Here is a 276,241-nt window from a genome sequence, read left to right on the forward strand (position 1 = left end):
CACAGGCCCTACCCCAACTAGCTCACAACCTAAATGGACAAGACCAACAGAGGTGGTGAGGGGGTGAAGTGACATGGCCAAGTTCAATCAGCAGGTCAATGGTGAAACTGGGAACAGATCCCAGACCTACTAGTGTGTGCCCTAGCCACTAGATCATGCTGCCTCTCTACATCTGAGAGAGGCAGGATCCGGGGCAGTGAAACACCTAGCCCAAGCTTGCCTGGCACTGTCATCCATCACAATCATGCTGGGCATAACCTGAGTGCTCTGTGAGAGCTGCAGGTGGAAGGCGAGGCCACGCCAGCGGAGACCCAAGGTATGGGGTCCTTTCTAAAACATTGGTGAAAAAAATGCCCCTTTGACCCAAACACCTGCCACGAGCTTTGCCACCTCCCTGCCACAGGGCCAAGGCCGCCTTGGCTGGGTACAGGGTAGATGTCCGGGGGAGGAGAGGGGGATTTTTTTAAAAAAAAGGATGAAAGAGACAACGAGCAGAGGCATAGAAAGAAAAAAGGAGTGGGAGGGAAGAAAGTGAGAAAAAGAGAGAGTGAGAAAAATGACAGGAGCTGAATTTTCGGCACCCTCACTTTAAATCAAGATAAAAGACTGAAATGGAAAATAACAGTCCAGAGAAACCCCCGGACGGCTTTGGGCGCTAATGGAAACACATGGCTGAAGGCTGTAGTGTTGTCAGCTTCCCCGTGCTCTGACATTCCTTTCTGATAATCCGGCCTGCCATAAAATTAGAATAGCAAATACCTCCTGACAAAGATGCATGTTTCCCTCTATTGTGCCATCATAAAAAAAACTCCGCTGGTGACTCGAGGAGCCGCAAACTTCAATTTAAATTTACAGTGCGGCGGAAGGAAAGTGATATGCACTCAAAAATTTTAATAACCTATTAAGTTACGACTTCAATTTCATTTTATGAATATTTTCCTTGGGGAGCACTGCTATCACAGAGAAAGATAGAAATTTAAAAAAGATAAATAGTGCCATTAATCTCCAACATTTCTCTTCCATTATCCTTGAAAATTAGGAGTTATTTTTGTTCAGATCTTCATGTAATTAGCTCCCTACACTTGATTCACTAGCCAGAAAATGACCATGTTCAGAAAATTAAAAATTTGTCATTAAGTGGAATTTAACATAATATCATTTATCTTTATCTATTCCCCAGCTGACAGCAAGAGCCTTGGAAGTGATACAGGCTTCTGTGTCAGAGTGTAGAGGCAACTGCTCGACATCAGAGGGAGAGTGCGCGGGGAGGGGGGGAGGAGAGAGGGATGTGGGAGGGCAGAGGGAGACGGGGAGAAAAGGGGAAGAACAAAGGGGAGGGAATGTAGCAATGGGAAGGGAGGTGGGAGATAGGGGAGGAAGAGACAGATGGGGGGAGTGTGGAAGACAAAAAGGAAGTGAGAGTGAGTCAGAGGAAGAGGGGGAGGGGGAGGAGAAGGGGGTCTGGGGATAGGGGAATGGATGAGGGAGGGAACCAGAGGCATGGGGAAAGGGGGGTGTCAGAAGGAGAGGCGTTTCAGAGGGAGACGGCAATGGAGAAAGGAGGTAGAAGTGGAAGAAGTCTGGCCGAGGAGAGCTGGCTGCTGGAAGATGCTGCAGATCCCTGGGCAGACGGCAGCCCCATTAACATGAGTCCCCTGGGATATATCACAATGAGAGGGAGCCGGGGGACTGGCTTTGGAGGGTTGGCATGAAACCCTTGCCTCTGTGAAGTCAATGGGCCTTTTGCCATTGACTTCAATGGGGCTAGATTTCACCCTGTATATCTAAGCAACCTTCTGTCCACTCTTCTGAGGAGAACTCTCTAAGCCCCTTTTCTAAATGGCACTGTGGGAAACAGGGGACTCAGGACCAAACTCCGTTTTCAACGATAGAGTTGGGCCATAGCTGCCTATTAAAAGACCAAGGGCCAACATTTATTAAAGCACCCCAAAGAATAACAGAGTGACTCATATTGGTAAGAGGCCTTCTCTTCAAGGGCCTCAGTGTGCTCCCATAACATGACCTGTTTAAACCTCATAGCACCTCTCTGAGGTAGGGATTATCATCCTACATGTGGGGAAACTGAGGCACAGAGCCAGGACATGACTTGTCCAAGGTCACACAGGTAGAGCTCAGAATAGAATTTGTATTCCTTTGGTCTACTCCCTAGTCAGTCATAATTATCCATGTGGTGCCAGTTATATTGGGAGATGGATCTACCCGAACCAGAAGACTGGATCCAAACCTTCTTGAACTTTTGGATTCCTCTTCTGGATCTAACATATTTGCCTCCTGACCCACTAATCTAATCTATCCGTATCTATCTCTCCATGGGCATAAAATCTCTCTCAGAGGAACGTGAGACAGCAAGTAGGATGAGGGAAAGGAGAAGAATGGCATGAAGCAAACACCACGGGCAGGAGCTATTTTAAATAAATGGCTAGCTAAAAGAGCCAAGGACATTAGCTACTCAGCAGTTCTAGCACAAGAGCTTCTTGCTATTTTAAGCAAGGCTCTTTGCTTCTACATCTTGAGTTAAAGTTTTTGGATTTTTCCACTGTTTCCAAATATGTTTTGTGGATCCATCTTTAGCTGAAAGTATTCTTCCTTCTAAATCTTTATTTGCAAACTCCCAAAGTTTTGTCATGCCTTGGAACTCAAAAATAAGAATGGGCTGTTTTACAACTATAATAAAATTGGGGGGAATAGTCATAAAGATATACTCCATCACAAACAAGGTGTCCCTCTTAAATTTCATGACCTTGTACTTTGTTATGTATTATTCCATAACAGAATATATCATAATATATATTCTTTATATAAATAACTACTGTATTCTACATCAGTAAGGAATAGTGCATTTTATGACCTTGCGCCCTCTATGTAATACTCCATACCAGAATATAATATCATAATATATGTTCTTTATATAAATATAATACCATACTATACATCTGGAAGGAATAGTACCACAAGGTGCAAGGTCATAAAATATATAAGAGAAACATTCTATTATAGGTGTTATACATAGTGCTATATGGCTGGCAGCCTAAGGGAGTTAGGTACCAAATACTTATGTAATTTTAATTTCCTGTAGACACCTTTGAAAATACTAGTCCATAGGTGTCATGTACAGACACACATATATATTTTGCATACACACATAATCCTGTATCTTTCTATCTGGAGAGACAGAGCGAGCTGAGGTGGGCTAGTAGTATTGTATACATTCTACAAATGGGGAAACTGAGACACAGAGAACTGCCCCAGATCATGCCGAAAGTCAGTGGCAGAGCCAGGAATGGCATCCAGGCATCCTGGCTCATTCTGGATGGTTCACACTAGCCGACCTTTCTAAAGCAGAGTTTAATTATTGCCATGCTATAGGTGGGGAAACTGAGGATTAATTCAGTCAAAGTATATACTTGGGGCATGGCATGTGACTTCAGTTGGTTCCCTCATGCAATGGCATTTTACCGATCTATCTTTATGTGCAGAAAATTTGGGCCAAATCCAGGCTTGATGTAAGCACACGCAAGCCCATTGACTTCAATGGACGCTTACACAAAGACTGGATTTGGCCCTGGATCAGATCCTTAGCTGGTGTAAATTGGCAGAGGTCCAGTACCATCAATGGAACTGTGCCACCTTACATCAGCTGAGCAGCTGGCCCAGGAGGTTCATCTCTAGAGATCTGCAATGGGAAGAACCTTGGACCCATTTCCGCATCAGAGTCACGCTACCCCCTCAAACTTCTTTTCTCATGTAAGGAGCTCAGGGAGTCAAGCACACACATACACACACACCAACAGGGCCTGCATCCTTAGTGACAGAGTGGGGAATTCCCAGGCTGGCGGGGAAGAACGGTGAGAAGGAATTTCAAAGGAAAGAATCTCAGAACACAATTTTTGGCACGTGTGCTGAGTCATCACAGGGCAAAGTTGTGCCCAAAGTTACTGTCTGGCACCTCCAGCAGGGGGCCTCCTTCACACTGTTGGTGGGCAAAGCCATGACAACAGGGATCTGTTTTCCCTAACTGGGCCCAGCACGGAGAGGACAAGATGTGGGTGTATGGGAGACAAGCCATCTTTGCTGAGCTTCCACCCTGGGTCATACTGAGCTGACCTGCAGGATGTTCCATAATCCACCTCCCAATCGGGAAGCCAGCTGGCTTGGAGGCCATGTCCTTCTGCCCTCTGACATGGTGGCCAAGCAGCAGAGAGCCTGCACACAGACACAGACACTTGACGAGGGGGACACGACCTCTGCTCTCTCACCCTGGCCTTCACTACTCTGTCATGGCCCCCTGCATTGCCACTCTGTCCTTGCAGAAGCCTTTCCTGGGTGGTTTTCCTGATGCAAGCTCTTTCCACTCCCCGCTTCCCATACACCACTCTTCCCCTGGTCCCTCTCTCCAGCTCTCTCTACCACCCCTACCCCTCTCCATCGCGTAATCTTCCCCTCCCTCTCCTGCCTGGCCTCCCCCTTTCCCTATAACCTTATGCTCCTCCATTCTACTGCCCTATCTCACCCCACATTGTCTTCCCTCTGCCTTATTCCATCTCCCTTCACCCTGCCATACTTCCCATGCCCATCTCCGCTCTCCCCACCTCCACCTTCCCACCCTCTCCACTAATCTGCTTCCCTCACTTCCATCCCTCTGATTCCCCTCCTCCAGCTTCCCTTTATTGTCCCGTGAGCTCAGCCGCCTGTCCCCCTCCCCTCATCCCTCCCTCTCCCAGCCCCTCCTGCCTCTCCCCTCCCTCTCTCCTGCTCCCCGGCTCCCCCTCCTTGCTGGAGCCTCCACGCTGCAGCCTTAAAGCAGGATAAATGGATATGGATATCGTACAATAAAACCTTCCGAATGGAGAGTTTTGTGCAAGTGAACGGCAGCCAAGCCTGAGAGACTGAAAATTGGATAAAGGGATTAAAACAGTAGCACATTAACAGGAGATTTAGAGTGTAATAAACTCATTTCATAATAATATGTGCGTTGGGGCTGGTAATAAATCATCGCGGGATCCCTGCCTTTCGCGGTGCTGGAACGAGGCAGTGACCCGAAGGCGGGGTAGGATTTCAGCGAGATGTGGATTAATTTCACAGGGTTCTTGGCCAGGAATACGGCGGCTGCACCATTGCTGTACAGCTGCTGCCGTTGCCACCTTTCGCAAAGCACAAAGGCAAACAAATGACACCAAACAGGAGGATCTGCAGGAACTGTGGGGCCTGAGGCGCTGGGTGGGGGTTAAGCAACGCCCACACCCCACAGAGCCCAGGGGATGGTGTGATGGGGATGGATGATCTTCATTGCGCTCCCAGAAAATGTCGTCCCCCCCCAGTTGCCCCCAGAAATGCCAAGGAAAGGGGGCCAGAGCAGCAGGAAGCAGCTGGTTGGACACAAATGTTAAACAGGTGACAAGATCTGCAGGATCATGTCCGTGTGGTAACCTTGCTAGACACACTAAGGGAAAAGACTGAAGAACTCAGTAGCCAAAAATGGAGATGACTCATCAGCCCATGGGATGTCGTATTCCAGGAGCATAAGAACAGCCCTAGGAGATGACGTGGGAGAGCTGGAAACTGTTACAGGCTAAAATCCCACTAACCTCAGATGTGGAGCGCTTGTGAGAAGTTACAAAGGAGCTGAAGCCTCAGGCTCAGCAGAAATGCTGAGTTGGGACATCTCCAAAAGTAAGAAAACAGATGGCTCAAAGCCAGACGGAGATTAGATGAGGCAAGCACCTTAGAGCAGGAGATAATGAAGGTGTAGAGAAAAGAGGATGGAGACAGGACATCCAGAAAGAAGAGATTACAAAAGGATGAGAGGGTGAAGGGAAGACAACACAGACCTCTGAAGACCAGAAGGTGGAACGCTCCCAAATAGAAAGAAATTTTAAAAATTGGCCTTAGTATCAAGTAGAGACAATGTGGCCTAGTGAATAGGGCACCAGATTTGGTGGCCCTGGGTTTTGTTCCTAGCTCTTCCACTAACCTCTTGTGTGACACTTCACAAGTTACTTCAATCCTCAACAAAGAATAAACATTTCTTTGTCTATGTAATCTATTTAGCCTGTAAGTTGTTTGGCAGCAGGACTGTTTCCCAAGGACTGGAGTCAAGACAAAGGTATGCCAAGCCAACTGGACAAAGATAGAAATGGGATGGAGAACAAGAAAACTCTGGGTAAAGAGAAGACATGACTGGGTCAGACCTGAAGGAAGAGAATCTGAAGGTGAACAAGGACTTGATTCATCAGGAAGAAAGAGAGAGTGAGCTAAGGGTGAGGATTAGGGAGTGAGATGGAAGATTGTGAAGAAAGGCAAGGCTCCAGAAATGAGGAGGTGGGAAAAGAGTGATCAGCAGAAAGAAATAAACCAGAAGGATGAAGAGGAAGAGCAGAGATGGGAGGGCTGGAAGGAAAGAAGAAAACAGAGGGCTGGAGACATAGATTGAAATCATCAATGTCTTCTTCAGCATGAAACCCACAGGATTAGCCCCACAGCTGCTATTAAACCACTGGCATCAGACCTACCTCTGGGGACTTTGCTGAAAATATTAGCCCCTTCTCCAGGCAGCCCAAATCTAATGGAAGCAAAAACACTACAGTTCACAGCTCAGCCATCTGCCTGTCTGAGCAGGCTGAGGACGTTCAAACCAAACAGGGCATGTAACTGCCATTGGGATGGCAGTCCAACTGTCAGAGGCAGCTTTCTGCGTCTGATGCAGAGAATTATGTCCATATGCAGGGCTGGTTTACACACACATGATGGCCTCTCAGAGTCTGTGTGGCAGGCAAGAATCCCTCTTTCGTTCCCAAGAATGATACCTGTGCGGCATCAGACAAACTTCGACGCAGTGCAGTGCAGTGCAGTGCAAAGCATGCTGACTCGCCCAGTGTGAACCGCGGGCCAAAGGCAGAGGCGATATAAGTGTGCAACAGTCTGTTGATTTTCGAGGAGGTGCTGTGCCTCAGATCCATGCATTCACATTCATTCCCAAAGGGTGGGATTTTCCAGTGCCCTCAGCATTGGCCTAACCCTGCACCCCTTGAATCTCATGGGAGTTTTACCACTAACATCAACAGGAGCAGACGCAGGCTAATGCCCAGTGCTTTGGAAAGTCCTGAGTATAATAATCTAATCATCATTGCACCCAGGGCCCAGTGATTTGATCCAAAACATTTCATGTATGCAAAAGGAACAAATTAGAAGCAGAACAGTCCACCCATACAAAGACACAGGAGAAAATTAATCCCTGGTGTAATCCTATTGAAGCCAGTGGATTTGTACCAGAGTTAAATTTGGCCCAGGATGGTTGGAGAACAGCCTATCTAGGAAACAACAGCAGTAAAGTTAAACAAAGGAAAAGGTGTATTGTTTCAAGGCTGTCAGCTTGCCGCCCTGTGGCGGGCGGGAGCTGAAAATCCCTCTGTTGTCCCCTAGCCAGTACTCTCTTGCCACCATATTTAGTGGGTGAGGAGGTCACCATCTCAGGAGACCTCCAGAAGAGAAATGGCCGGGGGGGTGGGGGAACTAAGGGAGGATAAAAACAGGTGGAAGACAGAGAGGGAGCATTGAGAGAGAAGGCACTGAAGGTTAAAAAGAGGGGGAGTAAACCAAATCAGCACACAAAAGGGTGAGATTTTCAAAGCTCCCTAAAAGATTTGGGCACTCAATTCCCATAGAAATGGATGTCCATATCCCCAAGGTAGCTTTGAAAACCTCAGCCAGAATGTCTCAGAGGAGGAGTTGAGAACAGGAAAAGCATTGCCTCTCTCTGGAATAGAGACAGGTCCCAACTGGAACAAATTACCTAAACTATCAAGCTTTCTCCAAGGACACCAGCTGGCCAGAAAACAACAATGCTGATTCACAAAAGAAATTTGTCAGGAAGAACAGATAAGCAAGAGACTCACCCCAGAATAGCCAGGTGGTTAAAGCACTCAATGAAGCTGTGGGAGAGCCAGGTTCAAGTCTCCTTTCCTAAAGTGGCTGGCCAGGGACTCGAGTGCCTTGGCCGCCAGGGAGGGAGGATGTCTCCTTCTTTCTGGTTGTGACCAGCAATTCCATCTTGGACCTGAGAAACTTTCTCAACTAAATGTTCATCAAAACCAGCATGTTTCCACAAAACATCCACTTTGACAAAATGGTATTTTTGGATAGAAAAAAAGAGAGTTGTGTTGAAAATTTTCCAGCCAGCTGTGTTGGCCTGGCTACCAGTCCCATGGTGTTCTTGCTGCTCTAGGAGGCAGGAGGCTGGATCCCCCACCAGTCTCAACTTATTTTACTTCACTGATTTCAAAAGAGGTTCAAATAACACCGAAAGACGATGCATCTCATCATTCCTAACTCCAGAGGCTCCGGTAGGGCATGGCCCTCTGCTAAGCCTACAGTGTGGAACTGTGGCTATCTAACACAATCTAACCTGTTGCATTTAAGAATTAGAGCTGGTGGAAAAATACTGATGATTTTTCATGGGAAATTTTTTCCAATCAACAAGAAAATGTCCAATGAAATTTTTAAAGTTTTTCCATGAAAAACTGAAATTGAAAACTGAAAAAAAAAAAAAAAAGTTTCCAGAACAAACAACATCTGACAGATTTTGGCTTTCAGTAAACATTTTCAGTTTTTGAAAAAATGTTCTTGGTCAAAAAAATAGCTTTTTGGTAAAAAGGTCTAGTTTTCGACTACCATTTTTGTTCAAAATGGTCAGAAAAAAAAGATTACCCAAAATTGTTTGGATTTTCATTTCCAATTTTTCAATTAAAAACTGGAAAATTTGGCTGAAAACACTATTAAGAATCCAGAGGCAAGTTAGGAAAAACAATAATCTCTTACTATTTCTAGTGTTCAATGCAGCTAAACTCAATTTAAATTGCATGAGCAGGCTGGAGGGGCAGGATTCCAGAAACTCCTCCATTCACCAAAGCAACTCCACAGGACACCTGGAAGAGGAGGATGCTACTTGCTGAAGATAGACTCCAAAGGCCTTTCACGTGTGTGATATAGGCAGAGCCTCGACTGCTCAGCAAGTTAAACTGCATTATAGGGTCATGGTGGTGATGGCTGTAGGGCGGTAGAGTAAGAGAGCCGCTGTTCCTGTAACCTGGCTTTCAGTCATTACCGCAGCTCTCAGCACCCTAGTGAAGAGTAAATTCACTCAGTGACTCATGCCAGCTATAGCACTACAAAATAATATTCAGAAAGCACTAATAGACTGGGAAGAATTGTATTTGCATGATTTGAACTCTACCTGCCACATCAGCTGTCAATCACTGCCATGAAGGGCCTGCATGTCTAATCCAAATTGGATCAAAGTGCGCACCTGTCAGCTTCTACATCAATATACCACCAATATGCTGGCAAGCCACCCCACAGGAGTGGGCAGCAGCAGTCCAGACAGCTTGTGTAACCTGAGAGAAAATACCGGGCCAGATTTTCTGGTTTGTTCCAGTTACTTTGTGCCACTTTGGTGCAGTAAAGGGGACAGAAAACTGCTAAATCTCCCCAGCATGGGAGAGATCCCAGCTGCAATAGCCAGCTCCTACACCATGCCTGCCTGTGGCCCTGTGTATCTATCTGTCTTGGTTTTTGTACAGTCACCCGTCACCATGATATCTGAGTGCCTTCCATGCGAAGTAAGCACCAACTACTAGAAGCAAGCCTGTGAGGTGGTAGGGGGCGTGGCCAAAACACAGTGTGAGAGCAGCCGTGGCTAGACTGCTAGTGTGTTCTAGCAATCCCTGGCTAAGAAACAATGCCTTGCAGGCCATAGATAGCCTAGATTAGAGCAGCCCAGAGGCTGTACTAATCTATATGGGGACCTCAGAATCAGGGAGCCACAACTGGTTCCTTTGATGCATCCTCTCTGAGCTGTGGCCTAGGTTTTATTCCTAACTTTAACACTAGCCTGCTGTATGACCTTAGGAAGGTCATTTCATGTCTTTGTGCCCCACAATTTGTTTTGTCTAAGGCTGCTTAGATTGTCAACTCTTTGGGGCAGGGACTGTCTCTCGCTGTGGGCTTGTACAACACTTTGCATAATGGGGAGCTGATCTCAGCTGGGCCCGGAGGTGCTCCCACAGTACTCCTCATAGTACCCATTTCACAGAGAAAGAAACCAAGGCAAAGAGAGGCTGAGCGAACTGTGCAAGACCACACAGCTCATCAGTGGCTGAGCAGGAGTTCCAGAATCCTTATTCCAAATTCATTGCACTAGATTATGCTGCCATCTCAATTAAGACCTTCAAAGTGCTTTGGGATCCTGAGGTTGAAAGGCTCTATAGAAGGGCAAAGAGCAGTGAGTGTTCTTACAGGCATTTTATTTTAGTAAGACAAAGATCCACTATTAGTCGTTGGCTGACTGTTTCCTTTCTGGTTAAGATAATAACAAGTTTGTTGATTTTGTGTAAGAGCAATGTTAAAAGCATCCATTGCTTTGAGCTGTGTGCACCTGTTCCTCTTGTGATGTCACACCCCCAGGGCTCTGTGGATGGAGTTATGCACAGGAGAGGGACCTGCCCACTTGAATGAACAGCATGGTCCTTATGAAATCCATTCATTTACTGGAATAGTGCCCTCTCTGTTGCTCTGGGGTGACTGCACCTTGAACATTATGCTAATTTCTGGACACCTCCCTGCCAGAATGATATGGAGCCCAAATCATCATATACAACCTTTTCTCCCATCCCCAAATTAATAAGAAATATGTTCCCTCCCCCACCGCATTTTTAGTTTTACAAATCCAATTATCCTGTTTCTCAGTGGGCCAAAATCATCCGTTCTGTCTTTCCTCTATTGAGGCTGGAACAAGCTGTATGCACCCCTACAAATAGGGCTTACGTAGCATGTGTGTGTAACGCTGACAGACCCCGGTTGTCAGCAGGAGGGATTGAACCTGGGATCTCTGCAGCTTAGTGCATGAGCCTTTACCGCATGAGCTAAAAGCCAACTGCCTGTTAACTAAGGCTGTAGAGCAGACTTATTTTACCTCTCTCTCTAAGTGATCTCAGTGCCACCAGATGGAACAGAACACAACACCCTGGAGGTATGTGGGTTACATGTGCACAAGGGTGAATTATATTCTCTTGTCTAGATCCTCAGGTAGTGTAAACTGCTGTCAGTGCATTAGCATCAACAAAGCTGCAATGATTTGTACAAGCTAGGGATCTGGACCTTCGAGTCCAACAGCCCTCCATGTTTTTAATGCCTGGACATAGATATCTCCCACTAATATTTCATTCACCCGAACAATCTGTCCACCCTCTTTTTGTCAAAGCAACAAAACATAATAGACATCATTGAGTCTAATTTCCCTGAAATGTCTCATGCATGTAGATCTTGCCATGAACTAGGGAATACACTTTGTTTGAACTTTGCAGCCTTCATATTCCGTGTATTAGTCATTCTCAATATGTTTCTGTTGCATTAATGGAAAAATATGGGAGCCCTCCGGTGGTAAAAATAATACCTTTAATTTCCCATAGATGATAACCAGAGACTGTAACCTAGCAGATAAAGTGCCTACTTCAGCTTTTGAAGGTACAGCCACGAGTTTAAGATTGTACTTTCATTAAATGCTCTTCACTTTATTTTATTGATGTCAGTTTAGATTAATTAGCTCTCATTTTTCTAAGGTAATAATAATAATAATAATAAAAGACAGTGGGCCAAAGTCAGAGGTGATGGAAGGGGGTGTGGGGTACAGACAGGCAAAAGGTGTGAGTGGAACAGAGCATGAACTGCTGGCAGCTGGGGCTCGCCTAAACTAGGGACATATTCATTGATGAAGGTATAGCATTGCACTGGTGCAAAAGTAAATTACTAGGCTAAATTGCAATAGTGCAAGCGACAACTCACACCACTTCAGTGTGTCTACACTGAGGGTTTGCACTGCTTTTGCTTCACCAGTGAAAAAATACCCCAAAAAACAAAAAAACACACACCAAACAAGACAACCTCTGATACAGATAAGGTTGGAAAAGGTTGACATGGGCTGGCTAAAGCTGTGATATCATCTGGGTGAGAAAAGGGCTGGTCATTTCATTTAAATCAGAGGCGCCCTAATGCTCCAGAGGCAGCGGTGTCAGATCACAAGGCTGCTCCTACTAAATCCACCAGGGAACTTAATGGTGATCACCATGCTCAGTGCCAGGATCGCTCGGTATCTCCTGGCAGCAGCACCCAGAGCTCAGTTCCTGCTGATCTGCAAGTATGTCACTGAGGCAATTCACAACACAGGGCCTATGACACACCATTGAGCCATTTTGATTCCATCCAGCGGGGGGCAGAATCTCAAGCTGGGCACCATCAAAACAAGCTGGTCAGTGACCACCTTCGAACATTTTCACCTTAAAAATGCAGTTTTACCCTGAAAAACGATGGAAGAAGCTGCATTGGGTTCTGTCTGTTCTCTCAGTGACTCTAGATCAAATGCAGCCCATCTGCAAGTAAAAACATGGGTCTTTCTAACTGCTAGCCCTGTAAACTCAGCCTGAGATCTGACAGTCGAGCTGGGTTCTTTCCTGCCTGTGCACCTTTAATAGAGTAAAGGATCTATAGCCCAAATAGGCCACTCACTGACACTCTGGCTCCCCCTTTGGTTTGCACAGGTGTAACAGATCAGTCAGGTAACTGGAACTCAGTTAATAATTCTCCTGATGATGCATGAGCCAGAGCGAAATGCAGGTCATGCCCTCCTGGCTGTTTTGGCTCTGTAGGAGGGAAGAGTAGCTATGACTCAGAAGGGAGTGGGAATTCACATCTGCTCTGTGGCCCCTTTAAGCAGCCATGCAGCCCCCACTGCCTTAGGAGCACTCTCATCATAGGGCACCTCCCCAACAGGGCCAGAGCCAGGGGAGCAGGTTCACAACCTGCCCTGGAGAACTCCCCCCAACCCCATCCCTGCACATGTGGCACCAAGGGCAGGAGGAGGCATGGCCAGACTGCTCCTAGCTTTTTTGCATTGGTGCAAACTCTTAGAGAAGCACAAGACTCCCCCTCCCCAATCCTGAGCCGGGCTCAGCATCACACTGTCACAAGTCAGAGCTTATAACAGCCCCCTCCTCCTTACAAGGCAGAACTGTGCTTTGACTATCTTGCCTGTTCTTACATGCGTGGGACACTTTGATGCTCGCACTCAAAGATGCCAGCCCCTAAACAGCTCCAGGTGCAGACCTAATGCTGAGGGGGAAGAGAACTCACCGCCACAGCGCCCCCTTACACCAGGATATGGCCTCATAGGGCTTGTTCTCCGCGAGGGCCCCGTCTGGCTGCCAGTCCAGATCTCAGCCCCTTTAGGTCCTTCCCTGCCCTGCTGTAAACTCCCAGGTCATGTTTCCTGGAGTGCCTCTCACTCGCTGAAGTCCTCTGCTCTTCAGCCCTACTCCCAGGTCCTGCAAGGTGCTTCTTTGACTGAGCATGGTCTCTGGTGTTTTCTCCCTCTCTGAACCCATGGGCGTCAGCGAGGCGGCCTGGGGCCTAGGTAAGGGCAAGGCATAGTCCTGTGTCTCCAATTCAGATTTAGTGAAAATGTTATGGAGCCACATTCTCTCCTTGGTTACAGCTGCTGTAACCCCATTAGTGCATCACTAGCCCCTGTGCTACCAACCGAGTTGGCCAGATCCAACCCCAGTTTCCACCAGCTGAGGATCTGTCCCTATATTTTTAGAGGCTTTTCCATGGTGCTAGAACACATGGAGAACTACTGGATAGAGGTGCAACATGGCTGCATCAGTCTGACAGTTCCCATACTAGAATGTTTGCTGGGGCACCTTAACTGGCGTGTTATTTGTTTTTTAAAAAAAGTGTTGTGGGAAGAGAAAAAATAGTGCAAGGCCTTCTGGGAAGAGTCATATGCAAATCAGCTGACACAGGAGCAGAGAGACAGGGGAAGGAGCACCGGGATTAGCTGTTATCATTTCACTGCATTACCAAAAGGCAGCCACTCCCAGCCACAGAGAGCAAAACACTCCTCTCAGCTCTGCCCCGGGGATTCTGGACTCTAGTGTCCTGCCCTCCCAAGCATGCACGGATCTCTCATCAGGTAAGCGGAAAGCACAAGGCAGGATCCACTGTGCAGATCTAAGAGCACAATGTTGTCCCAGTGGCAGTGGCCCTGCGCTGCGTCTGTTCTCCCTGCTTATTAAATAGGCTCAGCTCACCCTGACTATCTTCAGAGCCAGTTGCTTGATGCAAACACCGGAATGTTTTGCATCAAGGTTTTTCTGTTGCTCACCGTGCCGGGAAAGAAATTTCCGAGAACCCCAGGGCCATTCTGAGCTGTGTGTCAAGCAAGGGAGGGAGCAGACTGGGAAAGTCTGTACAGATTTTGGGGTTCACATTCCATCATGCAAGCTCTATGTCCAATGCCTGGCTAATTCACTTCGGGTCCCAGTCTGGCTGGTGCTGGGGCTAAAGTGGTTTCACAGAGGAACAAGAGGGAGCTCACACCGGTCCACATTAAAATCCCTGAGTCAGAATGAGGGGGGAAGGAAATACAGTCCTGGTACTCAACCAAGTCCCACCCAGAATCCCAAATTCCACCCATAATCCCAGAAGACCTGGATGTTTCTGCTGAAAGAATCAGCAGCTAAATAGTTTAGGTTGAGATTTAAATTGTCCTCTTTCAATTTCATAGTTAACAGGCCATGGAGAGGAATAGGGACAGGTCACTCCTGTGTTATACCCTCCTGGTCCTGATTTTGAGACATTTTCCTTCTGCTTTCTGCTATTCTGGGACAATAAAGTAGGAGGAAAGCTGGTTTAACGAGCCGCCAGGGAATGCCCTCAGGTGCAGAGGGCTTTGAGCTAGTGAATGACTCCATGCCACTGCCTCTCTTAGCCCATAGTGTAGGGGCAGGATGGAAGTGATGCCAGGGGAGAAGGGAACCTGTCCTGCGCACCATTGTACTCAGGCTAGTCTCAGGGCCATTGCTGCCAATCATCAGTCTGAGCATCCCCTACGGTCACAGTATGGTCCATTGTAGACAGGACACAGCTGGGAAATTTGGATCCAGATCCAGGTTTGGATTCTGAAACTCCCGAAGTTCAGGGGTGTTTGGATCTGATGTTTCAGATCTGGCCTGTCTCCTCCCCCATGAAAACAGTTCCATGCTGTTTAACAATGTCACAGCTGCACGGTTGGGGAGCACAACCCACCTCAGAGTGGGAGGGCCGAGTGGAGTCAGAGGCCTGGGGCCACTCTGGGCATGTTTTTACAAATATTTGCGCTTTCACAACACGCTTTTGAGGCTCCCAAACCATTTCCTTCATCCTTCAAACCATCATTGGCCAAGGGATGCATAACAAAAAGTGTGTATAGAGCCTCAGCGGACGTAAATTGCCCTCGTCTTGCTCCATTGGAGCTCTGCCCTTTTACAACAGGTGGGGATCTAGAGTGTCAGAGATTGGGTCTTTCTTGTATCATCATAGAAATAATATATTTGTAACCGTGCTGTAGCCCAGAGCCAAACGCAGCCCTCAGCTCAGCATTGCCCAGTTCTGTTCTCCATCTATATCCCAATAGATCTATAGTCACCTGTCAACACTGGGCCCAGGGAAATGTCCATTGACACTGCGTGAGTGTGGGGGGCGAGGTGCATTGCCAATGAACTAGGGCAAGGGAAGAGGCCCATTGACATTGGGTGCACATAGAGGGAGATTCCTGGTGATGCCAGTCTTGATGCCTGGTGAGCATGAAGATCAGAGATACCCCGACACTCGGCAAGAATGGGGCGCCATGCCCAGAAATATCTTTTTGCCAGGGGAATGAAGAATCCCAGATCCCTTCCCGCACCTTCCTAAGAGCTAACCAAGAACCTCAAAGGAAGGCAAGCCTTTCAGGGCCATCTCTTCAGCCTTGAAAGCCCAGGAGATGCAGAAAACAGAGCTCTTTTTTTCCTGAGGCCTCACACATGCTCCTCCATCCATTCCCCAAATCAAAGGCATGTTTGCTTAGATTAGTGTATCTCCAGCCCTTTCGTTCTGCAGGCCACCTCTCTCTCAGCTCATCTTCCTTCCCTACCTGCCAGGCCCCCATGCCTCCCAGGACCTTCTCTGTCCATTCGGGAGGTCTCCACGGACAACACTCTAAGCTAATTGGAGGGAATTCCCCAGCAATTGCCAATTCTCTTCCAAAAGTCCATCATTAGAGCCCCACCCAAGTGGTGGGAGGAGATGTGAATGTGGTTGGGTTTCTCCAGGGATTGAGCTCTATCTTTCTCTAAGGCCCAGCCAGGAGGATTTCCTACACTTCCCCGGGGCCTGCACCAGCGGGTAGCATGGCAGCCTACACTTGCAATGAAGCAGTATTCCAGCCCGAGATTTATTTTGTTCGCCCATCTCCAAACCCTGTTTCTAAAACAGCATTAACAGCACAGCAGCCGCCGCCGCAGCAGTTCCGTACAAGTCACATCAATCCCATTCCCAGGGGGGCAAACCAATTTCTCTTGTTTTTCCGCCCGTCTCTCTGGCTGAACCTCCAGCAGCCTTCAATCCCATTAATCCAAGCACTGCCGGCGATGACGAAGACTGATTTCACCGGCAAACGATCAATTTGTATCTCTCTCCCTTTTTTTTTTTGGTGCGGATGTACAAAATATCATGAAAAAGGTGTTAGTGGTGATAGTTCCACAGCGATGAAATAATAGAGTAATAAGGCAATCCACTTTTGACCTTGCAGGACAGCTAATTCATCTACCCATCTATCTTAATTATTCCCTGGGTTACAAAAGAGAAACTGTACAATTCATTCATTCCATGGTGACAATTCCATTTTCCACCCCCAGTAAAGCACCATCCTTTCTCAGCATTGATCCTACCATAGGACACATCCCCCAGCCAGTCCACCCACACCAACATACTCATTCACTTGGGGCCCTATCCAAAGGCAATGGAGATGCTCCCATTGACCCCATGGGCTTGCTGCAGCAGGTCCTTCCACATTTTCCCAAGCAAACAAGAGAAAACACCTTTATAAGTTGCATCAAAACCTAACCAACAGCAGCTCTGATCCACATCTCAAACCTACCCCCTGCCCTCCAAAGCTGGATCCTCTCAGTCCAACAGCCCTCATCATACTTGACTCCCAGGCAGGGAAGAGAGGGGGGCAGAAAGCACCACTGGGCTTGGAACAGAGAAGAGATGCTTAGGAGCCAGGGGAAGAGTGGGCAGATAGAACCGAAGGTAGAAAGAGGAGGGACATAGAGATCCTTGAGTGTAAAGTGAGACCACATGGTGCTCCAGGTACAGAAAGGACATGGCTCAGAGTCTGGAGATGGCACATGAAGCCCTGGGCACAAGAAAGCAGAGAGAGCCTAATTTCAGAGGGAGAGGCCGGGACATACTGAAGAGACACAGCTCAGGCACAGAAAGACACAGTTCAGGCACACTGAACCAAGATACTGCAAAGGCATTTAGTGCTTGGGCTATTGCTCAAACAGTGTCTGCTTGGCCAGGTCCCCAACCTCCATTCTCCCCTTTCTTTTGGCCCCATTCTAGGTCCTGCCCTCTCTCTCTCTCTGCTGTATTTTAATGTGCCCATCACCTTGATATCTGGGCACCAAATATAACATTTGCAGCTTCAAGGCCATCCTGGTAGGGCTGTGTTCTCTGCTGCCCCCTCCATCGGCTGCCCTTCTTCAGGATATGAAAAGGAGGAGAGGACTCACTGGCAGAAATGCTACTGCCGCTGTTGAGAACAGGCTGATGTAAACAGATGTGTCTTGCATGGCTCTTGGAAAGAGGCAATGCCCTGTGGCACAGAAGCCCACAGCTGGGTGACCGTCCTCATAACTGCCTCATTCCCAGCACTGGTGGGGAGCTTCCTCGCAGTGACATCATGCAGCTGTTCACAGTATGGGGGCAGAGCAAAGGGAGAGGTGGCACTTAATCTAACTGGGCCCTACCTCATGGAGGGCCTTGAAGGTGAGGATGAAGGCCTTGGATTGGATCTGGTACTGAATGGAAAGCTGTAGTCTCATCCCACATGTCCTGCCTAGGAGATGGGCACCTGCTTTCTGGACTAGCTGCAGCTCCTGTATGGCTCCAGACAGAAGGCATTGCAGGAGCAAAGGTGTGGATCACCGTGCCCCAGTTTGGGTCCGAGAGGAAAGGGGCGCCATTTTCATACCAATTGAAGATGGAAATAAGTGGCCACCTGGGCATTCAGGTGTAGAGCTGGGAGTGACTCCCTGGATGTTGCCAGACCCTCTCAGTGCTTCCCCATGCCCTCTTCAGCACCTTCATCCTGCTGGGGCTGAGCCTGAACCAGTGTTTGCTCATCCTGGTGCTGGTGTGTGCCCCTCCTAGGGGGCACTGAGTGACTGCTTTGCTGCTGATGGGGAGGAAACCTATAGAGATTTGTGCTGCCAATATATGGCTGGCGTCTGAGGCCCCAGCATCTCACAGTGCCCTTGTGAAGAGAAGGGAAAGAACCAAACCCTGTGGGACTCCACAGAAGAGAGCTCTGGGAGGGAGGGACCTGCCTTAGAGGCGTGAATAGAACCACCCAGTATGGACTCCATCAACTGCTGCTAGGTTCTGCCAACGGGCTAAGAATGCCTGTGTACGAAGACAGCTCTGTAGCCTTGCTGGGAGGAGTCCTGGCTACTGGTGGACCCTTGGCAGCCTTGCACACTCCCACTGTTTCAACTAGCACTTTTCTGTGGATGATTCTCAAAGTAACATCTCAGCTCCCCAGCCTCTCCCAGTCTCATGGCTCCAGACTCCACTCTGACATCTTCTGACTTAGCTTCCCCCCAGTCCTCTGCCTGTCTCCCTTCTACCACTCCTCTCTTCTGCCCCCCAGACCTGCATCTCTGACTCTTCCCTCCAATTCTCTCGCCTTACCTAATCTCTCGCATTAACGCCTATCACTCCTTCCTCTTTAATATCACTGAAACCTGCCCCTTCCCTGCCCTCAGGTCCTCTCTCACCTGGGTGGTTTTTCTTGGTGTTCCTGCCTCTTACCAGCCCCCTCTGATCTGTGTAGAATGCCCCTGGGAAAGTCACCTTCCACCCTGACCATATTGCCTCTCCCCTCCATTGGCTTCCTGTCTCTGCCTACATCAAGCTCCTCATCCTCACCTACAGTATGGGACACCACCTAATCCCACACCCACCTAGATCTCTGCTTTTACGTCCCCCATACCCACTCCCATCCCTCCTCAATAACCTCTCTTCCTTCATCTCCTTCTCCCACTCCAGCTTCGTGCCTTGCCTCATGCTGCCCCTTATACCTGCAACAGCCCCTCTTCTGGTCTCCCAAGTTCCCTCTCTCCCTTCCCCTTAACTCACTTCTTCCAGGAGTCTTTCTTCCTTCGTTCTCCTTGTCAATAATCCCTACACACTCCCTGTGCACTGGAATCCCATTTCTGCTCTGAAACTCTTTAGGGCAGGGAACATGTCTTCTTACTCAATGTTTGTACAGTGCCTGGTGAACATACAATGCTGTAAGGGATTAGTAGTAGTAGCAATAACCACAAATGATCATCATATTGGCAAATACAGAGAAGGCAATTAATGCGCTTACTGCCAGCGACAGAGTAGGTACATAGAGGATGAAGGATACACAGAGCCTATGGTAGAGAGTTGGGACCTAGAGTCTGGGACACAGAATGAGTCAACACCATTGATCTGAATGACTCACAAATGTACATGAGATTATCTGGGGCCAGAGTGCCCAGATTACAGTGAGTAGTAAGCGGACATAAGCCAAGAGTCTCTGGTGAATACTGGAGTACTTGCTGGAACAGTGGGGCATATAGAGCTCAGTGGATAGGAATCGTGAATGGAAATGAGACACAATAGAAAAATGTATGTTAAAGCTTTCCAAGTTTTGATGGATTCAGGGGGCTGGGATTCTCTTCCCAGCTCTACCGGGCCTGATTCAGATCTAAAATACACAACTGTTATGCAGGAGTAACTCCCTCTAGCATGGGTTCGAGATCACAGCTAGGCCCAACTTGCCAACCTCTGTAAATCCTGAGTAACCCCCTGGATTTCAACAGAGTTACTTGGATTTCAGTGGAGCTGAATGCAGAAAATGGCCAAACTCTTTCCTCCTGTGTCTACGTTTCTCTATGGGGTACTGCAATCTGGACTTTGGATTTCCAGGTGCTCTTTTCCATCATGTTAGCCTGCTTCCTGGCATTGGAGATGAAGTGCAGCTAGACAGGTTAAGGCTTGCAAATAGGCTTATCATTTACCACTTGTGTGTAGACAGCATTCCAAGCAATGTCTTTGCTCCATTTCTGCCTCTTGCTCAGTTGAAAGTTAACTTTAGGGTTCCACCCTTGGGCCGTCTCCTCTCACTGATTCTCAATAGCCTTTGAAGCAGCTCCAAACATGTTCTCTCCCAGCAACCCCATCCCCAATCTCCCTTTCGTTCTCTGCACACCTACCAACCCGGACAAAAGAAGGGACGGAGAGGGGGATGCAGGAGGAAGAGAGAAATCAAAGGAGGGAGGAGAGAAGGAGGCAAGGGGAATGTGCAGAAGAAAATACTAGAGAGAATGGAAGTTTAAGAGAGAAGGAAAGAAAGAATGAGAAGGAGGAAGTGAAGGAGAGAAAGAGATGGCGGGAGAGAGGGACTGGCAATAATAAGGTCATTTGTTACAGGAGCTACTTCTAGTCTGTGTGTATGTAACACAATTTGAGCTAATTGTATAGTCCTCACTTTGGGGACACTTCTGTCTGTCTCTGAAGCTTTTTCTAATTTCCCCCCTTAATGTACGATTTCAGAATCTTTCATTCTAATGATTTTAATGCAATCAGCAAAACTATGCATGTAATTGGCTTTGGCACGGCGCTCGGGTGGAGTGGCACTCGGGGAGCGCTCCCTGAACCCAGGACTCCGGCAGGAGAATGCAAAACAGGCCCGTTTTCAATCACCGCGGCAGAAGGCAGCCGGCAACGTCTGCGAAAGGCTGCCGAAAAAAAACATTTGTCGGAAGACAATGACAAAAAAGGGGGTCTCAGCTCGGTGCTATTCAGAGACAATTTGTAAGCACGGCTGTTGAAGTCGATCCAAAGGCTCCTGAACAGCTGGAGCTCTGCAGTGATTGATAAGTGCGCCCAGGAGAACTTCATTTCTGCCTGAATGAAGACAAAAGCCCCACGATGCTGGGCGGATGGGTAATGTCAGTATCATTAAGTAGTGAGAGTGGATATGCCAGACCTTCAGATGGGGACACAGTCAGGGCTACGACGAGAGGTCAGGGCACCCTCCCTCCCCACCCCCCAGTCTCAGCACAAACACACCCTTTGCTAATTGTAATCACGGTGTAATAAAAGGCTCCCCGTCCTCTGAGTCCCACACAACGGGTTTGTCTCCGTGACTACTGGTGAGGCACTTCTTCCTGACTCAGCCAATGGTGATGCAGAGGAAGCTGCCGGGAGCATGACCAATGACTCCTGCAGAGAGATTTGTGCCACCAAGCCTCCAACAACCTATGGCAAAGGGGTGCCTGCCCACGTTTCCACACCAGGAGAAGCCCAACCACACTCTGGAGGGCAGTCATGTTTCATCTATGACTGGATGGCTCCCCCATGGCTGCCCCACTCCCACTGCCCCTTAGCACCCAGGGTCCCCCAGCCTACCCTGACACCCATAGATTTGAAGCCAAGCTAGTAAGGGGCAGTCAGTCAGAGTGAGACGGGGGCAGGTCCCAAGTGATCAGAAGCTGACCAAGATGGTGCCCAATGGGGCCATGTATATATGTTTTCCACAGACCCTCATGAGCCCTAGGACCAGTCCTGCTTGAGCCATGCACCATTGTTCACAGTGTCTCTTCTTGAAACGTTGCCAAACCTCTTGCACAATATTTGGCATTTTCCTAAAGCCCAACTCCTGAAGCCATGTGATTAGGTGAGGATCTCAGACTACATTTTATCAGTCAGTCCCCTGTCAGCCCTTGTTACAGAGATAAGCCTGAAAATGTGTCCCAAGCATATTCGAGAGGTTCAAAAACCAGAATGTAAAATCAAAAGTACCCAACATTTAAAAAAAACTCTTGATTTAAAACAACAACAACAAGGAGTCCAGTGGCACCTTAAAGACTAACAGATTTCTTTGGGCATAAGCTTTTGTGGGTAAAAAACACATGTCTTCAGATGCATGGAGTGAAAATTACAGATATGGGCATAAATATATATTGGCACATGAATATTGGCGCATATATATTTATGCCTTTATCTGTAATTTTCACTCCATGCATCTGAAAAAGTGGGTTTTTTACCCACGAAAGCTTATGCCCAAATAAATCTGTTAGTCTTTAAAGTGCCACTGGACTCCTCATTGTTTTTGTGGATACAGACTAACACGGCTACCCCCTGATACTTAATTTTTAAATATCTCATGATTTGGGGGCTAAGCCCCAAAATTCATGATTTTTGAAAGCTTGAGGTTGGAATACTGCTCACTCTATCAAGTCGAATTCATGCATGCTGTCCTGACCTTCAAATTGCTCAGTGATCTGGGCCTAGGGCACTTAAAAGCTCTCTGAAGCTCCAGAGTGAGGATGGTGTTTGACAATTCCACCCATCAGGGATGATGGAACTGCCCACCACAAGCGTACAGTCTGTGCAGGAGACAGAGCTGTTGAGGAGTCAGTCCCAGAGCGTGGAACGAACTCTCCCAGTATCTAAGAACAGCCTCAAATGTCGCCAACTGCCCACTCCAAGTGCCAGGCCAATGTCCTACACCTCCCTTCTCTAACACACACAAAGCACAGCAGGCAGAAAATAGAGATATTTTTAAAATCCCATCATTTTCCCCGTAGAGAGAAAGAAAGGGGACAAATATTAGTCAAATCACTTAATGCGTTGCTGGAAGGTGCTCAAGGCGAGATCCTCAAAGGTATTCAGGTACCTAACTCTCTTGGATTCAAGGGGCCAACAAATTTACTCTAATTGTGAGTTTGGCTATAAAAAGTAAGTTCATAAAATGTCACAATATCCTATAATCACAAATGTTAATGGAAAGAGGAGCAAGGAAATGAAACAGAAAAACTAAATTAGTCGAACCAAAACAGCCTTCTAATATAACTCAAGGACTGTGTCAAAGGCATGGTAAACAATACAGTGTGGGCCCACAAATTAACAAACTAAAGCTGGTGCATCAAATAGTAGGCCGAATTGGTGGACAAAATAATAACAGAGTGGGCTAGTCCACCCATCACTCCTTTCTGGGGCCTTAAAGAAAGAGACTTTGGGTGGGGGGTGGGAGAAAGAAGAACAGATGGAGGCTAATGATGCAAGCTTCACAATCACGGCTCCCACCCTCATGTTCCCCTGGAATAGCGCCGAAATATATCTGGGCCTCGGATATTAGGTGATGATGGGGGGGATAAAACCCCCAAAAGAATGTAGCAGAGGGTGTCTCTGCTAAGATAGCCCATTCAGCCCATCTCCAGTGGTTTCCTTATACGCATACTGGGCCAAATTCTCCTCCTGGTTATTTTGGCTCCGTTGGGACTGCACAGGGATAACTGAGGGAAGAAACAATGTCCATCCTTGGGGTTCATCATCTTTGCTTCCCTTTACCCCATGTCAGGCTGGCAATGCAGGAACTAAGCAAGAAGAGAAGCAGCGTGACCTGCAGGACAGGGCTTTGGCCTAAGAGTTCTGTGAACTGGGCTTATCCCTAACTCCGCCACTGCTCTGCTGTGTGACCTTGAGCAAGTCACGTCCCCTCTCTGCTCCTCCACCTTCCCTCCCACCCTTCTCCTGACTTCTCTGTTAGATGGTAAGCTCTTCAGGGCAGGCCGGATGCCTACCACAGTGGGGCCTTGTAGAAGAATGGACTCCCCGCGGGGGTATCCCTAGGTGCTGGGCATGAGGTAGCAGCTCTTTCTGCTCTAGTGCTCCCTGCTGAGGCCACCCCAGTCCCGGGCAGTCCACCTCAGCCCCCTGGCTGGTTTAGTCCCACCCCTTCAGGGGTAACAGAAAGTCCAACAAAAAAAATCTAGTGTCCTTACAAAAGGTCTTTGGCCCTGACTCTGTGCCATGTGGCCCTCACACCCCACTCTGGGGCCTCCTGCTGCCCTCCCCAGTGGCTGGCGGGGGGACCCAGGCACTCCCACTACACCAAGGTCCAGGCCAGGGGCCCTATAACCAGCAGCCAAGGTCTGTTCCATCAGACTCCTTGCTGCTGCCTTCCTGGACTTCTTCCTACTGTAGCCTTCTCCCAGGCCTTCTCCCCACAGGTTGTCCCTTCTTTCAGGACAGGACTTGCAGGGCTTTCCCCTGGAATCCCCAGCAAAATTCCAAACCAACAGTACAAACTTAAACCAACCTCTGCCCTCCTCCTCACCCTGCAGGAGCCTTCCTGGGCTCTCTGCTACCAAGGCACCAACTGCAGAGTTCCTCCATCTCTTTCTGAGACGCCTTCAGCACCAGACTTCCTCTCTTTATAGCATCACCCAGCTCCTCCCCAGCTGGCCTTCATCTCTAGGTAGGCCTGGCCCACTGCCCAGGTACAACCAGGTGTGTAAATTGGTCTCTCCAGCCACACTAGCCCTTTCACTGCCTGTGCCGGGTAGACACCCCATCACAGGCTCCAATCCAGACTGGGGCCTCTAAGCACTACAGCGATACCATTTAAAAATCACAACAGAGCCTAGTGTAAGTAGGAGCAACCCCAGAGTTGCTCTAACTTGCACCCGCTAGAACCACCATCCTAGGGACTGTTCCAACAGCCCCCAATCGGCAGAGCTCAATGTCTTCCTGCTTTTCCTCACCCGGCGGCGTTCCGGGTCTTCGGAGGCACCTCGGCGGTGGGACCTTCAGTGCCGACGAAGACACCCAGAGCGAGTGAGGGCCTGCTGCCGGAGCGCCGATGGGTGAGTAAAAGTGCCGCAGCGGGTGGCTCCTTTTTTTTGGATCACTCCCCCTGTTCCCTCCACCTGGCTACGCAGCTGGCCACACCCCCAGCATGGCAGGAGGGACAAAGCAGGTGGCATAAAGCCCACCAAGGGATTTCCCTGTGCAGTGTGGGGGTCCCTAACTGCCACTTGAGGGCATCACTCCTTCCCCTTTATGCTGCCAGCCTGGCCCAGAGGCAACAGAGCCGGGGTCTGAATCTGAGCTCAGTGATCCTGAACTGCCATGTGTTGGTGGCCTCGCATTGTTTCCCTTTGGCTCAGTACCCACCGTCAATGCACGCCCTTATAGAAGGATCAGCGCTAAGAAGCCACAGGGAGTGAGGGCCCAGATCCACCAAGGTATTTAGGCTCCTAATGTCCATCGATTTCAATGGAATTTAGAAGCCTAAATACCTGGGTGATCTGGGCCTGAGTCCTTTACGGGTTGGTCTCTAAACACCAGTTATGTCCTGGACTCTAGGCACTAACAGTAGAAGTGGAACCTACCAGAGCATGGAAGATAAGAAGTCCTGCTTCTCCACACGGTTGTTTTATGACGTCCACAGTGGCAGCCCAGTATCATCTCAGATTGTGAGCTCTTTGGGGGAAGTGGCATCCTTCTTGTTCTGTATTTGTACAGCACCTAGCAAAATGGGATCCCAGGCCATGACTAGGGCTCCTAGTCGCTATGGGAATTAATAGTCATAATCTCATCAATCCAGTCCGCCCATACAGAGTGCTGCCTTAGTCAGGTCTTCCTTGCTAACACAGTCAAATATCCTGCTCCACTTCTTACTGGGGATAAGAGTAAAGACCACTGACTACTCCACCTCCCATGAGTTGACCTAAAACCCAGGAACCTTCTGCTGCAGAGGCACCATATTTTCAATTTGCCTGAATCCAGACTACATCTGATTCTCTCCATAGGGCATTAGGCCAACGATCAGCAGGAAATCTGGTTTCCATTGGTTTAGTGAGGAGCTTTAGCCCAGCTGTTATTTGTAAACGTCATTTGGAAACTCAGCATCAGCACTTGAGTGTCAGCCAAACCCATCACCAAAGTGTACGCATTGTTCCCTAATCCAGCCGTCCCCAGAGCTGGCATTGGTTTATTGCTCTGACTTCAGGCTCAGTTTGTAAAGCAGCCACGCAGAGCACTGCAGTGTTATTTGCTGTCAGGTGGTTGGACTTCCATATAGAACTGTCCGGGTGTGGTCCCCATCTCTCACTAATATTTGGGGAGCTCAGCGAGAGCTAGTCATCTGTTTGTTTGCAATAGTCATATAGCAATGCCCTCAGCATCTGTGAGGTAAGTATCATTAGATAGGGAAATTTTACAATAGTTTTACGCTAGGGAAATTGAGGCACGGAGCAATGAAGTGACTGTCCAAGGTCAGATATTGGTAGATCCAGGGATAGAACCCAGGTGTCCTGATTTCCAGTCCTCTCCTGTAACCATTAGACAATGCTCCCTCCATTTTTATATCCTTACTTTGTAAAGACTTGGAGAACCCCAGGATGAAGTGGGTCATGGTCTCCCAAGGTAGCGCAATGTCTTTTACTAGGGAATTGGAACGTGTGACTTGCTCACAATAATGATGATATTGGTAGCACTTCGTAGCAAGGATTCCATGTCGAGTCACATTTATCTGCCCTTAATTAATTTATCTGAATCTTTAACTAGGGATGAATCACTTCAGACCAAATAGCAAGCAACCGAACCTTCACCTAAAACCCAGACCCAACAGGGCTGAACAGTCATTGAGGTTTCTAAACATGACAATAACCTTTTGCTTGTTACTTTTCATATCTGTGGCTGCCTCTGAATTTCTAGGGTCCGGCTCCTACAGGAAGTGCTCTGAATCCCACGGTAAACCTGCTTTCAGATTTCCTGCCCAGTGTTGCAGACTTGGGATGATTCGGTGAAGCCATTCAAATTAACAGAAACTGGGTGTCCAATCTTCTAGGTGGCATTGCAAACCTCAGCCTTAGGTACTGGTTCAAAATGAGCCTCTCTGCATTTTTCTTCTCATTACCATCCTTCCCAGGCTTGACAATAGCTTTACTCCATGCATTAAAAGTACACGCATGAAGTGCTCAGTATATTGGAATCATTATATGCCCACATCCTACAACATGTGGCAGAAGTAGAAGCCCAAATTCCAAAGCTGGATTCTGAACCACACCTAAACTGGTACCAGGGATTTAGTTCGGGCCTATCTCAAGTTATAAGAGCATTACCTGTTAATGGCCTAACACTGGTTCCTGGCCATTTGTCCCATATTTTAAGAAGGGCAGTGTCCCTCCTTGGTGCTTGAGTGAGCCAAGAGGACAGCATTTGAACACTCTAGGATGGGTAGATTTCCAAACTCTTCTCCAGCCTCCCTCAGTCTCCTGTTTATTTTTTAATGTAATAACCAGTGATCACTCTTGACAGAGAGCAGCGAAGTGTCTAGTGCTTTAAGCAGGGTGAGGGCAAGGTGTTCCCCAGGGGCTGTGTTTTATAAGAGATGGTCCCCAACCTGCCTTTCGAGGTGACCCTCCCAAAGATGATAACACCTTGTGAGTCTCCAAGCCTGACTGGCTCCTAGAGTTAAAACCCAGTGAACCTGACCGGATCAGTGATCATGTCAGAGCTCTGCTGAATTGGTCATTCCCACTCTCTCTGCCTGACCTTTCTCTTGCACGGTTCACGAAATCGGGAAAACTCTCTGACACAGAAACTGGAAGACACTCGATCTGTCTGTAACAATTTCCAGCAGCTTTGTCGGGAGCAGACACGGTGCTGGGAGAATAAAAAACAAATACATTCCTCCCGCGTTTGATTCTTCTCGCCTGCCATCACTCAATCATTTCTCCTTTTGTTTCTACTCTTTTCCACTGCTTTGCAGGTGCCTCCTTTCTTTTCCCCTCACCAGGCAGCTGAAGACACATTGGAGGGCTGCAGGATGGATCTCCACTCAGTCCATGAATCGGACTTGTTATTCACCAGGGATGAACCCACCCCAACACAAGGGGCTGGCTCAAAGCCTGGAGGTGGTGGGACAATCAGTGGAGCAGCTGGGGTAGCAGGGTCATATCCATGCATGCTATTATCCTTATTCTTTGCTTTGCCCTGAGCAGGATTACGCGTTGTTGTGCTAGGTGCTGTACAAACACATGGGAACACACAGTCATGTATGTGTGTACAGCATACGCTCATGATGTCAGCACTGTGTTTGTAACCCCCTGTTCTGCTTGATATCCACCGCCATACTGGCCAAGTATGGGATAGGACTCGTTACAGAGTTAGTGAGAGTTGCTTGTTAATCAGCTGAATGGTGAGCCATTCAGAACAACTTTTCCTTCCTCTCCCCATCCCACTCCAAGGAGATGTTCCTGGTAGAGGGTGAACATCAAAAGATTTATGGTCAGGCCATCAGCTGGTGTGAAATGTCATAGCTCCACTCCATGGCATAGCATCACTGACTGTATTGATGGACCTGTGGCCCTTACAGGCCAGTTTGTGTTCAGAATGGGATGCTTATCCAAACCATTTGAATCGGGGCTGCAAATTCCCCAAGAACAGCCTTTCTCTTGAGAGATACAGCATATCTGCTTCATAACCTGGCTCAAAGACAAGGAGAACATCTGTCCTAGAGGGTCTGGTCACAGCTGATTGCAGTCCTGTCCAGACCTGGGAAGTCTAAAGATGGTGGGGGAGTTTTTTATGTGTCCAAGTATCTCAGAACCCTAAAGAACTTTCTCTTCTAGCAACAGGGGGCAGCTCAGAGGAAAGGTTTGGACCCGCTCCCTCATCCCTGTTCCTGTGCCTGTTTGTTTCAGAGATGGGTGCCAGGTTTGGTTCCAAATCCAAATGTGCAGGTGGCCAGAGCTGAGATTTTATGCAGACCATTTTAGTGACAGAATTCAGATGGGCAGTGGGACTCCAGCTCCAAACTGTCCCAATGCCTGGCGGTGCTTAGGTCCAGAGCCCCGTAGCCCATTGATCTGAGCATCACATTGTGCAGCGTGAGAGGGAACCCAACAGGTGAAGCTGTAAGAACCTCCCTGCCTGAGGCAGCTGATCAGAGCTGCGCCAAAGGCAGCTGCTGGTTTCCTCCTTGGGAGATAATTACGGCAGCTAGAAAATGCCACTTGCCGTGTTGCTTTTAATTCATGTCAACAGAACTGACAGCTTCAGTTACACTCATTCTAGGGCTTCAGGTAAGAGCCTGGGAGTGCTGGAACCGCTCCAGCGCAGCACGGATTCGAGGGCTGGGAGCTCCTGTCTGGCTCTGCAGGACTTAGCCTCCACCTTAGCCCTGCTCTGCGGTCACCTATGCAGACTGTTCTGTTTGTTGTGCCCAGGCCATATACCATTCAGCTAGAGTCAGTAGGTTCTCCAGGTGGTGCAGGGAGGCTAGACAGCTTTTCAGTCATGGCACTGGCCTGGATCTAAGAGATCTGGGTTATATTCCCAGCTGTGCCACTGACCCCCTCTCTGACCTTGAACGAGTCATTTATTCTCTCCGTGCCTCGATTTCCCATCTGAAAAATGGAGGGGAACAACACTTCCACGGTCTGCCTTGTCTGTTTAGACTGTAAACTCTTCAGGGCAGCAGCTACCTCTCACTAGGCATTTGTACAGCCCTTGCCACAAGTGAGATCGTGGCCTCTTGCCCCAAATAACAATAATCCCAAAAACAAAAAAGAAAAGGAGTACTAGTGGCACTTTAGAGACTAACCAATTTGTTTGAGCATAATAATCCCACAGGAAACTATTCCCTTTGTCCCCAGCCCACAGGGAGCATCCTTCAAACACAATCCACAGACAGACAGAGCCAGTAACAATTAACTGGGTCAAAGCGATTTCTTTTAATTCATAATCCCCAGTCTCTTACATGGGTGTAAATCAGGAGCTCGGGTAAGACAGGTGAGAATCAGGCCCTAAGTATTTATATTCTCCATTAACATGGGGACATATAGATGGCATTAGCAAAGCCCATTCTTGAGTCACGCCGATACCCCAGGTTGAACTAGAGAGGGAAAGAGACAGCTTTGTAGCTTGGAAAATAAAGAAATAGTAATAAAATAATGATAATAACAGACCCTTCATAGCAGGCTCTCAGAGCACATTACTTACCTTCATTCATTAAACTTCCCAACCCCCATGTGAGCTGGGTAAGTACCATTATCCCAATTAGAAGGGTTCGGCCCATCCCATACCCAGGACAGGTTGGATTTCCTATACAGGGAACTATAACCCTTCCCATTAGCTGGATAATAACATTTCCTCCTCACTGCGCAGCACAGTCTACCTCACATCACCGCCAGCCGTCTAGAACACACCTCCTTTCTGTGCCTGGGCTGCGGTCTGAACCTCTGGATGGGACACAGTCTCCAGGATGAGTCAGTGCTTGGAATACGCTGTGCTGGGAACTAGAAAAAGGGATGCAACTCTGTAAGCCAAAACCGGCTACCCAGCCCCACTCTTAGAGTAGTCTGCTTCAGAAGTAGCTAGTGTAACTGCATCCTTGGCATAGGCTCACCCATCACTGGGCTGTGTTATTGTCCGCATTCGAGAGAGGGGTGCTTTAGTGTGATTTCGTGGGAGATGGGCAGTATTTGGTGGGATGGGTTGATATCATTCAGGAATATTTGGTATGATACATCAGTGTCATGCAGGGTTTCTTTAGAAAGCTACTCTGAGTTGGACAGAGCTGGATGGGAAACGTTTTTGTGAAAACACACCAAAAAATGAGATTTCAGGAGTTTTCCCCATTCTGAATTGGGACGAAAAGTCAAATTTTTTCATAAACCAAAAAGCCCAAAAAAATCTTTTGTTTCACATCATTTGAAATCTTTCAGTTCAATAATTTCAAAATATTTTGTTCTGATTTTAACCATGTAAAACAATTTTTAATTACACTTAAATTAGCTTAAATTTCAAGTAATTTCGAACCAGAAAACGGATATTTTTAATTTCAAAACTATCCAAACAAGACCTTTCAACAGATTAGTCATTTTATTTTTCCAAATTTCTTCAAGTTGAGACAGTCATCAGAATTGAACCTTTCCCATGAAAAGTTTCAGTTTAGCCAAACCTACATTGTTCTGGAAAAAAACCAAAACCATTTTGTTGAAAAATGCCCAACTGATTCTCGTGCTGGTGTGCTATAGGGGGGACTGCGGGAAGGAGGTTGGCACCAAAGGTCAGGCTCTCTAGTAACATACATTGGTGTGTACCAGGCTACTAGGGCCTGGTCTACACTGGGTGTGTGGGGGGGGTCGATCTAAGTTATGCAGCGTTAGCTACATGAATAATTTTGCTGAAGTCGACATACTTAGATCTACTTACCATGGTGTCTTCACTGTGGTACGTTGTCTGCTGACGCTCCCATCGACTCGGCCTACGCTTCTCGCTCCGGTGGAGTACCGGAGTTGACAGGAGAGCGCTCGGCGGTCGATTTATCGCATCTTCACTAGATGCGATAAATCAACCCCTGCTGGATCGATCGCTCCAGAGGTAAGTGTAGACATGCCCTAGATGAGCTATGCTATTATATTGGTGTATTGGGTGAGCATGGCAGCGTTATGCCGGGGTACGTAATGAGACATATTACCATGGGGTGAGCCCTCAGTATCACAAGCAGGTATTAGATGAGATACATGGGGATCTGGTATGGTTTAAATAGCTGTTGTAAGATAAACATTTACAGCCCAATCCTCAGATGGCATAAATCAGCCTAGCTCCACTGAAATGAGTAGAGCTAGGCCCATTTACACCAGCTGTCTTCTCAGCATCCACAAGCTACAAACGGTTCTCGTCACAATTGCCTCCCTTCGCCCCCCACTCACTAACATTATGGGAAGCAAAGGAGCAGGAGAGAAACTCAATGGGAAATTGTCTTGTTCTTTAGCAGTCCCTGGTTCATTGTGGGCAGACAGCTCCACTTGACAGCAAATTGAAAAAGAAGCTGTTCTGGGTTTGTTCTGTCTCCCCCCTTCCCTGCTTTTCCTCTCAAAAGTTCTTAAGTGAAATGTATCACAGATTTGTGTCCATAAAAATGGGCCTGGTTTGATTTTAATTTTGAGAACAATTTCAGTGCCCCTTCTGAGGGAGAGGAGGAGGAGGTGGGATGGGGTCATCCATCGTGCATGGCAGACAGAATTCCAGCTGCCAAGCTCTGAAATGAGAGACTAAATGTTGATGAAGTTGGAAGAGGAAGGAGCTCCACGGCGCTGCTGCGAGTGCGTTTTCGGCAGTTCTCCCGAGACAACGGGGAAAGAAGCAGGTCGGTGTCTCAGGGGAACCCACACCTCCCTCAATATTCAGAATAGTGAATATGAAATGCAGGCGGAGTTATCAATCTTACTTTGACGGCACAAGGAGCTTCATTTGTTAGTGCAGGACGTGAAGGGGGCCGCTCAGATGCATTCGCTGATTCTTCAAAACACATTTAAACAGGGTGGCTTTGCTACCGCTCATTTCACCGCAATATCAACTCAGCAAGAAGGGAAAGAGGCACGTGTCCACACCGCAGAAAGAGAGCAGGAGAGAGGCCTGGGTGGGCAGAAGCATGAAATATACTATTACAGTGGTATACACTTGGTGTACACAATTGCAAGCATACTGTACTGATCAGCAATACTTAGGGCCAGATCCTAGCTGGGGTAATGCAGAGTAAGCATCTCTGAAGCCAGTGGAGCTAGGGCAACTTACACCAAATGACCAGCTAACCCTTAGCATTCAACACAGTGAGCCAGAGTCTCATCTATTCTCTATAGATTCTTAAACTGCGCTCACCACTGTAGTATCTGAGGCCCTGGAGCAGCTCATTTCCTCCTACAAATGGGCAGAGCTTTGCTGAAACCAGTCGAGCGGCACCGTTTATACCAGCAGAGGCTCTGGCCTATTTTTGTTTGGGTTTGGGGGGTTTTATTATCGTCAGCTAATTAATCCTCACCGCACCCCCATGAGGATGATCACTACTACCATTCTTCCTATTTTACACATGGGGAAACTGAGGCATGGAACGGTAACCAGCCTGTTTTTGCAGTAGGCTGTACCCCCACAGCTCTAACTGCAGCCAGCTGTCACCACAGGGGCTCAGCTCTTCTGAAAATCAGGCTCAAGGTGACTCAGCCAAGGCTGCACAGCAAGTTGGTGGCACAGCTGGGATTTCCTCTTTAAATCAATGGAAAATAAAGATCCTGATCCAGGAACACAGAAGTCCCTGGGGTCACCACCTAAAACCATATCATTGCTACAAATGATACTTGCAACACAGTCAGAGCAACAAGGAAGTTGGACAGAATGGCTGCTCTGTCAAGGTCTTCCTCCCCTTCCCAACCGGTGGTTAAATATAACAATGTTTCATGCTGGGGTCAGCCTTACAGCCTCTGGATTTGTCTTTATTCCATAGCACACAACCCACAATTGAGGAGTTGTGCCATTTATCCCTAATTCCACATCACAAACTGCACAAGCGTTAGCCCCAGAGTTTGGAGAAAGATCTCAGCTAGTCCCAAAGTCAGGCGTGTCCAGATGGGAGGTTTAGATTCAGGCCCTTCTCTAAGATGTGCATTGGGTTGATAGCTGTTTTTTGCTGAACACCACTACCGAACTAAACACCATAGGGCCTGGCATGCCGGCAGCTCCTTTAACGTCAGTGAGGGTACTTCCAGTTCACACTGGCTAAGTGAGAGGAGGATCAGAGCCCTTGTTTCAAACATTTGAATGATACAGTAGTTTATGTGCGACATACTGGCCAGAGAGTACAAGAGCTAGTAGTCATGGGACAAAGATCATGAGGAAGACCTCGAGTTTGAGCTGCTGAAGGAAGACAAGACAAAGGGTGGTGTCAGCTTGAAAGATGCACTTGACAAGAACAGTTGACAATGAAGAACAAGAGCTATTGACCCCAACTGATGGAATAGGACAAAGAGAGAAGAAATAAGATACAGTGGTTTGTAACAGATCACACTCCCTAGCCAATGTGATAGCTCAAGAGTTCCAAAGCTGGGTGCTGAAGGCTGGGCTCCCAAATCCACACATTGGCACCTAAATAACAGTGGCCTGATCTCCAGAAGTTCTCTGAATCCAGCTCTCCCGCTGAAGTCAATGGGAGCTAGCAGATGTCAGCACCTTTGGAAACCAGGCCAATTTTATTTCAGTGCCTACATATTAATTTAACATCCTCAGCTGGTGTAAATCAGCATAACACCACTGAATTTGATGGATCAATGCTGTTTTACATCAGCTCAGGGTCTGCTCCAAAAAGATCCTAATTTTACTCAGCCAGGTTTGAAAATATTGACCCTAACGACGAAGTTTCCCACTGACCTAGAACAGTGAAATTTGGTGTCCTCATTTAGGGTGGGCTGATGTCTACAGAAAATATCTCAGGTCTGTAACTTGACCTTTCAGAACTCACTGAAAAGTCATCAACGATTTCCTCTGACATCAACCAGTCAAGTGTCTTTACGTATGTATTAGGAGTAACAGTTTACCAGTTATATTAATTTGTTAGTTGAAGCCAGTCATGCCAGGCACAAGACCTCCATTTCAGTCTGAACTCATGAACTGGATTTATCAGTTTTTAGCCCAGAGCATTTTCATAGCTATGTTTGTTGGATCAGTGATTATCAGAATTACATTAATTCCAGTGTTATATGCTGGTGTCCAGGGACAATGAGTCAGATCCTCAATTGTTCCTCAACTGGAGTAAATCAGCATGGGTCCACTGAAGTCATAGAATCATAGAATCATAGAATATCAGGGTTGGAAAGGACCCCAGGAGGTCATCTAGTCCAACCCCCTGCTCAAAGCAGGACTGATTCCCGACTAAATCATCCCAGCCAGGGCTTTGTCAAGCCTGACCTTAAAAACTTCTAGGGAAGGAGATTCCACCACCTCCCTAGGTAACGCATTCCAGTGTTTCATCACCCTCCTAGTGAAAAAGTTTTTCCTAATATCCAACCTAAATCTCCCCCACTGCAACTTGAGACCCTGTCAGTCTGCTGATTTACACCTGCTGAGGATCTGACCCAGTGTATTTACTCTTGGACTTGTTTGGCCCTGGGTTGATATTGGCGTGTCAGTGGCAAATGGAGCTGATTGAATAATACAAAAGTAATTGGTGAATATTCTCATTTGGGGGCTGTGACCCAGGGAGCCCCTCCATTCCAGCTGGCAGGAGACCCCCCCCATACTGTAGCTCACATCAGGCCTGACACACTCAGTACCCTCAACACAATGTTGTCAGAATATGTATCTCAGAGGTGTCATGTAAGCTATTGTATGTAAACTGGTGACAAGATGGTCCAGAAAATTTTTGTGTGATGTATGTACGGGTGTGTAGAAGGAGATCTGTATGTGTGCCGGAAGTAGGCTCTTAAAATGTGTTTGGGAGACAGTATACATACCAAGTCTTCCCTAGACAAAGGAATGTGGGTTACATGCCTGACTAGCTTGGTTACAGACAGAGAACAATGAAAGTGCATTTACATATAAGATAAACAAAGCCAACAAGCAGCAGAGGAGACAACCTAGCAAGTGTGCCAGGGGATGGAGTCTGCACCCCAGCAAGCCCTCCTGGCTCTTGAGGCAGAGACAATGGACTTTGGGAAATATAAGCAGAGCAACAGACATTTTAGTTATCCATCACTTTAGGGACAAGAGAGACCAGTGCTCTTGGAACATGTGGAAGGTGGATCCTTCACCCACATGGGTTGAAGATGCTGAGAACTTGATGTAAGAGAGAAAACTGCTTAGGCAAAGGTTGTGTCTATAAGGGACGGGGGCACAGGCAGTCTGACCTAGCAATCACACCTGGGCTGGGGACTGCCCACCAGGGACAGTAATCACCAGGCAGGAGTTGGAGGAATCACAAGAGCCAGGTTCTATAACCAAGAGTCAGAGTCAGGCCGGGATCAGAGACTGGTGATAGTACCAGGTTAGAATTGAGAGGCAGGAATCAGGGTCAGAGTCAGGCTGGAGTTGGAGACTGGAGATCAAGCAAAGCCTGGCATGGCAGCAGACCAAAGTCCATAGGCAGAGCCATCCCTTTGGTACAGCAAATCGGGGCGACCGCTCCGGGCTCCGCGCTTTGCGGGGCCCCAAGGGCCAGTGACATTGGCCGGCGTGGTTGCTCCCGGAAGTGACGGATTCGTCACTTCCACACCAGGCACTGCACCCCCCTAAGGATGGCCCTGTCCATAGGATTGCCCAGACAACTTCCTGGGGCAACTCCTGGGGTTAAAGAGGGCACCTGGCCAATCAGAGGGCTCCAGGGTACTGTCACTCTGGGGCTCTTGGGCAGTACTTCCTACAGCGTGTTCCTTGGCCAGGGGTGCTGGAACAATGTGTATAGTGAGGGTGCTGAGAGCCATTGAACAAGACTGTAAATCCTGTATAATGGAGTTCACTTCAAGCCATGGGTGTGGTAGCACCCACAGCACCCTAGTTCCAGCACCTATGTCCCTAGTTGCATAGTTATATAGTGGAATCATGGAGCTATCAGCTGTCCCAGGCTCTTCTGACCTGGGTTCTAGTCACTGGGTCCTTGTATCAGCTTGCTAAAATTAAGTTTTAGTCACTAGAAAGCATGTTTTATTTGTAACTAGCCCTGCTTCTTTTTATTTTGCTTAGTGTCACTTAAACCTCTGTTCTTTATTAATAAACTTATTCTTAGCTTTACTGTAAACCATTTCCATGCTGTGATGATGAAATTGAGTATGAGTCCTCAAAGAAACTAACAGACTGGTGCGTGCTCTGTCTCTTCGGAAGCAGATTTCCCTCTGAGCGCCCTGTGAGAGGGACTGGACATGGCAGGAAGACGTCTCTGGGGATCCTGGAAACTGGAGTTCACTGTATGTTACCTGCAAGGCAAGGTTTAGACCGGCAAAGACTCCAGGAGTTTGCTAGTGAAGCAGATAGACTGGGTGGCAGGGACCTGACACACAGTCTAGTCTCCACCAAAGCTCTCACTTGCTGACAGAGGGATAACACGATCGCTTACAGTACTGGGTGTCCTGAACAGAACGTCACAGGGGCCGGTACTGTCCATCACTATGTACATATACAGTGCCTAGCACAATGGGGTCCTGGTCTCAGCTGGGGCCTCTGCACTCTATTGTAATATTCATAAATGAATGTGATATGTATGTTGTTATGATACTACAATAACCTGCCCAGTGGGTTTTACAGAATAGTAAGGGATGCTGAATTTACACCATTCTATTTCCAGCATACATCTGAAGAATCGTAAGCAGTGTTAGCAGGAGGATGCTCACGCCATTCCAGCTCTCTTAGGCTGGATAAAAGGGCTAGGGGTCATAAAGCGGCCTCCGAGGAGCATTGCCCCGGAGCAGGCTCTGCGAGAGACAACCGTACCGCTGCCTCCCGAGGACCCCCTGGCAAGCCCCGATGTAGGATGCATGCAAGTGGTGGTGCTAATGGCAGGAGGGGCATATTGGTAGGTTCCAGGTAGCGCTTCAGCCAATAGCATGGCCCAGGGAGGCTGCCATAACAGACAGGCCCCCAGGGGGCCTCTCCAGGCCCTGGAGCTGCCCACTATTGCTAGGGTACAAAGGTGGTTTAAAGCCACCACAGCTTTCCCTCCTGCTGGGCTATGAGTTCTGTGCTGTGCCTCCTAGAGCCAGCAGTGCTTCCACCCCATGTGCCCTCATGAATAAGGGTGAATGATCCAGGCAAAAGCTGCCTTTTAGCAATTACCATCTCTTCTCTTTGATTGAAATGATAAAATTAAATAATAGCATGGTGCTGGTGAAGCCAAGGTGAGTGAGTAGGACCCAGGCTTCGATAGCCACATCTAACCACAGGATGGTCCACTGTCAGCTAGTACATAGCTCCCAAGTCATGGTCACATGGCCAAGGTGCACCTCGATCGATGGTGTATTATTCATTTTCCTCCTCTCCCCCCGTGCACTTCAATGTGTCCATTTGTTTCCTGACAAAGAAAAATGGCATGTTCAGATCTGAATAATAAAGAAATAAAATGAATGTGTATGTAATTCTCACTCATGTTCAGACACAGTGGAAACTACAGTTGGAGGTTCCTCATCAGTTTCAGCTCACAGAGATCTCAACAACATCCTTACCTACGTCTTGTTTCATGTGGTTCCTACAGGATTTAGGGTCCATTCAGGCCTGATTTGGTGCAGGTTGGCGTGCCAATGAAGCAAAATCAGTAATGTTGCACTCAGTGCATGATTACAAGTTCATTAGGCTTCACTCGGTTTCATTTGAAACCAGAAGTGGGCATAACCTCTCTTTGGAGCTGCTCTTAAGCAAAAGAGTTTTGGTCTTTTCCCTTCAACTATGAGACCAAGAAGTTTCCTTTTTAAAAAAATAATTAAAGTCAAGGTTTTCGCAAAGCAACATGACTCCAGGAGCTGGGGCTTTAAGAAAAACACTAACAATCACGAGACTTGCAATAAAATCATGACAGCAGGCCACCCTTTATACCCAGAGTCCACCTGGTCTGGGTCTGTCTTGTCTATTCAGATTGTCAACTCTCTGGGGGCAGAGATTGTCTCATATTCCATGTCTGTACAGCGCAGAGCACAATGGATCCCTGATCTTACATGCGGTCTCTAGGCACAATTATTATACAAATAAATAATTTACAGTAAATAATAATAATACGAAATAACCAATTCACAGCATATGTCCTCAGCACAGGCCTGATTCTCATCTTACACCAGTGTGACTCCGTCAAAGTCAGTGGAACTATGCTGATTTACACGAGCAGAGGAGCTAGCCCACTGACTTCATTGGGATTCCTCCTGATTTACCCCAGTGGAGGTGAGATCAGAATCAGTCCCTATCTATGCTCAGTGTCCCTGCTCAGAGTATCTCTCACAGGCCCACCCTCAGGGGATTTGCACACTGTACTTTAGCAGATTATCATTAGACTCTCTAGTGACTCTGGGAGAGCAAAGTAAATGGCAACTATGCAAATACAGCATGCCTGCAATATGGCAAAGCCTGGGTGAGGCTGACTGCAGAAGTAGCTGTATTATTTTTATGAAATTATTATTTACTATCCCAAGCAGGAGTGATGCTGCCTCCAGCAAGGTGCTGTACAAAGACACACAAAGATGTCATCCCCTGTGGCTTTGGCCACAGAGTAAATGACCTCTTCTCTGGTCGCTCGTTGCCTTCTCCCAGCTCCTTCCTGGTTAACAGAAAAGCAGAAGGAAAGTTAAAGAGCAGCAACAGCTGCTCCGGTATCTTCCCAGATGTTCAGCTACTTCCAGCCCATTAATGGTTTGAGAAATCATTCTTCAGCACAGACTTCGCCCCCTCGCCAGCTTCGCTCAGAGCTAACATGATGCCAACAACAGAAGCGAATGGCCCTGCCACACTCAGCACCTAGAACCCTCCTGTAATTCCCTAGCCCCAAATGCAGTTAAGGTAAAAAAAAAATATATATATATATATATATATATATATATTTCACACCGTGAAATATAAACCTGCAAGGGCCTGGACATTCCTAGCGAGGGGGGGCAGGAGTATTAATGAGAACTTTTCTACCTTATTTGCATATTTAATAAATATGAAACATTAACTCAGTCCTTCTGGGTTTCATCTTCTAGCATATTGTAGTCCTGCCAGTATGACATTCTTCTGTGGATTATAACTCAATTACCGTTATGCTCCTCAGTTGACTGCCAGGGTCAGTAATAGGGAGAATTACAACAGCTTAGTGGCAATGTCAAGATCAGTGGTATGGCTAATATTAGGGCCAAGCAGACTGCCACTGCTCAAAGCTACAGCAGGGCGAATGGTGGTAGCTAAAGGCCAGTTAAAACAGGTCAACATTAGGACTTCTTAATAACAGCCAGTATGGAGGAGATAGAACTAAACCAATTACAGGAGTTAATTGCAGGAGGCTATAGCCAGAAACAATTGCAAGTACTAAGAGCCAATTAAAATCACAGGGGCCAGTAAGAGGGCCAATATTAAGATTGTTAGTGGGTCAGTATCAGGGACGATTTACATCAGCTGGCCCAGCAACTTTACTGTGTCCATGAAATGGCTCTCTTAGGGGGTGGCTTTGATGCTGCTGGGGATGCAGGGAATGGGACCTGGGGTGCAAGGAAGGTTTGGTTACTCTTCACGGTGGTGTTAACAGCCCTGTGTTTGTAAATGCCTGCGTGGGGTGGGGTGGGAGGAGGGTCTGCATGCTATACTTACAAAGGAGTCACTTCACATGTGAAATCTAGCCTTCCGCCTCCTTGCCTTTGGGGAGGATGATACTGGAGAGCCTAGCAGCCCTGGTTCTGATCCCTTTCCACAGTTAATTACTTGTCGATACAGTGGCACATTATGAAGAGTGTGTGAAAGCCCTTATCAGCTTGCTGAATAACCTCAGGGTTTTCACTCCATCTCTACAGCTCACACATTGTTCTTAGCACCTCGCCCCTGTTCCCAGCTAACCTGTGCGATTGCATCAGCTAGACAGACATCCGTCCCTCCCCAGCCAGGCTGCTTCTCGCACAGCAAGGTGGGCAGTGAGAGCCATCAGAGGAAGGGAAATGCTACCCCCATGAAAGCATGCAAAGCATGCCTCTGCCACACTTTGCCCTCTAAGCCAATTCAGAGGAGCATGTGGATGAGGAAGAGAGATTAGAGTACCAGACAATGCCACATGTGACCACAGATGGAGATTTCTCAATGGGGCAAACCTTGATTCTGTTAAAGTCAACATCAAAAATTCCATTGGCTTCAATGGGCCTGGGATTAGGACCCAAATTGTTAAGCTGCTCTGGATCATTTTATAGGAAGCTTGTTGGAAGGTGTAGGGGAGTGGTATATGCTCCATTCTCTATCTGTTTTGCTCACTCTTTGGATAGCTCGTTAGTGCCCTAGGTTAGACTCTGGAAAGTCTGGCACCCTGCCCCTCAGAAAATAACTATTACCCATTGGCATCACATACGTTTCAGCCAGCAGGATGTTGGGCAGACTGACCATACTGTATTCACAACCAGATCTGGGGTGAAGCACATGGCAGCTTGTAACAGCACTAATCAACGTGAAATATACATCTAATGCAACTGCAGCTCTTGGAGAGAGCGGACTTACCCGGAAGAGAGCATAGCTAGGACTCCAGGCTAACGGTCATACATTGTCTACAATGCCATTGAGCCAGCCATTAGCATCACCCTGCACTTGAAAGGCAGCACAGTACCCCTAGCAGGGTGCTGTGGGAGGGGATCAATACCTCCTAGCACACCAATTCATCAGCACCACCTGCTTTTCTCTTGAAGATCTCCCCTCCAAGTTCTGGCCCATGGTAGCACCACTTAGCTAAGAGAGGCATACGGCGCAGGTTTGTATGGCCTTAGGTCCGTAAATTACCCTCCCCTTTCCTGGCTCTAAGACATTCCCCCAAATCCAAACTGCGAGTCCATCTCCATGATGAAGCAGCCAGTCGAAATTCTGCCGGCTTTCCAGCACACCTCAAAGAGGCTGATGCAAATCCAAAGAGACACTGGCTTACCTGCCACAGAGCTACCTCCATGACTGCCAGCACGGCACAGGGACTGGTGAAAAATGCTGTAAATTAATTAACATCAGACCTCTTGTAGCTGTTCATTTCTGTAAACAAACATTTTAATATGCAGTAATTAATTATATCTGCCATGCTGTCCCCCTCCTCCCATTGATCTTTCTTCAGTTTTCTTCAGCGCTGCCTCATCTCTTTTCGCTTGGTAAAACAGATCACACAAGAGACACTGCGCTCCCATTAGCCTGCCAATTATGGCCTGCTTCAAAGGAGGTTGTTTTACTCTTCTTAATCAAACATTGCCTTAGTGCTTTCTGTGGCTGGCCTGGGTCCCCCATCCTTCTATCCATCCCATCCCCACCCCTTATCCCTCCATTTCTCTCTCTGCCTAATTCCCCTCCTAGCACCTGTGCAGGAGGGGAGGTCTGACCCAAAGGTTCAGTGAGGGTGGCACATCACCCTCTTGCGTGCAAGGCCGGTGGAAAAGGAGCATGGCAGTGGGCATGGGATCTACAGGAAACCCAAATCCCAGAGCTCCATGGCCTCCCCATGCATAGCACCTAGCCCCTGTAAGCTGCACAGGACCCCGCGCTCCCTTCTGTGGCCATGCAGCTCCGCTCCCAGCCATGGCTCCACCCTCTCCAACAGGGTTTGTGTGGCTTGGGGGGATGGCAGCTGCCACGTGGCGCTCCGGTAACCTACACTACAAACTGCAGCTCAGGCACTGAGGCTTCGGGGGGGTTGTGGCACAATCCCTGCTTCCGTATCCCTCACCACGAGCAGGCCAGGCCCAGTGCAGGCGATTACACAATGAGGGGGAGAACATACCCACTTACCGACTTGTCTCCCCTGCACGGATCCCAGACTGCACATTATTGTTGATTACTCTTGTTTTAGTATACACATATGCCTTAAATCTCCGAGCTGCTTTACAGAACACAGAGAACACCTGCTTTCTGCACGCCGGCCTTCTGCACAGTGTAGGGGAGTGGAATATGCTCTATTCTCTATCTGTTTTGCTCACTCTCTTTGGATAGCTAGCTAGATATAATTTTAGTCTCTCTCTCTTTTTTTTTTTTGTGTCATTGTTCATCTCCTGTCTGTCTGTCCATCCACCTCCCCTGTATCACAGCATCATAGAAAGGGCTGATTTGTCTCTTAGGGTCACAGTGATATAGCCGCAGAATGGCCTCTTGCTTTTTAAAATTCAGATCCTTTCCACAGAACAGTTTATCCCCTGCTCTCCCCTCTCCACTCTCTGAGCCCCTTACCCCCACTCTGCTCCCCATAACCGCTTCTCCTTGTTACACCTTCCTTTATTTGCCTATGTTTCTCTGTGCTCTGTTGTGAAACAAGGAGCCGCTGAGGCGAACCCACTGCCGTGCCTAACTGTGCAGGAGGAGCTCCAGGGAAAGCCGCCTTCCTGCCTATCATGAAGGTCTTGGGAGATGTTCTCTTGGCCCCCATGGCTGTGTATGTCTGACATGTTTCCATGGGGCCGACCAGTCAGCTGGTCTCAACGCCCTTCCCAGGAAGAGTTTGATTTAGCAGCAGCAGAGGGCCAGGCAGCTTGTCACTGCATGTCACTCTGACAAGCCCAACAGCTACCACCTACGGTCCCATCCTCTCCTCTCCAGCCCTGCTGGGCCAGCTCGGCTCCTGCCAGCTGGAGAACACAAATACGGCAGAAGTGCTCCACAGGAAACCTGAGGCCAGGTATCTGGCAGCACTTTTAACAGGAGGATGCAAATTTTAGAGCAATGGCCCTGCCTCTGAGCACCCCCCACCATTCACCTCAAGGGCCCCCCTTCCTAGTAAATGGGGTTCCAAGCAATGCTCAAGCAGGGGCAGCCATTGGTAGCCCCTAGTGGAATGTGCCACTGTCCCAGCCAGTCTCCAGCATTGCAAGAAATGGCTACAAAAAGCTTCTGTGGAACTGGATCTTCCTATGGCAACAGAGTTAATGCACCAGGAGAGGAAAGGGCTCAAGATAATATTGATGATCTTTCTGCCAGGGAGATCCCAGCTCACACACGTGTGTGTGCTCACACCAACACACTTGCACAAACGCACACATACATGAATGATTACCCAGGAATTCACACACCCACACAAATACCTACACTCCAACTCCCAAATAGGGATTGGCGCATACACAAAATACCACACCATTAGCATAGGTAATCAAACACGTACATTTGCACACACATGCCCTATTACCCCAACACACACACACAAACATTCACCAACAACCTTTCACACACAACACACAAACATTTACAGATACACTCAGAGTCACCAACCCTGTAGCACCCACAACACACAGTCACAAATAACCAAATATACATCATCTGCAAATACACCTGTTTGTGTCCACACAAACATTCATACACACACACCACACACACACGTGCACACACGCACACAGAGCTTTTCACAGATCCTCCCATATTCTCTCTCCCACACACAGACTCACACATCCACACACACATTGTTAATTAGCAGCAGCCAAACATAGCAGGGCCTTTGATCTGTGTGTGAAGGGTTAAAAAGGAGAAGCAGGTTGTGGCAGGAGTGTCCCCATAGGAAAAAAACCATGGACCAATGGTGCTCTTAGGATGTAACTATTAATTATAGAGGTGGAAAGGGCATCAGAAGAGCAGCACTGGAGCGGAAGGGGTGAAAACAGAAAAATGAGACCCTCTCTTTCTGGTAACCTCCCATAATCTCTCTCCACTGCCAGCCCCAGTCAGTGTCACCCACTGAACCCACAGCCAGCCCAAGTGACAATGTAACAGAGGACAGGATTCCCCAGTGCTGAGCAGCCCAAGGCCCCCATGGAGGAGCCAGCTCCCCAGTCATGCCACCCGCTCGGTTCTGAGCGACACTGATGCTTTTCAGGTGCTTATCCCAGTGGAGCCTTTCGCAGGGGGCTCATGACAGATGAGTGCCACTCCAGGCCATCGGGCAGCAGATGGGAAACAAATAGGCTGGGGATCTCAGGAGACCTGAGCAGCTCTGCAGAGGGGATGGCCAATAAAGAGCTAAACAGTATTCGGGGGCTGGGGGGGTTACTTTAGCTCACTGGAGCTTGGCAGTAAGGCTGGGATTCCCTCCCTCAAATTACTCCAGCCGCCTCTGAGCCTGGCCAGAACACACAACATCAGCAGCCTCGGGTTTGCCTCCTGGGCAAGGATCTGTCTAGGCCCCACAGGCCAATGACAGATCCCCATTGACTTCAGTGGACTTCCAATCAGGCCCCTTTCACTCGCAAGGAGCGGTGCGGGGCCGGCGGAGTTGTAGGAAAGAGATCTCTAATGAGCAGGCCGAGAGGCCGGGGTTACGTGCTGAAGCTCTAGTCTGTGTGGTAGCAGCCTAGCCCCAGTGTCCATCCTTGTGCCCTCGGTATCATCCTGAACTAGGTCCCCCCAGCAATCTGGCCCTCTTCCTCCACTTCAGCTTGTCACGCGACAGCCGCAAGAGCCTTTCTCATTGCTGCTTCTTCACGCTGACCTGAACATTCAGGCTTGGATTTTAATGGGGTCAAAAGGAGTTAGGACACTGGCAGCTGGGTGCCCCACTCCCTTTGGCTCATTTGTAACACGAGCCTGGGTTGCTTTCTAAGCAGACTCGGTGGTAAAGGTGAATGGGCCAGAGGCTGCTCTAAGTTACACCCCCGCAGCCCTCTGGACATCCAAGTGCGACAGAGAATGTCACCTGCTGCATCTGGTAAGCCCAAAGGCAATCTCAGGGTGTTCCAGGGATACCTTCTCTTGCCAGTGTCACAGTGACCAGATGCCCGGGTATAGCACAGGTTCCATGCAGCGTGAGCAGTGGCTGATTGTTATTCATCCAAGACGGAGTGGGGGCGGGGGGGGGAAAGAGGGCTGTATAGGGTGTGGGATGGGGATTCATGTCTCCCCCAATGGGTTTTAATGTCAATAAGACTTTGCATTTCCATGGCACCTTCTATCCAAGGGCACTTTATAAACACTGGACTAAGTTCTACTCTCTGTGTCACCCCAGCGCACCTGTTAGTTTTGGTGGAGTGGGTTCAGTCTGAGCAGCAAGTAGTATTAATATCCACATTTACACCTGGGTAAATTGAGGTATGGAACGCTTTGCCTTCTTAGCCACAATCACCCAGGGAGTTAGTGGGGGCCAGGCAGAGACCCCAGGAATCCTGACTCCTAGGTCCCTTCTCTTACAGCTTGATAATAGTCTCATAGACTCCTAAAGGATAGATTATCCTTATAACTAATGGATCCACTGCCAATATCTACCCTGTGCAAGAAAGAAGGCAAGGCTTATTTTATTACTCTGGGGCACTCTCCTATGGCTGACAAGCCGCTGGGGAGTGAGCATTGCTGCCCACCTTTGACAGGTGCTAGGGATGCTCTGGACCTTTCAAACTATGGGCCTGATCCTGAGTGGTGTCACCACTCAAGTCAATGGGAGTTGAGGACACGATGCGCCTCTCAGGATTGGGCCCCACATTTGCAGTTTTATTATCCATTTTTCTTTTAATGTCCTGCACACTTGAGAAACTCTCTACAAGAGCGAGGGAACAAGGGAGAAGGAGAAAGAGAGGGAGAGGGAGCTCATCACGCCCATAAAAGGGATGGATTCTGATTAGCTGAAGTTATAAAAATGATTTATACCCGCAAACATTATTTCTACTTGTATTGTTTGCCTGCGAGCGTTTGCATCATGTCACGGACACTGTAGCCAGCCTTGGCTGTCCCTGGAGACAGGACAGATGGCTAACATCCCATTTGGATCAAAGAAACCCCAAATGCAGAGTCGGGGTGACCAGAAGAAAGCCTGTCAGCAGCTTGGAGCCTCATAGCAAGGTTCAGCCCAGAACAGCTAGAGCAGAGACCTGGGCATCAGAAAAGGGATTCTGATGTCAATTTCTTTTTCTCTTGCAGGGCCAGGCTTTACATTTTCTGATCATGGGAAGCATGCTGAGTCCTGCCCATATTGTGTGCTTTCCCCGCCTCCCCGCCAGCCCAGATCTGGGTTTATTTCCTCATCCGTGATTATTGTAAAGAGGAGCAGAATGAAATGCAGATGCAAAACATGCTCGTAAGAATTTCCTCGCTCTCTCCCCCATCTGCCAGAGAATAGATTTTAATCTTTAATCCATGAGCAATCAGCGAACACTAGCGAATTGCAAATTACAGATGTTTTACTGTCTTTGGCATTTTTAGCTTCCCCACTGCCACTCAGTGTCTCTCTCACATCCTCCCCTCTTCTGCATTCATCGGATGCCACGCGCCATCACCAAAACCATATGACACTGTCATCATTTGGTAATTAAACCTTTACTCACTTTAAATACGCAAAGCTGGCTAGGGGAGCGGTACTTAACCCTTTCTTGACGAGCTCTGCCTGCCTGTTGGTGTCGGGGAGTGGGGCGGGAACGGAGAGGTTGAAGTCACAGCCATGTTTAGATTTGTTTCATTGAAAGCACTGGGACACCTGGAGACGCAAAAATAAGTGCTGATGGTCACTGTTCGCCTGTCAGGACTGGGGACGTGGGCAGTCAGGCCTAGCAGTCAGAGCTGGTGTCAGTGGCCAGGAACCGTGTTGAGGGTCAGAACCCAGAGTCAGGAACTGAGCAGGGCTGGGAACAAGGAGCCATGACAGAGGCAGGCAGAAGCATTGAGCAGCCAGCAACCTGCTAGCGCTGCTGGGCTCAAGAGCAGGCTGGCTGGCTCCCTGCAACCAATCAGGCAGTTCTACTGTAGCCCATCTGGGCTCCGAAGTAGGCCTGGTGACTGAACTAGCTAGTCCCAGGTCCAGCCGCAGGCCCTCATTCCTGGCTGTCCCGGCCCACTCGCCTCCAATTGTTTCTCAAGCTTCACGCATGTGTAGCACCTCTGCCCAGTACAGGCGCCTCAGACAAGAGCCGAAGTGGCTGCTGGGAGACGTGGGAAGGCCCAGATGAAGGTCTCCAGGAATGTGCAGGACTAATGTAGCCTGCTGGTTCATGTGTCTTATGCAGCTGCTCGGTGCCGGCTCCACAGAGGCTGTGGGATTGACACAGCCCCCACCCCCTAGCAGCTCTCTCTTCAGCTCAAGCTCTTATGATGCCTGCTGTCAGCTGTAGAGGTCCCCGGTTCAATCCCCAGTATCAGCCAAAATGGCAGGCTGTCATGTTACCAGAGATGCTGCAAATGGATGTGCTTCTTCTGTTCATCTGCCCGGAATGGTGTTCCTAACTCCCCTTGGCAGACAGGGCATCTTCCAGCCATTAACACTCGAGGGGGGCAAGCTTACAGGTGTTACAAGCTGCCCTGCTGCCACCTCCAGCTGTGACCTGATCTGCTTTTCTGGGCTAAAATGGATCAGCATTATGGCTGCATAGACGGGAGAGTTCCAAGGAAAACCCAAGTGCTGCAGGAACAGGGATGGGCCACCTTATGGCAGCTCTGCAGCCAGAGAACAGTGGCTTTGCCCTTGGCATCCCCAGGATCAGGGCAGTTGAGATGGCGGCTTAGAGCCACCCCCAGGTGCACCACACATGAGCTGAGCACAGCTGAGATCCTGGCACATATTCTAGTCCTTGCCTCCCCTGGCAACTGTCATTCTAAGCACGTAATAGGAGCCTGGGCTATGGAGAACTTCATAACTACTCCAACCCCCATCCCTTCGGTAGGAGCTGAGCGATGGTTTCGGAGGCAATGGCTCTGAGCAGCAGAACATTACTCCAGCAGAAGTCACTGCAGCACACTGTGAAGGAGCGTTATGGGCTCTGAGCTCCTTGACTCTACCAGCAGGAGTTGCTTCAGGAAAGCGTGTAGGAGGACTGGCTGTGTCGGGGGACCTCACAGCCACTCCAGTCCCGGCCTTTCCATGCTACGGGACGATGACACAGGAGGAGGCCACATCTCGGGGAGGCTCACTGCTCTGCCAACCCCTGCCTGTCCTAGTGGAAATCCCAGGGTGATGTGGAATACGTGATGGGTGTTTGCATTATCGCCCTGCTCTTGATGAATCTGGTCTTTTCCCAGCAGAGTTTGGCTTAGAGAAGGTTACATGTGGCGCGAGAGAGGGGACAGTAACCATTTTGCAGAGGATCGGCGGGCCTGTTTCCCTGTACGAAGGCTGCGACATTTGGGGAAAACATAAACAACAGCTGACAAGAGACGGCACCGCAGAGACAATAATTGTTTCACCTCTCTCCACTCCCCTCCCAAGAAACTACCTTTTCTATTTTAGCTGAGGGGCATCAGCGCAGGCCCCCTCCAGCCTGCAAATAGCTAGAGCTTAATCATTTTCTACAAGTTTGTCAATGTAACAAGTGTTTGCCCAAGGGGCACCTGCCTCCTTCTTTCCTTCCTGCCTTCCTTCCTTCCTTTGTTTGTTTGTTTGTTAGATGGAAGGTGCATTCCAGCCACACCCACCCACCTTCCCCTCCTATCAGTAGGCCGGGAGACTGATTCCAGTTCCGGATAAGCAGAGATGCAAACAGGATGCAGGTGTGGGGCATAGCTATGGCTGCCAGCATGTGGCTGATCAGAGCTCCGTGTTTGTGCCCTTCATAGGTTAGGAAGTGGTGCTCTGTACTCCTCTCTCTGTCCTCTCCCTCCTTTCATCCCCCTCTTGTTCATACATGCATCAGCCACTGCAGCACCATGCTGCAGCCCTAGGGGAGCTTAAGCCTGTGGCCACAAAGTGACAATTCTTCTCCTTCCTACTTACTCCGCTCAGCTTGTGCCATGCAGAGGGGATGGAGCAGAAGGCCCTGGCTGTGCTGGAGTGAGCTGGTCACAGCCAGGACACAGAATCTGCTGCATTCTCCCTGCACGGTCATGAAATGACTCCCAAGGACCTACAGAAAGCATCAGGGACTCCAGGAGAGTGGTCGAAAATTTTTTAACAGAAAAATGCTTTTTTGTTGAAATCTAAATGTTCCACACAGATATGTCAGTTTCATAAGAACATAAGAACAGCCATACTGGGTCAGACCAAAGGTCCATGTAGCCCAGTATCCTGTCTTCCGACAGTGGCCAATGCCAGATGCCCCAGAGGGAATGAAGAAAACAGGTAATCATCAAGTGACCCATCCCCTGTCACCCATTCCCAACTTCTGGCAAACAGAGGCTAGGGACACCATCCCACAACATTTTTGACTGAAAAGTGTCAAAACCAATCATATCGACAGCCTCCTTTCGGTTTGATAATGTTGAAATGCTTCATTTTGATACGATAAAAATGTTTCAGTTCAACAATCTGGTTTTATTTCAACTTTGACGTGACACTCTAACATTAGTATTGCCTAGAGTATATGTTATATTTAAGACATTATATTACAATGTATCATGACCAAAATTAAACATTTTTATGTTTTTAGGTCAACATCTTTCAGAATTTCCAGGCCACAAAAAAATTCAAAATATCACCTCTCCGTTCCAGTTTGGAAAGAAAACAAATTTCCAAATGACCAGATTTCCCTTCGGATGGAAGTTCTGCTTTCCAGCCAGCTCTGATCTGGATTCTGCTGCAGGCCAATGAGCAGCTCTGTCACTCCTGGAACCCTGCACTGGGATACAGTTACAACCTCGGCAGTTCCATGGGCTGTTGCAGTTATTTGGGCCCCAATCCTGCTATGTGCTGAGCACTGTTTAGAGACACTGAGTGCCCTCAATTTCCATTGATTTTAACAGGAGATGTGAGTGCTCAGCACCTGGCAGGCTTAGGCCCTGTATGGGCCTGATCTCCATGTTCAGAGCCATCAGCAGTGGGAGCTGCCAGTACCCATCACCTCTGGGTGCCAGGACCAAATGTCTCCTGGAACAAAACCTGCATGCAATAGATTGTCTAAGCGCAGGGCTGTCTAGCTGACATCCTCTCCCCCACAGTTATGCTGGGAATTCTTCACAGAGGGGGAGCCTGGAGTAAGAATTAGCAACCCACAAGTTTAATAACTGTCTGTACAACGAGGAAAGATGGAGAATTGAGGGATCCTGGTCAAGGTTCCCCCACAATTTGAAGCATTTGATGAAATCAGAGGAAGAACGTAGAGGATCCAGCAGTGTTACTGTTAGCCAGTGAAGACACACTGACATCAGCTGGAGAACATGGGGACCTCAGAGCTCTGAGAGCTTCCCAGTAAATTCAGAGCTTTCTACCACCAGCAGCACTGTTTGTCCTTGTTTATCCCAAGGATAAACAGAGCCCTGGAGGTTTCTGCTCAGGTAAGTCCTAGACAAAGCTGACCTGGAAAGGGCAGGAGAAACTTCCGCTTTGCATCAGAGGGTCCATGTTCTTTTCCCTGCACAAACTTTGGGTTTTGCAGATGGAAACAGGCCAGCGGTGAAGTTGGAACCTATTCAGTCGAATGAACAGTCAAAGCCAATGGAAATACACCTCTACCCCGATATAACGCGACCCGATATAACACAAATTTGGATATAACGCGGTAAAGCAGTGCTGGGGGGTGGGGGGCTGCGTGCTCCGGTGGATCAAAGCAAGTTCAATATAACGCAGTTTCACCTATAACGCGGTAAGATTTTTTGGCTCTCGAGGACAACATTATATCAGGGTAGAGGTGTATTAGAGTAATCCTCTTCACGATATTTACCCAGTCCTCATCCCCATAGTAACTGAGCAACTCATAATCACTAATGAATTGATCCTCAGAGCACCCTGGGGGTAGAGAAGAATTATCCCATTTTACAGATGGGCAGCAGCAAAAGAAGGTAGATTAAATGATTTGGCCAAGAAAGTCTGTAGCCAAGCCAGGAATTGAATCTGGGTCTCGGCACAGTTCCCTGACCACTGCGTCTTGCTCTCATTACACACCATGCTTCTATCTGCGTGCGCCCTATGGGCCTTTTCAGTACTAGGGCCCTCACAGCTCACATCCTGACCATGTGCAATCCCATCCACAAATCAGGACTTCATCTCAAGGGACCAGCCAAAATGGGTTGCCGACGGCAGAACTGATTTTCAATTAAAGGTGAAACCAACGTGGACTTGTATCCTGGATAGATACGTAAGGAGGCTATTCAAAATGGGGAGAGGGTGGGTTTGATCTCTTGGAGGTGCAGCTTTTACTGCACAAAGAAGTTGCACAGTGAGCACAGGGCTGAGATCCACATGGTGGCCTGGCCTTATGGCCCCTGCCATCTACTGGGCAGAACAACTTCCGGATGCAATGCTCCCTCTTGGCTGCAGCCCCTGGCGTGAACAGGAGGCACCGGGGGTAAACGGGCTGCACCGCAGAGACTGTCATAGGCTCCAGCTTGGTCACAGCCAGCCACGGGTGTTAATAAAGGCTGAGAAAGTGCTGAGCATAACCCGAAATGTGGCTCCATTTCTGTATCGCCCTTCTCTCAGCAGGGCCGGTAAAGGTTTCTGCTCTTCCGTTTGCCGCTATCAGTCGAAATCTCCACGAGTTCCCCCGGCACCACGGCACTAGCTGCAGCTCAGCCAGATTGTAAATGACCCCGGTGAGCTGCTATTCACCAAGGGGAGAGACGCTCTTGATAACGTTGGCAGGTGTGGAATGCCCCAGTGAGCCTGCTTTGGCCCTGTCCATCTCCGTGTCAGATTGTAAACACACTGAGAGCTCGTCTGCTTCCATCTGAGTAGCTCTGGGCTCAGCTCCAGGGCCTTGTTTACAGTATGGGAAGTGGACTTTCCAGTTTCACTGCTGCATCAGGATGTGTGAGACAGAGCGTCCACTCCTGTCCTCCCTCCCCCCGTCAGCCCTAACGGTGATTAATAAGGACACAGCTTTCTAGGGGTTTGCACCCATTTTTCTTAAAATACTGCCTGACAGTGGGAAGGAAGCAGAGACAACAAACCACCGCTTACATGCCGAAGGGCCCTGGGGCAGCGGGTCTTGGAAACGCTGTGATGGTGTTCCATACACAGATAGGGCACTGGGCTACTTCCAATGACAAATTCTGCTGTCAGCCTCGGATTTCCTCATGCAGTCGAAGGAAGGCACTGGAACGACTCCAGAAGCTCCTTGTGTCGTGGAACCATTGTTATTCACATGTGAAAACTTCTAGGAGATGACAATCCGAGCAGCAGCTTCCATAGTCTTCTGGCATTCCCAAGAAACCCCTGAAGCTTCCAGCAGAGGGTCAAGAGGTGGCACAGGGAGGATTCCCTAGAAGATCTCTGGGGCAGGAATTCCATTTGTTCCTCAGGGGGCAGCCAAAACTATCCCAAGGGCAGCGCTATCTAGGGACACCTCTGTCAGTGCACCCTGAAGAGATTCCTGTCCCCGGGGCCCTTCCCAGGGACTTCATTGGCAGAGGGGTCCATCTGTCCCAGTAGTAACACTACCTAGTAATAACCTTATACTTACATTGTGACTTTTGTGCCAAGGGATGCCAAGGATATGTGCATAGTAATTTTTGTTTGTTTCCCTTAAATAAATGAAGGAGGCTCTGGCACAGAGGATTATCAAAGCGGGTGGCTGGATAAGTGCAGTCACAAGCAATGGACTGCATCGTGGGTGTGTGGCCCTGGAGCAGAGGCAAAGCATGGGAGGGAATGCGGGGTCATGTGCCACCGGCCGACCTCCCCCAGATTTGCTGCTTGGCTTGTACTGAGCATGCTCAGTAACATCTGCTGAAGTTACTGCCCTCCCACTATGGGCAGGTACAAGTCGCCTCTGCCCCAGGGACAGGCACTCACATCCTCTTTTCAGCATTCCACGGTGATCTCTGTCCAAGGGCTGAATCACCATCACAGATTCCTGGATTTCAAGGCCAGAAGGAACCACTGTGGTCATCTAGTCTAACCTCCTCTATGACACAAGCCAGGGAACTGCCCCAGAATAATTCCTAGGGCAGATCTTTTAGAAACACATCCATCTGGATTAGAAATTTTTTCAGTGATGAAGAATCCACCATGACCCTGGGTAAATTGTTCTAATGGTTAGTTACTCTCACTATTAAAAATATATGATTTATTTCCAGTCTGAATTTGTCTAGCTCCGACTTCCAGCCATTGGATCGTGTTCGATCTTTCTCTGGTCGATTGAAGAGCCCATTGTTAAATATTTGTTCCCAATGTAGATGTTTATAGACTGTAATTAAGTCAACCCTTAACCTCAGAGATGCTGGAACTAGGGGCGCTGGGGGTGCTGTTGCACTCCCTGGCTTGAAGTGGTTTCCATCATATCCAGGGTTTACAGTTTGGTTCGGTGGCCCCACCATACAAATTGTTCCAGCACCCCTGCTTAACCTTCTCTTTGTTAAGCTAAATAGATTGATCTCCTTGAGTCTATCACTGCAGTCTATCACCTCTCTGCCTGGTAGGTGCTTGACACCCCGACCCCCACCCCTGTACCACCTCTGGCCCCGCCCCTGCCCCACCCCCATTTCCCCCCTTCCCCAAAGTCCCCGCCCCACCCTGACTTTTCCCACCCCAGCCCCGCCCCCTTCCTGCCCCCACTCCACCTCCTTCCCCCAAGCCTCCGCCCCTGCCCTGCCTCTTCTCCGTCTCCTCCCCATCCCTCCCGGAAAGTCCTAAGCACCACCAAACAGCTGTTAGATGGCGGGCTGGAAGCACTGGGAGGGAGTGGGAGGAGCAAGGACGTGGTGCACTGCAGGGGGAGAGAAGGAGGAAAGGAGGGGGGAGCTTGACTGCCGGTGAGTGCAGAGCACCCGCTAATTTTTCGCTGTGGGGGCTCCAGTCCTGGAGCACCCATGGTGTCGGCGCCTATGACTAGAAGACATGTTTTCCAATCCTTTAATCATTCTTTTAGCTCTTCTCTGAACCCTCTCCAATTTATCAACATCCTTCTTGAATTGTGGACACCAGAACTGGACATGGGATTCCAGCAGCGGTCACATCAGTGCCAAATACAGAGCTAACATAACCTCTCAGCTCCTACTCGAGATTCCTCTGTTCTTGCATCCTGGGATCACATTAGGCTCTTTTGGCCACTGGGAGCTCATGTTCAGCTGATTCTCCACCATGACCCCCAAATCTCTCACAGAGTCACTGCTTCCCAGGATAGAGTCCTCCATCCTGGAAGTATGGCCTACATTCTTTGTTCCTAGATGTATACATTTACATGTAACTGTATTAAAACACATATTGTTTGCTTGTGCCCCCTGTACCAAGCTATCCAGATTGCTCTGTATTCGTCTGTTTCATTATTTACCACCCCCCGCAAGTTTTGTGTCCTCTTCCTCTCCACTAACCCTTTCACCGCCTGTGTGAGGTAGACACCCCACCAGGGTCTCTCAGGCCATGCAAATTACTCAGAGGCCAGAAGGTATGAGCCAGGATTGACGCGGCAAGTAGTTTCCCATCACCCCTCTGCTGGTTACCCGGCCATCCAAAGAGGCAGCTGCGGAGGCACAATGGCATAAGTTCCTCGCTAGCAGATGTTTTCTCTGGTTGCTCACCAGTATGGTGTCCTGACCATTGGCCCCCTGGATGCACAGGCCTGCTGCTGCTCCCCTGAGCCTCGCCTAGATGACACCATTCTCCAGCTGCCCTTCACACGGAGGTCCTTCCTTTTCTTCACAGTCTCTTCCACCACCCTCCTGTGGCCCCCACTTTGATCCCAGGGGCAATTACTTGCCACGTCCTTGCATAAGGACATAGAACTGGAAGGGACCTCCTGGGTCATCGAGTCCAGTCCCCTGCCAGGGCAGGCAGCTGACTCCTATAATCCCATTCCCAAACAAGCCATGCTTTCCTTCTGAGCCGCATTCATCCCGGTAGGGATTGGGGGAGGCAAGAGCACAGATTCCTGCACCCGCATTCCCACCTCTGGCTCTCTACCCTACTTCCCTGCATGGATCTCTGAACAGCTGGATGTGCCTTAACCCACCCTGCTGCTTGGCCTGCCGGTAGGAAACTGCTCTTTCCCCTTTTCTTTCTTTGGATTACAGGTGGGGCTCCAGCTTTGCAGCTCTAGCTCCTTTGAGGGCCGGGGAGCATCCTGCTCTAGAGAAGAACCCAGCAGGCTAGTGCTTGGAAGCATCTGATCCAGTTGGGCAGCAGCAAGTGATTGGGGTTGATGATTCCCAGCTCGGAGATACAAAGGAGGCCCCAGCCTACGGCCAGGAGAGGCTGGCCATGCACTCAGATGTGGCTGCAACGGATGGTTGTGAGAGATCAAGCAGGCCCGTAGACTGGGGCAGAACTGGACCAGTCAGCTACACGGGGCCAGAAGGCCCCACAATCCTGGTTGGGAACAGGACTGTTACTTGATGTAATAACATCTATGTTTCTTTTTCTTTGTGTTGAAGAATAAGCATGGCCCAGTAGCATGGGCAGCAGATTAAGCTGGGTGTGGGTCCCCCAGCCCTAAGTTCCTGTTCGGGGGAGTGCTGGCTCCAAAGTAAGCTAGGATCCTAGAGCAGAGAGACAGGGTGGAACAAGTGGGCCTAGGCATCCAGAAGACTTTCATCCAGACCTGAGTGAAAGCTTAATCGCAGGAGTCCTTCCAAAACTAGCCTGGCCAGAGCATGGGGGATGCGGAACATACCGCAAGCGATGAGCCAAAGGTGGGCTGGCAAGATGGGACTTCCAGGGAATTTCCAGCTCATATATTGGTGTCTATAAGTGTCCAACTTTAGCAGTCTTTGCTTCATCTCTGACTGGCCTCCTTCCCCCCTATGGAGGCGACAGGACAGCTCCTCACCACACTTCGCCTGAGGTCTGGCATTTCCATTCAAGTCCATTTGTGAACCATGCAGCTGGGGTGTGGGCGCCGCCCGGAAAGGCAGAGCACCCTCCCAGCCTGCACTGCTCTCTGACATGCCCTCCCTTACAGCACAGCTCCTTTGGGAACGGCAGGCAAGGAGCCAGCCGGGGAGAAGGGGCTGGGCCTTGAACTCCCTCAGGAGCACTGAAAAAACATATGGCATGGGAGGGCTGATAGGGCTTAACAAGCAGAGAGACGCCAGGGGGTTAAGTGCCGAGGAGTCCTGGATCTCCAGCCACCTCCTTCCCTTTCACTGTCATGTGCAACCCACTCACTTGTCAACTTCAGTTACTCCCTTAGGGCCTGATCCAGCACCCAGCCCAATCACTGACAAGACACCCTCCTATGGGTTCCAATGAGCTCTGGGCCAGGGCCTTACAGACAGTGTTTGCCAGGCACATTTCCATTGTGGAGAAGTGCTGGGGCGGGGGAGTGGGGGCGCAGAGTGGGAGATCAAGGGGAGGTGGCTGAACTTAATTATTTTAAGCAAGGCAGTGAGCTAGGGCAAGGGAGTGGAAAAGATGGGAGGGGGCACAGAACTCTGTAACCTCAAACCCTGTTCTGGGGTGGGTAACGGAGCAGGAGGAGAGGTGAAGAGCATAGTAACAATTAACAGATAGCCATTAATAATACAGATACTTAGTCCTGCCTTGAGTGCAAGGGGCCTGGACTAGATGACCTCTCGAGGTCCCTTCCAGTTCTATGATTCTATGATTAACAAGTCAGTAGGTGCCACCAATTACTCCTGTGTGGTAGCTGAGACATCTGCTTCCTCCTCCACTCTACCAGGCATTGGCTGGGGTTTCTCAGGTGGTACTACAAGGTAACCATGCACAGTTCAATGGCGATTGCTGTACTTTGATGGGCACTTTTCATCAGCCAGGCACTTAGCAAATTGATATACCATTGCACGTAAGGGTAGTTTCATCAGCCACTGAGATGCAGCCAGCTCTAGGGCAGTTAAAAGCACCCTGCATGGCAATGCTACAGGGTGGTTTGAAACAAGAACTGCTGTAATCTCAGAACCAAGCAACTGTGCAATGAGATGGTGCTGGAATAGCTGTTCACAGAAGACTGGGATAGCCTAGCTTGGGGAGCAAAGGATAGTCCTCTGGGGTGGTGCACAGCCTTTCTCAAGGCCATTGGGCCAACATCTGACATAGAAGCCTCTCCCAGACATCCACATACCATGTCCATTCAGTGCTCACCATAGGCTGCAAGATGAACCTCTATGCGGCCAACCCTGTAATCTTTATTAACAACATTTGCAAGGCAGAAAGGACAAGGTGAAGGAAACACCGTTCAGGTGGAATGCACCGTGACCTCAAAACACTCGAAGGAGAGCATGTAGCTTATCTCGCCATGTGCTTGGGAAACGGCGCCTGCCAAGCAGTCTAATGGTGACTCATCCCAAAGTCCTGAGAAGACCCCATCATTTCACGCTTCGCTTTGCCAGCTGCTCCTTCCCCTGGGATGCAAGGTAGGGACCTTCACACCACTTCGCTTCAGCCCCTCACCTCTATTTCAGGGCAGTTCATTCAGATTTCTCTCTTTCAGACTCCAGGGTCAGATCCTCCCCAGTATAAGGTAGCAGAGCATCACTGAGGTCAATAGATGGCACCAATTTATAGCAGCCGGTGATCTGGTCCCCATGCCCCAGGGGCCTGCTTCTCCACTTCCTTATGGAGCCACATAAACCAGTGAAGGGTGGATGTCAAATACTATTAAGTCAACATAGTGACACTTTTCACCTGCTTTGCCTTAGTATAAAAAACTTCACGCATGCCAAGGAGTGGGGAATCCGATCTATGCACTGAAATCTGCTCAGCTCTCGTATCAAGTCTCAATTAATTTTAAAACGAAAGGAGAAACATAAGTTGCAAAGACCTATTGCATCACAATTTCCCTCGGGGTACGGGGACAGCCATCTCCAGAGAGGAGGAACCCACTTCCAGGCAGAGCTGACAGATCTTTCCTTCCTCCTGCAGAGCTGACAGATCTTACTGTCTTCCCCCACTGACAGTCGGTTTGTTCAGTACCCCTCCCTACTTGGCATGCTCCTGGGATCTGCGCTCCACGTGCCCCGCTGCTCGCACCTCCAAGCTTCAGGTTGAGTGCCATTGGTCCAGACAACAAGGGAACAATGGGGTCCTTGTTGCTGCAGACGTTGGTTTAAAAACAGAAGAGGAAGGGGAGACTTGGAAATATTAAACATAGCAGTGGGTGCAGGTGGCTCCCATCTGGGTGTGCTCCAGCAACTGATGTGACCATGGGCAACTCCCTTCTCCATTCTGTGCTCCTGTTTGCACTCCCAGCCTTTGTCTGTCTTATCCATTTAGATTGTAAGTTCTTCATGGCAGGGGCTGTCTCCTGGTATGTGTATGTACAGCGCCTAGCACTTCGGGCCCTTATATTGGTTGGGCTCTCTAGGGCTACTGTAATGCTAATAACAAATAACACCAGTAACCACTGCATGTCACTGGGCGGAAAGTCATGGAGAACTGAGGAAACACTGGGACAGGCATGACCTTCAACAACCAGCAGAGAGACCAAATGTTCCTGTAGCTTTGTAGCGGCCCTTGGAAAAGCATCTGGCAAAATCCCACTAGAAAAACAATGTCAGATCAACTTGGGTAGAAGCAGGATCATGTGGACTGAAAACAGACTGCTGGATCAGAAAGCAAGGGTCTGGTACACATTGGTGCACCGAGCTGAGGGAGATGCCCATTCGGGAACTTTAGGGTTTGGTGTTCAAATATTGAGAGGGAGTGGGAAAGGGAGTGAAAAGTGAAATGAATGAATGTGTGGATAATACTAAGAGGGGACAAGTTGCAAAAGCCAGAGAGGACAGATAAATAATGGGCTTGAAGACAATGGGAGCCCTACCGTTGACTCCAATAGGCTCAGTAAGCCAAAGCAGCCAGGAGGTTAGAAGCATGATCAAGATATGGTCAGATGAAGTTAGAAACCTGTTCATGAAGAGTCTGCCAAGTGAGACAGTGGTTGTCAGTTTGGCCTGTTCGTATCCCTGTTATTTGCTGTTCATGGACCTTCGGGTAACCAGATACGGGCCAGCAGCTCCCAGAAAGTGGGTGTCAGGTGAGTCACCCAGATTCATGTGATCAACAAACTAAATGAGCTGGGCTGCAGAGCTGGGATAGACACGGGGCAGTTACGAAGCAGGAAGAGAATGAGCCTTCCCTAGCAGAATGAACAAGAGCAACAAATAATGCCGGAGAGTCTTATAGGAGCAGTTCAGGAGGGCAAGTTACAAGAACTAAAGGGGCCCGATCCTGAGCTAGTGCAAACCAGCATAGTTTAGGTGACTTGTCGGCTGGCCAAGGGGGTATCAGGGAGGAAAGAGTCTCTGCAGGGCATCCAGCACAGTGAGGAGCCAGATGAGTTATTTAGGGTCTTCCACAGGGGTGATGCTAAGAGTGATGGGGCGGAAAGGAGCAAAGGGAAATTTGAGCTAAATATCAGGAGAAACTTCCTCGCAAAAAGTGAGATCTCTGCGGCTGTGGAACAGCCTCCCCACGGAAGCGGAGGAAGCCTCGGGGTTTGAGTCATTTACAACTCGACTGGACAAAGCACTGGAGCATATACTGAAAAGCGCAATCCAGCGGTGGCCCATGGGGAAGGGGGTGATAAAACGACCTACCAGGTCTTTTCCATCCCATCGGCAGATTAGGAGATAACAAGGTACAACTTACAAGGCGTGCGGCTCTACCACAGAGGGGAGCATTGCAGTGCATCCAAGCGAAAGCCAAACTAGTGATTAGGACGCCTGTCAGGACCCCCAGTCCTCGCCGAGAAGTTTGGCTCATCAGCCCACGATGTGAGTTCCTTCCTTTGCCCAAGCAGCCTGCTGATTAACTAGGAATTAAGCTGGCATGAGACAAGAGCTTGTTGATGTCTCTATAATGCTTCAGTTGATAGACAAAAATAACTTTTGTGACATCTATTCTGCTTCATCTTCTGCAAACATGTCCCACGCTGCTGGGCTGTCAGCCAAGGTCCTCCTGACAGTGCAGCATTATACTTGTACTGCAACAGGAAGAGATGTGTACACTCACTCGCACATCCAGCCCTGCGTACTCACACAGATAACGCACAAACATGTCCCCCTCCCACACCAAACATATATGCACACATTCACACGCAAAGACTGAGGCACCCACACATTTGTATGCAAATGCAGACTTACACACTACATGTGTGTGCATCATTGTATGTCTGTGAATGTGCATGCTTGTGTACAGGGGTGTGGATTTGAATGTGTAGGTTCCTGTGGATTTGTATGTTCTGTGTGTGTTGGCCTGTGGATCTTTGCACACTCTAGCACCCACACATCGATGCACAAGTACATAGATAAACACACACACATGCATATGTGCAAAGATGCACAAACTTAAGGCTACACATTCCCACTCACACACACACTGGCCTATAAACATGTCTATGGATGCACACTAACACCACACATACTAAAGACATACAAACACATATATACCGGCAAAGATGCATAAGTATCTACACACAAACACACTCACATACGAACATATTTACCTACACGCACATGCAGGGACACACACACTACGTACATATTCAGACATGCCTGCACAGGCTCACAGCATGCATGCAAACCCCTAGAGAGACTCTGGCATTTTCAGAAGCACACTTACATTCATGTACATGTCCGAATGAGAATGCGCTGGGAAATGAAGTGATTCCAGTCCCATGAGAGAGGGAACAGAACTTCCCTTGCTAGGAATCTGCTCCTTGCTGCATACCCCTTCAGAGCCAGATTATTGTGGCAGGAAGCTGGAGTAATTTTTTAATTGAAGGTTTTTCTCACCATATTAAGCAGCAAAGAATTTAATATGAGTGTGTCTAAAAGTGTTTTCTCTCCCACAAACCAACCTCTGGAAAAAGACAGAAATGCCACCCTGTTCCTGGTACATGCTCCCTTTCCCACTGCTTCTCGCCTGCACCTCTGTGCGCAGTGCAGCATGACACCTTTCTCCCCTGGACCTGACACAGCACGCCACCCTGCACTTCTGGGCCTGACACTGCATGAGAGTAAATGACTGGTGTAAGCCCTGTTTTGCACCGGTGCAATAAGTCTGTTTGCACTGGTATAACTATGAATATAGTTCCCTCGTCTAGACAAAAGCATAAGGCTGCCAGGCCTAAAGGCCCAAGATTGCAAGTTCAAGTTCTTTTGCTGACAAATACCTAATTTTCTCTGTCACACAGCCTGTTCTCCATGGTTGGCTCAGTGACACAAATCCAGCCATCCTCTACAGATTCCATTTCCCCTCCATCGACTCCCTATTGCACACTGGGTTCTCTGCAAACTCTCTGATGCACACTCAGTTCACCACAGATGTTCCTATGCGTGTTTACTTCGCCACTGCGGTACCTGCTGCATATCTAGTTTTTCAGTCGCTGATGCAAACACTGTTCCTCTCCAAAGTGGCTGCTTCATAACCACTCCATTCACATTAAAAGCTTTAATAACATTTGAGTTGGAAAACAATTTCCTTCAAAAGTAGCCAATGCACCGGCTAGTAGGAAAATCTAAGAGCATGAAAAGTTCAAATTTATTAAACCCATCTGTGTTGGAATCAGGACACCCCAAAAATATGTGAGAAGCTAAGCGGAAGTCAAAAACAGGCTTCATTTTCACGAAACACAGGCGGGCACAACTGCTTCCCAATAGCCACAGGGATCATTCTCGGGCTTGGCACTAAGCCCCAGCCCTTTCAGGACAGGAGCAGTGGGTTTGGGAAGAAAAAGTAGAGTATAGAATGGAACAGTTCTTACCACTTTCATTGTGATTTGACTGTTCAATGAAAACTGAGGCTATCCCTAGAGATTGCATCCTAGTGAAGTATAGCCTAGGCTTTTAGGGTTTCCCCTTCAGCTGACCCCATTGTCCACGGCTTCTACCTTCACTTGGTACCCAACAGCAGCCGGCCAACTTCTTATTTTCTTTGAAACAGCTGAAAAAGCAGGTTGGCTGGTTCTCGTGGTAACTAGGAAACTAGTAACGGGACATAGAGTCTTGCATGATTTCATCACCACCACTCTGAGTACAACCCAGATCTACAGAATGTGAAAACTGTTACCATCTCGTGTCTGCATTTCACTGGTCTCTGTGAAAAAGGTCTCCCTCCATGCTGGACAGGTGTCCTCATCACACAAACCAGCACTACTGATAGGCTTCCTCTTCCACGGTCTCTACAGCAAGGCCAAGGACTGAATGGGCCACCCTTACAGCTGGTCCTTCCAAGCCAGACTTCAGGACATGGATAGGGACAGCACAGGGAATTTTGCACAGTTTCTGCCTGTGGATAAATGAAAAGCATGTGCCTGCCTCATTACTGTGTTACTCCTGTTTTATGCCAATAGACAGTTATTATTTATTTGTGTTATTATTAATAATATCATAAGCAGCCAGCAGGCAAACTCTGAATATCAGCTCTGTGCCCCAAACAAACCCCACATAGAACTAGAACCCATGTTAGGTTCTGAGTTCAGTGCATTGGTTATTAGAGTCCGAGTTCAATGCTCCAAAGCCCATTGAAATGGGTGGAGAGATTCCCACTGACTACAATGGACTGTTCCTGAATATATCAGCAATCCCTTCCTGCATCATGTCCACCTTCCCCTCTTTCCTCCTCGAGGTGACTCTGGACTGAGTCCCTTTCTGAGATAACAGGAGTTGTTGGGGATCATATTCCTGCACACTCTCCTCCTCACCTTCTTCTTTCTCCAGCATCACCGTAATCTCTGCCAGTCTTGCCCCTTCCAGTGGTGCTTCCTGCAGCTGTCTGTCAATAGATCTATTCATCTGCTCGGTCTTTGGCTGACACGGTCACATCCCTTCATGCAGCAGAAGTCTTCTTTGTCTTCATAGCAGAACAGGATCCCAGTGCATCCTCTGCACTGGCCTGCCCTCATTCTGTTGCCCACTAGTCTGTCCTGGTATTGCTCAGCTTCGCCTTGTGGCTATGCTCCCTTTTATTTCTCCATGCCTTCCAGGAGTTATTGGGGCAGGAACTGTCTTTTTGTTCTGTATTTGTATAGCACCTGGCACAATGGGCTCCTGGGCCATGACCGGGGCTCCGAGGTTCTACCACAAAACAAATAATAAATTATACTCATAATGCGGCAACAGATACTTCTGCTCTTCTCTGTAAGGCCAGGGCACCCACCGGGGACAACCTGCAGGACTGGGGCCTTAATATGAACCTTCCACTGTAACTGAATTAGCAGCATCGCCTTTATGGCAACCAAGCCCTCTTGTCACCTTCTACTTTGCCCTCCTACTTTGTAACTCCAGGTTAACTATATCCCTATGTCCCTCTGCTAAACCCTCAGCCTTGTACTCTAAATACATATATTCACTGGGCTTGAGGGCAATAGCAATCAATTATTGGCCAGGGTTTAATTTAGCTTTGGTTGGGCTTTATTTATTTCACTTAAGAACATAAGAGCTCCTATATTGGGTCAGACCATGGCCCATCTTGCCCAGTATCCTGTCTCTGACAGCGGCCTGTACAGAGCTTCAGGGGGAGTGTTCAGAGCAGGGCAATTATCAAGTGGTCCACCCCATCTTCCACTCCCAGCTTCTGGTAGGTAGAGGTTTAAGGTTGCCCTGAGCGTGGTTGTGTCCCTGACCATCTTGACTAATAGCCATTGATGGACCTACTCTTCATGAACTTATCCAGTTCTTTTTTGACTTGCTAGTAACAATAACTACAAGCCATTAGCCAAGAGAGAGTCATTAGCCATTGGAACAGCTTAGCAGGGCTGCCGGCCATTCTCTATCACTGCCCATTTGTAAATCAAGATTGGATTGTTTCTAAAAGCGACGTTCGAGTTCAAACAGGAATTATTGTGGGGGAGGTTTCTAGCCTGTGTTGTGCAGGTGTCAGACTTGACGGTCACAGTGATCCCTTGTGGCCTCAGAATACGTGAATCGATATTAAAATCACATTCGGACAAGGCGGGCTCAGCACCCTCCATTCAGGTTGCAAAACCACCAAACCACCAAGCAGCAAATCCAACTCTAACCCCAGCAATACCCCTATAACTTCATTCAGGATCACAGCTGCTATTTTCCACTTAGCTCTAAAACTAGAGGTAAAATCCCCTGTGTTAATAGGCTGGGCTATGGGCTCTACTGCACTAACAGTGTGATAATATACAGCCTCGCACCAGAGCCCTGAGATTTGGCCATCAGCACAGAACCAGCTCTAGGCACCAGCAAAGCAAGCCCCTGCTTGGGGCGGCACAATTCCAGGGGTGGTGTTCCGGCCCCCCCCCTTTTTTTTTTTTTTTTGCTTGGGCAGTTGTGCTCTCGGAGCTTGGGGTGGCAATTTTTTTTCTTGGGACGGCAAAAAACCTAGAGCCAGCCCTGCATCAGCCTCTTCCGAAGATTGTAACTCCTTGGACTACCATTCCGGGGTGAGGAGATCTCTGACCTGTAACGCTGGGAATGTGAACCCTGGCACCAGATGCTGGTGTGGGGATCCTTCTGCACCCTCAGACTTGGCATTCTGGAAAGGCTCTTTCCTCTCCCCCCCTTCCCCTGCTGTGTGTGTGTGTGTGTGTGAACATCATGTTGAATTAGCACAGTAAGATCCACACTTGCTTAATTCTGAGGAGTGACTTTATTATTTGTATTGTTGCAAAGCCTAACAGACCAGGATGCCCAGGTGCCAGGCACTGGACAAACAGAACAAAAAGATAGTCCCTGCCCTAAAGAGCTGACAATCTCAGTGTGATGTTGTCACAGGCTGGCTGGCCCTTTACAGCAAGCTGGGCTCAGTCTTACCTCTGACCTACCAGCCAGCCCCCAGCTGATGGTGATATGGCAACTGAATGATAATTTGTGACCCACCTGTGAAAAAGTAGGGAAAAGACTATACAAACCCAGTGGAGAACTTGCTAGGAGGAGACCCAGGAGAGAGGAACTTGGTGGGTTCCCTGTCTAGGAAATGCCTGAGTACATCAGGCTGGAAGAGACCCATGGACAGTAGGTTTGGGTCCTGTAGGGGCAGGGAGACCCTGGAGGTGAAGTGCTGCAGTCTCCTGGGGAAGGGAGGCAGTGGGGGAATCCTGCTGGGGAAGAAGCAGTCTAGGAGGCATTCTGCAGGGCCCAAGGGTAGGGGCAAAGCAGTAGGCTTTAGAGCAGCCTGAGAGGGGCAGGAGAAATTATTAGCTTAGAGATTGATTTTGAACTAACAGTGGGACCTTTGTTACTCGCCAGGGGATTGAACTTATAAGTGACCTAGCCAGAGGCCCAGGCCACAGAAGACCCATCAGAGACAGGCAAGGGTGGGGCCAAGGAAGTGGCCACCAAGGGCCATTAAAGACAAGGATCCCCTGCAACATCTTGCCATGCTCTGCAAGGACCCAGCCATAGCAGATGTATTCCTGACTAAAGTGCTTACAGGTGGTCTGAAATGGGGAGGGGGGAAAAATGCCTTGAGCCCTTTTGTTTTCTCTAGGATGGATAAAGATGGCCTGGAAAGCTTTTGACCACAAATAAATAAATCATCTTGGGGCTTGGCTTGTTTTTCAATTCATTACTAAAGCAGGTCTCCAATACCCTGGGAGAGTCTATGGCTTCTACATAATTAGTGAGACAATGACATCACAGGAAACTAAAAGCTGAGAGGGAGAAGGATTTTTCCTCAGACTATGTACAGTTCTTGGGTTTTGTGAACACCTATTGAACTCTGATGGCTATTGAACATGTGCGAGAAAGGACATCTTTGTTAAACATTCTACACTCCCTGTGTCTCCAAGTCAAGCTGCGACAGATCACCAAAACAGTGGTGAGATCCCAAATAGTCCTCCAGCAGAACCAGACTTCCCCACCTTCAGGCCTTCTTTGTGCAGTATAAATCATCAAAAACTGGGGGAGGGGAGCCCTTCTGCATCAAATGTGCCCCTCGGCAGGCAGCAATTCTGTGCCTCTGGCAGTCGATCTCATAGACATGAAGGGGCTTCGTCAAAAAGGGGCAAGGCCAACCCAATACCCAATTCCTGCACAGCTTTCTGTGCAGAAGGTCACACCACATCGTGCATGCTAGTTTGGGCACTTCTTGAGGCAGAGTAGACAGGGCTCACACGAGCCCTTCGCTAATGTGGAGCTGGCAGGAGCCAACTGCCAGTGTGTGTTTGTGCAAAGGCATTAGCTGCTGCAAAAAGCCTGATGCAAACTAGTGCATCCAGCAAACATGTTCTTGAGCTTCTTCTTTGTTTTATTTATTAACTCGTTAACAGACTTTAAGGCCAAAAGGGACCATCATGATCATCTAGTCTGACTTCCTGCACATTGCAGGCCACAGAACCTCACCCACCCACTCCTGCAACAGCCCCATCATCACCTCTGGCTGAGTCACTGACGTCCTTAAATCTCCCCTCCTGATGCAATGGAAAAGTGGCCTGACCTTGCCCAGGGCACTTCCCAGACAATTAAGACATTTCATTTTATAATCCCTTATAAAATAGTAGGGCAAAAATCATGAAATCCAGCATGAGCACCTGACTAAGAAACCAGAGAGGGGTTTGATCCAAAGACCATTTAAGTCAATGAGAGCCATTCCACTGCTACGACTAGGCCCTTAGAAAGGAAGGATGGCCTTGTGACTTAGGCACTTGTCCACCCAGACTCAGGAGAGCTGAGCTAATTCCCAGCTCTGCCACTGACTTCCTATGTGACCTTGGGCAAATCACTTGACATCTTCTTTATGTCTCTGCTCCTCAGCAATAAAAAGGGGATAATACTCCCTTTTTATGCCTTCTCTATTTAGACCCTGATTCAGGAAAGCCCTTAAGCACATGCTTAACTTTAAGCATATGCTAAGTTCTGTTGACTTCAATGGTGCTTAAAGTTAAGTAAAGCAAAACAAATGGTCTTAAAATGAATCACGTGCTTTCCTGCATGGGGATGTTTTCCTCAGTAAGGGTCTTGGACTGCAAGCTCTGCACAGAAAGGGATGTCTCTTATTAGGTGTTTGTGTGGTACCTAGAGCAACAGGGCCTTAATCTTAGATCGAGGTACTACTGTAATACAAATAAATAATAATAATAATAATTTGGTTCCACTAAAAGATTATAAACCCTCTTGCTTTTTTAAAGAGAAATTTGCAGCTGTGCAACTCATTTGCTTTAAATTAAGAGCATGAAATAAATAACAAACACCTACACTGTTACAATTGGACTTGGAAAGATTAGATTTTTATTGGTAAATGTCGATTTTACTGCACACATACAAACCAACAAAAAAATATTTCCGTTGATAATACCGGAAATTTACAGATAGAGAAAGTAAGAACAATGCTGCTTGAGAACTTAGTAGGGTTTAATTTAAATCTATCTACTCTTGACATTTTAACACGTCATGTTGCCATGTTGCCAACGGCTTTAAAGCTTTAACTTTTTGAAATCAACATCGACTGTCTTTAAATATTTATTGTCTGATGCCTCCAATAATTTCCCCAACTGTGAAAATTTAAATTGATAAATAAATGTTTAAAAATAGACATCAGTATTATCTCTCAAAATTATAATAAAACCAAAATCTGCCAAACATAGTTATAATAAAAATAACAAAAATTAAAATGAGAAATCAGGAAAATTGTATATATAATTAAACTGCTTTTGCTTGTTTTGTTTTCATTTTCAGGTTATTCTTTAGACTCTGAACTTAAAACAAATTATGCATATGCATCAACTAATAGCATTCTAAATTACAGAAATGATCTTTGCCATTCAGATGACTGAAATGACCTGTTTTGTATTTGCAAAGAAGGTAGAAGCTGTCTTAATAACTCTATAGCAACATAGCCAACCCCAAGCATTCAGAAATCACACATCAGACCCCTGAAAAATCATGAAATTTGCTTATTGATTATGAAATGTTAAAAGAATAATAATAAAATTTGGATTCTTTTTATTTACCTTCTGGTTTTTGAGATTTTAGGTTCCATTTTGGGGTCCATTTTCAAGCTTTTTTCCTTTAACTAAAATGACAAGCAACACGCTTTTTAATATACAGGAGAGCTGGGATTCTCGCATAACCACTTGACACCAAGAGCTTTAAGAAAAACACCAAATATTGTGAGATTTGCAAGTTAGCTGCTCTAGGGGACCGCAGCCTGAGATATAGCCCTAGCTAGTAGCTGACTCCTATTCATGCCGCTGTCATGAATATGCAAGCAATGCCTATATTGCCATCTCAGCCACAGTCTAGGCTGAGTATCAGAACAAAGTTCTAAAAGACTAACAACCAAGGGAAATACAAACCATCTCATCAAGTTAGAAATACATTCAGAATTCCCCATTCACCAGGGGTGGGGGCATTCAGTCTGTTATTGGGATAGGAATCTTTTTCCTGTTGGGTGGCCATTTTCCATTGCAAGTCTAATTCATCATCATGGCACCGACAGCTTTTTGTCTGGGTAGGGTTTTATTCCTATTTAAATCTAAGGAAGTATGGGGGGGGCAGTTAATATAATAAGTTTCAGCACATTATTAACTGAAAATTCACCTCTGCTAGGCTGGTATGGTTCTAGATCCTGTACCATCCAGCTCTACTGGTGTCTAGGGCTTGGGGTCCTCTGGGGGGCTCCCCAAAGGTACTTACACACCTAAGTCCTATTTTTAGGCGCCACTGTGACCCACAAAACTCTCACTTAGCTGCCACCTACCCTGCAGGTGCCTAAACGTGCTCGTTGCCTAAACATTTGGAGTAAAAGTTCCCCAGGTGCCTGCGTTTCTGCCTCACTCTAGGTGTCCAGACACCTTTCTCTCACCTGTACTTCACAGCAAGTCACAAACCAGGGAAGATGAGCATTCAGCCACCTAACTCATGTGCAGAGCCAGGTCTGTTAGGCATGACCAGAGGCCACCTATCAATCGGCCCCTGCGTACAAGGTCACACAATACAGCTCTGAGGAAGAAGGGGCAGGAGGTGCTCGCTCCCTCATAACCATTAGCCTGGGGTCAGGGAACTGAACCAGATGTAGGAGGCCCCTAGTTCAAGTCTCCCCTCTGCCTGATGAGGACAAGGAATCTTCCACGTCTCCAGTGAGTGCCCTAACCACTGGGTTATAGAGTCCTCCTAATGCTTTCTCTGGCGCAATGACCAGTTAATTATTTAAATAAAACAAAAAGAAAAGGAGTACTTGTGGCACCTTAGAGACTAAACAATTTATTTGAGCATGAGCTTTCGTGAGCTACAGCTCACTTCATCGGATGCATACCGTGGAAACTGCAGCAGACTTTATATATACACAGAGAATATGAAACAATACCTCCTCCCACCCCACTGTCCTGCTGGTAATAGCTTATCTAAAGTGATCATCAGGTGGGCCATTTCCAGCACAAATCCAGGTTTTCTCACCCTCCACCCCCACACACAAATTCACTCTCCTGCTGGTGCTAGCCCATCCAAAGTGACAACTCTTTACATAATCAAGTCGGGCTATTTCCTGCACAAATCCAGGTTTTCTCACATCCCCCCACCCCCATACACACACAAACTCACTCTCCTGCTGGTAATAGCTCATCCAAACTGACCACTCTCCAAGTTTAAATCCAAGTTAAACCAGAACATCTGGGGGGGGGGGTAGGAAAAAACAAGAGGAAACAGGCTACCTTGCATAATGACTTAGCCACTCCCAGTCTCTATTTAAGCCTAAATTAATAGTATCCAATTTGCAACTTCCATGGGAGATGCATATCAGAATAGCCCCCAGCCATGTGCAAAAATGGCCCTACCCCAAAAAAATCCTGGAAGAGGCTCTATTGAGACCTGCCAACTTATGACACTCAGCAGTGCAGGAGGATTAGCTGCTCGGTCCCTTTCCCCAGCAAATCAGGGTCAGGTGAACTGGATAGAGCTTGGCTAGGGAAGGAAATGGGACTCCTTATTTCACACCCCATCATGTGGGGGAATAAACCAGATCTAACAGAGGCAGCACAAGAGACTGGGAGAATGGAGACTTCTGAATACCCCCCCCCCTTCTCCCTTCGAAGAGAAGCTGAAATAAAAGGCAGAGGGAGCCTTGTGTGTGTTTTTATTATTATTATTTCTGATTAAAGAGGAATTCATTTCATCTCTGCCTCCTGCCAGGGGCTGAGGTGCCACCATTGAGGTTAACGGTGCGGAAGAATACAAAAAAATTTCATTGAGGAGGATTATAAAAGTTACTAGCTGGAACATTAACAGAAGAGTAACTTGTAAAAAATGCAATATTACAATATTCACAAGGACGGTAGAGCGTGGTAAAGCCATAAAATTCAACATTAAAATCTTCTACAGCCTAGCTAACCTAGTTAACAAACATTGTATTGGAACTACTTTTCTGCAGGGCTGAGGGATACGCTTGGCCCAGGCTGGAGTGCTGGGGCCAGTAGGGAGAGGAGGCAGCTGGTGGGATGGGTGCTGGGGCTGGGTGGCCAGTGGGGTCCTGGGAGGGACGCTGTGGGGTGGGGTCGGTGTTTCTAACAGTGCATGGGAAAGGCGAGGGGGTGGGAAATGGCCTGATCTATGGATCCCACTTGGGCCAGGGCTCCAGCCCCACGGCATGACATCTAAGGCGTGGCATGCAGCCGGGTGCTCGGTGGAGGGCAGAGGGGCACTAAGGATGCCCCAATTGAACATCAGAGGGACACATTCCCCAGTCCCTCCAGGGGGCTCCTTACCCCGCCGCGCAGCGCCTTCGGTCGCAACGTCTGCGGACCCCCCCCCCCCCCCCCGTCTCTTTAAAGCCATTCCCCGGAGCTAATTGCATTTGTAGGGTTTGCCTAGCTCGCCCAATTTACCCCCGCCCCTCCCAAAGGTTACCCAGTGGTCCAAAGAAAACGTCCAGGCGGCCAGTTCGCTTCTGGTTGCAGGGATTGGGGGGCCGGTCGGGGTTGGGGTGGGTGTCTCCCGTCCCTTTGCAATGGGCTTTTCCCCTATCCAGGGTCCCTTTCCTCGGGGGATGATGCCAGCACCCAGGAGAAGGCTGGGGGGCAGCGGTTCAAGGACGGGGAACCCCACTGTTCCCCCCTCCCCCGCTCCCGGCCTGCCCTGCTTCGCCAGGGCCATGCCCCAGGCCCCTCGGGGTGCACGGATCTCCGGGCAGGGAGAACAAGGCACAGCTGTTGCAGGGGGGCGTGTGCCCGAGGAGGGTCGGGAGCCCGGTCTCGGCTGGAAAGGGTCATGGGAAGGGGGAAGAGGAGACGGAGATGCGGGAAGAGTAGGGGTGCGGGTGGGGCAGAGAAGGGGAGGAAACCAACGTGCCAGGGGGTAGGAAGGGGAGGGTGGGATCTCTGCAGTGGGTCCCCGCACGACCCATATGTCAGCCTCCTCCCTGGAAATGGGACTGCAGCGATTACAAAGCCAGTGTCCACTGCACACGTGGAGTCGGGAACCATGGGGCTCCAAGGTCTGGCAGGCAGGAGGGGCGAGCATCTGGGGATCCGGAAGTGGCACCAGGCCTGGCTATGCTCAGCCTTGAGTTATTTTGCTGGTGGCCACAGAGGGAATTATTGTCTGAATGTGCTGGAAAGTTAATTTAAACCGTGAGGCCAGTTGTATCCGCCCTAATTGAATAGTTAGATCCACAGAAAGGTGGGATCTAGCCATTATAAAATGGATAGCCAAAGAAAGAAAGAGAAAAAGAAAGAAAAAGACAATGCAAATTGTATAGCGAAGGAAGGAAGAGGAGGGGGAGGGATAGCTCAGTGGTTTGAGCATTGGCCTGCTAAACCTACTTTCCACAGTATGCATCCGATGAAGTGAGCTGTAGCTCAGGAAAGCTTATGCTCAAATAAATTGGTTAGTCTCTAAGGTGCCACAAGTACTCCTTTTCTTTTTGCGAAATACAGACTAACAGGGCTGTTACTCTGAAACCCAGGGTGGCGAGTTCAATCCTTGAGGGGGCCATTTGGGATCTGGGGCAGAAATTGGGGATTGGTCCTGCTTTGAGCAGGGGGGTTGGACTAGATGACCTCCTGAGATCCCTTCCAAGCCTGGTATTCTATGAAAAGCAGTAATGTGGGAGTGGAGTTAGCCCACCTGTGCATTATCTGATCAGCTAGGCGCATTAATGCCCTGGGTCACCCCAGTCCAACCTGCGCCTCTGGGTCATTTGGTTTCCCTCTTTGCGAGGAATATGGTCTTTACCCAACAATTCCTCGGGGGTTCAGTGGGGGCCCTGCACTGATGCGGAGCCGATGAACTTCTTGTCATTCGCGCGGCTTGGGCAGTGATTTGTCCGATCCAGAGCAGCAAACCCAAAGCATCGATTCGTTTGATTTGTCGCCAGCCCGATGTGCCCAGATAAACGGCAGCCAATATATTTTGCAGCGCCGATTGAATTTTTCACGCCAAAGCAGTCGCGGTGTTGTAAAGGTTGCACGGAGGAAAATCAGGTTATTCTATTATTGTGTTATTCTATTACTGACTTTATTAAGCGTTATAATAATAATAATTAATAATTAATTGAGAATTAATCGGGACAGTTCTGTTGTAAATACTCCCAATTAAAGGGAAAGTACTCCGGCTGCTTCCAAAACTGTTACTGACAGTTGTGAACTGTTACGGCATGAGGCGAAACTTACTTCTCTTGCAATGGGGGGGGGGGGGCTTTCCCTGTTGTCTGTCGTTTTAATGTTGCTTGTGGCTGCATCTCTCTCTCTTCTCCGCTCTCTCTCCATTCTCAAGGCTGTTGAGATGCAAGAAGCAGGGAGTGTGAAAGGGCCAGAAGAAAGACAGAGGAAGAAGGGGGGCGAGGGGGGAGGAGGGAGAGAGAGAATTGCCATGAGCCGCTATGGAGTGAAATTCAGTTCCCTGGGGAGTTAGCAGACAGTTTGTGGAGATGTTACTCCAGAGTTTCAGACTATGATAAATATGATAATTTGTATAAAATTTGAATGGGTTCTTGTTTTCAGGGAGAATGCCTCTGATGATGAATGTTCATGATTTTCAGATAGATGGCTGATAAAAAGTGTATTGAATTGTTGAAAGCGATTTTAATTTTAATTCTCTACCTGCAGATGTCTGCTAATAATAATGTCTCCTACTAAAACAGGAAGGTGTCAGTTTAAGCAGCAGTATCTCGCTTCACTTCATCCTTCCTATCCCCAGACTGTGGCAACATTAACCTCTTCTTATAAAAAGGCACATAAAATTATTATAATTACAGAGTTATTAATTTTAAAAAGAGGGTTAGCAGGGTTTTTTATTATTATTAATAGAGCTCACACACTACCCCTCGAAGTAAATCCCTCTGTGAAATGATGGAACCGATTGCTAATTCTAATATTAGACATTGCCAAGGAATTGCCTTTCGGGTTTTTAATTAGAGCCCTTGAAACCCAAAGAGGGTGGGGCTAATTATTTTTACACCCCCCCCCCGTTTGTTGTTATTTAAAAGCCACTGATAATTCTCCTGCACTCAGATTTCCACCAAAGGGGAAATACGGTATGAAGATCGCTGCGTGTGTAGGTTTTTCTCCCAAGCAGCGTGTGGATTGCGTTAATTGGGTTCTGTGGGATCGCCTAGACAGGGGTAGTTGGGCCAGGGATGCCGCTTTGCACCCGCCTCCAGGGGCCTCTGATCTGGGCTGAAATTTCACGTCCAAAAACCAACCAAACAAACAGAAAAAAACAAAAACAAAACCCACCACAGCTCCGGTAACATGAAATCAATGACCTGGCAGTTACACTCCAATTAGCGCCTCCTGCGAAGCAGCCCTGAGCCAGTGCAAAAAGAAAATCAAACACAACACAGAACTGACATTCTTCAAAGGGTCCAGCCCCCTGTCTGGGCAGCCCAGACACAGCCAGAAACTCTTTGGGTTCCTTTCAAATAAGTTTGCGGGCAAAAAATGTATTTGCACACACACAAACACACAGAGAGACAGTATTCAGCGCTATCATATTTGGGGCTGTGGATTGAAAATGAATCCGTTTAAACCAACAAAGCAAGAATCAAACCCACTCCGATCCCTGCGAGGTAGCCATCAAATAGACCACGATTGTCGTGTCCTTTGCAGGGCTATTCCCCCCACCCCGCCGAAATGCACAGACAAATGTTACATTCATCAGAGGCTGAAATGTGGCGCTTGTGGTTAATTCAAAGTCGGATGATACAGGACAAGAGCTGGAGAAATTATTCAATATTGTGTATTAGTATTTAGGGTGACAAACCCCTGAAACAGGAGTTTCTTTGAGAAATAGGAGTGTTGTTTTAGCAACAACAAAATCATCTTGCGAAAGAGTAAAGAATTGTGCAGATCGTATCAATTCTTTATACGACGACGTCAGGTTAATATTTTATATACACATGCCCAGAGAAAGCGATATCCATATAAACACACGGAGCTATATACACTTATGTCTATATACTTGTGTACCTTTCTGTATGTGTGTGTGTGAAATATTAACTTGGTGTCTTAAAAATAATTGGTTATCTCCGATAATACATTTACATATTAAATGTTTTATATTTTATAGAGAATTGGTTACTTATATATTTCACTGGACACATATATACAGGTCTATCCAGAGAATCAGAGAACTGGTAATACAATGAGTTAGAATTGATAATATAAAGAACAGTCATAGATAGTCATATACAAAGAATTGGTAATATATATTCTAGTGTATATATATATATATATATATTCTCAATTCTTTATATGACTAAAATAATATCCACAGCGATGAACATATGTATATGTGTTTATGCCGGTATGATATATAAACACACGTGTATAGAAACATATGTCTTTATATAGATTCTCGAGTCTTTATATGACTATGTAGAACTGTGTAGACAGGTTTCCACTCGGAATTAGAGCAGTTGTAGGTTTCTGACCACTGCGCCATCGAGGCAATTACCAGCAGGGTTCAGTTGTCTGGTCACCCCCAGCTCTGTATTCAGGGCAATTAGAGAGCAGGTACCGCTTCAGAAAAATGGGTATGGTAAGGGGGAAAGGAGTTCAAATTATTGTAAAAAAAATGCACATAAACGATCCCAACAAAGTAGGGAAGCAGAAGCAGCTTGGCGTGCAAGGTTTCATACTGGAGCTGCTTCTGCTTTAGACCTCGGGATTAATCAAAGAAATCGGTGCATATGATGAGGAGTTATTCCGCAGCTGAGCTCTGGAAAACTGCATCCCTGCTTTCTTTATACATTTTATTATTTTCAATTGGGTTGAAAAATTAGGAGTGTTTAGAAAAAAGAAATACACATTTCTTCTTCCAGCGGACTGGAAAGCTTTTATTTATATTCCCCCTCTTCTTGCCTTTCCTTCCTTTTCTATTCCCCTGCCTCCCCCTTCTTCCCTGTTTGGGAGGTGGGGGTGAGGGGGGGGAGATGCATTTGAGAATGCCAAAGAGTAGACTGGATGTTCATGTCCTAACTGATACTTGTTCCTGATTCCAGCCTCCCGCTCCAGCATTCCTTGTGCTGGTTTCGATTTAGAAGCCCAACTCTCTGCTTGGCCCCTCCATGCCAATGGGTGCCAGAGAGATGAAGGTGGCACACTTTGGGCTAAGCATGTCAGCTTCCTTTTAAGTTTCCTTAAACTTCTCTCTCTCTCTCTCTCTCTCTCTCTCTCTCTAAAGGCTCGGGCAATGTCTCTGTGTCGGGGTGGGGAATCCCTCCACGACTCTGCAAAACTTTAGTCTCAGGGCTTGCCAGCAGATTGAACTCCTGGCCTGGCGACAAATTATCCCTGCAGCCAGCGGTGCCCATCACACACAGCCCTTAGCAACTTTCTCTGCTGAAATGTGCTTCCAGGGCTGGCAGCCGTTGGGCGGGTTGCTTTCTTTTGCTAATGCAGCTGGTTGTTTGTGCGGGACCGCGCTCAGAAGCTGCCCCCGTCACTTGGCTGTGCTGGGGGTGCAGCAAAAGAGATCTTGGAAAGGGACACATGCCCAAGAGGCGAGTCCTGTCTCGCAGTTGCTAAATTCTGTCCTTGCTTGCACAGGGATCGCTTCGGAAACAAGGGAGCTTTCCTACTGATTGGCTGGAGAAAAGCAAGGATTTTTTTCCCTTCCTGCTGCATGGGAGTGGGTGGAGATCTTGAGCCAATTTGTCAGTTATTAAAGGACCCTGCCTGGACCTGGAGAGCTCAGGGGCATTTCTCATCTCAGCTCCAAATAGGAGAGAAAAAAATGGCAGTCAGCTATCTGTGATCATTGACTCGAGGGCACATTTCACATCATCTCTCAAATCTGCATTTTGTATGAAGTGGCCAAAACGTGTGCTGGGTGCCTAATTTTCTCTCCCTTATAGACGTTAAGGAGACTAATGAGAAATCGGCTTGAAATTAGCTTGTTCCTACCCCTGCAGCCTTTTCCCTCCCTGGGGGAGATTGGAACCCCCCCTTTATAGCAACTGGTTGAGAGCCGGCCGTAACAGGGTTAGGAGACAGACCTGCAACTTTCCTTTTCTCTGCAGCTCCCAGACCATAGCAGGGACACACGGTGCTGGTCCTGGGATAAGGTGTCAGGCCCAGGAGTTAAATCCCCCCCTGCCTCTTCCAGTCTCTAGTGACGTTCTTAGCCTCCCCCTAAACACAAAAATCTTTGTCGCTCTCCGAATATGCAGAGAGAGGCTTCACACAGCAGAGCTCAGCCAGTCCGGAGCGACGAGTGGGGGTATTATTACAATTATTTCTACTTATAATCATTTGTTTTCCTAGAGCATGTCTAATCCTCCTCCATTCAAAGCAGACTGTCAGGGGAGGGTACACTGTATTTGGAACTTCTACAGTTCTCCACACCTCCAAATCTCCACACCTCCAAATCTTCTTTTCCCCCGCTGGGAGGGGAGAATGGATTCCAGGCTATTGAACCTGCAAGTGTGGTCACATAAACCACCGAGGGTGCAATCCCGGCTCCATTCAAACCAGCAGCGGGCCCGGATTTCATCCCTGCTCTTTTAGAAATCAGTTCCCTGTGGAAGGTGGCTGTTTATTCAGCTCTCTATTGGTTTTCAAACTGCTACCGCTACCAAGCTTATTTTTCCTCCTTGGGTGTGAGTCCCCTTGGGCAACTGAACTTGTAGTAGGAACGGTATCAGATGCAGGGATCTCTGTGTTAGCCACCCAGTTCTGGCTCCGGAGAGAGGCAAGCCACTGAGAAATACCAGACTGTGCCCCGCAATGTCCTCTGGGGATTATATTCAAAAGCCGAAGGCTGTAGTCAGCTCAGACCAAACTTCCTGGCAAAGTTTTCTGGGAAGTTCGATTATTGATTAGTATCTTGTATTATTGTTTCATTGTGTAGGGTGGAAGAAGGGGAATGAACTGGCATAGATATAAATGGGATCTCCAGCGCCGCAGAAGGACAGGAGCAAGGCCCGATTCCCTAATCAAATCCCCAGCTCCTCTAAGAACTGTCAGGGGGTCACTTTCTGGAAAAAAGGGAGCGTTAAACACTCTGTGTGTGTGTGTGTGTGTCCCTCCCAGGCGGGCGTGTGCACACACACAAACTGAAAGAATCCTAAACCGAAGAATAAAAATTCAAGCTAAAAAAAAAAGTGTGGCAAAAAAAATCTTAAACTTGAAAAACAATTTAAATCAGCGATTTAGCGGCTTCATAAAATCCCAGTGTAAAAACCACCTCGTCACGATGTGTGATAAATGTTGCCGCTTTTTCTGTCTCATGCTAATATCCACCAAGAGTTTGACTTGCCCTTAAAAAATCTCATCATGTCTCTGTTTCCCTCCTTCCTTTCTCTCTCCCCTCTTTCCCCTCATTCTCTTGGTTTGTCTTTTTCTTTCTTACTAATAAAATACTATAATCTATCTATTCACCCTCTTTTTCATTTTCTCATTCAGTTTGCCCCCTTTTTATTCTCTCCCTTTGTCTTTTGTTAGTAATATATAGATATATCTATATCCTGGTTTTTATCCTATCATTCACTTTTATCCTGCTCTTATGTTCTCCTTTTCCTTTCTTTTTCATGCTACTAAAATTTCCTCACTCTCTTTATATCTCTCCCTCCTCCTTTTGATTTTCTCTCTGTTTCCCCTTCCGTTTCTGCTAAGGACCTTAGCCCCAACAAATTCACACGGACAAATCCAGGCTATTAACTTTATAGTAGGTGTTTCCCTCCACCCATCCCAGGCTGTCCTTTACAGAGGGCAAACCCAGCCCACCCCAGCTGACAGCTCCTCACCTGGCAAACCCGATCTCTAGCGAGAAACTATTCAGAACCCACCCGGAAGAAAAGTAATAATAGTTCACCAAGCCATGTGCTTGCAACCTGCCCGCTTCCAGCAACTCCTCCACACTTTCGTGCTCTGAGCAGCCACCTAGGGGAGTTTGATTGCATCTCAGAGCCACTTCGCTGGGTTTTGTTCTCGGCTGGGTGGGGGCTCTGTGTGGGGAGCGGCTGGGAATGGATCTTGATTTATCGCCGAGCTGCAGGGGGTGTCCAAAAATATCGCCCACTCGTCAGTGCTCCAGAGGACCTGGCCTGAGGGAGACACCGCGGAAGAGAGCTGCAGCCTGCAGGAGTTTCTGGGTGGGGAGTAGCTCCCCGCCCCGGCCGGCTGCACTGCCCCCTCTGGTGAACGGATCTGCTCCCAGTGCAATGTCCGAGCGGAGTTACTGCGGGGGCTTTAGCCTGAAATAGCAACCGGCTAGGGCAAGCGTCCTCCTCCCAGTGCCTGGGTCAGAATCGACAGGCATCGGGTATTGCTTTCGGGAGGAAGTTTAACCCGCGGATGTTTCAGAAGGGAGAAAAGTCTCCCTTTAGCAAGGATGGATAGAGCCGCTCCAACTTTGTGTGTGTGTGTGAGAGAGAGAGAGAGATGGATGGTTAAAATTCCCTTTGCGAGGGCAGGTGTTTGAATTGCAAATGTTCTGAACAGTTTGGTTAATCATTTCCTGGAGCTCCAAACGATGATGCTAAAGATACCCCTGCAGCCTGGGCTGAATCCGCTCTGCTGTGGCTTCCAAATGGCCCTGCCCCACACGCCCATTTACTCTGACTGCAACTTTAACCCCCGGCCCAGCCTGTTCGCTTTTTCGCTCCGCTGGGTCCCTGCCTTGCACCCAGCCATGTCACTTCACGTGTGTCTCATGCAAATCCTAGAATGACGCCCCTCAGAACTCCCAGACACTGGGCTCAGCCCAGTTCCTGGCCCCAAGGGGTCTAGTCACTGATCCCTCAAGGAACAACGCACTGAAATCCCCACAGGCCAGGCCAGGCCAGGCCCGGCCCAGTTCACCCAGTAACCTGGCCTGCCTTGCCCACATCCTGGTCCTGCCCCATGGCAGCTCCTCTACCTGTTCCCTAATCGCCCAGGTCCTGTGGGTCCCTATTCCCTGGCCTACCCCAACCCACATTGCAAACCACGTGCACCATCTCTGCATCTCCCTATAGCATCAGATGAGTATCCTCATCTACCCCACTCCTAAACCCAAGAGCCATCCTCTTGCCGACTCTCTACAGCCCCAAGCATCCCTGAACCCTGGCGTTCCCCGCCCCACTTCAGCCCAAACCTCTGGCTCAGTCCCAGCCTCGCAGTTAATTCCAACCCAGCCCAGTCCCGGCCAACCCAGCCCATGCATGAAGCCGGCCCAGCGCTAATCTCACAGCAAACCAGCTATAGTTGGATCCCAGCACAGTTTCACCCTCAAGGGACTCCTCATCCAACCCCCCCCCCCATCCCACTCCTGCTCTAGGTGGGACCTACTGCAAACGTGGACCCCGTTCCCACCCGTTCCCTGTGCAGTGAATCCCGGGATCCAAGACAAAATCCCGCAGTTCTAGTCTGACAGTGCCCAGGAGCACCCCCTTCTTCCTTGCTACCCCCATCACACCAAACACCACCCCAGCGGCAGGTTCACACACAGCCCCTGAACCAGAGCGAATCCCAAACCACTCTGCTCCAGCAAGCCTTATTCCAGATGCAGGCTCCTCTCAATCTACCCCTTAGCCTGGGCAGTCAGTGCCCAACCCACCTTAAAGGATCAATGGCAACCCCAGCACCCAGCTAACCTCCCTGCACCCCTGTACCAGCTCACCCCACTTCTAAACCCGGAGCCCATCCACTCCAGTCCCCTCGACCAGGCCAGCTCAAAGGCGCCTGTCCCAAGCCAGCGCTCACCCCCAGCTACCTTCCTCCTCCGACACTCCCTGCTCAGTGTCCGGGGAAAGCACCCGGAGGAGGTGGGGAGAGTGAGCCCTGGTTTGTGGAGCCTGGTTGCTAAAAGACATTGGACTAATCAGTAGGCAATGGCAGGAAAACGGAACGGTCTCGGCTTCCTGGCGATTCTCTACAGGAAAGCAGGCGAGAAGGCTGCATTTTCATTCTACACCAAAATGTACCAGCCCCACCCCAAGGAAGCCAGTTGCTTGTGACAGTGTTGCCCGTTGCAGTGAAATCTTTCTTGACCTATGGAGAAGGTGATTTGTGCCATCACCCCCCGTCTCCTCTATTTCTTTAAATGTTGGCTCCGTGATTTATTTCCTAAAACGACCAGAGTCAGCTGGTGATCTGAGCCCGGAACTAAGGAGCAGATTTCTCCAAGAGGGGGTTTTATGAACTGAATTATCGCAGTTATAGGAATGAGTGCCAGGTGCTCACACTTTGCAGGGGAGAGTCGCTTCTCTCTCGCTGCACTTCCCTGGGAACTTTCTCTTCTAGAGTTAACTATTAACTGCTGGAAAGCTAGCAATTTTCTTCGGAATGTAAACTATTTCCTTTATACGGGAGATAGACGGAGTGATTGATTAATCTGAAAATAGATATTAAAATTAAATCTGGCTAATATGTGTGTTCATTTTAGATATACCTCGCCCAGAGAAATACAAATATAGATCTATGCAGACCACAGGAAAAGAAATTAATTCATGCATTCAAAGTGATTCTCTCTTTTATTTGTGTTTGCAGGGCGGTATTTTAATTGTTTAATATGTGCACTTACTAATGTAATTATGTACTATAGGAGATTATGTACTGCATGCATGTTATGACTTTTAAACTAAACTTTGTACTTTGGGGTAATTTAAGCATTAGACCCAGATGTACAAACACTCTTTCCTTAACCTGTGTATTAGATCATTTTAACATTAGCTTTATATTTAAAACAATATACATTTAGATAGATAAATAGATGTTTATAATACATTTTAAAGAAAAAGACTATATAAACGTATACAGAATATATGTGTGTGTACTGTTTGTTGCCTATAAAGGGATAAAATATAGAGAATATATATAGTTCGTGTGTCTTTTTCTAGCATCTAACTATATATTTACACGTATATAGATTTGAATGTAGATATATAGATATAGATATATACATTCAAATCGATATGCATATATATATATATATATACACACACACACATACATACACTATGTAGAAGTATATGCATGTGTATAGTCAATCTAACTAGATATTTACACACATATAGATGTGAATGTGCACAGCGTGTAAATATATATATAGTGTAAATATCTAGTTAGATTGTATATACACATGCATATACTTTTACTTACACGTACTATGCATAAATATATACGTGTGTACCCTGTTTGTTCATATAGGAAGAAAATAAATGATACAGCAGGTGTGTCTATGTTTCTAGATTCCAATTATTGGTATATCCGTTTAGCAAATATAGCTGATATTTCTGTGTGTGTACATACATAGGTACACACACGTACACATACGTGTCTGGCACTCAGGGATTTACGGAAATTATTTCGGTAAGCACTTTTGCTTTTTGTTTAAGAACAAAGGATCCGTGCCCCCTTGCCTGACCCCAATAGGAAATGTTACATCCCGGAAATCTGGGAAGAGAGCGATCAACATCAATCCGGATCCTTCCATGTGTTGCTTTTATCCCTCCGCCAATCCCGCTCTAATTAAATGGTGCCTATTTGAATGAAGAGGAAGAAGGGTTCTTTGCAGAGAAGCGCCCAGCCCCACGCTGCACCTGAGACACGCGCGGGGCTCTGCTCCCCGGTCCTTGCCCAGCAGCGAGCTGGGACTGCCCGGTATACAGCACAGCCCCACAGCCCCGGGCGTGCGGAGACACCGCACGGGTCTCCCTGCGATACTTGGAGCCCCTCTCTCCCCCAGCCAGGGTTGGCACAAGGACTCCCCCCCCCTCGCCCCCCGCGCTTGTCGTCCCACTCTGCCTACCTTTCTCCATTGCTCACTCTCTGGTTCCCTCTCCCTCCTGTCCCACCCCTCGCTCTTCTCCTGCCCCCGTTCGCTGTGTCTCTCCCTCGCCCTTTTATTTTCTTTGCTCCCGCTATTTTTCTCTTTCATCGCCCTGATTTTCTCTTTCTCTCTGCCCTCGCCCTGGGATCTCCCCCTGCCCCTGTTAGCCTCTCTTTCTCTCCCCCTTTCTCTCTCTCATTCCTCAAAGGCTCCCTTTCTCTTCCCCTGCGTTATTGCTGTTTCCCTATCTCCCCCCAAGTACCCCAACACACATCACACCCCCCTTCCCCGTTTGTTTGTCGGGGGGCCCGGGCAATGCCCGCGGTGAGCGAAGTTCTAACTGGTTTGTGTCAGGCAGTTCTTTCTCACTCCGATGTAGCCTGGCGTGACGGATTAAACATCAACTAGTTAAATAAAAATTAATATCAACTGCCTCCAAACTTCTAATGTCATGTTGTTTATAACTAATGAACTGATTAGGGGATAAACACATCAGGAAGACATTTCTGCTTCCCTGCTCTTTTGAGAGAGGTTTGCAGAACTCAAAGTAAATCTCCCAGGGTCCCTTTTGCTGTGTTTTCCCCCCACACTAGCTGGGGAGGGGTATCCTTCGGCGGCTGTTGGGGACAGGATTGGAGGAATCCGGGGTGCGCGTGTGTGTTGGGGGGAGGTATTTGGAATTATTTAACTATCTCCCCGTGGAGGCATGTTTCAAAGCAGCGATTCTGCTTTGCTCGGAGCAGGATTCTGCCCGGGTGAGGGAGCTGGTGAATTTCACTAGACAATAACACAAAGTAGCCTTTGTGATGATGACTTCGGAAAATAATCATTCCTGCCATCATTGACTTCTTATTGTCTCCTATTTTAATATTTAAAGGGCAACTTTTTTCTTTGCTTGAAGCTACAATCGATTATTTTTAACTGTGATGAAACCAGCGTCTCATTCCACCCCTGTATTTTATACAATCATCTACTTCGCTGCAATTGGTCCTCCTGTATCTGGTGTTAACATTTTCCTAAAGACTTTAGGGAAAAAACAACAACTCAGCCTCATTGTGGGGGAAAACAATCCCAAGCTTTTAAATACTGTTTGCCCAGTACTGTCGGCCCTGACAAGACAATAATAACAGGGGAAGCTTTTTAAAACCAATTTAGCAAATGCAGAAATGCAATTTTAATGAAGAATCGATAGGAGAATGGTTCATTTTCCCTGGGACTCCTTGTTGGAGCTGAGAGAGATTTTCAATCAATGCAAGGATGGAGGGGGGAAGCGAAAGAGAGAAAGAAAAACATTCGCTCGGGGGTGTATTTACCCCTGGGGATTTTTCTTCACCGCGCTTAGGCTTTGAAACCGTGAGGTCTTTAGCAGGGCTTCCAACATGGGACAATCGGATATAGATAGATAGGTAGACGGGTGATTTAAAACCTCTCGCTGAAACACACAGCCAAAACTCCATCATATCACACAGAGACTTTACAAAACTGCCTGCATATGTACCCAAAGTGAGCTTCTCCCGCTAAACGAGCGAGCCCCGGGATGTCTGGAGACTGAAGGGGCAGGGTAGCCCCTCAGGCCAGCCTCCAGAGTTGGCCATCTGTTTAGATGAGCTGCATTGAACCCCGTCCTCCTTGTCCACTTCCCAGCCTCCCCACCCCCTTTCTCTCCGGCCGGGAAACCTGCCTGGCACCACGCCGCCTTCCCTTCGCTTGCACCCAGTTCTCTCCCCTCCCCCGCTGGCCCAGCACCTCCCTGTAAACTTCCAGGAAGTTCCTCCGCAGCCCTGCCTCACCTCGCGCCCCTGTCCCTGCCCAGCCCCGCTGCCGGGGTCAGGTGAGTCCCGCTGCACTTTGAGAAGCTGCAGCGCTGCATTGGCGTCGGTTGTTATTTGTCCCCCCCCCCCCCCCCCCCGCGCCTGCCCCGGCTCAGTGGAGCGGCGGCTCTCTCTCCGGGGCTGGCTCTTTCTGTGTGTGCGCGGGGCGGCTGGGTGCGCGCTCTTATCGAAACCGTTTAGTTGTGGGTGGTTGCGCCTAGATCCTGCGAGTCCGCGGGGGAAAGCGGGACACCCAAGCGGGGAGGAGGCGCAGCAAGCCAAGGCCGCGGCGGATCTCCTGGGCTGCAGCCGTCCCGGGGAGACGGACCATTAGGCAAAGGATCCATGGCTCAGAGCTCAGGGAGAGCAGGTAAGGGGGCGGGGGCGAGAGGGTGCAGTGAGGGGGCGAGCCCTGAATATTCAGGAGGGAGGGGATGAGCCAGTCACCCCAACTCCCTCCCTTGGCAGGAGGCAGCCGCCTCACCGCCTGGGCCTCCTCTCCTCCACCAGGTCCCCCAACACTTCCATCCCACCTGCTAAATACTCCTCCCCTCGCACACTTCCTACAGCCTCCGCGCTTCAGACCACGTCAGGCTTGGTTTGTCACCTTGTTTAGAGTGGGTGCTTTGCAGGCAACCCCCAAGAGAACGTCCAGATGGGTGTGAGAGACATACACGCCTCCACTGTGTCTGTGTGTGTGACATGCATGCACTTTGTGTGTGTGTGTGTGTGAGAGAGAGAGAGATGCATGCATTGTGTGTGGCTGGCACACATGCACTCCGTGTGTGTGACATGCATGTACTCTGTGTGTGTGTGACATGCGTGCACGCTGTGTGTGTGACTGTGCATGCAAAATGCATGGATTGTGTGTGGCTGGCATGCATTCACTCTGTGTGTGTGTGTGACATGCATGCACTGTTTGTGTGACATGCACTCTGTGTGTGTGAGTCTGTGACATGCAGTGCGTGTATGTGTGTGTGTGTGTGAGAGAGAGAGAGAGAGATGCATGCATTGTGTGTGGCTGGCACACATGCACTCCGTGTGTGTGACATGTATGTACTGTGTGTGTGTGATGCATGCACGCTGTGTATGTCTGTGACATGCATTGTGTGTGTGTGACTGTGAGTGCAAAATGTATGGATTGTGTGTGGCTGGCATGCATTCACTCTGTGTGTGTGTGACATGCATGCACTGTTTGTGGAACATGCACTCTGTGTTTGTGAGTCTGTGACATGCAGTGTGTGTGTGCTTGTGTGTGTGTGCTCAGCACACTGTCTGGGCTCCTGGTATTTACCCTCGCTCTCCCCTTCCCAGTCTAGCTGGCTGCGTCTGTAGCAAACTGAACCCCCGCCCTACCCAGTAAATAATTTTACTTCTGAAACTTCTACTTTTCCTAGCACGAGTTTTGTCCCGTCTGGAGAAGGTTAAAGTCATTGTATCCATCTCCTCTCGGACGCTTTTCCCGTGGGCTGCTTGGTGCGTGTGTTGGGTTTCCCGCGTATGTTGAAGGTTGTTTGCGCCTTGCCAGTGGGAGTGTGGGGTGTGAGGAGCGAGCAGTTCTCGCGTGTGTGTGTTGTGAGCCCTGAGTGTGCTGAGCTTCTTGTGAGTCAGTGCATTGGTTTGGGGGAGCGGCATTGGAGAGTCCAGGTCTCAGCGCTGGGATCTGGAGCTCGGACCAGGGATTGAGAGGTTTACACTGGGATTTGGCTTAATTTAGCTACTTCACATCCACCTCCTGCCCCCAAACCATGCCGTGACAGGGAAATCTTCTTTTCTCATTTTGTTTTTGTTTTTTGTTTGTTTGTTTATTTTATTTATTTTTTTATTTTTTACTGATTTGCAAACAAAGCTTCAAACAACCCCTTCTGTGCAGGAGAATTTCCTCGGGGCTCCTGACCGGCTGATCACGGGCTAGGCGCACAATTGTGCAGTTTGATTCTTTCAAATTACATCTAGAGCTGGGGGTTTTAATTTCATTGTGAAAAACAGAACCCGAGTTGAGGTTTATGTGACAAACCTTGCTGTGCGCCAGAGCTGACTCATTTGCTGTCTTAGCGTCTAGCTGCTGCTAAGAGCCAGGATTTGGGGGGGGGGGGAATTGGGGGGGGGGGGTTGGGGGGAGGATTCCATGTTACGTTTGGTAACTAATGTTTGTTGCTATGATTTTCTTTTGCCATTTCTGATCGAGTCATAAAATGCAATATCCACGAGCTAGGAACCTGGGAATGCGGGCGCGCATGTATACAGATCTAGGCAGAGAGATAGAGAGATACATATACATATATACATACATATGCACACACCCCTCTGGCAGGTCTAGTACAGGTATAGGAGTAGGATTATATATATCCATAATATAGGTACGTTCATTGTGCATATATAGTGGATTTGATTGTGAATATATACCCTGTGTTCCTTTTCCCTTCTGTGTTTTTAAAGGGTCTGCCGAAGTCCCTTTGCATCTGAGGTTTAAGTAGGGAGATCAATAGCAAACAGTTGTAATGATCTAATTAATTATGGCAAAATTAAAAGCGAGTAGAAAATCAATCTCTGATGGTGTTGAAGATGGAATTAAATTGATAGTCCATCTGTTCACCTCCTAGACCGTATAAATATGCAACCCAAGGACGGAGCTAATGGGATCAGGCTGCCTGGGAGACTTTCTCTCTCTCTCTCTCAATCTCAATCTCTCTCTTCTTTTTTACTTCTCTCCTTTCTGAAGTGCAAACCTGTAAAATCAGCCTCCGCTGCGCTTTCCCCTCTGCTCTGTGTTGACACCGCACATTAGAGACTCGCAAAAGTGGCTTTTGCCCCACCACCAAAACCAGGACCAACGGCCACCGCCCCTGAGTGTAAAAAAATAAATCTCGATTTTCAGGGTGAAAGCACGTGCAATAATATGAATTTTCTCGTTCGCTCCCCTTTATTAAGACAGGCGGCCGGGTTTTTGTTATTATTGTGTATTATTTCTTTATTTAGCTATTAGTACCCAGGTTTCTCGGGAACCTCGCGCTCTGTTTTAAGGGTCCTTTTGACTGGCTCAGCTTTGAGAAAAGTGATCAGTTCCTTTAGCACTATTAGTCTGAAATGGCATGTGAGTGCTTCCCTGGAGGGAGGCGAGGCTGGCAGGAAGGGACTATGCAGATAGTTGTTGTCTGATTTTGTTCTGGCCATACGGAGTAACCTGGAAATGTAGCCAGTTAGGGGGCTTCACAACCCATAACTGCCCCGTCATCCACCCTCTCCCACCTCCACCACATACCTGCACCTGTCCCAGCTCCGCCATCCTCCGCCAAAGGGGCCGCTCGCCTGGCTGGGAACTTCTTGTGGCTTCCTACAGCTACACAAATATTCACAACATTTGTTTTGTTTCGCATTAGCAGCATCATTTCAAAGAAAGGAGACCCGATGTCACGGCTACATTACAGAGCGAGCATCGAAGTCCTACGACACAATCCCGTATGCTCTACGTTTACCCGTTTCTTTTAAAAAATAATAAAGCCACTATTCCCCCCCCCCCCCATTTCCCCTCCGATTTGTATATGTGGAGAGCGTAGCACCAGGAGAGAGAGCAACCAACCCACCTAGGATGGATTGCCAGCTTGGAGGAGTTTGGTAGCTTCCTGGCCTCCTTTTAATTATGAAAAATGAAACCTTGGGGCTGCCGTTCACTTTGAAATTAACCGAACAAAACCGATGATGTTTATTCCCCGGGTTAGAGTTGCGTGGCGTGGGGAAGGAGAGGGGGTGTAGTTTAAATAAGTGCCGGCTAAATATAAATAAAATAACGAGGGGAATTTACAGGCCCTGTTCTAATCGCGTGTATATACACACACACTCACAAAATATTCGCCACTGAGCTATCTCACTAAAGTGTACTAATTTAACTACAGGGGAGGCTTAGAGACTCATCCTGAAGGCTCCACTTCGGGAATTCTCTCTCCTTTTCATCCCCCACCCCCGTTTTCTTTCTTTCTTTCCCTTCCGTTCTTCTGTGTCCCCCTTTCTAACACCCGCCTTGTTTCCCACCGGCCAGGGCTTTATACTGGCTCCCCAAACCTTTGCCTCGCCTGAGATCTCATTCTGGTTTTGGCTGGGAGATCTTTGTACATATTTTTAAGCTCAGGATCTGAATGCTTCTCAGGACATGCCTCGAGGAGGGGGGAAAGGGGTCTGGCTGCTATTTGAGGACAGTTTCCTTCTAACTTCGCCGTCCCCACTCACTTACCCACCCACCCAGAGAAGTACCTTGGAAGCGCTGTCACCAATCGGATTTATTAATTGGTGTATTGAAAAGGATTGATTGGCATTTCCTAATGGAAAGTACAACCTAGTTTTCTGCCGGACGCTGCGCTCCCGGCTATCCCTTAATAAAGGAGCCCTGGAGGCGAAAGGTAGATTTTCATTTAAAGTGGCCCCGACCTCAATGTCACCGAGTAGATACATTTTAAACACACCAACACACACTCTAAATTAGAGCTAATTTAATTAGAAACCAAACCTTGGCATACATGTGTATTCGCCCCTAAAGAATGAATGCCACAGTCTTCCCCCTCAGCCTGGTCAATTAAAGATTTCTTTCGGTTAATCACAATTCATATAATTTTTTAAATTATTGATTCTGTATATTGTTAACAAAATCCACAGGGGCTGTTTTGTTTGCCCACTTTGGGGCGGCAAACCTGCGTGTCAGAAATTAACTGATCCCCTGCTGGTTGTTTCTCTCCCTCCCTCCCAGAGAAAGGATACGCTTACAAAGAAAAGTTTGCATAGAAGTAGAAGGTTGTAATTCTGAACTTACAGGTAGTGAACGAGTCGGGAGCGGCAGATTTGGGAGTCCGGCCGGTGAGGATCACACACACACACACACACACAAACACACACACACACAGCGAGAGGCTTATCGATTGGTGACGTTTTGTTTGTAAACCTCAGAGAGAGGAGAACGGAGGGAAGGGAGCAGGGTGGCAAAGGAGAGGAGCGGCAGGCGAGGTGGGCAAAACCTTCCGCAGCTCAGTGGAGATCCTTTCTTCCTTTGCCTGGCTCTCTCTAGCCCGGGTGGTTTTTCCCCCGATGTCTCTCTCGCTTCTCTGATCCTGCAGAGGCAAAGGGGGGATGGAAAGGGTTGGTACCTGCTTACAGTTTAGATCTGGGGAGCCGGAGTCTGCCCCCCTCATCCTTCCCTGCCTGCTTTCATCCAGTCACTCCTTTTGGGGGGGGTTCGTTTCTCTTTCCTCTCTCTCTTTCCCCTTCCCCCCGCCCCCGCTCTGTAAATTCTCCTTCCCTTTCCCAGTGGCTCTGATTAAATCCGTTCTCGCCTGCTTCTCTCGACTCCCCTCTCTCACAGTCCTGTCCTCGGAGTCACGAGAACTGTGAGCCCGTTAGCAGCTGATGCTAAAGATGAATGACTCTCGCTGCCACTCTTTTTAATTAGGCGTCAGACTCGGGCTTTCGCTCTGACCGGTGGTGGGAATCGTCACCTTCAAAAAAATAAAGACGATCGAAAATCGCCATTTCTCGCTGCTTTCCCAGAAGGAAAGTGGGGGCTCCCCCAGAAACTTACGGCCCGTTTGTGCCCGGACCCTGAAAATGCCCCCATATGCAAATACACTCCCTAGACCGGAGCCCCTGACTGCTCCTGGCAAATTTCCCCAAGCCCTCTCCTCACCTGCGTCTCCCTCACTGGGGAGGGGGATCCCTTTGTTGGTTCGTTTTCATTCTTTGTTCAGTGGCGAAACTGGGCCTTCCTTCCCCAAAGAAACTCCCCCTCAGATCCCCTCTGGTTATAAACCCAGCCAGTTCCGAAACGGGACCGGGGGGGCGGGGGAGAAAAAGTGTGGAGGGGGGGTGGGGGAGCGGCAGGGTTACAAAGAGACTGGAAAGAGCTGCTAGAAATGCCACATTTTGAAACTTTCTTTCTTTCTGATGGATTCATTTACCTAAAGAATTGGCCTTTACGTAGCTCTGAAAGAAAGAAAGAAAGAAAGAAAGAAAGAAAGAAAGAAAGAAAGAAAGAAAGAAAGAAAGAAAGAAAGAAAGAAAGAGCAGTTACTGGGAAATATGTTACTTTCTTACGAGTGTGAAGAAGTCTCCACCAAACTTGCTCGCCTGGCCCTGTAACATGGGGAGCCGACTGTGGCGCCGGACGCAGTCGCTGCCTTTCTGTCCTCAGGTCTCTTTGTGCGATGATTTTTGGAAATGAATTCCAGGCAGTCATTACCCACCTCGGCCCCTGGGACTGCTGGAATTACCCTTTCCAGGGACTTTAATGGGAGAGCGAAGGGGTTTTCGCTGATCCGCAGCACTTTTTCGCTCTCTCCCCGTTTTATGGGTGCATTATAGTGGGGTTATAGAAATGGGTTTGTGTGTGAGAGAACTGTAAATCCGAGCATTTGCAAATGCCCCTAAGGCAAACTAGCCTTGGACAGGCAGAGAGAGAACCAGAGACGAAGGGGAGAGAGGGAGGGTCTCCCCTTAACGCTGATTAGAAGGAGACTTTAAAAAGCGTCTAATTCAGTCATCTGGAGTTTTATGGAGAAATTAGAGGAGGACAAAAAATACCTCCAGCAGGGGAAAAAAATCCCAGGCCCTACCCCTACCTCCTGCCCGGAGCAAAGGGAAACCCAGCACAGGCTGGCTTTATGGCTCCCAGAGCTCCATACCAAAACCAAGATACATTTGGACCCAGTTTGTCTGGGACAGCCGAGCAGCATCCACCTCTCTCTCTCCCCGTACATACTTATAAGAAGCACCCTCCGTCCTCCCTATATCCCCAGGGGAAGGAGAAATGAACTAGGATTTCAAATATTTTGATATTCAGGGGAAATATAAGAGATCCGTCAGGGTTTTATCCCTACATCTCCAGATGCCACAGCTTTGGGACTGTGGGTATGCTGTCTGCCTCTGCATGCATGTTTGCTGTATGTATGTGCAGCAAGGGGTCTGTCTAGATGCATGCAAGTTTGCAATCTGTTTGCAGGTATGTCTGGTATCTGTAAACATTTCACCGCAGTCATGATAAGTACACACAAGATCACAGTCAGCACCCCTCTCACATGCATGTGATGTCTGCATGCATGTTTGCCATCTGTTCCTGTGCTGGTGTCTTGGTGGTGTGTTTGCATGAAAGTTTGCAGTCCATCTGCGTGCATGCACCGTGACGAAGTGCACACATGCATGAATATTTACAGTCCGTCTGTACACACGTATGTTTGGTGGTGTATGTGCATGGTGCTATTATCTGCAGCCTCTATGTTGATGGACGTTTGCAGCCTGTGTGTCTGCGCGTTGGTGGTGTGCCTACATGCATGTATCTTTGCTCTCTAGATGCACGCTCAGTAGGGGGTTATATCCATGCACGCAAGTTTGCACTAAGGCTGTCCGTATGTCCATGGCCTGGGAGGCTACTTGCTGTGTTTTTTCAGCCCTGGCCAGGGTCTGCCTCCAGCTCTGGCCGGCCCAGTGCGTTAAGAGGTGGCTTTGTTGCAGAAGTGTCTCTCCACAATGTTGGCTCCCCCCACCCCCGCCCAATGAGGCTGTAAAAGGTCTCCGGCTTGTCTCGTTTTTGTGGCAAACGCTCTCTTGTAAAGAGGAGAGGTTAAAGTGTCGGTTACTGAATAAAAAGCAGCACACGTGGGCTATTACCATTCAGGGCAAACAAATGCAGAGAGGGGAAAGCCAACGGTAGCAGCGGCAGGCAGAGCAAAGGAGCAGAGCAAAGCCCCTTCCTTCCTTTTCTGCCCAGTGCCAGGATGCCCAAGGAGCCTGTCCCCCAGACATGGAACCCACCCATGAGTCACAAAAGAGAGAAAGAGAGAGGGGGTCTTAGATGGGAGGGGGGAAGAAAAAGAAAGAAAGTAGCTTTAGGGGGAATGTGCTGTGGAGTGTGAAATTGCAGCCCATGGTGCTCCATATTGTACCAGAAGCTCTCCAAAAAACTCATCCTCCAACGTGACCAGAGGTGCTTAGAGAGAGGGGGGCTCGGAGACACACGGGGGAAGGGCCGAGACAAATATTGGGCGTTTTTAATTGTTCGTTTGAAGCTAACATTATTTCAAAAGGGAAGGGGAAAAAGCAGTGGCCTCTTGTCTCCCCGATGCATCGATTTCGGGGTGTGAATGAGAGAGCGCCAGGGACTTTAACCAGCACGCCCCCCATTCCTTTCCCAGGGCCCCTTCTCTGCTCCAGCTCCCCTGAAGTCCGGAGTCCTCCCTTTGAGCCGCCCTTAAATTTCGGAATTTCTTGAATGCAATCCTCTCCCTACCCCCACCCCCCCAAAAAAAATCCCCCGAGGGCAGCTCCCTAGTTGCGTTGTTGCAAAGAAAGAGGAGAAAGCAGATAAACGAAAAGTTTTGGGTTTGGGAGTTCTCACACACCCCTCCCCAGCGTGTGTGAGGGGGATACGGGCCGGCGTGGGGGGTATCAAGGACAGATCCAAGGTGTATCCCCATCCCTACCCCTCTCAAATCAGACTCTAACTCGGGGGATCAAATCCAAGTAGCCACACAATGGTTCCATAAACCCTCAAACACCTCACCTTGAGGCAACCCCCTTCCTCCAAATTGACTCTCTCCCCAGAAGCAACCTACAGGATCGGGTTTTCTTCTTCCTTGGGAATAAGGCTCTTGACCCTCCTTTTCCCACTTGGGGTGAAAGGAGTTTGCAGAGTTTGGGAAGGGAGGGAGGGTAGTCAGGGTGGATTTTAATGTAAAATCATAAAGCCTGTGTGTGTGTGTGCGTAGGCCCCCCGAAATAAACCATCTAACAACGAAGGGTATTTACAATGACTCATTTCACAAGCCTGCAAAAACAAAAGTTGATTTTGTGGCGCTCGGGAGTTCGCAACATTTTTCGATAACATAAATATGAGAATTGTCCCCACAACAAGCCGATTCCGTAGCAGTAGATTCGGCGCCTTTCCAACCCTAGAGCCGTATATACAACGACGAGACAACATGGGTGCGGGCTATGGGTTTGGATGTTAGGATCCCAGTCAAAACTATTTTTTAAAATAGGCCCGAATCCTCAAGAGAACTGGACAAAAAGGCTCGGGTCATGAGTCCCACCCTCCTCGCTTTCAGATTCGCAAATCGCTTCCGCTCCCCACTTTTGCGGGACGGGGAAGAAGCGGTTGTCCAAACTAACGTTTCATTAACTCCCTTCCAAGAGAGACTACAAACCTGCCACCCTTGAGGAACAGCCCCAGAGCATTCAGCGAGAATTTGAGGGGAGCTGAGCAGGGCATTGGGGGGTGTGCGGGAAGGGGGGGGGATGAGTGGGATCAATAGGAAAGATTTGGGCTTGATCAGTCGGCGAAAAGCAGCTAATGAAGCAAATCCAAAGATCGGTATCACTTCAACTCCTCCAAAAGTTTATTTTTCTTGAAATTTCCGCAGAGAGGCGGTCGCCTCTTTTGAAGTGTAAATGTTTCTAGCTGGGGGGGGGGGGGTTGGGTTAGGGGAAGGGGAGAGACTCTCTTTGGAATAAAAAAAAAAGAAAGAAAGAGACAGAAAGGTTCATTTAAAGTCGGACGGGGAAAAGCACCCAACCCTGACTGAATGGGAGCCCGGTTTGGGGGGGGGGGTTCACCTAAAAAGAAGAGTGGGAGCTCTCAACAGACCCTACAGTTCTGCATTGTTCCTGATCTCGAATTATTAAACGTGCGCGGGGAATATTCTCATAGATCCTCGTGGATATTCCCCCCTCCCCCCGCAAATAGAAATTGTTCTGTGGATTTGAATGTTGACAAAGCAATTCTTCCAGGAAGCCGGGGGAGGGAAGGGGCACCAGGTGACGATGCGATATGGGCAGGGGTGTGTGTGTGGGGGGGGGGGAGCTCTCTGAGATTATCTCCTCCCCTCTTGGGGAAGCAAAAGACTTCCTTGTCCAGATGGGAAAATTGACCCGATTTAACTGGATCAAACACTGGTTTCGTTAAACTGGGCGAGCCGCTGGCGCCGACGCGGCTCCGGAGTCATTGCTGGTTCCTGGACCCCTTTCTTAATGCGGGGACTGTAGTAGGGGAACAAGGTCAAAGTGACAACTCCCGCAGGCTCGGGGGGAAATTCGTCTGCTCCCCCCCCCCGACCCCACCCGAGGAAAGTTGCTGTGTCCTTAACACACAGCCAGGAGTGATAACGCCCCAAGAGCATCTGCGTCGCGGAACCTCCCACAAAGGACTCCCCGAAGCGCTAATGTCCCACAGCAGCGGAGGCCTTTGGGGCGCGGTGATCAAGGAAAGGAGCTATCAGACAGGGAGCCAGCGGGCTAAAACTAGGACAGTTACTGGGTCTCCCAGTCCCCAATGCAAACCGAAGTTATTGGAGGGGGGAAGAGTTCATGGCAAATGTGTATGTAATTGTGTGTTTATCAGTCTCCCTCCCTCCACCCCTTTCCCTTTCCTTCTGCCCAGCGCTGGCCGGAGAGTGTCAGAGGTTTGTCAGCCATTTGCTAATATTTGCTGCGGCTACTGGGTGGCAGATTAAGTTCAAATCCGGTTAGTCTGAAACTTTTCCCCTGCGATAGAAGTTGATGTGTATCAATTTGGAGCCGTAGACAAAAAGCAAACCGGAGAGCGCCATCTACAGGCAGTGGAAGGGAAAGGAACGCCCTCCCCCTTCCCGCACACCTTACACGCGGGTTGATTCTGGGCAGTGAGGCCCGCTTCACCTGCAGCCGTCCAGTCCTGAACGCTGCCCCCTTCCTCCTCCCTGCCCGCCTCCCCCACATGCTCCGTGCGTGAGCGGGGAAAGGATTCCTCTTTGATCTACCACCTCAGCCGGGCGAGTGGAGAAAGGCAGCTAGCAAAGTAGGAGGCAATGAAAAGAGGGGAGGTTTAGGGTGGATGGCAGGGGTGGGGGTTCAGCATGGGGAGGAGTGAGTTTGCCGGTGGCAGACTAGGGCTATGTGAGCTGCAGAGGGGAGAAATGAATTCTCCAGAAAGGGGCACAGATGCCCCCCTCCCCCAAACCAGAAGCAATAATGCTCAGTACGGAGTATTTCCCTACTCACACACAGGGGCTCTGAACCAGAACCGCTCACAAGCCTCTTCCAAACTTTGCACCTGGTGGAAATTCAGTCCTGGGATTTTTCTCCAAAAATCAGGGAGGGAAATCACAGTCATGCCGGGCTTGATAACAATAATAATGAGCATTCATAAAAATTAGCATTAACTGTAACAGCAATAATAATTATTATTACTGATCCGACTACAAATACTCCAAACCCCCATTAAAAACAGAAGAAAAACGTAGCCTTCGGAGGGGGTGTTTGGATATTTTGGTTTCCGCTGGTTTAACCTTTTTCTTTCTTTTTTTTTAAATGTACACACTGGAAAGAGGTATTGTTGTCTTTCTCTGCATTTAACCATATATAGTGTCGGAAAGATTTTTAAATCAGGCTTTGCAAACTCAGGGGAAAGAGAGAGATAAAACATCAGCTGAAGTGCCAACATGATTTATGAGATGGTGGAAAATATTTCATAAAGATCTCTGGGAGATTCTTTACTTAACCAGTTAGAAAACAAAGGGGGTATTTTGTGACAGATAAGCAAAGGGGTGGGGAAGGAGGGACCAAGAAAGGAAGAGGGGAAACGAACAGCGTTTCATATGATGATAATAAACACATATGGAAACAAACATTGAGCTCACTGCAAATTGCCCCATTTTCACGTGTGTGAATTTATTTATCCCGAGGTAGGCGTTTCTCTTCTGCTCTCTTGTTAGGTCAAAGCCGTCTCTTTTACTTCTCGACCCGTTTCCGAAATACTTTGTAAATCCTCTGCCTGAAAGGAAAAAAAAATAAACAAATAGTGGGGTGGGGGGAGACTCGGGATTGTTTTATTTTCCTTATTTTGAGACGCGCGCGCGCAAAACCAGAGAAACTTTGTAACCCCCGGATTTGTCATCTCTCAGTCCCAAATATGCCACTTCAAAGCGATACTACAGCAGGTTTTTTTGTGGGTTTGTGTGTGTGTGGTTTTTTTGAAGTTAAACACCGAGAAAGCTTTGATGTGGATCAAATCCCAGCCGCTTCAGCTCGAGAGATCTCCTGGATCCGGAAGGCGGAAAGCACTTTCATCGGCGGGTGAGGGTGCAAAAAAAAGAAAAAGAAAAGAAAAAAGAAAAAGAAAAAAAGAAAGAAAGAAAGAAAAAAGAAAAAGAAAAAAGGCCGATGAAACTGATAAGCGCCGTGTATGCGTGGGGGAGAGAATGTGCTTAAATAGGGGAGTTGGAGGCGCCGGAAACAAAGCAGGGAATCAGGCAGTTTAAGCTCAGCGCACCCTCCCGTGTCCCCTCAATTTCTGATCCCCGTCCCCGCTGCAGCCCTTATCTGGAGTTTGTCTTATCCGCTAGTTTCGTTTTTCTCTGTAGTTTTGTCCCCCCCCTCCCCGCCCCCCAGCGCCCCGGCACTCCCCCCTCCCCCTCTCCTCTGCCCGAGTGACAGAAGCACGGACCTCCTCGCCCGGGCTCCGTCTCCGCGCGCTGGCGAATCAGAGAGTGTTGGAATCTATTGCCTTTGTCTGACAAGTCATCCATCTCCCGGCAAAGGGGGAGGGCGAGGAGGGGTGGGGGTGGGGGGTGGGGGGGGAGAGATCTGGAGGGGGCTTTGCAGCTTTTAGAGAGACACACGCGGGGAGAGGAGGCTCCATTCTCCAGCCAAAGCTCCTCGCAAACACATCCCACCTTGCCAGAAAGTCTGCCAGGAGCGGGACCCTCTGCCTGGGGAGCAGAAGGAGGCGAGGGGACGCAGGGAGGGGGCTGCCGGTGCTCAGAGATCCCGGGGATTTCTACTCCACTTTGAACTTAAATGAACTAGCCCCAGACTTGGCGGAGGAAGAGGAAGGAAGCCGCATCATCCTCTGCCGCTGCTGCTTCACCACCACCATCATCATCCTCACCTTGCTTCAGACGCGCCCAAGCCTCCAGCCCCTTGCTGACCCGGCTGCCAGGGATGATCTGACCCGAGCGCTCCAGCCATGACATCCACCTGCCCCCCGGCCGCTGCCTCTCGCTGCCCGCTGGGACCCTGCTGACCAGAACCATCAGGCTCCGCTTGCTCTGCCCCAGCTCGAGCCAGCTCCCCGTCCACGGCCCCCGGAAAGTTCTCCGCTCCCCGGGCAGGGCCGAGCGCCCGCCCCCCGCCTCCCCTCGCCCTGCTGGCTGCTTTTTTGTTTTCTCCCCTAAGTCTTGAAGTTGAGTTTTAGAGGCGACACGGCGGCTTCAGCCGACTTCTTCCCCTTCCTTTGCCTCCCCATGGATATGCACTGCAAGGCAGACCCCTTCTCAGCAATGCACCGTGAGTACCGGAGCCCAGCTCCTTCTCCTGCATCCCTCCATGCCTCCTTCCCCAACCCTTCTTCCTCACCTGATCCTCTTTCCAGGCCATCCTCCCAGCCGTCTGCCGCCTCCCCCAGCCAAGGTGGGCTCCGAAACCCCTGCCTTGCTTTGCCATCACCGGCCACAGATGCTCCCTATCTCCTTCGGGGCTAAGATCCCCACCAAAGGGGATCCCGGAGCCTGGGAACCCCCCAAACTTACTGGAGGGAATTAGTGTGTGTGTGAACGGGAACAACAACAACAACAAAATCAGGTCTTGCTCCAAATCCACTTTGCAAATTTGTGCCTCCGAGGGGGAGTAGTTGATTCCGACGCGTGTGTCCACTTGTATTTTCGATCGTTTATATTTTATTCTGCGACGTGGGTCAAAGCTTTATTTTTTAAAATTTTAATACATATATATGTGTGGAACCACAGTTCTCCCTGCCATTTTTTGTCCTTTAAACTGAAGAGGGGGTAAATGTCATTTTTAAATGACTGGGAAGGTGATTGTTTGTTTTAAGGATGATTTAGAGGAAGAAAGAGGACAATTATATTGTTTGGAAATCCGGCATTTTCGAGGGTTATTAAGAAGTCACAATCCCCCTCTTTTTCTTTTTAATTTATTTATTTACCAGATCCCTCGGGTGCATTTTAAATGCATTATTGACATACAAGAAAGTGGATTTCTGATATGTTTTCAGTCTAGAATCTCATTTCAATCAAAGGAGGGGGGAAAGGAAAAAACAACAACCCATGACAATTATTGTAATAATGAAATTGCAATTCATTTGAGCTAACCGCAGGCAGGGAAAATAATTCAGGGATTTAAAAAGACAGAAGTAAAAATAAAAATCTGAGCTAGAGACCATACTGAGTCAGGAAATGAATAATTAAGAACAATTTGTAACTTTCCACGGCGAAACTTTTCAAGACGCTGCCCTGCCAGCTGTTAAAAATAACCCAATATTTAAAGGATACACAGTACAATATCTGGGGTTTTAAAAAATGATTTGCAAGAAGAAAAAGAGCAAACATATAAAGCCCACGAAGAGGGTTGGATGCACCTTTATTTCTTTTTCAAAATTGTTCTTTCTGAGCGATTTTGTTAGGGGAAAAAATATTGTTTCCCAAGTATATTCACTGAAAATACGCCCAGCGTTTGGAAATATTTTGTTTGCACGGCGGCGGCTTTCTTTTTAATTGATTGCAATACCTTTGCATTTAATTTAATTTGGAAAATGTATTTAATCGATAAAAATATTTCACAACCCAGCGGATGATTTAAAGAAAACCCAGGCAGATCTGAGAACGTTTTATTTTTGCTGCCGAATTTTGAAAAGAAAGCGTGATTCAGTTTGGGCCCTATATATAATCCGTATATGAGCGGGCAATTATAACACACATAAGCGCTGATTTCCTCACGCGCTCACACATGTATACAGACTCCAGACTGTGTTCTGTTCAAAGGGACAGATGTGTGTGTATATATAGAGAGAAAATAAGGTTTGAAAGGGACCGATCTAAACTAAAACAAGCCCGGGGATGGGGGGAACCACTGGGTGCAATAATTTGAATTATTAATTTTTTAATCTTTTTTGCATCTGCTGCCTTTTAATATTCTGTAATGCGAGTTATCCAAGGTGCCTTGAATTATTTATCAGCGAGGTGTGGAAGAAACGGCTGGCTTGTAACTTTAGAGGCAACATGTGCAAAAGGTGGTCTGGACGCATGGAGACAAAACCCACCCGCACCATTCCTGAAAGACCCAAAGGATCCCGGGGGTGGAGGGCAGGAAGAAATGCCCCACTACCACCACCCAATAATCCCAAGTATTTTTTTTTCACAAAGGGGTTTTAAAAAAATCTAATCGGGCCGAAAAGAGCGGTCTAAAGAAACCATCCCGGGGTTAGGCTCATGGCATTTTGGAGGGTGTTTCTTGGGTGTTGATGGGGGGCACGGGGGGGGCGGTTGTGAGAGATGAAAAAACTCTGTTTGTGAAGAAGGACTTGGATCGATCGCAGGGCAATGAGAGTTCCCACTAAGTTCAGAACCAATGAGTCAGTGTCAAAAGCAGGAGAGAAAAAAAACCCAGCAAAAATATAAACAGATCATTTTTCAGCCAACTGCAAAACCAGCTGAAGATCTCTGCAGCAGGTTAGCTCTGGGTGAAAGGAAGGCTCTAAACACAGTAGACACACACTCCCCAGTTCTATCGCTACAGACACCCAGGGATCGTGGCAAATGAAGATATACCTTCTCTAAATATTTATGGGCACACACACATATCTACGAATGCGCATTTGGAGCTGTCGCGCACACACTTAGGTGCGAGCGTCACAAATACAGCTCGTATTTTGCTAATATCCGAATGAAGAGATTTCCTCATTCCTGGCAGCCGCTTCCTGCCTGAAACATTTAGCAGGTGCAAAGCCCCATCCTTCCCGTATTCATCCAAATGATTACTGAAAAAAGGGAACTCGGGCACCCCATGGAAGACCGAGCTGGGGTTTTTTCTAAAGAGGGGCGAATGGGGAATTTTTATTTCCCCTTGAACAGAATCCTTGTTTAAAAAAAAAATCAAGGCGAGTTTTTTTTTTCTGGCGGATTTTCCCCCCCTAAAAGACCGAAAGCTTATGAGAGAGAGAGAGAGAGAGAGAGAGAGAGAGAGGTTTTGTTTATATAAACTGTAATCGTTTGCGGGACACAAAGACAGCTTTCTTTCTTTCTTTCTTTCTTTCTTTCTTTCTTTCTTTCTTTCTTTCTTTCTTTCTTTCTTTCTTTCTTTCTTTCTTTCCCTTTCACCTTTAATTCAGAGCTATCCGAAAATAAATGGAGAAAACGAGCTATACCAGGTAAAAATTCTCCGGGGTGAGGGGTGCGGAAATAAAAGCAGCAGGCAATGTGATAGAAAATCATGGCATGGGAATGAAGTGAGAGGGGAAGGAGCAGCTGCAGGAAGAGGGCTCTGCCTGGAGCCTCTAGAAGGGAAACTCAAGCGTTTGGGAGAAAATCTCTTCCCAACTCGCCGAACCGGCACGAGCCTGGGGATCTATGCTGGTCCCCAGAATAATGACCCTGACATTCTGCTGCTCCATCAGAGATCCTGGGAATAAAGGGGCACAATCGCCGCAGGAAAGTAGCTGGGTGTGTGGAGAGAGGAAAGTGACATTCGTAGGAAATTCACTCCTCTGGGTTAGGGTGTGTTTAAGAGTCTTTCTTTCTTTCTTTCTTTCTTGCTTGCTTTCTTGCTTTCTCTCTTGTCCTTCCCCACACCCTTCTCCCCCTCCATCGCCTCCATTCATAGCTAGTCACTGGAGATGTTGCCCGCGGGTCGCTAACTATCCCCGACTAACGGTCTGTTTCTGGGGTGCGTGGGTTGTTGTGTTTTTTATTCTCTCTCCCCAGCAGGGCATGGGGGAGTGAACCAGCTCGGGGGGGTGTTTGTGAACGGCAGGCCCCTACCTGACGTGGTGAGACAAAGGATAGTCGAGCTGGCTCACCAGGGAGTGCGACCCTGTGACATCTCCAGGCAGCTGCGGGTCAGCCACGGTTGTGTCAGCAAGATCTTGGGCAGGTAAGGCTCGGGCGAGCAGCGGGTGCATCCCCTCCCCTCCTCCAAACTGCCTCCTCTCCCGTCCCCCTGGGTCCCCCTCTGCGCCCCCAGGTTGTCACGCAGCCCGAAAGGGGAGAAGAGCAATTTGCAGGACAAACAGCCCCCCTCCCCACACCCAGCCACCTCTCCCTCCCCTTTGCCTGGGAAATAACCTGAAGCAGGAACATTTTGTGAGTAGGAAAGAAAAGGGAAAAAATCCCCACCCCACCCCCACTCTGCCGAGCAGCCTTAAAAAAACGGTCGCAACCAAATTTGGTGTGAAATCTCCCGGGAGGCAGCTCGGGTGGGGGAACCTGCCTCAGCCCGGCCTTGGGGTTCAGGAAACAGGCTGCCTGTGCCGGAACCTCCCGGCCATCCTCCGACCTGCCCTTTGCACAAGCGGTGTCCAAAACGTGCCGAGCTAGTGGCCATGCGGGGACGTGGGGGTGCCAGGGCCAGAGATGAGCCGAGAGGGCGGGGAGCCCCGAAATCCCCGCTGCGCACCCAGGCCAAGCAAACCGCTCTCCGCCTCCTGCGGCACAGCCAGGCCCTTCCAGCGGGGGAGAGAAAATATGAGGGCTGGGGTGAGAATGGGGGGGGCAGGGAAGGAGGAGAAAACATCAGCGAAAAGGGGGGGGGGGTGAGCTCAGCGATCGGCTGTGTCCCTGGGCCCCTCACTGGCCCCCATCCCTCTGGATTTTATCCGGGGGGCGGTTTCCGTTTTGTTTCCCCATCGCTGGCTGGGCCTGGAGTTCGGGTGGAAAAAGGAGCCGCCTCCCCCCCCCCCACAACACACCCCGCTGCCCAAGGGCACAGCCCCACCTCCCCTGCCCCCGGGCTCCCCAGCACACCCCGCTGCCGCACAAGGGCACAGCCCCACCTCCACTGTCCGGGTCCCCCCGCCCCAGGGCAGCCGCCCAGGAGGCAGGCAATGGCGCCCCGAAGCCGTGCGCCCCCAGGCCCCAGGCGGGGGAGGCTCCGCTCGGCAGCAAGGGCAGATAGAGTTGCGGGGCGCGGGGGCGGCGCGGGGCCGCGGGCCGTGGGGAGGACATGGCATGGCAGCCGGTGGCCAGGTGCGGGTGAGCTCGGGCAGGGGAGCGCAGGCCCCGGGCACTGACCGCGCTCTGCTCTGGAGCAGGTATTACGAGACGGGCAGCATCAAGCCCGGCGTGATCGGCGGCTCCAAGCCCAAAGTGGCGACCCCCAAAGTAGTGGATAAAATCGCCGAGTACAAGAGACAAAACCCGACCATGTTCGCCTGGGAGATCCGGGACCGGCTCCTGGCCGAGGGCATCTGCGACAACGACACGGTGCCCAGCGTCTCCTCCATCAACAGGTAAGGGCGCCCCTCGGCCCGGCACCCAGCGCCCTGCCCCAGGGGCCGGCCATGCGCTCGCTGCCCCCGGGCCAGTCCCCGCTCCCCTGCGCCCAGCCCGACCCACCTTTCCCACAGCTCCCCTCCCCCCACGGCCACTTCCCTTTTATGGCCCCCATAAAGCTCTCCCAGCCGGCAGCCAGCCAGTTCCTTTCGCCTACGGGTTACCCGGGCCGGGGGGCTCTAACATTCCCCCCTCCAAGGCACCCGCCGCCTCTGCGGCCCTGGAGTTCCCCGCTCCCCCAGGCCCGGGGTGATCGGGCTAGTCCCTGGAGGCAGCGCGCCCCATCCCTGCTCCTGCCCCCGCGGCGAACCCCCAGCCCGGGGCTTTCCGCTCCTGGGGCCTGCTGGTGCTGGAAGCCTGCTCGGAGACGGCGCGCGGGGGCGGCCGCCGGAGGGGACCGGCTGGGCAGGGAGCTGGGTGAAATGACTGGGTGAAAGTGCGCGTCGCGGGGTGTTGCATGGCAGGGCTGGGAGTGCGAGGGTAGGCACCTGGCAGGAGACTTCCTTCCTTCCTTCTGTCCTGCTTCTCTAGCGCTCTTTGCCTCGTGTCAATGGATGCCAGTGTTTTCAGTAATTAAGACTGTGAGATTAAAAGCGCCCATATCTAAAGACAATCACAGCCCGCACTCCTGAGCCATTAAACCACCAAATGTTTGTTTATCTTAAACAAACAGACTTAGCTTCCCAAATGCGAGGCTCCTTCCCCCCACCCCCAGGGGCAGCTGCTAAGCCAGCAAGGACGCCTCTTCCGAAGGCAGGGAAGAGCTCCACGAGGCGTCTAGCTGCTGTTTCGAACCTGCACAGATCACAGCCCCTTGCAGAAGTTTTGATTGCAGCGGGATGGATGTAAAACAAACCACCCACCCCTCCCCACCCCTTAGGGAAAGAATCCCTTCTTTGGTGGCAAAAAGGATATATTCCAGGTGACAAAATGGGGAATGCTGCAAGATGTTGTGATGCATATAATCATGTATAAACAACACACACATGCATGAGAGTCACACATTGGCATCACACAGGTAGACACTTACAGGCGCATATACAAATATCACACCGACCCAGGTAGAATAACACAAAGATACAAACACACACAAGACTGTAGGTACTTACCCACACATATGCCACACTATTAGAAATATTGTAACACATATAGTCAGGCACTTACAAAAACATACACATTTATGCACTCGGATACAAATACCACTCCAATAGAATAATATATATATATATATACAGTCTACACACTCAAAAAAATACACACACTACATGGAGTATATATACACATACCTTAGAGACACATGCACACTGACCAGCATGGTAGTATCTGGTGAGTGCATACATGCATATGCCTGTATATTTACACTTAGGTGTAGCCAGGATGTTGAAAAACCCTGTATGTTCACACCAACATCAGGAAAAATAAACACTGGGGAAACACTACAGTATTTTTTGTCTTGTGCTATCCATGGGAGATTTATCAAAATAAGTCTGATAACCCAGGCAGCATATATAACCCAAATTCACATCCTATATAAACAGCTTTACATATTTTGCAAATGATATGGAATTATTCCACATCATCTTGAAAACAGCAGGTAGAATTAGCTGGTAGAATGTACCTTGGCTAAAGAAGATTCCCTCAGACACACAGTCTCTGTAATATACTGCTAGGCTACCCCAGGAAATTATCCCTGTGTGTGCCATCTGTATTAAAATGGTTATTAAGTTATGAACAGGGTAACATAATACTGATCGAGTAATTATACACCCTCCTAAAAAACCTCCAGGTCCCTGTTACTCTCTCAGTCAGGTATTGAAATAATAAGAGTTTGACATTCAGACACCTTACAAGGCAGCTGTGGAAGGACAGCCAGATATCCCTGAAAGGAATTAAGCCAATGCCCCAGAAGTCCAGAGGAAGGGTTTTAGGTTCTTTGAAGGAACAGCACATTCTTTCAGAGAGGAGCAAAGATGCAGTCTGCTTAGCTGGAACATTCATGCTGGGTTAACTAGCCAAAAGCAAATTGACATCCAATAGCCACTGAAGGCAGGGACTTGTAACCTATTTGGGAAGAGTAACACATTGCAGCGGGCCGCACGGTGTCGTATTCATGCACAAGACCAGAGCCACATGCTTTCCAGGTCTAATCATACCTTTGCTGCTGATTTATTGTGCTGCGTTGATGTTACTGTGCCTTAGTATCCTCGCTTCTAAAATGAAGATAATAATACTGACATATCTCAGAGGGGTCGGGGACATTGTTCGTTAGCTAACTACAACTCTTTGGGGATGTATATTGATTTATAAATGGTAAATATTATTATATCAGATAGGCCCAACTGTGATGCCCCAATTCTCACCACTGTGATATTTCAGTGTGAGATTGCCAAGGAAGAATGGGATCTTTTCAGTTTCTGCTGATTAAGACTCTCTTCAATCTCTTTCATAATGCAGGCCCAACCTCCTTCTTGTTCACCTATTAACTTTGTGTGGGGCTCCCAGAATCCCAGACTTGCAAGGAAATGATTCCTTTAATGGCTGCGGACAATGATACAAAAAGCACCATTTTAGGATGTGTGCTGGGGAGGAACACAGCAGTGTGTTGTGAGAGAACCACAGCAGAACAGGAAATAGAAAGAATACAAGGGCCCAATCCTGCTGCCATTAACAATGCAAGTTTCACCATTCACTCAGTGGGAACAACACCGAGAAGATAGTAGAAAGAGACAGGACTGCGTTTACAATTAAAATGCAAATTCTCATTCTCTTCCATTGTCGAAACAAACATTTTGAAATAACCAGATCATGTAGACATCGCATATGTGTGATAAATTGCCGAGTCATGTGACAAACTGCATTTATCATGCACCTGTGTCCACCTCACCTGCTCTTTGATCACCAATTTGGCCCTCCCTGGATTTACTCTAACATTCCAACTCCCTGAGCGGCTTCAGACAGACGCCATTTCTTAAAACCAGCCTGACACAAAAAACATTTCATTTCCTCTGCAATGTGGAATTTACCCCCAAAACTGTATTGGCCCAAAGTCCACCGCGGGCAGTTTTCAGACGTGCACTAATGACAAGTTTAAAGTCCAGTGTCTAGGGGCTCTAGAAATTAGATCTTTGCAGAAATGGCAGAAGCCCGGTTTTCTAGCAGGAAATGAGAATAGCGTTTGTCTCTGGAAAGACCAAATATATTAGACTTTAAAGCCATGTGTGACATTTGTATGTATTAAAAAAAAGCTATTCTAGGGCATTTTAAGAGGTTCTGAAAATGTATTAATTACATTTTGATTTTGCTCTTTCTGAATTCTGTACAGCTGGACTAAGACTAACAAAGGCACATGAGTTTCTAGGTGCAAGGATACAAAAAATAGTCAATGTGAAATTTTTAAAATCTTCCTAAAACCGTTTTAAATAGATTTTCTGTTAAATTTGTGGCACCTACAGAATACATGTTGGACTGTAAAAGTTTGATCAGCATGCATTTGGGACAACACTTATAACTCACTCTCGGCTGGGCCACCTGTGACTAACACGATCATCCCAAACTTGTGCCGATGTAACCCCTATGCTGCAACACTGTATTTTAGCTCTTCATACAGAGTATATTGAAAAACCTATCGTAACCCTCAAGACATCAGCAAAAATCATTTGCCTACCAGTTGGTGGTCTTCTGTTAACGGTGGCGAATAAATATACACAATGCATTAGTCAATGGACAAAATAGACTTCAATTGGTAGTCTCAAGATGGGTGGTTGTCTAATATGGGAGATTTCCAGTACACATTTCATATATTAAATAATATAAATTAGTGCAGGTTTAATGTATTATATACCTATAAGTCAGATATTGTATATGTATCATTGAGAAGCAATTAAGTGGCATAAAGTTCTAATTCCATCAACATAGCAAACAATGAATGTTGATCTCAGATGACTAGAGAGATTTTCCATTATCACATGGAAGCAGGCTGGTTATCTCTGATCACTTAAATATGGACTATTTAAATTGGGTTTGCGTCCGCATTGCTGTTAGCAGAACAGTGGCGTTTCTAGTATGAATTGGGGTGTCAGATATCACTTCCCACTGGGACGAGGCTATCTGATGTCAATAGGGGTGTTGGCTTTGTTTTGCTGCTCTTGGAGAACCTTAAGAACCCAGGCTGTGCATGTTATGATAACCCACTGAGATCTGTACGAGTTATGCTGTGGGCTTTAGTAGGAACAGCACATCATGGAACCATGTTCAGAGTTCCGTAGTTAAGGATTCAACCCCCATTCTATTCTAAGCATTATTTTTTTACCTACCTCTAACACTCAATATATTGTACAGTCTCCCAAGTGTGGACCCGGCCCACAGACAAAGTGCTACTGAGGTAGCTTTCAGTACTGTTAGATTTGCAGTTTGGGAGAAACAGGCATGATCCCTATCTGAGGAATGCAGGAGTCACAGGCTTGTGGAATAATATTATAGTCAGTTTGCATGCTTATGGTTACACTCTGATGAAGTGAGCTGTAGCTCACGAAAGCTCATGCTCAAATAAATTGGTTAGTCTCTAAGGTGCCACAAGTACTCCTTTTCTCTTTGGACTGTGTGTTTCTCTGATTCGTATAGCAGGGTGTGCAGTTTGCTGGACATGATAAACCTCAGCTGGGTTGTCACATGCTAGGTGGCAGGATAAAGCTTTTTCAGTCCCTCCCAAGAATCTGTGTCCCTAGTATATGTTCACTTCTAGAATTATGTGATTGGTTTTGGAAAATGTTTTCTGTTACGTTATTTAATAATTGGCCAATGATTCCTAGTTAGTGTAGATCTTCACACTGCCTCCTTTTATGAGGTTCTTTTATAAATACAAATGGAAAGACAGACACTGATTCAGGTGATATCATCCCTGGAACTGTGTTTGTTGAATTGTGAAATATTGAGCATGTGGCTATAAACCATCAGTGTCCACAGGCAGCCTTGTCTAGCAATCGGAGCAGGGGATTTCATGTCTGGAGACTTTGATTCTCTTGCCGAAGCTGCCACTGACTCAATATGTAATCTTGGGGAAATCACTTCATCTCTCTGTGCATTAGTTTCACCCTCTGTAAAATGGAAATGAGATACTTAGTTACCTTTGTAAGCCACTGTTGAGCAGTCTTTGCCTAAAAGATCCCATATACCTCAAAGTAGAATTATTACAGATCCAATCCTGGAGCACTGCCGATTTACATCAGTCAAGGATTGATCCATCCATCCATCCATTCATCCATCCATCCATCCGTCCATCCATCATTTTATCTATCTGTCTAATCTCTATACACACCCATCTCTCTCTTCCTCTATAGGACACAACTTTTGTAATTCAATCTGTGAGTTTTCCCAAAAAAATCCCGTACCCATCTTTGTCACTTGTGGCTGAGTCCTGGAGTCTCTGCCACCTTCCTCATCCCGCTAAGTAGATGTGAAATCTGGAGGATGGATAATGATTTTTCTGAGGACTCTGGATTGCTGAGAGCATCAGTAATGTGAGCGAGGTCAATAACGACCGAAAGTAACAACTACTGGATGGTCTATATTAAACGAGTTGGTGCCTCTCAGTCCAGTTCCTAGTCAGCAGTCCACATCACATAAACATAGTGCCATAGCTGGTGCTAATCTGCCACTTTCTTGGTTGTTTTAGCAGAGCGGCCAGGGATTAACCCGCCCAGGTACAACGAACAAGCCTCTGACTCGAGGTGGGTTCTTGTAATCCAGTGACGGAGGGCAGGGGTGGGGAATGCTTGCCCTAATGCTGTATCTGCTGTCTGGATAAATAGGGGCCGTGGCTCTCAGGTCTCTTAATCTGGCACTTCTCCTCACACACAAAAGTAACTCTTTCTGGATCCCAGCAAGGGGCCGGCACCTTTTATGATCTCCCCATTGACCTAATGCTGGATACCAGGTTTCCATTCAATTTCCCACCCCAGGGAGAGCAGCTCCTATTCCCAATTGCTTTCAACTGAGCGGAGAATGTGATTGGGTCATGTAGGACTTCATTACATCCTCCTGTTAAACCCAGATTCCCCTAGTCACACACAAACCCAGTGTTACCTCCTTTCCATCATTGCAAATAAAGGACAGGCCCATAAAACTGAGGTCATACACAATGTTGCTTCAGTTAAAGGAGTATATTTTTGCTTGTGGCACCATTACTTGTCGTATTCCTCACATCTGGCCATTGGCAGTTTGTATCGTGATGCATGGACTGAGTTAATCATATTCCCTCTGATTTTCCTATCTGGCCCAATGAAGGGCTGGACAGGAGAGATCTTAGCTCCTGGCATTTATCTTTCCTGCTCTGCAATGCTGTATGTTCAGAGACTGCATGTACCTTTTGCCTTTTAAAAGTCCACCCTTTCAGTCTAGGATGGACTAGGGTGTAGTACAGCAGCCATTTGCTATATGCAAAAACTTGCACAAGCTTAACTCGCAACAACAGTGCATTGTCGTTGTGAGTTAAGCTTGTGCAAGTTTTTGTGTATGGTGAATGGCTGCTGTACTACACCCTAGAGGCAGCTGCATTTCAGTGTTGGGTGAATGAGTCCTATGCCGTCAAACCTCATTTATCAGAACCTCTGTTATCCGAAAAACTCATTTGACTTTGGGGGAATGAGTAAAGTAATAAGTAGCTTGGCTAAGAGACAAATAAATAGGGGGACAAGATAATGATCTGCAAATATCTGAAGGGTTCAGACCCTCTGAGGGAGAAAAGGAGGTATTCAGGCTTGTACAAAGTGGTATACTAGGAGTAAAGGGATTAAATTAAGAAAGGAAACATTTAAATTAGTAGCGGAAGGAATTTCCTGGTAGTGAGATCTATTAGGCTGTGGAATAGTCTCTCACAGGAATTCTTCACTGTTTAGGAATATTTAAAACTAGATGGGATAAAAACAAGAGAAAATGTAGGGGACACTCCTGCCTTGGCTAGAGAAATGGACTGGATGATTTAATAGTCCATCTGTAACCTTTACAATAGGATAATATGATTGATTCAAAAGGAAGTCATGTAGCAAACACATGGAAAAGCCCCTGCTTCTCCATAACCCCATCTAATCAAATGACTTTCATGTTATAGCAAAAAAAAAAATCCAGGACTTGACTTTGAAAACATTTAAACTAGGCCAGATCTTGGCCTGAATTAAATTGGCATTGACTCCAAACGAGGTGTGTCAGTGCTCAATCTGAGGGTCTGGCAGGCAGGGTTCAGTCAGCAAAGTACATGGGCATCCTTCTTGATGCGAGGGGCCACTTAAACATAAGTGCTCAGCATCGGCCTAACTGTGCCCTCACTGAGGTCAATGGGAGTTGACATCAATAGGAGCTGAGTTAGGCCAAGGATGAATGCTGTAGAAGACCCCACCCAGAGTATGGATGATTAGGGCTACTCAGAAAGGTTCTGCTTGGCTTTGTCAATCCATCATTGTTGAAACTGAAAAAGCTGATTAGAATGCGGGGGCGGGAGAGGGGATCTCACCCATCCCCAATTCCTTTGTCATATGCTATCAATCTACAGGCAGATTTGTCAAGCCCAGGTGCTCAGAAATCATGAGTCAGGGCCCAAAAGTCATGAGAGTGGCTTAAAAATCCTGAGTTTAAAAAATAATAATAATCCATTTGGGGGGTGTTTTTATTTGCCTTCTGGTTTCAGAGCCGTTGGGTCACACTTGGGTCACTTTTTCCAGCTTCTCTCAGGCCAGGTCTACACTTAAAACACTGCAGTTGCCCTGCTCTAATGCGCCAGTGAAGATGCTAGCTATGTCGGCAGGGGAAGCCCTCCCCTCTGCATAGCGCTGTGTACACCAGGGGTTAGCTTGATATAACTGTATCACTAAAGGGTGTGGGGGTTTCCTGAGCTATTTAGTTTTGCCGATGTACGTTTATAGCGTAGACCTGGCCTGTGCAACCACAAGGGCTAGCAACTCACTATTTTTTAAAAACTGAGAGCTGAGCATCTCATGTAATCAACTGACCCCAGGAGCTGGGGCTTTAAGAAGAACAGCAAATACCATGGCACCTCTGATAAAACACTACAGGGAGCGATTTTTCAGAGGCAACCTCCCATTTTCACAGTGCAAGTATCTGGGAGCACATTTCATACCATGTAGACAGCCATCTTCCTGATTGCAACCTGCAAATCAGATCACAGGGTACCCAAGTGCTTCAGAATATGCCTGGAAACATTCGCACCCAGGAAATTTATGCTTGCAATTATTTGTGGGCTCCCAAATGTGGGTACCGACTCAGAGGCTGAGTTACTGTTGTTATTTATCATTTGAATTGCATCCCATTCACAGATCAAGACCCCATTGTGCTAGGCACTGTGCAAACTCTGCATTTGCGTGGGTCTGAGTTGAGGCTGTTCTGGAAAATCAGCAAGTGGACCTCAACATTCCTCTCGCTGGCAGTCCAGAAAAAGTCTAGCATTTTAAGGGTTAAACAAATATACATGGCTAGCTTCCGGTCAGATTTGCAGAATAAGGGAGCTGTTTGTGGCTAGGGCTCTCCCACGAAAGCATCATCAGCATCGGCCTATAAGGAAGAGCAAAATTGGAGGGGTCCCGTCCATTCCTGTTCCCCTAGGGCACATCTTAGAAAAAGATCAAAGGTGGACATTGGCTAGTGCTACAAAATAAATAAATAAATGGGGTCCTAACTGTGCTGAGAACTCAATAAAACAATCACATCAAATACGAGGCAGTATAAATCCACGTCTGCACAGGTAACCCACTCAATTGCTTTTATTATGGCTCAGCCTGGCTCCATTTATTACTATCCGCGGTCTGGGTGAAGGATGCTGGCGTGGAGGGTGGTCTCTTTGTGCAATCCTATCCCTGGAGCTGCAACAATCAGCCCACAGAGAGGTGGGTTTCAATGGGCGACCAGGACAGATCCATCTGTCTGCATGAAAACCAATCAATAACCCTGTAACTAGACCCCTTGTCACTGGGAAATGGACAACACAATAGTTCAATATCGGGGCCATGGAGGAGATTAGCTGTTGTTGGGGGTGAGGGAGAAAAAAGAAAAAGATCATGTGTGATGTGTGGACAGCACATGTGCGTGTGTCCCTATAGATATGTGTGAGGAAGAGTGAATGAGTGTGTGTGTGTGTATGCATGCGCATGCAGATGGGTACATTAGTGTATATGTATATGTAAACTGTGGGTGAGTTTTTGGGGGTGTATGTCTGTTCTGTGAGCGGCATTGTGAGTATAGTGGACGTGTGTATAGGGACTGGATGTGGAATGTGTTTGTGTTGATTGGATTATATGTGTGTATCTAAGTGTCTGTACGCAGGGAACATATAGTCATTGGGAGGTATATATACATACGTATGGGGAGAGGAAGTGCAAGTAAATTGACAGAAGTAAATACCTTGGCTATGTATGCTTGTGGGGAGTGTATATGTGTCTGGATGAGTGTATTCCTTGGGGCTTTCAGTGTATGTGTGTGTCTGAGGGTGGAGAACGTATGACTGATGTTGTAGGTAGTGTATGTGTGTGCAAAGCAAGAGGGAAGTATAACATGCTTGCAGGTATAACCCTGAGCTCGCAGGCTGTTACACAGAACATGCCATTCAGGAACATCGCCAATGAAATCTACCCAAAGCTCCGAGTGAAATTGGGGAAAACCAGAGAAAGTAGGTTCTCATCTCATGTAATCCCCCTGTCCAAAGACCAGAAATTTAACATTGCCTGCTCCTCTCATCCAATAGCAATGCCCTTCCCATAATCTCACTGCCTGTGGGCAGCACCTTCTCTCCAGGGCCCTTAGCAAGCCCCCCAACACACACACACACACACACACACACACACACACACACACTGGGGTTTGCCTCCATTAGTTGTGCTCTCTCTGGAGTCAATCATAGTCTTTACCTTGCACTCTCCCTGCCTTGTTCCTGGCCCCCACCTGAGCAGCTTTTCTTAATTTCTAAGGCTAAATTCCCTTCCCTCTCTGTAGACTGCAGGGCACAGGGTTAAACTTTCATCTCTGGCGGGGAAGCAAATCCCACCAAGGTTCGATGTGGGCCCAGGCCAAAACCCCAGAGCCAAACAGCCTCCAGCTTTGGCTGAGGGGGAAGGTGTCCAAACTTTGTTGATCAGGCTCACCTCTGATCAAGCTATAGAAGGAAAAGTGAATAATGCAACAGAAAAAGGGGAAGAAGGGACAAAATAAACAAGCGAGGCACAAAATGTGTTAACTTATTCCGTAGCAAGTTTGCTCGACACAAAATTCTGACTCTCTGATTTCAGTTGTTTAGCTTATTCTGTCAACAACAACAAAATCCCCCCCCCTTTAATTAGAAGGATTAGCAGCTAGAACTGCTCAGAAAAAATTACTGAAACAGTTCTCCGTCAGAAATGCCATTGCTATGCGATTGATTTTTTTCCAAACTTGTATTGATTTGGGTGAAATTTTGTTTACTTCCAATTTTTTCAAAACATTTTAGCATTTTCAGAATGAAAAGTTCCATTTGTTTGTTTTTGTTTTGAAAACATTTTTCCATTGGCAATGTACTTCCTTTTATATTGGGAAAAAATAAAAAAGGACTGAACTCAAAACGAAACGTTCTGATTGACCCAAACCAACAATTTTTCAGAATTTTGTTTTGTAAAAAAATTCAAAATTTTGGCTTTTTGTCCCAAACTCCGATGGAAAAACCCTTCAAAATGTCACCATTTTTTGTAGAATAGAAAACCCATTTTCTGACTGGTTCCATTAACATCCCAGTCCTTTGTTTGCTACAAAGAGCTGTAATTTTTGTGATGAACAATTAACAGACCTACTGTTTCCTTTGGCTGGGGCTGAGATACAATGCAGGGTGACCTCACGCAGGGTCTAACTGATTCTCCTATGTGGGGCGGGAAAGAATTTTCCCCCAGGTCAGACTGGCAGAGACCTTGGGGTGGGGTGTTTGCCTTCCTCTGCCACATGGAGTGCGGATCACTTGCCAGGATTATCTGGGTATGTCTCCATTTCTCTGCCATAGTAGGGCCTCAAGCACCACTGCACCTCCGTCCCTCCTATTGTCTCTCTGTGGCACATAATAGTCTAGTCTCCTGTGGGCTGTAATATTTCGGTCTAATTTTAGTTGTGGGGTTTAGCTTGAGGGCGATGGGTGGTGGTAGTGGCCTGTGAGATATGGGAAGTCAGATTAGAGTTTAGATCATCTGGTGGGCCCTCCTGGCCTTATACTCTAAACTGATGTCCATTTCCAAGCTCTTTCTTTCAATTGCCATGGAACCTTCAGACATTAACATTTGGATGCCTTTTAAAGGGACCATCACCTTATAAAGAGCCATTGCTCTTCTAACAGATTTTTAAAGGATCGTTTCTGGCCAGTCTGCCTTTAGAAAACACTGCAGCCCAATGCAGCTGCATAATACTGTTTATGGCTAATATTTCCAAAGCATGGTGCCTGAAGCTAGGCTCTCAAATTCACATTTAGTTGCCTGAATACAGCTATAGAAGCCCATCTTTAATTCTACACGACTGAAAGTGTTGACCTTTATTTATAAAACGACTGGGGAGGAAAATGATATAGGGGGGATGTGGAGGGGATTATTTTTGCGTGAAGAAGGATTTGTCGGGGGAGGAGAGAGTGTGTTTGTGTGTGCACTGCCTACACAGGGACCACGCCTGTGGTAGTGGAGGGAGACTGGAATAGGAACAATGTGATGTAAGCCCTCCTCCCACTGATCAAACAGCAAATCAAAAGTTTGAAATAGACAAAGCATGTGGGGTTCTGTCCCTTTAAGAGCTGCTAAATTGAACGTTGGGGGTCTGACGGTACTGTAGCAGGTGGGAGAAAGCAAAGGTGGCTGCTGGGTGGGACGGGCTGAGAGAAGAAAGAAGCATCTCATGAAGTCAAGGGGGTAGGAACAGAGTGAAAGACTGAGCAAGATTTGGCCAGATTATTATCACTGAACATAAATCTGGGGTGTTTGTACATAGCATTGCTGTGGCCACCATCCAGTTCCTCTCAGGGATGCGTGAGATGCGGAGAGGGAATGTACAGTATTGGCAGATGGAATGTTGGTGCCTGAGGGTTCCCAGGCAGCTGTAAGTGGCAGGGCTGGTGGGGACAGTGACCCTGCAGCTCACAGGATGTGTGTGCAGGGAAACGACCCCTGAGCCGGGTAGGCAGGGGCCAAAGTGATCCTTGGGAATGCAAGGGTAAAGAAGCCCTGGAGAGCAAGAGTGGAAGGAAGAGGCGGGGGCATTCAGGCTAATCATCTGTATAACTCAAAAGACCACCTTTGCCAAAGAGAAAGCGCTGACTGCACCACTCGTACATGCCACTGCGTACTTAGATGCACGCCGACTGATCTGTGTCAGTGTGTCTGTGTGATCTGTGTCAGGCTGACCTGTGGCGTGGGAACACAACAGACACATGCATTTTTGAGGGCTCACCCTGGGGCCTGTAATGTTTGATCAGATGTTCTTCCCTGTAATGGATATTTAGGTGAGGCATGACCTCTACACCACGACGTGTAAGAGAAAGGGTGCGTGTGGGTCTACGAGGAAATGTGTCTGTCTGGGCGTGTTATGTTTGTAACTAGAATGTGACTGTATGTATGAGGGGTCTATATGAGGAATGGGGAGGGTCATATCTGTGAGACTGTATCATGCGTCTGTGGGCATATGCTAGGAGTCTGTGTTCATGTGGCGTGGGCATAGATACGTGCTAGGAGGATGGTTTTGTGGGGATCTGTTTGTGTTTCTGTCTGAGTATGTGTGTGATATCCTGTCATTTGGGCAGCAGTGTGAATGTACTTGAGGAGTTTGTTAGTGTCTGTTGTGCCACAATTGTGTGTTTGGGGACAGCACATGCATAGCAGTGTACAGTTAGTGCTGGCGGTGTTTGAGGTAGTCTCTGTGTGCGTTTGGGGACAGTGTGTGTTGTAATATGGAAATCACATCACATATATGTGTGAGGGGGGTAGTGGGTATAATGCAAGTGTGTATGTGTAGCAGTGTGTGCATTGCAGTGTGTGTACGTGGTGACATTGCCTGGGTGAATCTGCGCATGCTACTGGGCATGGTAGTGTGCGTATGTGAGAGAGACTGTATGGGTGTGCATGTGCTGAGATTGTATGGGTGAGCGGGTATGTATGCAGCCGTGAGCATGGTCGAGTGTGTGCATATTGAGATGAAGTGGATGGATAAGTGTGTATAGCCCAGCCGCTATGTATTTGTGGGATATTGTGCATGAGGGAGTGTGCGTGAGTGGTAGGGCCTAGGACAGAGTGGGCGTGTTAAGGCATTATGTTCGGAAGAGTGTATATGTGTGGTAAGGAATTCTTGTGTTGGTGGATTATTTGTGTATGAGGGGGAGTGTCTTGGTGTTTGCAGGGAGGGTACGAATGGGGGTAGGGGTGGTACAAGATATATCAGACTCAGCCCCCACTCTCCCCTCTCCTCTCACACTTTCCTCCTCATTACCCAGGTTATCTTGTTTGGGTTAAGAGGCCAGTCTCAATAGACTATAATTGAAGAGCGAAGAGAAGCTGATAAGATAAGGAAAGGACATCATTCCTCAAGGGACCAATAGAGGTTTCATATTCCCCCTTTCTCTGCTGCGTCCGTAACACTCTCTGTCTGTCCACAGGCCCGGTTTAATCACTCTGCGTGTCTGCAAGTCAGAGAGAAAGACATGGACGTGTCTGTGTGTGGGGTGGTGGGGTGGCTGCAAAGCCCCATCCATCACAGAATTGGGGCAGGAAAAGAGGAAGCGGGAGGGAACAGTCAAGAATATCTGTGGCAGGTGATAAAAGGCGATTGGACAGGTGTAGTACTCCTGGCTCCAGGAGGAGGCAGGGATGCGACAAGTGTAATTCTCTCCTGATGCTGGAGTGGGGCAGGGAGCATAGGTTCACAAAGTACTTAGGACAGGTGGAAATCCTTGACCCTTTACCTCTGTGTCTTACTCTGTCAGGGGAAGGTACTGAGCAAGAGCAAAAAATCAGCTATCTGGCTGTTTCTCTACATTTCTAATGGGCCCATCACCGTGGTTTTTAGGATCATTCTTCTAGAATGCCTTCCTTCAGAGGATTTCAAAGCACTTTACAAACATTGATGAATTTCACCTCACAGTGCCCCTCTGAATTAGGGAAGTGCAATTATTCCATTTACTAGAGATGGAGGCAGTAACTGGACTCCAATCTGGATTAGATTTAGGTTAGGGTTTGAGTTTCAGGCAAGAGGCTGAATCAGCCCTATGGGGTTGGGAATAGATTTGATGTGCTGAAATCTCACAAGCTGTTCTGATCCAAAATGTCAGAAATCTCACGATGGAAGCTGCTCTAGAAATATCTAGAACCCAAACCACTGAGCCAGGCTCAGATCCAGAGATCTGGATCCAAGATCCCCTGAAATGCAAAGGGCTTTGGATATGAGAGTCCTTGTTTTGGCTCATTTCTCTTTTAAAAAAGCACCTGGGGAAACGGACTCAGAGAGCAACTCAGTCACACAGCTAGTGTGCGGCAGAACTGGGAATATAACCCTGATCCCCTGACAACCAGCACTGTGCTTTAACCACTAGACCATGCTCCTTCCAAGCCACCTTGAACTTGTCTTGGTATCTAGGGGCTGCTGAGCCTCTGAGGGCTGCAGTTTACCAAGCTGTCAGGAGTGTGCTCACTGGACCGCCTCACCAGAGACAGCCTTCCTCACACACGCTAAAAAAGTTGAAAAGAAATTCATTTCATGGACGGTGGTTGCTTAAAAAAGGCGACTCCAGCATATGTATGTGATAAATGTTAACCGTGCATTAATCGCATTAAAGAGGGCCCTATAAACTTTTCATTTCTAATTAAATTCCGGCCGGTGATTCTGGTGAAGCCGGCACACACTGGGCCTTTGTTTATGTGGAAAATTAAAATGCAAATATAATGGAATTTATTTCCATTACCCGAGTGATATTCTGCGTTCCTCTGTTTAACAGCCTCAACATTATTTTCAACCAGGTCTCTTCCCCCTGCCCACCCACCCCCATGCTGCTCCTCCTGAGTGGGGTGAGGGGTGTGTGTGTGTGTGTTTAATAGGAGGGAGGACTAAGGATAGAGTTGCATGTTCAAGGTCAAATGCAGAAGGGAGGCAGGGAGAGTAGAGGCGGAAGGGAAAAAGAGAGTGGGAGAGAATGAAGAGGAGAGAGGGAGGTAGCAGAGACAGTCACAAAGACTTAGCTAATGCAAGGAGGAGTTGCCCTGTGAAAAACTTCGTAGGGAAATATCAGCCAGACTTACTGGCCTGCTGAGTCCGTACACTGCAGATGGCTCCAGAGCAGGGTATAGGCCATCTCCCGGTGGGCTACCTCGGTGAAGGAAGAAATCCGAGAGCTCCCTCAAACAGTTTCCAGCCCTCTAATGCCCCTGTGATGACTTTGCTTCTAGGCCAAACCCTGATGGCACCAAAATGAATGGGAAACCTCAGTGTCAAATGCACTGGCGGTATGTAGCAAATAGACAAACAAAATAAAAGCTCTCATCATCGACATAAAAATAAACCATGGAGATCACTCACTGATTTCCATGGGACCCGGATTTCAGCCCGGTCTGAGGCCAATTTGTCATGGGACAATGGATCATAATATGTCTACAAAAGCGAAAACACATTGCACGCACACACACACACACATATATCTACATTCACATATATTGCATCTTTTAAAACATACTAGTATATATACACATACAACACAGGCTTGCTGACACAGAGACGGACACATGCATTCTTGCATATACCTATAGTCCTCTACACAAATTCATACATATAGTTGTATATGTGTGCAACAATCACACAATCACTCATGCCATGTAACACACGCATGAACACATATGCATTCATACATGTACACACAGAGAAATACATATGTACATACACACACTGGGCCTAGAGACATGTACAGGCAGCCATACGGACCCACATATACACAAGACATACACACAGTCATGCAGATGCACACAATTAAGTGACTTCACAATATTCAGTGAAGCAAGCAGCTGCAAGCCATGTCCTTTCTCACACACAATCCTATTTGTACACACATATGCAAGCTCTGTAGTCTGAGCACAGCCCAATAAAGAGGACAAGTTGGGTGCTGAGGAGACATTTATACTTCATGTGAGCACCTTAAAGAATCATCTAGTGTAAATTAGCCAACCCCAGCAGAGACATGGAAACAGGAGAAGGACACATTCACTCACAGCACTGAAACGAGGCCATTAGTCAGTCAAACAACAACACAAGCCCTGTCATCATTATTCAATACACAGGAGTGCTGAGATGCACACTAACTCAATCACGGAGACACACAATTACAAAATCATCCCGATCAAATCAATGAAACAGACATGCAGTCATACAAAGCGCACACCTGGGGATTAATACACAATAATGGCCGCCCAGCTGCCTAACGCGGAGCGCAGCCATTCAAACACACAGTTCCAAACCGTGTGGGCTACATTTTAAAGGGAATCCTGAAGTGTGACCACAAAAGCCGACATAAGCACAGGGGCCTGTGGGTGAAAATTAGTGCCCTTGCAAAGAAATACAAACAGTGACAGAGAGCCTGAGCCAGAAAGGTGTTGAGCACACACAACACAAACATATCACAGCTACACCGCTACATGACACAAAAACCATCCCTCACAACACAGTAACACAGACATCCCCATGCCGCTGTCTCCCCCATCCACCACATCGGAATGCAACGGGGCACCCCCACAAAACACGGTCACAATGACAAAAGCCTACACTCCAACACAACAGCAGACCTCCCTCAAGCTCATCAGTGCTCCCCAACGCTAACACAACCGCACAGGTGCCCTGGCCAGCGCACACCAGTGCAACCACGTAACACAGAGTCAGCACATCCAGTCTTTGCAAGTCCTACGTGATCTTAGTGAGAGTGAGAGAAGGGAACCAGCCTCTGAGTCACTTTTCAGGCACTGGACACATCAGCTGTAACCAGTTTTTGTGCATAAAATGATTTTGCTGTTATTGGAGATGACAACAAGGACAGGGGAGGAGCGGATGCTGTCGGCTGTGTGCGTGTGTGTAGGAATTCCCCTTCCTCTACCAAACGCTTCTGTTCATAGCCATTAAAAAGCCCAGCTCCCAATGCTGGGTGTTCAGTGGGTATTGATTCAGTCTGCAAGCAATTTTAATATTTCTTCAGGGACTTTCCAGCAGCAGCACAAGTCATTAATTCACCCTCCCAAATTGCTTATTCAATAGCGGGAACATGGCTCCTGAATAAAGTCCCAGAATTTATGTGACTCGCCTGAGTCAGGAGGTCAAACAACTGTTATGGAGCGAAGTTAAAAATCCAAATAAAATATTGACACTTCTTGGGGGCGCTGGGGAGGCATGGGGGGAGGGGAAGCAAAGGTATTTAAAATAGGGCTGTGGTGCAATGCCCCCAGGATAAAGAATAGAAGGAGACTGAAGACAAGTTGCAGTTTGTAAAATCAATGGGATTTATTGCCTATCCGTTTGGCATTTAATAACTCTTTGATTGCCATCTCCCCTTGCCCTGCACATACGCATAGGGAGATAAACACCCGTACAAAGCTAGGAACACACACACACACACACACACAAGTGAACACATACACACATTCACTGGTTTGTGAGTGCATATGCACACAGAGATGATGATTATTATAATGCAATTACATTAGCACCTAGAGGCCCCAGTCAAGATCAGGGCTCCATTGTGCAAGGTGCTGCACACATGCAGTGAGATTCAGACCATGCCCCAAAGATATTTGTCTAAATAGACGAAAGGTGGGAGGGGAACCAGAGGTGAAGTGATTTGCTCAAGGTCACACAATGGATCACCGGCAGAGCTGCACCTCCTGATTCCCAGTTCCGAGCCCTGTCCACTAGGCCATGCTGCCTCTCAGAGCTGTGAAGGGTACATACAAACACAGAGATTAATGCAGAAGATCCCCCCTCACAACAGAGACACAAACACACACCATCTATAAACCAGTAAATATAAGCACATCCAGATGCATCACACAAGCGCACACATATACAGCTATATATGCACACAGAGAGAGATGTACACAAATATATAAACGCATACACTGCCATTATCCCTATTCATAAAACACAGAGGCAGATTCAATGCAGAGGTAGAAACATACATACAGATTGACACACAAACACAAATGGATGTGTATACAAATGCATATACAGACACAAATTAAATCTCTGTACATACAGATGTATATACACACAAATACACCCAGATGTTCATGCAAACACATGAAATGATTCAAATACATATTTTATTTATTGCTATTTCTGTTCCTCTAGATGCACATGTAGCTATAGATATATTGTATACACATATATGAACACGATGGACCAGATCCTCAGCTGGTATAAATTGGAGGAGTTCTGTTGGTTTCAGTTTACACTACTCAGGATGTGGCCATTATACTGAGCCTGCAAAACACACAGTGATATAAATCCGTAAGCACATACCCCTATAGAAACATAAGCATGTATAAACACAACAACAGATATGCACGAAGTTTCATAGCCCTGTAAATAGAGAGCACATGATGGTGTGGATGATACAAAGGGTAATCTTTTCAGCCAGAGTTCAGGATGGGTGCATTGCTCATGAATAAAACCGGTTGAAATTTTCTAGATTTTGATTTTTAATGAAATTTTTCATTACAGTTTTGAATTTTTGATGAATTCCCTCCAAAATCCCTCTAACAGTTTGACAGTTTTTTTCACGATTTGGTGGGTTTTGACCAGATGCAAAGGTGGGGTTTTTTTTAATTTCAAAAATCTCATGAAAAATTTCAAGAGTTTGATGGAAAAATATATTAAAAAGTGAAAATTTTGGCAAAAAAAAAAGAAGAAGTTTTCTTTGTATTTCCCAACCCGCTCTGCTCATGGTTGATTTTGCAATTCCTCTTTTAAAAGTGCAGGTAAAATCTTCATGCCACCCCAGACCTTCAAGTATTCTCTTTAAACCACATATTTTGCAGAAAAAAACAAATGTAGAAATAGCTTAGGGTGGTTTTACAGATGTCTTTGCCCCTGTTCTTCTATATGTCTTTACCTACAAATCTATCTTCTCAAGGCCTGTCTACATGCTAAATGGACTAACTAACAAAATAACTAAATCAGTTCTCATTCACACCCGTAGTTATTTCAGTTCAATTCTGTGAGCAAACACTCATTTCAGAATAAGAGCACCCCATTTGGAAATAACTGCATTAGGTAAAAATGACCTAACCCAGGTCCTCTACAATGTCATGATTTTAAGAAGCAACTTCTTGTGACCTGTCGGGACTCAGAAACAAGTGCTGTATCCCACAGGCAATGGGGACATTTTCAGCTCTTTAGTAGTAAAAAGTTTACAAGTCAGATCTTCATCAGGAAGCCACTGCAGTCAAGATTTACACCTGTGAAGACTTAGACCCACTGAGCAGCCGGCCCATTATTTCTAGCCCTGGTGGCTTGTGACATATCAGACCTGATACCTGTTACAAGTCCAGCATTGAGTATTGCCTTTGTCATGCGTCTCAGACCAACGTCATGTTGGGGGAGAAATGCCACATTTTGGAGGAAGAAGGGGGGGAAGGAAACATTTTGGAGTATGTAATGGGGTGGCCTGGAGCTGACCAGCCCAGTCTAATTAGCCCTGCCCCCATATCTTGGGGGAAGTGTGGGGCTTAATTAATAGGAACTCCCCTATTCCAGCTGGGTGCTGGGGAAATGATTTCCCTATAAAGAGCAGCAGGAAGGTGCAAACCAGAGTAGCTGCTAGAAGTGTGTAAATCCTAATAAGGAAGCCTGTGGTACTGGGGGGAAATAAGAAAGGCTTTGCTGGGAGTGAGTAGGATGTAGGAGGGATCCAGAGGTGAGCAACAAGGATAATCAAAGGGATGGAGTGCAAGCCATATGAGCAAAGGCTGAAGGAACTGGGTATGTTTAGTTTGGAAAAGATGAGATTAAGGAGGAACATGATAGCAGTCTTCAAATACTTGAAAGGCTGCCATAAAAAAGATGGAGAAAAGTTGTGCCCTCTTGCCACAGAGGGCAGGACAACAGAAAATGGGTCCAAACTAAGCACTAGAATGGGTTACCAAGGGAGGTGGCAGAATCTCCATCCTTAGAGGTTTTTTAAGGCCCTGCTTGACAAAGCCCTGGCTGGGATGATTTAGCTGGTGTTGGTCCTGCTTTGAGTAGGGGATTGGACTAGATGACCTCCTGAGGTTTCTTCCAACCCTAATATTCTATGAGTCTATGATTCTACAGCACAGCAGATTTAGACTATATCTCAGGAAAAACTTCCTAGCTGTAAGAACAGTAGGACAATGGACCAAGCTGCCCAGGGAGGCTGTGGAAGCTCCTTCCCTGGAGGTTTTCAAAAGGAGGCTGGAGTACTTGTGGCACCTTAGAGACTAACCAATTTATTTGAGCATGAGCTTTCGTGAGCTAGCTCATGCTCAAATAAATTGGTTAGTCTCTAAGGTGCCACAAGTACTCCTTTTCTTTTTGCGAATACAGACTAACACGGCTGTTCCTCTGAAAAGGAGGCTGGGCAGTCATCTGTCTTGGATGGTTTAGACCAGGGGCAGGCAAACTCTTTGGCCCGAGGGCCACATCTGGGTATGGAAATTGTATGGTGGGCCATGAATGCTCTTGAAGTTGGGGTGTGGGAGGGGGTGAGGGCTCTGGCTGGGGGGACAGGCTCTGGGGTGGGGCCAGAAATGAAGAGTTCAAGGTGTGGGCTGGGGCTCTGGGCTGGGGCAGGGATGCGGGTGGGAGGGTGAGGGCTCTGGCTGGGGGTGTGGGCTCTAGGGTTTGGAGGGGGGACTGAGGGGTTTGGAGGGTTGGAAGTGGATCAGGGCTGGGGCAAGGGGTTGGGCTGTGGGAGGGGGTCAGGGGTGCAGGCTCTGGGCAGCGCTTACCTCAAGCAGCAGCATGTCCCCCCTCTGGTTCCTATGCAGAGGCATGGTCAGACGGCTCTGTGTGCTGCCCCATCTGCAGGTGCTGTTTGCTGGCCAATGAGAGTTGTGGGGGTAGTGCCTGGGGCGGGGGCAGCGTGCGGAGCCCCCTGGCTGACCCTATGCATAGGAGCCAGAGGGGGGGACGTGCTGCTGCTTCCAGGAGCCATGCAGAGAAAGCCCCCAACCCCACTCCCCGGCAGGAGCTCGAGGGCTGGATTAAAACGTCTGAAGGGCCGGATGAAGCCCCCTGGGCAGTACTTTGCCCATCCCTGGTTTAGACCCAACAAATCCTGCATCTTGGCAGGGGGGTAGGCCTCAATGACTCTTGTGATCCCTTCTAATCCTATGGCTCTATGAGGCGAGAACCCTGAGCCTTCCTGGAAAAGGCTCAAGGCTGGGAGGGCCTGGGAGACTACCAGTAGAAGCACAGACTTGATGTAGCTCCCAGAACTTTATTTTTAGGAGTGAGTTTGTTTTAATAAATCCAGCCCTAAGGAGGAGTATTGCTGAACAAGGAGAGAGAGAGAGAACCCTGAAGAAGGGAAACTGAGGCAGGACTGCTGTATTGTGAGGCCATAAGGGGGTGCTCAGGAGTTGGCCAGCCCTGTCACAAGGCAGGTTATTTTTATTTAAGTATGGCAACTGTTTGAAAGGTGTTCAGAAGTTTGGCATTTTAGAAGTAGTTTTTGGTAAGATGGCTGTGTTGGCAGAATGCAGTCTTGGACTGCAAACTCCTAGGGCAGGGACTATATTTGTACAATGGCTAGCACAATAGGGCCCAGATCCAAATTGGGCCCTCTAGCTTCTACTGCAACTGGAACAAGATGTGTTATAAACAATAGCACAGTTGTCCAAGGTGCAAGTTGTTATATGGTTCTGCAAATTAGCAGAAGGATGCATTATATGGGCTTTTAAAAAAAATACAGAAATGTATGCTCACAAACGTGCACAAATATCAGACCTTCTATATTAAGATTCCATTTAGAGCTAGCACATAACATCCAAGTCATTTATTAGCCTTTTATCACCATGTTACAGACTTGAATTTCAAGTATTCTAGAGGGTTATAAGGACATATGTATAAACTGCTCTTGATGATTATAAGACATCCTGTTAGAAACAACCTATGGGCCTCTTGGACTCTGACAACTGAGCATTTAGTAAAGCATCTATTATCTGCAGTGTTGGTCCCAGGATATTAGAGGCAAGGTGGGCTTCTTATTGGACCGACTTCTGTTGGTGAGGGAGACAAGTTGGACTCAGACCTGAAGAAGAGTTCTGTGTAGTTCAAAAGCTTGTCTTCTAACAACAGAAGTTGATCCAATAAGAGAGATTATCTCACCCACCTTCTCTGTTTAACTCTTTATAAAGGGGATCTTAATACAAAGTGTGACCCAAATGTCTAACTCTAGATAGACCTAGAGATCATGGAAATGTAGGGCTGGAAGAGGTCATCAAGTCCAGCCCCCTGCGGTGAGGCAGGGCTAAGTAATCCCAGACAACCCTGACAGGTGTTTGGGTTTTTTAATTTTTTTTTTAACAGTGATGAGAATTCCAACAACCTCCCTTGGGTGCCTATTTTGAGAGTTTAGCTATCCTTAGAGTTGGAAAGTTTTCCCTAATATCTAACCTAAATTTCCCTTGCTGCAGAGTAAGCCCATTACTACATGTCCTACCCTCCGTGGACATGAAGGAAAAATGGATCCCCACCCTCTTTATAGCTGCTCTGACCATATCTAATTACTGTGATCAGGTGTCCCTCTCTTCTCTCTCCCCACCCCCCATTCCCTTTTCTCAAGACTAAACATGCCCAGGTTTTTTAACCTTTACTCAAATATCAGGTTGTTCTCCTCTGGATTCTCTCCAACTTGTCCAAATCTTTCCTAAAGTGTGGTGCCCAGAACTGGACACAGTACTCCAGCTGAGGTGTCATCAGTGTTGAGTAGTGTGGGACAGTTACATTACCTCCTCTGTCTTACATATACCCCCCCCCCCCCGTTAACACACAAGCCCTCCCAGCTAGGGGTCCTCTGCAAATTTTATAAGTATACTCTGTACTCTACTATCAAAGTCATTAATGAAAATATTTAAAGGTACCAGATCCAGGACCCACCTCTGTGAGACCCCCCCCCCATTATATAATCCCTCCAGTTTGATAGCAAACCACTGATTACTAGACTACTCTTTGAGTACTGTCTTTCAACCAGTTGTATACACACTTCATAGTAATTTCATCTGGATCTCATTTTCCTGAATGTCATTTGGGAGTGTGTCAAAAGCCTTACTAAAATCAAGACTTATCACATCCATTGCTTTTCCCCATCCACCGGACTAGTAACTCTGTCAAAGAAGAAAATTAGGTTGGTTTGGCATGAATTGTTCTTGATAAATCCATGCTGGCTATTCCTTATAACCCTGTTATCCTCTAGGTCAGTGGGTCTGAAACTTGTTCCACCGCTTGTGCAGGGAAAGCCCCTGGTGGGCTGGGGCAGTTTGTTTACCTGCCACGTCCGCAGGTTCGGCCGATCGCAGCTCCCAGTGGCCGCGGGTCGCTGCTCCAGGCCAATGGGAGCTGCTGGAAGCGGCGCAGACTGAGGGACGTACTGGCTGCCACTTCTAGCAGCTCCCATTGGCCTGGAGCAGCGAACCGCGGCCACTGGGAGTCGTGATCGGCCGAACCTGCGGACGTGGCAGGTAAACAAACTGGCGCAGACGCGGCAGGTAAACAGACCGGCCTGGCCCTGCACAAGCGGCGGAACAAGTTTGGGAACCACTGCTCTAGATGCTACAAATTGTTTATTAATTTGTTGCAGTATCTTTCCAGTTGTTGAAGTTAGGCTGGCTGGTCTATAATTCCCCAGGTCCTCTTTATTCCCCTTTTTTAAAGATAGATATGGTGTGCCCTGTCTCAGTCCCTGGGACCTCACCCATCCACCATGAGCTCTCAAGGATAATTGTTAATGATTCCAAGCTGGCTCAAGCTAATTCCTTAATTACCCTAGGATGAATTTCATCAGGCCCTGCTGACTTGGATACATTTCACTTATCTAAATATTCTTTAACCTGCTCTTCCCCTATTTTAGTTTGTGTCTCCCCTCCCCCCCAGTTGTTAATATTAATTGTTGCATATCTAGTCATCACTAACCTTTTTAGTGAAGACTGAAGCAAAATAGGCATTAAACAACACAGCCTTCTTGATGCCATCAGTTTATTAGCTCTCCTTCCCTGCTAAGTAGAGGGCCTACACTTTCTTCATTGTTCTTTTGTTCCTAATATATCAAGAACCTCTTCTTATTGCCTTTATGTCCCTTGCTAGGTATAACTTATTTTGTGCCTTAGCCTTTCTGACTTTGTTCCTACAGGCTTGTGCCATTCTTTTGTAAACATGTATGCACAGATACACACGCACCCATATACACTACATAAAACATACACGGGTTTTTCTCCCTATGTATTTCCATACACAAACACAGTGCATACTTCTCAACCTTCCTTCCTACCGATGATTTCAATGGAGTGAGGCAGATTTCCATCAGCTCAGGATCTCTCATTACAGTTTAAAAAAAACCCAAACTAGTGCTGGTTAGAACTCAGAATTTCTGTTCTGTGGGAAATTCTGACATTTCAAAATTTGTTTTTTTCATTCTGAATCTGAATTTTTTTAAGTTTCCTGCCAAATGAAATTTTAAAATTTTTGGTTCAATCAAGATATTCTGTTTTAAGACTATCAAAATGTTTCCTTCTGATTTTGACTTTTTAAGGATAATATAAAAATTTGAACTGACTTGGTTTTGAAATGAAGAATTGAAATGTTCTGTTCTGACAACAAGGTTGAGATCTTATCTAGATGCTTCATCTCAGTTTGTTTTTGTTCCCCAAAAAGCTTCAGGTTGAAAGCAACACATTCTGCATCAAAATTCTATTTTGATTTTGACAATGGCATTTTCTCACAGAAAAACATTTCATCAGAAAATCTTTGACCAAATCGATCAATACTCAGACACGCTCCTTTACATACACACAGAGATACAACCAAATACAGAGATGGAGGTTACAAAACCAGCACATGATCCAACATGCAAAAATACATCAACATTTATAATATATCCACTGCCATCTATTTATTACCTGCAGTGTTCCAAACCATAAGCATTCAAAAGTCACAAAATTGGCTTAGAAATCATGAGATTTTGAATAATAAAAATTAATTTGGGGTTCTCTATCTTTGCTGTCTGGTTTGAGCCAGTAGGGTACAATTATGTCACATTTTCAAGTTTTTCTTTACAACCATGAGGGCTGGACGTGTCTTTTCCTTTAATAATAATAAAAAAACCACCTCAGATTCACACAATCAGTCGCTTCCAGGGGCTGGGGCTTTATATAAAACACCGAATCGCGTGAGACTCCGAATAGAATTGCAAGAGTCGGTAGCACTTACCTGCTTCTTCCTCGTTCAGGACTCCCTTTGTAGCATGCACCTGTCTATTGTTAATCAAAATGAAATGTCCATGAGGAATTCAGCACTTTAAATGTGAACTTATTAACTGGAAATGGGTTGAAAGCAAAAATATTCAGGTAATGTTCCAAGGCTCCATACCAAGGCATTTGATTTTGGAATGCCTCAGAACATCTGCAAGTCTTCTAAACTCACCTGCTGGCACAGCTACTGTCTGACACTTCCAGGCTGAGTCAGACTCTCCCAAAAGGATTGACTCGTCATTCCTCAAAGACAAATCAGGAGCCAGCAAAGCCCATGTCATTTTTAAATATTTCCTCAGTTTCCTTTCTAGTAGGGATGCCAACCACTCAGCCTCATGGCTGAATGTAGCCTGCTTCCCATACTTTTGTGGCTTGCACAGCATTCTGTATGTTGTGAATATGGCCATTTACTTTTGTTTAATAGAAGTTTTCAGCATTCATGTTTGCAAAGAAAACTTCTCAAATGGAAACTGAATGTAATCAAAGCACTGACTGCCTGAGTCTGCAGCCAGCCTGAAATAATCACTTTGAGATGTGTGAACTCCCCTGCCCTCTATTGATCTCTGGAGTGTATCACCTCAAACCTAATCACAACACTAAATTAAACACAACATTTAAAAAAAATTTAACCGTTTACTATTTCACTGCTGGTACTGCTCACCAGGCAGTCGTGAGCTGAAGAGAAGGAAATGTAGACCAAAGAGCAGGGAAAATGTAGAGAGATGGGAGAGAGAGAAAACCAGCAAAAGGAACAGAGGGCAGAAACAGAGGGATTGAAAGGAGAGCATACTTTCCCACTGAGCAATACTAAAGGTACCAACCAAGCCAATAATAAGTAACGAGAGTAATTAAAAGTTAAGTTCCTGTACAAAAACAAAATATTCTATCCTGGGTCTTTGTGTAAACTACTGATTGACCCCAGTGGGAATTCTGGGGTGGGTTGATGGACAGGGGTGGTCCTAAATGTACGTCCCAGTCCATACCTAAAATAATTAACCCATCCTTCTCCCCAGAGTGATTTTGACACCCTGCTTTGTCATCTGTCTTTCCCAGTAGTATCCCCCCGCATTGCCTGGATTCTCTAGCTATTCGGTGTGCCAAGTCCTGGATGCTTTATAATACCCCAATGCAAATAGAGGGGCTGCTCGGCTGGTGATTCCAAGGGCTTGGTGTAGGGTGGGTCCCTTTCCCAGCTCCTGGCACAGAATTCACAGAAAATTAACCCAAAGCAAAACTACTCTGTAGGGCCAAGTAGAGCCAGGGGTATGGCCAGATAGGACCAGATCCTTGCTGGTGTAAATCAGCATAGATCCATTGACTTCAGTTAGTGGAGTTATGCCTGTGTTTACAGCTAAGCATCTGGCCTATTGAGTGTATAAATACAAACATACCGTGACCTGTCAGATAAAATAAAAACACAAAATAAAAAAAAAGTTGATGGCAGTTATGGTAGCGAGAGCCTGTTTCCCATAATATAACACAGCTGTCTATTCAGCCAGACTAGCGGCTACATGGTGCAACCTTTACATGGCTTATGCCATGTCTCCACTACGGGTGCTGTAGCGCAGAGGCTTCCTATGTGGATGGAAGGGGGTTCTCCATCAATGTGGACAGGCTTGACAAAGCCCTGGCTGGGATGATTTAGTCGGGGATCGGTCCTGCTTTGAGCAGGGGGTTGGACTAGATGACCTCCTGAGGTCCCTTCCAACCCTGGTATTCTATGATTCTATGAATGTGGTTAATACACCTCTCCAAGTGGTTGTAGCTAGGTTGATAGAATAATTTTTCCATTGACCAAGTTGCATCTAAATCAGGGGTTAGATCATCTTCACTATGCGGCTCAGGGGGGTGAATTTTCCCCCACCCCTGAGCAATGTAGCTAAATTGATCTAAATGTGAAGTGTTGCCCAAGTCTTATGCTAACTAGACCCACTAAAGCCAATGGGATGCACTTGGATCACTGCTCACCCACATGAGTTAGAGCCCTCACAATCCAGCCCTACAGAATTGCTCCCCCCCCCACCCCCGATCTGGCTGCTGCTCTTCCTTTCCTCCACCTGTCTTCTCTACTTGGGGACCACATAGCAGAGCCGGGATGGCCAAGGAGCTGCTACAAGCTGAGGTTAATGCTCTGCTCAAATGAAATGAAATAAAACCGGATGGTGTCATCACGGGTCACCAATTTAAAACAACAAAACTCCAGCCCCTCTAAGCCCTTCAGATGGTAAAACTGCTGAGGATTCTGCCTGTCTCCGGCATGCCAGGAGCCTTCTCAGTCTGGGGAAAATCTCGTCAGAGACTTGCGGGGGAAGGGAAGGGAAGGGATTGGGCTTCTCTCTTGCACATGGGTTGGGTTGAGGCTAAGTTGGGAGAGACTGGTTCCTTTTTCCCAGATCTTCAGTTGGTGTAAATCAGCATAGTTCCATTGAAGTCGGTGGGGTGACAGTGAATTACACCAGTCAGGGATCTGGCACTCAGAGCTTATCTACGCATTATTGTTTGCCAAGCCAGGGTGTGACTCTACAGCGCACCAGCTTGCCATGTAGCAACGTTCTGTGTGGACACCGCCACAGTGCAGCATCTCAGAGTGCAGTTCGGTGCATGACTACTTGCAAGTGAAGTAGGACATGCTGCATGGCGGGACTTTCGCTGTCCATGTGGAATGCTGCACAGCAAGCTGGTGGGTGTAGATTCACACCTTGGCTTGCCGCACAGTAACTCACTGTGTAGACGTGCCCCTAGTGTGCAAAGCCGGACAGGCAGCACAGTTTGATTGATGTGCACAAGGAGAAGGTATGAAACTTGAGTGTGTTGATCAGAGACCACTACTGAATTCCTTCCCCACCCTCAATCACCTCAAAGCTTCAGAAAAATACATCCCCTCTGCCTGTCCTCCCAGATCTAGCAGTTACCCATTCCATGCTTACCACCACAGTATCTGAGCTCCCTTCTTGTCTCTCCCCACCTCAGCAGTAGGAAGAGGTGTATTTGTTTTTCATTGTCAGGGAAAGTTTGGGTGAATACACGGGTCTTGTGTTTCCTCCACAATCTGAACCCAGGGCAGGGTGTGCCATAGCCTCAGGCCAGCTACCAACTGTGTCTGCTGCTCCTATCAGCATCAACCACTGTTCCTTGGATCATGGGTGTCACGGTACATCTTAGCAGCAATGGGAGAGACTATTAACCATGTCACACCATGGTGGAAAATACACTATGGCTATAGTACTTGGCCATGCTGCCATCTGGGCCCTCTTCTGTATTGCCCATGATGCAGTGGTGCAGACACATGCTAATTAAGCACTGAGACGAGGTAGGGTGCATGTTCCTCAGCCATTAACTCCTTCCTGGGGTGTGTTGTGGAGAATGAGGCCGAAGGCATCGCAACTTTAACCTCCCGAGAAGTGCTATAAATGCCCAGTAACCCACACCTTGAGGGCTTCTAATGGGCTGCTAATAGGAAGCCTTAATAATATTTTACATACATACTTTAAAAAATCAAAAATACTTTGTGCGCTCTGTTGAATGTATCCTTCTGGCCTGAAAAATAGAGCATGGCGGAAGGGTCTGATGAAATGGGGGGGGACTTATTCGAGTCAGCAGCTCTGTAGAGACCTTTCTTTGGGTGGACGGGCACTCTACTCCTCTGCTGCCCCCAGGGGATGCTACTTGGTTCTGGTAGGACCACAGGAATTGCCAAACTGGATCAGAACAGGGATCCATCTAATACAGTATCCTGTCTATGACAGTGGCCAGGACCAGAAAATTTGTCCATAGGGAAATTTCTCTCCTAAGCCCAATTGTCTAGTGGTTGCTTTATGCATAGAAGCACAAGGATCTATCTTTTCTGTCATCTTACCCTGACTAACATAACTGTGGATGTTTTCATTGTCTGTGTAAAAGTGCAAAGCATTTCTGAGTTCTTCTGTGAAGGAAAAGTCCTTACGGTCTACTTCCATAGAGCAGGGTCTCTGAGTGATGGCGATGGTTTAGTCTGCTGTGCGCTGTGTTGTACACGCACCACACTGTTACGCCCACCCTGGTAATAAATGGGGGAGGGAGAATGTGTTTGGTTCATCCATTTTAAATCACCTGAAGGAAGGACGGGCGAGAGCTACGGTGACATAACATGGCCACACTGCATGGCGTGCGGATTTTAGAATATAAATAGCCTAGTAAATTACTTATTTAGGCCTCAGTTCATGCAAGGTGCAGAGCACTGGCCTCTCAAGCCCATGTTTAAAATAAATAATACTAATAATCCATAGTTGAGCACCTAAATAAGTAAATTAATAAGCCCCTGAGCGTCTTTACTTCCCATGCAAGTAAATGGGAACGGTGGGTGCTCACTGCTGCAGTAACTCAGGCTATTTATGTAAACGCCTACATGAATGTAGGTGCCTAGCTTTTGGCATCCAACTTTGAAAACATTGACCTTCAGTTTTGTAAAGAAAAAGACTCTGAAGCATACTGTAGAATGCGGCACAAGCTGCAGAAACCCTGAAATTCTGGACGCCACAGTTTTCTCCTGTGGCCAACGCTGTGTCAGTTTCTGGCAAGATCTGACTGTGTGTGTGTTTTCCACTGAGGCACTTACCCATTTCCTTTCACAAACCATCCCAAGCAGCAGTAAGATAGAAGTCCTAGGGCCTATCAGGCTGGGAAGTGAGAACATGTAATGATGTCACAAAAGGGGGTAGGGCCTTTCTTACAGTCGATCACAATCTTGGATTCTCATTGAACAGAAGGAATTTTTCAATCACTTGTTTATCGGGGGGAAGGGGGGACGGGAAATGCTCTGCAGACAAAGCATAAGTGCTACACTTGAGTGAGGATTATGGCCATGCGGCTGAACTTCACATTTTATCAATCGTTTTTGTTGTGTAGCCCCAATCAGATAAGCCAGCTTAGCCGATTTATGCTTAATAACAGGAGAGGTGAATTTTTGTAACTCTCTGAACTAAAAAATTAGCCAAAGGGACGTTCCAAAAATAAATTTAACCTCAACTTTAAACTTAAACTTTCCAAAAAAAATAATCACCTCTGGGCAGAGGCCACGCATGGAAAATTTCAGTCCAAACGATGAATGTTTCAGGAAGTTATGAGCATTTGAAAACGAGGTTGGTTTCAGTGGAAACTGTTTTGCAATATAAACTATAGAGGGTGATACCAGGAATCAACTACAATAACTCACAGGTTCCTGAAAGAGACACTATTTCACAGTGTGATGTCATGTCCTATAATGATGTAATATACCATCACTTAACATAATATTGCATATTAAACTCAGTTGGCAAAATGAATTTCAGTTTCTTTATTGCCATCAAATGTTTTTAAATGTCCCAAAATTTAAAGCTTCAGAAGCTTATATATTAAATCTTGTGCATATTCTACTAAACTTGAAGGAGCCGTGTTTTCAAAGACCAGTGTCAGAGTTGCACCTGTGCAATTTGCACACTCACTGCTTGTGCAAAAGTCTCCCATTGGAAAATGAAAATGGGAATTTACAATAACTACCAATTTGCCCATGTACTGGTAGCCAGTTTGCCCTCAGTTAAACACAAATGACGTTGCTACATCAATCATTGACTATGAGGGGGTGAAACCAGGGATGGCTCTAGCCCAATGAGATACTGTCTCAATAAAAGAACTTTGAAAGGATTCACATGTACTGCAAGGAAGTTAACTGCATTGGCTGGGTGACAACCACTGATTTGAGTCATTGAGAATTGTGGCTTCTCCCCATTTTGGAAGGACTCAGGGAGTAGTTGTGCAAGAAGGTCAAAAGCGTGGCTGTTTCCAGCTTCTTGGCTAGGGAATGTCAATGTGTCAGCAGCAGCAGCAAGAGGTGAACTGGACTTCTGCTCTCCCATAGCAGTAAGCCAGAAGGCTCAGGTTTCAGGGACACCTAGGGATCACATGTGGAAGAAGTTTCAAAGTTCAGAAAAACCCTGGTGTGTGAGGGTTGCATTGTTATGCTGTGTGGGTTGCTGCTATGGCCAGGACTGGGTCAACTCTGTTCAGCTTTCATCGGCTGTTTCCCTGGGGACCATGCTTCAGGTGTTCTTGTTCACAGCGGGCTTACTTTACCTCTTAAAGTGACAGAAGTAGTAGTTAGTAGGGCTGGGCAAAATTTCTTCATACAAAAATGCTGATTTGACAACACCAAACCATTTTGTGAATTTGTGTCCCGTCCCCCCCACAAAAAAGTGAAAAAAGGATACATTTCTTTATGTCATTTTCTAAGTGGAAGGTGTCAATGTTTTGGTTCAAGACAACTTTTTGCTTTCAAATGTATTTCAATTTTATTAAAGGAACAATCAAAAATGTTAAAAAATGCTCCAAATCAAAACAAAACATTTTGTTTGAGCCATATTTTTTTTTACACTTTTCAAATGCACTGAAAATTATGGAAAAAATCGTTCAACCCGAGATGATATTTTCCTCCTGATTTTCCAGAATTGGCAGAAAACTGGAAAAAAATGAGTTCTTCACCCAGAACTAGTTGTTAGGGCGACTATTTAGCTCCATCCACAGATAGACTGCAAGGTAATGGAATGGCCACATCCTATATTCCAATTCAGAGTTCTAGTCAATCCCATCCAAAAGCTCCATTCTTTCTTTTCCAACAGCGTCGTACTGCAATATGAGGGTTCTTTCAGGGTTCCAGGCTGTTTTTAGCCATAGGAAATGTCTTCCATTCTGACACCTCTACTGGGTTTATCCCTGGTATGCCAATAATTACTACATATGTAGCGTTGTTATAGCCATGTTGGTCCCAGGATATTAGACAGACAAGGTGGATGAGGTCATATCTTTTAGTGGACCAACTTCTGTTAGTGAGAGAGACAAGCTTTGGAGCGGACACAGAGCTCTTCTCCAGGTCCTTCAGCACTGTGTCAGCTTGAAAGTTTGTCTCTCTTACCAATACCACCTTGTCTCTCTAAGAACTACTTGGATCAGATTTATTGGTGGGTTGCAAAAACACAACCTCAGTGCTTCTACCCACTTCCTCGTGAGCCTGTGACACAAAACCAGCTTCATTCTTGAGATAGGAATGTTTTCTACAGAGCCGGTCACCTCCAGGTCACTGACTGAACTCTGGTCCTGGTTGGTAGTGACCAAAAATGATCAGCTGCTGGTGAGTCTAGATCCAGTTCCGAATGGACACATCTCAGCAACCACCATCCCAACTGGGCCTACCTGGCAACCTTGTAATGGCATTCCCAGTGGAAAGTCCAAGGTGTGGGTGGATATGGAGACTGAGCTTCCCTTCTCACCCCTGCATGGGTTGGTGGGACATCGCGGGGGAATCTTGCATGGCTATTGTTCCTGTTTTGTGGATAAGGAGGCCTTTTGGCCCCTGGACTGTCAGTCCAAAATCTTTCACCGTGCTGAATTCACTAAAACCTCCCAGAGAGTGACATGAATACTACATGTCCAACCAAGCTATGAAGGATGGTGTGGTAGGGAGGGAAGGGTGTAGTTCTCTGGAGGCCTGAGTTCAATTCTCAGCTCTGCCATTGGCTTTCAGTGTGATTTTGGGTAAATCACTTTGTCTGTTTGTGGCTCAGTTTCCCCTCTGAGAATGGGGCTATAGCTTCTCTGCCTTCCAGGGGTGCTGTGAGGTTAAATATGCTAATGTTGTGAGGTACCCAGGTAATATGGTGGTGAGGGAGGGAGATAAGTTTCCCTGTAGGACAGCTTCCCACCCTGTGAGATCAGAGTTACTTCACTGGTATGTTAAATGCCTCATCCGCTCTTTCCCTCTGCCCAGCTTTCATCAAGACTCTCTGGAGCAAGGTGAAAATCTTGGGAATCAAACTGAATAGAAAACCAACCATGTAATACCAAGAGTTGGTGAACAGAGCTTATGAGAGAGGCTGCCCTCAAATCAGAGGGGCTATGTCTTGTAACAGCAGGCCAGGATATTTCCGTTTTAAATTTAATTTGTTTATATTTCTCACTTCAAAAAAGTCCTGCTGGCATCCCTGTGAATGGAAGCATTTCAGGTCACCTTAGTATGAATGAGGGCCTCTGATGTCACTCCAATGCTCTTCTAACTGTATTTAGGGTAAGACTCAAAAGAAATTGTTTTCACCTGTACAGAATAACTTTGTATAGTATGAGGTCATCTCAAAATATGAATGGGGATGTCTGATGTCATCTCCCTGCTAATAGGACTTTTTACGGTATGTCATCTAAGGCTGCAGGGGAATTCTTCTAACTCACTCATTTCAATATAGTACAATACAATGTAACACAGTATAATGTGTAAGTTAACTCAGACCCCACCCGCGTCCCCCCCCCCCCACCCGGGGCAGAATTTGAATGGATGGATAGATGAACAGATACACATTTATACTAAGCATACATACATTATATCACTCTATTGATTTTTAAAAAGTTCCAGGTCTGCCTGGCTGTAATGAGATTTTTTGAACTTTGTGTTGCGATCAATGAGAGGAATATTATTGGCCTGGAGAATTGATATACCCGCTCTGTGTGGCTTGTTCTGCTCCCAGCCTGCCCCTGCCCCCTAGGTGTACGATTCCATCAGACACTTAACCTCTTTTACAGTGTCATCAGGCTAAAAGGAATCTAATAGTGACACGGGACTTGTGCTCAGCTCTCTGGCACTATTGCTTTCCTGTCACAAATAATTTATAGCTTTCTATTTCCAGCCCTGTGCCTGTACCCCAGCCCCACTTTCTGCTCTCTCTGGGCTGGACGGAATCAATAAACTCACACAAGCACAGTGGCACTTCAGGGTGCTTCGAGGGAATGGGGGAGAGGGGAGAAAGAAAGAAATTACAATACCTGCCCCTTCATGAGGTGAGCTCCTCAGCTGGTGTAAATCAGCATAGCTTCAGGATCTGGCCCCATATGTACAAGGTCCTCAAATACCTCCTGACCAGATCCTCAATTGGTGTAAATCAGCACAGATCCATTGACATAAGTGGAGCTATACCAGCTGGGCCTCTTCAGATACAAACCTTTACATTACCTGCCTCCACATACATCCTCTGCAACACCTGCCCCTTCCAGTACACTTCAGGCTCCATCACCTGCAACGCCTAAACATCCTGATGCTTCTCAGGTGCTCAGTCCCACAATACCATTCTCTGGCCTGGGAACAGCCCCCATAATCTCGGCCTTACCTACACTATCCTGGCCCTGGCCCGGCCTCCCCCTAGCCCACACTGGGCCATGGAACATGCCTTTTCTCTTTGAAGTCTGGCCAGCTTGTTCTGTAGAAGAGCTCTGCCACGTATGCACCTCCCACCTTAGGTGGAGCAGGGGAGGATGCCAGGCACCTTCAGTTGTTTGCTCTCACTTTTAGGAGGGACTTTAGGGCACGATTTAAAGTGAATTTAATACAGGATTGACAGTCCTGGAAACCAATCCCTGAACAGCATGGGCAGCCCTCGTGAAGCCCCCCACCCCCCACCCCATGGGTCAGCCCTGACCTGGAAAGACCCCCATTTAGGGTCTGAGGGGGATTCAGCCTTCATGGCCTCTCCAATTCTTGGTGGCTTTGCTGAGCTTGCCAGCAAGAGGGCTAATAGCACAGGCTAGGAACCTCTCCAGCCCTTTTCACCAGCAGCCATCAGGAGGTAACGATTTTCTTTCATCACTGACCTCAGCTGGATTTGAACCAGTGATCTAGTGGCGAAAAACTTCATGTAACAAGGACCGGAACATAAACTGAGCTTTAACTTTCCATCTTCATTCTGGGATGTCTCCTCTGCTCTGTCACATTCCCCAACACAACTTCTCTATGCTTCTGAGTTATGTTCATTCACTGCCCGATAAATGCCGAAGCCACATACTTGTGGGAGCTTTGTCTTTGCTTATGATCTATATCCCACTGCCAGTTCCTTCGGCTGCACTGTGCCCCCAGTCACTCACTTATCCAGGGAAACGCCCCTGGTAATACTTAATTGGTTAATAAGTGCTTTACTTTATTAAAAAAAAACAAAGTGCTTTGTATTTCTAGTCTCTTGCTCTCTTGGGTCAGAGCTTCTTGATCATGTAGTATGATGTTGACACCCAGATGGGTCATAATTACACATTATTGGGTTCAACACAGGGGAAAGTGGGTGAAATTCTATGATCTGTGACATACAGGAGGTCAGACTAGATGAATTAATGGTTCCTTCTGCCCTTTAACTCTATGAATCTATGTCCTTGGGCCCTTCACACGTATTTCCCTCTCAGTCACACTACAGATCAGATCTGCACCACTCACACATTAAACAGTGATCCTGCGAGTTGCTAAGGCTGCCGGAGTCTGGCAACTGAGCTGGGTTCGTCCAGCCTCTCACAGCATCACTGGGAATAATGGTCCTGAACAGTCAGTACATCAATGATAACCTAGTTGCTGACACACAAGACAGGCTGCTACTCCTGGTGCTCGTTCTGAGCTGTGTTAGCTCTGCAGTGAAAACTCCCATCCGAGAAGGACTCAGAGGGACTCTCATTGACATGGCTGGCGAAACCCCCATGACCATGTTGTGGCCATGCTGAGTCAGAAGAAGCCATTGCACAGGGTTATTTCCTGCTCCGGGCTGCGCATTGACAGTAGATTGGGCCTCCTGTTTGGCAGCTGGGGTTGGTGAGGGCCGTGCCAGCATTTGATGGGCTCTGAGGGGCTGGAGGAGCTGTGGAAGGAACTGAGTTCTGACCCAGTTTCACTCTTTTACAGAATTATCAGAACCAAAGTTCAGCAGCCTTTCCACCCGACACCAGATGGGACTGGGACTGGAGTGACTGCACCTGGACACACGATCGGTAAGAAGGCCGCGGAGGGGCCGACACAGTCAGGGATGGGGCAGGTGGATCTAGACATAAGGGAATAAGGATGCGGGGGGGGGAGAAGCGAAGAAAGATAGATACTAGGGCAGACTAGCGTGAGAGAGGCACCAAACAGCCAGCACAGCTAAAGGCAGAGGGACGAATTCTCCACCGGCCTCACTCCAGTGGGGTGAGTGGGTTATGTCCAACTCAGAATGTGACTCAGCAGGTAGACGGGGTTGGAATCTCATACAGTATTGAGTCACTCTTTATCCTTCTACCTCCCTTTGTCTGTCCTCTCTCTCCTTTCCCTCCCTGTATATAAAGTGTCCAAGCACATTTCTCCCTGTCCTTCCGTTTTCCTGCCTCCTTCACACTCTTCCTCTTCTTTCACCTCTCTGTTTATCCATCTCTCCCATCCCTGGAATGAGCCCATTTCTCAGAGACAAGGATACGCATGTAGCAGGAAAAGACATTCCCGAGAGCTGGCCACTGAGTCCAGCAGTGCCGGTATTTCACTGAGACGTTAATGGGAGATGGTTTGACTATGATGTGTGCAGGATTCTGAGCCTGTAATAATGTCTGCAGAGAGTTTGCTAGTCTATAGTGTTACCGAGTCTGTGCTAAGGGCGTCAAAGGCATTTTTTACTGTTGGCTCTGTGGTCTTGTCTGTATGTTCTGCTCCTGCGGGTACAGGGTGGGGTTGCTAATCTGTGCTGGAAGAACAGTGCTGTATGCTGGGGAAGTTGTGAAATGTGATGGCCTGTCTAGAGAGGGGTTGGTGGGTGTTTGTTCCTGGAAATCAAGCACCGTACGGGGATCTCTTGGGAAGTGCTGGGGTCTATACTGGACGGGGCTGGTGGGTTCTGTTCTGTACTGGAAGAAAAGTGCTGTGTCCTGCAATGTGATAGAATGCCTTGGCCTGTATGGAATGGTGTTGTGGGTACTGTCACTGGAAGTGTGATGCCATATTGGGCTGTACTGGTCTATACTAGATAGGGCTGGCAGAGTCTGTACTGTACTGAAAGGCTCCGAAAGACTCCTATTGCACAGAGGGGTGTTGATCACACCAGTACAATGTTTGTGGGGGTGGGGGCAGAGGTGTGCAGGGGAGGTTGCACAAGGGAGCACCGATGTATATCTGGGCTGGGCTGCTAATTGCTAGGCCGCATACAGAAAGTGGTGGCATGCCTCCTGGAACGCAGTGTACTACCCTGCACATCTGCCCTCTTTCTTCTGAATGAGTTTTCTGAGTGGATACTGGGCTATACTGGAAACTGTTGAGAGATGATGGCCATGATTGGGTTGCAGTGGGAGACTTCTAGCCTATACTGGAAGATCGTCCGTACTGGGATGCACCACAATGGTGTTAATCTGTACTGGGATACGTACTGTGAGCTCTTGATCTGCACTGGGAGATTGTAGAAGGTGTTGGCTTGTACTGAGATGCACTGAAATGCTGTGCACCAGTGCTCGGCTGTATCCTGGAGGGGAGGCTGCACTGGGAGGATGTCTGGGATGTGATGCGACAGGTAGCTCTTGAACGGGGCATACTGGGAGAGAACGCTGTACACTGGGCTTTCCTGGGAGGCACTTGGCTGAACCTGGACAGACTGGGTGGCCATTAGCTTGTGTGGCACATGCAGACCTTGCATCGGACTCCACTGGAAGGCATTTGGGGAGCTTTTGTTGCTCTAGACTGGGATCTACTGGCAGGTTGTAGCTGCTTGATGGTATGCACTGGGGTCTGTGGAGCTACTGTATGGTGAGATATGTGGCAAGACTGAGAGGCAGCAAGAGGCCGTGTCAGTCTATGGAATATCAGTCTATGGCTCCTTTGCTGACACGAACTGGGGTCTGTTTGGTGCCAGGGGCTTTCCTAGGAGAGCGCGGGGAGGGGTAGCTTTCGTCTGGGTGCTCCCTGAGTGCTGTGCTGCTCTCCTCATGGCCCTTTTCCCTTTTCCTTTTGTCCAGTTCCCAATACAGCATCCCCTCCCGTCTCCAGTGCCTCCAATGATCCAGTGGGTTCTTACTCCATTAACGGGATCCTGGGCATTCCTCGGTCGAATGGCGAGAAGAGGAAACGTGATGAAGGTAGGGGGAGGGGAGAGGCTCATCCTCCCCTTTTATATTCTTTGTCCCCATGCACAGGCTCCGATTTCAAACCAGGCCTTGCAGCTGCTCCAGGGCTAGATCAGTTTTAGCAGCAGCGGCCGATTCCCCGCACCGCCCTGCTGGCTTGGAATGTTCTTCTTCCGAGGCCTTTCGTGACAGGCTACATTCTCCAGACATCTGCTCGGCGGGCTGAGCAGCCGCTTCCATTCCTGGAGCTGATCCCAAGCCCATTCTCCGCTGGAAAGGGCTGGAACCCAACTCCCCAGGTGCCAGCAGGTGCCCGCGCTTTGAACTGCAGGGAAACCAGGTCATTCTGACTCACTTGCTTCCTAACCTGACGCCATCTCGGCTCAGCACCTGCAGTGGGGTGGGAGGAAATGTGACTCTCAGATTCTCCGTGCAAGCAGCCCTTTCTCTACAACGTGCCATCAGCCACGTATTTACAGTGACATTAAGGGCCCCAGTTTCAGCTGGCCTCCTTCATTGCGTCAAACAGACTTACTTGCACAGTACAGGAGACCTACTAAGTATTTGGCCCTGGGGTTGGCCACAGTACAGGAGACCTACCAAGTATTTGGCCCTACTATTAGGCCACAGTACAGGAGACCTACCAAGTATATGACCCCCACCCTCAAACCCACAGAAATTAGGGATTAAGATTGCTCCTTCTCTTCTTCCCTTCCCACACCGGGGTGGATTAATGGCTAAATAGATCTTGGAATGAGCAAAAAGCTGGAAAGCCAAGCCCACCCGCTGGTGTGTTTCCAGGTGGGCAGTGTAAGGAGTGGGAGTGGAGTCTCAGCATTCGGGGGGGAAGGAGGGGGGAAGGCTTGCATACTTGTTGCCTTAAATCTGCTCTTGTATTTGGATGCACTCAAAATTGGGGAGGGACTGTTCAAAGTGTGAGGCCTGAGTTGTTTGACCCGTTCAATTGTGCCTTAATTGAGTGGTTATCAACCTTTCCAGACTACTGTACCCCGTCAGGAGTCTGATTTCAGCCCTGAGCAGAGGGCTCAGGCTTTGGTATGTATCTTAGCTTTGTAGGGCCCCTGCTTGCCACTCCTAATGCCAGCCCTGCACTTGAGACTCCTCTAAACCCATCCCATGACTCCCTGTTGACACACCAGGTGGAGAAATGCTGGCATAGTAGATAGAGCAGTATAAACAAGTTGTCTGAATGAAATTTCAGTTTGTACTGACTTTGCTAGTGCTTTCTATGTAGACTGTTGTAAAACTAGGCGAATATCTAGATGAGTTGATGTACCCCTTGGAAGATCTCTGCAGACCCCAGGGATATGTGTATCCCTGATTGAGAACCACTGCCTCAATCTGTCACTTCCCACTCTTGTCTGTTGTGTGGATGGTGCCTCCTAGCAGTAGGAGACTGACTTGCCTACAACCCCCAGGCCAAATGGGAGTAAGTTAATGGGAGGGAGCCCGTGTTATCTGGTGGGCTGGGGGGAGGTGGAGGCTGTATCTCAGCTGAAGAAGAAGAGCTGTATGGGGGGTTGTGCCAGCTACTTCCATGGCTTCGGTTCTCATAGGGTTCACGCACTCCTGAGTTTCACTTTGAGTTTCAGGTTCAAATGAACCCGGTAACCCCTAGCAAAACTTCGCTCCGGCAGCCTCATCCTGTCAGGTTACTGGTGAAAACCAGGGACCGCGTCATTTGGAACACAGAGATTCAGACGCCATTAAAGCAAATGGGAAAACTCCCGCTGACTCCACTGGGAGTTGGATCAGGACCCAGGTGCAGATCCAGTCCCCAGACTGATGGCAGTGAGGTCCTGGGACAGTCCCACTATGGAAAGGGGTGGACATTAAGGGAGAGGTTAAGAACTACTGTCTCAAAGTTTGGGAGTGCTAGGATCCAGGGTTTTGGTTTGACCCGTCGCTACTGGAATGCAAACCCTCCGGTAGTTTTCATGGTTACACCTAAAGCATAAATTGAGCTGGATTCACTTGAAATTGAGGGACCAGGTTCCCCTATAGATTTGCAAACCTCTAGGTACACCACGGCTGTGTTTGGCATTGTCAGGAAAACCCAGATTTGATAAGTTTCACCTGCAGTGGAGTTTTGCGGTGATCTGGCTCTTGGCAGGATCCCTTAGTACTCGGTATAATGCCAAGCAGATCATCTGGCATCAGTACTTTGCTCTTCCCAAACATCCCAAACGTTACCCATGACAGACTGATCCACTCCCTAGATTTCAGTACAAGAATCTGAGCTGTTTGGTGCAGTACAATGAAAGTACCAAAAAAAAAAAAAAAAAAAGGATCTGAAACCCAGACATACAGGGCAGCTTTTACTGGTTGTTCTGATTCCTCCCAGATTTGATTTATTAAGGAAAGGAGATTCTCTGCAGTCCCTGCTTCCAGCCAGAAGCCGGGTGAGTCGTCGGACGTTCCCTGTGTGGTGCTGAGCACCCTCAGCTTTCAGACCAGCCAGTGGCTGCTGCATCTTGTAGCGTGTGTTCCGTGCCTTCGAGGAATCTGCCCTTATATGTCTCCATCCTGCCCTCCCAAGGATACCCCGGCATCATGCCCCACCGACCAACAGTACTAACTGGAGGTCCCTCTGCTTCAGATCTCTTTTCCTGGCAGGAGCTCTCCCAAGGTGGTGTGTCTGCATCCAGCACCTTTCTCTTGTTCTCCAGCAGCGCTCTCCTAGTCTGGCAGGCTCCAGTTTGTCTTAGCTGCAAGGTGGAGCGGGGTGGGAGGCATGGGAGACTGGAGGGGGTGATTGTTGGCAAGCCGCTGGTATTTTGTACTGTAAGGAATCATCTTCCCGGTGTGTTCCGTGGGTGCTGAATGATGTCCATACCCGTGATCTACTTGCATCTGTTCCCGGCTGGGGCTTGCTTCTTGCATTTAAAGAGCAAGAGTTTGCTTTTGAAGGCAGATCTGCAGTCCCAGCCATGCTAGGGGGCAGGGAACAGTCCTGCCAATTCCTCCTCCCATCTATGGGGTAAGTGGGAGTGCTCTCTCGGGAAGTCCCAGTCAGAGCAGAGGGGACAAGCCAGGCTGCCCCTGGTTCTGAAAATGTCGTTAGCAGCATGCGGGGCGGCTTGGAGGGGAAAGAGAGCAGAGAGGAGCCTCCGCCCTTGTCCCCTGCTCCCCTCCCGCTCATCCTTGCGGCAGCTGGTGCCTGCATTAGACAGCGGTGCAGATGATTAAGAAGAGGGGAGATAATTATGTGTCAGGATGATGTAGCCAAACTCCCGAGTCAGACAGAGGTAGCCAGACGGCTGCATGCATTGGGCTATGTGAGGGACACTGACAGCCAGGTGTCCCTGTAGGGGAGGACTTTCAGGGGGCTGATGGGGGGGTAGGTGGAGGGGATCGCTTCGGGCTGTGGGAAGGGATGCTGTGTGCCCACTAATCAGAGTCAGGAAGGGGACAGTCCCTAAAGGCTGCGTAGGGATTGCAGGGTCTGTCCCCCTATGAGTACTTAGCACTTCTTGTCATTCCAGCCCCTTGTAGACATTCACAGGTGAATCCTAAGACTTTTTGGGGGTGCGGGGTGTGTGTGTCTACACTGCAATAAAAAACCTGAGACTCAGAGCCCAGGCCAGCTGACTTGGCCTCAGGCTGCGGGGTTATAAAATTGCAGTGTAGACGTTCGGTCTTGGGTTAGATCCTGGGCTCTGAAACCCACCCCTCTTGCAGGGTCCCAGAGGCCAGGCAGTCAGCTGACCCAGGCCAGCCATGGCCATGCCGTAGGGCAGATGTATCCATTGTTACCACCCAGCCGTCCCCAAGGAACCGGGCACAGAGAGGGGAATCGACCTGCTCAAGGCCACAGACAGCCTTGTCCCCATATCACAGCCACAGTAGGATCCCTGGCCCTTACTCCTGTGGTCCCTGCCTTAGGCTGAGCCCCTCTCCCTGCTGCGCGCAGCAGGTCCAGCCGGGTATGGCAGCACTATGGCCGTGGGAGGGAAGACACGAAGGCCCCCAGTGACACGGTGGTGAGAGTGATTGGCTATTCCCCTCCTCCTCTCTCCCTCCTTTCAACAGGGTCAGAAGGGGCACGTGAGAGAATGGGGAGACCCTGTTCAGACCCACCAATTCTAATAAAGAAATGAGTTCCACTCAGCTGCGATGGTGAGGGGGATTATATACAAACTAGATAGCTAGGTGGACACGTACGGGGATGGATGGGTAGGTTCATATGGGGGAGATGGATGAATGAATAATCAAAGCACCATTCCCAGTGCCCTCTTGTACCCCTTGGCCTCTTCAGGCTCCCAGGAGGACTTTTGCTCCATACGATAGGCGAGACCACTGTGATCGTTAGAAAACCATCATGATTAAAGGCAGCTCTTTCTCTCAAGAGCAGGGCGTGGGCAGATTTCTTTTATAGATCCAAATTCTCATTTTGGATTCCCGTTCCGGTGTTGATAATTCCTCCGCTGTAACAACGGCAGCATTTATTCGTAGTGGCCCGCGACAATCATAGCAGTATTTGCTGGTGTTACTGGCAATCAGATCTGCGGTGCTGACAATGGCAGCGATATTATCCACAAGTACTGTCAGCATTAGCAGGGATCATATCGGCGGCATGTTATTGGCAGGAGCAGCCGTAATGTGTCTAGTATTATTATTATCAGCAGTAATAAAACCCACAGGGCTGTTAGCGTTATCAGCACTACTATCAGCAGTGGTTTTGTGGGAGAGGAGGTGGACGGGTGGTTGTTAGTATAAGTGGCAATAATACCCAGAGTGCTTCCAGTGTGATATCCCCAGGAGGAGAGAGGCTGAATGCAGTTCAGTGTTTTCCTTCTCTTTTGTAGTCTGACGTTTGGATGATTGGAATGATATACATCTAAGTGTGGGGCACAGGGCTGTGTCATCACAGGGGGTGCAATTGTGCTGTTCCAGGTGGGGCGGTTCTGTCATTGCAGGGGGTGCAATTGTGTGGTTCAAAGTGGAACGGCTACGTCATTGCAGGGGGTGCAATTTTGTTGTTCAAGGTGGGTTGTGTCATTGCAGGTGGTGTGATTGTGTTGTTCAAGGTGCGCCCTGTCATTGCAGGTGGTGTGATTATGTTGTTCAAGGTGTGTCCTGTCATTGCGGCAGGGGGGGTGTGATTGTGATATTCAAGGTGCGTCCTGTCATTGCATGTGGTATGATTGTGGTGTTCAAGGTGCGTCCTGTCATTTCAGGATGTGACTAACATCCATCACATGTGGTTCTTCCTCTCCCCAGGGGGAGAATCGTCGGTGTGGCGGAGTGGTTTGGTTTTGGAAAAGGATTTGTTTTGTTCAGTTGGGTTGGTTAGTTTGGTGACTGTTTTTTTTCCCATTAACATGGCTCCGTGTTTATGTGAGCAAAGGCCTCTTGAAGATATGCGCCTCGCTCTTAGAGTGGAAAGCAGGGAGGTTTGGGCTGGCCCTTAGCTCCTAGGGGAGTTCAGTCCACAGTCCAGAACTGGCAATCGCTGCACAGATGGGCTTTACCCTTATTGTTGAATTCCTCGGGGTCAAAGGAGTGGAATTGTCGACCACCATCTCCATCCAGGAGCTCTGGACTCTTACATACCCCAGGCCCATGCCGTGAAGATCAGGATGGAGACTTTTGCACAAGGACAGGTGTGATGTGAGTGCAGAAGCCTGTGCTTGTGATGTGCTTGAGCAGACTTGCTGCAGCTGGTTGTGTCATTGACGTTGTGGTACAATTGTATTGTTCGAGGCCACATGGTTATCTCACTAGCAGTGGTATGATTGTCACTGCAGGTGATTTGCTTGTGTCATTGCTGGCAGCATGGCCGTGGTGCTCATGTTGGGGGGCTCTACCATTACTGCTGGTGGGACGGTATAGCTGCATCATTGCTTGCAATTTTGCAGTATTGCAGCTGAAGCAATTGTGTTGTTCAAGGAGGCATGATTGAATCATTCCTAATGGTGTGTTTGTGTCACTGCAGGCAGTGAGGTTGTTCCATTGTAGGCATCATCAGTACATCATTGCGGGCAGTATTGTTGGGTCATTTCCATTGAGGATGTTGTGTCATTGCAACAGATGTTGTCATTGATTGCAGGTGGTAGGGTTGTACCATCTGGTTGTGTTATTGCAGTGCTGGGATGTCGTCATTTCAGGCAGTGTTATCATGTTGTACCATGTTTATTTTGGGGAGTGTAGTTGTGTTGCTCCATCTTCCATGATTATGGCATTACAGGTAGCGTATTTATGTTGTCTGTAGTGGGATTATCCCATTATCGGTAGTGTGGTTGCTTTTTGCTGGTTGTAGCAGCAAGAAGAGGAGTGTTTGTGTCATTACAGGGATATGCCTTTGTGCTTTTAAATGCAGTGCTGCAAACAAGGTGCTTGTATTACGCCATGGGAGTGTATCGCTGCATCTGATGTGTGTTGGTGTGAGTGCAGTTGGATGAGTTTGTGTCATTCCGTGTGGTTGTGTAAAAGACACCTGAGTGTGCGGGGTCACTGCAGGTAAAGCCTGGCAACATTGTCTGTGGTGTTGTTGTGTTGTTTCATGCTGTGCTTCAGTGTCACCCCAGAGGGGTGTTCACATTATTCTGTACGATTGCCCTGTTGCAGGTGAATGATTGTGTTTGTGGCACTGCAGATGGGTGTAGTTGTGTTGCCCCCTGCGATAGCCATGTGTTCTTATTGTCGTAGGTGGGTGTTGGATGTGTCACTTTTGGCAAATCTGGTTGTGTGTGAGGTGTGGTTGTGTTGTTTCGTGCTGTGATTTTATCCCCCTTGCCCTACAATTGTGTTGTTTCAGGCAGCGTGGTTGTGCCTGCCCATGGCCGTGTTGTATCCCTGTAAGCAGCAGTGTCTGTGCTGAACCTACAGCATGGCTGTGTCAATGCAGGCAGGTGTAGTTAACAGCTCCCTCATGCACCAGATGAAGTTGTAGCTCCAAGAGGCAGTTTATTGTCTGTGAAGCCCCCATAGTCCTGACGCTGGTGAGACTCCCAACAGCAAGAGATTAGAATGTAGAAATGAGCGACACCTGCCAGTTGCCCCGCACCTCTCTGAGCGAACTGCGGAAGGATGGCCAGAGAGGGCAGAGCGTGCGTGGAAGAAGAGAGGAGGAAGAGGTGATGGCAGAACAAGGCATAAGCAGCACAGCACTGATGAAAAAGGGCAGAATTAGCAGGTGCCAGCGTGACTGTGCCAGAAATATGGGTTGTGATTGCATGAGATCTGTCTGTAAGCAAAAGAGACAGCTCTGAAGCCAGCCTGAGTGTGTGTGCGTGTGCGCTAGGGATGGTGGGGAGGTGTGTGATGGATGTGCCTCTGCTGAGCAGAATTGTAGGTAAGACAGAGTTAAAAGAAGGCTGGTTAGGCAGAACACATGCAAAGCTGGAGTTGCTGTTTAGTTTGCCATGGATCAGTAATACTGAGGACAAGCGGATCTGTCCTGGAGTGTGTTTGTGTGTGTGTGTGTACCTCTCTGCATTTGTATTTGTGGCTCCAAGAACATATGTGTATTTGTTTGTTATGTTTGTGTGTGTTAGTGTGACTGGTTTCCACTTGTCTGTACATCTGTCCTTGGCAGAGTGGAACGTGTGTATTTGGATTTTTGAGCATGTTGTGCGAGCAGTGTGCATATTAATTTGTGCATTGTGAGAAATGGCATGTTGTACATCTCTGTGAATGCTGTGTATTTCTGTGAACACTGCATCTGTGTGCATATTTTGAGTGTATTTGTGTGAACAGTGTGAAGTTTTGTAGATTTGTGTGACTATTGTGCATTGTTGTGTGTAGCTGGATTTATGTTAGTGTTGTATATGAATATATATTTTGTGAATGGGGTGTGCTTGTGTGTATATTTTTATGTATGTGGATAGGTGCTGTGTACGTGTATGTATTTGTATGTATATTAGCTATAGGTGTACTTGTGCAAGAGTTGGGCATTTGTGTGCATAGTTTGTGTGAGTGTTGTGTATTTGTGTGTTAACATCAGTGGATGTGCGTTCAGGTTGACAAGTTGCTGTCAGAGCCTTGCGCACGTTAAGGTATTACCCTAAAGAGAGCAGGCATTCTTTGTTGCCGTGAGCTGCAAGGTATACACAGTGCTTGAAGGGGCGAGGGGGCTGCAAGGGGTTGCAACCCTAGCAAAAAGAGAAATTTAACAATCAAGCCAGCTTGCTGATGGGCTTTAGCTCAATCTTATCACAGCTGCAGCTCCCGGATTCTAACAGACCCCCCATTTTTCAGACCACTTCCAGCCCTTTGTATACAGAAAGCTGGAGCTGGGGGTAGCAACTGGCTGTTGTGGAGTTGTGTTGGGTAGAGCCCAGGAGACCTGGACACAGGGGATTGCACATGTCCATGGTGGAAGAACTCTGGAGATCCCCTCTGTCTGTGTCTCTGAAGGTGAGTTACTTTAGCTACCCAGTTCCCATTGACATGTCCAATGGGAATTACGCAGCTAAAACTCCTCGCAATGCTTCAGAAAAGCACCTTCCCGGGTCCACCTTGTGTGTCCTCTCTGTGTGTTTCATCCCAGATCTCTTGGTGGACATCCATCTCTTGGGGTCTCAGGGTCTTTCTGCCTGTTGCAGTCCAGGTATTCACTGGTGCTGTCTGCATGCAAAGAGGTGGATGTTTGAATCTGTTCTGGACTTTAAGTGGGATGGGGGTCAGGGGTAACACGGTGGTTGGAGTCAGGGCTAAGAAGGTGAGGAGGGATGGGGGAGCACAGTGGTGGAAATGGGTGGTAGCATGGCAATGGGGTAACAGGGCAATGGGACGCCAGGCGATATTGTGACAAGGATCAGCAGTAACAAGGCAGTGCAATGCAGGGGTGATGTTGTGTTGGGGATCAGGGGTTATATGGTAATACGTGGCAGGATGATGCAATGAGATCAGGAGTAACATGGCAATGGGGGACCAGGGTAACATGGCAATGGGGCGCTGGGTGGTGATGTGACAAGGATTAGTGGTAACATGGCAATAGGGTGCAAGGGGGAGGCTGCGATGGGGCACAGGGCTAACATAATGATTGGCATGGGTGATGTTGTAACATGGCAATGGGGCACAGGGCTAACATGGCAATAGGGTGCAGGGGTGATGTTGTAACATGGCAATGCGGCACAGGGGTGAAGTTGTGATGGGATCAGGGGAACATGGCAGTGGGGATCGGGATGATATGGCAATGGGAATCAGAGGTTATGTTGCAATAAGGCAAATGAGAACATGGGGTAACATGGCGATGCCCCAGTTTGATGTAACATTACAGTACAGTCGGGGTAACAGCACGGAAGGTCAGTTTGACGTGGCAAAGGAGAACAGGAGTAACACAGTGATGAAGCTCCTAGGTAGCAAAACTGGATTTGTGTAACATGCCAATAGGAGCCAAGTCTATGTAGTGACAGGCCCAAGTCACAGTGATGGGGATCTGTTGTAGCGTGGGATTATAGAATCAGGGTAGCCTAATGACTCGGATCCATGGTGTTAGAGCAAGGCTGGGCAAACTTTTTGGCCCGAGGGCCACATCGCGATTGCAAAACTGTATGGAGGGCCTGGTAGGGAAGGCTGTGTCTCCCCAAACAGCCTGGCCCCCACCCCCATTCGCCCCCTCCCACTTCCTACCCCCGACTGCCCCCCTCAGAACTCCCGACCCATCCAACCCCCTCTGCTCCTTGTCCCCTGACCGCCCCCTCCTGGGACCCCCCACCCCTAAACACCCCCCCAGGACTCCACCCCCTATCCAACCCCCCCTACTCCCTGTCCCCTGACTGTCCCGAACCCTATCCACATCCCCACCCTCTGACAGGCCCCCTGGGACTCCCACATCTATCTAACCCCCCCGTCTCCTGTCCCCTGACTGCCCTGACCCCTATCCACACCCCCACCCCCCGGGATCCCACCTCCTATCCAACCCTCCCTGTTCCCCATCCCCTGACTGCCCCCCGGAACCCCCTGCCCCTTATCCAACCCCCTCCCCGCCCCTTTACCATGCCACTCAGAGCGGCAGGACGGAGACAGCCATGTTGCCACGCTGCCTGGCAGGAGCGGCAGGCCAGAGCGCTGGCAGCGCAGTGAGGTGAGGCTGTGGGGTGGGGGGACAGCGGGGGAGGGGCCGGGATGAGATTCTGTGTTAGAGAATCGGGGTAGCCGAGTGACTCGGATTGGTGGTGTTAGAGAATCGGGGTAGCCGAGTGACTCGGATTGGCTGTTATCACAGTGATGGGGGTTCAGTTGTATCATCGCGGTAGCATTGGGGTAGCATTGTAATGGGGACTGGTAGTTTCTCAGTGATGGGGAGCAGCAATACTATGGGCGAGGTGGGGAATCAGGAGTAACGGGGTTAACACCGTGATAACACCGGGGGTATCACCATGATGGAGGTCGTGTACCTTGATGATGGGGCAGGTAGGGGCACTAGTACCAGCTGCTGGCAAAACAAACAACCTACCGGGCAATAAAACAAAAACAAAGGCAACTTGGAAGCACCTGACAGCGCCAATTCATCACAGCCCAAGTTTTTTTTTTTTTTTTCATGTTCCCATTATATTTGTTTGTAAAAGTGGAAATCAATTTTGAAGGTAATTTTCTGGAAAGAATGGAAGGGAGGTGGGAGGGCCGGATAAGGCAGAGATGGCAAAAGGGAAAAAAAAATTTAGGCCAGGCACAGCCCAGGGGCAGCTCTTGGCAAGGTGAAAGAAAATTGCATATTCAATCTCCATCCATGAATCTCCCTCACTGCTGCCCGCCTCCTGCTCGAAAACAATGAAGGCTTTCTCCCCTACGCCATGCAGCGCCCAAGTACCCGCGCTCACTTTAACTTCAGGGTCATTAATTCACCTGATTATTGCAGGAGACGAGAGGGCTGCAGCAGCATCCGTTCTAAAGCCCTCCCTTAAAAACAATCATCCTTTGATTAGTCGGGGGTGGGGTGAGATAATGTGTTGTCTTGGACTAGAGCGGTACATGTTTGAAATGGGGCGTGAGGTGCAGCGGGCAAGCTGTCCGGGTTCTGGCCAGGATGGTTGGAGCGCGCAAGCCTGGTGGCACACCTTTGTTGTGGTGGGATTGCGAATTAAAAGTACCATGTTCCACTCTGCAGCTATCTTTTGGGGAGGGGAGGTGCACGGCAGTGTGTGTGTGTTGGGGGGGGGGTGGTATGTGATCGCTGCTTCTTCAGCAGCCCAGCCGCAGTGTCACCGGGCGAGGTGACATTTGAATTTACAATTCTGCTGAGAAAAGCCATTAATTCACAAATTAACATTTCTCCCTCTCTCTCTAGCTCTCTCTCCCCCCCCCCCTCTCTATCTCACATGGATGTGCAAGCAATTGAAAAGACAAAGGAAATAGCCTTAAGGAAGAGACTTTACTGCTAGTCTGTCTGTGCAGAGATTGCTACCACTGCTTCTAGACAGATAAACCAATTACCTGAGCTGCTCTGTGCATGGCAGCCTGCTATTACTTCCCTTTGTAGAGCTGAATCCTTTGCCGGATTACGCTCTGTGTATCTCATTAATGTAAACCAGCAAGACAGTGGGTACTGCCCCCTTCATTCTTTGCAGCTAGAGGGGGTAGGATGGGGAGTGAGGGGCAGGTAGGATGTATCTGGCATCGGGTAGGGTCTGGGCCTCTGACTTTGCCGGCCTGGAGAAGGCTGAGTCTTGGGAGTGTATGTGAACAGCTATGGTCAGCCTATCACAGCCTCAGTCTCTGACTTGGACAGTCCCACCACACAAGAGACTGGGCTTGGCAGAAGTCAACTTTTATTTTTTTTATAATTTCAGTGGATAACTTCAATGTTTCTTTTTAAGCATTTTTTTCAATTTTGATCTATTTAAATTTCCACAGTTGCAGAAAATCGGGGAGGGGGGCAGATAATAATTATTTAATGACCATCAACATCACATCAAAGTATACAAAGGAAATAGCCTTGACCTCTAAGAAGTTCGCAAGCAGCATTTCGCTTACTTTGCCTAGCTGTAGATTTCAGTTATCAGTGGAAATAATGTTTCATCAGTTTGCGCGTGTACAGTGACGTCAATGTCCATAGACCTTCACCAGTGAAAATGGAGCCCTTCCAAGCCTATATGTAACATACAATGGCAAAGGCTATTTACGTGAGTCCACTATCACTCTCTCGTCCCTGCAGGTCACACTCATTCGTGTGCACATTGTCACCCTTGCCTGCACACTTTCACACCTGTTGTGCATGCAATGCACACACACATGCGCCCACTCACGCCGGCACCCATGCTGCTTCTCTCGCACAAATGCTGGGGTGACCGTTACATTTTCAAGTCATGTCACTCCTCCCTACAGAAACTTTGCACCCTAGCCCAGCAGTCATGTCCCCTTGGGGGTGATGAATCTAGGAGCACACTGAGTTAGCTCAGCCCTTTATTCTCCTGTTCACACATATAGCTGTGTTTGGGGCAGAGGACCGCCCTGCAATATGGTTTCTGTAGAGGCCTGCATATCTTTCCATGCTCTCCAACCTCTAAAGTCATGTACACAGAACTGGATGGAGCTCATGGCCAACAGTCCCCCTCTGCACCCTCGTAGGGCTTGGTAAATTTTAGTTCCCATCATTTCTGTAGAGGGTGGAGATGGGGGGTGGGGGGAGTTCAGAGATCTCCAAGCTGGGGAAAGGGGACCAGGGATGATCAGTCCCCAGAGGGAGGTGAATATTGAAAGCATAATCTCCAGCTGGGGTGTCCTCAGAGTCATGGGATATGCATCTCTCTCCGCCTTCTCCCTGTGTGTGGAGAGTGTGCTGCGGGTCCCCCACTCTCTTTGACTTCGCTCTTGAAATGTGGCTGAAAACTCATCTCCTTTCTGGAGAGCTCCTGCCTCTCCCACATCCCTGTGCGTCCCCCGTTCCCCCCCTCACTGTGCATGGCACATAGGCGGGGAACGGCATCCCACGGCCAGGCGCTGGAAGACGGATCGCAATCAGCGAGGGAATCGGCAGGCAGCGCCGGTAATTCAAACCGTCCTGACCGTTCAGTGAACCCGAACCTGCTGACCTTGACAGCAGTAGACAACGGCGGCCTCAGAAATCCCAACCTTTATGGAGGCGTCGGTGGAGGATGGCTCGTGTTCTCTCTCCTCGACCACATCCAAGCGGCTCTGGGGCCTGACAGTCAATCCCCTGTGTGCCGATTCGCTCCTAATTTGGCCGTCTCTGTGCTCCCAAGCCAACGGTGGAGATGACGTAACATTAAGCGTTGTTTGTTGCCCGCAGATGGAAACCACCCCTCCAGAGGCAAGTCTTCGTCTGCTAAGGGAACACACTGAGCACCTTGTTCTTGGTCTGAGCCAGGGGAAATCCCCCGAAGTTGGGGATTTTAGAAAGGTTGTCCTTATTTGAAAGAAGAGCAGGAGCTCTTTGCTTGTCTGGGGACGGCATAAGATCCTCCAGCCGCATTTCCACTTGATCCCAGGGGAAGGTGGGGAGATCTCACCTAGCGATTAGTCCACTATGAGTGAAGCAGAGGGGGGAAGGTGATTGGAGATGGGGAGAGAGAGAAGGCGCTCTGGCTGAATTGTGCCACAGGAACTTGCGTTCAAGAAAACACAGTTTATGAAGTTTTAATTCACCTCTCAGGGAACATTGGATCCCCTCCAAACTCCGGAATTGCTGCCAAATGGCTCCTAGAACAGACGCGCCCGCTGGCTGGGTCAGCCTGCCGAGGCTGGGGCGAGGTTATGATCCTGTGCATCGAGGACGTCTCCAGTAGTTGTAGGACCCTGGGGATGAATTACCTGCCTGTCTAATCTGCCTATAATTCTTTGAACCTCATTCTCATCTCTAGGAAAGCTCCTTGGCACTGCTCTGGCAGCTTCAAGTGGGTCCCAATGTAATTTTTGCCCACTTTAAGGCTGCCATAGTGGTGTAAAGGGAGGGGTCTTAGTGTCAAGGAGAATAAAGGCCTCAGTAATTGCCTCTGTCCACCTTCCTATTGATCTCTCTCGCTCTCCCTCCATGTAGCTCTCTGCCGAGATCTGTCGTGGCCAGCTCCATGGGCTGTATGGGTTAGTTCTTCCCCTTCCCCCAAGCCGGGCGGGAAGGAAAGAGCCTGCGGGGGCTGAGAGTGCGGAGGGTGTTGTTTGGTTCAGGGAGGCAGCCAGGCCAGGCTGAGGAGCTTCCCTTCTCCCCCTCGTGCTGTGTTTCTCAGCAGCTCACAGGTGTCATACAGCTGCTGAGGCAGAGAATTTCCATGGGCGCAGCTGGTGGGCCGAGCAAGGGGGTCTGCATGTCTCCCTGGGACAGGCTCCTAATGAAGTGTCTTCACTAGGCACTTAATTAAACTTTAACGTGACACCAATTGCACATGAAACAAGCACCAGGCTCTGGAGGACCTGCTAACCCTCCCGGAGACGCTTCTCCACAATCAATGCCATTGCAGGAGGTGGTGCAACATTTCCATAACCGGGCTCCCAGAGGGGTGAAGGCTTTTGTGGCTGGGGGGAACACTGGGCTGGGGGGGAGAAGGCAGGAAGTTCTAGAGAGATGGGCCCCAAGCACAGAGTTTGACCCTGCATTCAGATCTGAACTTTCCCATATTTTGGAAGGATTTGGTTGAGTCCCATCTGCTTTCACCTCTATGACACTGGGTGCTTCTTAGCCTCCCAGTGGGAGAAATAAATATCCTGTAGGGCCTTAAAGGTCTTTCGGGTTCTTTTCTGCCCTGCTCCCTTTTGTGTATCTGGAACTGTTTTGCTAATGATGAGCAGGCCTCATATTGCTTTAAGGGACTGTTTTTCATCACTTTCATTTTACATTGATATGGCACCTTTCATTTAGGAGGATCCCAAAGTGCTTTCCCAGCTAGTTACAGGAGTTATAGGGAACTAGGGTACAGTGACACTCTGTTTATATGGTGCTGAAGTAGAGTGCACATCCCAGATAGTTGCAGTGTTTTATAGCATTGCATGCATGCAGTATTTCAGTGTGTTGCACTTTTCAGTGACCTTTCTGTCACAGTTCAGTTGCTTAGTGAGAGAAAAAAACAGGCTGTTTTGGAAAGTTTCACTGTATAGGAACCACTTTAGTCCTCGCTGAAATGCAGCTACGTCTGGGGTGGAGCACAGATGTTTCTGAACAGTGCAGAGCAATGACACAGCAGTTTAGGAAGGAGACTGCTGTGTCCAATTGAAATTGCACAGGGGATTTAGCTAGGCAGTGTGTAATCACTCAGGTTGGAATTTGTCAGGCCAGCCAGGTTAATGTCTGCACTCTTGCAAAAAGTGCCATGGGAATTTTAACAACTCAGAGTGATCAGAGCCTTTGTTTTATGGCACATCAAAAAGATGGCAGCCTCTAACAACACCCCCTCTGGGGCACTGGTTCACTGCTGACTCAGCAGAGTGTCCAATAAAATGATTCACTGGCACCTGGCTCAGGACTGGAGTGTGCGTTTGCCCCTGCTGGTGTGTACGTGGGGGAAGGGGAGAATAATGGGAATGGGGCAAAAGGACGGGGATGTGTGGGTTCTGAGGTGACCCAGGGTAGGATGATGTAGGGGGAATGGGGTCTGGGATTGAGAGAGAACAGAACGGAACAGAAAGGGGAGACGAAGTAAGGAGTATTTTATTGGGAGGAGAGGATGGGTGAGACCAATAAAATCTGGGGAGTGCATAGAGCTGCCTGGGGCTTGAGTCAGGTCAATTGAGCTCAGGCAGCCAATAGCTAAATCAGGCACCAGCGCCCTGACTGGGAACCCGAGCCTCTCAAGAAGCAGGGAGATGGGGTGGCAAGGGTACCACCGTCCCCTCCTCATCTTTATTGGTTCCGGTAATGGTGTTGATTTGCATGTCAGGCAAAGCGCTGCTTGGGGAAAAAAAAATCCCCTCTGAGCGTGGCGGTGTCAGCACTCGCTGTTGTTCGACAGTGTAAAATTAAATTAATAAAGCCCCCAACACAGGAAAACATAACAGGAAATTAATGGCCTTTACTGTCGATCTGATGCAGTCATTTGCAACCCTGCTTTCCGCACCAAAGGCTTCATAAATGCAAGCAGTTTCTCTAAACAAGCATAGTTAGGGCTGCATGCAGTGTAATTTTTTGCCTTGCTTGTGTCCTTTTGAGCTAACAAAAGCCACCATTTTTAATAAACTCACCAAGGGATCCGCAGCAGGTCCAGCACCACGACACACAGGCTCAAGATCTGAAGGGAAAGAGCTGTACCCCATGACAAAGCCAAGTAGGTCTTCTGTCCTGAGAGACAGAGCTGCAGTAGCCCTGTTTGCTCTGCATTAGCTGGGCAGCAGCATTCTCCCTGCCGGCTCCATGCTAGAGGAAATGTATGCACCACCTGGGGAGAGGACTGGAGGGCCAGATCCTCAGCTGGCATAAATCAGCATCGCTCAATTGAAATGAATGGAGCTACACTGACTGATACCAGTCAGGGGTCTGGCCCATTGTGTAGTACCATTGCTACTGCTCCATTGATATAAACAAGGGAAGTACGCACACCGAGGACCACTGCATTTCTATCTTCTAAAGGGTCAAACCGAACACAGTTAGCAGGAGTTACTGGACCCTCATTCTGTTTTCTGTTACACTGGTATAAACCCAGAGTGACTCCACTGAGGTAACTGGAGTCATTGCAGGTTTACTACAGCAGAATTGAGAGCAGAATTTGCCCCGAGGGCTCCAATACGGCACAGAGAGCCATCAAGCTGCACTGGATACACATAAGCCAGCCACCAGTACACCCTACACTGAAATAGCACAGCCACAACCACCAACACTACACACCAGCATGTGCATGCTCGTTCAAACACAGCCATGTAGCATGGTTATACATGTGACACGTGCATACGGCAGTTGTGTGCACGCTGACACAAAAGTGCCTTTACTCATGCACACTGCAGCTGTATTCAGTGCAGATGAGCATGCTCTCTCACAGCCTCAGGCATACAACCAGACACAGAGACCGTGCTCAATACCTGTGGTGTCCCGCAAACCCTGTGCTGAATTTGAATTTGTACATTTGAAATTGCATTGAATGCATTTTATTTGTGTATGCACACACCCACTTCATTAAATGCACATTTGCATGCTCCACAGGAATCCAATGCACATTTGCACACAGACCTTAATACATATGCATTTGCACACGTAAACACAGCATTAACTGCATGCTCTTTGCATGCACAGACTTCATCCAATGCACATTTGCACACTCACACAATATTAAATGCACCTTAGCCCCCACAATTAAGAGTATTTTTGCACCTCCTGTATTAAATGCCCAATGCACATACCATATTATCCATTCTGTACCCATGCACATTTGTGTATATGCAGTCTTCCTCACTCATAGATTCATAATCCTAGCTGTATATTGATGCCAGAACACACAACCTTGCAGCCCTTCGTCCCTCCACCTGTCCAGATACACAGCAAATGTGCTTAATTTGTATGCTGATTGGTGACAGAGATCCCTGGTTACAAACTGACATAGGTTTGTTGACCTGGCGTTTGCATAAAGAGGTTCAGACACATAGGTTTACCCGATGCATATGGACATGGGAGTTTGAACACATATTTGGTTCTTTTGAAGGCTAATATCCTTTTACCAAGGATAGGTAAAAGGATACCAACCCCTCCCCCCCCCCACTATCCCTGCTTCCCTGCGAAACCTCCCACTACTGCAATATTCTTAACACACCCCTTCTCCACCTCATTACCCTCCCCAGCTTCCTGGCACCCTTCAAACATTGCTCCCATCCCCGTGAGCTCCTTCCCAGCTGAATTGTCAGCATACCTGAATCCCTGCCCTTCCCTTCCACCCCGTCTGCACCAATATCCTCAGTCAAAGCCCTGTGTGTTCTGGCAGCCCTGCTCGACATGGAATTGACTCACCCAGAGACGGTGATACCCTAAATGTAGGACAGAGCCCTCTGGGGGGAGCTATGATCCCCATATTTCAGCCTCTCCTGCTGGATGGGCCCAGAGAACGGCACAGATAATATGCTTTCTGCCCCCTGCCACAGGTAAAGGCCTCCTCGGTGCCACAAAAGCTTAGTATTGATATAAGCATAGAGGGGCCAAACTGAGGTGTCTGGAAATGCAGGAGCTGTCAGACTGGATCAGGCTCCAGGCCCACCTCATCCAATATCCTGTCAGTGGCCAGCACCAGATGCATCAGAGGGAAGTGGAAGAACCCTGCAGTGAGCAGAGGTGGAGTGATATGCCCTGCTGTGTTTCTTCCTGGCGTCCCATATCAAAGACTAGCTTGAACCCTGAGCAGGAGGTTTAATCTCCCTTCCAGAGCTGGGGCTTTGGTTCCTCTCCAGGAGAGCTGCCCTAGGGCTTTGGAGCAAAGCTCCGTGGGCCTGTGCTGAATGCAGTGAGAGCAAGGGGGTGTGCAGGGCTGGCTGCCGTGAATGACAAGCGTTGCGTATTGATCGCGTTCTGAACTCGGCCCAGCCGATGGAAGGTAATTAATGACTCCATTTGCCTCAGTACCGAGGAGAACAATTGAGTTTGAAACTGCAACAACTGGCACTGCTGTGAAAGCCCCCTCAGGGGATGTCCAGGAAAGATACCTGACAGGCCCTGGCTGCAGTGGGACCTGGCAACACATCAGAGGGGAGAAAAGAGAAGGGGAAAAGGAGGAAGGGAAAGAGCAGTGTTGCTGTAAGGGGAGAGATGTATGTGTGTGTGTGGTTAGAACAGAGCTGAGGCAGCCGTCAGACAGAGGGCCAGGACAGGGAGACCGGACAGCAAGTGTGAAAAATTGGGACAGGGTGGAGGGTAATAGGTGCCTGGATAAGACAAAGTCCCAAATATTGGGACTGTCCCTATAAAATCAGGACATCTGGTCACCCTAGGCAGGGTAGCACTGGGACAGACAGATGGGAGGGGACCACCCCGAGGCTGACAAAGCTGGGGAAGAGGGACAGCGTTTCCGTCGCAGCTTCGCTTACCCAGATGCATTCCCCCTGCACTTTTGATGAGTGTTGCTGTGTCACCAGGCAGGTGTCCGCAGGTCAGATACATCCATTTTTGTTACGAGTGTGAATATTATTGGTAATGCTAGGCGCTACACAAACACACATGCTAGGCGCTACACAAACACACAGTGAGAGAGTCCCTGCTCCAAAGAGAGCACAGTGTGAGTGTTACGTCATTTGTATGGATGTTCTCATGAGAGACGTAAGTGTTTCTATGTCACCTGCAGGGCTGTTTCTATGATACAGGGGTGTTCTGTGTCACCTGTAACATGGAAACACATTGAACTGTAGGGCTGTTTCTGTGACACCCACGGGGATGTCCCTGTGTCACCTGTCAACACGTTTCCATGTTACCTGTATGGCTGTTTCTGTGACACCCACGGGAATGTTTCTGTGTCGCCTGGCAGCGTGTTTCCATGTTACGTGTAGGGCTGTTTCTGCGATACCCATGGGTGTGTTTCTGTGTCACTTGGCAGTGTGTTTCCGTGTTACCAGTTGGGGTGTTTCTGTCACACACACAGGGGTGTTGATGTGTCTCTTGTCAGGCGGCTATGCCAGTTGTGCAATTGTTTTCGGGTTCTCCTGGCAGCCCGTTGGGAGCAGATGTGGTTCCCATTATGTGTGTAGGATTGATTCTGATTGTACTTACACCATTCACACACTGTTGTAAGAAAGATTGTGACTGTGGTCTGTGGTCCACCTCTCAAGCTGTTCGTGCAGGCCTTCCTAATCCAACATGGGGGCCCTGTGACACTGGGCTGGTGGGGTCCCTGGGCCAGGCACGAATGGGGGGTTCTCTTGCCAATCCCAAAAGTGTTGCCAAGTTACCTGTCTGGGCACTTTCTTGCCTGTCACCTGTCCAATAAGCCTGCCTGCAGCCTCACTTCACCATAATAACGCCCTGCTCTGTCATTCCTTCCTTTCTACCAAACCTAACAGTGGTCCCTCCATAGCTGAACCCTGTCTCCTCTCAGAATCTCCCGGCTTCCCGTGAGCCTTCCCCATGACCCTCGCCCTCCTCCATGAGCCCTCCCACCCACAGAAGCTCCTCTCGTCCCGTGAGCTCTTCTCTTTGCCCTTCCTCATTCTGAACAGCCCCAGGCTCTTTCTCCAGCATCCTCTACTCCTGAGCCATCCCTCGGACCTCCCTCTTACGTCTCACTTTCTACAGTCTCCCCTGGCCCATCACGATGCCCATTCTCCACAGTATCTCCTCCCCTTTCCCACCCCATACTCTTTCCCCCAAATCCTCCCTTCCCTCTGACCCGGGGTCCTCTGTCATCGTCCATCCCTTCTTCATAGTGTCTCTCTCCTCTGTTTCTCTCCCACCCATGATGCTGTTAACCCTGGGGATTTTATAACAATTCTCATGAAATTTGGTGTTTTCCCTATGGCCCCAGCTCCTGGAGTCATGTGATTAGGTGAGAATCTCAGCTCCCTTTTTTAAAAAACAGAAGTAAGTTTCTAGCCCTTGTGGTTGCAATTGAAAAGGAAACCTGACAGGGTCTGACGGCAGCAGGCAAACACAAATAATTATAGAACCTCCTTTACGTTCACTTTATTTTTGAAGGCCAAACTCATAATGTTGGAACTCTGTGAGCTGGTGACACTCCACCTGGAAACCCCCAAACCTTTGACCTTCCCTGCTCATAAGCCACCTCTCAGGGGCAGTGTAGGGAGCTCAAAGCACTGCACTGTAGCCCTGCTTCCTTGTGTGTATAATAAAAACACCTACCTCCTGGCAGTGGTAGATCTCAAAGCATGTGGCAAGTTTTTGAATGTATTTGTCCTGTGAAGCAGGGAGGTGGTATGATCTCCATTTTACAGATGGAAACTGAGACAAAGCAAGGCTTGATAACTTACCCCAGGTCATACAGAGCAGGGAATTAAACCCGGTTCTCCCAAGCCCTAGGCTACAGAACCATCCTTCTTACCCCGAGGGAGAGTTTAGGAGATGACCCTAGGCCAGACCAGCCTTCGCACTTCCCTCCTGCGCTGTATTCCTCATCTTTCGTACATTTTAAGGTTAGCATGGGCCATTCTGATTGCCTACTCTGACCTCCGGTTTAGCCCAGGTCAGAGATCCTCACCCAGCGATTGTTGCACCAAGTCCATAACTCCTCTTTGAGCTAGAGCATTCCCTGTGTCTCTTTCTCTTTATAACTTTCCTTATGTCCCTGGCACAAATCCATTTCCCATCTAGTCCCTCCTCCTCTCTCTTGCTTTGGCCCTTCCCTCCCTTCCTCCCTCCCCCCATTCTCATCCTTTGCCCCATCTCTCAGGGACTGTGCAGGCCCTGTCTTATCACCAGGTCTTGAGTTTACCAACAAAAATAATAAATAAATAAATTAAATAAATAAAAAGGTCAGTGAGCAGAGCAGCAATAACCCCTAAAAACAGTACTATCAGTGGGACATGATTGATCAATTGAATTCCATAGCGGCTGAAAAATGTGGGATTAAGTAGTGTATTATACGCACAATGAGTTGAGGCATGATGTTCATTTCAAGTTCATTTCGCCAGCCCTCTGCCACCAGATCAGGCAATCAATAGAGGCAGCAGATATCATATATCACCTCTCTCCGTGCTGGGGAGAGAGCACCATAATCTCTCGCAAATTTAGAGTGACAGATTTGTCAAGATCTGAAGGGCCCCTGAATAAATGAAGGAAAAGAGACTCCTGCAGCAACTTAAGAAAGCTCCTATACACACAAGCCTGGCCAGTGCCCGTGCACATACACACAGAGACGTTGGAAAAACACAAGCGCAGAACCATAGCAGATACACAGCTGTACACGCATAAATTGCAAAAAGCACATGCACACAAAAGCATGTAAACTGCCAAGCAGAGAAACAGAGAGGGTGAAATCTGGCCCCACAGAAGTCAGTGGGAGCTTTGCCACCTAGATACGCCACGGATATGCAGACACACTGGCATGCAGACACACAAATAACTGAAATAACAGGTACACATATTGATGCAAGCCCTCATAGGCCTAGAATCACACATTTGTACCAGTACACACAGCACCCAGGTGGAGAGACACACACAGTGACATACAAGGTACCACACTCATGCAGACATGCCCACTGACTCAGACACACCCCAAGAGATACACATCCTTCTCTCCAGAGAAATGGGGGTCTCTAGAGATGCAGACAGGTTGGGGCACACACATACATCAACACACACATGCTCCTCTTTCTCAGTGTGGATCCAGATTTTCCAAAGAGCTCCACACTGGCTTTCCTTGGGATCTGAACTGGCAGCCTGCATTTTCAAAAGAGCCTAACCGCTGCTTCGGCAACTGGAGAGATGATTTTCAAGCCCATTGAAAGCCACTGAGACTTGTGCTCCTTAATACCTGAGGTACTTTTGAACATCGCCCCCTGACATAACAGCCAGTTCACCCAAAGCTCACCGCACCCAGCACGCCTAGCTCTTCAACAGTCAAGTCTTGCACACTGAAATCCTTGCTTTGCCTGAATAAAGACTTCAGGACATAGCCCCATGGAATAAGATCAGAGAGAGGGGAAAAGGGCTTAGTGCCAGGAAATGCTGCCCCCCTCCCAGGCTGAGGAGGGAGAGAAAGAAAGGGCTGTTGCAGGGGAAGGCTGCCAGCTGGGACAAATCAATATGTAATATTTTCTATGGTCGTGCAAGTGGCACTGTACTAGGTTACTGTATATAATGTACTATTGATTATATCATATCGTATAATCACCTATAAAGGGATATATCTTACAGCCAGGAGGGAACAGGCTGGGCTATTCCTCTGGGCCACTGCAGTCTGGTCTCAGGTTGGGGTAGGAACTATGCCAGGGAGGCAATCGCTCCAGGGCGGGAGGGTCAGACAAGAGACAGCAGGGCTCTAGGGGGCAAGGTGCCCATTGGGGCACCGTCCCTGCCACAAGCAGGCCACCATGACACGCAGCAGGGGGAGGCCAAAGTGGGTGCTTGCACCCTGCACCATGTCCTGAGGGATGAGTTTCACTTGGGAGCCTCACAGATTGGGCGGCTCAGAGAGAGCCTGGCATCCGGGGAGATGGCACAATCTCTGGAATGGGGGTGTAACAGAGAGGCCTGCCAGAGAGGGGTTAACAAACAGAGCTGAACGCAGACAGAGGGGGGGAAGGGGAAGTGAAAGAGGGAGATCCTGACCTTGGGCGGACGGGGGTTAGAACATAGACTGGCCTCAAGCGGTAAGGGGCTTAGAACGCGGACGGACTCGCCTCAGGCGGGATGTGGGGTTAGAACACGGACAGACTCGCCTCCCTTCGGGCGGGATGTGGTCTTAGAACGCAGACGGTCTCACCTCTGGCGGGAAGTGGGGTTAGAACGCCAGCGGTCTCGCCTCTAGCAGGATGTGGGGTTAGAACGCGGACAGTCTCGTCTCTGGCGGGAAGGGGGTTTAGAACGCGGATGGACTCGCCTCCCTTCGGACGGGATGTGGGCTTAGAACGCAGATGGACTCGCCTCAGGCGGGAAGTGGGGTTAGAACGCAGACGGAGTTACTTCTAGTGGGAACAGGGATTAGAACGTGGACGGACTCGCCTCAGGCGGGATGTGGGGTTAGAACGCGGACGGACTCGCTTCTAGCGGGAACAGGGATTAGAACGCGGATGGACTCGCCTCTGGCGGGAAGTGGGGTTAGAACGCAGACGGAGTTGCTTCTAGTGGGAACAGGGATTAGAACGTGGACGGACTCGCCTCTGGCGGGAAGTGGGGTTAGAACGCAGACGGAGTTGCTTCTAGTGGGAACAGGGATTAGAACGCGGATGGACTCGCCTCAGGCGGGATGTGGGGTTAGAACGCGGACGGACTCGCTTCTAGTGGGAACAGGGATTAGAACGTGGACGGACTCGCCTCTGGCGGGAAGTGGGGTTAGAACGCAGACGGAGTTGCTTCTAGTGGGAACAGGGATTAGAACGTGGACGGACTCGCCTCAGGCGGGATGTGGGGTTAGAACGCGGACGGACTCGCTTCTAGCGGGAACAGGGATTAGAACGCGGATGGACTCGCCTCAGGCGGGATGTGGGGTTAGAACGCGGACGGACTCGCTTCTAGTGGGAACAGGGATTAGAACGTGGACGGACTCGCCTCTGGCGGGAAGTGGGGTTAGAACGCAGACGGAGTTGCTTCTAGTGGGAACAGGGATTAGAACGTGGACGGACTCGCCTCAGGCGGGATGTGGGGTTAGAACGCAGATGGACTCGCTTCTAGCGGGAACAGGGATTAGAACGCGGATGGACTCGCCTCTGGCGGGAAGTGTGGTTAGAACAGGGACGGACTCTTTTTGGATGGAACAAGCTGTTATAATACAGACAAACTTGCCACATCTTTTGATGCCGCACCACAGCACTCCCTAAATTCCAGATGTTTTTGGCATGCTGTGATTTGGCTACATGTCTCCACCCCTCAGGCCCATCATTTTGGCATGAGTTGCATCTCTGGTGGTCCCTAGCAATGCTAATCCCTGCGCTTTGCTCCCATTTTACGCTCCGCAATGGAGATTTGGCGATTTTTAATACTGCAAATCAGTGGAACTGAAACTCATCTCCGAGCTGAGTGCCATTCTCCATGGCCCCAAGCGTGCTGGGTGGGAGTACAGTAATGTTCCCCATGGAAGCCAGGGGTGAGGGCAGGGCACAGGAGCTCATCCCCAAGGCCTCTCAGCCTTCCCTTCCCACAGGCGCAGCTCCCTTGGAGTGGGGGGGGGCAGCAGGAGTGCTTCTTTCCTATCCCGTTTGGGCCTTGCACTGCATCACGTGCTGATCTGAGCCAACAAACACCTCTCCTGAGGGACTGGGTGGAGCTAACTCCCTGTTCTCTCTGTCTGTGTCCCACAGATGTGTCTGAGGGCTCGGTTCCCAACGGAGACTCCCAGAGCAGCGTGGACAGTTTGCGGAAGCACCTTCGTGCCGACACTTTCACCCAGCAACAGCTGGAAGCTTTAGATCGAGTCTTTGAACGTCCTTCTTACCCTGATGTCTTTCAAACATCGGAGCACATCAAATCTGAGCAGGTGGGGGCTTTGCCTGGCAACATGGGTGCAAATGGGTTCTAATCAGGCACGCGGGGGACATGGCAGGGAGTGAGCTCCTTCACTCACCCATGCACCATTGACACCCACACCAGCTGCATGTATGCCTATCTTGGTACTTATGTATGTGTACACATACCACTTCATGGACAAATGCATGCTTATGCATCTCTCTCTGCTTGGACACACATGTACAGCTCTCTCCACATGGACACGTACATGCACCCCTCTGCATATCCACATGCACACGTCATTGTATGGAAACATGTGCAACTTCAGAATGTACCAGTAACCAGGGAGCTACGAGCTTGTTCCAAAACCCATGGGCTTCTCTCTCACGGCCCAGCTCTGCTTTGTGCTTCAGCAGCGCCTGCCCCACACTCCGCCTTTTATCCTGAAAGCTGTTTGTCTTAATAAAATGAAAATCAAAAGTCTTTTTAAACCGCCCCAAGCCATAAACCAACAAAGGAAGGGAAGGAGAAGCTGGCTGTAGACTCCCTTCATCCCCGAGTCCCTGGCTTTATTACAATGAATAACCTTTATTTACTTTCATTAGACTATTAAACACCGACACAGTCATTTTTCCCCCTGAAACTCTGAGCAGGGCCCATAAAGCAAATCCAAAGCCTAATTGAGTTCATTTTAATTTCTCTCCGATCACAGTGAATTACTCTGGTGATAAATCAGGGGGCAGGCTCACCCCCAGTAGAAGGCCTAATTTGCAGCTAATTACAAAACTGATTTCTACAGGAAGATCAATACGAGAAGGAATTGGAAATGACTAGGCAATCGTGGCCGGACGGGGACAGGAGGGGGCAGAGAGGGGGCAACTTGCAGGCAGCATATGAGCGGGTAGATGGGTTGGAGAAGCGGATGGAAAAAAACAGAGCAGAAAGAGCAGAAAATCAGTTTTAATTTAACGTAATATTAATCAGAGCAACTTTTCTTGTGTTTTTGTAGTCCCTCTGGTTTCTCTGGCTCTGCGTCTGGTCTGGAGGCTGCCACAATAAAAAGGCAATTACCAGAGCCTTTCGGACAGGACACCCTTTCAGATTCAGTGGCTCTCCCCCTCCTACCCTTCTGTTAGCCATGTGGCTCTCCCCCCTCCCCAATTTCATACCCCGATGCACAAAGTGACAGAGGTGGGGGATGAGGCTTCTTTGTTTCTCAAGAGCCAGGAAAGAGGTGGGGGGAATCTCCGAGCAAACTGAGCTCAGATACAATGGCCACCGGCCTACAAGGCCCTATTTGCAGCAGAAATGCTCCGGCATCCCTGTTATTTCACTCTAACATCCTGCCCCAACCATGGGGACGTATGTGTTAGCCATGCCCCTACGTCTCCTTCACCTTCTTACTCCCCCTTGAGCTTCTACCCACAAACTTTCCCCCTCGCCCACAGGCCTGAAAGCTTGGCCACACCAGAGAGAATGGGCCACATTCTGTGCTCGGCCGCAGCAGAATAACTCCCATTGTTGGTCCCTCTCCATCACTGCTACCCAGATGGGGAAGGAGCCACTGCTCACAGCAGAAGTGAGGGTCTCGTCCACAGCTCCCTGCCCCCCGCCACCTTTTTCCTTCATCTGCTCTGTTTCCTCCTTTCCCATCTGTGCAGGGTTTGGCGTCGCTCCTCTTCCGCCCCCCATCTGTACTGTTCCCTTCCTCTCGGTGCATCAGTAGTGAGCTGTCTCTCTCCTCTCTTCCCCAGGGTAATGAGTACTCCCTCCCAGCTCTGACCCCTGGTCTTGATGAAGTCAAGTCAAGTCTATCTGCCTCTGCTAACCCAGACCTGGGGACCAACGTCTCAGGACCCCAGACGTACCCCGTGGTGACCGGTAAGCTTCCTGCCCAAATGGCACTCCTAAGACTTTCGTTTATTCCCAAGTCATCACCATTAGCTTCTGCTTTTTCTCCCGATGCAAGATGCAGCTCTGTGGCTAACACCGGAATAGACAGAGAGAGCAAGGGGGCCTGGGGAATATAAGAGGTAAAGACAAGGTTAAAATTCACAGCATTGGCAGCCGGGGGTATCACAGAATCATAGAATACCAGGGTTGGAAGGGACCTCAGGAGATCATCTAGTCCAACCCCCTGCTCAGGGCAGGACCAATCCCCAATTTTTGCCCTGATCCCAAATGGCCCCTTCAAGGATTGAACTCACAACCCTGGGTTTAGCAGGCCAAATCTCAAACCACTGAGCTATCCCTCCCCCCATACATACAGGTGTGCCCAGGTGTGTCTCAGGGACAGGTCTGCCCAGCTGTGAATTGGGATAGGACAGGCAGACAGAGAAGAGAACCTGTGTTGCTATGTCCTAGATTTCTCCTTCATGTTTGGAACAACAGACTCATTGCTCACACCTGGACTTCTCGGGGAGAACTAGCTATTTAGGTTTGTATTTGGCCCTAACATTTGGAAGGGATACTTGCAAGCTAGGACTCTCCTTTGCAAGCGAGGGCTGCTAAACTATCCTGGCTAAGTTCCCCCACCCCTCAGCACATGTGCCTCCTACAGCATCTGTCAAAATAGCTCAGCTCCCAGCTTCCCCTCTCCCTTATAGCAGGCGCATTAAAATCAGGTGTTAGTGGGAAGCCAGAGGGAGGAAATGAAACCAAATGTGAGACAGCTGGGGGACCAGGGCACAAAGGAGCAACGGACAATTTCTGAGCCAGCAGGCTCTTTCATTGTTGCATCCTCATGCTGTGGATGGCTCAGAAGATGCTAGTGCTGGGGGTGGCACCCTTGTGCCGGAGTTAGACTGTCTAGATCCATAGCAATGTAAGATGAGGAACGGCTAAGGGATGGCTTGATTAGTCTATACGTATCTACATGGGAAACAAGTACTCAATTAAGGGCTCTTCAGTCTAACAGAGAGAGATCTAACACCATCCAATGGCTAGAAGATGAAGCTAGACAAACTCAGGCTAGCAATAAGGCGTAAATGTTTGATAGTGAGGGTAACTAATCATAGGAACGATATACCAAGGGGCATGTTGGATTCCCCATCGCTAGCCATTTTTAAGTCATGGTGGGATGTTTTTCTAACAGATCTGCTCTAGGTATTATTTTTGGGGCAGTTCTCTGGCCTGTGCTATACAGGAGCTCCCAATCGCCCAGGTATCTATGAATAGAACAAGCCAGGGTCTCAGGTCCTATCAGCAAGAGAAGTAGCTGACTCACGGCCATAGAACTGGCCTCAAATCATCCAACAGGAAAGGGGGCTGGCCCCAACTTCTCCTGGAGGCCTGTAGCCTGGTGCAGCTGCTTGCAGATAGACCTGGGGAAGTCTACCATGGGGGAAAGGCTATGTGCTAGAGAAAACTCCGGTAGGTGAAGCATTTGAGGCTCTAAGAGAAAGGGGCAGCTCCCCAGGAGACAGGAAGACTGAGAATGGCGGAAGATGCGGAGGTATCTCATGACTGAGTGAGGAATAGGGGAAGTACAGGGAGATGCAATGACCTCAAGCACAATGGCACTAAGGACTGGTGGTAATGACAAAGGAAGCAAGGTGGAGCTGAGCCACCTTCCTCACTAGGGAAGCAGCTGGCTGGGATCTCAGGCTGGGCCCAGACACTCTTGCTGATCATTCAGAGGAAATGCACCAGTGAGCCATGGGACATAGCCTGTCTTTAAGGGCCAGGGCACTGCTCTCCAGCCTTCAGAGGCAGCTGAGCCAGTGGGTGGATGGCTCTAGTACCCCAAATCTCCAAGGTTACATTTGCCTAGGTGATTTGTTTGGGGAGTAGTCCCCTGAAATGGAAAAAGCTCTGTGGCCAGTCAGGGGACAGTTCCAGGGGGACCATATGCCCTCACTCATCCTTTGTAGGGGACTCCCACATTTCCTTGCAGCAGTCTTGCCTAGTAGCCCACTGGGTCAGTGTGGCTGGTGGCTGAATTGGGTATGGCTCCTAGGCAGCCGGCATGGCTGGTTCCAGCATCACTCAGCTTCCCCCAGAGTAGTCACTGACCACAGGGATTTTGTAGGATGCCATGTTAGGATCTGGAGACCTCTGACCGCCAGGTGGGATCCAGCAGCATAAGTGAGCATCACCCATAGATACATGGGCTATTTGGCCAGAGGCCTGGAAAGGTTTACTGGGCACTGGGGCAAGATCAGGGTCTCGGTTTGAGGGAGCCAAGCGATGTGAGTCCTGAGACTTCCTGGGGAATAGGTTTTGGTTTGGCTGATATCGGAGCCTGACCTGGGGTATGTAGGAGGCTGACCCAGCCCAGCACTACAGAGCTACTTAGACAGCTGGAATTTGTGGGACAACTGTGCCTCTCCTCCTTCCTTCTCAGATATATATGGCTGGAGATGCACCTCTGGGCACAGACCAGCTGAGGGGGCCGGACACACCTCTAACAGAGGGTGCTTTCCTGACAAAGAGCACAGGATCTGGGGGACCTGACCTTGCTCACCTATGGGGCAGCGCCAGAGGAATAGGGCACCCTTATCTCTCTCACAAGAGGCACCTCTCTGACCCGGGGGGCAGGATCAGACACAGCACATCCCCTCTTCTTCCTTCCACTGGCCTGTGATGAGGGAGGGGAACAAAGATTCATGACTGTTAAGGCCAGAAGGAACCATCAGATGATCTAGTCTGACCTCCTGCACAGCACAGGCCAGAGAAAGTCATCCACTGTGGGACTTGAGCAGAATCCCAGTAGGCCTGAGACTCTGCACACGTTTTGGATCTGACCCTCAGGAATGGATTGGAGGAGAGGGGGCTGTAAAAGAGGCCCTGAGCTGCTGCAGAAACTGAGCTCAGTGCCTCCCCCAGCCATCCACCCACCCTGCACCGTGGAACACTCCCAGCTCAGCTTGGGAACATCCCCGCCTGATCCATCTGGATCTGAGAGTGAGAAAAAGTTCATTTCAGGCCCAGCTTGACATTCCCAGGTGGCAACTTAGCACTAACATCTCAATCTGTATGCGACATTTCAATCAGGCACAGAGTAACAAAAGCAGAACCATTAACGTTGGGAGCTGTTTGCCAGCAGTAATGACGGGGAAATTCAGATACTGGAAATGAAAAGAGGATAAAACCCAACCCAGGAGGCGCGGGGAGGGGCAGAGAACAAGGGGTGGGGGATTATTCCTCTGCACTTAGGCCGGGATCCAACGTTTGGATTAATGGCGCCATTACCCGAGAAAGGGCTGCAGATAATGCTCATTCTTAAAATGTTTTTCCTGGCAATTAAACGGCTGCAGTTATTGATCGTCATTGAGTTGATGTCCCCCCTGATTTGCATAAGCCATTAAAGATGAATGGTTCACAATGTGTTTGTTATGGGGACAGGCAGAGTTTTCTGGAGGGGCTGTCAAGGTGAGGAGCGGCGCATCACTTCCTGATCATCCACTGGCCAAGAGCTATGGGGGGGCAGGACCATGAGGGGTACTCTGTGGCAAAGCAGGTTCCCCTCCAGTAAAGGGACACTGGATGTGCCTGCCTGAAGTTCAGGGCTTTGGCTGCTCAGGGTGCTTGGAGGAGGCAGTGTGACATAGTGGATGCAGCACTGGACTGGGACTTAGGAAAACTGCGTTCTGTTCCTGGCTGTTTCTAACTTGGACTGAAATTCTGGCCCCGCTGCAGTTTTGCCATTGACTTCAGTGGAGCCAGAATTTCACTCTTGGTGTGTAACATTGGGCAAGTCATGTGATGTTTCAGTGTCTCAGTTTACCAGTGTGTTGCGTGGGGATGACCATCACAACTGAGCGCTAGGATGAGGGCCAAGTCTTATAAGGCTGGGAGATGAGATAAAGGGGCTTTGAGGTCACCCATACCTAAGGGACCCTTTTCTTCTGTACTGTTGGGGGTCTCTCTGACTCCCAGGAGCCCGCCATCTCAGCTTGTGGAAAGGACGATGCCTCTGAACACTGGACATGCTACACTCTGAGACTGTAGAGTCCTGCCTATTGTCCAAGCTCTGGCCAGTTTAGGAGGGGGCTGGATGGGGGGAGAGGCTCTCCAGGGGCTCCAGCCAGCTTGGGCCAGAAGGAAGGGCTCTCTCTGAAGTCTCCAGAAAGAATAATATGGTGAGTGGCTTTACTTTGGCAGGGGTTGATAGTGTCTTTTCTGTCTGTGAAATCGGATTGGGAGGTGTGGTTCACCAGTGGGCTCCTTGATCCACAGAGTGCTCTAGGGAAATACTGAGAGCAAAGGGAAGTGTGTGGTGCTGAAAGTCAGGGCCACTGGTCACCGACACTACATGATGTTATTGGAAGCAAAGAAGACAGGGACCTCCCCACCATGAAGGGAAGAATCTGCCAAGAGCACTAGCAGCATATCCCAGTGCATATTCCAAGAGCAGCTGCAGTGGTGTGGTTACAAAAGGCAGAACCTTGCTTAGCACGGCCAACACTGAGGACTAACCTCCAAACAGTGAATCTGGAACACCTTTGATGATCTGTTTGCCCCGTCACCTCCTGAAGAGTCACCACCTGATGTCATTGGTTCACAGTGGAGTGGGTGGACCACCCTTACGCTTCCTCTGGAACATCGGCTGGCCGTTTCCTTCCCAAGCTGATGCTGTGCAGTTGTGTAGTGTGCTGCTGCTGTCCCCCAGGTGCCAGAGGATGGCCTCAGAACCGCTAGCAGCCACATTTCCTTCAGCTCATCTCCTGCGTGCGTAGGGGGATAGGGCAGGCTCCTTCATGCCAGCGAGCTGAGTGCTCGGGAGATGAAACTTGGGGCAAATCCCAGATCCTTGGGAACCGAACTGCTTTCTCAGAAACCAAGGCCAAGCTTGGGGGCCTCAAGTTAGGCAGCTGCAGCCATATCTGAGAACCTAAGAAAGAGCGAGGACTGATTTTTAGAGGTGTTTTACATTGAAGCCAGTAGGAGCTGCAGGTGCTCAGCACCTCTGAAAATTGGGCCCCTGACCTAACTAGGAAGTAAGGTGCCTAATGTTGAGCCACCCACATGTGCCAATTTCTTTAGATTTCAAGGCCAGAAGGGACATTTTTGATCATTTAGTCTGACCTCCTGCATAACATAGGCCAGAGAATGTTTCCCAGTGATCCCTGCATCCAGCCCATATCTTGTGACTGAGCTAGAGCATTTATTTTAGCAAGAATTCCCATCTTGATTTAAAGACTTCAAGTGATGGAGAATCCATCACGTCCCTTGGTCATTTTGGCCCTTCTGTGTGTTTTGATAGTCCCCATAGACATGTGAGTGGGGAGGGTATGTAGTACTGGGAAAGCAAAGAGCAACACTAATGCGACAATATATACAGTGTGAGCTGATTTTCAGAGGTGCTCAGGGCTTGCAGTTCCCATAGACTTCTATAGGAGTGCAGCACCCCAAAAGTCTGAGAAATAATAACTCAGGAGCAGCCAAAGTGAAATGGTACAGAAAGTTCTTTACCTGTGGGTGACAACCAATAAGAATATTGTCCTCCATGGGGTTGTACACTATTCATGGGATTGATAACATAGTTGGAGCCTAACCCAAGTTTTGGGTCTCAATGCATGTGGATGGAGGAGTTGAGACCATGGGTGCAAGGACAGCCTGTCTCCCTTCTTTGTAACTACCAACCCAGAAGCAACAATTCTAAAAGCCAGTAGGCAGGGAGAAGAGATGAGTGTGCACCTGGAGGGGGAATGTAAACCCAAAAAACTTCAGCAGGTTGTTCTCATCCATCATCAGGGGCTTCACAGATCCCCATTCTTGGAAACTGACAAGTAGTTATCACACAGAAGGGAGCAGAGGAAAGCTGCATGTTTCCAGGAGTGCTGGTAATGGGATGTGGAACTTTTCAATGAAATAAGGAGGCTTAAAAAGGCTCTAGTTCTACCAAAACAAAAATTAAGAGCCCTCCTTTACATCCACCATATGGAGGAAAGTCTCCCCTTTTGGAATATGCACCTGAGAACAGAAGAGAATAATGAGATGGAATTCTCAAGTGGCTTTCAGTAATAGCTTGGTATCAGGATGGAGGTCCTTCAGTTCAATCAAGGAGGGTTAACCAACAGGATAGCCATCAGGAGGTGTGAGAAGGCCAATCTTGAGGAAAATAAAACCCAGTGAACACTCACAATTGGCTTGCAAGCTTATTTGAGAACATTCTATTTCGCAGGAGGTTGTATCTGAAGATGGCCCTTTGAGAAAAGTTTGTCTGTAGGCAAGGAAAATAAAAAATTTCCCTCAGTTCGCTCCTAGAAAGGTGCAGTATCAGCTAAATGAACCTTAACTGCAGCCACCTGCAGTCCAGACTAAGCTATGATCCAAGCAAAGGGGCAAACAGGTACTTTAAAACACGTTGTGATCAACTGAAATGGAAAAGCACCTCCATTTGTCTTCTGACATGGAGGATTCCGAGATACTGCAGTGATCTGGTTAGCATGTATGGACAGAAGCAGGATAGTCTTCACATCATGGTTCTCACCAGCAAAGCCACCAAGTGCCAGGGCTCTCATGGAAAACCCTTCTCTCTCCCTGAGAAAGAAGGCCTGACCTTAGAGGAACAAATAGCATCCAGAGTGTCAAGGCCTGAGAACTAACCCATGATGTGCCCAAGCAGAGGCTACCAGAAATGTGCAAGTGCCCTAAAGTCTCACCTTCCTCAAGACCTTGTGCATCAGAGGAAAGGGAAAGAGGATTTCCTCATGGAGAAAGGATGGAATGAGTGTAATAAAGAACCTGATCCTGTTCCTTTCTGGAGCAAAACCACATGCATTTGAACTAGTTCCTGGAAGCACAGCAATGTGCTTGTGATGGTCCACATTTAAGAAAATAGAATTCACCACCTGTTGCAATGGTGACCTCCTCTATAGCAAACACCTTCAGCTGCTGTCTTTGCCACTCAAGCAAGCTGCAGTGAAACAGTTTAACAGTGAACTCCAGTTAAAAATAATCTCTCCAGTGGCACGGTGAGAGCCCCAGTGCTTTGGTGGACTGAACAAAGAACTTGAGACAGGGATTAAAATGAGGCAGAACACTCCCCCTCCTCTCCCTGGCTTGGGATAGAAGCAACCTCCCCTGCTCCTTGCTTGGGTTGGTGAGAATTCCCCTCTTGCTCCAATCTACTGTAACCACTGACTCTAGGGAACAATTCTGCTCAGGGATTGAGTTCCTCTGCAGTTAACTGCTGGTAGTTAGGAATTTGCTTCATAGATGGCAAAGGCTGGAGAAAGACAGACCTTTGAGCTTTTACAGGTCACTCTCTTGACTGGAACTTCTTACACCAAACGCTCAGTCCTGCATACCCAGTGCCTCCACTGAATGGCAGTCACCAAGAGGCAAATGACAAATACACATGGTGCTGCTGCAAGCCCTGAGAAGATCACTTGTTACTGGGAATGATTCTGCTCTTCCAGCAGAATGGAGATACTTTCTGTTAGAAAGGACAGACTGCAGCATGGAAATATGTCAAATTAGGTCAAGTGCAAAGAGCCAGTGCAGATTAAGGAGGAAAGGGAAAACTGCATTGAGGATGAATATCCGCAACTGTATCCTTCCAAGATACCTGTTTAGATTTTGGAGAGCCAAGATGTAGCGTAAGCTCCTTCTCTATTTGGGATCAGACGATAGCAATAGATCTCACGGCACGTCTGCAGACAAGGAGTGACTTTCCAGCACCAGGAGAGATGTTATCTCCTTATCTTATCAGAAGAGGTGGGAAAGCAAAAGGCATCACTCCGCTCAATGACTTCCAGGACCAAATGGCCCAAGGTGATGGTTGGCCAGACAGCTTAGCAATAGCAGGGAGAGGACAGGAATCAGAGGAGCTAGTTCCAAGCTTTCAGGGGAAGGTTCATTGAGGATAATTGTGAAGGCACAGAGGAGGGAATAGACAAGGATTTTGAAGAGGAAGGACTTAGTGAATCTCAGGCTTGAATGAGCGTGAAAGGCAGATGGGCATGAAAAGCTGGATGTGGCTGCACCTGCAAGAAATGATGCCACATTTAAATTAATATTTAAGTTAGTTTGGTGCTAGAGATAGAGTGAATTGACATTCCTAGATCTGTTTGGCCTCAGTGCAGGTACGACCTTGCAATTGTGCCTCAACCCTGAACACAAGGGGCCACCTCTAGGAAAGAAGATTATGTAGTCCCCATGCCCCCTCAGTCCTAGGCTTTTCTTAAGAGGCTGCCAATGAGCGCCTCTTGTGATGGCGATTTCTGTGACATGGACCCACCAATGTATTTTACATCAAAGTCAGACAACAGCTATCATTAAATGGCAGTGAGTTTTCAGCTCCACCAACCTGGGCTATATTCAGGCAGGCCATCTGCCAGTAGAGTGGGAGCTGCTCCTGCATGCTTTCAGAGAGCTGGATAGTGTGTGGAAGGCTCTGGCCTTCTCTCATCAGTGTAGAATTGGGGAGGGACTCTCCAGGAAAATTCATTGTGCCTCAGTATCAATAGAAGAATATCTCTACAGAGGAAAGACTGCACATGCCTAGGATGGCCCTGGAGTATACTGGAAACTGACATGTCTCCTGCTCTGACAGTATTTCTGAGCATACTTTGAAGGCACCTTCATTTAGTTGGCCACATTTAAGCCCCAGTGCAGCAGAGCACTTAAACACATGCTTCACTTTAAGCATGTGAATATTCTCATGTGAATGCAACATCCCAATGAACTAGGAGTCAACAAATGAGGCTGCACTGAATTAATGCGTTTGCCAAATTTACCAGGCACATCATTCGTTGTCCAGGTTTTAACAGTTGTATCTGCAGATAAATGTTCCTAGAGCCATGTAGACTTGACTTCAATGGGGCTACACCAGTTGATTAACGTTAAGCGTGTTCTGACAGAATGCATGCATCCACCCAATATACTGGAAGCTTCATGCTGTACTGTATTTGAGGACTACAGAGCCTCAATTTTTCCAGCAGGTGAGGAGGTGGAGATAACATGTCAGTTTATTTATAGAGCTATTTTCGACCCCAAAAATGTAGATTTTGTAAAATACAGTTTTAAAAAGGAAGGTGCAAGGGCATTACAAAACCTGATATAAACATCAATAAAATCACAACAGCTTTGACTTTCAAGAAAAACCAGGTTTGGGGTTGTTCCTTTGCATATGTATTTCAGCAATTCCCTGCACTGCTGAGAACTCAAAGGACAGCATTGGGCTAAGGCTTGGAAAATGGTGAATGAATCGGAGCAGAAACAGAAACTAGCTTTGCACGGTCCGCTGTCCACCCAGAGTGCAGTGCAAACAGAAAGCAAGAGCAGTGGCCCTGAAAAGCAGATTAGGGTCTTCGCATCCTTTCCATTGTTATAACCAAGGGAATGTTAGCAACACAGGGAAAGGGGGAGAGAGTTTTAAATACAGTATGATTTTTAGCTGGAGCATAACAAAAGGAAGGTCAAGGAATGAGGAGTGGAAACAGCCACAGTGCGAGATACAGTATGTCACACCTGCAGGACTCATAAGACCTCTGGAGCCAGATCCTGACTATGGAAATTGGCACAGCTCTGTTGACTTTGGTGGAATTTCACCAATTTACAGCAACTCAGGATCTGGCCCTGCCAGTTTGCACTGGACAATCTGTTCTAAGTGAGGGGGAGTTGCCATGGGGAAGAAGGCTGGTTCGATGGTTAGGGCATTAGCATAGGACTTGTGAGAGCTGGGTTCAAGATCTGCACTGCTACAGATTTCCTGTGTGACCTTGGGTGAGTTACTTAGCCTCTTTGTGCCTCAGTTCTGTGACATGGACCCACCAATCTATTTTACATCAGAGTCAGTCAACAGCTATCATAATAGCTGATAATAGTGCTCCCTACCTCACAGGGGCAGTATGAGGATAAATGCACTAAAGATCAGGAAGTGCTCAAATACAATAGGAATGGGGGCCAGATAAGGACGTTAGATAGACCAGGGAAATGCTGAGGGACTCATAAATATTGGTAAGACAGTGTACAGGAGTGCATTAAAAGGGTGTGCCTAGTGACCCCTTGAGTGGGGACATGCCATCCAGGAATTCCCTTCCTTGTTTTGTGTAAAGAAAAGAAACCCTGAATGCAGCTAGTTTGTCCTCCAGGAAATCAGCACTGAAAAACAAGCAGCTTATCCCTCCTGAAAACCAACCCGCTTCCCCCACTCCCCCATCAGCCACAGAGAGGGCAATAAATGCCGAGATGAGTCTCCGAAGGAACCCAAAGCTGTGAATCTTCCTCTCGCTGTCTGGCCAAAATCGCGGGGGGAATTTAGGCCAGAGATCACCAATTCCGCCTGCCCTCCAGGATAACAGAAGAGAGTGTTAGGAGGGAAGGAAAACAGCCATAACTCAGCCAGTGCAGGGGGGAGAGAAGCACTGAAAGTGGGGAAGATATTTAGTTCTCTGCTGTTCTGTCACAGATGAGTGTCCTAGTAGCTACACCCCCTCACACCCTGGCCCCCCAAAACTTTCCCCAACATGACTCTGGGCAGCATCAGGACACTGAGTGCCCTTTACAATGTGTAGGGAGCCTAGGATGAAGCTCTCCACTTCTTCGGAGGGGTCACAAGCTGTTCCATTTCTGATTCAATTGCTGGTCAATTTCCATAGTAATAAGACATTGACAGATACCGCCGGGATTCCCTAATGCAATCTTATCGAGGGACACCCCTCCCAGTGAGAAAGAGACAAGCCAGCGTGTTGCAGCACCACGGCGTCAGACTGATGCCACTGCCAGGATGTGTGTGCGTGGGGGGAGATGTGGGGAGAGGTCTGCCTTCCTTTACCTGAAATACCACAACATTAAAGAGCTACAGTGAAAATCAATGGAAAGGGCCGACGATCCAGACTGAATCTGCAACTGAAATTTGGGATGGGTTAAAATGAAAAATGGGTGTCTCTTCTAGGTGCTTGGGTGTGTGTGTGTGTGTGAGAGAGAGAGAGAGAGAGAGAGAGATTCTTAGGAGGATGGGATCGATTGATCAATCTTGTCTACATGGCACACTGAGTAGCTGTACTTCACTACCTGGGTAGCTCTACCAGTGGTAGAAATGGGGAAAGCTATCTTGCAGACAAACATAGGTGCTTTTACTCAGGACATGGTTAGATAACATGGTGGTAGACGTGTGTATGTGTTGTCCACCAGTGGAGTTACAACTATGCAATTTCCTAGTGTAGAGTGACAGACAGATGCTCATCTTTGGCCCTCTGATGATTCACTCTTTGCCCACCAGAGGAAGGTCTTTGGTATATCTGCATCCCTGTTGCCCATGCCGTGTTGCTCTCCACCCCTATATCCCCCTCCATTGAGTACGAGGTGCTGCCTTTGAAAGGTGTGAGGAATTTTTCTTCCTAAGCCCTGATGTGTGCAAGTGGGGTCTGGGATCATCTCCACTGCAAGTCTGGCAGGGGCTTTAACCACCTCAAAACACTGGGACAAATAGCTTCTGGTCCCTTAACCCTACCCAGCTTTGCAAGGCAAGGCCTGGTGCTGTTGTTCCCATTGCGAGGGCTTTAGTCAGCCTTTCAAGCTGAAATCCTCTCTGTGGTGGCTGGGCAGAGAGGAAATCCAGGGGCTGGATCAGATTGGCCTAATGCTGCAGCAGCTTAAGCAGTCTGTTTTACCAGAGATTATGGTTTCACTTACACAGAGCGCCTGAAAAATGTTGCGGTTTAGAAGGGATTAGAGCTGAAAATTCAATGCTTTAAAAGAGAAATAAAGCAGAGGGGGGACTGGAAAAACTCCATGTGCCTGGGGGCTGTGCAAACAGGATTAACCTCTGCCCATACCACCCCTCACTCCTGCCCACCCACGATTCCCTCCACCAGCCCTGCTCTCTGCCCCCCTCTCCTTCTGGGTGCCAGCCATGCCTGCTGTGCTACGCTGGGATATAGAGACCTGCAAATGCCTGACGCTAATCTGTCCTGGGTTGGTTATTGAACCCCAGTTTGGAAGGGCAGCTTCTCTCCAGTTATGTGAGAGATGCTCAGCTTCTATGCTGCTGGGTTGTCATGCAAATCTCCAGGCTACAAAGGTAGGGAGTGATCACGCTTGACCACAGTGCACTTGGTACAGGTACCTGGGCACTAATTCACCACATTTGTCATTTTGCACTGAAATGTGTCATATACTTGTGTCCTCACTGCAGACAAACTTATTGCAAAGAGGTCCCAGTGCTCAGGGTTCCTTGCTGTCCATAAAGGTTCCAGAGCCCTGGAGGAGACCATACATAGCAAATTTGCCTTTTTGACTACCAGCAAACCTATTTGAGACAGATGTGCTGGAGGCAGACATGTTGGGGATCGTATGGTGCACTCAGAATAAGCAGCACTCAGAGATAGAAACTCTCCCCTCTCTCACCACTTAGACAGGCTCTATAACCTAGCATCGATTCGGGCACCTGAAGTTGATGAGGCCCATCCAGGTGATGAGAGAGTCTGAAAGACTTTGCCATCTATCACATGCCGAACTGTACAAACCAAGGTCACCCAAGCTGACTCACCTATATGCCCCTGGCAATTCCTGCCATGATGGCAGAGTGATTCCATTCATTGACATGAGGGGAGATGGTTTGCCATGTCAAACTTGGATTGGGCCTGAGCCCATCATACAGTCTTCTCTTCCAGATTTTCTGACACTTGCCTCATTCTTGAGGGCACAAACGACCATGGGTGCGAGGCTATAGCCACATTTTAGATCTTTGAGCTGGGTGAGTCCCTGACAGAGACACCTAGATTGGGAGCCCAGGGTATCTGTCTGGTAACCTACCTCCCTGAGAACTAGGTTCTACCTGGGTCTTCACTGAGTACTCTGTTGGTCAATTTGACCTGGCCCATTTCTGCCACATCTGGGTTTCCCATTCAGAAGTTTCTCAATGGAGATATACCATACTCCACCAAGGAACCCTAGCTTGGGTCTGAGATGACACAGCAGTGACTTCTCCTAGGGAAAAGGGTTTTGCCACCACATCACCATGCACCCTGACCCCACAGAGAGGATGGAGGAGCAGGAAGGACAGTCCATAAGCTTCAGAGCATCCTTCTCCCATCCCTACCTCCTGCACTGCTTCCCCCCACACCCCATCCTCTCCTGATTGCCTCTTCTTGCATCCCACTCCCCGCACCCTCCTATGCGTCCCTCTCGCATTTGGAAAGTGCCCAGTGCAAACAGTGCCACCTCTACCTTCTACTTCCTATGTTGTTGTTATTCCCTCTAACGCGCAGGTGGGCAAAGTACGGACCGCGGGCCACATCCAGCCCACGGGCCTGTCCTGCCTGGCCCTTGAGCTCCTGGCCAGGGAGGCTAGCCTCCGGCCCCTCCCCTGCTGTCCCCCCTCCCCTGCAGCCACACCAGCAGTGCGGCTGGCTCCGGCGGGGCTGCGAGCTCCTGCTGCTCTGAGCTGCATGGTAAGGGGGTGGGGAGCGCGGGGGTTGGATAAGGGGCAGGAGGTCCCAGGGGGCAGTCAGGGGACAGGGAACAGGAGGGGTTGGATAGGGGGTGGGGTCCCGGGGGATGGTTAGGGGGCGGGGGTGTGGATAAGGGTCAGGGCAGTCACAGGACAGGGAGCAGGGGTGGTTGGATAGGGGGTGGGGTTCCAGGGAGGCAGTTAGGGGCGGGGGGTCCCGGGAGGGGGCAGTCAGAGGATAAAGAGTGGGGGGGTTGGATGGGTTGGAGGGTTGAGGGGGGCAGATAGGGGGTGGGGGCCAGGCTGATTGGGGACGGACAGCCTTCCCTACCCAGCCCTCCATACAGTTTCATACCGCGATGTGGCCCTCGGGCCAAAAAGTTTGCCCACCCCTGCTCTAATGTCTCCCTTTTCATCAAGGTTTGCATTGTTAAAATCTCTATTCCTCATTTTCTGGCTCTTTTGAAGACCTCCCAGTAGGAGACCAGAGAGCAAAACAGTATTGTGAGCTCTCTTGGTCCAAGCTTTAATGCAGCCTCGTGGTGCTTCTGAGTTCTGTGTCTCTCCAAGCCCAAGCTATCTCCAGCAATGCTCCTCTAGTTGCACATTGGACAAGCAACCTCTGGAGCAGAGCACGATGAAATGTTTCAGGAGATGCAGGTTCCTTCAGTATCTCTCTGCCTTCAGGCCAGGCAGGGAACTGTAGATGGGAGAAAGCTCAAGGTTCCGCTCTCTAGCTCAGAGCCACAGTTGAGTCGAGGGCTCCGTTTTGATCACTCAGGAGGTTCCTGGGTTGCGGGAATGGCCTGGCAATGTGGGCTTGTCAGAAATCAGACAGCAATCTGACTTTGTCATTGACCTGTGAGCTCAGGTGGATGATGAGCAGTGTTCCCTCTATTTTTTTACATCCATGTGCAGAATGAATTTTGTTCTGTGCACCAGTCTGGAGATGATGTGTGGTGGGGGTGGGGCTGAGGGGTTCAGAGTGTGGGAGGGGGCTCAGGGTTGGGGCAGAAGATTGGGGTGTGTGGGGGTGAGGGCTCTGGCTGGGGGTGCAGGCTCTGGAGTGGGGCTGGGGATGAGATGATTGGGGTGCTGGAGGCGGCTCAGGTCTGGGACAGAGGGTTGGGGTGTGTGGGGGGGGTGCGGGCTCTGTGGTGCAGCTGGGAGTGAGGGGTTCAGGGCTGGGGAAGAGGTTTGGGGTGTGGGAGAGGGTGCGGGCTCCGGCTGGGGGTGTGGGCTCTGTGGTGAGGCCAGGGATGAGGGGTTTGGGATGCAGGCTGCCCCGAGGCTGTGGCAGTGAGAGAGGACTCCCCCCAGCCTTCTCTCGCCACAGCAGCTCGGGGCCAGGTAAGAGGTGCCTCTCCCCGGCCATGGCAGCTCCGGCAGGCCTGGGCTGGGCCAGACCAGGAGAGGGGCTCCTCTCCCCAGCAGGTCTGGCGGGTCTGGGCCGGGCCGGGCCGGGGGAGAGAAGGGGCTCCTCTCCCTGGCAGCTCCAGCGGGCCTGGGCTGGGCTGGGCCAGGCAACAGGCTCCCGCAGCTCTGATGGCGTTGGGCTGGGCCGGGCCGGGCTAGGTTGGCAGACGGGCTCCTCTCCCCGGAAGCTCCAGCAGCGCTGGGTTGCGCTGGGCTGGGCCGGGCCAGTGGATGGGCTCCTGCCCCCGGCAGCTCCTGCAGGCTTGCACTGGGTCAAGCTGAGGGAGGGGCTCCTCTCCCTGGCAGCTCTGGCGAGCCTGGGCTGGGCTGGGTGAGGGGTGCCTCTCCCTGCCTGCATAGCGGCCGTGCAGCTTACAGGGAACATAGGTGATGAGCCTGTTTGCGCACTGACACTGGAAGCAGTTTGTATGCAGGGCATGCTCAGGGCTCCACTGCAGAACCCTTATTCCCCTTGCCGTTCTCTTTATTTGAGTAGTCCCACTGATGTCAGTGAGTGTTCACCACCCTGAAAAAAGGTTCCTCAATGGGGCCATTGATGTTTTTTGAGAGGCAACCAAAACACCATCTAAAGAACTAGGCAGCTTTATCCCCCGTGACCCCAGAGTGTCACAGGTTCTACCAATCTACAACCAAGTGAAACCCCAGCAAAGTAAAGCAGGGCCCCTATGTGATGTCAGCAGAGAAACCCACGGAGAAATGCTGATGTGTAATCTGGTCTGATTCCACCACAGCCAAGATGGTGGCACCGTCTGCATCACCACACTGACCGAGATGGAGGAGAGCTGTCACCTTCTTTTTCCAGGTTGGCACTGTTGAAGGAGTCTTAGGGAATTAGGTGTCCAACTCCCACTGTATTTTCCACATCTGGGTGTGAATGTAGGCTGGGGGCTGTGCTTACATCTGGGTATGAATGTGAGGGTGGGGATGCCTATACTTGGATGTGAATCTGAAGGGGGTGTACCTAGATCTGGGTGTGCCTAGATCTGGGTGTGAATCTGAAGGGGGTGTACCTAGATCTGGGTGTGCCTAGATCTGGGTGTGAATCTGAAGGGGGTGTACCTAGATCTGGGTGTGCCTAGATCTGGGTGTGAATCTGAAGGGGGTGTACCTAGATCTGGGTGTGCCTAGATCTGGGTGTGAATCTGAAGGGGGTGTACCTAGATCTGAGTGTGCCTAGATCTGGGTGTGAATCTGAAGGGGGTGTACCTAGATCTGGGTGTGCCTAGATCTGGTGTGATTTGTGTGCATGTGCCTGCGTGCCCACATCTGAGTAGGAATGTCAGTGTGTATGTCCTTCACCTGCCACGGCAGCATTTTAGTACAGGGATGTCAAGCCTAGAGTTCTCCACCATTTTTCAGTGACATTTTTCCCCACTTGACACCTGCTATAATGTGCCAGGCTGCTCAGCCTGGGAAAGCCCAGTGAGTCCGAAGCCTGGACGCTCCAGTGTACACACAATTCTCCCCCGAGGGAGAGGATGAAAAAAAGAACAACCCACACATGACAGATGTTAGTTATGTTGCTTAATCATAGAATATCAGGGTTGGAAGGGACCTCAGGAGGTCATCTAGTCCAACCCCGTGCTCAAAGCAGGACCAATCCCCAACTAAATCATCCCAGCCAGGGCTTTGTCAAGCCTGACCTTAAAAACTTCTAAGGAAGGAGATTCCACCACCTCCCTAGGTAACACATTCCAGTGTTTCACCACCCTCCTAGTGAAAAAGTTTTTCCTAATATCCAACCTAAACCTCCCCCACTGCAACTTGAGACCATTACTCCTCGTTCTGTCATCAGCTACCACTGAGAACAGTCTAGATCCATCCTCTTTGGAACCTTCTTTCAGGTAGTTGAAAGCAGCTATCAAATCCCCCATCAGTCTTCTCTTCCGCAGACTAAACAATCCCAGTTCCCTCAGCCTATCCTGATAAGTCATGTGTTCCAGTCCCCTAATCATTTTTGTTGCCCTCGGCTGAACGTTTTCCAATTTTTCCACATCCTTCTTGTAGTGTGGGGCCCAAAAGTGGACACAGTACTCCAGATGAGGCCTCACCAATATCGAATAGAGGGGAACAATCATGTCCCTCGATCTGCTGGCAATGCCCCTACTTATATATCCCAAAATGCCATTGGCCTTCTTGGCAACAAGGGCACACTGTTGACTCATATCCAGCTTCTCGTCCACTGTGACCCCTAGGTACTTTTCTGCCGAACTGCTGCCGAGCCATTCGGTCCCTAGTCTGTAGCGGTGCATTGGATTCTTCTGTCCTAAGTGCAGGACTCTGCACTTGTCCTTGTTGAACCTCATCAGATTTCTTTTGGCCCAATCCTCTAATTTATCTAGGTCCCTCTGTATCCTATCCCTACCCTCCAGTGTATCTACCTCTCCTCCCAGTTTAGTGTCATCTGCAAAGTTGCTGAGGGTGCAATCCACACCATCCTCCAGATCATTTATGAAGATATTGAACAAAACCGGCCCGAGGACCAACCCTTGGGGCACTCCACTTGATACCAGCTGCCAACTAGACATGCAGCCATTGATCACTACCCGTTGAGCCTGACAATCTAGCCAACTTTCTATCCACCTTAAAGTCCATTCATCCAGCCCATACTTCTTTAACTTGCTGGCAAGAATACTGTGGGAGACCATGTCAAAAGCTTTGCTAAAGTCAAGGAACAACACGTCCACTGCTTTCCCCTCATCCACAGAGCCAGTTATCTCGTCATAATGCATGACTGGAAATCACTAGGGTACCACTAGGGTACCACCGTGATGAGGGTGGGATAAAAACCTATAGAATAGAAGAGAATAGAATGGCATGATGCACTCTTAGGCATCACCTCTGGGGGATGGACAGAGTGCAGCAGAACCAACACACCAATTCCCACCATCAAGGGTGAGGCGAGACGGCAATGGGTGAGGACCCTCTCAAGGGACAGACCAAGGTTTGCATTTCTTCTTATTTTAACCAGTCTGGTTCACCAATCACTAATCAAAGCCCAAAAGCTGTGACACTGATTCTACCCACCACACCCTAGAGAGAACTCACCCTCTGCTGGGAAGTAGGGTTCATTTCCTCTGAGTGCCGGGTGTAAGGCTGGTTCCAGGACCCAGTCCACAGATTTCACTTCTCCCATAAGCTGAGCTGAAACAGTGGGCCTGGTTTTCCTTACATTTACATACACCAGTGCTACTGTGTTGACTTCCGGGGAGGTTGCTGGTCCTGATTCACATGGGCACAGATGAAGGAGAATTGGGACCCAGATCTCCAAACAGAACAGAGAATGGATTTAACAAGGCAGCAGCCAACGGCACAAGCTCCATGGCAAGCTACAGCTCAGCAGAGGAATCTGGAGGGCTGGTGTGGGCTGCGGGCTCAGTAGGTGGCAGAGGAGGTTGAGCTAGTAAGATCCCAGCAGCTGTGGGGAAAGGATTGTCTTAATTTATTTAGAGGAATTTTTATTTTGGTTTTGGCTTGAAACTCCCAGCAGCTTCTGAGATGATTTTACTTCATTTAAATGCAATGAGCACTCACAGCAAAATTCCCTTCTTGCTGGCCCGCTTTCAGGCGAACCAATGAGGACATGCCTCTGGCAGCAAGCAAGGACCCCACAACTGCACTTACTCAGTGGTGAAAAATAAACCCCTATCATCTACTGGCCTATGCCCCTCTCCTCCTGCACCCATCCCCATGCCCATCCCCTGGAGGGGAAGGCGTCCTGACTCTGGGGCTTGCAAAAGAACCAGTGAAACTTGTATCTGTGACAGAAGTAAAGAGGGAATCAAATTAAAACCCCAGGTCCTATTTTTTATTTGTATGACAGCAGCACCTAGAGGGGCCCCATTGTGCTAGGTATTGTGCACGTGTGGGAAGAGATAGTCCCTGCCCCAAAGAGCTTATAGCCTAGACGGACAAATAGTGGGAGGGGAAACAGAGACACAGAGAAGTGAAGTGACTTGCCCAAGGATGCACAGTGGCAGAGCTAGGAATGGAAGATAGGTCTCCTGACAGCTCTAGGCACTGGACCATGCCACCTCTCTCTGCCTGCATCACGTGCAGGAGCTCAGCTACTCCAGTGATGAATGTGGTAGAACTTCCTATGCAGCTTAGATTTGCTTCGATTAGGTTAAATAGATCCAAGCTGCCCAAGAGGCTTCGGTGTGTACTATGGGACGAAATGAATAACTCTGAGCCTTGAAGAGGCTCCTTTTCAGTGCCCTCTTTGCAGCTTGGACTCAAAAGCATCAAGGTCTCCAAAACAAAATCTTCCAATGAAAAGGAAAGTCAGAGGTCCCAGGCAGAGTGGTTTGCCCAAGAGGCTCCTGGCCACTTGGTGTGGACAAAGGAGACACCAGTTCTGTGCTGAAGGATCTCAGTTCAAGACACTGCTCATCCTCTGTCCCCACTTCCTTCTCTCTCCAGGTCGTGACATGGCGAGCACCACCTTGCCCGGTTACCCACCCCATGTCCCACCGACTGGACAGGGCAGCTACCCAACCTCAACTCTCGCAGGAATGGTACCTGGTAAGTCAATGACAAAAGCATTTGTGTTGTGCTTAGCCAGTGTATAGGCCTTGATCATTCTGCTCAGGCACTGGAGTGTTCTGCTAACGCTCTAAATCCCTTCCCATCAGTATCTCTGCTGCCCTTAAAGCCCTGCCTGCTACCCATGGCTCACAGTCAAACATAATGCACTACCCACTGCCCATGAAAACTGATTCATCACAGCTAAGGGCAACTAGCTATCTATAACCTATGGTAATTAATTAATCTTAATATTCATTAACAATCATAGTTAACTTCCAACTGTTAAATTAAATGTAAATTATTATCCACTATTCATGGCTCATAATAATTAACTACCCACCTGCCTAGGGTAACGAGCTATCTTTTTTCCAAGCCCAGGACAGCTAAGGACCAGATGCCAATGGTAACTTAATATCCACAGCCATGGGTGGCTACAGTGCTACAACCTAGACTCACTAAGAACCCGTTGCCCACATACCAGGAATAAGTAGCACAGTTCAAGGAAAACTACTTATTATAACAACCCAAGGGCTAACCAGCCACCCCCAGTCTGACTGCTCTTATCCACAGCCACTAACCACAGAATAAGGATATCTAGCTACCTGCTCCATGCATCCGAGAGACAAATGGCTCTCTGCTACCCATTGGCTAGGGATAAATATCTTCACTCAGCACATGCATGCCTAACTTGTACTGCCTGCTGCTCACAGAAAGGCCAACTAGCCACTGCCCAGACCCCAGGAATAGCTAGCTAAGGGGCTGATCTGGTAAACGTTATTGAGCATACTGCTAGTCATTGGGGCTACTCACAACATTGAGCACTATCACTGACAATAAATGTGTGCAGGTCTGAGCTCTAATACCCTTAATTGACTAATCCCTGATTATATCCCTAGAGGTACTGGCTAGTAGTAGTAGTCTTCTCTGCCTAGGGCTAACAAACTACCCACTGCTCTAAGATAACTGGGGATATACTTGTAAGATTATAGGATCAGGAAAAGTGATAGGGTCAGATTCTGGCTCCCACTCCAGCCCCTTGCACCACTCCAGCCCCTTTGCACCACTCCAGCAGCGCAGGGGGGCTGCAAAGTTTGCCCTGCCAGCTATCTGTGTGTTGAAATCTCCAAGTAGTTCAGAGCCAGCATCATTCAGAACAGTCCCAAACCTGCTCTAAGTTGTGCCAAGGGCTGGCTTGGCCCCCAGCTGGTTCGAGAGCAAGGGGAACACAAAGGTGATGTATAGCAGTCAAAAACCAGTCATAATGGGTGAATTCAGGTAACCACATATTTAAAGCTTATAACCAGTTTATGCTTAAAGCAGTGTTGCCGTGCCTTCTCTGCTATTTTAATCCAAATTAAGAACACACCTCTTTCTGCAGTGTAGACATACGCTTAGTAACCCACAGGAGTTTATTTAAGAAGTAATTCTCCTTGAGGCACTCGATACTAGTGACTACTGTATAATGAAGTTCATCATCTCCATTGCAGAGATCATACCAAAAACTAGCTCTGGGACAGTCCGCTTTAGAAAATGTGCATTTGACAACAATGAGGAAGCTAGTCAGAGAGACCCTTAAGTCAAGGGTAAGGGAATTCAGCTCATTCATATGACAACAGAGTTGACACCCAGAGCATGCAGACACCCAAACAAAGAATGGAAGCAGGAAGGTAAGGGGAAAAAAACAGGCTAGTTAAATTACAATGTGTAAGACAGGTTTCAGAGTAGCAGCCATGTTAATCTGTATCCGCAAAAAGAAAAGGAGGACTTGTGGCACCTTAGAGACTAACAAATTTATTTGAGCATAAGCTTTCATGAGCTACAACTCACTTCATCGGAAATTATTCAAGCCAAATAGGTTTCCTTCTGAAAATGAAAATCCAACCATGTTGGGGCTTAAGCCAATCTGAGGGTTAGGAAGAAATTTTTCCTGGGACCTACTTGGACATGCCTCTCTATGAAGTGCCAGGTGCTGGCCACTTGCAGTCACAGGATACTGGACTGGATGGATGGACCACTGGTCTGGCAATTCCTGTATTCCAGTCCAACATAACTGTGTTCCATAGAACATAAGATAGATGTTGATAGGCCTAATGGGGAATGTGAAGTGAAAACATCCAGAGACTTAGATACAAATAGCAGGAACTCTTTAAGTGTATCAGAAACAGGCAGTGTGTAAGAGAAGGTTCCCTGCTGACCAATCGGAGAACATCTTTGTGGTATGTAATCAAATGTGCCGAAATGCCAGAGAGCTGCATCATTCAGGTGCTTTGAACATCCACTCCACTGCAGGGATCTTGAGGCTAGGTCCTCACCACTGGAGCCTCTTTGGGTCCTCCCTGATTTACTGGTTCCTTGTTAAACTGCCATGATGCAGATGTCAGAGCACAGATGTGACTCTGTGGTTGGACATGAAGTGCAGATGTGTGGCCTAAACTTAGAAGTGAATCATAAGAGACAACATAGACTTCTGCGAAGAAAGGTTCAGATTCAGTGGATTTCATTCAGGATCCAAAGGGACACACATGGAATTTCTGTCCTGCAGGAAATTCCAACATTTTAAAATTTGTTTTTATCTCAAATTGGGACAAAAAATCAAAATATTGAAATATTTGGTGGAACAAAATATTCCAAAATATTTTGATGCAGTAACATTGAAACAAAGCATTTTGATAATACCAAATTCTTAGTTTCAATAAAATATGTCAAAGCAAAATAAAACAAAAGAAGAAAGTTAAACGAAAGAAGAAAGTTAAAATGAAATGAGAAAGTTGAAACAAAACAAGGAAGTCTAAACAAAATACTCAATTTTGAATCATTGTGAAACTTGTCTGTGGAAAATTTCATTGAAATCTACACATTCCTGTGAAATATTTCAAATTAGTTGAAGCAGCATTTTGAGAAGGAAAACTATTCCATCTAAAAATTTTTGACCAGCTCTAGCCAAATGTATCTCTGTTACATCAGTAAAACCCTGCTGACATCAATGGGTTTGCACTGGTATAACAGAAGGGAGTTTGTCCCCCTTAAAGACACAGAGGCATGTGCAAAATGGGTAATCTGGGGTGCACGTATCCCTTTGGCTCATGCAGATGCTGCCTTAAGATATGTCCTGCATTCACAGTCACCTGTTTGCACACATTTCACAGCTGCAACTTAGGCTCACTGGCTCTAGAGATGGATGGAAGCTACTAGGTCACTGAGTGCATCTTCCTGCAAAGGGCAGGAATTGGTCAGTCAAAGGAGGATTAATCAGACATTACTTTAATGTTATGCTGGATCTGAGCATGTTCCAGGCTTGGGAGGCTTGTGCTCAAGTGACAGGACACCTTCGATCCCTGTCTCCCTTCCCCCTCTTTCTTAGAGAAGCTGTCAGCCCCAACCTCAATCCCTTTGCCTGCTGGAGTCACTCTGCAAACCCTCTAGAGGACTCTCCAAAAGGAGAAGGGGTTCAGAGAGAGCAGCATGGAGCCTGCAGAGGGCTGGTAGCAGCAACGGGGGGAGCATTAAACAGAATCCAATGCTGATGAGGAAATTACACTTGTTTCATTAGCAATCGGGAAAGGCAATAGCTCAGTTCTTCTTGGTCACAGTTGAGCTCAAAAGCTCATTATCCTGCTGCATGCATGCTTTCACTCCTCGTCAATAAACACCATTTCCAGTGGCTGCCCTCCATCCTCCCCAGCTCCCCATGGCTGCACCAAGGTGGGGCTCTTTCTCCACTACTTAACCTGTGGTTCAGGATCACAGTAACAGTTTAGGATGACAACAGAGGAGAGACAGAGAGAGAAGCCTTGAAATATCAGAATTTTGCTCTCCCCTGCAGCCATACTGAGACATGGGCTAGCCAGCTCAGAGCAGAAATGCCTGTCTGGTTGGCCTTTTCCTTCTCTCTGAGCTAGGTTTCTCCCTGGTACAACTCTGCTGAGCAGCTCACTTCAGTGGTGTTACAGCAGGGCCATGCTCTCCCTCTGTGTAGTCTCCCTCTGCCTGCCCCCCATGGCATCCCGTGTTCTCTCTAGCAGGGATGTTGTGACTATCCCCCATCTATCCGTCAAGGTTTGCAGGGCTGGATGTTTCTGGGTTGGAAGCACATTCAGTGGTTGCCATTATAAAGTCAATATTTGCCAACAGCTCCCACTTGGTAGAATCTGAGAATCTGAACTATTCCCCTATATTTAGGATCTGGTCTACACTAGAAAATTAGGGCATTTTAACTACATCAGTCAAGAGTGTGAAAAATCCACCTCCCTGAGCAGCACTGTTAAGCCGACCTAAGTCCCCGTGTAGACAGCACTAGGTTGATGGAAGAATTCTTCCATTGACTTAGCTACCACATCTCAAGGAGGTGGATTACCAATATTGACGGGAAAGCCCCTCCCATCGGCGTAGGTAGTGTCTACACTGAAGAGCTACAACAGTACAGCTGTTACATTTCAAGTGCAGACAAGCCCTCAGAGTAAGAACTACTGTAACTGCAGTACTCAGATCCCAGAGATGGGAGGATGGAAGAGGGGTATAGCTCTTGACAAAAGTTGACCTTTTTATGGTGACTACTTTATGCTATTATTCTGAATTGCTTAGAAAACCCAATAGAACCTTATCAAGGGTAAATCATTGTAGCTGTGTTGACTCCATGGACTCAGTTTCCACCAGCAGAGAATATGGCCCATTGGCTCTAATGCTCCCGAGAAGGAAGCACTGGCAGAGATTAGAGAATAATGAATTGAAATCTCTTTGATAATTGTGACCGAGGCATTCCATGTATTTTGCTTTATTGCTTTTAACCTCCATGCTATGGATCTCTATTAGAAGGTCTGGATGCTTTCTACACTGATTGTTTCTCTACCAAGGACTCTGGTCCCTACAGAGAATAGCTGGCAAGTTATTATCAGACTCTACAGACCAGGCACCATGGCCACTTTGTTCTTTTCCCACTGTCAAAGTTCAGACCTATGTTTAGTGTCATTTGAGTGAATTACATAGGCTCTCGGCTGGCATTGCTCTTTCCCAGCCTGCCTGCAGTTTCATTAAAGAGAGGTGATGATCAGACAAGTATCTATTTTAAAATGCCATCTCCTTACTCAACAGATTCATAGATTTTAAGATCAGAAGGGACCATTATGATCACCCAGTCTGACTTCAACATATGTCTTCCAGTCATATCTTCTCAGTTGCAAATTCATGAGCCCTGAAGAGCCCATATAGCTACGGGAGGTGCACTGGGTGCTCTTCTGAGGCAAAGCTGTAAAATTTGGATCCTGGTCCAGATTTCCAGCATTTCACAGAGTTCATAGTCATGTTGGTTTGGGCCCATCTTAGGCAAAGATGAAGAGACAAAGAGAACCCAGTTCACCTTTCAAACCCAAGCAGCATCCATTGCACTAGCAATTGGAAAAAGCACCTTTTGACTTGTAACCTGAGCAAGTTTTGTATGGAAGTCATAGAATCATAGGACTGGAATGGACCTTGAGAGGTCATCTAGTCCAGTGCCCTGCACTCATGGCAGGACTAAGTATTATCTAGACCATTCCTGACAGGCGTTTGTCTAACCTGCTCTTAAAAATCTCCAATGATGAAGATTCCACAACCTCCCTAGACAATTTATTCCAGTGCTTAAGCACCCTGACAGTTAGGAATTTTTTCCTAATGTCCAACCTAAACCTCCCTTGCTGCAATTTAAGCCCATTGCTTCTTGTTCTATCCTCAGAGGTTAAGAAGAACAACTCTTCTCCCTCCTCCTTGTTACAACTTTTTATGTACTTGAGAGAGTCATTGAGAGAATGTCAATGGGGCGCCCATCACTATGCTATGGAGGAGGGAGGAAAGAAAGGGCTGTGCATGCATATTCCACTCTGCAGTTCATATATAGCATTTCCCCTCACCTCCCTGTGAAGTGCTTCTGATGACCACCACCCATGATTTCCTCCTTAATAAACTTCCCCATTTCACAACCCCCAGCATCCTACTAAGAACAAAACTGACCAACGCGAGTTGCTATTGGCAGTGTTGCCAATTCCTGTGGTTTTATCATGAGTCTTGCAATATTTGGTGTTTCTTTTAAAGGCCCAGCTCCTGGAGCCATGGGATTAGGTGTGGCTCTTGGCTTTCATTTAAAAAAAAAAAAAGCAAGTTCCTATCCCTCATGGTTGCAGAGCGAAGCTTGAAAATATGACCCCCCTGTGCACCTGCAGATCTGGAAACCAGGTGACAAAGAAAAAGAAACCAATATTTTAAACATTTTAGAAAGATCTTGTGATTTTGAGGGCATGACTCATACTTTTTGACTGTCCAGGGTCAGCAGCATTGCACTGAACATTAAAGAATTGTATATCCTTAAATTGTACTTCCAGGTGGGTAAAGAAACTACATAAACTGGTATGGCCTGGGTCAGACGGACTAAGCACCAGCTTGGGGGAAGGGTAGAGACATCTCTTTCCCACTGTGTTTCACTTCCCACTTTGTTCCTTGCAGGGAGCGAGTTCTCAGGGAACCCTTACAGTCACCCTCAGTACACGACCTACAACGAGGCCTGGCGATTCAGCAACCCAGCGTTACTAAGTGAGTACCTGCCTGCCCACACACACACACACCCGCCTCGCGCTCCTTCTGTGCGTCTCTTTGTTTTCTTTTCTTTGTTTGTTCGTTTGTTTTCTGAAATGGTCTGCAAGTATCTGGCCAGGCTAAAGGTCTTTCCCTCACTTTCCAGTCTGGCCTCTCAGTGGGTATTTTCATGACATCTATTTTTTCTCCAGCCTGAGGCTGCTCCAAAACTCTACTTCAGATGGGGTCAGAAATCCATTTCAGGTTTTCCTTTCTCCATGGGTTGCACCCACAGTCCATTCCAGATTAGGTCAGAAATCCACTTCAGGTTCTTCTTTCCCCATGGGCTGCACCATTCCAAGGGTGGTCAGCAAGTTCTCCACCCAGGAGCAATGCTCACAATGCCTGGGTCAGTTTGGCTGAGTTTGTTGGTGGCTGGTGTAGTCTGTCCAGCAGGGCTGGAGCCCCACTGAACCTAATGTTCACAGAAAAACTAAAATTTGTCCCGGGTGGGGGGGGGGAAAAGCCCTAAAACTCTGACCTCTCACACAGCATTTCCTTGTATGGGAACTGGAGATTTATTGTATGTAAAATAAATAAGCTGTGATTATTAACTACATATTCACTAAGGTTTAACAACTGGGTAATAGATACACATTTTATTCCAGTGTTGTTAAACCTCAGCAAATGTGGTCTTAATAATCAATCACTGTTTAACTCCCATCCAATAACCGCCCGGAAGGCTTCTGTTCCAAGTGTGACCAAAATCCCAAGCAATGAAACAAAGGACAATTGTTTTGTTTCTCCCCCAGCTGCGTTTGGAGATGGCTCGCAGCTCCATATCACATCTGTTCAGTCAATCCAACCCCTAGAGGCCTACTGCAGATGAATTGCTGCAGCTCAGGTACGGGGTGCTGCCAGAGTGATACTCACACACTGACCTCTCAGCCCCTGTGCAGAAGAGCAACAGCAACAGGTCCCAAATGTTTTGCCTGCACGCCCCCATTTGGAGACTTACTGATTCCTGCAATGCCAGACAGCAGCAAAGCAACCAAAGAATCCAGGGCCAGGTGCTCATTCTGCAGGGCTTCCACAGGGCCCCAGCAGAAATAGGTGTGCATGCAAGGTGCATGCAAGATCAAGCAGAGGGCGCCATTTGGCAGAGGCGTCATCATATTCAACTGGGATCGCAGTCTCATCTGCTGATGGCACAAACCCAAGTGGGGGCGGGGCCCAGAGCATGGGAACCACTGGTCTACAGGAACGAGGATTTCCCAGCCCTGGAGAGACCAGCTCTGCTGGGAGCATGATGTGTGGCAATGTATCTTCAGAGAAATACAGCAGTTGGGTGGAAGTGTTGGCCCACCTGCTCCTGGCCACAGGTCTTCCCTTTGGTCCTTCTCCTTTTGTTCTTTACTTTTGTTTCATTTTCTTTTCTTCTTTTTTTTATTTTTATTTTTTTACTGTTTGTCCTTTCAACCAGTCCATTCTTCTCCTGTGTTAACTTTCAGGTTCCCCTTATTATTATAGTGCCACATCCCGAGGCGCTGCACCTCCCACTGCTGCCGCTGCCTATGACCGCCACTAGTTACCATGGAAACCACATGAAACTGCAGGGCGACAGCTTAGGCCTTCATATTGTACCTGTCTGATCAACTTTCTCCATCCCTGGGAAGAGTGAAGAGAACTTCTCCATCCCCCTCCACGCCCAGCTATCCTTTCCCTTCCCCGCAGAACGTGTTGGATTGAAGCGCTCACGACATCGGACTGAGAAATACGCGTCCCCTGCACTCTGTCCCTCGCCCCAACATAACTACTTCCATGGGCAGCCGGAAAGGCCTGTGGCCAGCTCACCTGCTGCTGCAGTCCGTCAAACAATCCCAGGCACAGTTCAGCCACGCAAGGCCTCCCTGACTTTGAAGACTGAGGGGAATTCCAGCAATGCAACCTGCCACCCTCGTTTATACAGGACCCTGTTCTCCAGGGAGTGGTAGAGGCAGGGTGAAGCGGGGAGGAAGCCACCTGCAACAAAGTGTTCCCTCGAGAAACTTTCTTCCGTGGTAGAAGCTTCAAAATGCTAACCGACAAGCCTGTTTCAGAGGCCTGAGGGAATGGTCTGGCTAGCATGGGGATGGCAGCACAGAGAGGCAACCCATCTGGCAGTGAAGGAAAGGCCCAAGTGCAACACTCTCCATTCCCCCCCCACCTCCCGGGTCTCTCTGTGTGCTCCATCCCCACTCTTCCCTTCATGCCCTGGCTTCCTTCAAGGTTCCATTTGAAGGACACACCCGGCATGCTGTGACCTCACAGGGCGGAGTTGGGTTGAAACACACACAAACACGATTTCTGTGACACACAATCAGCTCAGACAGGAGGATGGAGCGACATCAACCAACCGACCGATGAAATGAAGAAATATATAAATAGATATATAAATATAACTGTGTTTTTATGCTTTGTCATGAAGGTCTGTAAAAAGGAAAAAAATGAACAAATCCCCAATTTTCTAAAAAAAAAAAAAAATCAACAAAAAAACAAAATAAAAAAAACCCTACAAAAATAAACCCAAATCCCCTCGCCCGAATGGCACACAAGTTCCTCTGATGTTTGATGCTCCCCATTCACTCTTGGGTTTCATTTCCTTTCTGTTTTGCACTAGAATGTGATGGAGAGGATTGGAAGCCAGCTCTGCCCCATCACGTCCTCTTTTCCTAATCCCAATCCCATTCTTTGGGGAGCAGTGTGGACAATTCACATCTGGCAAAAAAGAAAATTACCAAACAAAACAGCCAACTAAACGCACCCCATGGGAAGTCAGCTTTTTCTGTGTCCATTGTCATCAAACAAAGAAAACAAACCCAGTCTCTTGCTCTAACTGCGCTTGTGGTAGAAAGGAACGTGTGGGGTTTCATGCAGGTCCATTAGATCTCCCTTCAGCCAGCAGTTCTGAGACAGACAAATTCAGAATTGGCTGGGATTGTTGCTTGGTTCCCTGCCACTTGGTTCCCATGTGCTTAACCTTGCACCTACTCCCTTCACCCATACCTGCCTCAGTCAGCCTTAACTCCCACACCTTAATGCCTGTGCCCTACACCGGTCCCCCAAAACCTACACCTTAATCTCTATAGCCCCATTACATGTTCTACTCTCAATTCCCAAGCCCCTACAACCTTGCTATCTATGCCCTATCCCACTCCCACGGTCCCTTTACCCTAATCCCTACACTTAGTTATCTGTGTTGTGCACCCTAACATCTATCCCCTATACCCTCATCCTTGCACCCTCAATCCTATATTTCACACCGTAATATTCACTCCCTGATTCCTGAATGCTCTTGTAATGATTCTGTAGTGATTCTCTGCTCTCTTTGGTTCCCCAGTGATTCCCAAGCACTGTTTTTCGAAAGGCTGATTGTCAGCGGAAATGCTTATTACTCCTGTATTGCTGACAACTTCAGCTGCTCCTGTTCTTTGGACTGACACTCCCAAAAAGCTAGTCAAAGAAAACATGAAGGCTAGAGCTGGTTTCATGGGCAGCAAGAGGTAGATTCTCATTGCTGGTTTAGAGAGGATTGGGGTAAGATGAGTGCACCACTGTCCATGAATAAAGGCCGGATAGTGTCAACCCATTGAGGGTGGAAATGTGAACCATGGAGCAATTTCTGAAACTAGCATTTGTATAAAGCCCAGGGTTCCCAGCCCCTGAATGAAATGTGCGCATGGACTCAGCTTTGTCTCCAGGGTTAGCCTGAAGGCAAGAAAAGTCCATCATCAGCAACTGGCTGTAATGGTCCCAAAGACCCCACTCACCCAGAGCTCTTTTCAGCACTTGCACATCGCAGGCTGACTATATGGATGCGTTTTCTGCAATGGGATGGCCCAGAATGCTAAGAGGGAGTGTTTTTGTTTACACAGAAGATAAGGGCCTAAAATCTGTTCTGGTAAATCTTGAGTAACTCCAGTGAAGTCAACAGAGTTACTCCACTCCACTAAGTCAATGGCATTGCTCCAGATTCATTACTGTGAACCCACTGAAGTCAATCGTTATTGGAATTTATCCAGATTTATGTCAATGTGACTGAGTTGAGAATTTTGCCTATTGTCTCAGTCTATCTCAAATGAAAAAAGAGACAACGGTTAATCATTTTTAAAAACTCACCCTCATCATCCCCTCGGTTTGTCCCCCACATACTAGATAAATGCTGGGCCATAAGCCATGATGTCCCCATTTGATTCTCTCAACAGTACCTTTGTTCTCCTTGTCCAAAATCCAGCTTCACTCAGCATGCAGTCAAGGCCAGAGGTATCTAATGCCAACCATGACAACTAGAATAACCCAAGGGGCTTGAAAACATGAGACTGACACACCTCACACTGGACAACCTGCAGTTCAGGAAGACTGTTCCAAAGCAGCTAGCTGCTGAGAAAAGTCCACTCTTACGATGGCATGTCACAGAGAGACAAGATAGGCTGAGAAGGCAGGATTTGGTTGGCTCAGTCATGGCTGGCTTAATTTGATGCTCAGAGAGCCAAATTCATAGTTGGTTTAACTCCACTGATGCAAGGGGATTTCCCCCACTCATTGATTTGGCCTGGAAAGTTTAGAAGAACAGCAAGTGGGTTTGATCAGGAAAACAGAAGGACAAAGTAATATGCAGAGGACCAGGCAGTCTTATCCTCTTCCATCACCTCCCCCCGTAAAGCCCCATGCGAATGTACTGAATTACATTTGCCAAAGAGTTTCTTGTGTTGGTTGTTTTGAGTTACAGTCGATGGATGCATTGTAAAGCAGTATTATAGCTAAAGTCTAGTAGCTGACACGGGGATTTATGTGGTGATATTATGCAGAAGAAAACCATCAATATTCATATAGATTCCATTAGATTGGACTATGCAGGAAACACAGAAATTCTACCAATTATTTAAAATTATGTTATTTGCAAAAACAATTGCTGCTTTGTAGGAAGATAATGTGTGTAATGTGAAGGCAATTCCTCTTGTATATAAGTTCATCTCCATCTTCATCATGGTAGTTATTAAAACAGCCTCGTCTCATCCTGTACATAAGGAACGCGCTGTCTGTACTGTGCAAGTCTTGTTGTGCTCACTGAAAACAAAACTATCTGTTCAATAAAGCACAGCACAAACCCAGAACCTGAGGGAACAGCCAAATTGTGGAAGGGCTCCTTCCCCAGGAGCCTGGGAGTTGGTTTATTTTAGGTGGATTTTTTTTCATTTTTCTTAAAAAAAAATTACAACAAAAAACAAACAAAAATAAAGTTTGGAAGGAAAAAAATCACTATGCAAAATCCAGCTAAATCTGTCGCTGTGTTTCACGTCTCTCCTCCATTCTGCTTTCTTTCCTTCCCTCGCTCTCCTTTATTTTCCTCTCCCTCCTTTCATTTCTTCTCTTTATCTCCCTCCTCAACACTCTTTATTTTTTTCTCCATTACGCCTTCATTTCTAGCCCACCATCACTTCTGGAGGGGGGATTGGTGTTTCCAGTGGTCAGAGAAGATGACAGAGATAGGACTCCTGAGTTTTCTTCTTGGCTCTGGGTAAACATTGTCAAGCCACATCATCTCTCTGCACCTCAGTCCCCTGCCTGTCAAATGAGTATGATAATACTTCCCTACTTTACAGAGGTGGGGTAAGGCTGAATTTGTTACATTCGCCAACTGCTTTGAGGTCCTTGGATAGATAGCTCAACAGAAGTGTAAAGTATTATTAGCAACAGCAATGATTTCCACTGCACTTCCCTCTCCTTTTCCTTTCCCCTTTCGCTCTCTCGCTCCTCTTTATTGTCGTTCTTTTCTTTACTCTTCTTGCTTGCTCTCCTTGTCTTTTCCATTCATTCTTTGCTCCATCGCCATGTTTTCTTTTTCTAACGGACCGAGCAGAAAGGTGGCACAACCCCTTTTTTTTCTCTTTCGGGGGAAAGAATCCCACAAGCTCTTCGCAAATGACGTGCTTTGCTGGAAGGAACAGGAAGTGTGGCATTTGGAACCAGGTGGCACTTGAGGCCTGTTCTCTGAATTCCTGTGTCCTCTCATTAACTGACCTCTTGTTTAGCGGCCTTGCTGGGATGTGGGGGTAATGGGGGAGGGAAGGGGGGGAGGGACAATTCCATTAAAGCGACACCTTTTATGACCTGTAAATGTGGGGTTTTTTTACCTCGGGGTGCTGAAAGGGGCCATGTCTGCATGCTTTCTGACCCATCAATAGTGCTGAGTCAAATACAGAGCAAAGCTTCAGAACTAATCCCAACATGAATGTGAGGATATTACACAAACAAAACCCAAACAACCCTGCATCCATCTCTCCTTGCGAGTGTTATTCTGGATACATTCCCCACCCCCACCCCCCCGCAAAGGAATCTTGTTTTACTGAACTGTTGGAAAAAAAAAAAGACTTTTTTCACCCAAAGGATATGCAGTCCCCTAGGGAAAGAAACAACAGCCAGACCCGTCCTGCTCGGGATCGACTGGATGAGAGTTTCTGTAGGACCCACCCATGCTACTGCAATGTGATCCTCGCTCAGGTCTGGGAAGGTGACAAGATTTGAAAGGCAGGAAAAAGGGATCAAATAACAATTCTAGAACTGACAACACAATCAAACCAGAACCAGAACTAGCGGCGGCCACTGGGAGGATGCTGGGTGGGAGAGGAGGGCATCGTCAGGCGTAGGGTCATACCTGTTCTAGGCTGTTGCAGCCATTCTTGGCTTTTCCTCATTGCTTCAATTCTGTTTGAATCTTTTCTTCTTTCTTCTTCCTCCTCTTCTCTTTTGTGTGTGTGTGTGTGTGTGTGTGTGTGCGTGCGCACATGAGAAATAAAAACAATTTTTTTTTGTATGTCACCCTGGTGGCTCCTGGCTTTTTTCTCTTTCTCTCTCTCCAGTAGATTCACCCCGGGATTTCTGGGTTGTCACACTCCCCGCACCTACACCTTTGGGCACCCTGTAAACAATAAACACCACTACTTCTAACTGTCACACTGCCTGATAGAAGGCACCATATGCATTCTAGCAATGTGTCCTGCCTCTGTGAGCTTCCACTAACCTAGCTTCCCAGCCCTGTGAAGTGCCAGCAGAACTCCCTCTTCCACTGATCTCTCTCAATGGACTCCCAATGATACACTTACATTTGGTGTCTCCCAAGCAGTCCAGATGTTATTGGGTTAGCCATTGCGTTACAGTGACCCTGGGCAGCGGTCCCATTTCACCCCTCTCCCGCCTCCTTGTAATCTCATTTGGAGGTTAGCATCACTTGCTCAAGGTGTCTTCCGGGCGTATTTTAACCTTCCAGAGTTAGTCCCAATTCTCAACCAAAGTGATTGGACAGAGTGGGTGTACTTTGCAAAGCCTCAACAGAAAGCAGGGTGATTGACAGCTGTCAGAGCTGACGCCTGCCACTCTGCTACACTAACAGACATATGCTTTCTTTCCATGAGTGGAATCCCTGTAACCAGGTGCTTTATCGCACCCTCCTCTCTATTCTGAATCATCCTGGTCAGTTGAGGGGCAAAACCTAATGCAACATCATTAATAGCCCAGTTACCAGCCTTAGTATTCATCCTCTGCATAAGAAATAGCTGTATGTTATTTTAAGGAGCACCATAAACAGGCCAGATCCTGACCTATTTACTCAATGTTTCCTCAAGCATCAGCTCAACATGAAGTCCAAGGAAGTTTAACTTAGTATGGGCCCAGTGAAACCCTAGCAAGGTGCTCGCAATTTGGCCAAACTAAGTTTGTATCCACATTTTTCATGCTTCTTTAAATTGTTTTTACACAAAATCAATGGGCCAGATCCTCAGCAGATGTAAATTTGCATAGTTCCATTGACATCAAGAGACCAGATCCCCAGTTTATGTAAAGCAGCATAGCTCCTCTGAAGTCTGGACAGAAATGCTTCCATGAAATTGTTTTGGATTTGGTTTTTGTAATCCAAACGGTTCAAATTAAATTTTGCTTTCTCCAGAACATTTTTTCTTTCGGAGAATGCCGATTTGTCAAAATTGACGAAGTTGCAACAGAACCACTTGGTGGACTGCTTCAGAGCCAGAGACCCCAGTGTCTCCAGCCAGCATTCATGGCAGCTCCCCAAGGCAGACAGGCCCAGAGCCACCAGTCCCTTTCACAAAGAATGTTGAAATGTTGGGGTTTTGTTCCAAATGAGAATGAGACCAAATTTTGAAATATCAATATCTTCTATAAAACGAAACTACCTTTCTCTGCACAGCTGCAGGTGTTAGGAATCTGCCCAGGCATAGGTGAAGGAACTAGGGGTGCGGGGGGTGCTGCTGCATCCCCCGGCTTGAAGTGGCTTCCATCATATGCAGGTTTTACAGTTTGGTTCAGTGGCTCTCAGCACCCCCACTATACAAATTGTTCCAGCACCCTTGCACCCAGGATAGCAATGGGCTGATGTGTGAGAACTGGGAAGTGAACCGGATTACAAACAAAGGAAATTGACCAACCTACATTCACTGTCAGAGATGAGTATCTGACTAAGAATCAACAACCAGTGTCACTGGTGGAAAGGAAAATGGATTTTCAAATTTCATTCTGTTTTAATAATAGCTACATAGAATTTTAAGGCCAATCTGTTCGTCTAGTCTAATCTCCTGCGTAGCACAGGCCAGAAAATTTCACTCTAATTCCAGCCTTTAGGCCTGTAATTTGTGGTTGAACTACAACATAGTTTGAGAAAGACATCCAGTCTCAGGAGCTGTTATAGTCTGGAAAAAAGAAATAGTAGAAAGCACCAGATTCTGCCATCCCCTACTAATCCTACTGCAGCCCACAGCCATTCTCAAGGGCAAGGTACTATGCAATATGAGTAAGGGCATCAGAATCTGAGCCTCAACAAGGAAAGGGATGAAATAAGGGATTGCACAACAATGGCCGAAACAATGTACTCCTTTTTATAGCTACTGGGATAAGAAAAAGAGGCATTGGAAGTATTCTGACATGACGAAGGCCCTATAAAAAGAGATTTGAATAAGAAGCAGGTAACAGAACGCTTGGAATCCATGAGCGTGTATGGTCCCAGCCAACCTGTCCTGATGTATGTATCTGAAGATATTGAGTTAGCTAATGAATTCTGTCCCTCTGGCAATCAGTTCTGAAAACCATGGCGACTGGGGAGGATGGAAGAAAAACAAATATGGTACCCATCTTCTAAAGAAAAGAAGAATGATCCTGCTAATTAACAGCTCACGTGTCTACATATTAGTCCTTCTATCCGGAGTAAAATACTGGGGAAATATGGGGGTGAGGGGAAGACTCATGGAACAGCTAGAGGCTAATGGAGACATGGACAATAAACTGCACAGATTTGTAAAGAACAAAAACTAGACTGCATTGGCATGGCAGCTGGGGGCAGTGTCTGGCCAAATAACTTCCCATGATTCAGCACAGAGGAGCTGCCCCTGCCCCCTGTGATGCATCATCGGAAGTTTGTCAAACCCAGGATTGCCAAGCCCAAGAGGAAGAGCTGCTGAGGAGGGCCACAGCATAGTGAGAGGAGCGGAGGATGGAGGGGGACAGACTCCTCAGCAGCTCTGCCTCTCCCCGCTGTGGGCCCCTTCTTTCCCCCACCCAGTCTTCTGTCCCACTCACATTGTCCATCCACATTCTACGTGATTTTGCCATGCACATGGTCCCCATGTTTCTGCCCCTTTCCTCTCCCACTCTCCTGTCCACTCAGAGTTCCCCCTGCATCCACCATGGGTTCCTGAGGGTTTTTTTTCACTACAAAAAAATGCAGTTTGGGGTTGACCAAAATTGTTCATGAATTCGGGTTGAATTTGGCAAATAGCTTCAGCTGGAGAAAAAAATGGGGGAAAATTCTGAAAAAGTCACAATATTTTGTTTCGACATTTTCTGAATGAGATGGTGTGACTTTTCACCTCTCAATTTAGCCAGATTTAACGACAAACAAAAATGGTTAAAAATATTGAAAACAAAACATTTGGTTTCATGTGAAACAAAATGTTTCTTCAGCCTGAAACGATACCTTTTGGGGAAAGAGTTATTATTATTTTGGTGAGAAATAAAGGAAAAATTGCTGTTTCGTGTCAAATAAAAAAAAATTGTTTTTAGATATTTTGGTTTGACCATGAAACCAAAAAAAAAAAAAAAATCAATGATTCGCCCAGCTCTAACTAAGAGTCCTACGTCACAGTATCCCTCCAGTCCCCTGGCTGGGTTCTGATGACTAGCCCACACTCTCAACCCCTGAACAAGGAATAAAACCTAGAAATCCAGATTCCCAGCATGCTAGAGTAGCAAATAGTTGTGTGTAAGTCACACCCCTGGCTAAGTGTGTAAGTCACATCTCCCTAAGTGGCTTGTGCACAAAGAGGATAACAGCCTACTACTGCTATCAGCTAACAGCGTTATTCCTGTAGTTCAAGTGGTAATGGCTCTGTTGTTAAGCTGAAAGGCCTAGACTGATGCCCTAGGGGCAGGACCATTAAACTTGCACATGATGGCGATTTTTTATTTATTTTTGTGGTCTATGAAGTTCCATACAAAAAATGAAATTAAAATTAGGCTGTAAAACCAAGCACTCAAAAGTAAGCAGATGGCAGAATGAACAAGAGTGGATAGAAACCTAGACAATATCCTGTAAAGAACAGTCCAGCATTGGCAGGGAGATCAATTAAACCACTCTGTAGTTCTTTGCCATCTTTAACTTCAATGATTCTGTCAATAATGCAGCTCTGGATTACCTGAATTAGCAGGGAGAGAGGGATTAGCTGCCCTCAGGCTTGGGTCTCCACTGCCATGCATCTTTGTGCAGTCATGTACATCAATGCAAATGGATGCAAACGGCTAACAAAGCTGTGTTACACCGACTTAGCAGTCACTTTGCCCTGATGTAAATGACTGTGAAGGATCAGGCCATCTCTCTCCCTCTAGCACCCCTGATGCTCAGCTGATTCTAATTCAATTTCTCTGCCTATTGTTTATTTCACCGCTCCCCTGTGAAGTGTCAAATGCTGATGTTCCATCAGCCTCGAACTGTCGTTTATATTTGTCATTCAGTCCTTGTTAAAAAATAAAACAGGACTGCGCCTGCCTTGGCGCGCTCTGCCTGGGAATTCCCTGTGGTAAAATTAGTCCATTTAGATGGAAAGTTTTGTGTCACTCCCCTGTCTAAACTGGCAGATCTGGCTCTTTTGCAAAAACCAATAAACTGTGAACCTTGATGCATCTGTCAATCAAACGCATCTTTTGCGAGCAAAGCCAGATGACAACAAAAGCTGAGCAGGCTCTTCCTATTGGCTCTTCTCATTTAGGCATATCAGGAGGCACCTGTCACTCCTCCGGTTCAGCCCTGTGCTCAGAGGGACTCTCTTCATGGAGCCTTGAATCCTTATTGGCGGCTGGGGCTTGGGAAGAGGGAGCAGGGAGTTTGCCTTTTTCAGTTTCAATAAAATCCGCAGCTCGTCCCTTTCCTCCTGGCCCTGGGAAAGGCCTGGGACCCCCATCGGTTTTGTTCTGTACATCATTTCTCATGTAGTGAATTAAAGCCGCGACCCCTCGACGCAGGCAGATATCCCGATGACTGGAAAGGCGTTGCAAGACTGTTTGATCTGGCAGATTATGCCATCGGGATTCTGGGAGATGAGCCACAGCAGAGCGTGGGTGGGAGGTGACACCACCAAAGTCCTTCCCTACACTTTTCTGAGCACCCCACCAAGGTCCAATTGCCCATCCAATGGAAGACACAGGGTCCTGCCAGCCAGGACCCTGGAGAAAGGAACTGTGCAAGACCCCGGATGTGAGAGGGAAGGAGTGTTTAAGACGACACAGGAAGGAGAGGTTGGGTAGCAAGCAGCAATAATCTACTCCACGCTCTCCGTGGAAGTTAGAGCAGTGGGGCGGAGGTTGTTCCTCATGGAGGCTGGAGTCCAGGGAATTTCACACCCTGCCCACTGAAGCTATCACCTGTTTAGAGGGGATTTCAAATGACATCCAAACAGGCACCGTGAGGCTGGGCAGTGCTTGGGTCTGCCAGCAATGAGTGGCCTGGTATGGCCATAGGACTTAGTCATGGTTCATGTGAAACTCACACTCTACGACAGCAAAATGGGGAGCCATGACCCAGCCTCCTCTCCACTTATGGTCCTGCTTTCTCTCCACTAGGGCCCCACCTCTTCCCCACTGTTCTTTTGGCATTATGCTTCCAGGAGAAGAGCAAACATGAGCACTCCGCAGAGTTCAGGGCCTGCTGGTGTGGGGCAGTCCCCAGGCAGCTGCAGGAGCAGGGGAAGCCTTCTTGATCCCTACATCACCCCCCATGCAGCTGCAGATGGGCCACTCGCAGCTGTGTTGCCAGTTCTGATGGTGAGTCTAGTGATGTCTGATATTTCTCTTAGAGCCCCAGCTCCCGGAGTCTGGTAGTTACGTGGGAATCTCAAGTATTTAGACAAAAAGTTTGTAGCTCTCCTTAAAGGTTTCAAAACTAGATGGCAAATAAAAAGATCCCCACATTTGTTAGTTTGAATCTAATCTCAGAGTTTGTTTGCATGCCTGCGTCCTGATTTTTGGACAGGCGGAGTTGGCTGCACTGTCACAGTCTGGGCCATAGCGTGGCAGAAGGGCAATAGGTAGTTGAGGGCTTTCAGTATCAAGGGCACCCAACAGATGTCTGATGCTGCTGATCCCTTTCTGCCATCACTGGGTAAGGCTAAGTTTACTATACAGACCTTACAGCAGCACAGCTGTACCGCTGTAAGGTCTCCCGGACAGCCGCTCGATGCCAGTGGGAGAGAGCTCTCTGGCCGGTGTAATTAAACCACCCCCAACAAGCGGCAGTAGCTACGTTGGCAGGACAGTGTCTCCCACCGACGTAGCGCTGTCCACACTGGCACTTTTGTCGGTCAGGGGTGTGTTTTTTCCCATCCCTGATTGACAAAAGTGCTCGTGTAGACAAAGCCCATCCCTTCTGTGCTGGGATCTTAGGCAGTGCAACAATCATGCCACTGATTGCACCTTGTTGTTGTTTGCTTTCAAACCTGTAACTAACTCATCTCTGCTTCCTTCCTGTTTAGTCTGCTATTGCAGATTCTCAGCAGCCAGCCCCTTTGAACTGCTCCCACCAGTTTCTGCTATAAGATTCTGTACTTTTCTCTGCTGCCCACATCAAAGATGTCTGGCACACGGTTCCTGGAAGCTTCTTTAGCCCTCAGCAAAGATGGCAACGGCAGCCCCTGCTCTGGAGCCTCTAGCACAGTTTGGGTGAAAGTTCTGAGAGTGTCCGAACTGGAATGTTCTCCTCACACTAACTCCTTGCCTTCCCAGGCAGCTTGTTCCCCCCGCCATGCTGCCATCTGACTGCAGATCTGCCTCTCAAGCCACCCCACAAACCCAGCCCCGCTCACTTTCTATTTTCTCTTTCCTTCTGTTATGTTTCCATCCCCCCTTTGTCTCTTGTACTGTCTAGTGGGTGCTGCTGCAATTTGCTTAGCACAGCTGCAGCTAGCCACTTCTCTCAGAAATTGATTGTGTGGAAACGTTGCTAACTCGTATGCTTTGATCACAGGACTTGTAATATCTGGCACTTTAAACCTAGTTCCTGGAATCCTGGGATTAGGGGAGAATCTCAGCTTTTAGCCCTCCAGGTTGTAGAGAAAAGCTTGAGAATGTAAATGTGACCTACAAGCACAAAACCCGCAAGGCAAAGGGAAAAAAAACATTAAAAAAAAGCTCATAATTTTTAAGCTGCTCTCAGGATTTGGGGAGTCTGACTCTTGATGTTTGGATGCTTGGACTTGGCAATATAACGCTTCTAGAACATATGACTTCAGGCAAGTGAGACATGCACCAGCTGAGACACTGGCTAGTTTCTATGCTAGATTGCGCCAGCTAACACTCACATGGAAGCTTGCTGGCGTGGCTCATGAAATCAAGCTGCAAACTGTGCATCATGGTTCATTGGTCAAGCTCTGGAAAAGAGCTCGGAGAAAGTCAGCCCTTTTAGCAACCAGCACTGGGGTACTGGATGAGCCTAGAAAGTGGTGAAGTTACAGGTGCCAGCCATGGAAAACAACGTGCAATCTATGTGGATTCTTATTCATATTACAGGTTTCAGAGTAACAGCCATGTTAGTCTGTATTCGCAAAAAGAAAAGGAGTACTTGTGGCACCTTAGAGGCTAACCAATTTATTTGGTTAGTCTCTAAGGTGCCACAAGTACTCCTATTCATATTACAGTAGCACCTGGAGACACCAGCTGAGATCAGGGCTCCATGTGCTAGGTGCTGTACAAACACAGCATGAGAGATAGTCCCTGCCCCAGAGATTTTATACACTAAATCAACATGATGGAGAGGGGAAGTGACTCAACCAAGGTTATTCAGCAGGTCAGTGGCAGTTCCAGGACTAGAACATAGCTCTCCAGACTCCCACAGTGGTGCCCTAGCCACTAGGTAATGCTGCCCCTTTATAAAGCCACACAAGTCTCCAGAAGAAAGACTAGATCTCTGACCACTCGCAGAAAGTCCAGAGGGTCACACCTCCAGCCTGGTGGACATTTGGAAAGGAGCACAGTCTGGGGCAGCTCCCTCTTAAGCATATAAAGAAGTGATCCGATTTTCATAAGAGGTCAGGACATTGGGTGCACGTTGGGTACTGAGCCCTTTTGACAACCCAGCCATAGGTGTCAACATGGGAGTTGCGGGGTGCTTTGGAAAATCTGGCCCTTCTTTTGGTGCCTAAATGAGAGCTGGGCATTTGGCTCCCCCACAAAACTCTGTCCTTGAATCCTTATGAAAAATCTGCCCCTAGTTCTCCAGCCAGCTGGGGTATACGGGACATTTCTCATGCTCCACCCAAGCTCTTTTTTGGTTCTGTAAGTTCCTGGGATGGGTTGTGTATCCCACACAGGTAATGCAAGAGTTAACTGGAGGTCACAGGCAATTAGTGCACCTGGTTGCACCTGGAGAGAGGGCCTGAGAGGAGAGGAAGCCCAGCTGGGGGAGGAGCTGGGGGTGAGTATAAAGGGAGGGGATTGGCAAGGATGCTACAGTCCTGCTAGGATGTGAAGGAAGGACCTAGAGAGAGGTGAATGTACAGCAGGCCCATAGAGGAGCTGTGGGAAAGAATCTAGACTCAGAGGCAGGTCAAGATAGGAAGGAGTTCAGGGACACAGTGAAGAGTCTGAGGGAGCAGGGCTTAGCTGCTTGCCATGGGGTCCCTGGACTGCTCCCCTAGAAAAGCTGGTGCAGAAATACCCTGACACAAGGGGAAGATGGACTATTGTGTTTGGAGCTAGGCCCTGGAGCTGTAACCCCACACAGGAGTGGGAGGCAAGCCCTACAGAGCCTGGAAAGGGGTGAAGAGTTCAGCTGATCTGAGTTCAGTTTATTGCCTTCTTTGTTACCCCAGAAGGGGTGGGTCTAAAAGTGTCCAGCTGGAGGGCTGAGTCAGAAGAAGGGGCAGACCACTGCATGGCTGAAGAGGTTGTCAGCTGGGGGTGGTGAATGAGGAGAACTTGCCATGCCTGGCCATGAGAGGGAGTGCCAATGGTGTCACCTTTCTGTTGTTCCTAAAACACTTAAGTTTGTACAACATTGTGTACAATGCTATACAATACTATCTGTTTCCTTGTGCTCCCATCTGCCTGCTATCCCTTGTCTTACTAAGATGGTAGCTAGCAGTGAGTGGTGGTCCCAGGATATTAGAGAGACAAGGTGGGTGAAGTAATATCTGTGATTGGATCAACTTTGGGAGTGAGACATTCTTTGGAGCTCCCCACAGCTCTTCTTCAGGTCTCAAGCTCTGTGTAGCTTGAAAGCTTGTTTCTCTCCAACAAAAGTTGGTCCTGTAAAAGATATCACCTCACCTGCCTTGTCTCTCACTAAGCTTGTAAATTGTTTGGGGCCAGGGACCATCTCTTTGTTCATCCTATACAGGGCCGAGCACCATGTGGCCTGGTCTATGACTGGGGCTCTGGGCAATACCATAGTAGAAATAACCACTTTTCACTTGGTGGAGAAGCTCCAAACCAAAAGTCCTGATCCTGTGGCTGGATAGAGCCCTAGTGAAGTCCTACACTTTTATTGCTTGAGAACAACTTTTCTGATTTTAGTCCCTTTCAAAATAAGGCTTTCCTGGCCTGAGAATCCACATGAGACGCTTTTGAGCCAAAAGAGGTGGGGGCTAGGGACACCCCGGGGTTGCGGGTATTACTGGCAGAAAGGCAGACCCTTAACTATGCAGCTGCCACTACGGTCTCCATAATCATCCAGGGTGTCTTTCTGGTTTTTATCTCTGGGTTTGGATTGCATGTTTGGACCTGTTGGTGGTTCATGTGTTTTACTATTTCTTACGTATTTTGCTTGGCTGATATAGCAAAAGCCAAAAATCAATGCTGTTGTGATTTGATTTGAGATCTCTTTGCCCCCAAGGCCAATAATAGATGTCACCTCCTGTGTTGGAGGAGAGGGAGATGCAGGGCATTTGGGGGCGGGGGTTGCAGGGGGAGGGGGAGGAGGAGGAGGCGGCTTGCATGGTTAAATGACAGGTCTGGAATTTCTCAGCTTTCTGCTCAAGCCAAAAGTGAATGGGGTGGCAGGGTATGTTTTGACCAATGTAGAACCAGCTACCCCTGTGGAGGTGTCAAACATCACCCAAGGAGCTGGATTTGTGTAGCCCTTGAGCTAAGAGGATAGAGAAGAAAGAGCTCTTTGTGCCAGCTTGCCCAGCCACCCAGAACAAAGTGCAATCAAGTTGGGAGTATATTTGTATCAGCTCTACAAGGCCTGCTCCAAAACTAATTGAAGTCTTTCCATGGGGCTTTGGATCACGCCAGAGGGTTGTGAAAACTTTCACGCACTCATAATTTTCCCAAATGTTGTCCCGCTAGAGTCATGCTCTCCCCACCCCATGTGATTCCTATTGTTGACAAAAGTCCCTGGTGGCCCTTCTGTGTTATCTGAGCCAGGGGAGGATAGACCTTTGAGGTTGGGGGAAATTCCATGGATTTCCCCCTATGCTAATAACTCACAAATGGCTGAACTCAAATGGCCAGATTTAGCAGGTTTTCTGGTGCTCTTCATCTGGTGTTGTACAAAGCACTTTCATGATGGAGAAGAATGTTGTTGCCCCCATGTTACAGATGGGAACTGTGGCACAGAAGTGAAGGGACTTGCGCAAGGTCACATGACTGGTTTGAGATGAAGATGACAGCCAGGAATTTGGGCCCAGCTTTAAGTGGGCATAGCTCCTAGAGACTTGTGCCTGCTTATGCCAGCTTATTGGTCTGAGGTGTGGGTGCAGGCATATGGAAGCATACATTTGTTCATTAGGTCTTTATTTGGAGGTCAGAAGAAGCTCAGGGGATTACCATGTAATGGTGGAGCCTTCCTTGGGGAAAGGAGGAGGCTACTTCCATGAAGCCCTTCTGACTGTCTGCTTTGCTCTGTGTGGGAGGGAGGTGCATGGTGTTTTGAGGAAAAATTACAGGTGGCCAAGTGTCCCCCTCTCCTTCCACTCCCATCAATATTCTCTTCCCTTGCCCATGAAGCATGCCCTGTGTCAGACTCCATAAAGGCCAGAGATGTGGCTTCTGGCTTTTAAATAAGTAAATAATTCAAAGAAAGAGAGGTAAAGGTATTGGATGGAGTTGGAGTTAGGATGAGCTGCAGTGGGAAGGGGCTGGAAAAGATCCACAATGACCCCTCATCTATAGTAGCGTGTGAGCTACTGAGTACAAAACGCAAACTGGAGTTATCCCCTGATGCTAGCCCCAGCCTTTGCCAGCTCCCATCAGGGTGGATTCTCCGTTACTTGCAGTATTGATGTACAATTGGGTGTCTTTCTAAAAGACAAGCTCTACACAAGAACATAAGAACGGCCATTCTGGGTCAGACCAAAGGTCCATCCAACCCAGTATCCTGTCTACCGACAGTGGCCCCAGAGGGAGTGAACCTAACAGGTAATGATCAAGTGATCTCTCTCCTGCCATCCAGCTCCACCCTCTGACAAACAGAGGCTAGGGACACCATTCCTTTCCCATCCTGGCTAATAGCCATTAATGGACTTAACCTCCATGAATTTATCCAGTTCTCTTTTAAACCCTGTTATAGTCCTAGCCTTCACAACCTCCTCAGGCAAGGAGTTCCACAGGTTGACTGTGCATGGAGTGAAGAACTACTTCCTTTTATTGTTTTAAACCTGCTGCCCATTAATTTCATTTGGTGGCCCCTAGTTCTTACGTTATGGGAACAAGTAAATAACTTTTCCTTATTCGCTTTCTCCACACCACTCATGATTTTATAGACCTCTATCATATCCCCCCTTAGTCTCCTCTTTTCCAAGCTGAAAAGTCCTAGCCTCTTTAATCTCTCCTCATATGGGACCTGTTCCAAACTCCTAATCATTTTAGTTGCCCTTTTCTGAACCTTTTCTAATGCCAGCTTATCTTTTTTGAGTGGAGGGGACCACATCTGTACGCAGTATTCAAGATGTGGGTGTACCATGGATTTATATAAGGGCAATAAGATATTCTCAGTCTTATTCTCTATCCCCTTTTTTAATGATTCCTAACATCCCGTTTCCTTTTTTGACTGCCACTGCACACTGCATGGACGTCTTCAGAGAACTATCCACAATGGCTCCAAGATCTTTCTCCTGATTAGTTGTAGCTAAATTAGCCCCATCATATCGTATGTATAGTTGGGGTTATTTTTTCCAATGTGCATTACTTTACATTTATCCACATTAAATTTCATTTGCCATTTTGTTGCCCAATCGCTTAGTTTTGTGAGATCCTTTTGAAGTTCTTCACAATCTGCTTTGGTCTTAACTATCTTGAGCAGTTTAGTATCGTCTGCAAACTTTGCCACCTCACTGTTTACCCCTTTCTCCGGATCATTTATGAATAAGTTGAATAGGATTGGTCCTAGGACTGACCCTTGGGGAACGCCACTAGTTACCCCACTCCATTCTGAAAATTTACCATTTATTCCTACCCTTTGTTCCCTGTCTTTTAACCGGTTCTCAATCCATGAAAGGATCTTCCTTCTTATCCCATGACAACTTAATTTACGTAAGAGCCTTTGGTGAGAGACCTTGTCAAAGGCTTTCTGGAAATCTAAGTACATTATGTCCACTGGATCCCCCTTGTCCACATGCTTGTTGACCCTTTCAAAGAACTCTAATAGATTAGTAAGACACGATCTCCCTTTACAGAAACCATGTTGACTTTGCGCAACAGTTTATGTTCTTCTAGGTGTCTGACAATTCTATTCTTTACTATTGCCTCAACTAACTTGCCCGATACTGACATTAGACTTACCGGTCTGTAATTGCCAGGATCACCTCTAGAGCCCTTCTTAAATATTGGTGTTACATTAGCTATCTTCCAGTCACTGGGTACAGTAACTGATTTAAAGGACGGTTACAAACCATAGTTAATAGTTCCGCAGTTTCACATTTGAGTTCTTTCAGAACTCTTGGGTGAATGCCATCTGGTCCCGGTGACTTGTTACTGTTCAGTTTCTCAATTCCAAATTATAGACCTCTATCATATCCTCCTCCTCCTCTAGTGACACTTCAATCAGTGGCAATTCCTCAGATTTGTCACCTACAAAAAACAGCTCAGGTTTGGGAATCTCCCTAACATCCTCAGGTGGGAAGACTGAAGCAAAGAATTCATTTAGTTTCTCTGCAATAACTTTATCGTCTTTAAGTGCTCCTTTTGTATCTCAATTGTCCAGGGGGCCCACTGGTTGTTTAGCAGGCTTCCTGCTTCTGATGTATGTAAAAAACATTTTGTCACCTTTTGAGTTTTGGCTAGCTGTTCTTCAAACTCCTTTTTGGCTTTTCTTATTACATTTTTACATTTAATTTGGCAGTGTTTATGCTCCTTTCTATTTACCTCACTAGGATTTGACTTCCACTTTTTAAAAGATGCCTTTTTATCTCTCACTGCTTCTTTTACATGGTTGTTAAGCCACAGTGGCTCTTTTTTAGTTTTTACTGTGTTTTTTAATTTGGGGTATACATTTAAGTTGAGCCTCTATTATTGTGTCTTCGAAAAGTGTCCGTGCAGCTTGCAGGGATTTCACTCTAGTCACTGTACCTTTTAATTTCTGTTTAACCTCCTCAATTTTTGCATCTGAAATTAAATGCCACAGTGTTGGGCTGTTGAGGTGTTCTTCCCACCACAGGAATGTTAAATGTTTTTATATTATGGTCACTATTTTCAAGCGGTCCTGGTATAGTTACCTCTTGGACCAGATCCTGCGCTCCACTCAGGACTAGCTCAAGAGTTGCCTGTCCCCTGTGGGTTCCTGTACCAGCTGCTCCAAGAAACAGTCATTTAAAGTATCGAGAAATTTTGTCTCTGCATTTCGTCCTCAGGTGACATGTACCCAGTCAATATGGGAGTAATTGAAATCCCCCACTATTATTGAGTTTTTTATTTTGATAGCCTCTGTAATCTCCCTTAGCATTTCATCGTCACTATCACTGCCCTGGTCAGGTGGTCGATAACAGATCCCTACTGTTATATTCTTATTAGAGCATGGAATTACTATCCTTAGAGATTCTATGGAACATGTGGATTCATTTAAGATTTTTATTTCATTTGATTCTACATTTTCTTTCACATATAGTGCCACTCCTCCCGCACGACCTGTTCTGTCCTTCCAATATATTTTGTACCCCGGAATGATTGTGTCCCATTGATTGTCCTCACTCCACCAGGTTTCTGTGATGCCTATTATATCAATATCCTCCTTTAACACGAGGCACTCTAGTTCACCCATCTTATTATTTAGACTTCTAGCATTTGTGTACAAGCACCTTTAAAAACTTCTGTTTATTTGTCTGCCTTTTTCTGATGTGTGAGATTCTTTATGTGAATGTTTCTCATCTGATCTGGCCCATACTTTATCCTCTTCCATCCTCTCCTCCTGACTAAAATCTAGTGAATCTCTATCAATAGACTGTCCTCTAAGATAAGTCTCTGTCCGATCCACGTGCGCCTCTGCAGCAATCGGCTTTCCCCCATCTCTTAACATTAAAAAGGTTGCAGAGCAGTTTTTAAACTAAGTGCCAGCCGTCTGGATCCACTTTGGTTTAGATGGAAATTTTATATAGCCTTCCTGTATAGGCTCCCCCACCCAAAAGTTTCCCCAGTTCATAATAAATCTAAACCCCTCCTCTCTACACCATCATCTCATCCACGTCTCATCCAGGCTCTGCCGGCCAACCTGGCCCTGTACGTGGAACTGGTAGCATTTCTGAGAATGCCACCGTAGGGGTCCCGGATTTCAGTCTCTTTCCTAGCCGCCTACATTTGGCCTCCAGGACGTCTCCCCTACCCTTCCCTATGTCATTGGTACCTACATGTACCATGATCACTGGCTCCTCCCCAGCACTACACACAAGTCTATCTAGATGCCTCGAGAGATCTGCAACCTTCTCACCAGGCAGGCAAGTCACCATGGTTCTCCCAGTCATCACAAACCCAGCTATCTATGTTTCTAATGATCGAATCTCCCATTACTAACACCTGCCTTTTCCTAATGACTGGAGTTCCCTCCCCTGGAGAGGTAACCTCAGGGCGAGAGGATACCCCAACATCATCTGGAAGGAGGGTCCCAACTATGGGAAGGTTTCCCTCTGTTCCTGTTGACTGCTCTCCTTCTCTGGGCCTTTCATCCTCCTTAACAGTGCAGGGGCTGTCTGACCGGAGGTGGGACAAATCTACAGTGTCCCAGAAAGCCTCATCAACATACCTCTCTGCCTCCCTTAGCTCCTCCAGTTCTGCCACCCTGGCCTCCAAAGCCCATATACAGTCTCTAAAGACCAGGAGCCCCTTGCACCAAATGCACACACACGCCACCCGCTCACAGGGCAGGTAATCATACATGCTGCTTTGAGTGCAATAAACAGCATAGCCCCCACTCTGCTGCTGGGCTTCTGCCTGCATTTTCTCCTACAGTTACCTAGGTTAATGATGGGGAGCTCTAGCTCAAGCAAAAGTCCTGGTTTGATGTAGAAGTTACTGGGGGAGGTTCTCTGGCCTATGTTATGCAGGAGGTCAGGCTTGATGATCAGAATGGGCCCTTTGGGTCTTAATCTATTCATGTGTCCTGCTGTATTGCTGCCTGTTTCATTGCCCTTCCCTGGACCTTTTCAATCTCTGTTGTGCTAAGCTTAAAGTGAGCTAACCAAAACAGGGTACAGTCCTCCAGTTGTGGGCAACCATCCATCGGTGTAAGGTCAGGATAATCTGTGTATTATCTCCTCCACCAAGCATCCCATTTACTTTAGCTGCCACTGCACCCTGGGCAGAAAGGTTATCTGAACCATCCACAATGACTCCAGGGGGTCCCTTTTCAAAGTATCCTGAAAGTTCAGGGGCCATCAGTGTCTACAAGGACTTCAGCTCAGTTTTGCCTCAGAGCCATTCCCTTACCTCTAGCCGTGCCGCATTTCATCAGCCATTGAACTGGTTAAGCTATCTGCATAGCCCAAAGTCTCAGGGACATTCCCCGGCCAAGGAGGACTTATTTGACAAGCAGTACATGGTGCCTTATTCTCTAGAGGCTGAGCCTGCAGCCTCCTTAGCATTCCTAGGCCTGGCAAGTCACCAGAGCACAAGGAGACATTCAATGAATTTAAAGGGTAGCAAAATTCAAAACTGATCAAACTTTTTCATATAACACAACTAGACTGTGAAACTCACTGCCACAGGATGCCCTTGAGGACAAGAAGTTACCAAGACTAAAAAGGGATTGAATATGGATAACAAGAATATCCAGAATTGCCAGAATTAATGCCAACAAACTTTGGCAGGATATTAAATCTTATGCTTTAGGGCTTAAGTCAATCTCTAGCTATTAGCGATGAGGAAGTGTCCTAATGCAGAAGGCAGGTTATTCCACATCAGCCTACTCTGGGGGTTCTTGCACCTTCCTCTGAAGCATCTGGTGCTGGCTACTGTTGGAGACAGAATAGTGGGCTAGATGGGCCTCAGGTCTCATCCCACCTGGCAATTCCTATGTTCCTAAATCCACAGTGTGAGGGAATGGGTGGAGATCTCACCAGCCCTCTTTCATTAAATGCTAACAACAATCAGTTCTCCAGCCCATGCAGATTGTGTTGAATAATTTGTTAATCTTCTGTCCTATTATCTTTGGCTATTTGTCCCTCATACTCTAGTTTCAATGTGCAGCTTACTTGGTATCTGTGCTATTAAAGCACAGATTTTAATGGATGTTTTTTTTCAACCCTAAAACTGACATTCATCTCCATTTCAAATTATAGGTTTTACTCACCACTTTAAGAACATGAGAACGGCCATACTGGATGAGACCGAAGATACATCTAGCCCAGTATCCTGTCTTCTAAAAGCAGCCAATTCCAGGTGCCCCAGAGGGAATTAACAGAAAGAGGCAATCACCAAGTGATCCATTCCCTGCCGCCCACTCCCAGCCTCTGGCAAACTGCACCATCCCTGCCCATCTTGGCTAATAGCCATTGATTTCTTAAAGGGACTTTTATTATGTATCTCATAAAAAATAGATGTTTATGACCCAATGGACCAAATTCTCATGTGGCTTAAATAGCTGTATTTCCATTGACTTCAGTGAAACAATGTCCTTTTACACCCAATGTTCTCCTGGCTGGTTCCATAAAGTCCTCTTTCTCAGAAGGCCTGATTCTCTTTCAACTTCCACCATGTAAATCAGGTATCTGAAGTCAGTGGAGTTATACTCATGTAAAAGGGGGCTACATGAGATTGGAATCTAGCTTAAACTTTTCAAATTCATTGCCACTGTTATCCCAGGGCAGATTCATAATCACTTCTTAAGGCCAGAAGGAACCACTGAGATCCTTTAGTCTAACACACGCCACAGGATTTCCCTGCATTAATTCCTGTTTCAATGGCTGTTTTTCTGAGATGTTCTAGTTCAACCACAGCCAATCTTGATTGTAAAAATCTCGAGTGATGGAGAATCCACTTGTGACGTTCCCCTCTGGTGTTATCCAGACGGGTGATCTGCTAGGTCTCTCCAATCCTTGACTCTGGGAGCCAGCCTTACCCTGCTCTGCTGTGAGAACCCCCCACTCCTGGGTTGTTCGCGCACAGCCCCTGGCATGTAAGCTGCTCCTTGGATTGTACGATGGAATGACACAAGCCAATATCTCCGGTCCCAGACACAACCCTAGGAACCTCTGTCTTGCAGTGTCCAGTTATGCCCGCTGGACGCTGCAAGCTTATGAGTTCATCAATTTAACAAAGAAATTGATATGTACCAGGCTTGTTATCCCCAGGGGAGTCTCTGACACGCTTCAAACCAAACACACTGCTTCAGGTAGAATAAACAGATTTATTAATACAAAGATAAATTTTAAGTGATTATAAATCAAAGCATAACAAGTCAGATTTAATCAAATGAAATAAAAGCAAAACCCATTCTAAGCTGATCTTAACACTTCCAGTGCCCTTACAAACTTAGATGCTTCTCACCACAGGCTGGCTGGTTGCCCTTCAGCCAGGCTCTCCCCTTTGATCAGCACTTCAGTCACTTGGTGTGGTGTCTATAGATGTAGATGGAAGAGAGGAAGAGCATGGCAAATGTCTCTCCCTTTTATCATGTCCTTTCTTCCCTCTTGGCTTTGCGCCCCCCCCCCCCTTCAGAGTCAGGTGAGCATTACCTCATTGCAGTTCCAAACGGACCAACAGAAGGGGAGTGACTCACTCAAGAGTCCAACAGATCCATTTGTTGCTGCCTAGGCCAGCGTCCTTTGTTCCTGTAAGGCTGGGCTGGATTTGTCCTGTGCCTGCCCTGATGACATGTGAACTGCCTCTCTGCTCTTGGAGAGTTTTTGCCTGGGCTTATTTTAAGCCATGAAGACACATTTTCAGCCTCAAACTATATACATGAAATTATAACCGATAACATCACTATAACAAAAATGCTCAGTGCATCATGAGCCTTCCGAAGACGCCCGAGATGTCAAACTTTGCATTGGATACCATACAATCATTTTACAAGGATGAACATGGGGGTGCTGGGTGTTCCCCCGAGGTACAGAGCGTAACACCTCCATCTCTTGGTAAGGTGTTCTGGTGCTTAGTTATCCCCACTGTTAACCACTTGGGCCTTATTTCCAGTCTGAACCTGTCTAGGTTCAACTTCCAGCCATTGGATCTTGTTATACCTTTGTCTGCTAGACTGAAGAGCCCTCAACTATCAAATTTCTGTTCCCCACATAAGTACCTATAGGCAATGATCAAGTCACCCCTTAACCTTCTTTAAGATAAATATCGATGATCTGTATTCTGAAATCAAACCTATTTGACCACATTGGATCTCAGCTTCTGTACAAATGGCTGTGTATTATAGAAAACCATTAGGCAGGTATTTCTGTTACATGAAATTTGTAACCAGCTAGATTCCACCTTCAGACACCCCAGCCTGGAATGATCCCCTTTCTATATCTCTCTCATTTCCCAAGCTCAGTGTGCTTAACTTATCCTTCCTGTATAACTTGTAACAGGAAAACCTAGTGCCCCATTTGCTATTTATTATTATTGTTAGTACCTAGGCCCCATTGTGAGGTTCTGCACAAACAAATGCCGGGCCCTGAAGAGTTTACAATCTAAGTCCCATCAGCAATAATTGTTGATCTGTCCCCTTTGTAAGACAAGAGCCCCAAGTCTTCCACTGCATCTTGGACCTTCTAGCATTAGTAGAAATGTACCTGTATTTCATCCCAGGAGAGCTTTGTTAGCCCATTGCAGATGAATCCTGGCTGGTGCACTTCCTGTGTAACTTCAATGGTTCACCATCCTCAGTTGGCCCTGGCCACTGGAAATTCAGTGCCTCTCCTGGCTCCACTGGCCAAATGCAGGTCCCAGCAGAGTCCAGACTTTCAGAAGCAAACAGCATTGGCCTAACTCTGCTCCAATTGCGTCAACAGTAAAACTCCCACCCTCAAACTGACTTCAGCAGGAGCAGAGTAAGGCCAACAATGAGTGCTCTGGAAAGTCCGAGCTCCATTGTGGAGGGGAGAGCTAGGGCTGTGGCAGGGAGGTAGCATGCGGACAAAGGTGAAGATAATGTTTGGGGCTGCTACTGACACCCCAGAGACCTGGCTTCAGCACGGGGGTTTCCAGGCTGTGTCCTTAAGTTACGCAAAGGCCTCCCAGCTGTCTGGAAGAGAGACCAGCGACTTGATCTAGATTATTTACCCAACTCGTTCTCTCTCTAGGTCCCAGTTCATTCCCTCATTGCTGAGGTTGGTTTTAACTCTTTGCATGCTGAGCCCATATCTCTCCCCATGTAAGTGTCCTAGAACCCGCAGCCAGAAAAGATACTTGTGGTCACCTAGCCTGACCTGCATAGCACAGATCAGACTGTCACCTGGAGATTCCTGTAGCGAGACCTATATATATGTATGTCCCTGAGCTACAGGAAGATGCCCCCCCCATGTTAAGTACAGTGACAATTCCCTTATTGTCCAAAACCTGGATGACCTGACATAATGCCAAGGTTGAGATTGTCAAAGGCCAATTCCCATTAAAACTAGTGGCACCCAAATCCCCTTGCTGGCTTTGATAACCGTGGCCAGCAGGGGAGTACTGTGGCTAACCACGCCATGAGGGTAACTCAGGTTGTGCCTTATTAGAGGAATGCCACTGGAGAAGCTGTCTGGGACATGATGGCATTATAAGGGTTAATCTGATTTGCCCTGTGATCCTGCTGGTGGTGCAGAAGTCTGGGGCTAAGCCTGGAGCTACCAGGAAAGTTATTTTGTCTTTGTTATTTGTCCGGCCAGTGGTGTGACTTTTGGCAAGGAGCCATCAGAAGGCAAACAGCCACCCCATTCTCGTATTCACAGCACCAGGCTGGGGCGGCGGAGGGAGCAAAAGATAAATAGAATTTTATTTTCCCCCCCAAAACAATCTCCTCCTTTCCCCTCCTCCTCTTTCTTCCACTCCTCCTCCTCCTCCTCATCTTCCTGTCCTCCACCCCCACCCTGTCCATCTCCCCTCATCCCACTCACCCCACCCCCCACCGCCACTCTCCAGCACTGTCAACCCAAACACATGATAAATTGCCCTGTCAACAGAATTCATTCAGGGACCAATTAATTCCACAGAAATGAACCAGGAGCCATCAGTTGCTGAAAAACTCCAAGTGCAGGGAGCGAGGAAGCTAGCTCTGTGAGTGAGAGAGAGAGAGAGAGGCTTGGGAAGTTAGTCTGACAGAAATTGGTCATTTAATGCTTAAGTGCACCGTAGACAGCCCTGTCATAGCAGCCGCCATGGCAAAAACTCCCCCAGTGCTTTATTTATTAATTATGTGGAGCAGCACGGCGGCCACTTCGCTGTCTCAGTACGGACTCATCAACTTTCCTTCTTGTCACTGGGAAGCGATCCCACAGCATGTGGGCAGAAGGGGTCGTTTCTGCACCCAGCCCCTTCCACTGCCCCAGCGTGATCAACCAAGGGGGCCAGCCAGCAAGACCAGTGCCGGTGCTCTGGGTAGAAGTGCCCTTCCCAGGCAGGGAAGAGTTAAAAGCCATGGGGGTGGGAGGCAAAGTGGCTGGAACGGGAGTTTGGCGATTTGTCCCTTGACTGTGCCTTTAAGGCTAGGAAGGACATGCTTGATGCTTCCCCTTTAAAGAATCTGCACAGGAACTGGAAGAGTCTCTTGACTACAGTCCTAGACAGGAGCATGCAACTGACTTGCAACCCTGTTTGACATTTGTCATGTACTGGTGCCTGCCAGGGGTTTACACATCAGCCATGTGCAACCCCTTATCTCCCATCTCTGGGTGGAAAACTCTGGGGGAAGCCTCCCTTGTTAGAATCTTGGAGTAGTCTAGTCCCTCCCTCACCACATTGACCAGCCCTCAGAGAGCCATTGTCCAGAATCTCTCTAGTGCCATCTATTGCACTACCTCCCTTGGTTGGCACCTTGCCCCATTCTCAACCTGTCTGTAGAGTCGCAGGCCAGGTCCTCAGCTGGCATAAACTGGTGTAGCTTCCATGGAGCAATGCCGATTTACACCAGCTAGGACTGTGGCCCCTAGAGATTTGTGAATTCATATTGCTGCACCTAAAGTCCCTTTTGCCTTGTTCTGTCCTCCTGGTCCACCAGTGTGCCTCGGGAGCAGGTCACCTGTGCTTAGCAAGCAACAGGAATAACCCCTAACCACTTTAGAATGACACTCTACATTGATTTAGCTTCTTTCATCCCCAAGGATCCCAAAGCATTTCACAAACATCAGTGTGTGCAAGGGTCACTTTAGTCACCCCTGAAACACGGCCACTTCTGGAGGGGAATGTAACGTGTTTAACAGCAAACAGCAGCACTGCTTGGATCACAAGACCATTATGCTGCCTATCCTATTTAGCTATGGTACTTGTAAGGCCCCATTGCCATGGTAACTGAGCACGTCGCTATCTTTAATGTGGTTATTCTCACAGCACCCCTGGGAGCTAGGGACATGTTGTTATCCCCCGTTTCAGAAATGGGGAACTGAGGCACAGAGTAAGTGACATGACCAAGCTCATGCAGGAAGTCTGTGGCAGAACAGTGACCTAAACCCAGGTCTGCCAAGTCCTCAGTTACTGTCCTAACTACTGGATCTTTCCCCCCCTCTTCTGGCCCCCCTGTGCCCACACCCAGCTCTTACTCTACCCTGTGGAGATTTTTTTCCCAAAACCCTGGGATCACTTTTTTCATTTGCTCTCCCCTTCACTTTTTCCAGATTTGTCTCTTTAAAATGTGGTTCTCCAAACTGAACCCGCCTGGCTTGTCTGACATGCAGTGCATAAGGGTGAGTGTACCGAAAATTAGATTTGCCCAAGTACATGAATGATCTTCATGTTGTTCTCAGCTGATGAACAGTCGCCTAACCCACGAGCTGGGAGCAGAAGCAACTATGCCTTGCTCTCTGCCTGCCCCTAGAGCCTGCTCCTTCCCACCAGCCAAACACGGGGATGGGAGTTAGCAGATCCCCTGCAAGAAAGCTCTCAGTGCTCCCATCCATTTCCTGGACTCAGCAGGTGAAGGGAGAGAAGACCCTGATGTGCTCGCCTTGCTTCCTGCCCGCACAGGACCTACCTGAAGGGGAAGCAGAAGAACATATCAAGTCCTAGCAGCTGAAGGAGCCAGAAGACACTGGGTCAGCAGCCCCTACCATAGCCATCTCCCTTCACATGCCCCTCTGCACCACTTCCCCTTCGCTGTCAGATGTACACCCACCTGTTGTGTAAGTGAGCTCTAGACAGAGCCAGGTCTCTATCACACCACTCCATGTCATCCCCAGCCCTGTTTAAAGCCTTGAGGCCTTCAGTCAGAATTGATCCCCACTCAGCGCATGGTTTGGAGTAATCCTCAATTCTGACATAGTAGCTGTCCTTTGTAAAGCACCTTGCCTTTTGGCGGAACCCCCAGCCTTATAACCATATATGGAGAGTGCCTCAACCACCACTGAGCTGCAGCCACCTCTGAGTGGAAAGTGGCAGCTGTTTAGCAGTACTACACAGCAGACAGGGAAGGACAAAAGCCCGTGGAGCTGAAACAATAGGTGGACTTGAGGGAGGCAGGATGTAATTGCTCAGACTGATCAGGATAGTAAGGCTAACACTTCTAGGAACGTAGGTATTGCCAGACCGGATCAGACCTGATGCCCATGTAGTCCAGTATCACTAACACTAATCAGCACCAGCTGCTTCAGAGGAAGGTGTAAGAACCCACAGAAGCACACATGAAATAATCTGTCCCCCATTAGGTCTCACCCTGGTCTCTAAAGGCTTGTCTACACTACTGCTGTGAAAAAGCCATCCCCTGGAGCCATGTAATTTACATTAATTTAGCGCCGATGTGGACACCACTTTATGTCAGCGGGAGATGCTCCATCACTGACATAGGTTCTGCCTCTCACTTGAAGTGGAGTAATTATGCCGATGGGCTAAGTTCCCTCTAAGCTGTGCAGCCGCGCAGCTGCCTATTAAGTGCCACACAGGCGCTCAGGGCTGAGGCAGGGAGAGATGCCTCTCCCCAAGCCCCGACCCAGCCCAATGCGGAACCTGCTGTGGCCGGGGGACAGGCACCCCTCCCTGGCCCAGCCTGGCCTGGAGCTGCTGCGGCTGGGGGACAGGCGCCCCTCCCTCAGCCCGAAACCAGCCTGGCCCCCGACCTGCTGCGGCTGAGGGACAGGCACCCTTCCCCCTGCCCCGCCTGGCCTGGACCTGCCACAGCGGGAAGAGGTGCCTTCCCCCCACAGCCCAGGTGCTGCTGCAGGGACAGAGAGCTGGGAGGGAGTCCTCTCCCCACTGTAGCCCCAGGGAGCCCCACTGCACTCCAAACCCCTCATCCCCGGCCCCACCCCAGAGCCTGCACCCCCAGCCAGAGCTCTCACCCCTCCAGAACCCCAACCCTCTGCCCTGAGCCCCCTCCCACACTCCAAACCCCCCAGCCCCACCCCAACACATGAATTTTATGTGCCTCAATATGAAGGGGATGTGTCACACATCCCCTCCATATTGGTGCACATAACAAAATTCATTCTGCACATGGGTGAGACAAATTAGAGGGATCACTGCCAACGGGAAAGCACTCTCCCGTCAGCGTAGCACATCTTCACCTTTGTGCGACAGCAATGCAGCTGTGCCGATGTAGCACAGGAGTGTAGACTAGCCCTAATAGTCAGAGACTGGCTTAAGTCCTCAAGCAGGAGGTTTAATATCCCTTCCAGTATGTTTATCATTAATTTTGATGATAATTCTGGCTATTCTTATCCATATAAATGTCCAATCTCTTTTTGAAGCGTGCTAAATTCTTTGCCTCAATGACTTCCTGTGACAGTGAGTTCCACAGCTGAGTGAAAAAGTACAAGGTGTCCTTTCAGTTGTGAGTTTGCTGCCTTTCATTTTCCTTGGCTATCCCCTTGTTCTTGTATTACAAGACTGGGGGCCTCTGTTCTACCTGTCCACCTTCACTAGACCATTCATTAGTTTATATACTTTTATCTTATCCCATTTTATTCATCCCCTTTCTCAGGCAAACAATCCAAATCTCTCTTCCTCCAGAACCCAAATTTTCCTTGAAGGTTATCCACCCAAGTGCTTGCCAAATGCAACGCCGCTTAGCACTTCAGCTGTGACCTGAGCACTGCCCAACGTGGCATGGCCTCTGTTAGTGTGTGAGGAGTTGATCTGATTGAAAATTTTCTAATGACCATGTTCTTCAACAGAAAATGGTGGCTTTTAATTAAACAAATATTTTTTGTGAGAAGTTTGCCTTCCACAGGAAATTTTGACACCCTCCCTTCCAAAAAAAACCCCGAACACCAGAAACCTGAAATATTTCGATTTGGAAATGCTGTCATAGTGCTTCATAGGAGAGGAAGTTTGGTCTAAGCTTCCCAGCTGTAGCCTACATCTCCCATGGTGCACCATGGCCAGGGAGTTCTCTGATGCACTGCCGCCCTTCTCCAAGAGGGGAAAGTGTGGTGCATCAAGAGAGGTGTAATTAACCAAGAAGCTCATGAGGCACCCCAACCTACAACTCCATGGCACAATTTCTGGACTGAAGTATTTCAGGGTTTGGCTGAAACTTTTCACTATTTAAATTTTCATTTGAAAAAAAAATCAATTTTCTGTGGAAGATTTAGAGCAGAGGTCGGCAACCTGTGGCCCGCGTGCCAAAGGCAGCCCACGAGCTGATTTTCAGTGGCACTCACGCTGCCCGGGTCCTGGCCACCGGTCCCGGGGGCTCTGCATTTTAATTTAATTTTAAATGAAGCTTCTAAAACATTTTAAAAACCTTGTTTACTTTACATACAACAATGGTTTAGTTATAGATTATGGACTTATAGAAAGAGACCTTCTAAAAACGTTTAAATGTATTACTGGCACGCGAAACCTCAAATTAGAGTGAACAAATGAAGACTCGGCACACCACTTCTGAAAGGTTGCTGACCCCTGATTTAGAGGGAAAAGATTTTTCTTTATCAAAAACTTCCAGGAAAAAGGCCACATTTTCCAGCCAGCTCCACTGGATAGAGACGATCTGTGGCTGGCTGCAGGGAGTCATCCCTAGTACTGGTACTTGAAGCCAGGCAGCACGGGTGAGTGCATAGCCTCATCAGCACTTACCTGTGGTGCAAGGCTTAGAGTACAGAAGGAAAGGGCATCACCTCACCTCTCCTTGTTGGGTCACTTCAGAGAGCCTTTGGGCCAGGGAAAGAAGCCATTTTTCCTCATGACAAATAATTAGATCTAAAATTTTTTTTAAAAAGTGACCTGTTTGTTATTAAAAAGTGTCTGGCTGTGGAAAGAGAGGTGTCATGGTGATGCTATTGTGCAAGTACTGACATGGAGAAACAGGGTAAACAAGTCTTCAGCCCATCCAAGAACTTGGGCTCCTCCCCTCTCTATAGCACACCAGAGCTGCACTTCTTCAGGGACCAAATTCATTCAAGACACTTCTCTGCAGCACCCTTGGAGTGTACTGGGAAAAATCTCATCTAGTCTATTGCTTTGGGCACCAGCCTCGCCCCACCAGCAAACAGTATCAGAAGCAGGGTCTTGCAGGTTGGCTCCCCACTGAATTAGAAACCAGTTACATGGAGTCGGGCAGTGTCTACACTTATATTTCGCTCCTGCCAATGTAACTGTCTGGCTATGCCAACTTAACTCCACCTCCATGAGCAGCATAGAGTCAAGGTCGATGTAGTTAGGTCAGCGCAGTGAGAGTGTAGACACTACGTTGCTGAGTTACTGGCTTTCAGGAGCCGTCCCACAATGCCCCACACTGACAGTGCAATAGATACACGCACCACCAACACCAGGAGCAAAGTGCAGACACACACAAGCGATGTAGTTACTGCAGCTGCTGTATGCCAACATAAATTAGGTTGGCATAATTTTGTAATGTAGACGTGGCCTTAGTCTAATGCAGTAGGCTTCCCTGAGCTGCTCCAAACCAACCCACACTTCTCTTACCAATGTTGCCAAGTTCTTTCCTGATTTTATCATGAGTCTTGAAGTATTTGGGGTTTGTTTTTGTTTTTCTGTAAGGCCCCAGCAGCTGAAGTCTTGGGATTACAGGAGAGACTCAGCTCTCCTCTTTTAAAAGGAGGCACCTTTCTAGCTCTCGTGGTTGTAGAGAAAAGCTGGGAAATGTGGCCAGTAAAGAATAAAAAAATAAAATAAGCAGGACACCAAAGCTATTATTTTGAATATCTCTTGATTTTTAAGCCAAATGTCACGATTTTGGGGAGCCTGACTCTCAATTTTTGAATGCTTGGGGTTTGCCATATTATATGTCAGAGATGTAAGATTGATAGTACTGGAGATGTGAGTTATCTATTCCTCAACACAACTGACCCAACAGCAGTAATGTCAATGTAAAGTTCCCTGCATTGGCCTACTAATGCACCTTAGCCCATTTCTAGGAAAACTGCCTCTATGGGAAAGACAGTGGTTCCATCTCCCAATCCTGTGCAGTGTTTGGTCTCTCCTTGTCACTCCGAATAGCCCTGCACTGCTGCTGTGAACCTATACAGGGGCCATCACAGCATACCAGCACTGTCTTCCTGTGGTGTGTTTCTCAGAGCACTGTCCCCTTGCAGTACATGGCAGCCTCCTTCCCTGGGTTGGTGTGTAGGTGATCAATTGGTTTCCAGTCCATGTGAGATGCTTCATGGTACTGCATCAAGTCACTTTAACAGCCACTGGAGAGTTACTTTGTAGTGTAGTTTATAGTTATTTGCAGTAACGCTGCAGCGTCCTTTGGGGTTTGCAGTGGATGCAGATGATATTGATTTGCAGCAGTATATTGCAAGGACACTGCACTGGGATGCAAGTGGTGCTGACAAGCTGTCAGGCAGCACAGATTACAACCCAGGGACACAGTGCACTGGGATGCAGATGACCCTGATACGCAGCAGGGCAGAATGCTGCAGTACATCTTCTCATTCTAGCAGACCAGTGGGGAAAGTGACTTCTATAGCCCAGATCCCCCCAGGAAGACCAGTCGCTCACATCTATAGGCTGATAGCATAAGCAGCTCAGCTGCGGCAGCAGACCATGGTGATGAGACATTTGACCAGTGAGTATTGTAGAAATCCATGTTTTCACACACAAGCATCATCCACATTTATAAGATTATTTTAGCATCATGACATTTTCAATAAATGTTGTGCGGGGAGGTTCTTTGCCTTCTGATTTCTGAACCCTTAGGGTGCACTGAGGACACATTTGCAAGCCTTTCCCTCAGCAACCAGAGCTAGAAATGTATCTGTCTTAAAGAAACAAAAGCTGAGGTGCTCATGCAATCACCTGACTCTGGGAGCTGGGCCTTTAAGAAAAACACCAACTGTTGTGAGACGAGTGATAACATCGGGAGAGTTAGCAGCATAAATGCCTGAGATTGTCAGACAAGGTGGGTGAGGTCATATCTTTCATTGGACCTATTCTGTTGGTGAGAGAGACAAGCTTTCAAACTTACACAGCACTCTTCTTACACAGAGAGGTCTGGGAAAGGTACTGAGAGTTTCACAGCTAAATACAAGATCGAACAGATAATTTAGCGTTAGTAGTTAGCACATATTCTAAGGAACCATTCAAGGTGAAGTGACCTGTTAAGAGCCCTATAGTCACAGGACAAAAAGAGGGGTTAAGTGGGTTACAGATTGTCGTAATAAGCCATAAATCCAGTGTCTTTATTAAGACCATGATTTTTAGTATCTAGCAAAGTTATGAATTTAAGCTCCCAGGCTCATCTTTTGAAGGTATTGCGCAGGTTTCCTTTGAGGATGAGGACTGAGAGCTCAGATACAGAGTGATTGCTTTGTGAAAAGTCTGCACCCCCAGGTGGTGTGGTGTTTTTGTCTCAGCTTTGCTGTGTGAGTTCATCTGAGAGCATAGTGATTGTCTGCTTTCACCCATATAGTTGCTATTGGGGCATTTAGTGCACTGGATGAGGTACACCACATGCTGTGATAGGCATGTGTAGGACCCATGGATCTTGAAAGGTGTGTTATGGGGGATGTTGATCATTGTAGCAGTGGAGATGTGTCTGCAGGTTTTGCATCTGTTGTTCTGGCAGGGTCTGGTGCTGCTTTGAGTTGGAGTGCCCTGGGCTGTGGGGAGCTTGCTTGTGATGATGAGTTTGGAGAGGTTGTGGGGTTGTTTGAAGGCCAGACGAGGAAGTTTAGGAAATATTTCTTTCAGGATGGGGTCCCCCCTGAGTATGGGTTGTAGTAGTTTGGGTTCCAGTGTGGAGTGGTAGGTGACAGCTAAGGGTGTGCAATTGTAGCGGGTTTTATTTCTTAATTGAAGCAGGTTCTCTTGGGTTATTTGGGTGACCCATTCCATGATGCAATATAATTTTCTGGTGGAGTGTCCTTATCTGGTGAAGGCGGTTTTGAATGTGTTAAGGTGTATATCCCAGACTTTCTCTTTGGAGCATATTTTGTGGTATCTGAGTACCTGGCTGTAGAAGACCAATTTCTTGTTGTGTTTGGGGCCGTTTACTAGATCTGTGAAGGTAGGTGTGGTGATCTGTGGGTTTCTTGTATGTAGTTGTCTGTAGGGGTCCATTGTTGAAACTGATCCTGGTGTGCAAAAAGTTGATGCTAGTGTGAGAGTGTTCCAGAAAGAGTTTATTGAAGTTGTGATGGAAATCTGAAGGAGTTTGCTGTCTGTCCAGAGGATGAAAATATCATCATATATCACAGATATATCATTGGTTCTGTGGCACATTTGTCCAGAAATTCTTCTTCAAAGTGACCCAGGAAGAGGTTGGTATACTGGGGAGCCATCCTAGTACCCAGGGCTGTTCCCAGGGTTTGGAAAAAGTGTTTGTTGAATATAAAATTGTTATGGGTGAGGATGAAAGGGATGAGTTTGACGATGTGTTTTTGGGGTGGAGAGCTGAGACTTGTCCATTGTCTTGTAAATATTTGAATTTGCATGTCATCCTTGCGCAGGGGCAATGCAAATCTTCTCTGTATCGTTGCAATTTTATTATATGTGCTAGGAAGTCAGCAATGTTGTCCTTGTGAGAGATGTTGGTGTATAGGGAGATGACAACCATGGTGGCAAAGATAGTGTTCTGAGGGAGGTTGTTAATGTTGTGGTGTTTATGGAGGAAGCCAGTAGTGTCCTGGAAGAAGCTGGCTCTTTTTGTGGTGAGTGGCCTTGAGGATTGTTTCTGTGAGTCCTGACATTCTTTCAGTAAGATCGCTGTAGCCAGATATGGTCTGTCTGGGTTCCCTTGCTTGTGTATCTTGGGAAGCATGCAGAAGATCCCTGGGGGGTGGCTTCTTGGCAGATGAGCTTGTAAAGTTTCTCTTGAAGTTGTTTGGGAAAAGATTTGATGATAAACTTAAATTCCTGGGTAAATTGTGGTGTGGAGTACTTCTTTGAGTACTTTTTGGTAGGTGGTGTCGGAGAGTCAACGATTGGCCTCATTAATATAGTCATTGCGGTTGAGGACTACAACCTTTATCTGTCTGGTGGTTAGATTTCAGGGACTGCATAACTGTCCTCTTGGCAGCGGAGAGACTGTGGTGGATGTGATGTTTGTTAAGGATTTCACAGTCAGTATTTTTTCTGAGACAATCAATGTAATGATCAAGTGTGTGACTTCATGCACTCTGTCCAGTCAGAAGATTCTTATTTCTTATGATTGTTTGTGGGGACATGGTAACTGTGAAATAGTTGTGAAAGAATTTTTTAGGTGGAGTCGGCAGAAGAATTCTCCACGTTAGTACAGTAAAAGGTTTTGTAGTGAGGCAGAAGTTCATTTCCCTTAGAGTACAGCTAATTCAGCTCCAGTTCGGGGTAGTCTTGATAAACTGATGTTCAGGTGTTGTGTAGTGTCCATGGGGTAGATACGGGTGCCATGGCTTCTCCCAGATATGGTGTTCTGTGGCTTGTGAAGTAGTTGTAGTTGGTTCCACTTTCTTTTTGTGTTGGATGGCTGTCATCAGGTTTTTTGGTAGCTGTTTTGGACTTCTCACATGATTTCCAGGTAAATTTCCTGATCCCCTCCCCCCCCCCCCCCCACCTTGCAATGTGTGGGAGCATGTGGTGATTTCTTGTTTGAGGTGGCCCCTTCTGAAGTATGTGAGATGCAGTAAGTGGTTCCTCAGTTTTTCTGAAGTCCGTCTGCAGAGCTGTTCAGCACATTTGGAGTTGTGTGTAGCGGTCAGAAGGTTATAGATGGTGAGACCTCTGGCAATGTTTTGTTTCTTGCATTTGCTCAGGAATAGATGTCATGAAATTTTGCTTCCTTTTTCTTCATTTTGTGGTGTTTCCATTTTATGTGGACAGTTCCAGGCTTGGCTGCACACACAAGGCTCAAACACAGGGTACATGTGTTGTGGGGACAGAACGTGGTCCCTCCTTGCAGGACAGCTGCATCTGCCAACATTGAGATGTCTCTGCTTGAGCATAGCCTGTGGGTTGCTGTCCTCACACCTCACAAACGGGAATCGCCAGCAGTTGTTCATGGGTGGGGAGAGACCTGACCCCACTCCAGTTCCTTTTTCTAGGCTTTTAATCTGTGGTGCCTAAGTGGTGCAACTGTTAGGATTTCGTTTTCTATGCCTGGGAGGCTGCTGTCACCGGAGGCAGCTGCCCGGGCATGGAGCAGGGCAGATGCAGCGTGGTGCTGGTGGAGAGAGCACAGAGCACTCGCTCTCATGTAGGCTGCACTTTGGTGCCATCTTGTTTGCTCACCTTCAATGTAAAATAAAAGCCCTCCGGACCAAAATGACCGGAGAAACGGAATGCCATGAAAGGGGGTGTGCCAGAAGCTCCCTTAAACAAAAGGCGCCGATTTTCACAGGACTGAAGCACTATGGAGGCAGCACAAAGGATGCTGGGATACATATCAGAGGTGACAGGTAGATGGGGGCATGCGGGGTCAGGTGCCCCACCCCAAGACTTGCTGCTTCGCTTGTACTGAGCATGCTCAGTAAGGCTGGTGAAGCTGGCTACCCGCACTCTGCCCCCCTCCCACCCTCTCAGCAGGCCCCAAGTTGTCTCTGGATCTGCAAAGCAGGGATGGGCTGTGAAATGGGCCTGATTTTATGCTGTTCTCCCTTGGAAGCTAATGGAAGTGGAAGGAGCACTGCACGTCACAGGGCCCTAGCCTAATTATGAGGCCTGGTGTGATGAAGGGGGAGAGCTCTCCTGCCACTGCTGTTGTGTGTGCAAAGGAGGAGTGAGACTTTGCCCTGCCGCCTACGATGAGCACTTCGTTCCTAGCCAAACAGCCTTTCCTTGCCGCCGTAGGAGAGCTTTCCAGGGGCACCTGAATAATCCAAGATGCCTTTGATCGAGGTGCAGGTGGCTGCAAGCAGGAGCTGGTGCCCAAGGCAGCTGGGAAGCCGCTTCCCGGCACTGTGCCTTGGCACCTCCTGACACCCGATCCCAGGCCGGTGGCTCTCTTGGCTTCCATTGTAAGCAGCTCAGTGACATGATCCCTGGCTCTCCATAGAGCCCTGAATAGCTGCTGGCGCCCAGCTTTCTGAGCCGCCTGAATTACTCAGCACTAGAGAGACCTGGTGGAGGTCTTAGACCATTCCACAGGCCACCTCTCCACGCCAGTTGGGATGTGGAAACCCCAGCACTTAATGCACATGGAGACTTGATTCGCCTTTGACCCCCCCAGTGAGGGCGATCTCTGAAGGCCAAGGTTGGGGTGTGGAAGGGGGTTTGGGGTGTGGGCTCCAGGAGGGAGTTTGGGTGCAGGAGGTGGCTCAGGGCTGGGGGTTGGGGTGCCAGGTGTGGGCTCCAGGAGGAAGTCTGGGTGTGGGAAGGGGCTCATGGCTGGGGGTTGGGGTGCGGGAGGGGTTGCAGGGTACAGGCTCCAGCTGGGCGGCGCTTGCCTCGGGCGGCTCCCAGAAGCGGCCGGCATGTCCGACTCCGAGGCTCAGGGCATCCAGATGGCTCTGTGAGCTGTCCCTGCCTGCAGGCACTGCCCCCCCAGCTCCCATTGGCTGTGATTCCCAGCCAATGGGAGCTGTGGAGTCAGCTCTCGAGGCAGGGGCAGCACGTAGAGACCCCCTGGCCACCCCTGCACTTAGGAGCTGAACATGCTGGCTGCTTCCGGGAGCCACGCTGCGCCGCCCACTGGACTTTGGCCTATTAAAATCTCCCGGGTTGCCGTTAATAGTCACCGGAAGATTGAGGCTGGTTCTGGGAGACTCCCGGCCAATCCCGGAGGGTTGGCAACCCTACTATCTAGGAATGTCTACAGCTAGACTCCCCCATCCTTATGCTGGTGAAAATGCAGAGGAACCCCACTGATGTCAGTGGGATCATCCATGACTTACACCAGTGCAGCTGAGAGCAGAATCTGGCCCATCCTGGGTAACGCCTGTCTTCTTAGGCCTGGTCTACCCTTGCAATGTAGGGAATGTGTAGCTACAGGCAGCAGTGAAAGGCTTCGGCAGCACAGAGGCATAGCCTAGCAGCGTAGATGGGCAAGGCACTACTTGGGCATGTAGAGAGCTGTGTAGGGTATACACCCTGTGGGTTCAGGCCTGTCTGCCCTCCACTCGCCTACGAAGTGCCTCACTGTGTACATTGCTATTTATACCTGGGCTAAGGGCATGCTCAGTGTCTGTATTCTGCATCCCACTGTAAAAGCAGACCATATCCTGTGATTTTATAAATGGTGACCTAAGGCAGCTTTGTGGGGCAATCACTGTCTGCTTGGTCTGTGTTTGGTTAGCACCTAGCACAATGGGCTCCTGGTCCATGACTAGGGGTCTTAGGTGCTACGGTAATACAGATAAATAATTGGGTTCTTGTACCACACCCACATCTTTGTGTCTGGGCAACTAGCACCTTGAAGAGCATCTTATGCCACTGAAGTCAATGGACCAATCACGGAGTCAGGTGCTACTCAGCATGATTTAGGGTCTGTCTCCAAGGCAGGAGAGGAATTACTGGCAGTGAGTCGGGGGTATAAAGAGGAGTAATGGGGTGGAATTAAAGGAGGAGAAATTCAGTGCCTGATGCTACAAACACTTATGCATGTAACTAACATTGCTCCCATGTGTAGGCCCATCTGAGTCAATGAGGCTATTCAGAGGAGCAGTTTGTGTTTGCTGTTCAGCCCGAGGGTCCGTCCTCCAGTGAGATCTAGTCAACTATGGAATGCTCTCCGAAGGGAAGCAGTGGCTGCCATAAGCACAGGGCTGTCCCTTCCCAGAGAAGCCAGCCTGCCAAGTGTGCCCCAGACTGCTAGGCTGTGAGGACGAAGCTGCCACCTGGCCAAAGTAGAAGTGTGTATGGATATATCTGGTCTACGTGTGGAAATTGACCAGAACATGTCTCCACATGGACACGCCATTCCAGAATAATTCTAGATTAATAATTCTTTATTCCGGAATATTAATGCACTTCCACAACATTGTTCTGGAATCAAGTCACTTTCATTCCAGAACAGTGTCCAAATAGGGAGCTATTCCAGTCACTTTCTCCATACCAGCCAACCCTTAATTCATGAAAGAATCGAGAATTTCACGTACAGCAGAACTCGCAGTCCTGACCCTTCAGGAAACCACCACCACCCAGGGGGCTGCCTGCAGTGCTGCGTCTAGGGCTGCAACGCTGTCCTCTCCATGAACCCATCTGCTGGAATGATGGAACTTCCCACCATACGGGGGGCTCTTGTATTTGTTGATGACCTAGGGCTGGTAGCCTATGTGGGGTGGAAGGAACTTCACCTTGGGTGCTGGGGTCAGTGTTGATTTGTCTGGAAATGTCTTATTCATGGAATCTAAGTCTAAATCGTGGAGGTGCCAACCCACAACAAGAGGTGTGTTTCTTTACAACAAGACAGGAGACAGTCAGCCTCACCTCAGTCCCTGGAAAAATCATGGAGCAGGTCCTCAAAGAATCAATCCTGAAGCACTTGCATGAGACGAAAGTGATCAGGAACAGCCAGCATGGATTCACCAAGGGAAGGTCATGCCTGACTAATCTAATCGTCTTTTATGATGAGATTACTGGTTCTGTGGATGAAGGGAAAGCAGTGGATGTATTGTTTCTTGACTTTAGCAAAGCTTTTGACACCGTCTCCCACAGTATTCTTGTCAGCAAGTTAAGGAAGTATGGGCTGGATGAATGCACTATAAGGTGGGTAGAAAGCTGGCTAGATTGTCGGGCTCAACGGGTAGTGATCAATGGCTTCATGTCTAGTTGGCAGCCGGTGTCAAGTGGAATGCCCCAGGGGTCAGTCCTGGGGCCGGTTTTGTTCAATATCTTCATAAATGATCTGGAGGATGGTGTAGATTGCACTCTCAGCAAATTTTCGGATGATACTAAACTGGGAGGAGTGGTAGATACACTGGAGGGGAGGGATAGGATACAGAAGGACCTAGACAAATTGGAGGATTAGGCCAAAAGAAATCTGATGAGGTTCAATAAGGATAAGTGCAGGGTCCTGCACTTAGGACGGAAGAATCCAATGCACCGCTACAGACTAGGGGCCGAATGGCTAGGCAGCAGTTCTGCGGAAAAGGACCTAGGGGTGACAGTGGATGAGAAGCTGGATATGAGTCAGCAGTGTGCCCTTGTTGCCAAGAAGGCCAATGGCATTTTGGGATGTATAAGTAGGGACATAGCGAGCAGATCGAGGGACGTGATCGTTCCCCTCTATTCGACATTGGTGAGGCCTCATCTGGAGTACTCTGTCCAGTTTTGGGCCCCACACTACAAGAAGGATGTGGATAAATTGGAGAGAGTCCAGCGCAGGGCAACAAAAATGATTAGGGGTCTGGAACACATGACTTATGAGGAGAGGCTGAGGGAGCTGGGATTGTTTAGTCTGCAGAAGAGAAGAATGAGGGGGGATTTGATAGCTGCTTTCAACTACCTGAAAGGGGGTCCAAAGAGGATGGCTCTAGACTGTTCTCAATGGTAGCAGATGACAGAACGAGGAGTAATGGTCTCAAGTTGCAGTGGGGGAGGTTTAGATTGGATATTAGGAAAAACTTTTTCACTATGAGGGTGGTGAAACACTGGAATGCGTTACCTAGGGAGGTGGTAGAATCTCCTTCCTTAGAGGTTTTTAAGGTCAGGCTTGACAAAGCCCTGGCTGGGATGATTTAACTGGGAATTGGTCCTGCTTCGAGCAGGGGGTTGGACTAGATGACCTTCTGGGGTCCCTTCCAACCCTGATATTCTATGATTCTATGAGAAATCTGAATGAGTGCTAACAGCACATGGGGAAAATAGAAGTGTGGAAATCAGTTAGTAGAAAGGTACAGTCTAAAGAGTGAACACAATGAGAGAGGGCAAGGTTAGATTGGAATATACAAAACAAGCTTGGAACTTGGACTGGGAGCCAGGAGACGTTGGTTCTATTCCTAGCTCTGTGACTGGGCAAGTCTTTTAACCCCAGAGGAATAAACAGAGGCCCAAATGCTGGAGGCCTTATTCAGCCCTTGCATGGGCAGCACTTCCACGGGAGTGCTGTCTGAGTGAGGATTGCAGGGCTGGACCAGAACACATCTGGGGAAGGTAAGGGGAGAGGCAGGGATACCAGCCTGAGGGAAGAAAGGAAGGAAAGAGAGGGAGAAGAATATCACGAATGAAACGACATTAATGAGCACCAGAAGAGCAGGTGCCCTGGACAGTAGAGGCGGGTGACAATGGAGTTCTGCCCCAGCCAGCACAGCCACCTATTGCAGTGGCGTAGGTTTAGCAATAAACCAGACTGGCTTAAAATTATGTTCACCCCGGTCATGGTGTGAGTGGAAGGAGGGACTCTGGAGATCTGTCTTTGCCGTAGACTCCTTGTGTCACCTGGCAGAGCCCAGTGCTCCTTTTGCCTGCTGGACAAGACGCAGACAGAAAATGGGTCACACGTTCTATTAAGGTATGAGTAAACCCGGATAACGCCTGATGAACAGACGTCTTAATAAATGGCCAATCTGCTGTTACTGGTTGTTAGAGTCCAACAGTGGTTGCTTCTAACCATCCCAAACACCTTTTACTGCTGTGCTTGTGGCCATCGAAAACACATGCTCCTCATGTCTGTAACATACCTATAACAGCTAGTAATCCTGTATTAACCCTCTATAAACCATGTATAGAGGGTATCATCTTATGAAGTGTATCCCGGGATGGTCTTTAACTGTGTGCATGCACAGTACCTAGCACCCAGGGGGCTCTGATCTCAGCTGAGAACCCAGGTGCCACCAGAATACAAAGAATGACCATAATTCCTTGCTGTGAATACAGTGACTGTGATGGTCACTTCTCTGTGTACCAGAGTATGGCATAAGGATGGCCATGGAGTTGGGGCACTGGCCTGAGACCTAGATTCAATTCCCTGCTCTGCCACAGATTTCCCATGTGATCTTGGGCAAGTCACTTAGGCCCAGGTCCACAAAGGTACTTATGTTTCTAACTTACATTGATTTAATGGCATATAGGAATCTAAATACCTTTGAGGATCTGAGCCTTAGTTGCTCTGTGCCTCAGTTTCCCCTCTGTAAAGTGGGTGATGATAGCACTGCCCTACCTGCCAGCACTGTGACATGGGTAAATACATTCATCCATGTGAGGTGCTCAGATGCCGTGGTAATGGGCTACAAAGGAGCTAAGATAGAACTTGTTTCTACAAGCAGATCCCTTTTAGTAACTGGGAATCCCTGAGCTGCCTTCAGACTCTCCAAAGAGAGAGAACCCAGCAGGCAGCTGACCCCCAGCACTGTCCAGGCTCAGTAGGACTCACCTGGCGTGGAGGAGGCAGAGAAATGTTTCACAGTTGCTCACGCTGCTACTTTAATCCTAGACCGTGAGGAGCCTGTCTTGTGCTTCAGGGACAGGACTGGGAGTCAGGAGGCTGCGAGTCTGTTCCCAGCCCAGACGCAGGGTGACATTGGGCAAGTTGAATTGCCCTGTGGCTCAGTTTCCCCAGATGTAAGATGACGATAATGATACTGACCTAGCTCCTGGGGCTGACATGAGGATGAACCAATTCATGTTTGTGATTCCTGCATGGAAAGTGCGAGGGGAATGTTGTTAAACCACCTTCTGGTGTATGTTGCCATGCTTTAAGCCCTGCTGTTGTACGGAAAGGTGCCCTACCCCTTTAAGAAGTTAGCTGTGCCAGGCTCTCTGCCTGGCTGCTAGGCTCCCCATAGGCTCTCAGCGAAGAAAGTCAGAGCCTGGGCTGCTGCAGTCTATTTTATCACAATTTACTTGGTAACAGGTTACAAATGTGGCCTGTGATGAAAATAATGAGGCTTGATGTCACTTAGTGCAGGGGGCTGTGTGTGTGTGTGTGGAATAGCAAAGGAGAGCCTGGCTGGCCTCCATGCTTCCACAGCAACCCCTTCTGCTGCTCTTCTTCCTCCATAGCGGGGCCTCCTGCCCCTAAGGGGTCTGGTCAGTGCCACCCCCTCACACAGGGCTCAGGGAACCGACTCTACTAGAGACCTATTTGAGCCCCTACTCCATCCCTGGAAGGGCCCAGTTCTCTGTAACTCCAGCACTCAGGGTCCCACTGCTTCCTGTGGGAGACCATATTGGGTGCTCCATTCCCTCTGTACCACCCCACCAGAGTCATGGGCAGGATCTAGCCCACAGCCAGGAAACCTTCCCCTGATGGCCAGCCAGATCTCCCCATTGTCCTGGGGGGAGACTTTCAAAGGCACCGAAAGCAGTTAGGTGCCAGCTCCCAGTGGCAACTGGATCCCCAACCCTGTTGAATCCCCCTCTCCTAGTTCAAGCCCTGGACTATCCCTAACAAGTCTTCCCATTCTTTTCACTTTCCAGAAGCAGATCGCCCTGAGCCCCTCCTCATTAAATGCCATGCAGTTCCTGCACTGCACACAACTCCTCCCAGGCCTGAGCAAAGGGACAATAATTGGAGACACTCCACAGTTCCTGTCCCTGCCAGTGTCCTCCCTGACCCCGGTTTCCCTGCTCACTGGCACCCACCCAGCCGCTTACTTGGCACTTTCCTGAGAAACGAGTGAAAATGCGCCTTCTACTCATGCCCGAATTAACGGTTGTGTCCACAATGAGTTTCCCATGCATGTATTTTACTTCAAATGGCACTGAATTAGCTTCCGCTGGAGGAATGCGACAGGTGAAGCTATCACCACTGTTCAGTGGGACGGTCGGTGCATTAGTCTTAATTCCATACTGTGGCCCTTTAAACTGAAACACTGGACTTCTCTGGAAACATTGTGCTGGTGGGGGAGAATGGGGCGTGCAGGGCAACCTCAGTGCTTGGAAACTTGCTGCGAAGGATGGTCGAACTCTGGGCTAGTTTTGTTTGTTTGGGATCTAAACGTGGCTGCTGAGTCTCTGGGCCAGATTGCTCTTCACATGGGTTGTTAGTGAATGAATTCAAACAAGGCTTTTGACACAGTTCTACATGACATTCTCATGAGCAAACTAGGGAAATGGGGTCCAGACGAAATTATTATAAGGTGGGTGCACAACAGGTTGCAAAACCATACTCAGCTGTCAAACTGGGAGGACATATCAAGGTCCCACAGGGGCCTGTCCTGGGTCTGGTACTAGTCATTATTTTCACTAACAACTTTGATGGACTGGAGAGTACACTTACAACATTTGCAGATCATACCAAGCTGGGAGGGGTTGCAAGCACTTTGGAGGACAGGATTAGAATTCGAAATGATCTTGGAGAATTGGTCTGAAATCAACAAGATGAAATTCAAAAAAGAGAGGTGCAAAGGATTCTACTTAGAAAGGAAAAATCAAGTGCACAACTACAGAATGGGGAATAACTGGGTAGGTGGTACTGCTGCCAAAAAGGATCTGTGGATTATAGTGGATCACAAACTGAATATGAGCCAACGGTGTGATTCAGTTACAGAAAAGGCTCATATCATTCTGGGGTATGTTAACAGGAGTGTCATATGTAAGAAACCTGAGGCAATTGTCCCACTCTACTCAGTATTGGTGAAGCATCAGTTGCAGTATTATGTCCAGTTCTGGGTGCCACACTTTAAAAACGATGTGGACAAATTGGAGAGAGTCCGGAGGACAGCAACAAAAATGATAACCAGGTTTAGAAAACACAACCTGTGAGGAAAGGTTGAAAGAACTGGGCATGTTTAGTCTCAAGAAGAGAAGGCTGACGGAGGACCTAATAACAGTCTTCAAATATGTCAAATGTTCTTATAAAGAGAATGGTGATCATTTTTTCTTTGTGTCCACAGAGGGCAGGGCAAGAAGGAATCAGCTCAGTTTACAACATGGAAGATTTAGATTGGATATTAGGAAAAACTTTCTAACTCTAAGGTTAGCTGAGCACTGGAACAGGTTACCAAGGGAGGTTGTGGAATCCCCATCACTGGAGAATAGGTTACACAGGCACCTGCCAGGGATTATCTAGGGTTATGTAAGCCTCCCTCAGTGTGGGGGGTGGAGTAGATGACCTTTCTGAGGACACTGCCAGCCTGACATTTCTATGATTCTGTGCTAAACAACTTGGGCACTATTACAAAGCCATGGATCACGCGTGCTACTCTTTCACCACATTGAACATTGACTAGTTACTCTTGGGTTTCGACTCCTTAGCCCATTTCTGATCCAGGACAGTACTTTGCCTCTCACCGCATGGCTACTTTCTTTCCTTAACATCTCCTGTAGGGGACTTTGTCAAAGGCTTTTTACAAGTTCAAGCCCTGGTCTACACTACGAGTTTAGGTTGAATTTAGCAGCGTTAGATCAATTTAACCCTGTGTACGACGAAGGGTAAATGGCCACACGACGAAGCCATTTACTTCGACTTAAAGGGCTCTTAAACTCTATTTCTGTACTCCTCCCCCGACGAGGGGATTAGCGCTGCAATCGACCTTGCCTGGTCGAATTTGGGGTAGTGTGGTCGCAATTCGATGGTATTGGCCTCCGGGAGCTATCCCAAAGTGCTCCATTGTGACCGCTCTGGACAGCAATCTCAACTCAGATGCACTGGCCAGGTAGACAGGAAAAGGCCTGCGAACTTTTGAATCTTATTTCCTGTTTGGCCAGTGTGGCAAGCTGCAGGTGAGTGCAGATCTCATCAGCAGAGGTGACCATGATGGAGTCTCAGAATCGCAAAAGAGCTCCAGCATGGACCGAACGGGAGGTATGCGATCTGATCGCTGTATGGGGAGACGAATCCGTGCTATCAGAACTCCATTCCAAAAGACGAAATGCCCAAACATTTGAAAAAATCTCCAAGGGCATGAAGGACAGAGGCTATAACAGGGACCTGCAGCATGAAACTTAAGGAGCTCAGGCAAGCCTACCAAAAAAACAGAGGCAAATGGCCACTCGGGGTTAGAGCCCCAACCATGCCGCTTCTATGATGAGCTGCATGCCATTCTAGGGGGTGTAGCCACCACTACCCCACCCCTGTGCTTTGACTCCATCAATGGATTATCATACAAGAGGGATGTGCATTTTGGGGATGAGGAAGATGAGGAGGAGGAGGAGAAGGTTGAAGATAGTGCACAGCAAGCAAGTGGAGAAACTGAGAGCCAGGAACTGTTTCTCACCCTGGACCTGGAGCCAGGACCTGCTGAACCCACCCAAGGCGGGCTCCCGGACCCGCCAGGTGGAGAAGGGACCTCTGTATAGTGTACCATTGTAAATATAATACATGGTTTAAAAGCAAGCATGTTTAATGATTAATTTATGGCCAGTACAGCTACTGGAAAAGTCTGTTAACGTGTCTGGAGATGGAGCGGGACATCTCCATAAAGCTCTCCTGGATGTACTCCCAAAGCCTTTGCAAAAGGTTTCTGGGGAGGGCAGCCTTATTCCATCCTCCATGGTTGGACACTTTACCACACCAGCACGGAGTTTGGAGTCACTGCATAACAAGGCATGGCAGCGTATGGTCCTGGTGTTTGCTGGCATTCAAGCAACATCCGTTCTTTATCTCTCTGTGTTATCCTCAGGAGAGTGATATCATTCATAGTCACCTGGTTGAAATAGGGTAATTTTATTAAGGGGACATTCAGAGGTGGCCGTTCCTGCTGGGCTGTTTGCCTGTGGCTGAACAGAAATCTTCCCTGCTGTTAGCCATGCAGTGGGGGGAGGGGTGAAGTGATCATCCCAGAAAATTGTGGGGGGGAGGCGTTAGTTGGGTTTGTGCTGCACGTTAATCCAAAAACCGCAGCCCCTCCTTTTAAATTGCCAACCCATTTGAAATGGCCAACCCAATGGCTGTTTGGTATGGGAAATGAGGGCACTGCTGTTTGAAACCATTCCCACATGTTATGAAGGTTAAAGAAGCTAAAAGACTGTGGCTTACCATGGCTGCCTGAAAGCCAAATTCTGTTGCCCGGCCCTGCATGTGTGATCTCTCACACCAAACTGGCAGACCCTCAATATAAGAGGCAAAATGCGACCTTGTACCGAATGCACATGTGCTATGTAATGTTAACAGCAAGGTTCACCCTGAGTCTACCCATTGTTCTCTAAAATGTGTCTTTTAACTACTACTCTCCCTTTTTTTCCCCTCCCGCAGCTGCAAATGTTTCAACGCTCACACTATCATCTCCATCCCAGAGGCTAGCGAAGATTAGAAGGCGAAAAAATGCACTCGCAATGAAATGTTCTCTGAGCTCATGCAGTCCTCCCACACTGAAAGAGCCCAGCAGAATGTATGGAGGCAGACAATGTTAGAGTCCAGGAAAGCACAATATGAACGCGAGGACAGGTGGCGGGTTGAAGATAATAAGTGGCGGGTTGAAGATGATAGGTGGCGTCAGCTTGCTGACAGAAGGCAGGACTCAATGCTGAGGCTACTGGAGGATCAAACTGATATGCTCCGGCATTTGGTGGAGGTGCAGGAAAAGCAGCATGAGCACAGACCGCCGCTACAGCCCCTGTGTAACCAACCGCCCTCCTCTCCTCCCCAAGTTCCATAGCCTCCTCACCCAGACACCCAAGAACGTGGGGGGCCCCCCCTCTGGAGAGGCAGAATGGCCCCCTCAAGGACTGAACTCACAACCCTAGGTTTAGCAGGCCACTGCTCAAACCACTGAGCTATCCCTCTGTCAATATTCCAGGCAGGACTGAATCTCCATTAGACAAAACTTAAAGAAGAGAATGACCTGAGTCACTCCCATTTATGTCCATGCGCCCCTGACAGACCTCACCTGGATCTGCCAGGAGCACCCATGTCTGCCCAGGCACCCCGACCGACCTCACCGAGGCCAGCCAAGAGCACCCAGGAGTCGACAAGGATGGCTACCAGTCGTAATGCACCATCTGCTGCCACAAGGCAAGGGGTTGCTGCTGCTGTGTAGCAGTGCAGTCCCACATCTGCCAGCACCCAGGAGACGTACGGTGATGGAGAGCTGAGCAGGCTCCATGCTTGCCGTGGTATGGTGTCTGCACAGGTAACCCAGGAAAAAAGGCGCAAAACGATTGTCTGCCATTGCTTTCACAGAGGGAGATGGGGGCCTGACGACATGTACCCAGAACCACCCGCGACAATGTTTTTTGCCCCATCAGGCATTGGGATCTCAACCCAGAATTCCAATGGGTGGCAGAGACTGCGGGAACTGTGGGATAGCTACCCACAGTGCAGCACTCCGGAAGTCGACGCTAGCCTTGGTACTGAGGACGCACTCCGCCGACTTAATGGTCTTAATGGTCTTAAGTGGGGACACACACAATCAACTGTATAAAATCAATTTCTAAAAAATCAACTTCTATAAATTCAACCTAATTTCGTAATGTAGACATAGCCCAAGTAAAATGATCTCAATCAATTCTCCTTTATCTCTGATTTTCTTGATACTCTCAGAGTTTTAGTAGACTGGAGAGGAAGGATTTTCTTTCACAGACACCAGCCTGGTTTCTCTTTATCTTGCTGTCCTGGGCTTCCACTTCCTCCATTAGATAGATCTCTGGTGAGTGGGGATGCAGGCACTGCTGTGTGAGGGCCCTGGCCACATTAAAGCTGGTGGGATTGTTAAACCATGTGGTCTCACCTCCTTCCATTAGATACTGTTGATATTTCAATCGCATTTGCCTTTAATTCTTGTTTCAACCAATTTACCTAGTACTGAAGTAAAGGTTTTCAGGACTTCTCCACATCACCTCTAGCGCTATTTAAACGTGTAACATTTGCCCCCATCTGATATAGTAGCTGATTTCAATGAGAGAGTCCATTTTTGTATCAACAGCTCAGCCACTTCATTCTAAAGCTCCTTCAGAACTCTTGTGTGAAACCATCTACACATGGGGGCTTGTTCTAATATACTTTTCTAACACCTCAGTCTCTGACAGTGCCTCACCTTTCTTGCCCGAACAGACTAGGTCCAGGGAAGGGATCTCCACAACATCATCTGCGGTGAAGATTGCCACAACGAGATGGTTTTAGTTTCTCTGCAATGTTCTGATCCCTCTCATAGCTCCTGCTGATTCTTTGCCAGGTGTTATGTTTCTGGGCTATGTAAAGGATGTCTGGCTATTTGTTGAATGTGGTTGGTTATTTGCTAGACAAAGTTCTTCATCACCGCAACCCGCATCTTACGTTTCTCCCAGTATAATTGATGTTCCTTTCTCATGGTGTGGCTGTGACCAGATTTGATCTGAACAGCTTCTTGAGCCACTGGGCCATTAACCATATCATGCTTGGGTTCCCTGCCTCCATTGCCTTCCTGCTTCCATACGGACTTTGAAACTCCCCATCTGCCCCTTCTCTCAGCGAATGTTTCATGATCATGAATTGAAGCACAGAGGGTAAGATTTTAACAAGCCTTTAGGTGTTTAAAGCTGTAGATAAGGGGACTTCTAAATGCACATCAACACCTCAGTCGGTGGGATTCAATGAGAGTTAGGCAGCTAGGTGCTTATCTGCCTACTTAGGTTCCTAAATACTTAAGAATCTGGCCTTGAGTAAGGAATCAAACCCAGGGCTGCTAAGTCTCAGCCCTGGGCCTTACCCACAAGACCAACCTTCCTTGTAGGAAGCATGGTGACAAGTTTCCTGCCCCAGTGAGCTAACTGGGCACTGACTATCTTACACTCTGGAGTCCAGGACATTAGAGCAGGAGTTTAGAACTGCTACCATTGCTCCTCCCGCCCCAACAGCAGAACAAAGGCCAGCTCAACTTGGTGCACCCAAGGAGCAGTCGTTTCCATCTTCAAACGCTGCAAGCCCTGGGGCCTGCTGACTGCGACAGGCAGGAAAGCTCCCTGCAGCACAGAGGCTGCTGAAATGTTTTTTTTAATTATCTCTGGAAAGTATGGACTGTGTATCATCATTAACTGGCCTAAACACTGACGGTCAGTGAGTCAGGTACCAGTAAACGGTGCAATTAACAGCCAGAGGAGAGAAGTGTATTCAATCTGAAAGCTTTCTTTCTCAATCCATCTCCACTCATCATCCAAAGTGCTGAGTAGTGGACTTTTACTTTCAATTACATTAATCAGGTTAATTCCAAGTTAAAGTCAACATTTTAATCAAGAAGCAGCAAATTCAGGCAGGGGAGTGGAAGGCAGAGGGGGAAGAGAGAAGGGAAAGGAAGAGTGGAGGAAGAAGAGGAGGGGGGAAGGCAGGATATTAGGGTGATGGGCACACTCTAAAAGCTTCAGCTGTGACAAAAATAAGGCTGAGGTTCTACGTTGCACCTCCAAACAGAAGGAGGTAGCTTTAAGCCATTTTTGGCACCCTTGGGATGCTGGGCTATGCCAGGGATGAAATGGGTCCCCAGTGTAAATCAGAGCAGCCCCAGGAATGCTCTAATTCATGGCAGCCCCTTAAGGATTATCTACAGTCCACAGCAGCTCAATCTCTGTAGCAGTGTGAGTAACAGACCCATCCCACCATGGCCTCCCACCTCTGGTCCTGCTCCTGCCACCCTGCCTGTGCTGGGCTTTGTACCAAGGCAGTCAGTGTAGGACTGCTGTGACTCCCCTGGCTCCCAAATATCCTGCCGGGGCAGCATAGAACGGCTGGAGGGGAGGACTGGGATTGGCCCCAAGGCTCCACAATGGAATCGCCCGCAGGAGGCTGGGTGATGAGGAGAGAAGAGCACCGCAGACAGCTGATCCAAAGGACACTCCCTGACAAGTGAGGCTCAGGTAGGGTGGGGTAGCCCCTCCCATGCCTTCAGGTAACCTAGCATAGTGCTTTGCAGATGGGGATCAATGACTCCCACAGACAGCTTCCCCAAGGCCTTGCTAGTGTATGTTGCCAGGCTTGGCAATGACCAGCCTGGCTCCCCTTCCCCAGCGTGACTGTGCAGGTCAGTCTGGCCAATTGCATGATCACTGGAGAGCAAGGCTGGACTTCAGGGTGCCTAGGTAATTGAGGCGCTCCAGTCCTATTGGGGCATGTGCTCCTTAGGCACTTAAGAAAATCCCTCCCGCAGTCCATTAGGATCACAGCCTCAACATGAGCCAGCAATACAATGCTGGTGTGAAAAAAAGCAAATGCAGCTTTGGGTTGCATTAACAGAGGCAGAGCACGCAAGTCACGGGAGGTGACAGCACCGCTCTGCTTAGCACTGGTTAGGCCTCCACTGGAGTACTGTGTCCAATTTTTGGTTACCACCATATAGAAAGGATGTAGAGAAACTGGAAAGGATCCAGAGGCAAGTGACAAGGATGATCAAAGGGATGGAGAGCAAGCCATGTGAGCAAAGGCTGAAGGAACTGGGTATGGTTAGTTTGGAAAAGAGGAGATTATCAGGGGGGATATATAATGGTCTTCAAATACTTGAAAGGCTGCCATGAAAAACACGGAGAAAAAAATTGTTCTGTCTTGCCACAGATGGCAGGACAAGAGGCAATGGGTTCAAACTACAACAGAGCAGATTTAGGTTGAATCTCAGGAAAAGCTTCCTAACTGTAAGACCAGTAGGACAGTGGAACAGATGCCTAGGGTGGTTGTGGAAGCTCCTTCACTGGAGATTGGGTAGCCATCTGTCTTGGATGGTTTAGACCCAACAACTCCTGCATCTTGGCAGGGGGTTAGACTAGATGACCTCTGTGGTCCCTTCTGACCCTATGGTTCTTTGATTCTGTGGTTCCAGGAGAGCAGTGAGGATGGGAAAACCCCGGAGGCTGGATTTCCAAAGCAGCCTAAGGGAGGTAACGTGTCAGGGCTTCCCAGAGTATGGAGGCAGGGCGCTGTGAGTCTCTTGTTGTGCACAGCCGGACCCAGAATACAGCAGAGCGCTCCCAAGCACCTTAAGCATGGGAGCGAGGTGCCCAACTCCCATTGGCTGTCAGTAGGAATTGGGTGCCAACTTCATTCCGCTCCTTTGGGAATCCCAGCCCCCATGAATAAATATGATGGTGGGGTCTAGGCCTGGGTTGGGTGGGCACTTGGGGTCCACTGGGGGTGGGGGAGGAGGCTTAGGATTGGATGAACATGGAGACAGAGTTCACCCCCTCTTCCCAGGAGGAGCAAACCTCTCCAGCACTGGGTGGGGGGATGCAGGGGTGACTAGTCCTGTGTGGTGACAGAAAATCGTCAGCCTTGTCCTCACCTATCAGCTGTTCCACTTCCTGAACCCAAATACCTCCCCTCCCCACCCCTCCGCCCCGGCTGAAGAAATGCTGGTGTTCTAGGCAAACGGGGCCCCTTCCTGGCTACTCCTTTCCAAGGTAAAAGAAGCCCAGCCTGTAGCCTTGGGTTGCCTCTCGCCTGGTGAGTCTCCTGAGAATGAGGCAGTCACTGTTGCCATAAAAGGCAAAGGGGAGGATGGGCCATAGGACAGATGGGAAGGCATTCAGGTGGGGGAGAGACAGACTAGCTGCAGTGGGACTCAGGGAGCAAGGCCTGTGGGGGGCGCTTTTGCCTTTGACATGCCTGAGCTATGACTATGACAGGGCGCAAACTGTGGGCAGGATCGTCAGGCGCACCCAGCACTGGCCTAGGGTAAAGGCTGAAGAGCCTGTTGATCTCCATGTGAGGGCAGAGTTGGCTCAAACTCTTGCCCTAACCCAGCCTCATCCCTGTCTCCATGCACCACCCCTGGCTGCTTGTTGTGACATGTCCAGTTTCTATAGGGGGAATGCAGGCGTGGTGTGCCACGCCCATGCCGGTCAGGAGTGCTGTAACAGCAGGACTGCCCCAGGGGAGGAATAAAGCAGATGTCTCCACTTCCATGAACAAATTATCAACCCCAGCCCAGGGTGGGGAGGCACAGTCCGAAGTTGGAGTGGCCCGTCCAAAATACTGATCTAGAGTTGCTACTGGAAACGACACTATAGTTGAAGGGCACTTTGGAAGTCCAGTTTGTGCAGCATGCCGCTGCCACTGGGAACATCCTGCGCCACGGGCCAGATCCACCCTAGCTGAGGCCTTGGCCCATCATACCCATTCTTCAGTCACCACACTGGTTTACAATTCACAGGGGCAGTGCAAGGCACTGATTCTGGTTTGCAGAGCCCTGTTCAGTGCTATCTGCCTTTGCTCTGCTGATGGAGACCAGCTGGCTGCTCAAGTTAACAGTCCTTGGATTGAAACATCATGGGGCTGACTGCTAGGAGCTCTCAGTGGAGAATCTTTGACTGTGGCATCTGCTTCCCCAGCCAGAAGCTTAGTTTATTACCTTTAGAGCATGGTGCATGGCCAATCTCTTCGCTCAGAGGTCTGCAGTGGGTGTGGGGACAGCTAGATGAGGAGACAATCCATTTTTCTAGGATGGCAGTGTAGTGCAGGGGATAGGTTACTGGCCTATCAGGAGCCTTGGGGTCTATTCCCAGTCCTGCCACTGCCTCACTACGTGCCCTTGGATGAGTCACTTTCCTCTCGGTCCCTCAGTGCTTCCATCTGCACAACGGGGCCCGTAATGCTGTTACTTTCCTAGAGCACTTGGACAAAGAGTGCTAAGCATTAGTGTTCCCTTGTTAAAGAGGGGATTGCATGTGATTTTAATTAGATCACGCACTAGTCCATGTTCCCTGAGCCACATGTGCAGGAGCATTTGACACCTCTAATAAATACAGAATAAATATCTGTGGTGTCTATAGCAGCGCAGCAAGCAGCAGCCAAGGGAAAGGCAGGCATAAATAGAGGAAGAACCCATGATGGGAAGATATCTGCCTGTGTTACCTACGAAAATTCAAGCTTAGGGGCCTTTCAGATAGCAGCAGGCATTGCGGTTCCAGGCCCCTGCTTCTGAGGTTTGAGCACATAATGAGGAGCATGTGATCCGAGTGAGCAGAATGGTACCTGCCTTTGGAAGGGAGCGGGAATCAATGAAACATCGCCATCCGTTCCCAAAGCCATCAGGAGCAGAGCTCCAGGACTTTCTCCCCAGCGGGAGTCCAGCTCCAGCACTCCGGAATTTAAATTTTAAAAAGTTTCTCGCTGTTTCGCTCGAACGGGGAAACAAATGATGCAAAAATGGAAAGATTGGAGGAAATAAAACAAGAGCGAGCAGTTAATTAGCGGGTCTGATCAGAAATGCCCTGCCGTGCTCACTCCTCTTCCAGAGCCCCCCCACTCCCACCCCCTGTGCTGTGCTCCCTGGCTCAGACCAGCACTGCAGAACCACAGAAGTGGGCCTGTTTCCCTAGCCATTCCCTGGGCCCTACTCCCCAGGTCGGCCCTACTTTGCTCCATGTCAGGAGTTCTCCTGCTTGGTCTCTCCCCTCTCCCCTCACCTGGTCTCATCCCAGCACCACCCCCGCATCCCCATCTCCCCAGCAGTGTCCCAGGCTCAGCTTAACAAAGCAATCCCCAGCAAGACAGAAAGCCGACTCCTGGTGGGGGCAGAAAAGAGACAGATCTGTAGTGTGATCCAGAGGGAACACTATTGGCTCCGGACTCTGGAGTTTATTCCTGACTCTGCCACTGGGTGACCTTGGGCAAGACCCTTTGCCTCTCGCTCTCCTCCCACTGTTTGCCTGTCTTCTCTGCTTAGTTTATAAACTGTTGGAGGTAGGCTGGGCCTTTCCCACACTGTGTGTCTGGGCCATGCCTTCCAGATATTACGGCAATAGCGTGCCCTTCCAAAGCACCTCAAAGCACATTGCCAATGTTCACACCCCCTCTGCACAGTAGTAGCATTGTACAGGCAGGGAAAACGAGGCACCAGGAAAGGTGATGCCCACAGCAAGCCTGTGCCAGAACCCAGATCTCTTGATTCCTGGTTCTGTGCCTGCCTCCTGCTTGTGCATTCTCAGAAACTTTAAGACCCAAAGGGACTGCTATGATCACCCAGTCTGAGAAATTTACCAGCACCCTTGTTTTTCCCTGAGGATTTGTACCCAGGCCCCTAGTCCCACTGAGACCAACGAGCTGCTTTGACTCTCCTCGGGAACCTGGAATCAGCCAAAAGTTGCTCGGTCACCTGCCACCTCCCACTGACCCCCTCACACCAAGGAGAGGAGCAGAAAGAAGTGCTGTTGCTTCGGGGCCTTTTGGCTAGGATCTCGTTTCTAGGTGCTCCGCGGAACAGCTGTAAAGGAAAACCCCTGGGAGGTCAGGCTCTCTGCCCCCAGCATCCTGACCACACCACACGCTCCAGGAACATTGTCGACCCTGCACCCCCCAACAATATAGCAGGTTGCGGGGAGTGAGAGTTGCTTTTCTTATCCACTTCCCGTCTGGACAGATCAGCTCTTCGAAGGACGGATTCTTTATTAATATCTCTTCAGCTTTGCCAGTGGCAGGAGGTCTGGGCCATGTGGAGTCTGACTCAATCATAATCACATTTGCATAATACATTTTACCTTTATCTCCTCTACTGTAGTTTTCTGAACTTGCCGAGTTGCAGGCTGACCCCGCCAGCCAAGGCGTGATTAAGTGAGAAATTCACAGCAGCGCCGCTTTAATCAAAGGGGACAGAGGTTACAACAGCTCAATATTAGTGATAACCAGCCTCTGATCCACAGAGCTAGGCCAAGCCAGGCGCAAGGAAATGCAGCGTCAGGGCTTTTGCTGGGAAATAATACCTTATTAACCCCTTCATCTAACCACCAGGGCTGAGCCGAGCTGGATTGCCAGGCAAGATTTCCCTCCCGGGACTTTAATTATAGACCACCAGGCTGCTGCTTTCTAAATCTCCACCCAAGGGTGTTGGGCTCTAGCCATGAGCTAGCTCTATCTTCTAAGACTGAATTCTGGGTTCTAGCTAAGCTTCTAACCACCCCAGTTTCTTATCTACACTGATCTCTGCCTTCCAGCTGAGGGAGGTGCTGTTAGAGAGACAATGTGGTCTAGTGCTTAGCTCAGTAGAGTAGGAGTCAGGAGACCTGAGTTCTGTTCCAGGCTCTGCTACCAACCAGCTGCACAGCTCAGCCTGTGCCTTAGTTTAAGGCCAGAAGGGACTTCCAGATCCACTAGTCTGACTCCCATATGTCACAGGCCCCTGCCTGCATGCTAAACCCAATGACTGGAATGAGACTGAAGTATTACAGTCCTCAGGAGGCTACACTCTGGTGTACCACAGGCAGAGAACAGGAGGGCTTGAGCTGCCACTGATGCTCTTGTGATAGCAGGCGATTGATTGAGATGTGCCCAGATGATCCTACTACGTGACCTGCACGCTTGCTGGTTACTGAGAGTCCCTTGCTGCTCTGGGACACTTCACCCCTCTATGCCTTAGATTCCCCTTCCATGCTCTGTCTGTTTAGATTGTCAGCCCTTTGGGGTCAAGGACTGTTTTTCTTTTTGTGTGCTTGTAGCAGGGCCGATGAACAGGTAGCTGATTTAACCTCATCTCAGCCTGGCTTTTTGTGGAATAACTAATAATCCTCCTCAACTTCAGATTCTACCCAAAAGACTGATCCAGTGTAAATGACAAGCAAAAGCCCAGTACAAATGAGAGACATGTGAGAGTTAAACATCTAAAACTTGGACTATCAACTACTTTCAATGGCACCAGCCCTATAAACCAGTGATGGGATTATGCCCTGATGCTCTCAGGGGTTCATTCAAGAGCCCTGAATATCGGAGCTGTGCAGGAGCCAGAATTTCCATTTCATGGGAAATCCTTGTGATTTCTAAATTTGTTTCATTCCAAATTGGATTGGAAACCACACACTTCAAAATTTCCCATGAAACAACATTTCAGAAGATGTTTTGTCAGGGGGTAAATTGAAGAAAAAATCATTCTGATAAAATCAAAATGTTTAGTTTGGACACAGATGTTCCGATTTGTTTGTAAATTTCATATGGTAAAATAAAAACCATTGCTGAACGAAAACCTGTTTTGAAAAGGAAAATCACAACATTCCATTCCGAAAATGTCAAAAGAGAATGTTTCCACCTCATGGAAAGGCTTTTTTTCAGTGGGAGCCAAGGGGGGCAGGGAATTCAGAAACAAAATTTCATCAAAATTGACATGTTCCCTTGGGAAGTTTCAGATTTGACGAAACAACGTTTTCTGAGGGGAAAGCATTCCATCCAAAAACTGTCCACCAGCTCCATTGATTCTTTTAGTCTAATGTCCCACCAGGAAAGAGAATGTGCTTACTCACTGAACGGCTGGTCCTACCCAACCAAGTCTCATCAGCTTCACTGGGGCAGGGTCCCTCCCTGAAGATCTGGGCTGGAATCTCACCTTTGCTGAGACTAAGAACAAAGCAGAACTTCTACGTTTAGCAAAACAAAGGCCTTTAACTGTAAAGTGAGGGAGCAACCTCCTTTCAGCACCCCACTGGGAGCCAGCAATGCTGAAGGGGTTACCATTCGGAAGCACTAAGAGAGAAGTGTGGTGCTGGAATCCTATTTGGATCTGCCTGAGACATGCTTTCCAACACACCCCTGCCTTGATAGATCCCCGGTTCTGCCCCCCTCAACTTCCCCTCTACCTTCCTTAACACTTGGTGGTCCTTCCTCCTTCTCTCCCTTCCATTTCTCCTCTTCTCTTCCTCCTGTTGTTTCTGTCTCTTGTCCCGCCCTCCATCGACTATGTTCATGGAAAGGGAAGGGGGAGCCCTGTTCCGATGTGGGGTGGAAATAAGAGGGTAAGGATTCACACAACTGCAGTTTTCTGCACCCCCACAAAAGAACACACAGCTCATCAGCGTCACCCATGATGTTACCAAGCCCTTCATCCCGCAAAGGGAGACCGCAGTCCAATGGCAGAAGTCATAACAAATATTATACCAATCTCACTGGCACAGTGACCTGCTGATAGGCCAGCCTGCGACATTGCTGTTCTTTCCCCAGCCCCCCCTTCATAGCCACCCATTAATTGATCCCCGATCATCTCGGAAATACATTTCCTTGTTTCCCCAGGGCAGGTCCACCCCCTTTCCCCCCTTCCCTCCCATTGAGGTGGGTCTCACGTTGCGGTGCACAGCAGCACACGCACCGCTCCAAACACCTCGGGGCAGGCATATCATTTCCAATTGTGAGCAAATGCTGTTGGTTTTCATTAATCTGCAGACACTATATTTGCCAATTTCTCCGACTTTTCTTGCTCCCTCTCTCTTTCTGCTCCGAGGCAGGTGAGTGCATCAATTCTCTTCTCATCTGTGGCAGTTAAATTAAATGGAATCAGCCTGATTGCTGAGAATCAAAGAGAAGGCTGATAAAGCAATTAAATCCCTCTAATTCCTCCTCTTGAAAAGGTGCAGCTTGGCGCAGAAGCTAATTAACTTCATAATGAAAATCCTTCTCCATCCTTTTAGGCTTTCTTTCCTCCTGGTTTTTGGTAGAGGTGTTGGGTTGCCTGAGGAGTGAGGGTTCGCCGTAATGGTTAACATGGCTTCCTTCAACACAGGAGGGGATGGGACACATGGAGGTGTCTGATTCACCGATAGCATCACATCCCCCATCCTGGTGTGCCAATGAATATGCCTGGAAGAACTCCTGCATCCCACCAACCTGGGAACCACACACTCGAAGGATGCCAATTCTTGTCCCTCTCTGGCAACCCGCAGCCCTCATAACAGGCTACAGTAAGGGCACCCCCAAATTGTACCCATCCAAGGTCCACATTAGAAAATCAAAGTAATCCAACTTGTTTGTATCAAACGGAATGAAGTGCAGCCCTTTCCCCATCTTTAATGCAGAAAGATTGTCCACAGAGACTACCTGTCCCAGCACACACAGCTCCATCTTGCTCCAATCACACACAGCTTCATTTTGCTCCAATCAGAAGACCTCTTGGATCAAGATGAGGAGCACCACGTGTAGAGACCAGCAACCTCCAACAGCCTCACCTCTGAGGGCAGCTGCAGTGGCATCCCCTTTCACATGCCACAGCTCTGCGACCCGTCTCTGAATCAGTAGTGTCAGTGTGATAGATGCTAAATCACACCCCTTGCTCCATGGTGCCTGCACCCTTAGGTATTTGCAGATGATCATATCCACTTTTGGGGCCCAGTCCTGGGAGGTGCTGAGTGCATTCTGGTGGGGGATGGGTGTCCTCAACTCCTGCCAAAGCTAACAGGAGTTGAGAGTGTTCAGTGGTACCTTCTGGTGAGTGTAGGCTACAGGTCCCAAGCTGTATCCAATCCACCAAAGGTTGGACTTGGTGCTAGCTATAGCTGTGGTGCTTTATCCCAAGCTGTAGAAGCTTGTACTTTTAGCTCTGGAGGTCCCTGGTTCAATCCCCAGTGGGGTAGGCAAGATGATGGCCAACACCTCAATATCTTGTAGGATATATCTTGATCATTGCTAGGTCAAGCTGGACTTGCTTAGACGTTTATTCTCCTCTACTTAACGTTCAGTGGGAGTGAGGTGCTTCCCCCTTGGGTGAGGAGATGCCTTCCAGGTCTCTTAATCATTCCTCCTGAGTCACTCCCTCTGCACCCATCCTGCTCTTTGCTGTTCTCTGAACTCCCTCCACTTCGTCAAGGAATCTCTGGCAGTGAGATACCCAGAACGGAACACGATATTCTAGGTGCAAGCACACCGGAGTCATGTAAAGAGCGAACCCATCCCCTTCCTGTTCCATGATGTGATGCCTCAGACAGAGGGGTTAGGGTGACCAGATGTTCCGACTTTATAGAGACAGTCCCAATATTCGTGGCTTTGTCTTATATAAGCCCCTATTACCCCCCATCCCCTGTCCTGATTTTTCACACTTGCTGTCTGGTCACCCTAAGACGGGTCCAAAGCAAATGCAGTACTCCAAGGGGGTCTCACTAGAGCTGTATGCAGAGGGACAGCCATGTCTCTGCTCCATGGTGAGGTGCCTCTCCTAAACTCACACTGGGACTGATTCGCTATTGCCTTGCACCTCAGCAGTTAAAAACACCAGTGCAGTACAGGTGTACAATGCTGCTAAAGCAGATCCACTTCACTCTTGCTTTGCACAGGTGTAAATGGCTTAAAAAGTGTTGGGGAAGGGAGAACCCGTCCCACGGCTTTATAGTTCCTGGCATATCCCAGGGTAAACTCATGTCTAAGTTACTGCTCACTCTCACAACTAGCTCTCTTTCAGCATTATTGCTTTCCAGGCTTATTCCTCTCAATGAATATTTATGCTTTCAGGAAGAATGTTGATACATTGAAGAGGGGTCAGAGAAGAGCCATAAATTAAAGGATTAGAAAGCATGCCTTATGGTGAGAAACTCAAGAAGCTCAATCTGTGTAGCTTAACAAAGAGGCAGTAAGGGGTTACTTGATTACAGTCTAGAAGTACCTACATGGGGAAGAACTATTTAATAATGGACTCTTCAGTCTAGCAGAGAAAGGCACAGCACGATCCAATGGCTGGATGTTGAAGCTAGACAAGTGCAGACTGGAAATAAGGTGTACAGAGAGACCAGTTAACCATCACAACAATTTACCAAGGATTGTGGTGGATTCTCCTTCACGGACTGGCAGTTAGACTAGATGACCATTGCGGTCCCTTCTAACCCTGTGATTCAATGACAATTTTCAGATCAAAATTGGATATTTGTCTAAAAGCTCTGCTCTAGGAATTATTCGGGGGCAGGTCTCTGGCCTGTGCTGTACAGGAGGTCAGATTAGATGTTCACAATGGTCCCTTCTGGCCTTGGAATCTATGAATATTCCCCCTGTGCATCAGGATCAGCTGTAGTTTTCCAGGGTAAGTCTCTCTTTGTTACTTCACGTAAACTTGTATTTTGTGTATTCTGTCCTTTACCGTCCATTGGAATTTGTCCCCTACATGGAATGGGGATGAACCCCCTTAATTCTAATGGCAATTACCATGTGGCCGCTGGGAGGAGGGAGCCATCAGCGTTCTTTTTCTCCCTCTGTAGTGCCTCTGGAAAGGCAAACGTATATTCAATCTGGTTGGAACTGAAGGGGGAATTTTAAGTCAGCTAAAAATAATTAACTGAGCGGGTCTCCTGACTGATTAAACTTGCCAGGAGATCTTTAATTACCACAAATTATCCGACCTGTGCTCTTATATTTATCCAAAGAACAGCTCCCTTTAAATAGGGCAGCATGCCCAGCAAAGCCCCCACAATCGTATTTTGGATATCTGCACCATGTATTCTGTGTCTTGTCTTGGCACTGCAAGTGGGCGGCGCCGCCTTTTGTGGGTGGAGTTTTTGTGGCCAACACTTGGGCAAGTACCATTATTCCAGTTTGATCCCTGCCAGGCTCCACCAGCACCAGGGAAAGACATTGGGTCAGTCCTGTCCCAGAGGGCAGACCTCCCCCTACCAAGTCACTAGCACTGCTTCCTCCAGCTCTAGACGTAGGATTCCTCATCAAGTCCTGGCTAGCCGAGTCCTGACTGAGTCACACCTTGCCCAGCTCATGAGATCTAAGCAGATCACCACCCAGGTTGGCCCAACCTCAAGTTGTTTGCATCCCTTCTTCCTCCTCTCTATGACAAATGGTATATTTTCGCTGTAGCAGGAAATCTGGCTGCCATTGTTTACCCTTCTATCTGTGCACTCGTCAGCAGGGACGTACATGGCTCCGCAAACCCTGACCTAACAAATGGCTGAGCACTCATTAATGCTTGCACTCTCTTTATTGGGAAGACCCCTGCTCCCATGCATTAGGGGACCTGCCGAACGAACTCCTGGCCCCAAGGGTGGGCAGGCAGGGGAGCTAGGACACTGACCCCTACCTCATCTGTAAATGGGGAGGAGATGGGACTTCTTAGAGGATTAGAACCCAAATCACCAAGCAAACCAGCAGCAGCTGTCCTATTGCCCTCCCGCAAGAACAGACCCTTTGGGTCTAGTCCAAACATCACCCCACTGATGATCTCAGCCTTGCTTTTAAAAGCCCCGGTGACACTTTTGTTAACCTAAGGAACATTTCTTCAGTGCCCCCAACTAATCACGGCCTTTAAAATGAATAGCCAGCTACAGTCAATTGTCACTGACAACAGTACTGTGATCTCCAGTTGCACCGTCATCCAGCAATTTCAAAGCACATTATAGCCATTAGCCTAGCAAACCTCAGAATGCCCCTGGAGGCACCTCAATATCCTTATCCCCTTTCTACAAATGAGGAAACTGAGGCACTGAGCTGTTAAGTGACTGACCCAAGGTCACACAAGAACTCAGTGGTTGAGCCAAGAATTAGGACCCAGGAGTCCTGACTCCCCATCCCCTGCTCTACCGAGAAGATGAACTGAATCCCCATTTAAGACCAGCCCATAAGATAAGCCACACACTGACAGGGGACAAGAGTTTTACATATGTAGCCAAGGCAGAGGTCATTGAGGATGGAGAACAGCTAGAGCCATCTAAGTGCACCCTGCTTGCAGCATCTGGGCCTGCTGTACAATCAATCAGACTCACTAATACTGCCTGTTCCTTCTCCTATTGAACTCAATGGGAAAGCTTCCACTGGCTTTGATAGTGAAGGGGCAGGACCTCCATATGTCAAACTAAACCAGTGTGTGTTGTGTTTTGGAGGGTTGCACTTCTATGTTACCTTCCCCTGTATTTTTTCCCCCTTAATTCCTTCTGAGTCATTCTTGATCTTCACCCAAAAGCCCCCTGGTTCCTTCCTGTGCCACTCTGTTCTGGGCAGTGCAGGCGAAATGAACAAAGGCAGGCCTCAGTTGTTGATTTGTAAGGTCCCATCATAAAGAGGGGGAAATACCCAGCACAATGAGACTAGCATGCATGGACACCTGTGCAGACACATGAATACAGACACAAGTAGAGACACACAGACATTCACTTGCAGTCACTGGGAGACACACACACCATGCACATGCACTCACAGACTCACAACCAGAGATACACAAATGCTCGCACACGCCCATTGAAAGAGACACAGGCAGAGATACATGCTTGCACACATCCTTTGGCGGATACATAGACCCACACACGAACACAGAACCAGAGCTATACAAATACACACACCAATTGGAGACGCACAGATTTACGCGCACACACAGACAGGCATATCAATGCACACGCATGCAGTAAGAGACACAGAAACACACAAAGCTGGAGACACATGGATTCATACACAACAGAAACATACATGGTCCTGAACAGAATGGGAGCCCTATGCATATGCACATAGGCACACAATCAGAGACTCATGCATATGCAGTGGTGGATTAGCCCCGGCCAACTGTGGGGGGCGGGGGGGCGCCCTAAAAAAAATCCACTGCCAGGCAGCAAAAGCCCAGAGTCCCAGCCTCCAGGCAGGCAGGGAGGGGGAGCCCCCCGGTGGTCCCCAACCCCGTCAGAAGCTGCGGGACAGGGGAAGCCACCCCAGCAGCCCCTGAACCTGTCCCTGGTAGAAGCCGTGGGATGGCAGGGGAAGCTCCTGCACCCGACCCCGCTCTTCAGCAGAAGCAGCGGGCGGGTGTGGGGAAGCCCCAGCACCTGGACCCCCGCTGCAGCCCTGGGACTGGAGGAACTCTAACTCCCTGCTGCGCCCCGGGGCCGTGTCGCGGGGACCGAGCTTCTCCAGTCTTGTGGCTGCGAGGGAGGGTCAGAAAGGAGCAAAAAGGGTTGTGGGGCTGCAGTGGGGGTGGAATGGGGGGGTGGGATCCTGGGTAAAACAGGGGCAGAAGGCCTTGGGGAAGGGGCAGAAAGGGGTGGGGCTGTGAGCGGGGCTGCTGGCAAAAAGGGGGTTGGAGAGGCCCCCCACTTGCTCTGGTCCAGGGCCCCAGGAAACCTGAATCTGCCTCTGTGCACACACACACACACACCCACAGCTGGAGACACAGGCACATGTGGACACACGCATGCACACACCCACAACCGGAGACACGTGCTCAGAAACAAAAACACATATATTCACACTCTGAACTGGGAGCACAGAGACACACACGTGTGCATACAGACCCGTACACATGCAGGCACTCGGACACACCTTGAGAGCACTATGGGGTTAGGGGCATCATGTTTGCTGAGGCCCCACTCCCTCCCGTTTCACTTTCTTTACACAGCTGGTACAGATGGTTTGGGACACCCCTGAGCTCAGGGTCCTGCTACAATTCCCCCCCCCCCCTTCAATCTCTCTCATCAGCCTCATACACACACACAGTTCAGGACTAAAGGCCATTCTCTCTTCCTCCGTTATCAGGAGCAGCGTTAGACACTGGACTCTTGCTGATGATGTGAAGGAGGAAGAAGACTGACTGTAGCAGGGCATCCTACAGCTAAGACTGTCTTATCCAGGGCACTTCTGGGTGGTTTGGGATCAGGGAATGAGGCTAAGCGGCTGGGGCAGGGGGAAGGAGTGTGTTTCAATAACCCAGGACCTCTTACACACTCTGAACTGAAGAGCTTTAAGCCTTGTTAAAAGCAATGGTGCAGCATTGTAACCGGAGGGGCCGTGTTGTCATACAAATGAGATGAGTTTATTTTCTGTGCTGTACCATTTGTTCTGACAGGCAGGGCGGCTGTAAAAGCTGGCGAGGGCACAGCGGGGGGCTCGGCTCTGTGCACAGCAAGAGACCGAGGCGAGGAGAGGCAGAGCTGCGCCAGAGTTTGGAGCCAGCCCAAGTCCCTGCCTCTACCTTCTGTAAGCAACAGCCTTGCATAGACAGAGAGCCTGAGAGAGATGAACCAGCCGGCTGTAATATCCTGGAACAAATGCATCCTAATGAGAAGCGCCTGGCTGCCCCCCGGGCACACACCTCACGTGTGCCCACCCCCTCCTGCCACCGACACCTCCTGGCTGGCTGCTTGGAGCTGCCTCATCTTTCTCCCAGCAGCCCAAGATGATGTATGACAGGATCAGCCACGCAGTGGGTGTCTTATCCCAGCCCAGTGCCAGCCTGGCTCGCCCTATGCCAACCTGCCACTAGATGGTTAATGCAGCAGCAGGAGGTACTGCGGTGCCACTTGTGCCCCCAAGGTGGAACGTGCCAGTGGGTCTCCTGGCCGGGGCCGTATGTCATTTGAGTTGTCGATGACCAGGGGAGGGTGTTTGCTTCATTTCCTGCCTGTCTCTCCCAGAGCTGGATTAACAATAGCAAGCACCTAGAAAGCACTTCCCCCAGCAGAGAACAAAGGGGATAGGACAAGCCCTGTTTTACAGCTGGGGAAACTGAGGCACATGAAGCCACGTGACCAACCCGAGATCTGACTGGGGGTCAGCAGCAGAGCCAGGCCTAGCCTGGTCCTAACTGCTGGATACCTAACTGCTTCCTCCCTTTGCAAACGTATGTCCGTTGAGCAGTCGTGGAGGTAGCACTGGGGCACTGCCAGCTAGGCCCCGGGAGATAAAGGCGTTGATGTGGCAGAGTGGTGACTGTAGATCGGTGATCAGTGGCAGGGTCTCATTTTCACATGTAGCATGTGATTGTATGGAAGAAGCTGTTGTCACTAATCACATGACACTGGCGCCTGGGGGGTTGTGTCACTTCCTGCCCAAGTTTTCAGAGCAAAGGCCAGAGGAGAAAGCACCACGCCATGCCAGGAAAACCAAACCCATGCCAGCGTCTCTATGGCTTTGATTTCCCAGGCTGGCGGGAATGCAGAGAAACCAGCCCCTCCCAGCCGCAGAGAGCTGTGTGCTCACTGAAACAACCCCCAGCTTGGGAATGGAGAGCGCCGTCTGTCCAGGAACTCCCACGTGACCTGTGTCTCCGTGGGCCACCCAGGCCCTAGCCTCCCTGTCCAGGGTGCCAACAGAGGTGCTGATTTTGTAGGAACCGAGCGGAGGCCCCTGCACAGCCATCAGAGAGGGGAGGATGTTTGCAGTCCGTCTGGTGACCTAGGGGTTGAAGGCTCCATCTCCCCCATGAGTTCCAGGGGTCCCACAGTGAGCCATGAACGAACCCCTGCAGGCCTGGAGATGCAGGATGGCTGGTTACTCCCCAAAGGACAGCTGTTTTCCTGGATTCTCTCAGTCGGTCTGGGAAGCTGACCTGCCCAGGCTTCATTGTGAGATTTCTCCCTCCACCCCCTGGCCACAAGCATGGGCCAAATCAATCCTAGGTGTACTACAGCGGGGTGAATTTGACCCCACAGGGCAGCCTCACATTTGGAATTTCTGCACTGGTGGTTTCAGCCTGGGGTATTGCTGAGCAATTGAAGGTCTTATCCAAACAATCCCCAACCTTCCCAGAAGTTGGGCTGAGGCTGGCTAAGGAGCCTAAGGGAATTAGAGACCTACTCCCTTAAGCTGCTTTGAAAGTCCCAGCTTTAGTTTCTAGAAATGGGCCTTATTTTTCCTGGTCCTGTTAACCCACCGCTACCTATGGTCAGTGGCACTTGATCTCGCCCCTGCTCCCCATGCACCTCCCACTCACAGCCGCTTAGTCTGCTGGCTGCAAAGCAAGCTCTCACTCCCGCTAGCACTGCAGAGCCACTACAGCCATGGGGCAATGCACTGGCTCTCCCGTGGCTTATGCAGTGACTGCAGCTCCACCCCAGCTGCTGGCACACCCAGCAGTTTGGTTGAGGGTGGAAGTGGACCAGTTCTTGCAATTTCACTTGGTTTGCATTCAACTGACTTGAAATTCCAGGGGAATCTCCCTGCCTCCGACCCTTGGCTGGCGCACCCTCATGCTCCAAGGCCCCCTCCTGACCTTAGATGCTCCAGGGTTTGTTGGTGGGGGAAAGGGAGTGAGTGACAGGGAGAACAGAGGAGGTTCTCAATCATCCTAGGGTTTACAAGAGTGATGGCTGCCATCTTGGCCGACGCACCAGGGACTGAACTGGGGACCACCACAGCTAAAAGCGAGAGCTGCTCTAGCGTTCTAACAGCCTCTTAGCATCTGTGGATCAGGCCTAGATGAGGACCCGTAACACACACACACCAGCAGGTTACACACACACCCTGCGTCCAGCTTGGCTGTGTGTTCCCACCAGGGGAAGAGGGTCATGCCTGCTCCAGGCCCCAAACTGAGGCTGAGCTGCAGCTAAGCCAGTGCTGAATATTTTGCAGGGCTCTATGGGTGAGCTGGAGCTCTCTGGGGGAGACAACTTAGCAGCACTGAAAACCAGCAGCCCCAACCAGGAGTACAGCTCATTTTCAGGAGCGCCAAGCCCCACATGCTCCTGGGGGGCTATTTTCAAAGAGCGATAAACGATGCTTTTAATTAGCACCTTCCTCTTCACTTTCTGCCGCGGGGTCTTTGGAGCCTGCTCCTAGCTAGGGAAGAGGCCGAGAATCCTAGGGAAATCAATCTTAATTCAACTCAGTAATAAAACCCAGCACTCCGTGGGGTCTCCTCGGTGTAACTTCTCCTGCCTGACCTACGACCTCTGAATGTAGTGGGTGAGGGACAGACCCTTGGCAATGGGGTTTTTTCCCCTTTCATTCCATTTTGCTCCCCTTTTCATCTCTCTCCACAGGGAGGAAAGCAGAGGCCCAGGCCTGTAATAGCTGTGGGTCAAAAACTCCCATTGATTTTGGGGGAGAACTAGCTGTGTGAAGAATGCAGGATCCAGCCCCACATCTCCAGGAGCTCCAATTTTGCCCAGAGGTGATGGAAAGTCTCCTCTCTCCTCTGCTAGGCATGGACCCTGCTCCATTCAGAGAGGTGCTGCTGGCTTGCATCAGGCTTGGGTTGGTGAAAAGATGGGTGAAACCTATTAGGAAAATAGAGATTTCTGCCTAAATCTGAAAACCCCCGTTTGGGTTTTAGGGCTGGATTTTTGGAAGAACTCAGCCCCCTGGGTGCACAGCTACTTTGGAAAAGCTATGGCTCTTAGGTGATCTCCATTACTGGAGCATCGAAGCAGGGTCTTCACTGCATTCACCATCCCAACAACCCTGGGAGGCAGGGCCGTGTTATCAGCCCCATTCTACAAGTGGAGAACTGAGGCGTGGAGAGATCCGGCGAACTTTCCCAGGGCCACACAAGCTGTCTGTGGCTGAGCAGGGAAACTGAGCCCTGTTCTCCCATGCCTGAGGCTAGTGCCCTAACCACTGAGCCATCCTGCCTCTGCTGGCCCGCAAGTGTCCCAACAGGAGCTGCCGGGCGTGGAGTATTTTTGAAAATCTGTCTCCTTGTCGCCCAAGCTGGGTGCTGGAACCCGGACACCTGAGCCAGCCTGAGGGAACTCAGAACCAGCCCACCATCCACATCTTCAGCCTTTGGCACAGTGCCCTCCAGGGGCCATGAGTTCTACACTCTGCCTATGTGCATCCTGCCTTCTCTATCCTCAATGCGGCACACCGAGTACATCTCCAGCTAGCCCCAAGGGTTAGCTGGGAACCAAGGGCAGGAGAGGCTTGGAAGAAGGAATGCTTTCTACTAGCACAATGGAGGCACGAAGGCACAGCCCCTCCTCCCCGGACGGCTCCCCAGTGCTGGTGTCTGCCCACTAGCCAAGACTTTGAGGGGAGTCCCGTCAAACAGCAAATTACAAACCCCAACAAAAATCAGCAAACTAGACCCAGATGAGAGCAACAAACTTAGAGGAATCCACTTTCTTCACAGCTCGGTACTGGGGAAGCAACAGAGCAGAAAATACAGATGCTTCTTGGATTCAACTCCTTCATGATGGGCAGTGCCCTGTAGGCATGGGTGTAATCACTAATACGAATGATTTAAAAGAAAGGGCTGCAATGATAGGAGAGCAGAGAGGATTCTGGGATTGGAACTGGGCGGTCTGCTCTTGTCACCAAAGTCTTTGGAAAAGGGGATGCCACAGTCTGCCAGAATGCTGGCTCCAGGCCCAAGCAGTAGGTGGGAGCTGCCACGGGCTCCCAGAATGCTGGCTCCAAACCCCACGCTGGGATGCCAGAATCCTGGCCAGACAACCTGCCACATGCTCACAGAAACCTGCTGCCCTAATTTGTTGCAAGCTTGTCGAGTTTTGTTTCAGGAACTCATTCTGGGCACTAGCCAGCAACTGGTGCAGATTCACCGAACCACAGGTGCAGGGTGTCCAGGAGATTATCCATCCCGTGTTTGGGAGCGGCCACAAGCTGATGGAATTCTGCTTCTAGAACCCAGTCTGGGCAGTGGTCAGAGCCCAGTCTGCTACACATCTGTAGAACCCTAATCCAGAACCCCTTTGGGCTCACAGAATCCTGCTCCAGAGCCCGCCATGGACTCACAGACTCATTTCTGGGACTCATTGGGCACACTAGCCAGGAACAGCCAGGGACTCACAGAATTCTGGATCTGAAATCCACACCAGAACTTCTGGGAGCTTGTGAAATTCGGTTCCCATCGTTCCCTCTGGGCTCTAGCCACAACCCCATAGCTTGGCAGGATTCCAGTTCTGGAACCCTTTCCCAGACACTCCCAAGAATCACCATGAGGTTGCAATGCACAGCCGCGCTGCCATTTATTTGGGTTTTTTACCCACAAAGTGGGGGTTTTTACCCACAAAAGCTTATGCCCAAATAAATCTGTTAGTCTTTAAGGACTCCTCCTCACTGCCATTTATTTATATGTTATTTATCATTAAAACTAAGTTGCAAAGCCCAGAGATTGTTCCTTCGGCCAGCTGAGGTCCAGAGGCGAGGCCCCCTGCTCACCACATAGTTATCTGCATCTGCCTCTTTAAATCCCATCGGCTTTCCTGGGCAGGCTCTAATCAACTCCTGCTCAGCCCAGCTGCTGTGGAAAGAGAGCAGCAGACAGCAGTGGCCTGGGACAGACTGGGCCGGTCAGTCCTTGGGGGCCTCTTCAATAGGCTTTAGAGGCCAAATGAGGTGTAAGTCTATTAAAAAAGAGTTTGTGCACAGATCTGAACTCCTCAGGGGCCAGTGGCCTGTCACTCTAGGGTGGTTAATTTCACTCTGATATGTGCACTGGGGTTGGGGGTGTGGGTCATGCTGATTATAAGAAAGAAAGGTTTCCCACTCAGTTCCTTTGTGGGGATCCTGCTATGCCCATCCCTCCAGCCCCAAACATGGAGTTGCCTCCCCCCCCCACCCCACTGATCCCAAATCCCAGTCCTCCTGGCCCTATACCCGCTGCCTGCATCCTCTTTCTCCCATCATATGGCATGCAGACCAGGCCCACACCTCCAGCTGGGGAGAAGAGAAATGCTGGAAGGGCTGCTCCTGAGCCGGTGCTGCTGGCACTCTGTGGGGCTAGAGCGAGAGACAGCAATCGCCACGCCCACTCGGCACGCCAGCGCGGCACCTCGGCTCTGACAGACGCTGTCACCTTCCCCTCCTGTTGTTTCCCCCAGCGCTTTGCTCTGTCCCGCTAGCTCTGAGGCAGCGGGTGTTAGACGCTGTTTTGAAGATGGCTGCGTGACATAGCTAGCGGTCCAGGCTAGGTGGGGAGTCTTCCCAGGCCTTTCCACCTCTCTCCCTTCCTCTCTCCGGCTGCGTCTATACTCGCCTTTCTCCTCTAAAATTTCCCACTATTCTTCCCAAAGTTTCAGATCCTCCTACGGCAAGGCTCCCACCCCTTTTCACGGTGGGGTTTGCCTGGCCCTATCACAAGCAGCTGTAGACAACACAGTGTTTAAAAGACCAATCACTGCTGTGGTTGGCCAGAGGAAGGAGAATGTGGCCAGGGCATGACTCAGGGCTGGCTATCCCTGGGTGACACAATAACCTCTGGGGGCTGTAGGCAGAGCACAACAGTCCCGATTCAGGACAACTCCTGAGGTTTTGAGATTTGTTTTCATTCCACGTTGGAACACAACCAAAAACCTTTCAGCTGTTTTTCCAAAACGGAACTGTGTCCGAACGTCCATTTTCTGCATAGAAAGATTCAGGGTTGTGCTCGGTTCTGGTCTCTCTCTCTGGTCTCTCTCTCTCTGAACAGCGAGCCATGAGCCTAAGACACCTTCCCACCGAAAACTTGGCTGAAACCAGCACGTCTCCTTGAAACAAGTCTGAAGAAATTTCATTTTCTCTAAACAGCTGCGCCCAGTTCTAGCCATAGCCCGCCAAGCATTGGCTGGAGCAACCCTGAGGCTGCTCTAGATTACACTGGGATTGATCCAGTCCCAGGGCAGATCCAGGATTGAGGTGGGTAGAGCAAAAAAAGGTGGCGTAAAGCTACCTTTTCGCCCCCACTCCCAAGCAGCACTGAACGCTGCCTGGACGCAACCCAGGATCAGGGCCCATCTTTCTCTCGCATCTCTCCCCATCCCTCGCTCTCTCTCTGGAAATCCCGGGTGGGGGGGCACATTTCCATGACAGAATACGCCTCTTTGTGCGGCGCGAAGGGAATGCACAGAGCTGCTAATAAGAACAAAACTGGAGAGCGAAACCTCGGGAAGAGACTTCCGCTGTGATCAGAGACTGGCGCAGAGATGCCAGCACCTTTGGCTGCAGCAGCTTTGTCAGCTTGCTGAGGGGTGGGGAGGGCTGTTTGTTGGGTGCCCCGCGCCCTCGGCTCTCTCGCGTGCCTGGCTGCTCGAACTTCCCTGCCTTTTGCAGGCAGGCGGCAGAGAAGGCAGCAGAACAGCCTTTATCATGCAAATAACAAGAGTAAATGGGCAAATTCCCCAGTGGGCACTTGAGTGAAATGCAGAGCTTCTGGCAGTGGGGCTGGGGCGGGGGGAGGCACGGGGAGTGGGGGCGCTTTATTTGCAGGTCTTCGTTCTCATTTAACTGAAATGGCAGTTAAAGGAGGCACCAGGGAGCCGCTCTCAGCCTCAGCACTTCCCGCTGCCTGCCAGGGGCGTGGGGAGAGAGATGGGGAACGGGAGGGGGAGGGAGGCGGGCTGCCCACAGTCACACAGGGCCCAGGGGTTGCAGCCTGGAGCTCCCAGCCAGAACACCGGCTGATGCCCCTTTGTGGTAATTCCTCTTAGTCGCCCTATCAATGATCCCCAGCCATGGGGCTGGTAGATAGTGGAGGAGGGCAGAGAAGAAGTGGGAGTGAGGGTCTTTGGGGGTGGGCTCTGAGCTGCTCTTTGCTAAACCAGGTTTCTTTGAGCCACTCATTTGCTGGCTAAACATTGCTGCCCTCCTTGCCTGCTACGGTGGACCCAAGAGTGGCTGAGTCAGCAGTTCCAGGGCTGCAGCCAGCTGGCTGCTTGCTCTGATTCAGCAAAGGAGGGTGGAGATCAGCAGCCCTTACACTGTATGGGAACAAGAAAGCTAGACCAACAAGATGCTCCTATGGTTAGTACCTATAGCATCCTCCTCCTCCCCTGCTCAGGGCGTGGTATCTGGCTTAGCAGAACTGAGCAAGGAGGCGGAGGAGAGTCTGGGACCCAGGGTGCAGGATGCCTGGTGACCTCTCCCATCTGTTCCACAAGGAGGCCCCAGTTCTGCTGCAGAGGGAGAGCTATGCAGCAGTTAGCGTTGGGAAGAAGAAACCTCATCCCTGTTTCCAGCGCTGATTGATCCAGGACCCTGGGAAAGTCACTTTGAACCCCAGTTTCCCCTTCTGTACATGGGGCAACACCACACTGCCCTCTCATGATGGGGAGGGAGGGCTGGGGAACCGGCTCCATCCATGTTTGCAGAGCACTTTGGGGTTGACTGGAGCACGTGGAGAATATCTGTTGTCTGAGTAAGGGGGACAGCCCCACTGCGGAGACAGAGGGCAGAGGCGGGGGAAGGGTAAGAGCCCGGAGTGAGGGAGCAACACGCACACAGAGCAAGAGAAGAGAGTGGACACAGAGAGAAGCAGCCCAGCTCCCTCCCACGAATAGCCAGAGATGGGCAAATCCAGGCCTGACTGGAGCTTCCCCAAAGTTATTGTGCCAGTGGCTGGTTGGAGCTTTCCAGACCCTCACTGAGAGGGGCCCATGCCCCACTCCCAAGGGTGCCCAAAGCCATGGGGAATAGGGTCAGATTCAGCTTCATCTCGTCACACTTTGCAGGCGCCTAGTGCCATCCCAGCAATTCAAAGCACATTGCACGCCCCCCAAGGAACTCCGCACAGCCTCCCCAAGGAGAGGGGCAGTCGCTGTTAGCGCCTGTGTCGGGGTGAGAAACTGAGGCACGCAGAAGCTAGGTGATTGAGCCAAGTCAAAGGCAGACTTGAGATTTGAACTCAAGTCTCCCAGGCTTGTGCCACTCGTTGCCCAAGGCCCCAAACTCTCCTTCACAACGGCCAAGCTGCCAGGGATCCAAGACACCCCACCTTCAGGACTCAGAGCCGGGGGCCCAGTTACTCTGGGAGCTGCAAACCCTGGGCTTAACCAGCTCCAAAAGCCTCCCAGCTTCTCCCCTCTCCAGGACTGGAGTGAGAGGCTCAGCTTCGTCCTCTGAGCAGCAGCAGGCAAGACTCGGGGTCCCCCTCGCTGGCCTGGGTGGGCCTGGGGACTGCGTGCCAGCCACGATTCATTTGGCATTCCGCGAGGCTGGCGAGCAGCATTCCCGTGCCAGCGGGGGGTAAATGAGAGCACAGACATGAGTTATGGGAGCACTTATGGTCCCAGATCCTCCCAAATGGCGGGAAAAGGACAAACTGTTTCCTTGTAAAGAGCCCGGGGGGTGTGAACAGGGGAGGAGGGAGCTGTGTTAAACCAGCTTCTCAGAGCAGAGACTTTGAAATTGAACTCATAAAAGCTATGGGGTGGGGGGTGGGGGTGTGAACCAACCCTCCAGAGTGGATACAGGCAAGATCTATGGGACCCAAACACTAAGGTGGAGGAGCAGCTCAGGCCGCAGCTGACTACCTGCACTGGGAGGGCCGGGCTACGGCATATTTCCCTAAAAGCTCTGCTCTAGGAGTTATTGTGGGGCCAGTCTCTGGCCCGGGCTAGCCAGCAGGTCACACTAGACTGGGTCATGTTGGTCCCTTCTGGCCTTGGAAACTAGGAATCATTTGGGAGGAAGATCAAGAACTGGGCAGTGGCAGGAGGATGCGTTGGGGAATCTGGGAAGGCAAGTCCAAGGGGATGGGAGGGATTCCATCCTGAGGGATCTGTCTGTGGGGACCAGAGAGATTTTAGAGGGATCCAAATATTTTGGTGGATTTGGGCCTTTTTCAGCCTTAATTTATCCCAGCATACCCCACCCAATCAGTGATCTTCAGCCAGGGACATCAGAAGCAAGGACAAGCCAGCTGCTAGAGAGGTGGTTGAGTCATATCCCTGGCTGCATCAAGTGGAAAGGCAGAAGGCTCAGTGCTGCCCAGCAGGGATCCCAGCCAGATCTAGCACCTGGTTCAGACTACGGGGTGGAAATTCCGGTCGCTGGGGAGGTTCCATTTGAAGATGTAGCATTTCCCATCAAACAACCATCAGTTTATGAGCAAGGAGAGCCCTGAAAGTCTATCTCCCCTGCATGCCAGTCTTCAGGCCCATGGGTCTGGTGCTAATGGGGTTCACACTAACCACTGGGGTGACCAGAGCCTGAGGGTGATCAGGGAGAGCAGGGTCCTCAATGGCTAGAGAAGAAGGTGGAAAGGATCCTGAAGAACAAGGCCTGAAAGGGGACAAGATTAGAGATGTGGGAGAAAGCGTGGCTTACCCAGAGCTTGGCCACCAGTTCTTTCATGATGCTGTGACTTTTGCTTAACAGCACTATGTGTTAAGTCGTAATGATGCTGTACTGGCCCCAAAGATCTCCAAACCATGACAAGTCCCCATCCCCCGGGGATGCTCCCTATATGATTTTCCCCAGAGTTTTTGTCCAGTCTAATGTCATATCTTGGGCTGGGTTTGATGTCCCATTAGCAGGGCAGCCCTACTAGAAATCCTCTCATTCCATCTCACCTAAACTCCCTGCCTTCCTCAGCCCAGCTACCATCTAAGACACACACCCTACAGAATGGCACTGCAGTCCCACTGCTCCATTCCACCACTGGTGAGGCTGGCTCCGGCACTGAGCTGACATCGCTCAGGAGACCTTCTGCCTGGCACTGCCTTTGAAAAGGTAATGTACAATCCTTAGCATGGACACTGCCCAGCCTCTAGCCCCATTGCACGGAGGAACTGCCCCTCCCGTTGACGGCTCTGAGAGTAGCAGGTGCAGGATCGGGCCCTAAGTGATGGGTTATCTGAACAGGTCCAAGCCAAAGGGCCAATCCCTTGGCTCATCATGCAGATCTGAGTGGAGACGGAGGGTGGGACCACCTCGCTGACTGAGCTGCCTGCCAGATGCTGTTCCCAGGCATCAGCAGCTGCAGGGATGACCCAGGACCGGGGACCATTAGTGAAGGTGAAGCAGTCTGGCACCAGGAGTTGCATGTCACCATCGCCAGCATACCCCTTCCTCAGGTGGGGCCACACCAGCAGTAGCACACGAGCCCCTCGCATTTCACCTGCAGGGTCCCCCTGCTGTTCTGTTCCTGGGCCTTTCCCAGCTGGCCAAGTGTCCTCTCTGGTTTCTTTCTAACTGTGTCCTTTGTTCCCATGTTTCCCAGCTCCTCATCCCTCGCTCCTCCCCATCCACAAGCTGCACCCCTTTTCTCCTCTCACCCCTTCCCCCCAAAGCTGCTCCCCCGATTTCCTGTGCAGCCTCCCACTGCTGAGACTTGCCCTGATTCCCCTCTCAGCCTCTTCCCAAAGGAGCAGCTTCCCCTGTTCTGCATGTACCACCCCTCCCTTCCCCATTTCATCCACCCCCCAAATCCGCTCTTCACACCTCTCTCCCAGGAGCCCTCCTCCTCTCAGTCTCTGTCTCTCCCAGCACCCCCTGATCTCCCTCCCCCCCACCCTTCTGTACACATGCACCCCACCCTGCTTGCTCATTCATTTTCCATCTGCATCTCTCCTCCTGGATTCTTCCCTGAGTCGCAGTGATAAAAGTGCCAGATTGGAGTTGCTGTGTAAAGAGGGTTCATTTGCCATTTGCCACCATATGGGCCCAAAAGCAAAATCGTCAGCTAAGCGATTAAATCAAGTATGTCGAACAAAATGTTATGAACTGACATTATGGGTATATAATTTTACGCCATTTGTTGCCATCTGTTTAGCTAAACAGCCCCCATTCCACACAAACACACAGACGCCTCTGCCATGCTCACAAGGCTCTCGGCACAAGGGTCACAGCGCCTCTCTCGCTCAGTCTGGCCTCCCGTTCTCTCTGGCCGCATCCACCAGGGAGTCAGGCTTGGAGTCGGGCCATGGCTAGATCCTCCGCTCCACACCAGTACGGATTTAAAGGGAACCATCCCATAATAGTCAATGTTCCCCAGAAGAACAGGGGGTGTTCGCTTGCCTGCAACCTCTGTTGGGGTTCATTTCCCTAGCGGGGAGACAGGTGTGTCAGAGGAGCGGGGGCTGGGAGAGCTGGTCAGGAGAGCATCTGCAGAGGGGCTTTGGCCTTGGCTGTTGCTGAGCCGGACAGGGTTGGAGGGAGGCTGGGCTCATTCTTTGCTCTGTTGACCTTCCTCCCTTATTTCATCTCACTTTCACTTCATCTCCCAAGTGGGTCAAGTGCTCGTTAAAGGCCGGGACACGAAGGGAGCGAGATGCTAAGGGACCACATGAAGGCTTGTTTAAAACCTTACCTTGCATTGGCCTGGTGGTTCCTCGGGTCTCCTCCTGTCCTGCTTTAAAGGATCATTTCAGGGCTTCAGTTAAGGTCCCATTCTCTAGCCAGGGTCGGGAGGTGTGAGCAAAGAGGGGGCTGGCACAGTCTCTCTGGCCTATGGACTGGATCAGTTTCTCAGCTATAGGGCTGGCTTTAGGGAGTGCTGTGGGGACCCAAAAAGCTGTTGCACAGCCAGAGATTGGGCCTTGCTCATGGAGGGGGCAGAACTCATCAGCCATCCAGCCTCCAGTATTGCTTTGTTCACCAGGAGGAGATGTAGTGCTGTGATTTCTGCTCGGCCCTGGCAGGAGAGGGCTCGTTCCTCCCCACTTCACATCGCAGCTGCAGTCAAACCCCCTCACCCAGGCCCCTCAGCTTGGCTGATGTCAGCATCCCTGCTGGTGATACATTGGGCCTCCACGACAGCCATAGGACTAGGCGGCATGGGTTTTGGCTTGGCACATACAGGAACTGGGGCTGGAGATTGTGGGGTATTAACCACCCTTGAACCATGGGCAGATCATTGCTGCTGGGCTGAGGTCAGGGCGTACCCTTGGGACCAGTAGGGCCTCAGCATCCTATGAGGGGAAAATACTGTCCAACCACATACCTGCCCCACCTCGAATGATGGCCTAGTAGGACATTATGATGGTCTTTTGTCCTTGAGCATTAATGGAGTGTTTCCTAGCTGTCTCCTCCCTGCATGCTCCCCTCACAGGTAGCCCTAGTGTAGCCAGGACCCATGACAGATCGAGCATTCTGGGAGAAGACCAGCATGCCAGCAGCGGTTATACTGCTGTGAGCCTGATTGGTGAGGATGCCCTGAGTTCTCCTTTCTCCTATCACAACATCCACAAAGTCGGTACCAGAGCAGCCTGTTTGCAGGTGGAGAGCAACCTAGTGAATTGAGGCTCGTAAATAGAACTGACCGTGGATTTCACCATCTGCCTCACAGGACCCTGGCCGGGTTGAATGCTCCTATGGGAGCAGTGTTGGAAGAGGACGCAACCGTTCCCACCAGCCAGGCTTAGGAGGAGTTTTGAAGGTGATGGGGGTTTGTAGGCTAAGAGCTGGGACATGAACACATGCCCCGTAGGTAAGTGAAAGTCGGGGACATGCGGGGTTATGTTTCACTTACTGATGGAGAGCAAGATCCCAGCCACTCTCAAGTGACTTGTGGGTAGGTTTGCTCAGGAAGCCATTACTTGACCTCAGCAGTTTTCCCATGTACTACCTGCCCTTGAACCTTCACATCTGGTGAGTGAGAAGCAGTTGTGACATGGCAAGCCTAGCTCTATAGGGCATCCTCTAACTTTCTTGATCCTGGTGTTAGCCCTGGGATGTGGATGGAAATACATAGCTAGTGCTAAAGCATATCATGTGTTGCTATATTACCAGGTCTGGTCTGTGTGCAGTCCTGGTTGTCTGTTAGACATTCCCAGAATAAACTCACTATACTTAGAGTGCTGATGCTCTCTTCTATCTACGTCTATACCAGTTTGGCAACAAAGATGGCTGTTCCCCTACTTACACCTTCTCCTGCGTTACCCTATGTCTTTTGTTAACTGGTTTCCTGTGCTGAAAAACTATTATCCCCATTTTAGAAATGGGGAAACTGAGGTACGGAAAGAGTAAGTAATTTGCCAGGTCACACAGGAAGTCTGTGGTAAAGAAGGAATCCATCTCAGGTTTCTCAAGTCCTGGCCTAGTGTCCCAACCAGTGGACTATCTCTCCTGTCTAATCCGCTGTCTGATTATCAGATACTCCTGCAGTTGCAGCTTCACAGAACTGGTTCCTCCAATAGATTATTTTTGATCAGGGCAAGTGCTCCAGACTATTATCTTCCAATATTAATTCACAGCAAATTCACTGTTGACTGTGTTTAATTTCTGCAAATGTTCTAACAAGCTGCTGCACCAGCCGGAACATTCAAGAAAACGGTGCCTTTTAAGCAAGGAAGGCCCTGTATTTGCAGGAAGCAAATTCTGAATTTCTTAATACAAACATGCCTACTGGAACAGATGGGTTGAAGAGTGAGGCTCATCCAATCAGCGAACAGAAGCGATACCACGAGACCTGTGTGTTCCAATCCCTTCTTCTGTGGTGGCATGTATACCCCACATTGGCTCTAAAAGAGTTCATTGGAGCTGGCGTGCTCAGTTAGTTGAACCTGGAGGGTGGGCCAGGCCTAATGAAAGATGAGTTGCAGCTGAAGGAGCTACAGGGTGGTTACTATAAAGAGAGGAAGCCCAGAGCAGAAGGAGGGCTGTTGGGAGGGAGATGCAGTCCATCTCTTGGCAGTAGAGCGGGGAGAAGCCCTGCAGGATTCAAGAGGTAGCCCAGAGGGAGAGCTGACCCTGGTCTCCTCTCCAGAGTGGAGAACTCTAGCAAGAGCCCAGGAGAGAGGTACGGAAGCAGTGGGGTGGAGCAGGCTCCAGTGGGGAGCTTTGGAAGATGGGAGGTGTTCAGCTGAGGAATGGAGCTGAGGAAACATAAGAGGGATGAAGGTTCAAGTTGGGAGGTTCCTGGTGGAGGCCTCTGAGCTCCTCCCCTGGACGGAGGGTGAACCTAGAGAGGCCATGGGGCCTGGGAAGACAGAGAGGGTGTGGAGCCTGGGAAGAACACAGGGATGCTGTGGGACCAGGAAGGAGCTGTGGGGAAGGCCTATACACAGGATGAGGTAGAAAGAAACCCAAGGAGCAAGCAGGGGCCAGGTCTGAAGTGACAGCTATTGCCTGCTCACTACTGTGTCCCTAGGCTGGAACCCAGAGGAAAGGAAGGACCTGGTTCCCCTACCGGTCCACCAAAAAAGGTGGTGCAAAGACCCTGGAGCCCAGGGGTGCAGGGAATAGTGAGTCCAGGCTTGGCTCAGAGACTGGACGTGAGGCCATTGGGCTTTGGTTCGTTGGACTCTCTGTCCCACTGGAAGGCAGGGGGACTATAAAACAGCTGGCTGGAGGACTGAGTCATGAGAAGAAGCAACCTGCTGAAGGGCCAGAGTGGCTCTCAGCAGGGGGCGCTAGATGAGGCGAGCTTGCTGCACCATGCCCCGCCACAAGGGGGCACATGAGCAGTGAGTCCACCTATCATCTATCAAATATTCACTGTTGCAAAAAAGGTTCAGGCCATTGATTGATCACTTGATTACAAACCCCTTCTGATATTGGGGCTCCATGGTGCTAGGCAAACATAGAGACAGAGCTGGCCTTGAGGAGTTTGCCATCTAAATAGACGGGGAAAGTAAGTACTATTATTAGAGTGGGTCAGAAATTGTCCAGTGGAACAGTTTTCCCTTGAACCAAATGCTGGTTCCATGAATTGGAAATATTTTGCGGGAACGTATGGATTTTGTCAGCATTTTCACTGGAAATTATTGAAATATTTTGATTTTATCAAAACATTTTGACTTGATAAGGTCAAATATTACATTTTGAATTTTCTGCTATATCAATAAAATATAATATAAAAGTAAAAATGATAAAGTCAAAATGAAATGTTTCCACCCTATTGGAAGGAAATGTTTGGAGAAGGGTTGAGATAAAATATTTTTGGAGTATTTCGACTTGAGAAAAATTCCGAGACTTGGATTTTATGGCCTGATTCAGGACAAACCAGTTACTAGGATGGAAATTCTGAATTTATCATGGCTGTAATTATTATCCCTATTTTAAAGGTGGGTGAACTACCCCTCAAAGCTAATTACCAGTGCCCCAAACACACACGCTTAGTTTTCCATGCGTTAATAGTGCCATTAGCTTCAGCAGAACTAGTCACATGTCTAATGTTAAGTGGGCGTGTGAGGGTCAAGGTCTAGGTGACTTGCTGAAGGTGACGTGGAAAAGCTGTGGTAGAGCTAAGAATTAAAGCCTAGATCTCCAGGAAGCCAGCCCGGTGCCTTAGCTGCAAACCCACCTTTCTTCTCTTGGGGGTGCTTGTTTCTCTTGTCACGAAAAGGGTAGGGCTTCAGTAGGCTGCTGAAGTTCTAGCCGATGCCCACTGAGCAAGAGCAGAAACGACTTTTCAATAGGGAGCAACAGTACAATTTTAATTTCTCTCTCCCCTCCAAGAGAATCTGTGAGAACCCTCATTGCAAGCAGGGTCCTGGCTGAGGGTTACATTCAAACTTCAGGCCTTTTAGCTGTAGCCCTTTTAAAACCAAATGTGGTGGTTCTTTTACCATGGGGCTAAGGTATCTTTCGCCACCTCCACCCTCCACAGCAACTTTTGAGTGCTGAAAGAGGGGATTTTGCTCAAACATTTACACACAAAATTCACCTTCAGGCAGAGCCGAGACATGGAAAAGCTCAAACCCCACACCCTCCCTCGGAATGTTCTGGTTAATCAAGCTTGTGGCTTAGAATTGCAAGTGTTTTCTGATTGTAACAGCAGCCGACTGTACCATACTCTGCCATAGTAATACCCACACCCAGGATCTACGCTCATTTCCCTGGTCATAGTAGAGATAGCTCCTGTGGGCAGAGTAAAGTATCTTGAGAAAGCGATCGCAGAGGGCTGTATCAACTCCCTCTGGGGAGTGCTTGTGCCCGACTTCTGTCAGAGCAGTCACTACTCAGTCTAGAGCAGGGGCTCTCCACTGGAGGGTAGGGACCCCTCCACAGGGATTCACAAAAAGCGGTGAAGGATCTCAACCGTCCTGCATTTCCCATGTTGCTGAATGGGAGGCTACAAGGGGCCTTCTGGGGGAAGTTAAAACCACTGATCTAGGGGTTCTTTTGGAGCCCTGCTGCTCCCAGGTCCCCAGAGAGCAACAGTAGCTACAAGCGATTGGCCAGCAGGTAGCAGCACCCTTTTCTCCTCAGCATGGTTGTCCACATCTCACTCACCACTGTGCTGAGTGCAAGGCAGCGCCCAGGGGAGCCAATGGGAATCTTTCAATTGATTTCAGTGGGTTTGGCTCTGACCCCAAACACTGTGCAGTGAACAAATGGTTAGGCTGTGCAGGAGGAGCAGAGCACTTCCTGTCGCGTTTGCCTGTCTCCCCTCATCCTC

The 276,241-nt window shown here is 48.6% G+C and overlaps 1 protein-coding gene, 1 long non-coding RNA gene and 1 other non-coding gene across 9 annotated transcripts; 1 reads left to right on the top strand and 2 right to left on the bottom strand.

Annotated features, from left to right (window-relative positions):
• The first annotated feature begins 84,248 nt into the window (after window positions 1-84,248).
• Window positions 84,249-217,090, top strand: PAX2 (paired box 2). 6 transcript variants are annotated; one of them, XM_075130705.1, is made up of 10 exons: window positions 84,249-84,483; window positions 100,838-101,006; window positions 102,163-102,360; window positions 138,611-138,696; window positions 140,674-140,793; window positions 165,574-165,749; window positions 167,473-167,599; window positions 186,924-187,025; window positions 193,500-193,586; window positions 195,099-198,786. In XM_075130705.1, the coding sequence occupies exons 1-10, from the start codon at window positions 84,459-84,461 to the stop codon at window positions 195,218-195,220; spliced, it is 1,212 nt and encodes a 403-aa protein (XP_074986806.1). In that variant the 5' UTR covers window positions 84,249-84,458; the 3' UTR covers window positions 195,221-198,786. The 6 variants fall into 6 exon arrangements, with proteins under 6 accessions (XP_074986806.1, XP_074986805.1, XP_074986807.1 ...); XM_075130704.1 differs by lacking the exons at window positions 84,249-84,483; window positions 195,099-198,786 and adding exons at window positions 96,730-97,409; window positions 216,866-217,090; XM_075130706.1 differs by lacking the exon at window positions 84,249-84,483 and adding an exon at window positions 96,732-97,409 and having other exon boundaries at window positions 195,080-198,786.
• Window positions 86,959-89,911, bottom strand: LOC142072765 (uncharacterized). 2 transcript variants are annotated; one of them, XR_012669325.1, is made up of 3 exons: window positions 89,782-89,891; window positions 88,915-89,209; window positions 86,959-87,453 (listed from the first exon to the last, which is right to left on the bottom strand). It is a non-coding gene; the product is annotated as an uncharacterized LOC142072765 (long non-coding RNA). The 2 variants fall into 2 exon arrangements; XR_012669324.1 differs by lacking the exon at window positions 86,959-87,453 and having other exon boundaries at window positions 88,878-89,209; window positions 89,782-89,911.
• Window positions 217,091-229,515: 12,425 nt separating the features above from the next.
• Window positions 229,516-229,622, bottom strand: LOC125640713 (U6 spliceosomal RNA). The gene has a single exon (XR_007357866.1). It is a non-coding gene; the product is annotated as a U6 spliceosomal RNA (small nuclear RNA).
• Between the last annotated feature and the right edge of the window lie 46,619 nt (window positions 229,623-276,241).

The sequence above is a fragment of the Caretta caretta genome, chromosome 7, assembly GCF_965140235.1.
Source record: "Caretta caretta isolate rCarCar2 chromosome 7, rCarCar1.hap1, whole genome shotgun sequence".
NCBI lineage: Eukaryota > Metazoa > Chordata > Testudines > Cheloniidae > Caretta > Caretta caretta.

Excerpts from the sequence above, each read along its gene's own strand:
- PAX2 (XM_048858390.2), top strand. The coding sequence starts at position 97,367 with ATGGATATGCACTGCAAGGCAGACCCCTTCTCAGCAATGCACC. Across the intron at positions 101,007-102,162 it reads GTCAGCAAGATCTTGGGCAG|GTATTACGAGACGGGCAGCA; the intron begins GTAAGGCTCGGG and ends GCTCTGGAGCAG. Across the intron at positions 165,750-167,472 it reads AGCACATCAAATCTGAGCAG|GGTAATGAGTACTCCCTCCC; the intron begins GTGGGGGCTTTG and ends TCTCTTCCCCAG.